The sequence below is a fragment of the Heteronotia binoei genome, chromosome 12, assembly GCF_032191835.1.
Source record: "Heteronotia binoei isolate CCM8104 ecotype False Entrance Well chromosome 12, APGP_CSIRO_Hbin_v1, whole genome shotgun sequence".
Taxonomy (NCBI): domain Eukaryota; kingdom Metazoa; phylum Chordata; class Lepidosauria; order Squamata; family Gekkonidae; genus Heteronotia; species Heteronotia binoei.
Genome location: NC_083234.1, coordinates 78899524 through 79181354, shown reverse-complemented (window position 1 = coordinate 79181354; position 281831 = coordinate 78899524). Strand labels below are relative to the sequence as shown.

At 48.6% G+C, this 281831-nt stretch overlaps 11 protein-coding genes and 4 non-coding genes across 16 annotated transcripts in view; 5 read left to right on the top strand and 10 right to left on the bottom strand.

Moving 5' to 3' along the window:
- The first annotated feature begins 57538 nt into the window (after nt 1-57538).
- Nucleotides 57539-81068, top strand: SLC2A6 (solute carrier family 2 member 6). The gene is made up of 10 exons (XM_060251450.1): nt 57539-57642; nt 58296-58458; nt 64520-64726; nt 69396-69495; nt 71945-72156; nt 74124-74276; nt 76052-76160; nt 76596-76769; nt 78599-78744; nt 80626-81068. The coding sequence occupies exons 1-10, from the start codon at nt 57539-57541 to the stop codon at nt 80797-80799; spliced, it is 1542 nt and encodes a 513-aa protein (XP_060107433.1). The 3' UTR covers nt 80800-81068.
- Nucleotides 81069-87219: 6151 nt separating this feature from the next.
- On the bottom strand, nt 87220-98532 carry CACFD1 (calcium channel flower domain containing 1). Its single transcript, XM_060250969.1, has 5 exons — nt 98418-98532; nt 92874-92946; nt 91402-91527; nt 89917-90024; nt 87220-88899 (listed from the first exon to the last, which is right to left on the bottom strand). The coding sequence occupies exons 1-5, from the start codon at nt 98530-98532 to the stop codon at nt 88806-88808; spliced, it is 516 nt and encodes a 171-aa protein (XP_060106952.1). The 3' UTR covers nt 87220-88805.
- A 3670-nt stretch (nt 98533-102202) lies between these two features.
- On the bottom strand, nt 102203-166638 carry ADAMTS13 (ADAM metallopeptidase with thrombospondin type 1 motif 13). The gene is made up of 31 exons (XM_060250652.1): nt 166271-166638; nt 165005-165092; nt 163752-163818; nt 162728-163011; nt 159279-159420; nt 158987-159126; nt 156889-156972; nt 154985-155109; nt 152527-152673; nt 149392-149526; nt 149044-149197; nt 147221-147325; nt 145890-146041; nt 138916-138979; nt 137780-137906; nt 136272-136420; nt 135082-135202; nt 134424-134504; nt 133998-134179; nt 132732-132867; nt 130036-130165; nt 124740-124929; nt 123803-123920; nt 121493-121622; nt 120536-120718; nt 117254-117458; nt 116046-116370; nt 113194-113340; nt 111340-111516; nt 108158-108342; nt 102203-103843 (listed from the first exon to the last, which is right to left on the bottom strand). Exons 1-31 carry the CDS (start codon nt 166636-166638, stop codon nt 103691-103693), a joined length of 4794 nt encoding a protein of 1597 aa, XP_060106635.1. The 3' UTR covers nt 102203-103690.
- On the top strand, nt 166445-178612 carry REXO4 (REX4 homolog, 3'-5' exonuclease). The gene is made up of 9 exons (XM_060250880.1): nt 166445-166551; nt 168417-168672; nt 170769-171103; nt 171739-171885; nt 173329-173522; nt 174657-174745; nt 175085-175159; nt 176570-176644; nt 178384-178612. The coding sequence occupies exons 2-9, from the start codon at nt 168460-168462 to the stop codon at nt 178477-178479; spliced, it is 1224 nt and encodes a 407-aa protein (XP_060106863.1). The 5' UTR covers nt 166445-166551; nt 168417-168459; the 3' UTR covers nt 178480-178612.
- Nucleotides 178613-179298: 686 nt separating this feature from the next.
- On the bottom strand, nt 179299-197498 carry LOC132580352 (serine/threonine kinase-like domain-containing protein STKLD1). Its single transcript, XM_060251094.1, has 8 exons — nt 197348-197498; nt 189123-189251; nt 187663-187791; nt 184821-184949; nt 182941-183081; nt 180617-180696; nt 180220-180268; nt 179299-179496 (listed from the first exon to the last, which is right to left on the bottom strand). The coding sequence occupies exons 1-8, from the start codon at nt 197466-197468 to the stop codon at nt 179483-179485; spliced, it is 792 nt and encodes a 263-aa protein (XP_060107077.1). The 5' UTR covers nt 197469-197498; the 3' UTR covers nt 179299-179482.
- A 924-nt stretch (nt 197499-198422) lies between these two features.
- On the bottom strand, nt 198423-221178 carry LOC132580046 (serine/threonine kinase-like domain-containing protein STKLD1). Its single transcript, XM_060250651.1, has 13 exons — nt 221154-221178; nt 215635-215739; nt 213236-213280; nt 210555-210629; nt 208301-208405; nt 206604-206674; nt 206381-206496; nt 204946-205064; nt 203384-203535; nt 202710-202840; nt 199318-199401; nt 198587-198706; nt 198423-198472 (listed from the first exon to the last, which is right to left on the bottom strand). Exons 1-13 carry the CDS (start codon nt 221166-221168, stop codon nt 198423-198425), a joined length of 1188 nt encoding a protein of 395 aa, XP_060106634.1. The 5' UTR covers nt 221169-221178.
- Nucleotides 221179-225862: 4684 nt separating this feature from the next.
- Nucleotides 225863-245908, top strand: SURF4 (surfeit 4). The gene is made up of 6 exons (XM_060250440.1): nt 225863-226116; nt 240116-240302; nt 242228-242304; nt 243358-243401; nt 243766-243952; nt 245197-245908. The coding sequence occupies exons 1-6, from the start codon at nt 226069-226071 to the stop codon at nt 245461-245463; spliced, it is 810 nt and encodes a 269-aa protein (XP_060106423.1). The 5' UTR covers nt 225863-226068; the 3' UTR covers nt 245464-245908.
- A 2164-nt stretch (nt 245909-248072) lies between these two features.
- On the bottom strand, nt 248073-254756 carry SURF2 (surfeit 2). Its single transcript, XM_060250585.1, has 6 exons — nt 254579-254756; nt 253149-253303; nt 251969-252072; nt 251084-251284; nt 249771-249925; nt 248073-248228 (listed from the first exon to the last, which is right to left on the bottom strand). The coding sequence occupies exons 1-6, from the start codon at nt 254654-254656 to the stop codon at nt 248133-248135; spliced, it is 789 nt and encodes a 262-aa protein (XP_060106568.1). The 5' UTR covers nt 254657-254756; the 3' UTR covers nt 248073-248132.
- Nucleotides 254757-254970: 214 nt separating this feature from the next.
- LOC132579976 (surfeit locus protein 1) lies at nt 254971-268356 on the top strand. The gene is made up of 9 exons (XM_060250584.1): nt 254971-255134; nt 256294-256375; nt 258997-259124; nt 259890-259972; nt 261862-262053; nt 263462-263534; nt 264642-264804; nt 265359-265440; nt 267909-268356. Exons 1-9 carry the CDS (start codon nt 255072-255074, stop codon nt 267973-267975), a joined length of 933 nt encoding a protein of 310 aa, XP_060106567.1. The 5' UTR covers nt 254971-255071; the 3' UTR covers nt 267976-268356.
- A 531-nt stretch (nt 268357-268887) lies between these two features.
- Nucleotides 268888-277043, bottom strand: RPL7A (ribosomal protein L7a). Its single transcript, XM_060251668.1, has 8 exons — nt 276099-277043; nt 274226-274346; nt 273387-273536; nt 272497-272637; nt 272055-272134; nt 270133-270263; nt 269333-269402; nt 268888-269049 (listed from the first exon to the last, which is right to left on the bottom strand). Exons 1-8 carry the CDS (start codon nt 276219-276221, stop codon nt 268945-268947), a joined length of 921 nt encoding a protein of 306 aa, XP_060107651.1. The 5' UTR covers nt 276222-277043; the 3' UTR covers nt 268888-268944.
- LOC132580818 (small nucleolar RNA SNORD36) lies at nt 270363-270442 on the bottom strand. The gene has a single exon (XR_009556092.1). It is a non-coding gene; the product is annotated as a small nucleolar RNA SNORD36 (small nucleolar RNA).
- LOC132580819 (small nucleolar RNA SNORD36) lies at nt 272314-272390 on the bottom strand. Its single transcript, XR_009556093.1, has one exon. It is a non-coding gene; the product is annotated as a small nucleolar RNA SNORD36 (small nucleolar RNA).
- Nucleotides 272718-272790, bottom strand: LOC132580821 (small nucleolar RNA SNORD24). Its single transcript, XR_009556095.1, has one exon. It is a non-coding gene; the product is annotated as a small nucleolar RNA SNORD24 (small nucleolar RNA).
- LOC132580820 (small nucleolar RNA SNORD24) lies at nt 273613-273686 on the bottom strand. Its single transcript, XR_009556094.1, has one exon. It is a non-coding gene; the product is annotated as a small nucleolar RNA SNORD24 (small nucleolar RNA).
- A 1830-nt stretch (nt 277044-278873) lies between the features above and the next one.
- The window catches only part of MED22 (mediator complex subunit 22), a 6464-nt gene continuing 3506 nt past the window's right edge, over nt 278874-281831 (top strand). The window contains exons 1-3 of one of the 2 annotated variants that reach the window (XM_060251666.1): nt 278874-279048; nt 279721-279801; nt 281084-281292. In XM_060251666.1, coding sequence (XP_060107649.1) covers nt 278926-279048; nt 279721-279801; nt 281084-281292 — 413 coding nt within the window. In that variant the 5' untranslated portion in view covers nt 278874-278925. The remainder of the gene's footprint in view (nt 279049-279720; nt 279802-281083; nt 281293-281831) is intronic. The other variant, XM_060251667.1, reaches the window with a different exon arrangement.

Here is a 281831-nt window from a genome sequence, read left to right as displayed (position 1 = left end):
CCTAACTTGTGCTTTACATTTTCATTTGAACTTTTGGATCTCATGTTCTTCCTTTTTTGTTTTTCTCTTCTATTTCTATAGTGGTTATTATAATAGTCCTCCTTGTCGCTAATAAACACAGTATTTATTTATTTATTTATTTATTTATTTTATGACTTATATCCCGTCCTTCCCAACAAGTGGCTCAGGGCGGCTCACAACATAAAAAAATTGACATAAATAGAATTTAAGCATAAAAACAGTTAAAATAATTAATACATTTAAAATTTTAAGACATTTAAACCATTTAAAACATTGGGGACAGCAGACATCTAGTATAACTGCACTTGGTTTCTTGTACCAGCTAGTCATAGGCCAGCCGGAAGAGGGTTGTCTTACAGGCCCTGCAGAACTGAGCAAGGTCCCGCAGGGCCCTCACCTCTTCCGGCAGCTGGTTCCACCAGGAGGGGGCCGTAACAGAAAAGGCCCGGTCCCTGCAGTATCTGCAGACAACACACATTAATGATCGTTATTGCATGATGCCAGATGTCTACAGTTTTAAGGTTGTGATTAGCGTTCTGTATTATACAACTATACAAGATTTTCTTGGATATCTGCTGTACTATTTCTGTACTTATTTTAATTGATGTTATCTTTCTTTCATTTTTTGCTGTCAAGCCACAGCTGATTTATGGCTGAGTTTCCAGGGCAAGAGAAGTTCGGAGGTGCTTTGCCATCGCCTGCCTCTGCGTGGTGAGCCTGGCCTTTCTTGGAGGTCTCCTGTCCAAGTACGAATTGGGGCTGACCCTGCTGAGCTTCCAGGATCTGGGGCTGATGTAACCAGACATGGTTGTAAACCACTTTGAGCTTTTAACCAAAGAAGATATTGAAGAAGATATTGGATTTATATCCTGCCCTCCACTCCTAATCTCAGAGTCTCAGTGGTCACAATCTCCTCTTCCTCTTCCACTAGGGTGGCCATAATGTCTGAAGGCCAGCCAGGGACACCTTGGGGGGGGGAAGGCAGGAGTGCGCGCGCGCTTCGTGCGTGCGCCGCCGGAAACAGGAAGTGACGTCACTTCCGGCGACGTCATACCACCGCCGGAAACAGGAAGTGACATCACTTCCTGTGACATCATTTCCCCCGCGCCACCTGCCGGAAACGGGAAGTGACATCACTTCCTGTGACATCATTTCCCCCGCGCCACCTGCCGGAAGCAGGAAGTGACATCACTTCCTGTGACATCATTTCCCCCAAATGGCATCATTTCCCCCAAATGCCACTGCCGGAAACAGGAAGTGACTTCACAGCACTTCCTGTGACGTCCCCAAAAATCCCCCAAATATCACCGCCGGAAACAATTTTGTTCTCAAATCCTGTATATACTTCATCAGTATATGGGATAAGGCACTTTCTCAACTGTGCTGCATAATGCAGCCTATTTATTTTGTCCTGTTGGCTCTGTTGGCTCTATCTGCGCCACCTTCATCACTTTCGGGGTGTGGATCCCCCAGTGGGGTGGGCTCCCGACTCCCTCCGCCGGCTGTTTCTGATAGCCCTGCGCCCCCTCTTTCATTTGATATGTGTCCCGTGCGGGTGCCACCCTCCTGCCGGGAGATGCCGCAAAATGAGCCCCCTTGAGGCTTATGGCGGCAGGGCTCGGGGGAAGCAAGCTAGACTGCTGTTCTTTTGAGGGGTTATAGAGTGTTTCGAGCCCCTCCCTGTGGCATTGGTCCCATCGTCGTGGGACCCAGGGGGCCGGCGCAGCAGCCTGCCGAAGCAGCCTGTCACTAATAACACAGGTCGAGATGCGGAAGTGACTGACAGGCTGTATTGTCACATAAGAACATAACAGAAGCCCTGTTGGATCAGGCCAGTGGCCCATCCAGTCCAACACTCTGCGTCACATAAGAACATAAGAGAAGCCCTGTTGGATCAGGCCAGTGGCCCATCCAGTCCAACACTCTGCGTCACATAAGAACATAAGAGAAGCCCTGTTGGATCAGGCCAGTGGCCCATCCAGTCCAACACTCTGCGTCACATAAGAACATAACAGAAGCCCTGTTGGATCAGGCCAGTGGCCCATCCAGTCCAACACTCTGCGTCACATAAGAACATAACAGAAGCCCTGTTGGATCAGGCCAGTGGCCCATCCAGTCCAACACTCTGTGTCACATAAGAGAAGCCCTGTTGCATCAGGCCAGTGGCCCCTCCAGTCCAACACTCTGCGCCACATAAGAACATAAGGAGGGAAGGAAGGGAGGAGGGAAGGGAGGAGGGAATGGAAGGGAAGGGAAGGGAAGGGAAGGGAAGGGAAGGGAAGGGAAGGGAGGGGAGGAAGGTGTCAGAACTTAAGAACTCCAGGCAGATCCCATACTTAGTTTCCAAGCTAGGATTTTATTAGAGAGAACTAAGAACTGTTAGATACAAGGTACAAGATAACAGTGATGGCGAGAGCCAGCACTGGCCCAGTTTTATATAGTAAAACAAACAACCCACAAAGCTTTAATTCACACCGTTACAGGCACATCTGTCTTCCCACCAGTGCTATCAGCAAAGACGTTGCCTCCTTACTCTGAAGGCCACACGATTCGGCTTCAAAGGGTGTCAGTGTGAGAAAGTACAGAGATACAACATTATTCAGTCCACAGCCCCCAAATACTTTGGATACCATCGGGGCAGGGTTAACTACTACTCAGGCACTTCAGGTTAAGAAAGGTTACAATATGGGGTCGGTCTGGTTCAACGCTCAGGTCCACTCTATGCATACTTGCCAACCATCAATTATACTGGTTCTACATTAAGCTAGCAATAATAAAGTTACAAGTTCTGACATACTGCCCCCCCGAAACGCCCTCCCCCGGGGGGTGGCGGCTTGGGCTTGTGCGGGTACAGCAGGTGAAACTTTTTTAACAATTGCGGCGCAGCTACGTTCTGAGACTCGACCCATTCATCACAGCTCGGGGGGAAGTGCTTCCACCTGATTAAGTAATACAGTTTCCCCCGTTTGACTTTGGAGTCCAGGATTTCGTGGACTTCATGGTGACTCTGACCCCTCACTGTCGTCGGAGGGGGCGGCGGAGCCCTGGGATGGAAGGACGTGGCACCAGGGTCTTTCCGGAGTAAGCTGCAATGAAAAACAGGATGGATTTTGCTTAGAGACTTGGGCAGCTCGAGTTCTGCAGTCACCTTATTGATTACTCGTTTGATCCTAAAAGGCCCAAGAAACTTCAACGCAAGTTTGCGGCAGGGCTGAGGAAGGGGGAGGTTTTTTGTGGACAAAAAGACAGTGTCTCCCACTCTCAATTCCCATTCAGGAGAGTGTTTTTTATCAAACTGTTTTTTGTAAGCCTTTTTCGCTTCCTCCAGGTTCTCCTGAATTCCCTTCCAGCTCTCCCGAAGGCCTTCCCACCATTGTTGGCACGATGTGGGTTCTGAGGGGGTGGCAGGGAGGGGAAGCGTTGGGAAAGGCTTGCCCTCATAGCCATTTATGATTTGGAAAGGAGAGGTTTTAGTAGAGCTGTGAAGGCTGTTGTTGTAGCCGTATTCAGCGAATGGGAGTAGGTCCACCCAGTTGGACTGTTGGAAGTTAATGAAACAGCGGAGGTACTGTTCTAGAAGGCTATTAACCCTCTCCGTCTGTCCGTCCGACTGGGGGTGGTAGGCTGAGCTGAGGCCCTGCTCAATACCCGCAAGTTTGCAAAACTCCCGCCAGAAGTTGGCAACGAACTGCGTCCCGCGGTCGCTAATGACCTTGTCTGGGAACGAGTGTAGGCGTACAATGTGTGTAAAGAAAAGTTGGGCAAGTTTTTTAGCCGTGGGGAGCTGCTTGCAGGGGATGAAGTGGGCTTGTTTGGAGAATGTATCGACCACTACCAAAACAACAGTTTTGCCCTGCGACGGCGGGAGCTCCACAATGAAATCCATAGACACTACCGACCAAGGCCGGGTGGCTGTTGGGAGGGGCACTAGGTGGCCGGGAGGTTTACCCCCTCTTCGTTTAGCCATCAGACAGGTGGGACATGAGAGGACGAATTCGGAGACGTCTCTTTTGAGCCTAGGCCACCAAAACTGTCGGGTAAGGAGGTTGAGGGTTTTGACATAGCCGAAATGGCCCGCCAGGCGGCTGGAATGACAATGCTCTAAAATCTGCTTGCGGAGGGAGGAGGGCACATAGATCTTTTCGTTGTGCAACAAGAGGCCGTCCTCGCTTTTACGGAGGTTCGGTGGTTGATCTGCTTCCCGAGCAGTCTCCGCAACTAACTGAGACAAGAGGTCTGGCTCCGGGGGGCCGATCCTCTTCCCGGAGCGGGTGGTGACCCCCCCCCGCGATGGCCGAAGGGGGGATAAGGGAGTCCACCACCTCCTCGCGGAGGCTCTCGTGCTGTGGCAGGCGGGAGAGGGCGTCCGCCAAGAAATTCTTGGTACCTGGGATGTGTTTCAGTACAAAGTCGAATTTGGCGAAAAACCCAGCCCACCGGATTTGTTTTGCAGTCATTTTGCGGCGCCCGGTCAATGCCTCGAGATTTTTGTGGTCAGTCCAGATTTCAAATGGGACTCTGGCCCCTTCAAGCCAGGAGCGCCAGGTTTTCAAGGCAAACATGACTGCAAAAGCCTCCTTGTCCCACACTGACCAATTTTTCTGCTCGTTCGAGAACTTTCGTGAAATGTAGGCGCAGGGGCGCAGAACCCCGTTGTCCCCCCTTTGCATTAATATGGCTCCGACGGCGGCGTCGGAAGCATCGCATTGAACCACAAAAGGTTTTAACTCGTCAGGGTGGGCCAACACGGGCTCCGAGGTGAAGAGGCGTTTCAATTCTGTAAAGGCTTTTTGACACTCGGGCGTCCACGTTAGGCGCGCGCCCGGCTTTTTTGCCTCTGCCCCCTTCCCCTTTGTTTTAAGGAGCTCCGTAAGGGGTAACATGATGGTGGCGAACCCCTTTATGAAGTCGCGGTAAAAATTTGCGAACCCGAGAAAACTTTGGAGCTGTTTGCGGGTTCGTGGGGGCTCCCAGTCTAGCACCGCTTGAACCTTTGCTGGGTCCATTGACAACCCTTCCCCCGATACTCGGAAGCCTAGATAGTCTAGTTCAGTCTTGTGAAATTCACATTTTGATAGTTTGGCATACAACTTGTGCTTGCACAGGGTGCTCAACACTTTTCTGACTAGTGGTACATGTGACTTGAGATCTGGCGAATAGATAATGATGTCATCAAGGTACACCACCACCCCCTTAAACAGGAACTCTCGCAGAACCTCGTTGATAAAGTTCATGAATACCCCAGGGGCCCCCTGTAGCCCGAAAGGCATAACCAAGTACTCAAATTGTCCTAGCGGGGTATTGAATGCGGTCTTCCACTCGTCCCCCTCCCTGATGCGGACTCGGAAGTACGCGTCTCGGAGGTCGAGTTTTGTGAATATTTTCCCTGTGGCCACAGTGTTCAATAGGTCCTTAATCAATGGGATCGGGTAGGCATTAGACATCGAAATCCCGTTTATCGAGCGAAAATCTGTGCAAAGTCTAAGCGACCCATCCTTTTTCTTTCTGAAGAGGACGGGGGCGGCATGGGGGGCTGTTGCCGGTCGTATGAACCCCCGCTTCAGGTTTTTGTCCAAAAATTTGCGGAGTTCCGCTTTCTCCGCCCAACCCATGGAGTACAGTTTCGCTTTTGGCAGTTGCTGCCCCGGGATCAGTTCGATTGCACAGTCCGTGGGGCGGTGAGGTGGTAACTCATCCGCCTCCTTCTCACTAAAGGCCAGTTTTAAGTCCCGGTATTCTTTGGGGATCGAGGCGACCTCCTCGAGGGTGAGGCAGGCTCGCTCATTCCGGGGAGGCGGATGCGGCCCCCATTCGGGGCGCCAATGGTGGTGTTCGCACCTCCAGTCCGGGAATCGGACGATCTGCTCCTCCCACCTTATGTCTGGCTGGTGGCGGGCGAGCCAACCCGAGCCCATCACCACATCAAACGAGCAAGAGGGGGCAATTACAAAAGTTTCGATCCCCCAATGCTCTTCGGTCCCAACGGGGACCGCCTGCGTTTCTAGCTTACATGGCTCTCCCCTCATGGGCCCCCCGTCCATCTGCTGGAAAAGCATGGGTAGCGGGAGGGGGGACGTGGCTAATCCTAGCGCCTCTACTAGGCGGGGGGTGATTAAGTCCCGGTTGCACCCCGAGTCGATTAGTGCTCGGGCATGCATGAACCGTTTTAGGTTCGGGTTGAGAAGGGTTACGGCCATAAACAATAAACCCCCAGTGGCTCTCACCGTGAGGAGTGCCGGCTGTTGCTGGACCTGCTTCGCGGCACCCATTAAAGCAGGTCGTTGTCGTTTCCCGCCGACTCGGTGTCGTCCGACTCCCCGGTCGATTCTTCCACGGTTTCTGGTTCGGCGGTAAAATCCTCGTCAGTCGCCAAGGTGGTGGCGACGGAGCCCCGTCCGGGCTCTTTCGGCCGATTACTCTTTTTCTTCTTGGGCCCCGATGCGGTTGGCCTGGCTGTCGGCGGGGTGGACCCCGCTTTGGCTGGGCAGTTGGAGGCGAGGTGGTCCGGGTCGCCGCACCGGTAACACTTTCGGGCAGTGGTGGGGGTCGAGGTTGTCGGGGCCCGCCGCCCCTCCGCCTTGGTAGGTGTGGATTTCAACCCCTTCTTCGCCAGTTGCTGTCGGCGAAGCCCCACGTGCTGGATGTTGGTCTCGACCTCTCCGGCTAGCTGGATCCACCCGACCAAGGTGTCGGGTCGCCCGTGGCTGTAGCAGCGGTCGAGGACGTTCGGGTTCAGCCCGTTACAAAAAGCAGTGTATTTCATAATCTCGTTCCACCCTCTCACTGCCGCGCAGTAGCCCAGGAACTCCGTGGCATACTCGCGAATGGATCGGTTGCCTTGTTCGATGCGCTGGAGGGCTGCGATGGCTTTCTCCTCGCGGAGCGGGTCGCCGTACTGGCGGAGCATGGCGTGCAGGAACCCCGCTACGGTTGCTAGCTCGGGCTTCCTCGCGGTGAACAGCCCGACGTACCATTTGCGGGCTGGACCTCTCAGTCGGGACGCAATGTGGTACACTCGGCTGGCTTCGGTCGGGTAGTCCGCACCCCAGTGGGTAAAGAACGTGTCGCACTGTATGGTGAAGTACTCCACGTCCTCTGGGCTCCCGTCGAAAGTAATTTTCAGCTCTCTCCCCCCCCCTGCGACCGGGGGTGCCGCGGGTTGGGGCACCGGGGCCGGCAGGGCCGGTAGGGCTGGTGCAGCTGGGGCCGGCGGCGCCGGCGGTGCGGGCACGGGGACCGCCGGGGGCGCCGGAACTGGCGGCGCCGGAGGCGCTGGGACCGGCGGCGCGGGGGCCCCCGGGGCCGGAGGCGCCACTGGTTGTGGGGCCGGTGGGGCTGGAGCGGGCACCACCGGCGGCGCGGGAGCCAGCGGGGCCGGTGGAGCCACGGGCGGTTGCCCCAGCGGCAGCCCTCCCACGGGGATCCCCAGGACCGCCGTCTGCAAGGTGCGGAGCTGGTCGTAGATCGCGCCTAGGTTCTGTTGCATCTCCTCGGCCATCATAACTCGGGAGGCGTGTACGTCGTTGTGAATTTCCCGTACATAGTCGAACAGGTCGTTGCGGAGGCTCCGGACCGGGTCGTCCCCGCCTCGCGGTTCTGGACCTTCGCCCTGGTCGTCGTCTCCGTCTCCGCTTGCCCCGTCGCCCAGCATACTTCTGTACCGCTGCTCCGCCGCGTCGATCGCCGCCGTGGACTTCCGCGGGCTCCAGGATCGGGGTGCGGCGAACGCGTCCACCGAGAAAGGTGCGGGCACCTTAATCTTGCGCCTCACCCCCGTCACCTTCGGGTCGAGCGGCGGGTCCTCCGTTGGAGTGGTGGGCTCTCCGTTGTCTGGAACCTTTGCAGCCATCGGGCCGGGTTTCCAGTTCAGATAAGCTCCGAAACAATGGGATCACTGTTATAATGTCAGAACTTAAGAACTCCAGGCAGATCCCATACTTAGTTTCCAAGCTAGGATTTTATTAGAGAGAACTAAGAACTGTTAGATACAAGGTACAAGATAACAGTGATGGCGAGAGCCAGCACTGGCCCAGTTTTATATAGTAAAACAAACAACCCACAAAGCTTTAATTCACACCGTTACAGGCACATCTGTCTTCCCACCAGTGCTATCAGCAAAGACGTTGCCTCCTTACTCTGAAGGCCACACGATTCGGCTTCAAAGGGTGTCAGTGTGAGAAAGTACAGAGATACAACATTATTCAGTCCACAGCCCCCAAATACTTTGGATACCATCGGGGCAGGGTTAACTACTACTCAGGCACTTCAGGTTAAGAAAGGTTACAATATGGGGTCGGTCTGGTTCAACGCTCAGGTCCACTCTATGCATACTTGCCAACCATCAATTATACTGGTTCTACATTAAGCTAGCAATAATAAAGTTACAAGTTCTGACAGAAGGAAGGAAGGAAGGAAGGAAGGAAGGAAGGAAGGAAGGAAGGAAGGAAGGAAGGAAGGAAGGAAGGAAGGAAGGAAGGAAGGAAGGAAGGAAGGGAGGGAGGGAGGGAGGGAGGGAAGGAAGAAAGAAAGGAAGGGGGGAGGGAGGGAGGGAAGGAAGGAAGGGAAGGGAGGGAGGGAAGGAAGGGAGGGAAGGAAGGGAGGAAGAAAGGAAAGAAGGGAAGAGGGAGGGAAGAAAGGAAGGCCGCCCCCCCCCCGCTTTCGGCCCCCTTACCTGCGGTGGCGGTCGGCGGCGAGTCGGGCGGCGGCGGCGGGTCGGGCGGCGGCGGCGAGTCCAGCGGCGGGGGCGGCGGCGAGGCCAGGGAGGCGTCGGAGAGGCCTTCCTTGGCCGGCGCTGGCCCGGGAAGGCCTTCCAGAGGCTCTGGAAGGCCTTCCCGGACCAGCGCCGGGTGCTCCGCGGCCTCCGCTGGTCGCTGGGGGCCTTCCAGACACTCTGGAAGGCCCCCAGCGACCAGCGGAGGCCGCGGGGAGGCCTTCGCTGGCCGGCGCTGGCCCGGGAAGGCCTTCCAGAGGCTCTGGAAGGCCTTCCCGGACCAGCGCCGGGTGCTCCGCGGCCTCCCCGCGGCCTCCGCTGGTCGCTGGGGGCCTTCCAGACACTCTGGAAGGCCCCCAGCGACCAGCGGAGGCCGCGGGGAGGCCTTCGCTGGCCGGCGCTGGTCCGGGAAGGCCTTCCAGAGGCTCTGGAAGGCCTTCCCGGACCAGCGCCGGGTGCTCCGCGGCCTCCCCGCGGCCTCCGCTGGTCGCTGGGGGCCTTCCAGACACTCTGGAAGGCCCCCAGCGACCAGCGGAGGCCGCGGGGAGGCCTTCGCTGGCCGGCGCTGGTCCGGGAAGGCCTTCCAGAGGCTCTGGAAGGCCTTCCCGGACCAGCGCCGGGTGCTCCGCGGCCTCCCCGCGGCCTCCGCTGGTCGCTGGGGGCCTTCCAGACACTCTGGAAGGCCCCCAGCGACCAGCGGAGGCCGCGGGGAGGCCTTCGCTGGCCGGCGCTGGCCCGGGAAGGCCTTCCAGAGGCTCTGGAAGGCCTTCCCGGACCAGCGCCGGGTGCTCCGCGGCCTCCCCGCGGCCTCCGCTGGTCGCTGGGGGCCTTCCAGACACTCTGGAAGGCCCCCAGCGACCAGCGGAGGCCGCGGGGAGGCCTTCGCTGGCCGGCGCTGGCCCGGGAAGGCCTTCCAGAGGCTCTGGAAGGCCTTCCCGGACCAGCGCCGGGTGCTCCGCGGCCTCCCCGCGGCCTCCGCTGGTCGCTGGGGGCCTTCCAGACACTCTGGAAGGCCCCCAGCGACCAGCGGAGGCCGCGGGGAGGCCTTCGCTGGCCGGCGCTGGCCCGGGAAGGCCTTCCAGAGGCTCTGGAAGGCCTTCCCGGACCAGCGCCGGGTGCTCCGCGGCCTCCCCGCGGCCTCCGCTGGTCGCTGGGGGCCTTCCAGACACTCTGGAAGGCCCCCAGCGACCAGCGGAGGCCGCGGGGAGGCCTTCGCTGGCCGGCGCTGGCCCGGGAAGGCCTTCCAGAGGCTCTGGAAGGCCTTCCCGGACCAGCGCCGGGTGCTCCGCGGCCTCCCCGCGGCCTCCGCTGGTCGCTGGGGGCCTTCCAGACACTCTGGAAGGCCCCCAGCGACCAGCGGAGGCCGCGGGGAGGCCTTCGCTGGCCGGCGCTGGCCCGGGAAGGCCTTCCAGAGGCTCTGGAAGGCCTTCCCGGACCAGCGCCGGGTGCTCCGCGGCCTCCCCGCGGCCTCCGCTGGTCGCTGGGGGCCTTCCAGACACTCTGGAAGGCCCCCAGCGACCAGCGGAGGCCGCGGAGAGGCCTCCCCCACCGCTGCCGGCCCCGCGCGCGGGCGGGGAAGGCGGGGAGTGAGGGAGGGAGCGTCCCTGCGCGTGCGCAGGGGCCCTGCGCAGGCGCAGGGACGCTCCCTCCCTCACTCCCCGCCTTCCCCGCCCGCGCCCGCGGCCCACCGGCTCCTGGGCTGCCTAAACCGGGACCTTTAATGGTCCCGGTATAGGCAGCCCGGGATCCGGGATTGGGTGGCCAGATCCGGGAATGTCCCGGGAGACCGGGATGGTCTGGCCACCCTATCTTCCACAAAGACACTCTGTGAGATGGGTGGGGCTGGGAGGGCTCTCACAGCAGTTGCCGTTTCAAGGACAACTCTGATGAGAGCTATGGCTGACCCAAGGCCATTCCAGCAGCTCCAAGTGGAGGACTGGAGAATCAAACCCGGTTCTCCCAGGTAAGAGTCCGCACCCTTAACCACCACACCAAACTGGCTCTCCCAGAAACAGCCCTTTCAAGGACAATTTCTACGAGAGCTATGGCTGACCCAAGGCCATTCCAGCAGCTGCAAGTGGAGGACTGGAGAATCAAACCCAGTTCTCCCAGATAAGAGTCTGTGTACTTAACCACTACACCAAACTGGCTCTCCCAGAAGCTGCCCATTCAAGGACAACTCCTATGAGAGCTCTGGCTGACCCAAGGCCATTCTAGCAGGTGCAAGTGGAGGATTGGGGAATCAAACCCAGTTCTCCCAGTTCTCACTCAACCACTAAACCAAACTGGCTCTTCACTAAACTTTCTTGTATTTTGAATGCTCTAAGTCTGGAAATGCATCATGCCTATGAGGCCTGGCTGTCTAAAAAGTGAAAACAGGAAGGGCCAGTAGACAAGTTCTCCATCCCTGGAGCCTGATAGCTCAAACGTTGCAAGAACTCCCCCCCCCCCCTGCTGGCTTCTAGGAGCAAAGTGGAAGGAGGGGCAGCCTCTAGATGGCAACACTGCTACAAAGTGCGAGATGCGCAAGGTTAGCTGTATTGCCATCAGCAGCGGTCGAGGGTAGATAATAATAAAATCCCTCAAGCTGAGAGAGTTTGTCCCTGTAAAGTTGGTGCAATAGAGACAACAATACATGTTTTACTTCATTGCCTGATATATAATGATATTCGTTTGACGTTTATTTCTCCAATATTATCAAAAGGCTCCAAAATCTCCGACGAAGAGATCGTTAATAAATGTCTTTCTGATGAGAACCCGGATATAGGGTTGCCAAGTCCAATTAAAGAAAAATCTGGGGACTTTGGGGGCGGAGCCAGGAGACTTTGGGGGTGGAGCCAGGAGACATTGGGGGTGGAGCCAAGAACAAGGATGTGACAAGCATAATTGAACTCCAAGGGAGTTGTGGCCATCACATTTAAAGGGACAGCACACCTTTTAAAATTCCTTTCTTTCATAGGAAATAATGAAGGATAGGGGCACCATCTTTTGGGGCTCATAGAATTGGACCCCCTGGTCCAATCGTTTTGAAACTTGGGGGGTATTTTGGGGAGAGGCACTAGATGTTATACTAAAAATTTGGTGCCTCTACCTCAAAAAATAGCCCCCCCAGAGCCCCCAATACCAACGGATGAATTCCCTATTATTCCCTATGGGAATCGTTCTCCATAGGGAATAATAGAATGCCCAGTAGACATTTCCCTCCCCCCCCCACGCTTTCTAAAAGGGGGGAGGGCCTCCAAACCAGGGAATCCCCTGCCCCTTCCCTCTCTCTCACACACACACACACACACTTACCAGATCTTCTTCCGGAGAACTCTTGTGAAAGCGAAAGCAAAAGAAAGGGCGGGGCTGTTCTCCCAAGCCCTTCCTGCTCCCTGCCCAGCCTTAAAGGGGCAGACATTTTACAAACGGCTCAGGAGCTCTATAATAAAACCTACAGGTATGTTCTCCCCCCCCTCCACCCCCCACCCCCCACCCCCCGCTTCCCACTTCTTGAAGACCGGGAGATGAGGCTGCAAACCCAGGGGACTCCCGCCAGAGCGGGGGGGGGGGGGGTTGGGAAGCCTACCTGGATATTAGTAAAAAAATTGCAAAATTCTGTACTCAAGCAATGAAATTGCGCTCCATTTATGTTTCTCAAGGAACTGTGGGAAGCTGAATTGCATCTGCCTTACTAGAACTGTAAATCTATGTATTTAATGTTAGTAAGTTTTAATTATTTTATTGTGTAATCATTTTCCTTGTGTGATTGTTGTGATATTTATATATTTCTATACTAGCCGTGGGTTGTTAATAAATCTAAATCTAAATCTCCCAGATAAGAGTCTGCACACTTAACCACTACACCAAACTGCTCCAAGCAGTATAAAAATTGAAATGAATAGAAATAACTAAATGAATATATGATGTGGTATCTTTGAGCTATAAGAGAACTTAAGTAAATACTACCTCCAAATACGTTTTTCCTTCAAACCTGATTTAAATTTTAAAAATCCAATTTAAATTAATAAAATAATTGCTTTTTTAAAAAAGGCATTTATTTTATCCCCCTTTTTAAGCCCATTTCCTAAAAATAGCAGCTCCAGAGCTCTTGACGTGACCAGTTTCTTGTAAAAGGAAACTACCCTTGGATTCCACTGCTCACAGGTTATAATAGAGTGGGTTCCATGCAATGATGAGGCAAGTTGGTAGTGAACATAGAGCTCTTTTATTGAATACAGTATAGTATAAAACTGCCTTGAAAGACTGACAATTGGCCCCCAGGGCCATCTAGAATATAGCACCTGAAAATGTTAGAATTTAATTAGTTGATGGTTTTAATTATAATGTTTTTAATGTAATAGCAAATATTATGAATTGTATATTGTATGATACAATGTTTTATTATTGTAACCGTGTACTTATGCCATATGCCATATTTTGTGAGCCGCCCTGAGCCTGCTGTGGCGGGGACGGCGGGAGATAAATAAAATATTATTATTATTATTATTATATATACACACAAAGTTCCCGTGCTAGCAGTAAGAATTTGGATCCTGCTGCCTCTTGTTCCTGAGTCCCCAAGCTCAGTCGTACAGGCTCCAATGAGCCAGACAAGAACTCCATATCATAGATACAGTTCTAGTCACATACACAACACTGGTAACATCCCATGCAGAGCAGAACAACAGATCTTCCTCAGCCTGTGCAAGGAGCTCACTTCAGCGGGAGAAACTAAGAGACAGGCAGTCTGAGCTCTGAGGAGTCCATTCTTGGGATTCTCCTGCTGAGCTGCTGAGGGCCAGGGTCTCCCATCGGCCCCACAACACCTTTCCTGGTGCCTGGCAAGTGTTTTTAGAAAGTAGGCGGAGCCGGTGGAGTTTTCGCTTAGTAGGGCTTCTGACTGGCTACTGGGAATCTGATTGAATGTGCAGATTGAAAGACATCCTGTTAAATAAAGCTTTTGCTTGAGCTTTTAGGATTTATCCATAGCATCGTCCCTTGACATTTTGCAGTTGGCTGTGCCTCTTTTGGCAGCTCTTTTGTGGTTGGCTCTGCCTCTCATGGCCCAACACCCCATGTCAGAATTCCAAAAATGTTTGCAGGCTCCAAAAGGTTTGGTTCATGGTGCAGCATTGCCAACTGTGGATTGGGAAATACCTGGAGATTTGGGGACAAAGTGGAGTCTGGGGAGGGAGGGCATTTGACCAGTAGGTGATTCCATAAAGTCCACTCTCCAAAGCTGCTGTTTCCTTCAATCTCTGCAGTCTGGAAATCAGTTATGAACATATGAAGCTGCCTTATACTGAATCAGACCCTCGGTCCATCAAAGTCAGTATTATCTACTCAGACTGGCAGCAGCTCTCCAGAGTCTCAAGCTAAGGTTTTTCATGCTTATTTGCCTGGACCCTTTTTTAATGGAGATGCCAGGGATTGAACCTGGGGCCTTTGGCTTACCAAGCACATGCTCTACCACTGAGCCACCATCCTTCCCCAGTTATAATTCCAGGAGAGCTCCACGCCCCATCTGGAGGACGTTGACTCTATTAAGATGGCACAGTGAGCATGGCACTGATGCACCACAAGAGCTGTCAATGGCACAGGAGGCAACAGGTATACCTTTGTGGACCTGCACCATTGTCAGCTGGGTCCAAGCTGAGCTCCTATGGGACTGCAGCAGGCCCAGGGGATGATGAGAGTGACAGAATTCCTTGAGAAATCTCAGAGCTCCACCTCGGACAGCATGCAGGGCAAGGGCTGCCTGAGGCTGAGTAAATAGAACTTTTCCATCAAGCAAGTTTGTGGTAGTTGAGATCAGCTTGGAATTAGGGAGTCCCCATCTCATATCCTTCACTGCGATGCTGCATTCATAGCCTTGTCCAGAAGTCAACTGCAGCTCAAAAACCAGGCAGAAATGCTCCTCAGGTCTTTGAAAGCATTGCTCTTTTGCGGACCATTTGGCGTTTTCAATGGACCAGAAGGGAAACAAATCCTCATTAGAGGGGAAATTTACCTGCCATGCAGGCCGCAAGACAAATGTCGAAAGCCGCAAGATAATATCAGGCAAACCCCAAACTGCTCTCTCCCGAGTGCTTGTGGGAAGGGGCTCCCCCCTCCTCTTGGGTGCCCTCTGGCTTTCTGGGTTCTGATTCTGACATACTAGAAGCCCATCAGCAGAACAAGATGTCTGCCTTGTAATTACTCCTGGCATTGATTCTGTCAGGCAGGCAGTGAGTTCCAAGAACAACAAGGGGGGACGTTAAACAAACTGCCGTCCATATCTCAAATTTCAGCTGGAACGAAGCAACCCCCCCCCCACCATTACATGGGTTTTTGCTGTCTATATTTATGATATGTCTGAAAAAGTCTGAGCTTTATCGCCTCTTGCAAAGGAAGACAGGGGAAGCGGAGAGGGAGTTGAAAAAATGGTTTAATGAAGGAAATGTCAAACTGTCTGCAGAAAAATCCAGTCCAATAGTCTAACAAAGAAAAAGAAAAGTGTTGCTTTAAAAACACACACAGGTATTTTGGCCCCTGTAGATCAGCCCGGCAACAGCCTAGCATAGAGAAACATCTCCTAGCTCACTTCTCCATACATACCTGCAATCACAACTACAAAGCACATGAATTAAGTGAAACCCCCTTTGTCCAGTTGCTAAAATTTCCTTTCCTGGTCAATGACTTCTTTTGATCCCTACAGGCAGCCTGGTAAGCAACTATTTACAAGCCTGGTGCAGATACTGGCTGAATCAAAGCCAGGCAAAACTCCTAGAACCAAGAAAATAATTCTGCCCTTTCCCTCTGAGAATGTCCAAGGAAGACAAAATTGCTCCAGACCAGAACTCAGGTCATGGAAGGAATGCTTTTCCTCGGGGTGTGCCCTATCAAGGTGAGGGAAGCGACGGGATGTCTAAATGCTCCCCTATTTTTTTAAAATAGCCCATTTATGACGGAGCATTGCCTTGTAAGGGATAAAGTTAAAAATAACGTTACCACGACTGTCAGCAAAATAATAGACAGATCCATTTACTAACATTTGTTGTCACACTTTTCACAACATTTTGCATTCCCTTCTGTCCTCACACCAAGGATCACTCACTGGCTGAGACACGCCACCTCAGCATCGGAAAGTTGGTCTGAAATTAGAGGAAGGGGATGTATGGCTAGTTGCAGCAGGGCTTATGTTTCTTTCTACCTTTACTACCTTTACTAGAAAGAAACATACTATTTAGAAAGAAACATATTTACTACCTTTACTATTTTTCTATATTCACTGTTGCCCTAAAAGTTTTTCAAACCACTTATTGTTTTGAGCACTTATAATAAACCAACAGTTCTTGTTAAACTGTTAGGGCCGTCCTGTCTCTTCGGTCACAGTTAAAAGGTACTTGCTAATAAGGAAGACACAGGGGTGGTGGTGGGGGGTGCTGTGGGCACCAGAGTGGAGGCAGCTGGTAGAAGGCCCTCCCTGGTCCCCTGCTGGTGTGATAGGGTGAAGTATTGACCCCCCCCCCATTGCCTAGAGGTCTCAATGTTAATTCCAGCAGCTGGTCTTGCCCTTTGAAAACTGGGGGGGGGGGCGGGGGTAGGGGGGAAGCAGGTGCCTTCACAGACCTCCCAGCGTCATTAAATCAGCAAGATTTCTTTTTCGAAATGGAGTCACAGCTGACAAAATGCAGGGCTTTTTTTCTTTTTAAATCAGGAACGCAGCGCTGGCTGGCTTGGTGTCAGGGGGTGTGGCCTAATATGCAAATGAGTACCTGCTGGGCTTTTTCTACAAAAAAAGCTCTGGCAAAATGAATGCTTGTTGCATACTCCTATGCACGTGCACTCACCCACTGCTTTCTCAAATGCAACCTTAATTTCTCCAGGGATGTGAGGGCGCTTCTTATAGAATAGCTGAGCTCAGTCCTTTCACTGACATATATTTCCTAGGCAGGAAGTTTTGGACATGTGTGCAAGTAGTTTGCATTTATGCATGTTATTCCCCCTCCCCCACCACCCAACACACACACACACACACACACAGTTGGGAGATCATCTAGATTTCGGTCTCGTAGCACCTTAGAGACAAAACATGGGGCGTTTTCGCACTTACTTTACGCCGGAGCGACGTCCCTCTTCACCGCACAGCGTCTGCGTGGATTTCGTACTAATTGCTCCGCAGAATCCGGAAGAGCCGCAAAGTCCCGCGGCTTTTGCGTCACAAATGTAAACTGGTTTTGAGTCTAAGCTTTCAAAAGTCAAAGCTCCCTCTGCCAGATACAACTGGGACATGTAGTTGCTAGAGGTGAGGGAGAGAGCCTGAAATCTGAAGTATGCTTTTGGAGGTGTTTAAGAAAAATTCACCAAAAACCCACAGAGGGTAAAAGCAAGCAGGAGTCTTGTGCCCCCAGAAAACTAACAAACTTTTTCCTAGAGAAAAAAATTCAGACAGACAAGTCCAGGGAGATCTCTTGGTCTCCTACATCTTTGTCTGCCAGCCCCCAGAGGGCAACAGAAAGAAAAAGGAGGGTTTTTTTTTTTTTTTAAAAATGGTGCCACACCGATAGCACAATATCAGCAATGCTCCAGGATTTGGGCAAAACCCTAAAGTAAAACTATAGGAAAGGAAAGGTCCCCTGTGCAAGCACCAGTCGTTTCCGACTCTGGGGTGACGTTGCTTTCACTACTTTTTCACAGCAGACTTTTTAAAAGGTGGTTTGCCATGGCCTTCCCCAGTCATCTACACTTTCCCCCCAGGAAGCTGGGTACTCATTTTACCGACCTCGGAAGGATGGAAGGCTAAGTCAACCTTGAGTCGGCTACTTGAACCCAGCTTCTGCCAGGATCAAACTCAGGTCGTGAGCAGACCTTAGGACTGCAGTACTGTAGCTTTAACACTCTGTGCCAGGGGGCTCTTAAAACAATAGAGTCTTGCCCAAATCCAAGAGCATCGCATCAATGTCATGTCACTTCTGGCTATTCTTTGGAAGTGACATCACACCACCGGTATGGCATCTTCCCTCCCGCCCCACAATGTTGAAGCTGAGGTGTTCCGCAGGTGGGAAGCAAAGGAAGGCCATTGCATTGCATCCCCAGCAAAATAGATGCCCCTGCAGCGAAATTGCAAAAACAATCTCTTGGAAATCTCTCAAGAGCCAGAAGGTCTCATAGGCCCCATAAAAGACTGGGAGGAACAGTCCTTATACCATCAGTGCTGGAGATAACTTTTAGTTGATTCACTCAGTCAACTAAATGGCATCCAATTTTGTTTCTTCACAGCACGCTGAGGGCAACTTGATGCCAGGTTAATCTCACCCTGTGCCTATCAAACTGAAAAAAATCCAACCTACAGAAGATGCGAGCGGGGGGGGGGGGGTGTCTCATGACCATGGCTTTAAATCCCACCCCTCGTGCTTTTTAACGTTCAGGCTAATGAAGATTTTCTGTAGAACTCTAAAGCTGGCCCGATGTGTTGTATCGTTTTGGCTGGTCTTAATAAAAGACCTCCTAAGTTTACTTCGGTTCTCTCCTAAGAGGCCAGCGTATGTTTAAATCAGAGCCAGACTAGACCACCCCAAGAATGCCACTATTTTTAACTCCTTTTAAAACGCCACGAGGGGCCCCTCAGAGTGGTGGTGCTTGTGTCTCCCCTTCCTGTGCCTTATCAAAACAGCGCACGCACACACACACACACACACCCTTCCGTGGCTTTTTTGGTGCTTTAAAAGGCACAAGGGAAGGGCAACAAGAAGACTGCTGTACTGCAGGGTTGTCACAACATTTTACAACTTCAGAATGACAGCAGTGTCCTTGGGGCAGCCATCACATCTCCTCTGTCCTTGGGGCAGCCATCACATCTCCTCTGTCCTTGGGGCAGCCATCACATCTCCTCTGTCCTTGGGGCAGCCATCACATCTCCTCTGGCCCTCAGAAGTCAGAAAGTCTTAAGACTCTTTGGTGTGAACTGATTTCTTTTCCCTTTTTTTCCTGTATTTTATATTATAAAATTTACCCTTACTGGAATTGTCAAAATTATTAGATAATAACAAAAGACTTATACTATAAAATTTTAGAATAGATTATATACACCTTAGACAAAATAATATGGGATAATTTATGTAAAGAAAATATTGTAAAATCATCCTTGTGTTTTTTGGAAGTATTTTATGTAGAATAAGATCAGAATGTATTGTGCTTTTATCTTTCTTTTTTCCCTATCCTTACCCTCCAATTTTTTCTGAAACTAATAAAACTTTTGAAAACCCAGAAGTCAGAAAGCCTAGATTGGCCATTTTCTTGCTGAGCTGAATGCTGCAGGGGGTGTTTTGAAGGAGACTGCAGCAAGTAACAAGATGGGCTTTCTCTTCCCACCCCTGCATTAACAGCATTATGAATAATTACACCTCCAAAAGGGCCTAATTTGGTGGGTTTCTGCTCTGTATTGTATATGTTTGATTCAACCCAGCCTTTTGAAAATCCTTCCCACCTGTGGATTCGCTGACAGCTGAATGCTCTTGCCGTTATAAATGCAATTCACTGGAATTAAGCTACCATGCAAGCCTTCTCCCACACACCCTCCTGCCTTTCACAAAGCAATAGCACCCTTCTTTCTACCCCCCCCCCAAGAGTGTTTTTGACACTGGGACAGGTTTGTGTGGATCCTCCCCAATGCAGCATCAAGTTTCCCCACAGTTTCCTTGCCCCAGTTCCTTTGCAGCAGTCAGCCCTTCCCTTCTAGCACTACCAGGATGTTTTCAGTTTTTTTCTTTTTTAAAAAAAGAAAATTTGAATATCATTATAACAATTTATGTATAGAAAGTTCCCTGAATGCCCTAATTTCATTTTTTAGAGCCAGCCTCTCTAGCCCATTTAGTTGAAAAGATATACCTTTTCCCTTATATCTTCACAACAAAAAGGGCTCAAAAGTTTCTTTTTAAAAATATGAAAGCTGGGAATGCAGAGAACCTGATACACAAATTGTTGTAACAATATTCAACTGCCAACTTAAAATGCCCCTAGCAGTGGGGGAGGAAATGACTGCAGTGGGGACCAGAAAACAGCTGCCATGTGGGTGGGTCCAGGAGCTTTTCTGCCCATAAGAACATAAGAGAAGCCATGTTGGATCAGTCCAAGTGCCATCAGGAGGTTCACAAATGGGGCTAGAAGTCCTTCCACTTTGCCCCCCACCCCAAGCGCCAAGAATACAGAGCATCACTTGCCCCAGACAGAGAGTTCCAACAATAAGCTGTGGCTCCATATGCTTATCCATTCCTCTCTTGAAGCTGTCTATGCTTGTAGCCACCACCACCTCCTGTGGCAGTGAATTCCACATGTTTCACCCTTTGGGCGAAGAAGTACTTCCTTTTATCCGTTCTAACCCTACCACTCAGCAATTTTATTGAATGCCTACGAGTTCTTGTATTGTGAGAAAGGGAGAAAAGTACTTCTTTCTCTACTTTCTCCATCCCATGCATTATCTTGTAAACCTCTATCATGTCACCCCGCAGTCGACGTTTCTCCAAGCTAAAGAGCCCCAAGCGTTTTAACCTTTCTTCATAGGGAAAGTTTTCCAACCCTTTAATAATTGTAGTTGCCCTTTTCTGAACTTTTTCCAATGCTATAATATCCTTTTTGAGGTGCAGTGACCAGAATTGTACACAGTATTCCAAATGAGACCGCACCATCGATTTATAGAGGGGCGTTATGATACTGGCTGATTTGTTTTCAATTCCCTTCCTAATAATTCCCATCATGGCGTTGGCCTTTTTTATTGCAATCACACACTATTTTGACATTTTCAGTGAGATCTATCACGACCCCAAGATCTCTCTCTTGGTCAGTCTCTGCCAGTTCACACCCCATCAACTTGTATTCATAGCTGGGATTTTTGACCCCAATGTGCATTACTTTGCACTTGGCCACACTGAACCTCATCTGCCACGTCGACGCCCACTCACCCAGCCTCAACGGATCCCTTTGGAGTGCCTCACAATCCTCTCTGGTTCTCACCACCCCAAACAATTTAGTGTCATCTGTAAACTTAGCCGCTTCACTGCTTACTCCCAACTCCAAATCATTAATGAACAAGTTGCTTGACAACAAGTTAAAGAGCATGGGACCCAGTACTGAGCCCTGCAGCACACCACTGCTTACCATCTTCCACTGCGAAGATTGCCCATTTATACTCACTGTTTCCTATTAATTAGCCAGTTTTTGATCCACAAGAGGATTTGTCCTTTTACTCCATGACTCTCGAGGTTACTAAGGAGCCTTTGATGAGGAACTTTATCAAAAGCTTTCTGGAAGTCAAGGTAAACAACATCTATTGGGTCCCCTTTGTCCACATGTTTGTTCACCCCCTCAAAGAACTTTAACAGGTTCTGACAGAACCCACATGGCAGCTATGACGGCTTTGCTGTGACCTTATCCAAAACTTCACAGCAAAACAGAGAAAAGGCAGGGACAACCTGGAGGCACACAAACGAACCACACGGCTGTGAGGAAGCAAGGAAAACCCCCACTTCCCAACAGCCTCAAACGGCTGTGGGAAAAGTCAAGATCAGTGTTTACTCACACCATCTCCTCCGCTCTGCTTCTTGTTTGTTAACTTTGCCGCCCCCTATTCTGCTCTGGCTTCTTAAGCAAGGAATCAGTCTGTCGTGGTAGGCAGTTATGAGGAAAGCCCTGTGTCGACACTCTGTCCCCTTACCCAAACATGTGCACTGGAGTTGAGAGCAGTGTTGCCACACCGTGCCTGGCATCATCAACAGCTCTAGATCCAATCAAGCCTGGCCTCTCCCTAGAAGCTAAAGTGACTAAACTGAGGTTGTCGTACTGTGGTCACTTTCTGAGAAGACAAGAGTCACTGGAGAAGACCACAGTGCTAGGGAAAGTGGGAGGCAGCAGGAAAGGAGGAAGACCCCACCTGAGATGGGCGGACTCCTCAAGGGAGCCACAAGGGCCCATAGTTTGCAGGACCTGAGCAACGAAAGGATGTGCTGGAGGACAGTCGATCACAGGGCCACTGTAAAGTCTTGGGTTCAGCATACTCTTTATTAGTGAGAAAACACACACTGAAAACACACGTGGCGAGTCGCAACTTTATACCCAAATCAGCCACCAAAACACCCCCACCAAATTCAAAACAACCAACAACAACATTGTCCGCAGATGAAGCCCCATTCTCCAGGCATTAGTCCATAGAGGTTACCTGATTGGCTGGCTCCACAAGAGCAGCCAACCTGAGTGCAGCTGTAAGGAGCCTCTCCAACAGAGGGTCTGTGTTCAAAGTTTCCAATACATTACAGTCACCATAAGTCACAGACATCAGCAACAGTGTGACATCACTTCTGGGGTGGGGGGGAGACAGGTAAGACCATAAAGCTTCCAGGGAATCCTAGAGAGGTCTTCCCAGATGTGACATTATGCCATGGCTGCCACTGATTTATAAAATTCTCTTTTTTCTCCTACTGGCTGCTGGGGTGGGAAATCCAATGCAACCCAAGTCAAGAATTGTTTATTTACCTCATTCAGGGCTTTTTTTGTAGCAGGAGCTCCTTTGCCTATTAGGCCATGCCCCCTGATGTAGCCAGTCCTCCAAGAGCTTCGAGGGCTCCAGGAGGATTGGCAACACCAGGGGTATGTGGCCTAATATGCAAAGAAGTTCCTGCTACAAAAAAAGCCCTTCCTTTATTGCCTGCCTTTCTTGCCAAACTCAAGGCAGACGCAATTTCTGGGTGAGAGGCTGGAACTGAGAGAACTGTATGTACGTACCAAAAATATTTTTTTTTGAAAAAGCATCTCCCCAAACAGGGACAAAACAAAAAGAGCCGAAGGTTCCAAGAGGAAAGACAACCCTGGGCTTGTGCAGTGGATACAGGGCACTGCAGGCTCCATCACTTGACCTTCAGGCGACCCAGGAGGCAAGAACGTGCCATGGTTTCATTTTTCATGAGTCTTGCAACCACTTCCACAATAGGATTTCCCCTGTACTGATGTTTAAGCTAACACGAATCCTTGGGCCTGGCACACCATATGCCAGCTGTCACTGAAAAACCTATCGAAAAATCAGACATACCAGGAACACGGGAGAGAAGGGAAATAGTGCCAAAGAACCAAACTGCTTAGGACTTCTTCCCAGTCTTGTAGCATCTCTAGCCCCTTGCCTTCATCTGCAAGAGCAAATGCAAAATGCATTAAGTCTATAAAGAAGGGTTGGGGTAGACGGAATGGTTGTGCATAATTTTGTTAAAAGTTTTTTCCCTTTTGTTCAGAAACACATGCCTAACAAGCACCGTGTGGTTTCACTGACAAATTTGAAACAGGGCTCCTCAATTCACTCCAAGATCGCTACTGTTGATCCAGCAGACTGTAAAGATTATTAAAGTGGCTGAGGGCAACCGGCAGCATTGGTGGGATAACAAATCCAGGAAGTAATTGCATCCACAAGGAAAATATTTTTATGCATAATTCTGTGACCCATTTTATAAACATTGTGGTTCCACTTTGGAGGTGTTTCTTTGCTGTTTTTTGAAGCCATCCATCAGTTTCTCTGAGCAAATACTTGTGTGCTAGGTGGAGAAATATTATATTTCTGGTGAAGCATAAAACACGGTCTGGTTTTGTGTTCTACCCCCACCACCACCACCATGGGGCATATAATAATCCACCATGGAAAAGTCTAAGAGATGAGGAATGCTCACACACTAATTTGACAAGTTGTGTTAGCTGTCAGGAGCACGGAAAATGATCCAGCCACATCGAGACGGGACACATCAGCCTTCTGCCTCGTGTCCAGTTGCAGAATGTGCTCTGGATCTCTGAACTCACAAACTGCTTTGCCAGACCAGGTCCAGGTCTGTAGCCAAGCCACTCGAATGATTGCTTGCAAGGCTTAGGCTTACCTGCTCCAGCCTGAGAAATTCTTGGAGATTTGGGGGTGTGAAGGGGGAGTTAGTGAGGGATTTCACTGAGCATTTATGGTATACCATAGAGTTCACCCTCCAAAGCAGCCATTTTCTCCAGGGGAACTGATCTCTGTGCTCTGGAGATCACTTGGAATTCTGGGAGATCTCCAGGCCCCACCTGGAGGCTGGAAACAATCAGCTTCTGTAGTGTCACCAGCAACAGCGCAAGCCCAAGTGGCCAGTGGTGCACAAAGGGCTCTGAATGGGACCTCAGAGATCGCTGGTGGAGCAGTCAACCTTAGGGCTGCTAGCCTCCAGGTGGGCCTGGAGATGTCCCGCTTTTGCAACTGATCTGCAGCTGGCAGAGATCAGCTCCCCTGGAGAAAATGGCTGCTTGGAAGGGTGGACTTTATGGCATTGGACCATGCTGAGGCCCCTCCCCTCCCCACTCCAAACCCCACCCTCTCCCAGATCAACCCCCAAAGGCTCCAGGGATTTTCCAACACAGACCTGGCAACTCTAGTCAATGGTAGGTGGGGCCAGAGCAACTAACTCTTTTTTCTAGGGTTGCCAATCCCCAGGTGGGGGCAGGGGATCCCCCGGTTTGGAGCCCCCCCCCTGCTTCAGGGTCATCAGAAAGTGGGGGGAGGGGAAGGAAATGTCTGCTGGGAACTCTGTTATTCCCTATGGCGATTTATTCCCATAGAAAATAATGGAGAATTGATCCACGAGTATCTGGGGCTCTGGGGGGGGGGCTGTTTTTGGGGGTAGAGACACCATGTTTTCAGTATAGCATCTAGTGCCTCTCCCCAAAATAGCCCCCAAGTTTCAAAAAGATTGGACAAGGGGGTCCAATTCTATGAGCCCCAAAAGAAGGTGCCCCTATCCTTCATTATTTCCTATGGAAGGAAGAAATTGAAAAGGTGTGCCGTCCCTTTAAATGTGATGGCCAGAACTCCCTTTGGAGTTCAATTATGCTTGTCACAGCCTTGATCTTGGCTCCACCCCTAATGTCTCCTGGCTCCACCCCTAATGTATCCTGGCTCCACCCCCAAAGTGTCCTGGCTCCACCCCCAAAGTCCCCAGATATTTCTTGAATTGGACTTGGCAACCCTAGTTCTGTCCCTCTCCTCTGGCAATGATGCCGTGCAGTTGTTCAGTACTGAACTGATCCCCGAGCAGGTGGCAACCTTTGCAAGAACAGCAGACCACCAAGTGCAGGGTGGGGGGAATCCCCTTCCCTAAAACCCACTACTCAACAGGGGAGGTTTTGGCAACCAAGGAAGGTATAAGCACTGCAGGGCTTCATTGGACCCAGAAGTCACCTGCCCCCGCTGAAGAGGGCATTTTCAGTATTCGACAAGAACACCAAGCCAGGAGGCCTTTGGCCACACATCGAAGCAGCCCTCTCACCATTGAGCTGGTTCCACAAAGTGACTTTTGGGATCCCAGCATCTTTCCTTTCAGGGGGTAGCATCTTTCAGGAGTTCTGCTCGTAAAATGATTGCGAACATGTGCAGAGTGCTTTAAATTTACAGGTAATGGTGAAATCCTAGGGTTGTTTAATCAGAAGTATACCCTACTTTATTCAATAGGATTTACTTCCAGGCAAGTGTGTATAGGATTGCAGACTGAAATGGGTTTTGTTTTCTTAGGGCAAGAAGTTTAATTTTTTTTTGGGGGGGGGGGAGGATGGGAAGCACCAGCCTTTCTCTGAGGAACACATGACGTTCAATGACTGAGTTACTGGACCTGTAGCCTTCCATAGCTCTTCCTCTTCCACTTCAGAGCTGAAGAAAAGGCTCTGAATGACAATATATTCCTCACTCACATGAAGTGAGGAATATATATATTCCTCCCTTTGGGGAGGGACAGTGGCTCAGTGGTAGAGCATCTGCTTGGGAAGCAGAAGGTCCCAGGTTCAATCCCCGGCATCTCCAAAAAAGGGTCCAGGCAAATAGGTGTGAAAAACCTCAGCTTGAGACCCTGGAGAGCCGCTGCCAGTCTGAGAAGACAATACTGACTTTGATGGACCAAGGGTCTGATTCCGTATAAGGCAGCTTCATATGTTCATATATGTTCATATGTTGAAGAGAAAAAATGGGTCCTGCAGCAAAAAAAATCATTGGGGAATGCACACCTGTGAGTCTGTTCTCTTTGCTTTCCCATCTTATTAATGGACTCTGAATGTCCTCGGAGTGAAACAGGCATAGATGTGTGGGGAGTGGGGGGTGGGGAGCCACTCTGGATTCATTCTTCTGTTCAGACCCATTTCTGGAGGGGGAGGGAAACGGAGGTCCCAAGCAAGGGTCCCCGATGTGGGGCTTGCAGGCACCCTGGCATGCAGATGTGAAATTCCCATAAATTTTGAAGCTATTTTTGGGGAAATCCTGTTTCCAGGAGAATTTCTCTCCCTGGGGGGAAAAAAACCCAGAATTAGAGGGGAAATTGAAATATATGCAATACTTACTGTATTGACTAATTTTGCTCCTTTAACAACATAAAATGCATTATTAGCATCAAAAATAAATTACATATATATATATACCCACCTGAGAGAAAATTGCAACCTGATACACAGTATGCTACCTTGGCAAACATACCTTCGTTCCAGCTGTCTTCCTTCTGTGCCTACTGGTTAGAGAGTGAGAGCGCAGTTCTCAATGAAACTGTCAAAGGCTTCGGTGCAGTCCAATCCCCTGCACAATGCAGGAACTTCACAAATACTTTCCCATCACACACACACACAGTGACCCCCTGCTCCAGAAAATGGGAGGGGGAGGGAAGCCCCTCCTGATTCCTGGCAAAACTGGTCTGGAGAAATATGGCCAAGGTGGCAATCAGCATTTCCCTAGACATGTAAGAAAGGGCCGCAAGAACAAATTTGGTAATTTGCTCTGTGAAGGTTTCTGTTTGTGCTTGTATGAGTTGCTGTATACTTACGTGATGTGAAAAAGTCTTGGAAGAACTTCAGACACCCCCTCTTTGACAAACAGATTTGTAACAGTGCGGCAAACCACCAGCCAACAACGGGCTCCGTCAGAGGTGGTTTTGGTGGAGTCTTCTATATAAAAACAACAAAATGAACGTTTGAGATAAAACTTCTTTGAATACAAGCACTTCTTTGCACTCTATTGGAAGTAACATTCTTATGTATCTTTTTGTGTGCTTAGATGTATCGGATAGGTTGTTATAATTTTCTACCCATTGCTGAACTGATGTACAATTGTGTGTTGATTTCACTCTTTAAATTCATACATTTAGTATAAGTTGATGTTAATTCTTTCATTATTGTATCACGGTATTTCCCTGTGATTCTCCCTTTTAGTTTCATACACCCGCCTGGGGATCGACAACCCTAGGGTCACCATAATATGGAAACAACTTGAGAGTGCTTAATGCACCCTCCCCCCCCCCCCCAAGTGCTGCCCATCACCTGCCAGACTGTGTCCTGACTCCACCCTGCCCAGCCAGTTGCTGCCCTGGTTCCACCTCCAGCCTGCTGAGTTTGCTTTGGTTCCACCCCCATCTTGCTGCTTTCTTGACCGACTTCAATTATTGGAACCATCCAGAGCTCAGGATTCTTGAACAGAAGAGGTGGCAACCCCCATAGTTAGGCTGATTGTGCACTGCAGTGAAAAGAAGATGGCAACTCCAGCCTTCGTGGCAGCACCACAGGTCTTAGTAAAAAGTTCGGCTGGGGCCACTGAGCCCAAGTCCCTGTTGCCTGCTGTGGCAAGCCCTCCATCTGCCGAGGAAGCTGCGTGAAGGGACCCCGGAGGAAGAGAACCAACATTTGTATTTCAGATGATGAGCTGACATGGCTTACCTTTCAGCGCAGCAGCTGATGAAAAGGCACATAAAACACAATCAGGCTGCAACAACTGAGAGGAGAGGCAGGGAAGGAGTCGGCCAAGGCCAGACTTGCTGAAAAGCCCTCTGGAATCAGCTACAGGGAAAGGGGAGGGGGGATGTGAACATTCCTCAGCGAAGATCCTGCCAACAGCCAAAGCACTTAAGGAACCCACACGGCACTAAACAATGGAGGGAGGGAGGGAGAGAGATGGCTCTCGAGAAACCGCCCTGGAGCCCTGCCCAGCCCTGGCCAACAGAACGTCTGCTTCTGCCACCTTGTCTGCCCTTCCAAAGGGCCAGAGAGGGCTGCCCTGGACCCTTGAACACAAGAGAACCACTCCAGACAATTCACACCTCGGTCCCCAACTGAACGGCCTACGAAGGCTTGACTTCCAGCTTCTTCCCAGCTTTTGCAACCTCAGCTCTGTCAGACTCAGACTAGACGTTGCTTCTTGCATGATTTTGCCACAGGGACTTGCAGCTCTACTGGAGATGTGGATTCCTAGAGGAATCCTCCTGTGCAAAAAGTGCAAATAGCCCTGATTCTGATTGGGCCTGCAGTGCGTGGAGAAGAGGGGCTCCTGCTTTCCTCTGCCTTGACAGTTTTGGGCAGCTGAAATCTTGGGGGCCCTCAAGGCAGGGGGCTGCTCTTCACTTTGTCATGAGGCTTTACTTGCACTTTCAGCCTCCCAACCACCTCTCATAGCCCCTGGCTCCCCCCTCCCCCCAGCTGCTGAAACAGACAGCCCCTCCTCCCTGTGTCCCACAATCCCCTTCTGAATCAGGCCCATTTGCCCCTTTTTATGACTGAATTCTGCTGATTTTGATTCTGCTTGAGACAGGTCATGTGTAAAAAGCAGAACATAAATTTCAAAACAAAATCATATAGGTTTAGGGTTGCCAGTCCCCAGGTGGGAGCAGGGGATCCCCGGTTTGGAGGCCCTCCCCCCGCTTCAGGGTCGTCAGAAAGCGGGGGAGGGGAGGGAAATGTCTTCTGGAAACTCTATTATTCCCTATGGAGATTTATTCCCATAGAAAATCATGGAGAATTGATCCACGAGTATCTGGGGCTCTGGGGGGCTGTTTTTGGGGGTAGAGGCACCAAATTTTCAGTATAGCATCTAGTGCCTCTCCCCAAAATACCCCCCAAGTTTCAAAAAGATTGGACCAAGGGGTCCAATTTTATGAGCCCCAAAAGAAGGTGCCCCTATCCTTCATTATTTCCTATGGAAAGAAGGAACTGAAAAGGTGTGCCGTCCCTTTATATGTGATGGCCAGAACTCCCTTTGGAGTTCAATTCTGCTTGTCACAGCCTTGATCTTGGTTCCACCCCTAATATCTCCTGGCTCCACCCCCAAAGTCTCCTGGCTCCACTCCCAAAGTCCCCAGATATTTCTTGAATTGGACTTGGCAACCCTGTATAGGTTATGGAGAGGAGGTGCTTATCCGCATTTAGTAGAGGTAAAGGTGCACTGGTCCTTGCTGACTCTGGGGTGATGTCGCATCACAACATTTATCCACATTTACATGGGAGGAATTCCCAAGGAACCCAGCAGAACTTACTTCAGAGTTCACCATGCGCTGCTCAGATCAGCCTGTAGGCATCATTATAAATAGAGTATAAATAAATGGAGGTGCTTTGCACACATTATCTTCTTGTGATTATCACAACAACCCTATAAGGCATGCCATTATAGCGTTCCCATGTTGTAGATGGGGAAGGAAGTCTGAATAAATAATGCCCTGGTGAAGGCTGAAGCAAAATGTGAACTAGACCATTCAGTTCCACAGTTCAGCTTTGTGAGGGTGGGAAGTCACAGCCAGCTTATGCCAGCCCCCTGATGGGCTTTCCACAGGCAAGAGACACGCAGAGGTGGTTGTGCCAGCCTTGGTATTCATTGGTGGTCTCCCTGCCAAATACTGTCCAGGGCTGACCTGGTTTTGCTTCCAAGATCTGGGCTAGCCTGGGCCACCCAGGTATCCCTATGCCAAACCAAGACTCTGTAAAGCCATGCCCTCAGACTGGGGATGAGGTTTGCATCTAGATGGGTCACAGGATGCCAGTCGATATGAAAAAGGACCATCTGGTGAAGATCTTGGGCACTTCTGGCAACAAACAAGACACCCCTGCAGAAAGACTTGCCTTCATCCAGAGCATCCATCCCTAACCCTTTTGAGCCTGCCGGCACCTTTGGGATTTTGGATTGTGATGATTGCAGCCCCAAAATGGCTGCCATAGTTTTCCTTGAGATACACAGTGCAGATCTTTGTGCTGTGGAGGTTGCAGCTGCTGCCAGAGCATTTTTTTTAAAAAAGAGGGGGGAGGATGTACAGCCAATGAAATTCCCAGTGGCTAATCAGAAGACTTGCTGGGCAAAAGCCGATCTGGCTCCACCCATTTTCTAAAAACACCTGGTAAACACCCCAAAAGGCATCAGTAGGCACCCAGGCCCCACAGCCAGGCAGGCACCCACTGAGCACCTGTGATATATAGACTGCCCTTATTTTGGTGGCAATTAACTAATTTTGCTTTCCAGCACATTACTGGAGGGGGGGGGGGCGGGAGGACTGCCTGCCAGAAGCTCTCCCTCATGTGCAGAACAGTGTAGAGCAGATACTGCAAACTCCTCAAAACAGTGCCTGCGCCAAAATATTTGGTACAATGAAGTGGCTGAAGTTTCAAGGGAAATGGGATCCAGCCCACATTCTGCCATGAAACTCCCTGGGTGAACTGTGCCCCTCCCTCGCATCCTGTAGGAACAGAAAGATCAGCATGAAGATTTGCAGGCCAGCTCTGTGAAGGTCGTGTAAGGGTGCCCCAAGTGTCCCCTGTGTCTAGAGCCACCCACATGGCATTTGATGGAGTTTTGAAGGTCGCACACAGCTCTCTGCCCAAGGAGTTTACAAGCCAAGACAGAACGGGGAAGGTCAGAGCTGGAGGGGCAGGGAGAGAAAGGCCACAATGGGAGACTGACAGTAGCAAACGCCAGTCCACAGACTTCTGCTGGGTTATGATTGCTGACGGGACCGGGTCTGAAGGCAGAATCGGGCCGGTTCCGTCACAATTGGGAATAAGGATGACGTCAAATGCGTGGCAGAAAACAGGAGCTACAAGCCCCGATCACTCACCTGGCCCCATTTCAGATGGGTCTTGAACTGTAAGCAGCACCTCCAAACAATCACAAAAATGTGATTTTAAAAAAACACACTAAATCTTCTGCACATGAACATTTCCCAGCCATTTCCCCACAATGACCTCCCCCCCTCCACCATTCATATCCAGGAGGTTTAAAAAGACCCAACCTCATGGGAGAGATTCTTCCTTTGGTCCTGCTAGAAAGAAGGTGAAGGATATTGAGCGGCAGAAAGACTTATTTTGCCTGCAGACTGTTCTCGATATGTCGCTCTTCCTGCTGCTTCCCTCTCTCGATTGGAGACACCTGGCACAGGTGCTTGATGTCGAGCCCTCCCTTCTGCAGTTAGAACTTAAAAAGGTCAAGGTCGTCCCCTGTGCAAGCACCAGTCATTTTTGACTCTGGGGTGACGTTGCTTTCATGTTTTCACGGCAGACTTTGTACAGGTGGTTTGCCATTGCCTTCCCCAGTCATTTACACTTTCCTCCCAGCAAGCCGGGTACTCATTTTACCGACCTCGGAAGGATGGAAGGCTGAGTCAACCTTGGGCCGGCTACACGAATCCAGCTTCCGCCGGAATCGAACTCAGGTCGTGAGCAGAGAGTTCAGACCACAGTACTGCAGAACTGCTGCTTTACCACTCTGTACCACGGGGCTCTTATAGTGAGAACTTGGGGTGATATAAAAAGGTTCTGATGGGGAAGAGGCCGTGCCCCTGCAGCACAGGGGGGGTTGAAGCCCCAGGGCCTGCATTACTTGCTTGCCCCTTTTATCAGCAGATTCCTTTCAAGTTTGTTTTTCCGTTCCTTCACGGATATCCTGGCTGTTCAGAATCAACATATACAAGAATGTTGTTAATAGAGGAAAACCCACTGGTTACAGTGGGTAGTGTGGAGTTTCTCTTGGCAGCTTGTAAAATTTGTCAGTTAATGAAGATTTAAATCTTGTAATAATATTATTTGAAGAAATGTTGTTATAGTCGTATTTTTAAAACATACTTATTATATTATATTATTTAATTTTTAAAGTCTTCTTTTCTGAGTATATGAATTCTGTTACTTTTGAGCATTTTAATAAAGGTTGATTGATCGATCCTGCTGGAATGGTGAGGAAGGAAAGCTGCATAGTGAGGTTCTCAACTCCAGGTTGGGAAATTCCTGGAGATTTTGAGGGTGGGGCCTGGGGGTGGGATTTGGGAAGGGGAGGGACCACCACGGGTCACATGACCTCACTGCTGGCATCATATGGCCTGTCATGTGACCTGTGGTGATGTCAGAAGTGATTTAGGCCCATGATGTGCCCCCTCCCCAAAACTTTCCTGCCTACCCCCCTGCCCCCAACCCACTACTGCAGCCACACATAGGACCTTCCTATACTGAACAGAGTTCCTGGGATTTGGGGGTGGAGCCTGGAAGGGTGGAGTCTGGAGAGGGGAGGGACTTCAGCAGGGTTAAGCAGCCCTTTTCTCCAGGGAAACTGAGCTCTGTCATCTGGAAGTCAGCTGTAATTCCAGGAGACCTCTGGGTGACAGCTGGAGGGCTGAACCCTTCATGAGATGATGGGGAAGCTGAGGGCAGTGTGGTGTAGTGGTTAGAGTGCTGGGCGCAGACTCGTGGGCATGTCTGGGTCTAGATCTCTGCTCTGCCATTGAAACTTGCTGGGTGACTCTGAGTTCACCACATCGACCTTGCGAGGCTGCAAGGGTGAGGAGAGAGGAGAAGAGAATGATGTGAGAAACTGCTTTGGGCCCCAATCAGAGAGAGAGGCAGGATGTAATCATAAGAATAAGCCTGTGTGAAGCTCTTTGAATGCTCTTCTTGGCCATTTAATTGCTGCACCGTTCAATATTCTGTGGCCTTTTGGCTCCACCCTGGCTTTCGGGAGCAAGCATAAGCTCTGCGGAGCTTGATGTCTAGCAGAAACCCAAGAAGAGCCAGCAGGACAGGTTTCACAGTAAATTAAATGCTTCTACCTGAGCCCCTCGCACCTCATCACTCATCCGCGCTCCTTTCCAGGGCCTGGGGAAGCGGACAAAACTTCCTTGTTCGAGGATGTCGGGCGTTGTGCTTAGAGGCAGCCCATTTTATTCTTTTTCCTGAAGCATAATGCAGTTTCCTTCCCTGCTGCTGGCGCTTGCCTAGGGGAAGAGGCAAACACTGCCAGACGGGACTTTGTGCCGTTGCATCCTTTGGGATAATTGCTCCCTCCAGCATCAGAGGCTTCTCTCTGCCACTTGCTCAGGAGGGGCCTGATGCAGTCACCCCAGGACTAGGACATCTTGCAATCTGCATATTTTGCCCCTGTTGATACACCCCAAGATCACGTTAGTCTTTTTTGTTGCTGCATCACACTGGCTGCTCATATTTAACTTCAAGATCTTGTTCACACCCACCCACTGCTATCCAGTATGCATGTTCCTCGTTTTTGTTACCCAAATGTAGAACTTGGCACTTGTGAAAATGCACATAAGGAGAAAGGAATTGCAGAGAGAAAAAGAGAGAGCGCTGAAGGCTTACTTTAAAAAATGACAGCAGGGAATTCTGAGGATTGTTAAGAGGTGGCCACCGGTAGAGGATGAGAGGGTCAGGTTGCCAGATCCAGGGGGGAAACTCCTGGAGATTTGGGGATGAAACCTGGGAAGGACACGGAACTCAGTGGGGGACACGGCCCCAGAGACCAAGGCATCCGTTTTCTCTTCTAGTCGAAAAGAGCCCGAGTCCAGGAGCACCTCAAAGACTAACAACTTTACGGCAGGGGAGGAGCTTTGGGGAATCTCTGCTCCCTTCTTCAGATGCCCGGGAACTGATCTCTGCAGTCTGAAGATGAGCTGTGATTCCAAGGGATCCCCAAGTCACATCTGGAGGCTGGCAACCCTCATTTATGTTAGTTATTATTATTTATCACCTTGCATTTCTATCCCATCCTTCCCAAAAACGGGCTCAAGGTGGGTCACAACAACAAAACAAAGGTAAAAGGTCCAGGTAGTCCCCTGTGCAAGCACTGAGTCGTTACCGACCCATGGGGTGATGTCACATCATGACGTTTTCCTGGCAGACTTTTTACAGGGTGGTTTGCCGTCGCCTTCCCCAGTCATCTACACTTCCCCCCAGCAAGCTGGGGACTCATTTGACCGACTTCAGAAGGATGGAAGGCTGAGTCAACCTCGAGCCGGCTACCTGAACCCAGCTTCCGCCGGGATCGAACTCAGGTCGTGAGCAGAGCTTGGACTGCAGTGCTGCAGCTGCCCACTCTGTACCACAGGGCTCCTTAATAAAACAATTACATCATTTTATAATAACTAGCTAAAAATAATGAATGAATCAATGATTGAATGAATGAATCAATCAATCAACAATCAACATATCACCTGTTGCAGATCCTGAGCGGACAGGTAAGGAATCAGTCACCTGACCTGCCAAAGGTGGTAGAAAGCAGATCTGGCAAGTGCTGTGACCTGGGCCTCCACACGAAGCGAGGCATCCAAGATCACCCCAAAGCTTCTAACCTGCTGCAGCCATGGCACCAATAGTGCTCCATCGAGGGTCAGGAGCCCGATTCCAGAACCATCTCCAACCCTCTGTCCCCAGCTTTGGAGAAAGGAGGAAAACCACTGCAAGGCAGTCTCCTTAATTCTGATGTCGGCGAGGCAGTGGGTCAACAGATCATGGTCGACCATGTCGAATGCTGCTGTTAGATCTAAAAGATACAATGATATAACAATTAAGCAACTGCTGAATTCCCTCAAAAGGCCTCCTTGCCGAGATGTGGAGGAAAATGGCCTCTGCAGGGAAAGTGTGGGGAGAAAGAAGTACTTTTCTCCCTTTCACACAATACGAAAACTTGTGGACATTCAATGAAATTGCTGAGCAGTCAGGTTAGTACTGATAAAAGGAAGTACTTCTTCACCCAAAGAGTGATTAACATGTGGAATTCACTGCCTCAGGAGGTGGCGGCAGCTGTAAGCATAGCAAGCTTCAAGAGGGGATTGGATAAATATCTGGAGCAGAGGTCCATCGGTGGCTCTTAGCCACAGCTTATTATTGGAACTCTCTGTCTGGGGCAAGTGATGCTCTGTAGTCTTGGTGCTTGGGGGGAGGGGCACAGTGGGAGGGCTTGTGGTGTCCTGGTCCCATTGGTGAACCTCCTGGAGGCATTTGGTTTTTTGTCCACTGTGTGACACAGAGGGTTGGACTGGATGGGCCACCGGCCTGCTCCAACAGGGCTTCTCTGATGTTCTTATGTTCTTATCCGCTGCATGCAAGCCCCTCGGCCACTGCAGTCAACTGGCAGCCAGATCACCAACAAGAACCCCCCACCACCAAATGGTTGCCATGTGGAAGATGCACCTGTCGTTTCAGAAACAAAAGGGCACATTTTCTTTCATGACTCACAAGATTCTGTACATGAGGCAGGATCACAGTCGAAGGAGGCTGATGGAGCTTTGGGGGAGGCGTCTGGGGAGGGCACTGCTTTGGGGAGGGGGGAGGGACCTCAGGGGGGACAAGATGCCACCGAGTCTCCCCTCCAAGGCTGCCATTCTCTCCAGGCGGATGGATCTCTGTCGTCGATGGTCAGCTGGAATTCTGGGTGATCTCCAGGCCCTGTCTGGAGGGTGGCACCTGCAGCCCTCTGCCCAGGGCCCCCTCAGAATGAACAAACCCAAATGATTAAAAGGGACCTCTCGTCACAAAGTGATGACTGGAAAGGGTCTTTTTATAATATTCTTCACAAAGTGACCCTTCCTTCCTCTCGGGAAACCTCTCTGCCCAAGATCGGAAGAGCTGCTGCCTGCTGGTGTGAGGTGGAGGCCTTTGGGCAGGATGAGGTGGCATCCATGGGCACAGATGGGCAGAGGTTGGAAGTGAAGTGCTTCTATTGCTCTCTTGTTGAGACACAGACGGGAATTGAAATAGCCCCCCAAACAAGCATGTGCCCTTAAACCATGCAGCATCACTGATTCAACCCAGTTATCCATGGATACTTTGATTTGTTTACCCACCAGTGAAACCGACGGAAACTCACTGTGAATAATAATTACCAGAGCCATCAATTGATTGCTGTTTTCATGCCAAGTGGATCGATACCAGTTTCTAAGTTCTGCCAGAAGAGTTCTGGAAGCAGGGCTGACACCAGAAGGCAGGGAGGGGGGGGAGCATTGGAGAGGTCCCACTGCTGGCAAAGGCCCCAGATGGTCTCCACAGAACCCCCAACATGACAGGCGACAGTGTGGCTGCCACTCTCCAGGAAGGGACTGGAGATTTCCTCGAATTACTACTAATCTTCATACAACCAAGATCAGCTCATCTGGAGAAAATGGCTGCTTTGGAGGGGTATGACATTCTTACCTCACTTAATACTCTCCCCAGGCCGCACCCCCGAATCCTCTAGAATGTCCCAGCCCAGAGCTGGCAACCCCCAGGCGGGGGCGACTCCCAGGCTGAGGGGGCTTGTACGGAGGGAGTTGCCTGCGGGGTCCCAAGGTCCTGGAGGCAGCTGTGCTGGAAAGCCCACTTGGCCCCCATGCAGGATGTCAGACCATTCTTTGGATTGAACAAAAGCACTTCTAAGGCGAATGGAACTGCACCTTCACACACAGGCTGAATAATGCCCTTCAGTGATTATCTGCAAGTTGGTTTTGCCATTTCACGCAGTAAAATGACCCAGGGCTTTTCTTTGTAGCAGGCCTTTGCATATTAGGCCACACAACCCTGATGTAGCCAATCCTCCTGGAGCTTACAGGGCTCTTCGTGCAGGGCCTCCTGTAAGCTCCAGGAGGATTGGCTACATCAGGAGGGTGTGGCCTAATATGCAAAGGAGTTCCTGCTACAAAAAAACCCCTAAAAAATCCAGTTGCAGTCCATTGAAAATGCCTGAAAGTGCATTATCCAACCTGTATGAGAAAGCACTTTAAGAACATCAAACTGCTATGTGTGTCTAAGAGTTCCCTCTAGTGGCCAGAGTGGTCCATCGCAATCAGCAAGAGGTCAATTTGTGACATGTGTGCAAAACTCCAAAGTATATAAGAGAACCAGGTCAGTGTTCAGCTGCCATTAAGGGAAACACGCTCACTTCACTTTGAGGCTCTTTGTGCCAGCCCTTTACCTCTGAAACAAATGCTTCTAGGCAAGGGACTGAGCAGCTGATGTGCACACATCTCTCCCTGCAGGGAACAACTCCAGATCAAGTGGCTGGTAACAGCACCGGAGCCAGGCAGGCTGAACTTTGTCTGGGCAGCCAGCAGCCTTACACTAGTTGTTATGCTAAGCTATCATAACACAGAACCAGTTTGGTGTAGTGGTTAAGTGTGCAGACTCTTATCTAGGAGAACTGGGTTGATGCCCCCTCCTCCACTTGCAGCTTCTGGAATGGCCTTGGGTCAGCCATAGCTATCGCAGGAGTTGTCCTTTAAAGGGCAGCTTCTGGGAGAGCTCTCTTAGCCCCACCTACCTCACAGGGTGTCTGTTGTGGGGGGAGAAGATAAAGGAGATTGTGAGCCGCTCTGCAACCCTGAGATTCAGAGAGAAGGGCGGGGTATAAATCTGCAGTCTTCTTCTACATGCAATAGTCTGTTCTAGTGAAATGAAACAAAAGTCCTTTTGCCATTAAGATGCCACTGGACTTGAGATCTTTCACAGTGCCTGCTACAACCAGCAGTATTTGTGTCTTATTATCACCTCAATGTATAGCCTCCCTTTCTCCCTGAGGCTCTCTGCTACGATGCCTGGTGGCTTCATTCAGCTGTCAAGGACGGACTACCTGTTGCTAGGGTTTCTCCTTCATCCATTTATCAGCCACCTCATTCTTCACACCTGATAACAGAATTCCAAAAGTTTGTGTACCAGAAATATTTACTTTGGTTTATCCTCTTCTCTCAGCATCACAGATCACAGAGGCACAAAAGCTCTGTGTCTAAAAAAACCCCACACCCCTCCAAATGGTGCAGCCACGTCGCTCTTGCAAGGCATAACAGAACTCAAGGCTCAGAGCATAAGACCAACAGCGCTACCTGTGTTACCTGATGAAGTGAGTGTTGACTTCTGAAACCTTTTACCCTGGAAAATTGTGTTGGTCTTTAAGTCACCACTGTAGGACTTGAACTTTGTTTTGCTGCTGCAGGCTGACACGGCTACCTGCCTGGATCTGGCTGAGACGGCCCCTGGCCCACTCAGAATGGCAGCCTCTTCCCCATGGAAGCCACCCCGGGTCTCCTCTCACTCACGAGCCGGCGATTTATTTATTTATTTTATAATTTAGATTTGTGTGCCACCCTTTTCTGAATTCACAGAGTTCAGGGAATTTAACAACATAAACTATACCATTTTAAACCCAGCTAAAATAACTAAAAATGGCACCAGAAAGGCACCAAAGCAGCGTTGCTAGATCTCTTCTCCATTGTCAGAGGAAGGGCAAACTCAGCCACCAGCTGAAGTCACCCTAAGAGGCCCTACCCTGCACACCACCACTTGGAACCACCAGGCACAGAGCCTTCTCAGGGGTGGCCCCTGGGGTTTGGTATTCTGTCTCTCTGACGGATTTCGCACTCAGCTTACCCCAGTGTGACTTTCCTCTTCTCCGCGCAGCATCCTTTGGATTTCCAACTATCTGCTCCGGAGCTGCAGCAAACATTGCCGTTTTCATGTGGAAAAGGGAAAATGGTTTTTAGTGGTTTGCGTTTGCTGCACAAAAGCTGCAATGTTTGCTGCAGCTCCAGAGCAGATAGTAGGAAATTCAAAGGATGCTGCGCGGAGAAGAGGAATGTCACAGCAGAGTAAGCTGAGTGTGAAATCGGTCTCTCTCTCTCACTCACACTCACCTGGCACCAAATCTGTATTCTTTTAGGCACAGCTGACAATGTTGTTTAATCTCTAAAACCCTGCAATTACTTTTAGCTCATTCTGTTGTTATATTCAGGCTGAGGTTTTAGAGATTTGTTTCATGTGATTTTTGGATATTTAGCATCCTATCCACTTTTAGACTAATTGCTTTCGTTTTACCTGCTTTTGGTTTCTTTTATGTTTTATTGTATTGTTATTAATGTAAGACATTATGAATAAAAAGAGGCAAGATGTAAATATTTCAAATAAAAAGTGTAACCATATGACCCTTCCCACACTTGCGGCAGGCAGTTCCCTTGTTTAATTACATTGTATGAAAAAGTACCTGAACCTGCTGTCAAATCACGGAATGACTCAGAAGTCACCTGGCATTGGGAGAACAGAAAAATCTCAAGAACTCTTCAACCTAACCTGCAAAGTAGGTAGAACATGGCAAAGAGCTGATAGTATAGTCTATTCTTCTACTGCCCTCTGCTGGGCAAACATTAAAAATGCCAACTAGACAGCCTATGGGAGAGAGGAATCACTCCGCGGGTCTTATAAAGCAGGGGTCCCCAACCCCCGGGGCATGGACCGGTCCCAGTCTGTGGCCTGTTAGCAACCAGACCTTGAGTTGTATAATTATTTCATTATATATTACAATGTAGTATTAATAATAATGAGACAACGACATTGAATTTATATCCTGCCCTCCACTCCAAATCTCAGATTCCCATAGCAGCTCACAGTCTCTTCTATCTTCCTCCCCCACAACAGACACCCTGTGAGATGAGTGGGGCTTAGAGAGCTCTGACAGCAGCTGCCCTTTCAAGGACAACCTCTGCCAGAGCTATGGCTGACCCAAGGCCATTCCAGCAACTGCAAGTGGAGGAGTGGGGAATCAAACCCAGTTCTCCCAGATAAGAGTCCGCACACTTAACCACTACACCAAACTAACAGAAATAAAATCCACAGTTGTATCATCCCAAAACCATCAGTCCTTCCCCCCTCCCCAGGTCCGTGGAAAAATTGTCTTTCACAAAACCGGTTCCTGGTGCCAAAAGGGATGGGGACCGCTGTTATAAAGCATGAATTCCTCTTCAAACCCCTGGAGCAAGAAAGAGTGCAAGATGTGTTTCATAGATGATGCATTCAGGGAACAAAGTTCTAATCCTGGGGGTGCTGAAGCAGGGGCTTCAAGGGAGCCAGTGGTGATCTCTGAGCTCATTGGAGGCTGGGCCTCTCAGCCCCAGGGGTTCCCCTGTCAGCTGTCATGCAGAAATGTCCAGGAAGTTAGAATTGTCATGCAGTGGAACAGCCTTGCCTGCCTCAAGCCAACGATATGGTCCAGGGCTTGCAGAAAAGCCAACATTTGCACAGCGGCGCCAGTTGGGATGACCGTATCCGGCAGGAACATTGTCAAGCATGCGGTTTCAATGACGAGTCAGGTTTGATACAAAACTCCATTTATTGATAGACCGATACTTTCAGTGTAACAGATTCTTGAGAGTGATGCTAAAGATACATTGATACAATACTTTGAAGGCATACTTCAAAAGGATTCCAAAAGGTGGGGGCGAGGGATGCGCTCTCACACATAAGCTATCATAAATGTCTACATTCTTACCAGTTTGGTGTAGTGGTTAAGTGTGCAGACTCTTATCTGGGAGAACCGGGTTTGATTCCCCACTCCTCCACTTGCACCTGCTGGAATGGCCTTGGGTCAGCCATAGCTCTGGCAGAGGTTGTCCTTGAAAGGGCAGCAGCTGTGAGAGCCCTCTCCAGCCCCACCCACCTCACAGGGTGTTTGTTGTGGGGGAGGAAGGTAAAGGAGATTGTGAGCCGCTCTGAGACTCTTCGGAGTGGAGGGCGGGATATAAATCCAATATCTTCTTCATCTTCTTCTTCTTAACAGACTGTGCTAACTAAGCCCAGCCACCGAGCCAGGATTCTGATAGCTGCTACAGTAATTGTGGGCCTACAGCCCATGTTCTCCAAGAGTCAAGCCTTTCTCTCTTCCTTTCCTTGCACCCAGCTCAGCCAGATGACCTTGCAAAGCAGGAGTTAGGCCATTGTAGCAAGATAAAACAAACTTTCCCTCTTAAGTTCTCTCCTTCTTTTCCACACTCTTCTCAGCCTCCCTTCACCTGATTGTTCCATGTCTTCCCCCCTTTGTTTTCAGTCCTTGGTCTCAGGTGCTTCTCATCCCTATCCTGCTTGGTGACAGGATGCATTCAAGAGTATTATAATAGCAAAGCTTTGTTACTATTATGAACAGAAGGCACTGGTTCTGCTGGGCTTCCAACATCTCCCCCCCCTGCTTGACATCAGCTGGCATTGCCACAAAGGCGCTGGATTTGCTGAACACTGAACATTGTACTCGTCCTGCTGGGCTTCCCTTGCTTGTCATCTGTCCTGTTGAGCTGGCATAATGGCACTGGGTTCTGCTAGGCATTCTGTGCTTGCACTGGTACGGCTGGGTCCTCTGTACATTGCACTAGATCTACTGGGCTTGCAAAAATGCCCCCTTTCTGTTTCCACTGCAGAGATTCTCTGGCATGTGGCAAGCCTTCCCGGCAAGCTCAGAGGAGCACTCTGCGTGGATAAGGGGGAGCTGGTGGCGATCCCAAGCCTACCCTGCCAACTCCCATGCGCTGGCCCTGTGCCTGGCCATTTATCTATACCAGCTGGGGGATGTATGGAAGGAGTGGAGGCAACTGAGACCACCAACTGCAGAACTAGAGTTTGTTTTTAGACTGTTATACTGTTTTATTATGTGAATCTGATTTTAACCTTGTATTATTGATTATAGTTATCCACTCAGAGCCCATTCGGGAAATGGGTTATGAACAGAACAGAACAGAACAGAACAGAACAGAATAGAATAGAATAGAATAGAATAGAATAGAATAGAATAGAATAGAATAGAATAGAATAGAATAGAATAGAATAGAATAGAATAGAATAGAATAGAATAGGAATAAACAAACAAACATCACTGGAGAGTGTGCCACGTCATTTCTGGCTGGTTTGGGGAGAGAAGGCAAAGGAATGCCAGACTGCAGTTGTGTGGGAAGTCAAGGCCAGACAGACATGGCAAGGCAAGCAGCTGCTGTTGTGGGGAAGCAGGAACAAACACCAGGGCGAAAGCAGGGGCCAAAAGGGCAGCAAGGAAATAGATGGAAGACAGTCAGACTCTTGCAGCCCTGACAAAGGCATTTCTGAGAATGCCGAAGGTGCCCCTTCTCTGGCTGCAGACTCCAGGCACCCCCAGGGTTGACACCAGGGTTCTAGAACATTCCCCCAGTCTAACTCTCTTTTTTCTGCATTTCCCGTGGCTTGGGGATCTTTTTCTTACACAAAAAACAAACACACAAAAAAAAATCAGACAAAAAAAAATCACCAATGACAGGATGCTAAAGCAAAACCAGACAAACAGCACCTGCCTGAAGTACTACAATGTCATGATTGCACTACTTGGATTGCTTTTTTACCAGAAGGAATATTTCTTCTGCAGTCCTGTGTGGTACAAGTCAACTGCACACACACACACACACAGTTTTGGAATGAACTGATTCCTGTAACTCTACTCCATACAAGACTCCACCCCTCTGTGCTCCTGGAGATCTGCTCGGACAATCTTCCACTGAAAATGTCTGAACGTTTCAAGGCTCAGAATACTAAGACTGAAAAGACTGGACTTCCCCTCCAACTTTTATTGTTATCTTTCCCCTGACGCATTGTCAGAAGACATAGACAGGGCCAGCATAGTAGAAAATGATCTTGCAGAAAAGTTGTTACGTATGTACATACGTACACCTTTATGGGCATAAGAGAAAAGTTCAAATTTTGCTTGACAACTGTAGTATTTTTTTTATCAATTTGGCAACATGCACTTGATTAAAATGTAAGGATTTTCACATTTTAGTATCTCAACTGTTTGTTGGTTTTTTTTAAAAAAAAATGCTCTAAAAGGTGAGATACCAGGATTAAAAGCAGGTTTTAACTTATATCAGATTTTCAGCTCTGAAGTAAGTAACTGTAAGCACCTACAATTCCAATGTCTCAAATGGAACCAAGACAGCTATCTAACACTGTACGAAAGATTTTCCGTTATTGCAACATCGTTTCCTGGTGAAACCCATTCTTTCATAGATGACAAACTGGCTGCAATTTAATCACACTGAATATTGGGTACAGCCAGCCCTCCATTTTCAAGTTCCTTATACACAGCTTTCTCTGCCTCACATGCCAGGGCCTGTCTTGCCAGATGGATTTTAAGACTGAATTTTGCCATTATCAGCAGTTCCAGTTTCAAAGGAGAGAGGAAAGTTTCTCAATGGAACTGAGCCTTGGGAGAAATGTGCAATTGGACAGTGCCTCTCCTTCCCAACCAAGATAAAGTCTGCCACAGCTGAGACATTAATCTCCCCTCATTTGTCACAACTAATTCTTCTTGGATCTAAATTCTGACTATCTCCTAAGTTTTGTTTTCTACTTACTCTGCATGATTTTTATTGGTTCAGGCTTTTTGGTCCACAGATAAATTAAAACCTAGCCACACAGATTTCATGAAAGTTACTTTTTAAGCAGATATTTTCCACTCCTGAATGAGTATCAGAGGAGACAAAGGAGAGGGTAAGAAAAAGGCTACATAAAGTGCAGGGCCAGCACCCCACCCCACCCCACCCCCAGCTCCTTTGAGACACGAAATCATGTGCATGATGACATCACCAAAAGTGACATCATTGATGAGGGGGTGAGAGCAGTATAAGAACATAACAACATAAGAGAAGCCATGTTGGATCAGGCCATTGGCCCATCCAGTCCAACACTCTGTGTCACACAGTGGCCAAAATGTTTTATACACACACACACACACTGTGGCTAATAGCCACTGATGGACCTCTGCTCCATATTTTTATCTAAACCCCTCTTGAAGGTGGCCATGCTTGTGGCCGCCACAACCTCCTGTGGCAGTGAATTCCACATGTTAATCACCCTTTGGGTGAAGAAGTACTTCCTTTTATCTGTTTTAACCTGTCTGCTCAGCAATTTCATCGAATGCCCACGAGTTCTTGTATTGTGAGAAAGGGAGAAAAGTACCTCTTTCTCTACTTTCTCCAACCCATGCATTATCTTGTAAACCTCTATCATGTCACCCCGCAGTCGACGTTTCTCCAAGCTAAAGAGTCCCAAGCGTTTCAACCTTTCTTCATAGGGAAAGTGTTCCAAACGCTTGGGACTCTTTAGCTATGCAAGCTTCAGTATGAAAGCCCTGGCCCCACTCAGGCTTCTTGCGTTGCAGGAAGTCCGATTGGGGGCGGGGAGAGCAATGACGCTTGCGTACCACGCTCCTTGCAAGGAGTGCAGTACGCAAACCCTGGGCTTGGCTCATCAGGGGAGAGAGGGGGCACCCAGTGGTGCCCCCGAGGCAGGGTCTACCTTGCCTACTCCCACACGCTGGCTCTGATCAAGTGTAAGCTTTCTTTTCAGTTACCAAACCGAACTCTTTTTCTCATCTCATTATTTCTGAATGAGATGGTTGGGGCGGGGGCAGGGGCGGGGGGAGTATGCTGACAGTCTCTGGAAAGTTCCATCAAGAAGGACCCTTGACTGGCTCATTAGGACTACCTGACCTTAGTGAGGTGGAGATATAATAAGGGTAGAGGACAGAGGGAAGCCATGCTAACTTTACCTCTATGCCATGCAAGGATGTTTTGATAATTTCTTGCTTCATCAGGATGAATGATCTAAGAGTAACTTATTCAGCAGCTGGTTTATGCAATGTGACAAGAAGTGCCATCTCATCCCAGATATTTTGTTAGATAGAAAGTTACCTTTTCTTGTTTTTATGCTTCTGGGCTATAAAAACTGGGCTGTTTAGGGATGTCCTGTTTTTTTTAAAAAAAACCCTTTAATAAACCTTTATATATTTTAACGGGGTCTAACCTTTATGTAAGAGCCCCGTGGCGCAGAGTGGTAAAGCTGCAGTACTGCAGTCAGAGCCCTCTGCTCACGACCTGAGTTCGATCCTAGCGGAAGCTGGGTTCAGGTGGCCAGCTCGAGGTTGACTCAGCCTTCCATCCTTCTGAGGTCGGTCAAATGAGTCCCCAGCTTGCTGGGGGGAAAGTGTAGATGACTGGGGAAGGCAATAGCAAACCACCCGGTAAAAAAGTCTACCGTGAAAACATTGTGAAAGCAACATCACCCCAGAGTCGAAAATGACTGGTGCTTGCACGGGGACTACCTTTACCTTTTTAACCTTTATGTATTTTAATGGGGTCTGTTTTACTTGTGTGCACTCTTGTTGTTAACACACTGACTGGGTACTGCTCAGGAGCGGAGTTGTGACCAGTGTTCCCTCTACGCTGAATCAGAGTGAGCTAACTCACAGTTTTTTAGCCTGTGGCTCACACATTTTTGTCTTAGCTCAGGAAAAATGGCCCCAGAGCAAAGTAACTTATGCAGTAGCTCACAATTTTATTGCCAGTGCCTTACGACTTTATTTTAGTAGCTCACAAAGTAGAATTTTTGCTCACAAGACTCCGCAGCTTAGAAGGAATGCAGTTTGTGACTCAGGGGAATCAGGACAAAGCACAATTAAAATCAGCTTTTCTGTAGTCTTTAAAAACTGTTTTATCAATTCCATTTATTAGTCATTGGTACTTATCACACATGAGAATATCAGTATCTGCCACTGAGAAAACTGGCATGACCTTCCTTGTTCTATATATTATGAAATGATACCTTAATTCATTCATTCATCAAGGGCTGCTAATTTTATCCAAAAGGTCTTTATAAGCATCTTATGCAAGGGCAACAGGCCCTGGTATTTTCCTCTCTTCTTGGGCTTCTGTCAGGATCCTAGGCCTGGTATGGGTGGGACCGGGGAGGAAACAATAAAAGGTCCAGCTACAGAGGAAGGCTTGTTCTCTCTGAGAGGGGTTGGAGTCACGAGGGTTCCCTCATCCAGGGAAGGCGGAGTGAGTTGGAATTAGAAGAAGGGAACGTATAACTAGTCACGTTAGGGCTTTTATTTCTTTGCACCACTGACACTGTTTTTTCACTTCCACTGTTGCACTAATAGTGAAAACTACTTGTTTGTAGAGCACTTAAATAAACTTATTATTGTTATGCTGCCTGGGTCCTCACGTCTCTTTGGTCACAGATAGGTGTTTTGTTAAGAAGGAAGACAGGGTGGTTGGGTGCTCTGGGCCCTCCCAGACAGACCCTTACCAGAAAGATGGCAGCCATTAGAAAGCCCTTCCTGGTCCCCTGCTTGGGACAACTTCCTAAAAGCAGGTTTCAGGGGGGAAGGAGGCCCGATGTCAGATCTCAGCAGCTCAGCAAGGTCAGCCCCAGGATTGCCAAGTCCAATTCAAGAAATATCTGGGGACTTTGGGGGTGGAGCCAGGAGACTTTGGGGTGGAGCAAAGTTGTGACAAGCACAATTAAACTCCAAAGGGAGCTCTGGCCATCACATTTAAAGGAACCTCATACCTTTTAAATGCCTTCCCTACATTAGAAAAAATGAAGGATAGGGGCACCTTTTTGGGGGGCTCATAGAATTGGACCGCCTGGTCCAATCTTTTTGAAACTTGGAGAGCATTTTGAGGAGTGTCATCAGATGCTATGCTGAAAATTTGGTGCCTCTACCTAAAAAAAACAGCCCTTCCAAGCCCTCAGATACCCCCAGATCAATTCTCTATTACACCCTATGGGAATCGATCTCCATAGGAAATATGAAGTGCCCAGCGGACATTCCTCACCCACCCCCGTTTCTGACGACTTTGAAGCGGGGGAGGGCCTGCTCCCACCTGGGGATTGGCATCTCTACTCACGAGTTGGTGAACTTCCAACTTCTTCAAAGATAACACAGAGCAACCAAAGGTTCAAGTTTACCTTTCCTATGCAAAGGACCTCTGAAAAAATTGTGCAGCCAACAGAGGGTCTGGGCTGCTTTCACAGCCACTGGGTGCAGCCTTTTTGTTCTGCCTGCTCCCCACCCCTGTCCCCATTCAGACACACCATCCCAAGAGGAAGCCTTTCCAAGTGGTGTCTAAAGCTTCCAAAGGCGGAAAGGAAGGTGGTGGCTGTGGGGGTGGGGCTTCCCCCGCTGGTCAGCTGACTGGGAGAGGGAAGGAGCCTGGGAAAGCAGAAGAACCCTCGCTGGGGCCTGGGGATTGGGAAGCCTAGCCCCGGTTAGTCCTTGGACGAGAGACCTCCAAAGACAAGAGCAGAGGAAGGTCATGGCCAACCACCTCTGCTTCACTTGCCCTGAAAGCCCCTTGCTGGGGTCTCCATGAGTCAGTGGCACTTGACAGCACTTTGCACACACACAAAAGCAGGTTTAATTTATTCTATGGCAAAAGGAGCTTTCCATTTAAGGGCATAACAATGATCTGAGATATATCAATATTTGAAAGAATTTTTTATTCACTCAATATTTCGCTACCCGGATTCATACAAAAATATTTCATTGAAAACTATCCAGAGTATCTACAGAATGCTTTCTCCCCCTCCACCCCTCCAATTGTCAGTTCTGGGACTATCCTCAATTAAAGAAGGCTTTTAGTGTAGTCAGAAAACTGGCTGGCTGGCTAGATAGCTAGAAGATAGATGAAAGAAGATAGATAGATAGATAGATAGATAGATAGATAGATAGATAGATAGATAGATAGATAGATAGATAGATAGATAGATAGATAGATAGATAGATAGATAGATAGATAGATAGATAGATAGAAAGAAAGAAAGAAAGAAAGAAAGAAAGAAAGAAAGAAAGAAAGAAAGAAAGAAAGAAAGAAAAGCAATGCACATCTGTGTCAGAACTGGCTCACCTTCGACAGCTGAACTGTGTCTGAGAAGAAATAAAGCGGCCTTGAGATACAAGCTTCACTCCCACACAAAACACATATCCATCCCATGCAAATTAACCGCATTGGCTTCTGGTGGGTTAGGAGCAGATTCAGGGTCTTGGTATTGACCTTAGAATTATTTGTCCACAAAGGACAATTGGTTATAGAGGATCTGGGAAGGAAACAAATTTGGGAGGGACTGATTTTCCATTTGTTATATTCTCATCCCACCTTCCTCTCCTGTAAAATAGGGGTGTCAAGCTAATTTTTTAGGAGGGATGGATCTGATATAAATGGGACTTTGTGGGGTCAGGCCATGAATAAAATGTATTGCCAGATAGTAGAGATATAAACTTTATAAAGGATTACAAACACAATTAAAGGTACTTTTTTACTTTAAATACAAACATGCTTAAAACTCTTACAGTAATTTGTTTAAAACGGAAAGGTGGGGAACAGTGGGATTTGGCAATGCAATTTTTAAAATAAAACATCAAGAAAACGCACAAGAATCACAGCAGAAACTAAAAATATAAAATGCTCTGAGCCTAGGAAAATATTAAATGGCTGGGCATTGCAAGCTTCTCCTCTCTGCCACCAGTCTACTCAGAGTGACAGTGACTCTCCAGTGTAATGTCCCCCTTTGGCTGTGGGTTCCCAGGTTATAGTTCCTCACTCAGGCACCTATTCTCAGGTCCATGTAGCAGAGACAAGCTGGCTCAAAACATCAACCGTTTATTTGCAAGGAGAGGACTCCAACAAGCAACAACTTCTGGCCATATAAACACTGGAAAGTGAAACTATTGGAACTCCATTCCATTGAAATATGTTGCAGCAGAGACAAAGTTGCATGGAAAATGGGGAATGGACTTTCAATTAAGGTATCTGGGTCCAGGTAGACTATTCTGGGACTAGAATGACAGCCCCCAGAGTGAAATGACAATCCCTGGGAGGATCAGAAGCATTCTGGGATTCAAACAAGGGCCCCCAGGGTGGAATTCCATTCCCAGAATGCTTCTGCTACTTGCTGTCATTCCAGTCCAAGAACACTGTTTCTGTTGCTAGAATCAATCCCAGAGTAGTCTGAGTGTAGATACCTTAATGCAAAATCCATTCCTCATTTTCTTTGCAGCTTTGCAAACACAGAAGAGCTTCCTGTCAAGCCAGGAGGCAAAGGCAAGGCAGTGGCAGCTGGGAACTTTGGCAGCCTCAATCTTCAAAGGGTGAGGACAGGAGGAGGGGGGGTGGATTAAAGCCATGGGTGGGCCAGTTCGGTCCCATGGGCCATAAGCTTGACACCCCTGCTCTAAAGACTCAGGGTGATATCTGTTGTTCTTTCCCTGCTGTCCACAGAGGAAGGGGTGCGTGTTGAGAAAATAATGAATGAAGAGCAGTTTGAAGAGCAGATTTGTCATGGGCCAGCCAACTTGGGTCGGGCCCCGTAGTGGTGGAATGCCCACCTGAGCAGCTGCGAAGAAACAGACCCAACAGGGGAAGTATCGGGAAATGAGAACACTTCCCAGCCACAGCCAGGCTGCTCATCTTGGCAGATCACAGAAAGGACACAGAGGCCAGAGCCTCAGTCTCCACCAGGTGTAGAAGGAGAGATTGACAGCTCTGGAGAGAGGAGGGAGCAGCAGCCACCAGTGTTGGTTCCGGGAGTGGAATCTTTACAGGATCAGGACTGAGATGCCGATACTCCCTCCACCTGCCTGTTCTGGAAGGCACAGCTTTAACTACCACCGGTACTGGGGCAGGGGGGAGAGGGGGCATGTTCTTCTACCTTTCTGAAATTGAGTGGGCAGAAGGAGATCCCGTTTGAGGATTTTATCCCAGTTGGTTGGAAGCAAAGAAAAGTTACAAGTGGGAATGTACTTCCCATTGAAACCAACGTGTCAGCCAAACAGAACCTTCGCTCTGTCTAAGCACAGGTCATAAGGATGCTAAGGGGGGGGGGAGTTTATGAACCAAATGAGGTCAACCTGAACCACATTTTTGTGCATATCTCTACTGTGTGACTGGCCCAAAGTGACAGAGTGTGGATTTGAACCCAGGTCTGCCTGATTCTCACCTGACAAGCTAACCATTTCATCAGAAGGAACTAGCCAGATGGGCCTGGAGGCTCACAGGCACAAATGTGATTCTCCCATCCCTGTGTTTGTCCCCATTGCTCTATATTCTGGGGTCCCAGTGTCTGAGAGGTCTTGTCCAGAGAGAGAACCTTCCCAGCCTCTGCCAGACACTGCCTCTGAGCCTGGAAGTTCTACCAAACCATGGACAGATTTATTTCAACACTCACTCTCTCGCTTGCGGGGGGGCAGTAATCCAGTAGAGCCACATCACAGGATGCCAGAGACACACCAGGGTGCGTTAAAGCCTCCATCATTACATGCAGGGAAAGTAAATTCCAGAAGTGACACATACTTTGACTTAAGCAGTTTTCCTTTCGTTTTCACCACAAAGGGGCGCTTTTGCAGATGGAAATTCCCGTTTTGTAAAGGTGAACAGGCAATTCGGGGAAGTGTATGGATTCGTCATAGCAATCTGTTGTTTGTACTGGAAAGCAGTCCATGAAATGCTCCAGAAAATATTGTTTTTAACTATACCTTTCAAACCTGAGTTGTTTCTCTTGGATACTGTACCTGATATAATAGATAAAAAAGCTAAACATTTGATTATACATATAGTGGCTGCACCTAGAATATACACTAAATGAACAGATGTGCCCTCAGTGAACACTAAAATGTGCCCTCAAAGGAAGAACTCTTAGAGAAGATATTGGAAATAGCAGAAATAGGTATTTTAACTGATATACTGAAGGAAAACTGCAAGCAAGCCACAAAGGAGCTTTGGGCACCACTGTATGAACAGATGGAGACAAACTATTAACTTTATGTATTATTATATAATCCACCTTTATAGAGCAAACTACACGTAGTATACAGTTAACAAAAATCATGGTAATAGATAGTTAAGACATCGTGTTAGCAAGCTTATAGGCTTTGTTGTTGGTGTTGAGAATTTACTGTGTAAAATGTGATAGTAGAAATGATTCTATTAATGATTTTTAATCCTCCCCAATTGTTTATCCCTCCCTCCCTTTTCCGCCCTTCAATATTTAATAAATACTATTCAAAGCTATTGCAATCCGTTGTCTGAAGTCGTCTGTTGGGAAACAAGTCCTTATTTCCCACTTGTCCAGCGAGGGCCACCCTCAAAGAGGGCCCCCCACCGCAGGTTGCCCTCTGCTGCCTGTGCCAGTCCCAGGCCCTGGAGGGGCCCCTGTGCCCTCCCAGCTGCCAGGAGGGGCTTCTGCCAAGAACATGAGAAACCCTGCTGGATCAGGCCAGTGGCCCCTCTGGCCAACCCTCTGTGTAACACAGGGGCCAAAAAACCCAGGCGCCGTCAGGAGGTCCACCAGTGGGGCCAGGACACTAGAAGCTCTCCTAAGCACCAAGAATACAGACCATCCCTGCCCTAGACATAAGAACATAAGAGAAGCCCTGTTGGATCAGGCCAATGGCTCATCCAGCCCAACCCTCTGTGTCACACAGTGGTCAAAAACCCCAGGCGCCATCAGGAGGTCCACCAGTGGGGCCAGGACACTAGAAGCCCTCCTAAGCCCCAAGAAGACAGACCATCCCTGCCCCAGCCATAAGAACATAAGAGAAGCCCTGTTGGATCAGGCCAATGGCTCATCCAGCCCAATACTCTGTCACATAGTGGCCAAAAAACCCAGGCACCATCAGGAGGTCCACCAGTGGGGCCAGGACACTAGAAGCCCTCCTAAGCACCAAGAATACAGACCATCCCTGCCCTAGACATAAGAACATAAGAGAAGCCCTGTTGGATCAGGCCAATGGCTCATCCAGCCCAACCCTCTGTGTCACACAGTGGTCAAAAACCCCAGGCGCCATCAGGAGGTCCACCAGTGGGGCCAGGACACTAGAAGCCCTCCTAAGCACCAAGAATACAGACCATCCCTGCCCTAGACATAAGAACATAAGAGAAGCCCTGTTGGATCAGGCCAATGGCTCATCCAGCCCAACCCTCTGTATCACACAGTGGACAAAAACCCCAGACGCCATCAGGAGGTCCACCAGTGGGGCCAGGACACTAGAAGCCCTTCTAAGCACCAAGAATACAGACCATCCCTGCCCCAGACATAAGAACGTAAGAGAAGCCCTGTTGGATCAGGCCAATGGCTCATCCAGCCCAACCCTCTGTGTCACACAATGGCCAGAAACCCCAGGCACCATCAGGAGGTCCACCAGTGGGGCCAGGACACTAGAAGCCCTCCTAAGCACCAAGAATACAGACCATCCCTGCCCCAGACATAAGAACATAAGAGAAGCCCTGTTGGATCAGGCCAATGGCTCATCCAGCCCAATACTCTGTCACATAGTGGCCAAAAAACCCAGGCGCCATCAGGAGGTCCACCAGTGGGGCCAGGACACTAGAAGCCCTCCTAAGCCCCAAGAAGACAGACCATCCCTGCCCCAGACATAAGAACATAAGAGAAGCCCTGTTGGATCAGGCCAATGGCTCATCCAGCCCAATACTCTGTCACATAGTGGCCCAAAAACCCAGGCGCCAGCAGGAGGTCCACCAGTGGAGCCAGGACACTAGAAGCCCTCCTAAGCCCCAAGAAGACAGACCATCCCTGCCCCAGACATAAGAACATAAGAGAAGCCCTGTTGGATCAGGCCAATGGCTCATCCAGCCCAATACTCTGTCACATAGTGGCCAAAAAACCCAGGCGCCATCAGGAGGTCCACCAGTGGGGCCAGGACACTAGAAGCTCTCCTAAGCACCAAGAATACAGACCATCCCTGCCCCAGACATAAGAACATAAGAGAAGCCCTGTTGGATCAGGCCAATGGCTCATCCAGCCCAATACTCTGTCACATAGTGGCCAAAAAACCCAGGCACCATCAGGAGGTCCACCAGTGGGGCCAGGACACTAGAAGCCCTCCTAAGCACCAAGAATACAGACCATCCCTGCCCTAGACATAAGAACATAAGAGAAGCCCTGTTGGATCAGGCCAATGGCTCATCCAGCCCAACCCTCTGTGTCACACAGTGGTCAAAAACCCCAGGCGCCATCAGGAGGTCCACCAGTGGGGCCAGGACACTAGAAGCCCTCCTAAGCCCCAAGAAGACAGACCATCCCTGCCCCAGACATAAGAACATAAGAGAAGCCCTGTTGGATCAGGCCAATGGCTCATCCAGCCCAATACTCTGTCACATAGTGGCCAAAAAACCCAGGCGCCATCAGGAGGTCACCAGTGGGGCCAGGACACTAGAAGCCCTCCTAAGCCCCAAGAAGACAGACCATCCCTGCCCCAGACATAAGAACATAAGAGAAGCCCTGTTGGATCAGGCCAATGGCTCATCCAGCCCAATACTCTGTCACATAGTGGCCAAAAAACCCAGGCACCATCAGGAGGTCCACCAGTGGGGCCAGGACACTAGAAGCCCTCCTAAGCACCAAGAATACAGACCATCCCTGCCCTAGACATAAGAACATAAGAGAAGCCCTGTTGGATCAGGCCAATGGCTCATCCAGCCCAACCCTCTGTGTCACACAGTGGTCAAAAACCCCAGGCGCCATCAGGAGGTCCACCAGTGGGGCCAGGACACTAGAAGCCCTCCTAAGCACCAAGAATACAGACCATCCCTGCCCTAGACATAAGAACATAAGAGAAGCCCTGTTGGATCAGGCCAATGGCTCATCCAGCCCAACCCTCTGTGTCACACAGTGGGCAAAAACCCCAGGCGCCATCAGGAGGTCCACCAGTGGGGCCAGGACACTAGAAGCCCTCCTAAGCCCCAAGAAGACAGACCATCCCTGCCCCAGACATAAGAACATAAGAGAAGCCCTGTTGGATCAGGCCAATGGCTCATCCAGCCCAATACTCTGTCACATAGTGGCCAAAAAACCCAGGCGCCATCAGGAGGTCCACCAGTGGGGCCAGGACACTAGAAGCCCTCCTAAGCCCCAAGAAGACAGACCATCCCTGCCCCAGCCATAAGAACATAAGAGAAACCCTGTTGGATCAGGCCAATGGCTCATCCAGCCCAATACTCTGTCACATAGTGGCCAAAAAACCCAGGCGCCATCAGGAGGTCCACCAGTGGGGCCAGGACACTAGAAGCCCTCCTAAGCACCAAGAATACAGACCATCCCTGCCCCAGACATAAGAACATAAGAGAAGCCCTGTTGGATCAGGCCAATGGCTCATCCAGCCCAATACTCTGTCACATAGTGGCCAAAAAACCCAGGCGCCATCAGGAGGTCCACCAGTGGGGCCAGGACACTAGAAGCCCTCCTAAGCCCCAAGAAGACAGACCATCCCTGCCCCAGCCATAAGAACATAAGAGAAGCCCTGTTGGATCAGGCCAATGGCTCATCCAGCCCAATACTCTGTCACATAGTGGCCAGAAAACCCAGGCGCCATCAGGAGGTCCACCACTGGGGCCAGGACACTAGAAGCCCTCCTAAGGCCCAAGAAGACAGACCATCCCTGCCCCAGACATAAGAACATAAGAGAAGCCCTGTTGGATCAGGCCAATGGCTCATCCAGCCCAATACTCTGTCACATAGTGGCCAAAAAACCCAGGCGCCATCAGGAGGTCCACCAGTGGGGCCAGGACACTAGAAGCCCTCCTAAGCCCCAAGAAGACAGACCATCCCTGCCCCAGACATAAGAACATAAGAGAAGCCCTGTTGGATCAGGCCAATGTTTCATCCAGCCCAATACTCTGTCACATAGTGGCCAAAAAACCCAGGCGCCATCAGGAGGTCCACCAGTGGGGCCAGGACACTAGAAGCCCTCCTAAGCACCAAGAATACAGACCATCCCTGCCCCAGACATAATGACATAAGAGAAGCCCTGTTGGATCAGGCCAATTGCTCATCCAGCCCAATACTCTGTCACATAGTGGCCAAAAAACCCAGGCGCCATCAGGAGGTCCACCAGTGGGGCCAGGACACTAGAAGCCCTCCTAAGCCCCAAGAAGACAGACCATCCCTGCCCCAGCCATAAGAACATAAGAGAAGCCCTGTTGGATCAGGCCAATGGCTCATCCAGCCCAATACTCTGTCACATAGTGGCCAAAAAACCCAGGCGCCATCAGGAGGTCCACCAGTGGGGCCAGGACACTAGAAGCCCTCCTAAGCCCCAAGAAGACAGACCATCCCTGCCCCAGCCATAAGAACATAAGAGAAGCCCTGTTGGATCAGGCCAATGGCTCATCCAGCCCAACCCTCTGTGTCACACAGGGGCCAAAAAACCCAGGCGCCGTCAGGAGGTCCAGCAGTGGGGCCAGGACACTAGAAGCCCTCCTAAGCCCCAAGAAGACAGACCATCCCTGCCCCAGCCATAAGAACATAAGAGAAGCCCTGTTGGATCAGGCCAATGGCTCATCCAGCCCAACCCTCTTTGTCACACAGGGGCCAAAAAACCCAGGCGCCGTCAGGAGGTCCAGCAGTGGGGCCAGGACACTAGAAGCCCTCCTAAGCCCCAAGAAGACAGACCATCCCTGCCCCAGCCATAAGAACATAAGAGAAGCCCTGTTGGATCAGGCCAATGGCTCATCCAGCCCAACCCTCTGTGTCACACAGGGGCCAAAAAACCCAGGCGCCGTCAGAAGGTCCAGCAGTGGGGCCAGGACACTAGAAGCCCTCCTAAGCCCCAAGAAGACAGACCATCCCTGCCCCAGCCATAAGAACATAAGAGAAGCCCTGTTGGATCAGGCCAATGGCTCATCCAGCCCAACCCTCTGTGTCACACAGGGGCCAAAAAACCCAGGCGCCGTCAGGAGGTCCAGCAGTGGGGCCAGGACACTAGAAGCCCTCCTAAGCCCCAAGAAGACAGACCATCCCTGCCCCAGCCATAAGAACATAAGAGAAGCCCTGTTGGATCAGGCCAATGGCTCATCCAGCCCAACCCTCTGTGTCACACAGGGGCCAAAAAACCCAGGCGCCGTCAGGAGGTCCAGTAGTGGGGCCAGGACACTAGAAGCCCTCCTAAGCCCCAAGAAGACAGACCATCCCTGCCCCAGACATAAGAACATAAGAGAAGCCCTGTTGGATCAGGCCAATGGCTCATCCAGCCCAACCCTCTGTGTCACACAGGGGCCAAAAAACCCAGGCGCCGTCAGAAGGTCCAGCAGTGGGGCCAGGACACTAGAAGCCCTCCTAAGCCCCAAGAAGACAGACCATCCCTGCCCCAGCCATAAGAACATAAGAGAAGCCCTGTTGGATCAGGCCAATGGCTCATCCAGCCCAACCCTCTGTGTCACACAGGGGCCAAAAAACCCAGGCGCCGTCAGGAGGTCCAGCAGTGGGGCCAGGACACTAGAAGCCCTCCTAAGCCCCAAGAAGACAGACCATCCCTGCCCCAGCCATAAGAACATAAGAGAAGCCCTGTTGGATCAGGCCAATGGCTCATCCAGCCCAACCCTCTTTGTCACACAGGGGCCAAAAAACCCAGGCGCCGTCAGGAGGTCCAGCAGTGGGGCCAGGACACTAGAAGCCCTCCTAAGCCCCAAGAAGACAGACCATCCCTGCCCCAGCCATAAGAACATAAGAGAAGCCCTGTTGGATCAGGCCAATGGCTCATCCAGCCCAACCCTCTGTGTCACACAGGGGCCAAAAAACCCAGGCGCCGTCAGAAGGTCCAGCAGTGGGGCCAGGACACTAGAAGCCCTCCTAAGCCCCAAGAAGACAGACCATCCCTGCCCCAGCCATAAGAACATAAGAGAAGCCCTGTTGGATCAGGCCAATGGCTCATCCAGCCCAACCCTCTGCGTCACACAGGGGCCAAAAAACCCAGGCGCCGTCAGGAGGTCCAGCAGTGGGGCCAGGACACTAGAAGCCCTCCTAAGCCCCAAGAAGACAGACCATCCCTGCCCCAGCCATAAGAACATAAGAGAAGCCCTGTTGGATCAGGCCAATGGCTCATCCAGCCCAACCCTCTGTGTCACACAGGGGCCAAAAAACCCAGGTGCCGTCAGGAGGTCCAGTAGTGGGGCCAGGACACTAGAAGCCCTCCTAAGCCCCAAGAAGACAGACCATCCCTGCCCCAGACATAAGAACATAAGAGAAGCCCTGTTGGATCAGGCCAATGGCTCATCCAGCCCAACCCTCTGTGTCACACAGGGGCCAAAAAACCCAGGCGCCGTCAGAAGGTCCAGCAGTGGGGCCAGGACACTAGAAGCCCTCCTAAGCCCCAAGAAGACAGACCATCCCTGCCCCAGCCATAAGAACATAAGAGAAGCCCTGTTGGATCAGGCCAATGGCTCATCCAGCCCAACCCTCTGTGTCACACAGGGGCCAAAAAACCCAGGCGCCGTCAGGAGGTCCAGCAGTGGGGCCAGGACACTAGAAGCCCTCCTAAGCCCCAAGAAGACAGACCATCCCTGCCCCAGCCATAAGAACATAAGAGAAGCCCTGTTGGATCAGGCCAATGGCTCATCCAGCCCAACCCTCTGTGTCACACAGGGGCCAAAAAACCCAGGCGCCGTCAGGAGGTCCAGTAGTGGGGCCAGGACACTAGAAGCCCTCCTAAGCCCCAAGAAGACAGACCATCCCTGCCCCAGACATAAGAACATAAGAGAAGCCCTGTTGGATCAGGCCAATGGCTCATCCAGCCCAACCCTCTGTGTCACACAGGGGCCAAAAAACCCAGGCGCCGTCAGAAGGTCCAGCAGTGGGGCCAGGACACTAGAAGCCCTCCTAAGCCCCAAGAAGACAGACCATCCCTGCCCCAGCCATAAGAACATAAGAGAAGCCCTGTTGGATCAGGCCAATGGCTCATCCAGCCCAACCCTCTGTGTCACACAGGGGCCAAAAAACCCAGGCGCCGTCAGGAGGTCCAGCAGTGGGGCCAGGACACTAGAAGCCCTCCTAAGCCCCAAGAAGACAGACCATCCCTGCCCCGGACTCTTGCAAGCCTGAAGGCTGCTCGGCTTGGGGGGCTTGGGGAGGGGGGGGCGGCGGCTGCCCTTACCGGCTGCGGGGGGCCGGGGGTGGGCGAGCCTCGCCGGCTGTCCTGCTTCTGCTTGGGGCGGCTTCCCCTCCCTCCCTCCTCCTCGGCCGGCGCGGCGCAGCTTCCCCTTTGGGCTCTCGGGGAACTCCCTCCCTCCCTTCCCTCTTCCTCTCGGGCCGGCGGGCGGCCCCTTTCGCTTTCGCCCGGCACCCAGCGCAGCGCAGCCCAGCCCAGCCCAGGCGAGCCGAGCGCAGCCGGCGGCGAGGAGCTCCCCCATGGAGGCCAACGTGCGCGAGCCCCTCCTGCGCCGGGAGCCCGGCGAAGACTACCAGGCCCGCGGCCAGCTCGACGCTCGCCAGCTGGAGAAGGACTACTACCGGTAGGCGCCCCCCCCCCCCCCCGCCAGCCCCTCGCCCGCCCTGCAGCCATTGGGGGAGGGACGCGGGCTCAGTGGGAGAGCATCTGCTTGGGAAGAGAAGGTCCCCGGTTCAATCCCCACTGGCATCTCCAACCAAAAAGGGTCCAGGCAAGTAGGCATGAATAACCTCTGCTGGAGACCCTGGAGAGCCATGAATGGGGCTGTGGCGCAGTGGTAGAGCATCTGCTTGGGAAGCAGAAGGCCCCAGGTTCAATCCCTGGCATCTCCAAAAAAGGGTCCAGGCAAAATGGTGTGAAAAACCTCAGCTTGAGACCCTGGAGAGCCGCTGCCAGTCTGAGTAGACAAGACTGCCTTTGATGGACCCAGGGTCTGATTCAGTAGAAGGCAGCTTCATATGTTCATATTAGGGGAGGGAGGGTGGCTCAGTGGTAGAGCATCTGCTTGGGAAGCAGAAGGTCCCAGGTTCAATCCCTGGCATCTCCAAAAAAGGGTCCAGGCAAAGAGGTGTGAAAAACCTCAGCTGGAGACCCTGGAGAGCCGCTGCCAGTCTGAGAAGACAATACTGACTTTGATGGACCAAGGGTCTGATTCAGTAGAAGGCAGCTTCATATGTCCATATGTGCCCCTCTCGCCCACCCCCCCCCCCATCCCAGGACGCTGCCCCACCGCCGCCTCTTCCTCGCTGCCTTCGCCGCCGTGCTGGGCAACTTCAGCTTCGGCTTCGCCCTCGTCTACCCGTCGCCCGTCATCCCTGCGCTCCAGAGGGCCCCACTCCGCCACCTGCACCTCACCAAGGATGCCGCCTCCTGGTTCGGGGTAAGCAAGGAGGGAAGGAAGGAAGGAAGGAAGGAAGATGGGGAGGGGGGAAGGAAGGAAGGAAGGAAGGAAGGAAGGAAGGAAGGAAGGAAGGAAGGAAGGAAGGAAGGAAGGAAGGAAGGAAGGAAGGAAGGAAGGAAGGAAGGAAGGAGGACAGAACAAACCTGCAGCCCGCCGCCACAGCTGCCCCAACAACAAACCTCTGCTGCCCCAGGGCGAGGCTGTGGCAGTGTGCCCAGGGCGGGTGTGCAGGCGAACCTCCACACAGAGCCTCATATGCAGGATAGGACTTCGGTGCTCACAAAGGTGCCGCTGGGCTGGGCTCAGACTTTGTTTGGCGAGGGTGTTGCAAAGGGAGGAGAGAAGCACCATGTAATCAACTGCTTTGGGTCCTTGCTGGGGAGAAAGGCTGCGGGTCAATGAAGTCAGTCAATAATAAAGAGAGAAATAGATGCTGCTGCTGCTGTGGTCATGAGAACAGAAGAGAAGTCATCTGGGTCAGGCCAGTGGCCCATCCAGCCCAATCCTCCATGTCACACAGTGGCCCAAACCCAGGTGCCATCAGGAGGTCCATCAGTGGGGCCAGAACTCCAGGAGCCCCCCCCCCCCCCACCGCCCCCTACACACTCTGCCTCCCCAAGCACCAAGGATACAGAGCATCCCTGCCCCAGCACTTTCACACCTGCTGCATAATGCACTTGGGGGCCACTTTCAGCACAGTTTAGTGATGGTTCCCAAGTGGGTTTGGCCATTTCACACAGTGCATCCAAAGGAGACTGAAAATGCACTCCTCAGTGTCTGGGAAAGAGTTTGCTTTAGAAAAAAGATGGCTGAGGGTGTTAGGGAATTCTGTTTGAAATTCTGTTTCTTTATCTCAGACAGTGCGATGGATCACTGGATCATATAATCACTGAGAGGCATTTAACATAAAAGAGCAAAAACATATTTATTTCTACAGGGAAAGGGTACTGGGAGATAAAACAACAAACACTAAAGAACTACATGCTACCACATTGAGAACCACATGCTTAATGGAAGACCACTTCTTCCTTCTTGACCTCTCTGGCTGAACAAAGGAAGTCACTTGACTAACTGATCAAACAGACAAAACAGGTTTTCCCGCTTCTAGACCTTGATTGACAGCAGTCAGTATCTTCTTCCCAGGTCATGCAGACAATAGGGAATCAGGCACAGTGTTAATCCTATAATGACTGGAACTTTAGAACATTGCAAAGGACATACAGATACACATATTTCCAACACCCCTTCTCAGTGCCTAATGTGCAAGTCATTATACATTCAATAGTCATTACTCATTATTCACTGTAACATTCACATCAACTAGATTCATCATTTCATGTAAATGTTCAAATCTAGCACAGTATATCAGCCACCATATCTTCTATACTACAATATTCTATTTTAATCAGCTCCTTCTGGTGTAGCTCACATTTAATACCAATAAATCTGGCTGTTCTATTTTCCCTTTTACATATAGCAATACATGCTTGATTATCTTCAAACATTACAATAAGTACAGGTTCTTTTATCTTGAAGTCTTTCAGCAGATGAAAAATCCATTCAAGTTCACTGCAGGCACTGGCTGCTGACACACACTCAGCTTCTGCTGTAGATTGTGCCACTATAGTCTGTTTTCTGCTAGTCCATTCTACAAGTCCATTTCCATAGAAGAACAAGTATCCGCTGGTTGATCTGTAATTGCATGATTCTTCTGCATAGCTGGCATCCATGTATCCAACTAGTCTGGGATTCTCAGAAGGTTCAGTGATCAGTCTTAAGTCCATAGTCCCTGTTAAGTATCTGGCAAGTTTCTTTACTGCATTCCAATCATGGTGATTAGGTGAACTTACTTTTCTGCTCAGTATTCCGACAGCAGCTGTGATATCAGGTCTGGTAGTTTTACTCAGGTACAGTAGTTTTCTTATAGCTTCTCTGTACTCTCCAATGTCTTTGAGTGGTTGACCACCCTGAGCTCTCAGGTATGCAGGTTCAAGAGGTATCTTAGATTCTTTACAGTCTCTCGTGTCAAGAGATTCTATAAAGTCCATAATCTTTCGTCTTTGGCACAGTTGAAAGGTTCCATCCTCAAGTCTCTCAATCTGTATTCCTAGATAGTGTTTAATACCTCCAAGTCTTTTGACTTCAACCTCTTTGTTCAGCTTTTCAACAATGTCTTTAATGTCCTCTTTGTTCTTGCAGCTCATGACCAAATCGTCAACGTAAACAAGAATGTATTGATGTTCGCCATCTTTAAGTCTAGTGTACATGCAGGGTTCAGCCTTCCCTTGCTCAAATCCTTGTTGCTTTAGTAGTCCAGTTATTTTGTCATACCAACCTTTTGCGACCTGTTTCAAACTATACAGTCTTTTGTTGAGTTTGAAAACACAGTTCTCTTTGCCAGGGACTTGAAAAGCTTCAGGTATTTCCATATAGATTTTCTCTGATAGCTCCCCATTAAGAAATGCTGTCTTAATGTCTAGGTGCTCTACGAGCATATTTCTAGATGATGCCACACTCAGTAGTGTTTTAAGTGTAGCACTATTGATAACTGGTGCAAAAGTCTCTGAATAATCAGTTCCAAATTCTTGTGCATAGCCTTTGGCTACCAGCCTTGCTTTGTACAGGTCTATAGTTCCATCATCATTGTACTTTATTTTGTAGACCCATTTGCATCCAACAGGCTTTCTTCCTGCAGGTAGCTTTGTAAGAGTCCATACATCTTTTTCATAAATGGACAGTATCTCTTATTCCATTGCTTGAATCCATTTCTCCTTTTCTTCATTAGGTAAATCACACACTTGTTTTTGTCAAGCATGATATTTCTGATTATTGAATCAATATGTATTCTGTGCTCATTCTTTCCCCCTCTCTTCCTTCTCTTCTCCTATTCCGCATAAAGTCTTCTCTTCAAAGCCACCCCCTACCTGGTAACTCTCAATAGTTCAGGATATGCAAGTAATCTTGTCATTGTAAAGCGAAATGCCTCTCCCCCAAGTTCCCATCCATATGCCTTATCAGTAGACTAGGAATGTGTGGGAACCAGGAGAATAGTTGCAATTCACATCTGTATGTTATGCTTTTGAAGTTATCTGAAACTGTGCCTTTGAAGTAGCCTTTAAGATTCTATGCTGGGTGACACTCTGTATCACTTCCAAGGTTTTGTTCCTTGGAGCAAGTATTGGATTATCAATAAAACGAGTCTTTGATTCAAACAAAAGCTTGATTATTCTAAATACCGATGCTTGACAGTTTCCAGTTCTTGGGTTTCTCTTTAGGTTTCACAGTCTCTGTAGATCTCAGAGTGTCACAGTATCCATATTTCTGTGGTGGTTGAAGATTTTTTGGATTTATATCCCGCCCTATATTCTGAGACTCAGAGTGGTCACAATCTCCTCTACCTTCCCCCCCCCCACAACAAACACCCTGTGAGGTAGGTGGGGCTGAGAGTGCTTTTATGAAAGCTATGGGTGACCCAAGGCCATCTCAGCAGGAGCAAGTGGAGGAGTGGGGAATCAAGCCTGGTTCTCCCAGATAAGAGTCCGCGCACTTAACCACTACACCAAACTGGCCCTTTTGTGCTCCTTTCTGATCGTCTTAAAATGAGTGGAGGTTCTGTCGCTCCCTGCGGTGTGGTCCCCGTTTCCCCTTCTGGTTCAGTAGAGTCTTCAGAAGGTAGACCTGCCGGTTCACCAGTGGTCACTACAGGTAACCAACTATATCAGTTGTTAGAAGCATCATCAGTAACCTTAGGATCAGATTCAGGTACACAGGGTACTCTAGGCCAGGGGCCTGTTTTTGCTAAGTCAACAAAGCAATCATCATCATCATCACCGCATTGTATGTCATTTCATACTTCTTCTGTTATTTCAAAGGGGCATATATGCTGGGGCTTTGGAAATATGCAACTGTATTTAAGTTTAATGAATTGATTGGAAGGGTGGGCAGCTGTATTGATGTTCTCCTGCGATTTCAGTGCTGTTCATGAGCAATTGCTCAAACCACCACCTCTGGCTGTCCAAACACAGGCCTTAGTTCTCCTGGAGAATGAGCCCAGTCATCAGTCTTTGCCGTAGGACCCTGTCCCCACCAAACCCCCCCGCCTTTACTCCAACTACCAGTTCCTGTGATTCACCAAGTGGTCCCCACAGTTGCAAGCAAGATAATAATAATAATAATAATAATAAATTTTATTTATATCCCGCCCTCCCCGCCTAGGCAGGCTCAGGGCGGCTGACAACAGTTCGATAAAATTATACAATATAAAATATACAATATAAGGTAATTTAAAACAACATTTAAGTTATACATTGATTTAAAACAACAATCTAAAACCAGTTCCAAATGTCTGGATCATTCCATAGTTTAAACGGCGGTGATCTTCCTGATGTTATCTGTACACTTGTATTATGGCAGGGGTCACTAGATAAATCGTTGGTAATTAAACAGCCATCCTATCAACTTCTACAAACGCCTGCTTGAAAAGGATGGTCTTACAGGCCCTGCGGAATTGGTCCAAACTCCGCAGGGCCCGTACCTCCTCCGGAAGTTGATTCCAAAGGCACGGGGCTATAACAGAGAAGGCCCGTGCCCATGTACTCTGTAATTTCGCCTCCTTTGGCCCAGGGATAGTCAGCGTGTTCTTCCCTGCCGACCTCAGTGCTCTTTGGGGCTCATATGGGGAGAGACGGTCCCTCAGGTAGGCAGGTCCTCGGCCATATAGGGCTTTAAAGGTAATAACCAGCACTTTGTATCGGACCCGGTATGTAACTGGCAGCCAGTGCAGCTCACGCAGCCCCGGCTGTATATGCTCCCATTTCGGGAGTCCCAATAACAGCCTGGCTGCTGCGTTCTGCACTAGCTGCAGCTTCCGGGTTCGACACAAAGGCAGCCCCATGTAGAGGGCATTGCAGTAGTCTAGTCTTGAGGTGACCGTCGCATGGATCACTGTTGCCAGGTCCCGGCGCTCCAGGAAAGGAGCCAGCTGCCTTGCCCGCCTCAGGTGGAAGAATGCTGACTTGGCAGTGGCCGCTACCTGGGCCTCCATTGATAGTGAAGGCTCCAGTAGGACTCCCAGGCTCCTGACCCGGCCCGCCGCCTTCAGCGGCGCACCGTCAAAAACCGGGAGAGGTATTTCCTTCCCAGAGCGCCGCGCCCCACGCAAAGGACCTCTGTCTTCGTCGGGTTCAGCTTCAACCCACTCAGCCTAAGCCAAGTTGCCACGGCCTGCAGTGCCCGGTCTAAATTCACTGGAACGCAGTCAGGCCGGCCATCCATTAGCAGATAGAGCTGGGTGTCATCCGCATATTGATGACAACCCAGTCCAAAACTCCGGGCAATCTGGGCAAGGGGGCGCATGTAGATGTTAAATAACATCGGGGAGAGAACTGCTCCCTGAGGCACCCCACAATCTAGTGTGCGCCTCTGGGAAAGCTCACCCCCGATTGCCACCCTTTGTCCCCGACCTTTGAGGAAGGAGGAAAGCCATTGTAAGGCCAGCCCCCTGACCCCTATGTCGGCGAGGCGGCGGGTCAGTAGCCGGTGGTCGACCGTGTCGAACGCTGCCGACAGGTCTAACAGCATCAGCACCGCCACGCCTCCTCGATCCAGTTGCCGCTGGAGGTCATCTGCCAAGGCGACCAGCACTGTCTCCGTCCCGTGGCCCGGGCGAAAGCCGGACTGGCAAGGGTCTAGGACGGAAACGTCATCTAGAAAACCCTGTAGTTGCAGCGCCACTGCCCTCTCAATAATTTTACCTAAAAACGGTAAATTAGAAACCGGTCGGTAATTTGCCAATTCGGCCGGATCTGCTGTACATTTTTTCAAGAGGGGGCGGACCAAAGCCTCTTTCAGAGGTGATGGAAAACGCCCCTCCGAGAGGGATCTGGAAATTGGGGTTTTTACAAAACGAAAGTTTTCTCCAGGGGGCTGAACTCAGCAGCTGATCCTCACATCCCCGTCTCTTGGTCACCTGCTGCAGTAGATGCATTCAGTCCCATAATCGCCCTCCCACATGCTCTCCTGTTTTATCTCTGTGCTGCAGTCGATCTTCACCTTGGGAGCTGCAGCAGGCGGTTTGGGCACCATGTACTTCAATGATCGCTTGGGCCGCAAGCTGAGCATCATGTTTTCTGCTGTTCCTTCTGTCGTTGGGTACCTCCTGATGGGCAGTGCACAACACATCTGGATGCTGCTGGTGGGGAGGCTGCTGACGGGGTTTGCAGGAGGTGTAACATCTGCCTCAATACCGGTAAGGCTTCCTTGGGAGGTGGTGGGCTTTCCTTTCTTGGAGGTTTTTAAGCAGAGGCTTGATGGCCATCTGACAGCAATGCTGATTCTGTGAACTTAGGCAGGAGGGGTTGCACCAGGGCTTAGTTCTTGTGGCCCTTTCTGACATGCCCAGGGAATTGCTGATGGCCACTTGGAGGTCAGGCAGCAAGTTTTCTCCAGGTCATTTTGGCCAGGGATCCTGGAGGGTTTTTGTTGTTGTCGTTGGAGCAGGGGCGGCCAAACTGTGGCTCAGGAGCCGCATGGTTCTTTCACATATATTGTGTGGCTCTTGAAGCCCCCACTGCCCTGTCAGCTGGCTTGGAGAAGGCATTTCTCTCTTTAAATCACTTCTCTAAGCCAGCCAGAAGGTTGGAGAATGCATTTAAAATTAAAGTTGCTTTCTTTCCACCTCTCCCTATCTATTTTCCTTCCTTCCTTCCTTCCTTCCTTCCTTCCTTCCTTCCTTCCTTCCTTCCTTCCTTCCTTCCTTCCTTGTCTTGCGGCTGTCAAACATCTGATGTTCATGTCTTACAGCTCTCAAACATCTGACATTTATTCTATGTGGCTCTTATGTTAAGCAAGTTTGGCCACCGCTGGCATAGAGCAAACATCACTGGGGGTTGTGCAGGGGTTGGACTAGATGACCCTAGAGGTCCCTTCCAACTCTATGAGTCCTAAAGACCATCAGGCAAATTGGTTTGGAGAAGGAGTTCCACCTGTGGAGTGCGACCACCAAAAAGGCACTGCCCTGCTTCTTCTGACTTATTTCCTAAATTCTGTGGTATCCCTGAAGAAAGGCCTCATCTCTGCTGTCTAAAGAACTGAGGTGAGAAGTGATCAGCACTTGGAAGCTCAGACACTGTGCAGGAGCCAGTGGAAGAGGTGCAAGATGGACTACGCTGCCCACCCTGGTTAGCGACCTGGCGCCTGTCTTCTGAGTCTGGTTTTCCAAGACATGCCCAGCTCTGGGTTGGGAAATTCCTGGAGATTTGGAGCTTGAGTAGGGCAGCGTTTGAGGAAGGAGGGTCCTTATCAGGGTATAATGCCACAGTCTTGCCAAAGATGCCATTTTCTCCAGGGGAACCGATGTGTGTTGCAATTCTGGCAGATCTCCAGGCCCCGATGGCAACCATAGGTATAAACCAGCTGTTCCATGGGGTGATAGTACCTGTTTTAGTGGCCCATTCGGTCTGTTTTGCCTTGGTTTCAATATGCTGTGTTTGATGTTCTCTGTGCTGACATAAATTCCTTGGCATGAAATACTGTTAGCAAACTGATTTAATCGGTATGTCTTTTGATCCAAAGGACTGAGAAATTTGTTGATATTTACCATTGTGGACAACAAGCACCATGCTCATATTTCTTAGTCACTGACACAGCCATCATACTTCCTTCTTGTATAAGTTGGAACTGGTTTTCACTCTCTTTTCTAATGCAAATATTGTGATCATAAAAGAGATGCCACATAGAGAACACAGACGATTGTGGAGTTCCGTTAAAATACCGGAAGTTCAGATTTTGGGCGGCACTGTTCCCCTGCCCATTTCTGTGAGCAGTTCTGCCAGCTTTTCCAGACTCCTTCTTACTCCTCCACCCCATCCCTCACCCGTTTCTGGCCTCTGGCTAGAAGGCCTTAACTGATCAGGAAGCCTGCACTCCACAACCCCTTCTAAGCCAGGGGCGGGTGGGGAGGGGACAATTAGAATGACTTGAGAGCAGTGGTCTTGTGGAATCTGCTACCTTCTGAGACCTGACTTCGTAAGCCACATTCAGACAGCACAACCATTGACTTTATTGTTGGTATAATTCATGTGTACCTCCCACCTTGCTTCCCAATGGAGACTGAAAGAACTAACATGGTTCTCCTCTCCTCTACTTTAGCCTCACAACCAGGGCTTTCCCCCTGGGGGAACGTGGTGGAATGGAGTTCTGGAACCTCTTTGGGGGAGCAAAATTCTCAAAAAAATGTTTAAAAGTTCATGTGTGTCTCTCCTTCATCTCCTGCTTGAGAGTTCCAGCACCTCTTTTTACAGGGAAAAAATCCAGATCCTAACAACTCTGTGAGGTTGGTTAGGCTGAGAGGGAGTGGCTGGCCCAAGGTCACCCAGCCAGCTTCTGTATGGCAGAGTGGGGATTCAAACCAGGTTCTCCCTGATCCTAGCCCAGCACTCCACCACCACTACGCCACACTGGGAAGTTGTACGTAAACTTGCTTTTAAAGTAGAACAGCGTTTGAGTCCAGCGGGGCACCTTTCAGACCAACAACATTTTATGCAAGGGATGAGCTTTTGTGTGCACCCCCCCCCCCTCAGCTGCAGCTCTTTCCATATGCTTTTAAAGTGAAGTGGTTGGAGAGGTTGTCACTGTCTTGTTCAGAGGAGGTGAGCTTTCAGAAGGGCCAGTTTGGATTCCCACACATGCTGCGGAAAGAGGCTGTCCACTAATGTAAGGGAGAAGTGAAAGATTCTGAGTCCAAACAGAAGGGCTTGGGTGACTGTAGGGCAGCCAGCCTCCAGGTGGGGCTTGGAAATATCTCGCATTTACAGCTGATCTCCAGCTGCCAGAGCTCAGCTCCCCTGGAGAAAATGGCTGCTTGGAAGGGTGGACTCTCTGGCATTGGGCCATGCCGAGGCCCCTCCCCTCCCCAAACCCCACCTTCAATGTTTCCAGGTATATTCCAACACAGACCTGGCAACCGGTGGTGTGGTCTGGAGATCTCCTGGAATTATGATTGATCTCCAGACTGCAGAGATCAGTTCCCCTGGAGGGAATGGCAGCTTTGGAGGGTGGACTCTGTGGCTTTATAACCTGCCAAGGTCCCACCCCTCCCTCAGTCTCCACCCATAAAATCTCCAGGGATTCCCTGACCCAGAACTGGCAACTCTAGGTTGCTAACGTTTGTTGCATGAGCATTTGTCTGTCTCCTAGATCCTTTTCTCACTGGATCACAACCCCCCCCCCATAAAGATCTGTCCCCTGCCCAGTCAAAATCACCCCTGGCTCCAGGGCTCTGGGCAATCCCAACTTGGTGGTCCTAGCACCTCCCAAACTTGTCTAAAGTGGAACCGAGTTATTGTTTTCCTCCCTTCGCAGCTCCTGCGCTGTCTTTGTTTCTGGAGCCAAAGAAGTGGAGAAGGTGCTCTCCTCTTGTTCCTTCCACACACACACACACACACAATGGCTTTGAGGACCTGTAATTTTGGGCAGGGCAAGTGATATCTGTCTGTGCCATACTCTTCCTTCCTTCCTTCTCTATTTACTGGATGCCTTGATAGAATTCTGTTGAGCAATGTTTAAAATGGGGAAGGCAGAGGCTGCAGAGCCGGAAATGTCCTGGGCTTCAGTTCTCTCTGTTGCCTCAAAGGACTCTTGCTGACAACTACTTCCTCCCTGGGGCCAGCTGTGGTCTCAGCAGCTTCTCACAAAGCACCCTGCCCAGCAGAGAGGTAGACTTGCCCACTGTGTGCAGGTGGGTCGCCATGTTAGTCTGATGCAGCAGAACAATGTTGGAGTCCAGCAGGGGCACCTTTAAGACCAACAAAGTTCTATTCTGGGTGTCAGCTTTTGTGTGCAGTGAGTGGGGTTCAGAGGCAGAGCATTTGCTTGGCATGTAGAGGGCCCCAAGTTCAATCCCCAGCATCTCCAGTTGAAAGGAGGAGGTAGTAGGTGATGTGAAAGGCCTCTGCCTGAGACCTGGGAAAGCTGCTGCCAGTTTGAGTGGACAGTACTGACTTTGATGGACCCGTGGTCTGACAGAACACAGTTGGAGTCCGGTGGCACCAGCAAAGCTTTATTGAGAACAGAAGCTCTTTTATGTAAAAAGCACACTTCGTCAGACAATTAAATGGGAAACGCTTAGCAGTGCTACATACAGCTTGTGGGTAGTGGTTAAGCATGCAAAATAGTATACAGTTAGAATCCAATGGCAGGATAGTGAAATTAACAAATTGAAAGAATAACAGTTTGGCCTGGATAGTATAAGTTGGGTGGGGGAAAAGCAAAAGGTAATAAACTTGTCAGAATTGGAGGATGATGGTGAGAATAGCGGTAAATGTTAATTACTCTGTTTCTCCTTAAGCATGGGTTAAACTGAGACCATCTCTTTCTCAGAGGTGTTTCTATCCACCCAATATACTTCTTAACATGTAGCATAGCATTAGAAATCTCATTCCAGTTTGCCAATACAAAAAAGAATGCATTAGAATACAGTGGAGAAGGGTTTAACATATGCTGGAATGCAGGAACGCTAGTAGGGACCTGACTTCCTGATTGCCTTATATTTTCAAGCTACTAGAAGGTCTGTGGGCTTGAGACGCCACAGAGTCTGTCTTTCTAAGCTGCCATTTTCCCCAAGGGAACTGATGGAGTTCAGCAGTAACTCCAGGGAAATACCAAGTCCTGCCTGGAGGTCAGCAAAGCTACCGTAGTAGAGCCTGAAGAAATCTGGCCTGTTGGGGAGAAGCCAGAGTAGAACCAGATCGCTGTAGGGGAGATGGCTGAAGGGTCTGTTGGGGAGCTGGACTTTCCTAGCTTAGCGGACTCTGGTTCCCTGAGCAAGCAGCTAAAATACTGTCTGGCCAGGCAGCCTTGTAGCAAAGTCGTTTGGTGTGTCCCCAAGCACACCCCTTACCTTCCTTCTGTACTCCCAGGTCTACATTTCTGAGATCTCTCATCCTGGGGTCCGAGGAGCTCTGGGTTCCTGCCCGCAGATCATGGCTGTCTTGGGTGCCCTCGTCCTCTACGCTTTAGGCAAGTATGGTGTGCAAATCTCTGTAGGTGGAGCAAGATCGGCAGGCCTTGTTCTGGGCGGCTGGTGGGTCTTGAGATTCCCCAGTTGAGGTGCAGCAGGCTTTGAAATGAGCCTCCCTCCCTCTCCCCTTCTTTGGCACTCCACCTCTTGCCTCCTCTGTTCTTGTCTGCTGGTTGGACAGGTCAGACCAGACCAGACCAGCCCCCCCACCCCCGACACTGATCCTTCTCTGCCGGATTCCCTGGCTGCTGTCTGGTTGGGCTGAAGGCTGTGCACTTTACCTAGTTTTATAAAAGTCCCTCCCATTAATCTCTTTGGGCAAATAGCAACCAGAGCATGCAAAGAAGCATCAGTTGACTGGGCTTTGCTGCAAACTAAACACGGATGAAAGATGACATGTAGAAGGCGAGCCATGCATCCTTTGGACTGACATTTAAGCTCAAAACTCAGCATTTCCAACCGTGTTATCTTTGTGCCTGAAAACTACGCCTGTGTACCAAATAAGTCATGGTGTCCATGGACTGGATTCAGCATGGCAGGACCAGGCAATCTCGTCCCCCCACCATCACCTTTTCAAGTGCCAAAACAGCCCCCCCCCCCCATGGCTGTTTCAGCACTTGAAAAGGTGCATGGGAGGGAAACAAGATTTCCTGGTCCTGCTCTGCCCTGGGTCTCACAGCATTTTTAAATGGCCAAATTCTTCTCCAAAATGGTGTGGCTGCCCATAGGTCGAACCTGTGGAAGCAGTAACATCTAGTGCAGCCCTGCATGTGTCACTGTGCTTAAGATGTCATTAAGGAAACATGTGGCACAATATCATAACATGTGTATCACTGCTACACACACACACACACCAGCAACGTGGAGCAAAGCAGGGAAAAGACCCAAGGCCATCAGGGAAGCCACCCAGCACTGGTGTCAGTGGTCACCTCCTGGATTTCTCTGATAGCATCTGGGGGCAAATGATGACGGTTGTGAAGTATCCAAGCAGGTGTGGAACACAGCCGTGCTACACAGTTCTCTTCAGAGGGGGTGGCCTCCACACAAAGTTGCTTTGGGCAGCAGACAAACATTAACATTGTGATTCCAAACTAGGTTCATGATGAAGCAAGGGGGTTGATTTTCAGCAGAAATGTCCATGTTTTCCAGGGATGTATGAATCTTATTAACCTCAAAAACTTGCTGTAGGTAGGCCCGTAGCTATGGGGGGCCTGGAGGGGAAGGCCAATCTATTTAAACCCCTTTCCTTCTGTAGAGTTCCTCCATTGGAGGGCCTCCAATATATTATAATTCGGCCAGTAGGACCCGAGGAAAAGGGGGGGAGAGAGAGCAAGAGGAGGGAGCAAAAGCGAGAGAAAGAGCATGAGAATGAGAGAGTGACAGCAGGGAGAGATGGAGTGTGAGAGCAAGAGGAGGGAACGAAAGCAAGAGAAAGAGTGTGAGAATGAGAGAGCGACAGCAGGGAGAGAGAGAGTGTGAGAGCGAGAGGAGGGAGTGAAAGCGAGAGAAACCGTGAGAATGAGAGAGCGACAGCAGGGAGAGAGCGACAGCTAGGGGGAGAGAGAGAGGAGAGAGCGACAGCGAGAGAGAGGGAGTGTGAGAGTGAGAGGAGGGAGTGAAAGCGAGAGCGTGAGAATGAGAGAGCAACAGCAGGGAGAGAGGGAGTGTGAGAGCAAGAGGAGGGAGCAAAAGTTAGAGAAACCATGAGAATGAGAGAGCGACAGTGAGGGGGAGAGAGAGGGAATGTGAGAGCAAGAGGAGGGAGCAAAAGTGAGAGAAACCATGAGAATGAGAGAGCGACAGCAAGGGGGAGAGAGAGAGAAGAGAGCAACAGTGAGAGAGAGGGAGTGTGAGAACAAGAGGAGGGAGCAAAAGCGAGAGAAAGAGCGTGAGAATGAGAGAGCGACAGCGAGGAGGAGAGAGAGGGAGTGTGAGAGCAAGAGGAGGGAGTTAAAGTGAGAGAAACCATGAGAATGAGAGAGCGACAGTGAGAGAGAGGGAGTGTGAGAGCGAGAGGAGGGAGTGAAAGCGAGAGAAAGAGCGTGAGAATGAGAGATCGACAGCGAGGAGGAGAGAGAGAGGACAGCGACAGCGAGAGAGAGGGAGTGTGAGAGCGAGAGGAGGGAGCGAAAGCGAGAGAAAGAGCATGAGAATGAGAGAGTGACAGCGAAGGGAGAGCGAGAGGGTGTGTGAGAGCGAGAGGAGGGAGCGAAAGTGAGAGAAACTGTGAGAATGAGAGAGCGACAGCGAGGGGGGAGAGAGCGACAGTGAGAGAGAGCTAGGGCTGAGTGGGCTGCTGCTGGAGGGAAGAAGCAGCCAAACCTCTCAGCACCCCCAACAATTTTTTAATCTCCTGGGCCCCTCCACCCAAAATTTTCTGGTTACGGGTCTGGCTGCAGGCTCTTTCTGGGCTCTCCGTGTGACTTCTTGCTGCTGCTCCCCCTCCAGGCCTGGTCCTCGACTGGCGCTGGCTGGCCGTGGCCGGGGAGGTGCCGGTGCTGCTCATGATCCTCTTGCTGTGCTTCATGCCGGAGTCGCCGCGTTTCCTGATCTCCAAGGGGAAGGAGGACGAAGCCCTGAGTGCCTTGACTTGGCTGCGGGGCCAGGAGGCCAACTATTGGTGGGAGTACGAACAGATCAAAGACAGCGTGAAGGAGCAGGTACGCCGCGCCAGGCCTGGCCAGGGTGGGGTGGGGGGGAGGATGACAGGGATCCATGCAGGGAGCCCCCCAGGAACAGGAAGTCCCATTTAAAGTGGCAACTAGAGGACCGCAATCTAAAGCAGCATTTCCCAAGCAGATTAAAATCTGAGGCTCAATCACTAAGGATGACTTCTAGAATGTGTAAAAGTGACCTGCCTCTACTCAGAAGTCGCCAGCTCTTGATTTTATGCCTGCCTCCTGAACAGGGGACACACAGAGGTGCAGCAGGTACCCTCCTTCCAGCTCACTGCGGCAGTGATCCAGTCACATCCGCTGCAGAGGTGGGGTGGAATGACCGTCTGCCCTGGTGGGTGGTTGGAACAAGGCAAGGCCGTGGGGCAGAGATTGCTCTGTGTTCTTGGTGTTTAGGGGGGAAAGCAACAGTGGGAGGGCTTCTGAAGTTCTAGCCCAGCTGGCGGGCCTCCTGGTGGCACCTGGGTTTTGGCCATAGTGTGGCACTGGATGGGCCATTGGCCCGATCCAACATGGCTTCTCTGCAGTGGATTGCTGCTTCTTCGGGGGCGGGGGGACAGTGCTTGGGGGATGTTCAGTTGTTGAATTCAGTTGTTGCACTCACATACCCCTGCCCATGGCTGAAAGAGAAGAACAGCAGGCCCAGGGATAAGGGTGCTAACCCACCAAGGTTTCATAGGTCCTAGTAGGAAAAATGCACTGTGTTAATACTGAGGCCTCAAAAGCCAAGAAGCCAAAGAATTGGCCAGAATCTGTCCCTATGACCCCCCCCCCCCCCCAAGATTCCATCCTGACTTCTCTGGTGCCCTCCAGAGCCTGCCTGCAGCTATATGCTAGACGCCCACCCCCACCACCCTGGATGTTCCTGAAACCAGAAGGGGGCAAGGCAGCAGGCCCACCTGCAGCAACGTCAAGCAACAGCTTGTGCTGTGCTCCTGCCCAGGAAGGAGGGTCGAGGGAGAGGCCCTCCTGGCTGTCCTATGGATAAAAGATGCTCATGGGGGGGGGGACGTGACATGGCCTTTTCAGGCACCCTCCCTGTCAGTCTTTGGGGGCAGCTGAAGACAGTTTTAGTCTGGACTATTTGGTTAAGTCTTAATATTTGGTTTTTATGTTTTGAATGTATTCTATTTTATGTGCGTATTTTTATCTATGTCTTGATCCACCCTGAGCTCCGTAGTGGAAGAGAAGTGGTGAATGATGTGTCCCCCCCCCCTCTAAAAATAAAACAAACGGTGCAGGTGCTGCACTTTGCCTGCCAACCCTGTTCTGCCATTAAGCAGGCGTTGAAACAGATTTATTTATTCCACTGTGTTCTCCCTGCTTTTCTCTTCCCCCCACCAAAGGGCTTAACGCCTTGTCCTTCCCTCCCCCATTGTATCCTGACAACGGCCTTGAGTGGTGGGTGAGGCTGGGAGGGGGTGACTGGCCCCCCAGCCAGCTTCCATAGCAGAGTGAGGATTTGAATCCATTTCTCCCAGATCCTAGTTTGACACTCCAGCAACCACTGTGCCACGCTTAAATGTGCAGCAAAGGCACATGCTCGAACGCCAGCTTTTCCCAATGGAAGCTGCTCACGGCTCTGCAGGGACATGTGCAAATGAGAGGACTGCCAACTCCAGTTTGGGAAATTTCTGGAGGTTTGTGGGTGGAGCCTGGGGAGGGGAGGAGCTTCAGCGGGCTATAATGCCATCGAGTCCAGCCTGCGAAGCAGCCATTTTCTCCTGTGGAATTGATCCGCCTTCTGGAAATGAGCTGCAGCCCTGGACCTCCAGGCCACAAAGAGGTCAGCAACAGCAGCTGTTTGTAGAGCAGCTTGTGCCCGTCTAGGATGCTGGCGGGGGTGGGGGAAGGGGGCGGCACCATGCCATGGATGAAGGGCTGTGCCATGACATTCAGTGGTGTGGCAGATGGCTGAAAGATCCTGGCCCCTTCCTCTCCACATCTTCTAGAGCCAACGGGTCACCTGGGTGGAGCTCAAAACCCCTTACCTCTACAAGCCGGTGGCCATCACCTTGCTGATGCGGCTCTTGCAGCAGCTCTGCGGCGTCACCCCCATCCTCATCTACCTGCAGGTGATCTTTGCCAGCACGGAGGTCATTCTGGTAAGTGCCCCTCTCCTGCCCCTCTGCTGCTGCTTGCAGAGCCCTTCCGCCCTCACTCCCTGTGGGGCCATCCCTCCCTGCCCGTGGGCTTCACACAGCCCTGCTGCAGGCTGAGCCCAGAGTGTCAGAACTGGGAACTTCAAAAGAAAACGCATCACTTTGTTTCAAAAGTTAATCCGTTTATTCGAGAACTCTTGTTCATGGAAAAAGCAAGTTGACTCTGATGGCTTCCAAGGCCATCGGTGCATTCTTATACATTGGTAACATAAAACAATAAATCCCTTCTCACACTCAGAGAGACAGTTGTCTGTTCCCAGGCTCCTTATCTCCCATCAAGGAGGAAGGAACCCCGCTGTCTTTCTCTGGCTTGCCAGCGGTTATCAGTCACCCTTCAGTGGTTAGTATTTGTTTGAAATGCAAAGTTACAGGGTTAGTAAACGTTTCTAATATGGAGTCAGTTGGGCTAACAGAATATAACTCTTGCTAAGCACATAGGTAAAGTTACAAGTTCTGACACAGAGGCTGCTGGGGGGAGCAAACCCTTCCTGTTGTGGCTGCAGCACCCCAATACTGAGCTGAGCAGCCTGGACTCTTGCTGCTTCTGCCACAGTCCTCAGCTCCCTGCCAGCCCTGTGTGGACCTTCAGGGCTGCAGCCCACCTGGAACTCTGCTGGGAGATAAAGGGCCAGTCCGCTCCAGCCTCTTCTCCATTCTCTGGGGCCTAACCTCCTCAGGGTCTTCCTGGGGTTTTCTCCCTTCGACCTACATGGCTCCATCCCTCCACCGCCCCCCCCCCCCACACAGCCCCCTTCTTCACCCCAGCTGAAACTAACCCAGAGAGCTTGCTGCACAATTGAACGCTCAAAACAAGAAAGACCACTGCATGATCCCATTCTCACCAGTCACCTCACCTGTTAAAGATTCAGTGGGAGAGTCCAAGGTTTGGGCTGGGGTTTCCCGAATTTTTGGCCCCTGGGGGGCAGCATTTCCTAGTCCCTGGAAGTATCTGTCTGCTGCGTCAGCTCCCCTCTCCTCGGCAACACAGGAGGGCCCCGTTCCTTTGCATTCTAGTGCCTGACAGTTGGAGCTCAGGATCAGGACCATGCCTTCAAGACCAGGGAGGTTGTCTGCTGGCTACAGCAGGATCTCTTGGAGGGCATCCTGGGAGTCCTTGCAGTGATGTTGTTGCCCAGATGCTGGCTGGGAGAAAGGGAGGGTCACAGGGCTTGGCTACGCTGGTGGACCTGGGTGAGGGATGCGGCCTTTCTCCAGGCCTCCTTGCAGCGTGCTCATCGGCCCTGGCTTTCAGGGTGCTACAGATGAGGCCCCCTTTCCTTTGCTTCCTAAACTGGAGAGATGCCCCACCCACCCATTCCAGACAACGCAGAGAGGGTCTCAGGAGCGGGGAGCACATTTGCGGCCTGGAACACAAGAGGCATCGTCAGGAGCCAGAAGGCACCCTTGTCTTGTGGCTGGTGTGCTCAGGGGGTGCAGGGAGACCCAGGGCTGTCCCAGTCAGGGTACGCACCAAGATCCAGCCATATCACATTTGACGAGAGAAAAGTTCGAGAGGGAGGCTTCAGACGGGCTGTTGCTAAAGGGAGGAGCTGCCGTATGATGAGCCGCGGGGCTTGTGTCTCAACCTGTACTGTTGTCAAAGCCCACAACTACCGCCAGTTGAGGTCCTCCAAGTCCCTCAGCTCTTCAGAACGCCCCCCCCCCCCGGTCGAAAGGGAAGGGCCTGTTCTGTTTTGCGTATCCTTTGCTCTTCACAGCCATCAGAGTACGATGCTGTTATCGTGGGGGCCGTGCGCTTGCTGTCCGTCATCTTTGCTGCCTCTTCAATGGACAGAGCAGGGAGAAAGATCCTCCTCTACGCCTCAGGTGCTGGTGCTGCCCGCTTACTTCTCCCCCCCTCCCCGAGCACACTTCTGCAGATCTATCTGTGAAGTCAAAACTAAATTTCTGGTCATTTTTAGGGCACACCTAAGGTTGCCAGCCTCCAGGTGGGGCCTGGGGATCTCCCAGGGAATTTCAATTCTCCTGGAGAAAATGGCTGCTTTGGAGGGCTGAGTCTGTAGTGTTGTATCTGGCTGTGGGCCCCCCCTCCCCTCCCCAAATCCCACCCTCCACAAGCCCAAATCTCCAGGAATCTCCCAACCTGGAATTGGTGACCCCGGTACTGAGCAAACTTTAGGTTTGGGGGGACCTGGGTAAAGTGGTGGCCAGTGGGCTTAGATGCTGGGGGAGGGCTGTGAGATCCATCCCTGGCTCACAGGAGAAGCCGTGGGCATTCCCTGCTGTCTCTTCCCCCTCTAGCTTCCATCATGCTGGCCTCCAACCTGACCCTGGGCTTCTACATCCACTACGTCCCTCTGCACACTGCCAATGCCTCTGCGACGGCTGTCAACAGCAGCTACCCAAGCCAGGCCTCTCCTGCTGCAAGCGGCCTCAGCGTCCTTCCCTTGATCGCCACCATGGCCTTCATCGTAGGTAGGTAGCTGAGGACCTGCTCGGAAGGGCAGAAGAGATGAGCTGTAGTATCCTTTTGAAGAAAGGCCCATTCCATTTGGGATTTACCTGGCCCCTGTTGCCTAGATTTGGTGAGAAGGCAAGTCTGACAAGTGTCCCCCCACTGACGATGTTACTTTGCCAGGCCCTGAAGATGGCGCTGCACAACATAGGCATTCATTCACAACTGAGACCTAAATTCTTGTATGTACATTGCAGACATGCAGCTGAACTTTTAACAGGGATCTGCAGTAATGAGCACTTTTCAGCTGCAACGTCTGCTAGGACCCCTGTCCGAGCCTCAAGCCCTCTGGGATCTTGCTCCTCGTTCCTTGAGCCCCACTCCAGACTGTGGGCCCTCCAGGTTAAAATACACACCAGTAGACAGGCCTCAAAATAAATACAGGGTTATTAAAGGATTAAAAAGTGAGTATTACTATACATTGTCATCTCCGCAGCTCAGCAACAAAGAAAATAAAGAAGCCAGCTGTTCTAGTACATTGAATAACTGACATTAGACGGCAATCTTCGTACAGCATAAAATCCAAGCAGTCCATAATGATGAAGCATAAGCTCTCAGTGCCTGGCAAAGCATGGCTTCCCTCTGGCCTCTACCCTTGTGAGAGCTTTTGCCCTCTCGCATGTGGTGGTATCTTGGCTCCAATCAGGAATCTCCCTTAATGGAAGATTCCAGAAAATGCCACTGTCTGGTCTTAATTCCCCCTCTGAGCGCAGCTTCTCATGATTAACCAATTCCCACAGTCTTGAATCCAGCCGTAAGGAACAGATAAGGAGGATCTCAGGCGGGACGTTTAAGCCACCCCAGGGATGGGGGGGTAGGCAGACCAAAAAAGCATATCCACACGTGCACATCTGTCTCCCATCCCCATCCAACTGCTGCCCACCCAGGGTTGGACTGAAGCCGCCTCGGAAAGGCACCACTTACAAAGTGGTGTCTAAATTCCAAGGCAGCTTTGAGGTGCTTCCCAGCTGAGGTGCTTCCCAGACTATCCGGGAAGCACCTGGGGAGCGGTTGGGAGGTGCACAAGCGCTCTGGAAGCTCCTCCGGGGTGCACGCAGCCCATCCCTGTTCTGGGGGCGGGCCGCATGCCGTCTGGAGGCTCCCAGCCACTGTTTTCAGCCAAGGAGTCCATCTTGGGCAGGCAGGCAGACATGCTCCTTTGACCAGCTGGGCTACTGAAAGAAATCCATAATGAGCGCAGGTAACCATGAGAGTCACCCCATTAGCCAAGAATCCAATAGCACCCTAATGACAACCAATTCATTAAGCCATCAGCTGTTGGGTAAGTGCCATGACCCTTCCTGTTTCCAGGAGGATGACAGATCCAGCATGGAGCTCTTGAAAGCTGACTGAGATCCAGGGGAGATTCTTTTCTCCCACTCAGCTGCTTTTAGCGGCCCTCAGCCCTAACTTCTGAAGGGCCTGTTTGGCCCTGCTGCTGGCCGGGGAGATGGAGGTGCCTCCCAACAAGTTGTGATGCCGGATGGAATGCTCCTGCAGCTTGGCCATCTCTGGGGTGGCTGCACAACCCTCTGCCAGGAATTGTGGTCTTTTATGTGTTTTTATCATTGTTATAATTACACTGCGGTCTGCAAGGGAGAAATGCAGCCAGCAGAGGTTTTAAGGCAAGAAAGGCAAGACAACTCATGGGGCAAAGAGGGGCCCCCTATCTGGAAGAACGAGTTGTGTGGGAGGGTGGGGCCAGGGGGGACAAGCGGAGGGGCTCTACTGGTGGTCCCTTCCTGCCAGCTTCTTCCCACAATGACGGTGACTCCTTTGCTTCCTCAAGGTTACGCCATGGGTTGGGGCCCCATCACCTGGCTGATGATGGGAGAGGTTCTCCCCCTGAAGGCACGAGGGGTGGTCTCAGGCCTGTGTGTGCTGGTGAGCTGGTTGACCGCCTTTGCCCTGACCAAAGCCTTTTTGCCGATTACGGTAAGTGAGGCCCCACAGGTGCAAACTGGGCCAGCGGCCTCAGCCCCTCCCCAAAGAGTTGCGGCATTGAGGGGGCCCAGGGCGGGGGGAGGGGGGTCTCTGCATCAGGTCAACAGGAGCAGCCCGTGAATTGTGTGTGTCTCAAGAGCAGGTGGGCAAGATTCTGAGAGACTGCTCTCCTGATGTGAAATTGTCATGGGCAGTGTCCCCTCTGAGTTAGCATTTTTGTCTTAGCTCAGGAAGGATGACCCCAGAGCACACTAATTTATGCAGTAGCTCACAACATAGAATTTTTGCTCACAACACTGCAGCTTAGAGGGAACATCGGTCATGGGGTGCTACTATTTGCAAACGTGCGATGACTTCCTGCAGGTTCCCCCAGGGGAGGAAATAACAGGGGGAAAGGCCTGAGGAGACCCCGGTCAGAAATCCTTCCTCTGCCTCAGAAGCTTGTTGGGTGACTTTGGGCCAGTCACTCTCTCGCAAGGGCCAAGCTGGAAGTGATGGTGGCCAAGGGCCACGTCAGGGCTGCAGACACCATTTCAGAGGAATAGGCCCTTGCAGCCGTTTTTAAATGAGACCTTTCTCTAAAATGGCGCTGGCAACCACGGGTGGGACCCATGGCCAGCTTGGCCTCTGAGAGAGGGAGTGAAGGGGAGGGACCCCAGAGCTTCCTGCTCGTGCGGAAAACCCGACACCACAGCTACATGCCGGCAATATGGCTGACTCCTCTGTCTGCAGCAACAAAGGCCCGGGCTATATTCTGCACAGAGGGGCTTTGAATACTGGACCCAGTCCCCTATGTTGCCTGTAAACATCTCCCTGTCCACCCCTGACTGGGCTGATACAGAAACACAAGCGCTGTAGGTGACTTCGGAGCGGTGGAGAAGGCTGGGCAACCAGCACCACAAAGGGAACAGCAGGCTGACTCTCCCTTGGGGCCTAGAGAGGAATGGGGCTGTGTGTGGAGAGGGTGGGCCATGAGCCAAAGGGCTGAGGGGGCTGCAGGCTTTGGGCCAGGCACGGGAGGGTGAGGAGGCACATCCCTGCTAGGCATGTTTCATCCATGGGGCCCCAGCCTTTTAACAAGGCTTTGGAATTCTGATATAGTGTGGTGGGGACAGCTACAAAATGGCTGCCAGAGCTGAACTAGAGGCATACAGTGTACATCCTTGAGCTGTGGCGGCAGCTGCTGTCAAAACGACGTTTTTAAAAATCTGCACAGCCAATCAAATCTCCAATGGCCAATCAGGAACCTTGCTGGGCGAAATCCTGACCCCCACTCACTTTCTATAAAAGCTCTGTGAGTACCAGGAAAAGTATGCACCACATTGGGGTACCCTGTTCTATGGTCTCCCTTTGTTTGCTCTGCTGGCGTTCTCTCAGCAGAGACTTTAAGCTAAGGAGGGTTCCAGGGCACAGCTCCTCTTCTGCCAGCTTGGGGCTCTGTAGCCTCATTTCACAGCAAGTGGGAAGCACTGGGAATAAGCCAGACCACCAGGTGTCCTTCCTGAATATCCCAGGAGGGTTCCAACTTAATAGGCACATCTCAGGGCTAGTAGAAACGGCACTCTGCCAGTCCCCCCACTCGACTCCGCCAGAAAACATAAGACCTCAACTGCTGCTCCAAGCCCCCCAAAACATGGACTTCTTCTCTCCTCAAAACAAAGCTTGAGTTTTATTCTAAGTATAAGCATGAAAGCTTATAGCTAGAATTAAAATCTGTTGGTCTTCAAGGTGCCACTGGACTCAAACTTTGTTCTGATGCTTCAAACCAACACAGTGATCCACCTGAAACTCTCTCTTCCTCTCCTCTTCCTTTCTCTCTCTCTCTCTCTTTCCCTTCTTCATCGTTGTCACTGGGAATGTTTCCTTCCTCAGCAATCCTTTGGCCTGGAGGTGCCTTTCTTTTTCTTCAGCATCATCTGCTTCATGAACCTGATCTTCACCAAATGGCTGATTCCCGAAACCAAAGGCAGGTCTTTGGAGCGGATTGAATCATACTTCCGGACTGGGCGGAAGTCTTTTCTGGAATCCTTCCGACGCCACAGATAACCTCACGAGAACTAATTCAAGATAGAAGAGCAGGTGGGAGATGTTTGTGGCCAGCCTAGGATGATCAAATGTGATGACTGATTTCCAAGTGAAGAAGAGGGATCGCCAGTTTTTCGGGGAGAGGGGGAGGGGAGTTCACTTGCGCTGCTTCACTTGCCTGTGGCCAAGAGCTAGCGTAGCAAGGGGATCTGTGCTAGGAAACAGGAAACCCCCATATGAATCCTACGCTGACCGTGGACTGACCAGGTGGCCTTTGGGAAGACCCTTGTCCTCTCTGCCTTGGTCCTCCCGCGGCACCACCCTGCCCTGTCAGAAAGATTCCTGAGGGGATTGCCAGAGAAGTGCAGATCATTCTGAAGCCATCACAATCCTCATTGGAGCTCTTGTGGCTCCAAACAGCAGAAATGGCTGAGAAGACTTTGACAATCACACAATGATATTCCAAGAAACTTGGAGACCCTGGGACCTCCAGCTCTCCTGCCCCAAAGGGCTCTCCTTGCAGGTGATCATTTGCTTTCCCCATTGAAATCTGCCCTCGTGGCCAGTCAGTCAGTCAGTGGGGGGAAGAAGGAGCAGCTCAGAGAAGCAAAACTGGGCAAGAGCCTCACAGATGCAGGAGCAGATATTCCAATTTTTTTTAAAAAAAACCAGTCACAAGGGTATTTTGGGAGGGGGGGTTGTTGAGCTGGTTCTCTGGGGCACTTTAAACATTCTGTTTGCAGAGTTGGATAGATTTGACTTAATTAAAAGCAGCATTTTGGATCAGTCACTTATTATGGCACATGACTAAAAAACAAAAAAGTTAGTGAAGTGTCCTCACACAGATCCCCCCCCCCCAAATAAATCTAACTTTGGTCCTGAAAGATGCAGTGATTTTCTGGCGCAAATCAGGAAGACAGTGTGAGAAAAAACAAATTGGGAACAATAGAAGAGGAGACTGGATTTATACCCTGCCCTTCACTACCCAAAGGAGTCTCAGAGCAGCTTGCAATCTCCATTCCCTTCCCCTCCCCACAATAGACACCCTGTGAGGTAGGTGGAGCTGAGAGAACTCTTGACAGAAACTGCTCTTGAGCAGATCTTGTGGCTGACCTAAGGCCACTTATCAGGTATATGTGGAGGAGTGGGGAATCAAACCCGGTTCTCCCAGATAAGAGTCTGCACACTTAACCACTACACCAAACTGGCTCTCCAAAAATCAACATGGGACAACATTGAGCAGGAAAAGAGTTCGATTCTTTCCTTGCCCTCCTTCATGGATCAAACTCCATCACACACACACCACAGCTGCATTTAGAATTGTTTTTAGAGGAAGAGAGAAGAGGAAGGATTTGTTGAGTGCAAGCCAAAGTCCCAGGAAGGCCTGTGAGCTCTTGTGCTGCCCTTTCTCTTTTTGGCTTCTGAAATTCCGTCAGTCATCAGCATACCTCCCAATTATTCACTGGTTCCATAATAACTAGAAACTTTTAAAGGTTAAAACAGGTACTGAATGTTTCTTGCAGAGATGCTAAATATACACAACTTAAAACAGACACTCCACACAGTCTTCTGCTTGCACATCATGTTCTTTAAAGGAAGAATCCACACAAAACAAAACTGCAGTTAAGGAGACTTTGAAACCACAGAGTTCTTACCAGAGGTAGAAAGGTCTTTTTATTCACTGCATACACAACAGAGGAGCAGTTCAGACAGCTCTATAAAATTGCTGTTGAGTTTCAACATTTCAAAAACCAGGCCTCTCTAGCAGGGTTGCCAATTTGGAGATTTGAGGGTGGAGCCTGGGTGGGTGGAGTTTAGGGAGGCGATGGACATTGGTAGGGTCTAATGCCAGACAGTCCATCTGCTAAAGCAGCCATTTTCTCCAGGAGAAATAGAATAAATATTTCAAATAAATATTAAATAAGTGACTGATCTGGAGATCAGTTGTAATTCCAGGCAATTTCCAGTCCCCACCTGGAGGTTGGCAACTCTACTCTCTAGCCATGTCCTGAAAAACCAGCCTGAACAGCCTTCCCTCCATGGAAACAAACCACAGAGAGAGAACCATGGATCAGACACAACAAGACAAATACGTATATAAATGGTAATTACAATAATTAATGGACTTCCTTATTAATTTCCTTCATGTTTTGTATCTTTATATCAAAACGCAGTCAATACATTCTTATAAATAGTTACAAAGTACTCCAGTGTTTTTCATTCAATAAATACAAAATTAGTGGAAAGTTGCTAAAGTCCATAGAATCTTGTAAGACAAAACAGCTCTTCTTGGAGAAGACAGACCCCGTAATACTCAACGTCAGTAACCTTATGAAATAATGTTCATATAACTATTGGTTTGCCGACCTGCTCCTTAAAACGCCATCCGCAGCCACTCCACAGGGTGAGTCTTCCTGGGAGGTGTTACAGAGGTGTAATTTAAATAACTGGTGCAGATTCTTAATCACTCTCAAAACACCGACCAGCTTTAGGATATCGAGTCACGTAAAGCTTTTTCAAAGATTCCATGACCAGACAGACCTCTAAAATAAAATATGCATGTACATACACTCCCTCTCATCTTGCCTAAAATTTAAAATAGCTTTCATTTATGTCCAAAATAGTCTGCTGAGGTACAGTAATTCCTAAGGTATAGTGCTTAAATACCTCCATTGTTGTCTAACTACTGGAGTATGTAAAACAACTTCTTAAAGGGCTCACACACATTTTCAGTTCTAAAGGATATATCGCTATTTACAGAATTCAAACACATTTCCCAAAAAGCATGAAAAGTCTAAACCTCTTGTAGGGCTCACACACATATTCTATTCCAAAATATTTCACAGTAATTTACAGAATTAAAACACATATTACAAGAAGCGTGAAAAATCATTGCAATTGTTTAAATCTTTGGGTTCCAGCGGATCTAATTTAAATATCCAAAAACATTCTCCCACCACAGGGTCTTACGTACATTCCCTGCCGTACACTGAATTGTGTCCTTCAAGATTTTTGTGACTTTGCACTGATTTTGTCTTATTGTACTTTGTCACTATTATAAGTATTTATTGATATAAAGATAACACATGAAGGAAATTAATCAGGAAGTCAATTAGTTCTTCCCTCCGGTGGAGCCAAGTCGGAGAGCTTTGACCGAAGGGCAGATGCTGCAGCTGGCAGCCCTCTCCACCCAACCCAGCAGAGCTTCTCAAAGCAGATCCTTTCTGTTTGCTTGACAAAAGCCAGGAAGGTGAGGGGGCTGCACGGTTTAAAGCTGATGTAGGCCATCAGCTGCAGTCTGTGGAAACCACAGCTGGCACAACACACACTGCTCAGGGCTCAACGGCACGTTCTGGGTTTGTGCCGAGTTGGGTTCCCCAGAGCCAAGTCACGTTCCTCACAGCCACCCAGCAGCTACAGGGACTGGGTTTTAAAAAATAAAAGAGCCCAAAGGTGCTCAGAACACCACCCCGTGGGGAGTTCTGTAAGGGTCAGAAGGACTCCTGCTCCCCCCCGCACAGGTGTTCTCCCATTCAGAAACAGTGCTTGGGGGGGGGGGGGGAGTTCTTTTGTCATTTTCTGCCTCTCCACATACACAGAATTCCCCAGGGTACTTTTGCTCTTGGTCTCCCAGAGGTGTGCAACAAATTCTTAGTGGTGCACCAACTCTGTATTTGCTTACTTCTCTTTGCCTCTCAAGCCCTTGACGGACCTTGATGTAAACCAAGCCCTTGATGTAAACCATGGTTTGTGACCGAGATGTTATTTGCGGATTGAAATGTCAGAACAAGCCAAAGTTGGTAAGAATGATGGTTAGCAAAACAACTACAAGCCCTAGTCTAAAATCTTGATTTGGCGCCAGCCAACAAACCCTGGTTTGCCAGGTTATCTGCATTCTGATGGCATAATTAACCAAAGTTTGATCAAGCCATAGTTTATCTTGATGTCTGAATGCAGCTGTAATTTTAATGTTCCTCTATACAAAAGATTCCCTCTCTCCAGAAAACCAGGAGTCACAGGAAATGGCAGTAGTCCACCCAGTTTTCTCCACAAAATGGTACTTTCCCAGGCAGGAACAGACAGGCCATTTAATTTAGCAGGAAAGTTCCCAAAAGCCTCTCAAGGGAAACCCAGATTGGGAATGGGCCAACCCCACACAGCTCCAGCCAAATTCAGAATTATGAGTCCATTCCAGTGAAAATGAAAGGAACAATAATAATGGGTCCCTCCCATAAAGTGCACTTTGGATCTCAGAAGTAGGTCAATGTTGTATCCTAGGATGCTTATTTTTGCATTTCAGAATATTTCCTTTGCATTTCAGAAAGTTTCCCCAAAGACTCCATCACAGAACCATGCGGGAAGCACAAATGTTTAAATCACAACTCTGGCTCCCGGGCTTGCTGGCTAAATTCTAAGGCAACACTGGCCTCAGAAACTAAAATGCCAGCAATTCCACGTGGCTCAAAAGGGTCCTCCTCTCACCAAGGAAACCCTCCCCTGCCTTATTACCACCGCATGTGATCAGTCTGTCATTTACCTGGAAACATTTCCCCCCCTTTCAACAGCCCTGAATAGCGAAGTTTTCAACAGGGTACTCCCTCAACCAAACCTTCATTTAAAAAGAGACAACCAGCTAAGCCAGATAGTAATGCCCATCTACACACACCACCCAATTTGTTTCCCTGACTAGTCAATAGAATAGATTCCTTTAAAAAAAAAAAACAGAAGACAGACGGGAAGGCAATGAGCTAATCCCAAAGCCTTCTGCTGCCTTCTCATTGACCCTCCCCAAAGCCTTAAGCCTGATCACTGGGGAAGCCCACCTCCCCCACTCAGCAAATGCACCAGTCCTTGTGGTTCTCCTCAGAGCTTATGCCAAGTGATGCCACTTTCTCTGCCTTTGCCACTTCCCACATGGCTGCTGCTCAGCAAGAGGCCACTTCTGGGAAGCCCTCTGGCCCACCTAGAGCCTGCGCCGACTGGCAGCAGCTCTGAGGCCTGTTCCACTTGTGCTGCACAAGATGCTGAGGACTGAGAATCGGGGCTTCCTGGATGCCCACCAGGGGTCCACTGTTGGTCTCAGGTGCTCCACAGTGGGAGGCAGGCCAGGCAAGGGAAAGGCAGAGACTCCCAGGAAAGCGGCCCGGCGAGAGCCAGCTGCCTTGAACAAGGTGCCTGTCTGAGGGAGAAACACCTGCAAGATGTGGGCAACAAGAGGCCCTCTCTCCCCTCACACTGACCTAAGGGCACCTCCATGCAATGAAGAAAAAGAGGCAGGCGGCCACTTGCAAAAAATTATTCCTGACTAGATGTTGTGTTTGTCGCCCCAGTGGGGACTCAAGACAGCTTGCACTGCTCCCTTCTCTTCCATTCATCCTCACAACCAGAGAGCCAGTTTGGTGTAGTGCGGACTCTTATCTGGGAGAACCGGGTTTGACTCCCCACTCCTCCGCTTGCACCTGCTGGCATGGCCTTGGGTCAGCCATAGCTCTGGCAGAGGTTGTCCTTGAAAGGGCAGCTGCTGTGAGAGGCCTCTCAGCCCCACCCACCTCACAGGGTGTCTGTTGTGAGGGGAGAAGATATAAGAGATTGTGAGCCGCTTTGAGACTCTTCGGAGTGGAGGGCGGGATATAAATTCAATATCTTCTTCTTCAACAACCCTGTCAGGTAGCTCAGGTTTGAGAGTGTGTGACTGTCCTAAGGTCACCCAGCAAGCTTCCCCGGCCGAGCGGGAGGTTTAAACATAGGCATCTCCCAGACCCTCATCTGACACTTAACCACTGTAGCCCGTGCATTAGCTGCAGCCTTGAGTCTGCCTAACTACAGCTCGCCTATAACTTTAACAGGAAAAAGTTAATGCCTAGATTGACTGACTAAGCAACACAGAGTGCCACTACTCTGCTTGCAAAAGCCACAATGGGTTAGGGAGCTCTACCAACACCTTACAAAGGTATGAGAAAGTTCTTGAGTCCTGGGGGGCCCAAAATGTCCCCTTCCCGCTGCCCCAGAGAGTTCAACTCTAGACAGGGTCACAGGGCCTGGCTGCTGAGCACCCTTCAGTTCCCTGCATTTCCCCCACCCAGGGTCAATGGGGCTGGTTACCGGATATTGTTAAAAGCACCGGAGAGAGAAAGGGTTGTGCGTGATCCATCCAGGCCAGCAGGCTGAGAAGCAGCTGCCGTTTTCCTGGGCAAGAAGTTCCAATAGAGGAAAAGGCAACTGTGCTGATTCAGCATCTCCAGGAACTGCAGAAGGCAGATCAGTGAAACAGGCTGACCGGAGGGCTGATCCAGGTGGAGGAAAATGGTACTAGCCCAGCTTCATCCACTCTCTGAAGTTTCAGAGGAAAAGAATAATTTGTTTATGAAAATTTTTGCCTGCTTTTCAACAAACCAAGAACACTTCTGTGCCATCTCTCGGTCTCTTTAGAAAGGAAACCTTTTGCCCACTACATTCTGTGGCAAATACTGGCCCCTGCTGGTGGAATACAACACTACAACCAGCACGTAAAATTCTCAAACATCTAAATCCTAAATTACCTTTTTACACCATTAAAGAAAGTGTTCCCAAGCGACAGAGGCCTATCTCCTTTCTTAGAAAGAAAGGGGCTTAACAAAAATAAAAAGCAATCATTTCCTAAGATGAAAGCACCAATGTCATGTGTTTCATACCCAAAGAGAATCAGAAATGTCCTAAATAAAGTCCTAAAGAATGAAATAATTACGTTGCCTAAAGCAAATCACCTGCAGGATGATGATAAACATCAATAAATGTAAACAAGAAGATAATTTATAAATCCAGTTCGCAGCTGAAAAAGAATTAAAATAGAAAACCTGAAAAAGAATCAAATCAAGACTTTCAGCTCCCCAGGTTAGGGAAGCTGTTCTTTAGAAAGGGCAACTAGAAACAGTGTGTTCAGTGCCTCAAAAGAATCCAAGTTCTGTGCTTTATAGCCAGGACTGGGGATGGGGGACACACTGATAAAGGCACTATAAACTGGAAGGATTGGGATGTATAATCCAAACACCTCCCTTAGCATTTCTGATCAGGTTTTTTTGGGGGGAGGGGGTGCTTTGATAGTCCCAAGACCCCAGTAAATGCCTACCTTTGGAGTTGATCCTGGTCCAACTCGCAAAATGTTCTGTTTTATTAAATAGTAAAAACTCTGTTCTCACTACGTGTTGGCGAAAATATTAAGCCCTAATTCCACAACACTACATAGCGCAGTCTTTAGGAGAGACTGAAAGAAATTCATGGGAAAACACAAACCAAGAATCCACAAGTTATGCCTCCCCCTAACGAAAAAAAATCTAATCAGCACTCCACCATTAAGTTCTAAAATTATGAAAATATCTCACTGAACACCTGCACCTGAAAGAAAGATAATTTTGCATTTTGCGCAAGAACACTCCCTTTAGGGGAGGGGAGCAAAGTTTCCAAAGTCTGCAGCCCCCAGAAGCCCCAACTGTGGGAGACCAGCAAGAGACAGCCTGGTTGCTCACAGATTCTCTTCTTAGCCATTAGAATCCTGGAGGTCAGTTGATACCATCCCTCCCCTCCCACTCCCAGTAAAATTCACAGCTGAGACTCAGAGTACAGCACCCGTTGATCCCAGAAGTACCACACTGAGCCCCCAAACTGGGAGGTGGTCAAGCAGCATATGAAGGTTTGTCTGAGAATACAGCCCCGTATTGTGACGAATGGGCTTTTCACTCTATTTGGTTCCAATACAACCTGAGAACTGAGTGGGGGTGGGGCGAAGGGAGAATTCCTGATTTGGCCCCTGCCCCTTAAAACTGCAGCATATTTGATTCACAGTGTTACATTTGTTCAGACTTCTGAGAGATGATTTGAGAAAGGAGTTAAGTTTCCTTCCATCCTTCCCAGTCCTGGAAAGAAAGTTTGGAAGAGCTTTTTAAAAAGTTCTGAGGTCAGTTTTACCACCGGCGGGGGATGCTCAGGACTAACTTCTTCCAAGTCAAGGTGGGAATTCCTGGCCTCCAAGCGAGTCCTTCTGAAGCGGGAGGTCACACAGGCTGCCCTTCGACTGGCCCTGTTGGCCCCTCTTCATTGGTCTGCTTGCGCAGCTGCTGCATCCTGGCGTAAGAAATGGCGTCTCCCCTGCAGAGGCAAAGCACAAGAGAATGGACAGCAGCCCCCTGCATGCACAGCCCCTGGCACCTGCACAAGAAGCCCATGAAACTGCCCTCTCCCTGGGGCCAGGCTCCCCCTTTGAGGTTCTGCCAAGCAGGGGCCTGGTGGGAGTCCAGAGACTGGCAAACAGCTGGCCTGGGAGGCGGCAGCTGGTGATGGGAGGTGCACTTAGGGCGACACCTCCTGGGCTTTCCCCAGCAAGAGATGTTCCCAGGGGCTTTGCCCTGGCCTGGACTTCCCTGGTGGTCTCCCCTCCAAGCACAAACCGAGGTGAAGCTCCCCTGGGCCACTGAGGGCCTGTCCTTTGCTGGGTCTCTTGCAAAGAATGCTGCACTACGGAATGTGGTCTGATCCTGACACTCTTCGTCTTTAGCAAGAGTGCCAAGGATCGTTTAGAGTAGGAGTGGCCAAACTGGCTTGGGAGTCACGTGTGGCTCTTTCACACTGACTCTGTGGCTCTCAAAGCCCCCGCTGCCCCGTTAGCTGGCTTGGAGAAAGCAGTTGTCTCTTTAACTCTCTTCTCCAAGCCCAACCAGCTGGTGCCTTGGAGAAGGCATTTAAAGTTGCTTTCTTTGCACCTCCCCTCCCCCTCTCTCCCCCATCTATTTCCTTCCTTCCTTCCCTCAAACATCTGATGTTCATGTCTTGCGGCTCTCAAACATCTGATGTTTATTCTATGTGGCTCTTACACTGAGCAAGTTTGGCCACCCTTGGTTTAGAGAGGCCAGCTGGGCTTCTGCTGTTCAGAGACCAGGTAAACGCATAAAATGAAATCAGTGGACCAGGAGAATACTAGTTTCAAAACATTCTTGCTATAAGCAATCTCTGCAATACTGGACCCTGTAAAAGGGACATCTGCGCTTAATGTTCTTTCCACGTGGATATGAGAACACTCACCCATATGTTAACAATCCCCCCTCCCCCCCCCCCCGGCATTTCTTCACTGCAAAGGATAAAGGGGCAGGGGAGCAAGTCGTCTCTTACTTTTTGCCCAGGGCTGAAAGTCCGTAGAGCACGCCTGTCGCAAACGCAATGGCATTCCCCAGCAAGGTGGTCAGAGTCAGGCTGAGTATGACTGGGAACACAGCCATCCTGGGGGAGGAAAAGAAACAGATGAGACCCCCCCGATGGTGCCCACCTGCAGCCGCCATCTGTACAGACACTCTGCCGAGACGTTTACCTCATAAAGAGCTTCCAAGACCTAGCAATCAAGTTCTCTAAAATCTGGAGACAGGGATGATAACAATACCCAACTCCAACCAAACTTGTTCAGGAGAAAAAATCAGACTGTAAAGTCCATCACAGTTGTTCTTTTTATTTCAAATATTTAACTGTCTTTCCAACAAGCATACTCCAGGTGGGCGGCCATGTTGGTCTGAAGCAGCCAAGCAAAGTTCAAGTCCAGCGGGGCACCTCTAAGGCCAACCAAGTTCTCTTCATTGTTTGCATGCACCTCGAAAGAAACTTGAAAGATGATCGAGATCAGTTCCCCTGGAGGAAATGGCTGCTTTGGAGGTGGGCTCCAGGACACTCTACCCTGCTGAGGCCCCTCCCCTCCCCAAACCTCACCCTTCCCAGGCTCCACCCCCAATTCTCCATGCTGACAACCCTATGGGGGGAAGAGGGGGAAAGAGGAAGGGGAGACCATAAAAACAACATTGTGGTGGCAGCTGTCACCGAAATAACATTTTAATCTGCTCAGCCAATTGGCTCTCCAAAGGCCAATCAGAAAGCCTGCTGGGCGGGAGCCCCAACTTGCCCTGCCCACTTTCTAAGAGCACTCGGTGGGCACCAGTGAAGGTGTTGGTGGCCCTCCTGGCACCCACGGGCAGCACCTGAGGGACCCCCTTGTTGTAAGGATTAGGCCATTCTTTGAAATGCTATAAAGGCTCCACTTGTCCTCAACCGACACAAACATCACTCATTTCTGATTGAAAACTTCCTGATTTCTGAAGTCTTGGGTCAAACTCCAGTTCACCAAGACACTGCAAATGCAAACCGGACTGTCTTGATTTTGTGGGGAGGAGAACTGCAGTTTGCCAAGGTACGTTCATGGCAGAGTCCCAGTAGCCCAAAACTTTCAGTCATGCCCTGCATCTGAGGGGGAGGAAGCGTGGCTGGTGGGGACATCTGAGAGGTCTGTCGTTATTAACCTGCCCAGAACGATGAAATTCCTTTCTCCAGGGCTGGCATTTGCGGGAGGCCTGCAGCCTTTGTCTCATGAAAGGCTGGGAGAGGGGGTCGCTGCTATCAGAACTGTTTTCTACATTGTGCTGCTCTTCATGCAACTTTTAAAATGGTTGATGTTTATGAAGATGTTTCTCCCCAGGAGGGGAGAAGCACCCTGCCCCCCCCCCCGTCCTCCAGCTCTTGCTTTCTCTGGGGACAAAGCCCTGCCCGGCAGCACTCCCCCCCCCCCCCCGCTCCCTCCCAAGGTGCTCCAACACGCCCTCTGGCACACTCACTCACCCGCAGTAGAAGGCGGCTTTCTGCCAGGACCGGAGCTTATCCGCCCTTGCCGACACAGCATTTGCAAACTCCACAAACTGGCAGCAGAAGGGTGCTTCGCAGAGGAAGAGAACAAAGGCATTCAACCTTTGGAACGAGAAAACCAGATTCAAAACCGGCACGGATCCATCCTTCCTGTCTCTACACTCATGCACATGTCCACTCCATTTCCCCAGCAATTAAGAGCCATCTCCTCCTTTATGAACCTACCTGCACACTCTGGACATCTTTGGAGGCCCTGCTTCAGCTGCCATCTGAAGCCAGCTAGGAGGCAACTGGAAAAAGGGCTTTCTTGGCTATGGCACCAAAACACTGGAACTCCCTCCCCAGGGACTTCTGCCTCCCTCTATCGGTATCTTTCGTCAGCGGGTGAAGATGTTTTTGTTTCATCTGGAGTACCCCCAATAACAATTCCTGGCCTTCCTTCTGGTCATTTATGTGTTTGTGATTGAAATATTAAATCTATTTTAATTGCTCAAGCATTTTACTTTTTTATGTTCACCTGATTGGGTCTTCTCTGCTTTGAGCAGGGGTGAACACAGTCCGAAGATTCCACTCTGGATTGCCCAGGTGAGTTCAGAGTAGAGCTGGGGGGGGAGGGAGCAGCCAAGAGGGGAAGGGGCGCTGACGGGCAACGGCTGGGCCTCTTGCCTCTATTCGGCTGTTTCTCCCCTGGAGACGTCTGCTTGTTCCCACCACCCGAGTAGACCCGCTCGCTTGCTTCACATACGCCATACTGGTCTGCGGCACTCAAGACATGGAAGCAGCCTTTAAGCACCTGGTAGCGCCATCTACATCCTGGACACTAGGAAGGGTGCCAGTTTTCACCAAAATGCTTTCCCACCCCCTCCTGGCATGCGCTTGCTGGTTTTTTAGACTGGAATCATTTATCATGCTGCTATTAAGCTTTAGATTAATTATTAGAACTTTTTTTCTTGTGATTTTATTTAATATTGATATTTTAACGTACCACTGCTGAAATGTGTACGTCAGGGGTGGCCAAACTGCATCTCAGGAGCCACATGTAGCTTTTTCACACATATTTTGTGGCTCTTGAAGCCCCCACAGCCCTGTCAGCCAGCTTGGAGGAAGCATTTCTCTTTTTAAATCACTTCGCCAAGCCATTTAAGGTTAAAGTTGCTTTCTTTCCACTTCTCTCTCCCCCATCTATTTGCCTTCCTTCCTTCCTTGCAGCTCTTAAACATCTGTCATTCATGTCTTGCAGCTCTCAAACATCTGACATTTATTCTCTGTGGCTCTTTCATTAAGCAAGTTTGGCCACCCCTGGTGTATGTTGTTCTCTGCAGTGCTGATAGCTGCCCGGAGCCCGCTTGCAGGACAGGGTGGAATAACCTCCCCCCCCTCAATAAACAAACAAACAAATAAGATGAAGCGAGCAAAGGACACACAAGGAGGGGACCCCAGTTACTTACATCATCCAAACTCCAGCTGCTACGTTGAGAGGATGGACAGTGATGCAGTTGAAGAGGCCGGCTGAGGCACAGGCTGAAGCGGGAAAAAGGAAGAGAGGGGGGTTAAGAGAGGTGCCCACAAACTGCAGCTGCCAGCCCAGTCGGAGGAAGGACACAGGATTGAGCAGCCAGCCTGGATCAGGGCAGGGCTGTCTGTCCACACTAATCAAATCCACACAGCCTGTATTACCTGGCCTGTACATGTAAGGCAAGTTGGTCCCATTTAGCATTTTCCAGAATTAATTCTGGTTTCACCCGTTCCAGAGGCACAGGTGGGCATATGCTGTCAGCACCTCCAGGGATCCTGAACTTCACCAGCTCTTTATCACCCACCCTCCTTGAAGCAGACCTCTGCAGCCACCAGGACTAGAAACTTGGTGTTCTAAAGTTGAAAGCAAAAAGGCTGGGAATTTGGATTTTGTGCCCCGTGTTATATTCTATGCCCTTGCCAATATACAGCATGCATCCAACCCAGGACATGGGCAATAAATTCAGGTCAGCCTACTTGAGGCAGGTTACAGGCTAGTACAGTAGACAGAGTGCTGGGTTCAAATGCTACTCAATGTCAAACTGGACAAGGTACTGCAAAATACGGAGAGAGTCAGTGTATGACTCCCTGGTATGCTCCTTCTTGATAAAATGGAAGCTACAAGATCCCCTAATTGAGATCAGGTCCACAGCACAGTCCAAGAAATTTCTCCTTCTTATGCCAATATCCTGACCTCTGTCTCAAGAGTTGCTCTTCGCCCAATTGGAAAGGGATGAGGGGCAAACCATCTCTTGCAACTGGGAAAAGCTTCTAAGAGGTTTACTAGAATCGAGACACTCAATTCTAGTCTCAATTCTAGTAAACCTCTTAGAAGCTTTCCCCAGTTGCAAGAGATGGTTTGTCCCTCATCCCTTTCCAATTGGGCAAAGAGCAACTGTGTTTTCTGTGGTCCCAGAAGGTAGGACCAGAACCAGTGGGTTGAAATTAAATCCAAAGAGTTTCTGGCTCAACATTAGGAAGAACTTCCTGACCATTACAGCGATTCCTCAGTGGAACAGGCTTCCTCGGGAGGTGGTGGGCTCTCCTTCCTTGGAGGTTTTTAAACAGAGGCTGGAGGTTTTTAAACTAGGAACTGGAATAAAAACTGCCATCCCTATGAGATATCATGATGTGAGATGGCTAGGCTGGGCAATATGTGATGTCATGGTAATCGGAGTGCTGTTGAGTTGTCTGTTTATAAAATATTTTTCCCTGTATCTTATTGTTTTATTATATGTCTCCCACTCAGTATCAGCTCTGCAGCATATGACGTCCTGCTTTGCAGAGGCTGCCAAGCTATTCGGCCTAGAAGTTAGCCTGAAGAAGACAGAAGTTCTCCACCAGCCTGCACCCCAGGAAGATTATCACCCTCCCTGCATCACTGTGGGTGAATCAGTTCTGAAGACAGTCCAGCAGTTCAGCTACCTGGGGTGCATCATCTCCTCAGATGCCAAGATCGACAAGGAGATTGACAACAGACTGGCAAAGGCAAACCGTGCATTTGGCCGACTGCACAAAAGAGTGTGGAGCAACAAGCATCTGAAAAAAGGCACAAAGATCAATGTTTACAAAGCGGTTGTGATGACAACCCTCATCTACGGCTCCGAATCGTGGGTTTTATACCGTCATCACCTGCGACTCCTTGAGCGCTTTCATCAGCGCTGCCTTTGCACCATCCTCAACATCCACTGGAGTGACTTTGTGACCAACACTGAAGTCCTCAAGCGGGCGGAGGTTACAAGCATCGAAGCACTGCTGTTGAAGACGCAGCTGCGCTGGGCAGGGCATATTTCTAGGATGGAAAACCACCGCCTTCCCAAGATTGCTCTGTATGGCGAACTTTCCACCGGCCATCGAAATAGAGGGGCACCAAAGAAGAGGTACAAGGACTCCTTGAAGAAATCCCTTGGCACTTGTCGCATCAACCATCACCAGTGGTCTGACCTAGCCTCAGATCGCAAAGCATGGAGGCACACCATCCACCAGGCTGTCTCTTCCTTTGAGAACGCACGCATAGCTGGTCTTGAGGACAAAAGGAGATTGAGGAAGAATCGCACTGCTACAGCACCAACCCCAAATCAGACTTTTCCCTGCAGCCACTGTGGCCGGATCTGCCTGTCCCGCATTGGTCTTGTCAGCCACCAGCGAGCCTGCAGCAGACGTGGACTACTGCACCCTTCTTAAATCTTCATTCGCGAAGTCAAGCCGAGAGAGAGAGAGATATGGTGTACTCTGCCCTGAGCCGTACGGGGAATGGGTGGAATAGAAATTTACTAAAATAAAATAAAATAAAATAAATAAAGTCTAGATGGCCATCTGACAGCAATGAAGATCTTGTGAATTTAGAGGGAGGTGTTTGTGAGTTTCCTGCATTGTGCAGGGGGTTGGCTAGATGACCCTGGAGGTCCGTTCCAACTCTCTGATTCTATGATGTTGTTTTCAAGCCTCTCCTCAAATGAAACAGGGTCTCTCACACCACCACAATAGGTAGCACAGTAACACTGTGTGTGCCCATGAAAGGTGACACCCAGAATTAAACCTTTTTGGTCTTAAAGGTGCCACTGGACTCAGATGTTGTTCTTTTCCCCGAAAGTCTGTCAGCCTAACTTTTGCCCCTGCTCGTATGCCATTAAAAGCAGACAATCCATAAAATTTAGCAAGTAAAACTTTTCTCAATAGGGAGATCAACGTAAGTTTACCCATCTTTGGCTGTTAAAGGCAGAGAAGCCAGGCCAGTTCAAAAATGCCCAGCCCTGGCAATGCTGTTTTGTGCTTCCGCAAATACCCTCTGCCGTGGGGTCTGCAATGGAACGGGAGGTGCTTTCCAACAGCTTTGCTCCAAGCCAGGCCCTCATTAAACTTGCACAAAGTCTTCTGTATCCGATACCCGCTCTGTCCCCTTTGGAGTAGTCAGCAGGTAACTTTATCCCACTAGCAGAGAAGCTGCCATGGGCTGGGTTTGCAAAGAGCTCATCTGCTGAATGCACAAAAAAAGAGAGAGAGAAATCCAGCCTCAAAACAAAAACCATAATGGGCTCTGCCCTGGAATCACAAACACTGGAGGTGGGAAAGGTCTGCGTGGCTGCTGGGCTCCGAACCTTCAGCTACGGCTCCTCCTCTGCTGGGCAGGCCCAATCTGGCCTCAGGGGCTGAAACTTCTGCTCATGCGGGGAAGTTCTTGCCAAGTCAGGCCAGTGGGACAAAGCTCAAAGTACTCCAGGATGGAGCTAAGCTTCTGGTCTAGTTTCACTGGGCTTAGAAAACACTGATGTTCACAGCAGACACCCCCAATGCCTCATGCTGAAGGAAGCAAAGACAATTATCCACCTTGGGTTGGAACAGCCTCCCATGCCCAGGCCAGAAACAGGTCTGAAAATGGCATCCTTGTGTCAAGTTCGCCTCTCTCAGACACAAAAGCCCAGCTCTCACGTCAGGATGGCAGCAGAGCAGGGAAACACACACACACATCCCTGGCTGCCGCTGAGGAGGAAGCTCAACCCATCTACCTGGAGGCAAAAACTTGCCCATGATACTCTAGCAAGAGAACAACCAAGTTTAGTTCTGGCTCTGAACTTCCGAAGGATGCAGGCACAACATCTGAATCTCTGCTCTGCCATGGAAACTGGCTGGGTGACCCTTGCAGCCTGGCCTACCTCTCAAGGCTGCAGTGAGGAGAACAACATAAGCCACTATGGGATGCCTCTGGGGAAGAGGGACAAACAGAGGAAGGAAATAAATGACGTTCCTCAGGTAGAGGAAAAATCCCTGCTCATCTCCCCCAACTGGTCAGCCTTTTCAATACAGACACACAAATCTTTTTAAAAGTTTGCCTTTCACACAGAAATGAGCCCTGAATTGCAAACCCGCCTAACACTCCGTCACCCCTTGGTGTGACCAAAGAACAGAACTGGGGATGTGGATGCAGGGTTGGGGTCACACTGAGAGAAGCATGAGCCAAGCAGCTCTCAGCCTCTGGGCATTCAGGGTACAGCTGCATCTGGGGGGAGGGGGGGTTGATGTATGGCTGAAACCTGCCTCTACTCCCCCTGCACCTGTCTTTGCTATTGCTAATAAAGGTTACTCATCTACTTGCTTAATTTCTATGCCCTGTTCCTCCCAATGGGGACTCTGGTTGGGTGGAAAGATGGCATGCAATCTTCAAATAAGTAATAAGAAAACAAACCTTGCTTTTGCCCATCTGATTGCATGTAAGTTTTTTAGTGGACAATAAATATTGTCCTGAGCCGCCTCTTTCCTAGGAAGGGCCAGCCAGAAGAAACTAACTTCAGCAACAGAGACCACGACACCCTGGCATGGATGGCCCAGAGTGAGGGGTAGGGAATGTTGGCTCTAAAGATGTTTTTTGCCTACAACTCCAGCCATTGGCCATGCTGGCTGGGGCTGATGGGAGCTGTAGGCAAAAAACATCTGGAGAGCCAACGGTCCCTACCCCTGGCCCAGAATAACCTGATCTCATGGGTCCTGCTGAGTTCTTGGATGGGAGGGAGACCTCCGAGGAGAAGTTGGGAGTTGCTGCGGAGGCAGGCAGTGGCAAGCCCCATCAGGCAGCTGTGCCCCCTCCAGAGCCACAACTGCAGCCCTGCAAGGGAGGCCGGCCGGCCAAGCTGGGGGCCCTCCAGATGGCCCTGCGGTGACTCCGAGGGGAGGGCCCGACGGACCCAGTCGGGTTTCCCAGCCTGCTTGGGAGGGCAGTGGAAAGAGCAGCTGTAGCTCCCCAGGAGGCCTGCAAGGCAACTGCTCAGGTAGGGCAGGAGTGAGTCTAGGCAAGCTGAACTGAGCCTACCTGCCTGGCACCTCTGACCCGCCTGGCTGGGAAGAAGATGATGATTTTGGATTTATATCCCACCCTATACTCTGAATCTCAGAGCGGTCACAATCTCCTTTACCTTCCCCCCCACACACAACAGACACCCTGTGAGGTGGGTGGGGCTGAGAGGGCTCTTACAGCAGCTGCCCTTTCAAGGACAACTCCTGCCAGAGCTATGGCTGACCCAAGGCCATTCCAGGAGCTGCAAGTGGAGGAGTGGGGAATCCAACCCGGTTCTCCCAGATAAGAGAGCTCTGGCTGACCCAAGGCCATTCCAGCAGGTGCAAGTGGAGAAGAGGGGAATCAAACCGGGTTCTCCCAGATAAGAGTCCACTCACTTAACCACTATGGCTGACCCAAGGCCATTCCAGCAGTTGCAAGTGGAGGAGAGGGGAATCCAACCCGGTTCTCCCAGGTAAGAGAGCTCTGGCTGCCCCAAGGCCATTGCAGCAGCTGCAGGCGGAGGAGCGGGGAATCCAAGGCGGTTCTCCCAGCCAGAGTCGGCGCCCTTCCCCACTGCGCCCAAGTGGCTCGGAAGCAGCGGGAGCAGGCGAGAGGCCGGCCCCGGGCGGAGGGGAGCCGCGCAGGTGCTGCAGCGCGGCCGGCCAAGGGAAGGCCCGGCGGGCTCCAGCCAGGCGCCGCTACTCACACAGGCCGCCCAGGACGCCGGCCAGCCGGCACAGCCAGCGGTACCACCAGGTGACGCCCTCCTCGTCCACCTCCGCGCCCCGCGACGCTCCCGCCGGCTCCTCCGGGGCGCTCATGGCCGCGCCAGGCAGGGGGACGCCGCCGCCGCCTCCTCCTCCTCCCGGCCGGCGGGCGGACAAGGCAGCCTCCCCCTCCGCGCTGCGTCACCGCCCGGCCCGGCCCGGGGGGGGGGGGGGAGGAGGAGCCTCCCCGCTGACCGTGCCCGGGCAGCAACTCTGCAGAAGAGCTTGCAGGGCGCCAGAGGCTCCAGCCCTCGCCGGGTTCAGCTGGGGCGTGGGAACGGCCCCAGTTCCGAAGGAGGGGCCAGCAGGCCTTGGCTTAGCCAGTTTGGTGTAGTGGTTAAGTGTGCGGACTCTTATCTGGGAGAACCGGGTTGGATTCCCCACTCCTCCACTTGCACCTGCTGGAATGGCCTTGGGTCAGCCATAGCTCTCTTATCTGGGAGAACCGGGTTTGATTCCCCACTCCTCCACTTGCAGCTGCTGCAATGGCCTTGGGTCAGCCAGAGCTCTCTTATCTGGGAGAACCGGGTTTGATTCCCCACTCCTCCACTTGCAGCTGCTGGAATGGCCTTGGGTCAGCCATAGCTCTCTTATCTGGGAGAACCGGGTTTGATTCCCCACTCCTCCACTTGCAGCTGCTGGAATGGCCTTGGGTCAGCCATAGCTCTCTTATCTGGGAGAACCGGGTTTGATTCCCCACTCCTCCACTTGCAGCTGCTGGAATGGCCTTGGGTCAGCCATAGCTCTCTTATCTGGGAGAACCGGGTTTGATTCCCCACTCCTCCACTTGCAGCTGCTGCAATGGCCTTGGGTCAGCCATAGCTCTGGCAGGAGTTGTCCTTGAAAGGGCAGCTGCTGTAAGAGCCCTCTCAGCCCCACCCACCTCACAGGGTGTCTGTTGTGGGGGAGGAAGGTAAAGGAGATTGTGAGCCGCTCTGAGACTCTTCGGAGTGAAGGGCGGGATATAAATCCAATATCTTCTTCTTCTTCTTCTTCCCCCTGGCTGGACGCCCCGGCTGGCTGCGGAGACGCTGCCTTCCTCGCCTGCCCTGCAGATGTGAACGGGGCCTGCTGAGGAGCGTCTCCTCACCTGCACATGCCTGGGCCCCGAGTCTAGGGTTGCCAATCCCCAGGTGGGGGCAGGGGATCCCCTGGTTTAAAGACCCTCCCCCCGCTTCAGGGTCTTCAGGAAGCGGGGGGAGGGGAGGGAAATGTCTGGTGGGAACTCTGTTATTCCCTATGGAGATTTATTCCCATAGAAAATCATGGAGAATTGATCCACGGGTATCTGGGGGGCCTGTTTTTTGGGGTGGGGGCACCAAATTTTCCGTATAGCATCTAGTGCCTCTCCCCAAAATACCCCCCAAGTTTCCAAACGATTGGACGAGGGGGTCCCATTCTATGAGCCCCAAAAGAAGGTGCCCCTATCCTTCATTATTTCCTATGGAAGGAAGGCATTGAAAAGGTGTGCTGTCCCTTTAAATGTGATGGCCAGAACTCCCTTTGGAGTTCAATTATGCTTGTCACAGCCTTGATCTTGGCTCCACCCCTAATGTCTCCTGGCTCCACCCCCAAAGTCCCCAGATACTTCTTGAATTGCACTTGGCAACCCTACCCGAGTCCAGAAAAGTAAAGGTTGTCCCCTGTGTGACCGCCAGTCGTTTCTGCATCACAACGTTTGCACGGCAGACTTTTGACGGGGTGGTTTGCCATTGCCTTCCCCAGTCCTCTACACTTTCCCCCCAGCAAGCTGGGGACTCCTTTGACCGACCTCGGAAGGATGGAAGGCTGAGTCAACCTCGAGCAGGCTGCCTGAAAACCCAGCTACCACCGGGGATCGAACTCAGGTCATGAGCAGAGTTTAGGACTGCAGTACTGCAGCTTTACCGCCCACTCACCATTTGTGCTCTCTCCCCCTTTCCCCAGGTTGGCTGGAGGCTGCCTAGCCATCCAGAATCTGCTTTCTCATGGCCTCCTGACATTTTGAAATACATTTTTGTATGTCAGACCCCCCAATTCTTATCTCAGTAAGGTGCAGCTAAGTTCTGGGATTGTCTGGGAGAAGTTGTTTCCCATGGAGTTTCCTCCAAAGGGAGGCGTATCTGTGCCTGCAGCACAATCTCCAGCATTAACCAGAAGGCTTCAAAGGCAGGCATGCTGCACCTTCCCTACAAGGCGAAATTAAAATAGGGGCTCAGGAGCCACACGAGGCCCTTTGACACACCGCCTGTGGCTCTTCCCCTGTGGCACCTGCACCACACTTCAGGAAAGCTTTTATCTTTGGATTTCCTTGAAATAATAACAACCGAGTTTTTTAAAATGTGGTGGGTGGGTGTCCAGATACCTGCCGGCTTTCATTTCCACAGGGTTTGTGCTGGAAAACTCTTAATGGATCAGGTCTATCTACCTTCCATTGCATGGCAGACCAAAGTTGCCTTTTGATCACATATCCCAGTGGGGCTACATCTGGTGCTGCCTGTTCTTCTGGCTGGGAAGGGGAGAAATCCCCACTGGACTGGGCCCCACTGTCTTTATCTCTTCCCTCTTCTGCCCCAAAAACAATGCCCCGAGCACCTCCATTCCTCCAGGAGCTGGGCCACACGCAGCCTTCAGGTGGCCCAGTGGATGGAGTTTGCTGCTCTTCAGGGATTGGGGTCAGAAAGAAATGTGACAGCCCTGATCTGGATGGCCCAGGTGAGCCCAACGATCTCCTCAGATCTTGGAAGAGAAGCACTCTGGCAAGTACTTGGATGGGAGACCTTGGAATACCAGAGGGGGTAGGCAGGGGCAGGCTTTATTTGGCCACCTCTCTGAATATCCTCCAGTCCCCCAGTAGGGGTCAGTCACCAGAAGCCACCATGACTTCCAAGTGCACGCACACACACGCATATTTTTGAAAATACACAAATACCTTCCCACCAAAAAAGAAATAAATGTGATAGCCTGGATACCTTCTGCTCACTACGATAATTCCATGGTTCAGTCTTTCAATTTCCCATATAAATCAGCCCTTTCAGGAACAATCCGGGCTTCCTGGTTAGCCTGCATTTAGGATACACAATGCAAACATGTTTGGCATGCACATTCTGCAGTTTTAGGCACATCTGTACACCTACTGCTGTATCCTTATAATGTAGTTCAGTGAAGCTGTCGATGCAGTCAGAAATTGCTCAGTTGCAGACTAACAGGCTGAGTCTAATATCACAGTTTTACTGGCATCCCCAAGGGCTGTGGGGGTGTGCATTGACTGAGCATTCCGGAAAAGCAGCAGAGGGGGTAAACTGAGGGAGACTGACAGCATAATCTAAACAAGATTAAAACCCATGTGAATGGAAGTCAATGACGTTAGAAGTGTGTGACTAAGTTTAGAATAGCTCTGTAAGTGGCATGCTGAAGGTCACACTCAGGCCCAGAGCTAGGGGTTCTGCCACTCCCGGCAGACCTGCGCCATGCCCCCCCCCCAGCTCCATTTCAGTTTTTTTCAGGTGCGTGGTGTGATGACATCACTAGTGATGCTATCGTGCAGGGCAGCGTAAGGGGGGGGGGGAGAGCGACAGGCAGAGCACAAGAATACTATCGTGCTGCTGCTTTCCCCTTGCACCGTCTGGCCTCTTCCAAGGAAGCCTCCAAAGAGTGTGGTGGCTGCTTTCGGCTTGAAAGAGGCCAGGCGGCACTAAAACACCGCACTGTCAAGCATGGGATTTTAAAATAACCAGTCCTTGGATTTTGAAACAAAGTTAGGTTTATTGATAATCCATGTGGCTCATTCCAGCTGAAGATTGGGACTGATACTTTGTAACACTAGAATACAAGCTTTAAAATGGTACACCAAAGGTTCTATAAACAATTCTACATTCACATGTGAAATTCACACTCTGGGTTCCTTATCTCTATTGCGGCTATCGCATCCTGGGTTCAGGCCTTGCTAGGCCTGGGAACAAGTCCCAGGAGGTCTTATCTTCAAAGAGGACATTCCTGCATCTGTTAGTAAAAGTGAAAGAAGAAAGGTGGGGGTTGCTACTTTGATGTGCTCACATTTTAACTTTGGATTAGTAACATTTCTACCATCTAAATTTTCTAGCATCAGAATAACAATTCTAAGGTCTGACTTCAGCAATATAGAATGGGTGTACAATGCTTGACACGCACTCTTCGGAAGCTTCTAAGGAAGCCTCCAAAGATTGTGGCAGCCGAGCAGTGCCTTCCAGCCAGGGAAAGGGTAAGGGGGCGCCCCCAGGTGAGGTAGCACCCTAGGTAGCCGCCTACCCCCACGCGCCAGCCCTGGTCAGTGACACAGACGGCCAAACATTAGGATTTTTCCCGAGGGTTGTTTCCTCTGGGTCTGATCCTGTTGGGAAGCAAGTTTTTTCTTGTTTCCCCACAGTGTTATAGAACATTCATGCACTTCCCAGGTTTTCCAGTTTTTCGTCTTTCCCAGAACCCACTTTGCTGCAAAATTTTGGAAAAGATCACGGCACAGCCTGGATGGCTGATGTGGGGATGGGAAAGCTCAGATTTTCCTGGCCCCACCAATGCGGCAGTAATTTTCCCTGCCCCATTCCTGTAGCAACCATTTCCCCCCTCCACTCCTGTGGGGGTGTCTTCTTTGTTTTCTAAAATCAGTAACTGAGTATTGTTTGAAGAATCTGCATAACAAAGTTTTCAGTGTTAAGTCTCCTTTCATGGCAGAGGCGTGCTTTTCCCCTTATATCTCCACAATGAAAGGAGCTGGAGGCCTACCTTTTAAAATGAAAGGTAGGGATTCAGAGAGAACCCGATAAACAGATTATCACAAAGTTGCATAATGGTCAATTGCCAATTTTTAAAAAATAAGAAAGCCCTGGTGATGTGTCGGGGGTGGGGGGAGATGGGAGGGGAGGGCTCTTGCCAGGAACTGGGGCAGGAAAACGGGAACTCTGCCACCTTGTGGATGCCCTGTTCCCACTGTGCTGCATCAGGAGTCTCAGTAGCAAAGGAGAAACCACCCAACCCAAACCCCATATAGAAAATGCCTTGGAGTCTCCCTTGCTGCCTCCACTTCCGCAACTATTGATCCCTAGAAGGGGGATGGGGTTGCTGCCTATTTGCAGGATGTTTCTCCATCCTGCAAGAGAATCCACCCCGTCAACATCCCTCCCTTGCTGCTGCACAGCCTCCAAGGTGGTTATCCAGTGGTTATTTCCTCCACAATAATAGCAGGACCACTGGGGGTTTATTGGGGTTCCACGATCCAGTACTCTGTTTGGAAACGGCTATTGGCAAAGTCTTTGTTAAATTCGATCTCTGCCCGGTTCCCTGTCGATTCCCAGTAAAAGAGCTGGTTTCCATAGAAGACTGAGGTCTTCATGTTGTTCACATCTCGAATCTAAAGAAAGGAAGGTGTCAGTCAGCCAGTCTTCTCAGACCGTCTCTTCCCATCTCTTTGTTGGCAGTGCTGTCTGTGCACAAATGTAAACCCATTTAGCTGTCATCCTGCCCTCCAATAAATTCACACAGGACCCTTCAAGCATTTTGCAGCTGCTTTGCTAGTTATGTGTGGAAAACAAAGGCTGGATCTCAAAACACATCAGGACTCTGAATCCATGGGTGACTCCGCAGGAAGGTGGGCCAGCATCCTGTGCTCTGCAAACCACCAGCTTTGCTGTGAGAGATATACTTGGGGGAGGGGTGAAGCAGGACAGACCATCCCTTTAACTTACCAAGAACATTCTGGGTGGGCTGCTGCCCTGGGGGGCGCACAATCAAGTGGCTTCTCTGGTGGTACATCATACTGCTGAGCCTGCCTCTCTTGCCATCATCAGCTTGGCAGGGCCTAATGCGAGTGGCCCCTGGGGCATCAGCAGCACTCGGGGCCCACTTGGCTCAGTTTCTGCCAGGGTTGTTTTGAGTATCAGCCAGTGTGGTGTAGTGGTTAAGAGTTCTGGACTAGAGCCTGGGAGACCAATCCCCTAGAAGCTTAGTGGGCGAAGCCAACTCATGGGGCTCTTGTGGGGGGGAAACAGAGAGGACTGATGTGAGTCCCCACTGGGAAGAAAGGTGGTAGACAAGTACACTAAATAAATCCCAATCTACCCTTGGGGGTCAGTACTTCTGGCAAGAGTCTCAGCACCTTCATCAGACTACAATTCCCATGATCCTCTGGAGGAAGCTGAAACAATTTGCCCGGCCTGGGCAGCCCAGTCTTGTCAGATCTCAGCCCCTGCTAGTGCTTGCATGGGAAACCAAGGAAGTCCAGGGTTGCTATGCAGAGGAAGGCAATGGGGCTGGCTGCTTGGCACGCTGAAGGTCCCAGGGTCAGTTCCAAGCATCCAGTTAAAAGGACCACATCGGAGGTGATAAAATCATAGAGTTGGAAGGGACCTCCAGGGTCATCTAGTCCAAACCACTGTACAGTGCAGGAAACTCACAAATACTTCCCTGCACACACACTAAGTGACCTTTGTTCCAAGCCCAGAAGATGGCAAAAAGAGGGTGGGGGGGGGGGGGGACTTTGCAGAATCCCTGGCAAAACTGGCCTGGAGAAAAATTGCTGCCTGACCCCAAAGGAGCAAACAGCATTTCCCTGGGCGTGCAAAAAGAGGCCACAAGAACTAAGCACTGATGCAGCCCCTCCTGCCCTCCCTCTCATGATCTGCCCAAGTTCACAGAATCAGCATTGCTGTCAGATGGCCATCGAGCCTCTGTTCAAAAACCTCCAAAGAAGGACAGCCCACTAACTCCTGTTCCACTGAGGAACTGCTTTAATTGTCAGGAAGTTCTTCCTAATGTTGAGCTGGAAACTCTTTTGATTTAATTTCAACCCATTGGTTCTGGTCCTACCTTCCGGGGCCAGAGAAAACAATTCCACACCACCCTCTCTATGACAGCCCTTCAAGTTCTTGAAGATGGTGATCATATCACCTCTCGGTTGTTTCCTCTCCAGGCTAAAGTTTCCTCTCCATACCCAGCGCCTTCAGCCTTTCCTCACCAGACTTGGTCTCCAGACCCCTCACCATCTTTGTTGCCCTCCTCTGGACACATTCCAGCTTGTCTACATCCTTCTTAAATTGTGGTGCCCAAAACTGAACACAATACTCTAGGTGAGATCTAACCAGAGTAATATAAAGCAATACTATCGCTTAACGTGATTTGGACACTATGCTTCTGTTGATAGTTGATACAGCCCAAAATTGCATTGGTCTCCTTAGCAACCACATCACACTGCTGACTCAGTGTTCAGTGTAGGGTCCACTAAGACCCCTAGATCAGGAGGGGGAGTTCTTTTAGTACCCTTGGATGCAGTTCATCTGGCCCCAAGGACTTTGTTTCATTTAAAGAAACTAGGTGTGTATGTACCACCCCCTGCAACTCCCTTCATCATGTGTTCATGCCATGTTGAGCACCGTTTTCTTTGCAAGAGAAGGCTGAGGAAAAGAAGGGATTGAGCAGTTCCGCTCTCTCTTCATCACCAGTTACAATTTCAGTTTCTTGTCCCCGCAATGTGCCTACCATGTCCTTGCTCTTTTTCTAAATTAGTCTAAACTCTGCAAGTCTCTTCCCTCATCATGTATTCATGCCATGTTGAGCACCATTTCCCTTGCAAGAGAAGGCTTGTCAGGCTCTGTAACCCTATCATACTGAAATTATAAAATACTAAGTTTGCACCTTCACTCCCTGTTGTTTTGCGAATAATGTCTTTGTTCAGAGATTGCTTTGATGTAGATTCCATAAGACCCAGAAACACCCTTGCCAAGGTATTAGTCTCAATTTCTGTTTCAAGCTATGAGTTTCCAATAAAGTATTACATTGTCTCAAATGAATACAGCCTTGAGTCTCCATCGCCTGACATTTTATGTCAGGCTCTGTAACCCTATCATACTGAAATTATAAAATACTAACCAAATGGACTTTTCTATACTAACCCCTGGCCTTTGTGATATTGTAGTCACCATGCATATCAAAGGGGACGTTTGAAGTGTTAACTTTGTTTAGGTTGTGAAGGGAGCAAAGGAATGTGACCGTTAATAGATACCGCCGCTGGCCAGCATCTTCCCAGAGGCTAGGAGATAAGCAGAGGCTCTCGTGTGAAAGCTTGCACCTTCACTCCCTGTTGTTTTGAGAATAATGTCTTTGTTTAGATAGTGCTTTGATGTAGATTCCATAAGACCCAAAACACCCCTGCCAAGGTATTAGTCTCAATTTCTGTTTCAAGCTATGAGTTTCCAATAAAGTATTACATTGTCTCAAATGAATACAGCCTTGAGTCTCCATCGCCTGACAAGGCTGAGGAAAAGAAGAGATTGAGCAGTTCTGCTCTCTCTTCATCACCTGTTACAATTTCAGTTTCCTGTCCCCGCAATGGGCCTACCATGTCCTTGCTCTTTTTCTAAATGAGTCTTTTTTTATTTCTCAAATTTTTAGAAACCTGTTTTTGGAGCCACCTTGGCTTCTTTGGCCTCCTCCCATTTTTCCTTCTCATAGGAATCATTTGTGATTGTGCCGTCAATATTTTGCTTTTAAGAAACTCCCATCACTCTTGAACGCCATTCTCCATAGTTTGTCAAAATTTGCTTTCCACCTTTGGTCTGACTACAGACAATTTCTCCTTTCCCCAAGACAGTAAGATTCCAAATTCATATAGTCACTACCTCCCAGGCTGGTGTGAAAGACTTCTGCCTGGGAGGGACCCTGGAGAGCTGCTGTTGGTGTGAGTAGGCAAGGCTGACCCTGATGGAGCAACAGGCTGATTTGGTGTAAGGCAGCTTCACATGATCTCTTGCCTTGAAAAGCCTACAGGATTATCCTACATTGGCTGCAACCTGATAGCACTTCCCACCACCACCACCACTTCTCAGTAAGCTGGAGGAATGAAGGTCGCTGGCAGCAACTTGGGAGAGAAGGGAGGGAGGGCAAGTCCATGGAGCAGTGGGGAGATGAAAGCTCACCTTTATCATCCTGGCAGAATAAGGTATGGGAATGTTTTGTCCATTGCAAAATTACAAGTTGTCGTCTCATGCCTAACTTGCAAAATTATCAAAAATTTACAGCAGTATGGTTTCCAGTAGTATCATATTTGACTCAGCAAAATGTGGTTCCTAATAAGGCTTATAGCAGGACTTGCTGTTTTTCTTATACACGTCGTTCCTTATTTGCAGGAGTGGAATTCCAGCAGGAGCTCCTTTGCATCTTTAGGCCACACCCCAGTGATGTAGCCAATCCTCCAAGAGCTTACAAAAAAGAGCCCTGTAAGCTCTTGGAGGATTGGCTACATCAGGGGGGTGCGGCCTTATATGCAAAGGAGCTCCTGCTAGAATTCCACCCCTGCTTATTTGTATCTTCTCTGCAGCACGTATGTATTGGTCTTTGTTTTAATGTATTGTCACATTGGTTTGGTGTATATTAAAAATAAAGATTATTTTAAAAAAAAAATTCCTGCTGGCTGCAGAAGCGGCTCCCAGCCCAGGCTCCTCAAGCTCAGCAGGGTCAGGTGGGAAACCTCCAAGGGAGTTGAGGCAGGCAATGGCAGGCCACCTCTTTGCCTTGAAAGCCCCGCAGGGTCTCTACAACTTCACACCGGCATCTTACAGGGCTGCTGAAAAGATCACTGAGCAAACGTGTGGGAAACACTTCTAAGCCCTTGGACTGCCCCAGGAAAATGCTCCCTGCCGCCACAGGGAGGGAACACGTGCCGCGCTCTCACCAAGATGTAATGGGAGTGCGTTTGGTTGGCCTGGATGCTCAGATCCACACGCACAGCATGGATGGCTATGCGGTGCCGAGGAGCCACGTCAATGAAGGTTCTGCATGCTGCTTGCGTGCCCTCGCCGGCTGATGGTGCAGGGTTGGTTATTTCTCCTCGGGGACCAAAAAGCTGCACGTCGCAATCTGGGGTGGCAACAAAGAGAACAAGGGGCTCGTAAGGTGGGGTCTGGCCTGCACCAACCTGCTGCAGATGGAACCTGCAGCTAACTAGATGGGCACAGCTTTGCCCTTCTTCGAGGGCATGGTGAAGCAGTGGGCTGAGGCACTGGCACAAATACGGGGCGGCAGTTCCAAAGCCCTTGAGATGCTAGCAGGAGTCGGGCAGCCAGCACTTCTCAGGCCTGGCAGAGGTGAGGAAATCTCCCCCTTAGGGTTGCCAACTCTCGGCTGGGAAATCTCTGGAGATTTGGGGGTGGAGCCCGGGGAGGGGAAGGGAGAGGAGGGAGGAGCCTTGGCTGGATATAATGCCACAGTGCTCCATCTAGAGGCTGGCAATCCAGCTTCCTTTCTGTGTTTCAGGGCAGGGCCAGATCTACAGGGGGGCAGAAGGGGTGGCTTGCCCCGGGCGCTGCCTGGGGGGGGGCATGCCTGCCGCCCCGCTCCATAGCGCCCTCCACGCCTCCCCCTCTCTGTGCTGCACCCCCTCCTCCCTCCCTTCCCCACCCCAGGTCTATTTCAATGCCGGGAAGGGGGATCGAGCTCCCCCCCCCTCTGCCGATCAGCTGCTGCACTCCCTCAGCACCAGTGCAGCCAGCAGCAGCAAGAATGCCCTGTGTCCTGAAAGCTTCCTGGGTGGGAGGGGGGCACCTTTAGATAGCCTGGGATGGGAGTGCGCCCAGGCCCTCTTGGCCTTCCTGGCGAGGAGGCTGAAGAAGCCCCAGTGGGACCAGGAGCGCGTCGGGGGGCGGTGAGGGGAAAACCTGCTGCCCGGGTTGTGAAGCAGGGGTGCTGCAAGGAGCCGCCCCCGCTCTGCCTGTCCTGGCCGCCTCTCCACTGGCCTGGCCGGAGGCTCGGAGCACTCCTCAGCCCCACCGGCCCCTGGCTTGGAAGGGTCCTGCAGGCAGCAGTTGGGGGGCTGCTGCTGGGGTGTGAGTTGCAGGCAGCCAGCGGCATCTGGCCTCCTTTTGGAAGCCCTGCTGGCGAGGAAGGGGGCGGGCGGTGTGCAGCGGAAAAGGGGAAGGGAAGGTCCCCCGTGCAAGCACCAGCCCTGTCCGGCTCTGGGTGACGTTGCTTTCACAGGGTGGTTTGCCCTGGCCTTCCCCAGCCATCTACAGCGAGGGTAGAGGAAAGAAGCCCTCCCCCTCCCCTGATGTAGGGTTGCCAATCCCCAGGTGGGGGCAAGGGAACCCCCCCCCCCATTTGGAGGCCCTCCCCCACTTCAGGGTCATCGGAAAGCAGGGGGGGGGGGAAATGTCTGCTGGGCACTCCATTATTCCCTATGAAGATCGATTCTCTTAGGGTATAGTGGAGAATTGATAAGCGGGTATATGGCACTCTGGGCAGGCTGTTTTTGAGGTAGAGGCACCAATGTTTCTGTATAGCATCCAGTGCCTCTCCCCAAAATACCCCCCAAGTTTCAAAAAGATTGGACCAGGGGGTCCAGTTCTATGAGCCCCCAAAGAAGGTGCCCCTATCCTTCATTATTTCCTATGGAAGGAAGGCATTGAAAAGGTGTGCGGTCTCCTTAGATATGATGGCCAGAACTCTCTTTGGAGTTCAATCGTGCTCGTCACACCCTTGCTCCTGGCTTCACCCCCAAAAGACTCCTGGCTCCACTCCCAAAGTCCCCAGATATTTCTTGAGTCAGACTTGTTAACCCTACCCCGAGGAGTTGTGCAGCTGAAGGCGAGCGGGCTCGGCAGAAAATGGGGGAGGAGGAGGAGAAGAAGAGGGGGAAGAAACTTCCTCAAGAGAAGGAGCAGCGGCAACAGAAAAGCCAAAGTACACCGGCCCTGTGGTGGGCGGGTGGAGGGAAGGGAAGGACAGGGCTGCCCTTTATCTGCCCCTCACTGCTGCCATCCCCGGGAAACGAGCGGGTGCAGAAAGCAGCCCCAGGTTTTCCCCTCTCCGGGGTGGGGGAGGCAGCACTCTAGCACTGGTCCTGCCCCTCCCACACCATTTGTTGAGTGGGGGCGCAATTGTTTTACTCTTGCCCCCCTCAGAAAATATATTTCAGGGAAAGGTGCAGGAGGCAACAAAGACCATGGCAACCTCAGCACAAGCCCTGGTGTGCAGGGGAAATGGCCGAACTTCTTTGACCACCTGGGATAATCTTCTGAGACCAGGAGCTCCTCCCAGGACAAAACAAGAGATGACAAAGACTGCAGCTCCCCATGCATGAGTAAAAGGCAAACAGCACATGCTTCAGATCAGGACCACAAGAAGTAGAAGAGACTGGATTATACCCTGCCCTTCAGTTGGAGTCTCAGAGTGGCTTATGGTCTCCGTTCCCTTCCCCTCCCCACAACAGCCACCCTGTGAGGCAGGTGAGCTGAGAGAGCTCTGAGAGAACAGCTCTTGAGAGAACTGTGACTGACCCAAGGTCACCCAGCAGGTGCACGTGGAGGAGGAGTGGGGACTCAAACCCGGTTCTCCAAGATCAGAGTCTGCTGCTCTTAACCACAACTGGCTCTCCACCAGAGGAGAGGAGATTCAACAAGAGGGGAGGAGATGTGTCACTTCAGCACTCCTCAGTTTGGCAGAACCATTCTCCCAGCAGTGGTGTGAGGCAAACGCAGGGTGTCTTATGGGAGAGATCTCTTAAAAGCATCAGGACAGTGTGCAAAGTCCAGGCCGGGGAGTCAAACCAAGCAGGAGCTGAAGGGTTAAACCCCCTCTCCCCGCCCCAAGTGGCCTGGTCTGAATCGGGGCTGCTTGCCTGCACACCTGGCTCCTCTGGATGGACAGCCTGTCTCACCTCTGCTGGTCTCCCATATCTTTTCATGTCATGACCAAAAGAACAGGTGCATGGCCATTCCTGGTGCACGGAGGAGCCAGCAGCTGAGGCAGGAAGGTTCTGTTGAGGCCCAGGCAGATCTCGCAAAATCCCAACCCATTTGGCTTCCTCCTCTAACCCCAGAGCTCTGCTTTGACTTCAGCACGGGTTTTGTGGCTGCACACCTTGTTGGTATTTCTTCCTTGCCGCTGTGCTGCTGTACTGAAGGACAATTCCATTGCCGGGCAGCAGGAGGCGCTGTCTCACCATCAGGGTGTTGGTCCGGGCGTTTATGACTGACAGCGGCAACCTCTTGCAGCCAGTCCGCCACATCATTCGGCTGGAAAACACCACCATCTCTCCTGGAACCAAAGACCCAGAGGGGCAAAGGTCAGCCGTGCCCCCAAGCCTGGCAGCATCAGCACCATGAACGAGGTCAAGCAGCACAGCTCGCTCGAGAAGCAGCAGCTGTTGGGGCTGCCAACCTCCGGGTGGTCACAATAAACATGTAAATGGTGATTGCAATAACTAATCGATTTTCTAATGAACTTTATATTTTTATAATAATAATAGTAGTAGTAATAATAATAATAAATTTTATTTATATCCCGCCCTCCCCGCCTAGGCAGGCTCAGGGCGGCTAACAACAAGTTCGATAAAATTATACAATATATAATAAGTTTAAAAACAGCATTTAAATTATACAATAATTTAAAACAACAATATCTAAAGCCAGTTCCGATTGTCTAAGCCATTCCATAATTTAACAGCAGCGGTGATGTTCCTGATGTTATTCTGTCCATTTATATAATGGCAGAGATCACTAGATGGAATCGTTTGGTGGGTTGAACAGCCGTCTTTGTCAGCGGTCTACAAAGGCCTGCCTGAAAAGAATGGTCTTACAGGCCCTGCGGAATTGGTCCGGATTCCGCAGAGCCCGCACCTCCTCCGGGAGCTGGTTCCAGAGGCACGGAGCTGTAACAGAGAAGGCCCGTGCACGGGTGCTCTGTGATTTTGCCTCCTTTGGCCCAGGGATAGTCAGCTTGTTCTTCCCTGCTGACCTCAGTGCTCTTTGGGGCTCATATGGGGAGAGACGGTCCCTCAGGTAGGCAGGTCCTCGGCCATATAGGGCTTTAAAGGTGATAACCAGCACTTTGTAGCGGACCCGGTATGTAACTGGCAGCCAGTGCAGTTCACGCAGCCCCGGCTGTATATGCTCCCATTTCGGGAGTCCTAATAACAGCCTATTTTTTATACCATTTTATATTTTTATACCAAGTACCCAGCTTGCTGGGGGGGCGGGGAAGTGCAGATGACTGGGGAAGGCCATGGCAAACCACCCCACACCAAAAAGTCTGCTATGAAAATGTTGTGATGCGACGTCACCCCATGGGTCGGTAAGGACTGGTGCTCGCACAGGGGACTGACTACCTTTACCTTTTTAATGGACTGAACATCTCACCAGGTGAAGCATCAAGGCCACTCAAAATATTGCCGTCTTTTGACAGGTTGGTCCAAGTAACCAGCATCACATGACTGCCATTTCTAGAATTTTGCTCAACGTGGCTGCCTGCAAGCTTGGTCAATTCTGGAAAGCGTCAAGAATCCCTGGAGAACTTGGGGTTTTAGAAACACCAAGAAAACCTCTCTTCAGTCCTATACCCCTCACCCCTGAACTGCAATTCCCATCATGCTTTATGTGCTTCTGCCTCACACACTTGGCAGGAACCCCTGAGTGCTGCACGCTGAAGCGGCAACGGGGCGTCTGGGATGGGAGAGAGAGGATACGCTCAGCCTGTGGGTTCAGGCCCCCTGCTTCTGGTGTGCATCAGGGATCAGCCCCTGTGGGTGCCTCTCTGTCTACATGGTGGGCGTTCAGGGGTTTACAGTTCCTTACAAATGAGATCTGCCATCCAACCACATTCAGGGGCATCCTACGGGTGGGGTTGGGGGGCTCACACTTGGCAAACAGACCAGACTTCCTTCAGGGCCCCGGAGGCAGTTTCGGGCCGTTTGGGGACAGGCTCCGACACACCCACCTGTGCTACAGTTGAGGGAGCTCTCCAGCACCTGGACTGTGACCACCTCTCCTAAGGGGCGGCCAATGGCCACGGTGCAGTCACTGGCTTGCAAGCCGGTCATGTTGATCACCCCGGTGGCCCTGAGGAGCAGTCTCCCACAAACACCTGCATGAAAAGAGGGAAGCCAACAGATGAGAGACGCGGTGGAAAGCAGGCCCAGCCAGCCCCAGCAGCCCTCAAGCAGTGGGAGGGGGGATGCAGCTTAAAATTTTGAGTCTGGGCACAGAGCTTTTTCTTAGGAGCATTCCAGGACAGTGAAACGTCTGGGAGAGGCTGCAAAGGTTAGGAGCAGTGAGGATAGCAGAGGAGGAACACAGAACACATCTTAACATGTGGAAGTCACTGCCACAGGAGGCAGCTTCAAGAGGGGGTTAGATAAAAAATGGAGCAGAGGTCCATCAGTGGCTATTAGCCACAGTGTGGCACAGAGTGTTGGACTGGATGGGCCATTAGCCTGATCCGACATGGCTTCTCTTATGTTCTTATGTAACACAGAGTGTTGGACGGGATGGGCCACTGGCCTGATCCAACATGGCTTCTTTTATGTTCTTATGTGACACAGAGTGTTGGACTGAATGGGCCACTGGCCTGATCCAACATGGCTTCTCTTATGTTCTTATGTGACACAGAGTGTGGGACTGGAGGGGCCACTGGCCTGATCCAACATGGCTTCTTTTATGTTCTTATGTGACACAGAGTGTTGGACTGGATGGGCCATTGGCCTGATCCAACATGGCTTCTCTTATGTTCTTATGTGACACAGAGTGTGGGACTGGAGGGGCCACTGGCCTGATCCAACAGGGCTTCTCTTCTGTTCTTATGTGACACAGAGTGTTGGACTGGATGGGCCATTGGCCTGATCCAACATGGCTTCTCTTATGTTCTTATGTGACACAGAGTGTTGGACTGGATGGGCCATTGGCCTGATCCAACAGGGCTTCTCTTATGTTCTTATGTGACACAGAGTGTTGGACTGGAGGGGCCATTGGCCTGATCCAACAGGGCTTCTCTTATGTTCTTATGTGACACAGAGTGTTGGACGGGATGGGCCACTGGCCTGATCCAACAGGGCTTCTCTTATGTTCTTATGTGACACAGAGTGTTGGACTGGATGGGCCATTGGCCTGATCCAACATGGCTTCTCTTATGTTCTTATGTGACACAGAGTGTTGGACTGGATGGGCCATTGGCCTGATCCAACAGGGCTTCTCTTATGTTCTTATGTGACACAGAGTGTTGGACTGGATGGGCCATTGGCCTGATCCAACAGGGCTTCTCTTATGTTCTTATGTGACACAGAGTGTTGGACAGGATGGGCCACTGGCCTGATCCAACAGGGCTTCTCTTATGTTCTTATGTGACACAGAGTGTGGGACTGGAGGGGCCACTTGCCTGATCCAACAGAGCTTCTCTTCTGTTCTTATGTGACACAGAGTGTTGGACTGGATGGGCCATTGGCCTGATCCAACATGGCTTCTCTTATGTTCTTATGTGACACAGAGTGTTGGACTGGATGGGCCATTGGCCTGATCCAACAGGGCTTCTCTTATGTTCTTATGTGACACAGAGTGTTGGACTGGATGGGCCATTGGCCTGATCCAACAGGGCTTCTCTTATGTTCTTATGTGACACAGAGTGTTGGACTGGATGGGCCATTGGCCTGATCCAACATGGCTTCTCTTATGTTCTTATGTGACACAGAGTGTTGGACTGGATGGGCCATTGGCCTGATCCAACATGGCTTCTCTTATGTTCTTATGTGACACAGAGTGTTGGACTGGATGGGCCATTGGCCTGATCCAACAGGGCTTCTCTTATGTTCTTATGTGACATAGAGTGTTGGACTGGAGGGGCCATTGGCCTGATCCAACAGGGCTTCTCTTATGTTCTTATGTGACACAGAGTGTTGGACGGGATGGGCCACTGGCCTGATTCAACATGGCTTCTCTTATGTTCTTATGTGACACAGAGTGTTGGACTGGATCGGCCATTGGCCTGATCCAGCAGGGCTTCTCTTATGTTCTTATGTGACACAGAGTGTTGGACGGGATGGGCCACTGGCCTGATCCAACAGGGCTTCTCTTATGTTCTTATTATTAACCCCTTGAGTCCCCTCCCTTGATAGCTCTAGGCTCAGCCCCAAGGGCCTTCACTGCTGTCTCTATTTGTTAAAGCCCATCTTTGCAGCCCTGGTGGGCAGAAATGCACAATCCAGCCACATTCTAGCTATCAGCCCCCTTCTGGCATGGAATAGGTCAGGGGTGCCAAACTCGCTTAATGTAAGAGCCACATAGAATAAATGTCAGATGTTTGAAAGCTGCAAAACATGAACATCAGATGTTCTTGAGAAAAAGAAGGGAGGCAGGGAGAGAGAGGTGGGGAAAAAGCAACTTTAAATTTAAATGCATTCTCCAAGCCACTGGCTGGCTTGGTTTAGAGAAGTGATTTAAAGAAATAATATCTGTGAAAGAGTCACATGTGGCTCCCAAGCTGCAGTTTGGCCCCCCCTGGAATAGGTGTCGCTGTGTGTGGGGGAAGGTCTTTATGATTTTCCTGCATTGCACAGGGGGTTGGACTAGATGATCCTGCAGGTTCCTTCCAACTCCATGATTTTTTGATTCATTCCAGTGGCAGAGTCATCTGTGTTGAAATCTCTCCCAGAGGAATCCAAAGGAAGAGGAAAGAGTTAAACTTGGGTCCAATCCAACTCTAACTTTAAAAAGAAAACGAGGTTGTTGCACAGTCGACCCCTTTGCCCCGTCCTGCTCCAGCCTCCAGAGGCCCCAAGGATGCTACTCAGCTGCACTCACCAGTCTCGTCTTCCCCTGGCATCTTCCCCAGGTGCCTCCCGGAAGGAGCCCCTTGGCCAGGCTGTGGGTGCTCCGGGGCTCTCTCTCCTGGGACTGTGGGGTTGGCAGTGGCTCCTGGTGCCATTCGGTCAGCAGCACTGGGCGTTGGAGTCCCGAGGGGCCTGCCTGCCATGGGTTGGTCCAGGCAGGGGCTGAGGGAGCAGCTTCTCACCCTCACAGGCTTGGGGGAATGCCTGCACAGGACAGGGTCCGCTCGAGCTCCCGTTTGGGGACTGACGCAGAAATCTTCCCGGGTCTGGACGCCGCTCCCGCAAGACACAGAGCACTGGGCAAAGGAGAAGCTCGGCTCTAAAATGCACATCATCAGGCAGGCACTTAAAGCAGGCCCACCCAGAGCGGAAGGGGCACATCGTAAGGAACAAGAAACACTCTTGTAATAAAAGGTTTTGAAAATTAAAAAAAGAAAGAAACACTCTTGTCACTAAGGACTCCCCCCCCCCCCGCAGCCCCTTCAGGACTTTTGACCTTCAGCTACCAGAGGCGGCCACTGAACAATCTGAGGTCAAGAGCTGTCCCCTGGAATTCAGCCCTGTGGCAGCTCCAGCATATCCTGTTTCCAAAGCAGAGCACCTATGTGCCCCAAATTACCTGGGCAAAGCTGATAAAACCACCCCACTAATTGCTTAACCCCAAAGACAGCTTTAACATATCGTAACATGCCTGTCATGAAAATCATGGGAGCAGAGAGGAAACCAATTCAATAAAGGCAGTAGGTATTTAGCTCTTCTCAATGAATACAAACAAACCAAGGCTTTTTTGGTAGAAAAGGCCCAGCAAGAACTCATTTGCATATTAGGCCACACACCCCTGGTGTCACCATTGTTTTGCGCAGGGCTTTTAAAGGAAAAAGTACAGCAGGAATCTATTTGCATATTAGGCCACACCCCTGATGCCAAGCCAGCCGGAACTGCGTTCCTGTGTGTTCCTACTCAAAAAAAGTCCTGCAAATAACAGCTAAATACAACATGAGATAAAACTTCAATTACAGCCTTTCGATAAGATCAGAGTATTTGGGGACAGCAAAGACCCTTGCAGAGACCTGACAATTCTGCAAGCGATAGAAGAATTTACTCTAGCCAAGAAAAAAAGCTGACCCAAAATTGGGACTATTAGAAAAATAAAATACCTGGGCAAAACATGGAAAGTACCTCTGTCCATTTGGTGAATCTCCACTCATAAGAGCACCTCCGGTCAATGCAGGGGATGTGGGAAGGGGGCTTCTCTGCTTCCAGGCAAGAGGCGTTTGTCACTTCGGTCTCTTGGCCTCCAGAAAACTGTACGCAAATTACAGTCTGGACGGCCACCCCAAGACCACAGGAGGAGGAGCATGGGCTGAGACCTGCCACTTTCCACCTAAGAACATAAGAACATAAGAGAAGCCATGTTAGATCAGGCCAATGGCCCATCCAGTCCAACATTCTGTGTCACACAGCGGCCAAATATATATATATATATATATATATATACACACACACACACATACACACTGTGGCTAATAGCCACTGATGGACCTCTGCTCCATATTTTTATCTAACCCCCTCTTGAAGGTGGCCATGCTTGTGGCCGCCACCACCTCCTGTGGCAGTGAATTCCACATGTTAATCACCCTTTGGGTGAAGAAGTACTTCCTTTTATCCGTTTTAACCTGTCTGCTCAGCAATTTCATCGAATGCCCACGAGTTCTCGTATTGTGAGAAAGGGAGAAAAGTACTTCTTTCTCTACTTTCTCCATCCCATGCATTATCTTGTAAACCTCTATCATGTCATCCCTCAGTCGACGTTTCTCCAAGCTAAAGAGCCCTAAGCGTTTCAACCTTTCTTCATAGGGAAGGTGTTCCAGCCCTTTAATCATTCTAGTTGCCCTTTTCTGAACTTTCTCCAATGCTATAATATCCTTTTTGAGGTGCGGCGACCAGAACTGCACACAGTACTCCAAATGAGACCGCACCATCGATTTATACAGGGGCATTATGATACTGGCTGATTTGTTTTCAATTCCCTTCCTAATAATTCCCAGCATGGCGTTGGCCTTTTTTATTGCAAACGCACACTGCCTTGACATTTTCAGTGAATTATCTACCACGACCCCAAGATCTCTCTCTTGGTCAGTCTCTGCCAGTTCACACCCCATCAACTTGTATTTGTAGCTGGGATTCTTGGCCCCAATGTGCATTACTTTGCACTTGGCCACATTGAACCGCATCTGCCACGTTGACGCCCACTCACCCAGCCTCAACAGATCCCTTTGGAGTTCCTCACAATCCTCTCTGGTTCTCACCACCCTGAACAATTTAGTGTCATCCGCAAATTTGGCCACTTCACTGCTCACTCCCAACTCTAAATCATTTATGAACAAGTTAAAGAGCATGGGACCCAGTACTGAGCCCTGCGGCACCCCACTGCTTACCGTCCTCCACTGCGAAGACTGCCCATTTATACTCACTCTCTTCTTCCTATTACTCAGCCAGTTTTTGATCCACAAGAGGACCTGTCCTTTTACTCCATGACTCTCAAGCTTTCTAAGGAGCCTTTGATGAGGAACTTTATCAAAAGCTTTCTGGAAGTCAAGGTAAACAACATCTATCGGGTCTCCTTTGTCCACAAGTTTGTTTACCCCCTCAAAGAAATGTAACAGGTTAGTGAGGCAAGATCTTCCCTTACAGAACCCATGCTGAGTCTTCCTCAGTAACCTGTGTTCATCAATGTGCCTACTCATTCTGTCCTTGATAATGGTTTCTACCAACTTTCCCGGTATTGAAGTCAGACTGACTGGCCTGTAGTTTCCTGGATCTCCTCTGGAACCCTTTTTAAAGATGGGGGTGACATTTGCTACCTTCCAGTCCTCAGGAACAGAGGCAGATTTCAATGAAAGATTACAGATTTTTGTTAGAAGATCCACAAGTTCAACTTTGAGTTCTTTCAGAACTCTCGGATGTATGCCATCCGGACCCGGTGACTTATTATTTTAATTTGTCTATCAGTTGTAGGACCTCCTCTTTTGTCACCTCAATCTGACTCAGGTCTTTCAACACCCCTTCCAAATGGGAGAAGAAAGCAAACTAGTGAGACAGAGAGATGGATGGCTGCTCTCCAGCCAGCGGCTCACCCTGGCTGTGTACCCTTTCAGCCGCTCTGCAGTGAAACACTTCATCCCCAGGTCTTTCGGTAAAATTTCAGCAACATTTTAGAATGTCACAAGGCCATGGATGACCTTATGAATGCACACAGATCAAACTAAAACTACCTTTGCAGGTAGGTAAAAAGTTGCAGTTCAACAGTTGTTTCTATATAGCTTTCAAGGGTAGGGTTGGCAAGAGGCCCAACCTGTGTGCTGCAATAAATACATTAAAAACAAGTTTAAAAACTGGGTTTTTTTAAAAAAGTTGCTTCTGATTACCACCTTGGAGGTCCTCAACGAGATGGAAAGGAGGCATGGCAGAATTTAAACGAAACAGAATAAATAATCTGCATGTTCAAAAGGCCACAGAGAACTCCACCTTGTCCTTGACTCTATGACTCTCGGGCAGGGATGGCCAACGGTAGCTCTCCAGATGTTTTTTGCCTACAACTCCCATCAGCCCCAGCCAGCATGGCCATGCTGGCTGGGGCTGATGGAAGTTGTAGGCAAAAAACATCTGGAGAGCTACCGTTGGCCATCCCTGCTCTCTGGCATGACACCCTACAGTGGTTCCCCCTCTCCCCAGAACCCCCCATCCCAAGAAATTCCCAGTCCCGAGTTGGCAACCCCACAGTGAGTGTGGGCGAGTTCTTCTTTCAAAGGCAAGCAGTCGCCAAGCAGACTTTCCTGGGCAGCCTATGGCAACTCGTCTTCCTGCCCTCTAGGGTTCCCAAGTCCAATTCAAGAAATATCTGGGGACTTTGGGGGTGGAGCCAAGACCAAGCCTGTGACAAGCATCATTGAACTCCAAAGGGAGTTCTGGCCATCACATTTAAAGCGACGGCACACCTTTTCAATTCCTTCCTTCCATAGGAAATAATGAAGGATAGGGGCACCGTCTTTTGGGGCTCATAGAATTGGACCCCCTGGTCCAATCTTTTTGAAGCTTGGGGGGTATTTTGGGGAGAGGCACTAGATGCTATACCGAAAATTTGGTGTCTCTACCCCAAAAAACAGCACCCCCAGATACCAGCGGATCAATTCTCCATGATTTTCTATGGGAATAAATCTCCATAGGGAATAACAGAGTTCCCAGCAGACATTTCCCTCCCCTCCCCCCGTTTTCTGACAACCCTGAAGCAGGTGGAGGGCCTCCAAACCGGGGGATCCCCTGCCCCCACCTGGGGATTGGCAACCCTACTGCCCTCCTTGTGTCAGGGGTTAGTGTGTGTGTGGGGGGTGGGGGTGGCAGTGTGCCCTTCCCTTACTGAAACTCCAGATCCATCTGTTTAGCAAGTGCCCAGCTAGTGACCTTGGGGGACACAGTTGCAGGTTGCACGCTTCCTGTTCGTCGGGACGGGGCAAATCCTCGCAGTGTGTGTCTGGCAGGATCTCTTCCTCCTCCTTCTTCCCCATCTGCCGCGCACAGTACAGGACGTTGCGCATCACACCTCCACCGCAGCTCGCACTGCAAGGGCCCTGTTTGCGAAACCAGCTGAAGAACAACAGAGCCCAAATGTTGAAAGTGACCCCCGCTGCAAGGGCAGCCTCTGCTCTCTCCTCGTACCATTAGCAGAAGGCTGAGCCCCACAGCCTTTCAAGGACGAGGCCCAGCCTGGAAACAAGAAAGAAGAAGCAAGAGGGGCCAAGGGGGTGTGTGAAGGGAAAACAGAACTTAGCTCTGCCCTCCTATTGACTGCAGGCAAAGCAGCTACATGGGCTGCAATCACCCCACCCTTCTCCGAAGGCCCACAAGTGATGGGCACAGCATTGTGTGGCTGCTCCCACCAGAGCTGGGGCTTCCCACTCATCACAGCAGGGAAATGCCTGTGCAGAAGGATCTCACAAGGCCTACATTTTGCTTTTCAGATTTATATACTGTAGATTGAATGGGAAGGGTTGGTAGCACTTCGGCTCTAGCCAATAGGCACCTTCCTGAAAAAAGATCGGGGCAGCTGGCAGACAGTTCACAGGGCTGATCAGAGCCTGCAGTTCAGAGCTGCTGGCAGAGCTGAGCTGGGCAGCAGCCAGCCACGAAACATTCTGCTTGGCCAGCTTGGTAAGTCACTTGCTGGAACACAAAACATTCAGCTTGGCCACCTTGGTAAGTCACTAGCGGCTGCAGAGAGGAAGGACCCCAAGGGACAGGATGACCTGCCGGGCTACTGTGGCCAGGTAGGCGAGTTCATTTTTAAAAAATGTCTATAGGATTCTTTGGATCGCATTTCCAGTCTCTACATATATACAATGGCCACACTGGGTGCTTTACCTTGGTGGGCATGGCAACGGATTACAGATTTCCACCTGACTCTTGGGCTTCAGTGCCTGGTCACAATATTCCTCCTCAGCTTCTTCTTTGGTATCAAAGTCCAGACAGACATAGTGCAGCAGAACTGAGCCTGGAAGACAATGTGGTTGGAATGCATGTTGTTAGTTACATGGAACTTTCTTCCCATCTGGAATTCCTGCTCAGAATCTTTCCCATCAAATGAGAGCAAACCGAACCATGGAACAATGGGGTGGTTTGAGAGTTACTCTCAGTGAATTCAAGCAAATATTCAGAGTGAACCATTTAAAGAGGGAAAGGACAGCTGAGGAAGGCACCTATTGGCTAGTGCCTGATGCTACCCTCTAAGCTGAGTTACCATGAGCTAGCTCACAGATTTTTAACCTCCAGCTCACCCCTTTTTGTCTTAGCTCAGGAAAAATGACCCCAGAGCACACTAATTTCTGCAGCAGCTCACAACTTTAATGCCAGCAGCTCACAAAGTAGAATTTGTGCTCACAAAACTGCCGCTTAGAGGGAACACTGCTACCAACCCTTCCCATTCAGTCCACAGAACAATGTTGCAGTGGTTCAGGTGGAAGTATACATGGTTTACAGTTTAATAATAATAAAAAAGAGGACGACCCAGCAAATGCACAAAAGGATTGTCAATATTAATAACTGATTTGGTATTCTTGCATTGGTCATGCTGCTGGCAGAAACTGGGCTAGAGAGCTCCTTCTGCCCCTGCCCACAGAATGAGTGGGTTTTAAGGTGAGTTCCCTGATGTTCATCTGATTGCAAGACGAGTTGTGTTCCCATGTTGCTACTCCATATCAGATGACACCCTGGGTGTCCCCATGGCTGGTTTCAGTATCCGTGGCTGGGGGTGCAAATGTGAGGCTGCAGCAGGCAGGCAGTTTCCCAGTCCAAATTCTCCTAGTGGTTCAAACTGATTAAAAGGGACCATGTTAGAGTCTTCAACCTCCTCCCATAACAGCCTTTACTTCAATTTGGTTTCAAACCAGGCCAATAGCTTTGGTAGCTGGACATTACTCCCAAATACTGCCAGCTTCATGTCTTTGCATATGCAGAGCTCCAGTTCCAGGGGACCTCTGTCACACTACGTTTTATCCTGCCCTTTCTCTGTAGAGTAGCCCCGTGGCACAGAGTGGTAAAGCAGCAGTACTGCAGTTCAAGCTCTCTGCTCACAACCTGAGTTTGATCCTGGTGGAAGCTGGGTTCAGGTAGCCCACTCAAGGTTGACTCAGCCTTCCATCCTTCCGAGGCCAGTAAAATGAGTCCCCCGCTTGCTGGGGGGAGAGTGTAGTTGACTGGGGAAGGCCATGGCAAACCACCCCATAAAAAAAGTCTGCCGTGAAAACATCATGATGCAACGTCACCCCAGAGTCGGAAATGGCTGCTGCTTGCACCGGGGACTACCTTCCCCCCCACTCCAATTTAAATTTTATTGAATTTTTAAAAACTTAACTGGCATAACAAACATCATAAACATAAGGGTTTTCATTCCAAGCATTACAAACAATTAGCACCCAAGAGAAGAAAAACAACTTCTCTGAGCCTGAAGAAAAGTTTAAGCCCATTAAAAGGGCTGAGAGGGGCGGGGGGAAGAGAGGCTACCTTTACCTTTTTTCTTCTTGTTGTAGAGCCCAGAACCAATTTTCTCACAGCCCTTTTAATGGGCTTAAACTTTTCTTCAGGCTCAGAGAAGTTGCTTTTTCTTCTCTTGGATGCTATTCCATTTGTCTCTCAAGAGTGTTACTCTTGGCTTGAGCAGCCAAGAAAATACAGGCTAGAGCTGCATCTAAAGAGGGCAATGCTTTTATTTGATTAGTACTTTATGCTCAGATTGTTTTAATCTGGATATTTGTAATTATATGTGACGGACTGTAACGTCCTTTGGCCATAGACAATAAACTTTAGTGTATCATGTCACAGAGTTGGAAGGGGCCCTACAGACCATCTCATCCAACCCCCTGCTCCATGCAGGATCAGCCCAAAGCATCTCTGACATAATCATCCCACAGCGTTTTGAAGACTGCCAATGTACCTGTGACCCAACACCTGTCAGGTGGATCACATCATTATGCTCCCAATCTGTCACCTGGCCCCTCAGTCCTTATCCCCAACCAGCCTGCCGGAACCTCTGCACCTCCAGTCTGAACTGAACGACAGACTTGCAGACATGAAAACCTCCAGGGTGCTGGTGGGAAGATAAGCCACACGGAGAGCCTCATGTTCTCATGAAATGGAAGTCTCATGGACAAGAAACCCTATCGGAAGGCAGCTCACCTCCTCCGCAGCTGACGGGGCATTCTCCAGCCAAGGGGCTCCAGACGTGTACTGACTGACTGCCATTCTGATGGGGCCAAATGGGGACAGAAGGCTCCAGGGGAGGCCCACCTCTCTCCTTCAAAAAGGGCAGCGAAAGCACAACGTTTCATGGAGATGCTTGAGGGACTGAGCTCAGCAGAACCCCAGAAGGGGCTGGACACAGGAATGCTCTGATGTGTGTCTGGCAGCTCAGGCTGGGTCCAGAGGCACCGCTACAGACTGAAAGCATCAAAGCATCCCCTGCTTCTTGGCTCCTCCAATCTTGTTGGAGGAGCATCCCAGAGGAGGATGCCAAGAGAGCTCTCTCATGCTCCTCCCAGACAAGAATGTTGTCTCCCTTGCTCTGCCACGACCTCCCCCCTCCCCCTCCCCTCGCAGTGGAGGACCTGCAAAGCTGCAGGTGGAGAGGGGAGGGGTGGGGGTTGCACTGGCTTGTTCCTCCGGCCACCCTTCCAATCCCCTCCCCTCTATCTTCACCCAACCAGAAGTGTCCTGAAGCCCCACCTCACCTGTTGCTGCCTCCTGGGCAGAGCTCAATGATGCCAAACTGAGCCCAGAGTCTGCAGCCTTGCCCTGCCTGTCCTGTTGCCGCAGCTGCCGGCTGTGCATGGCTTGTCTCAGCCAATGTAAGCTGACCCTGGCTGCAAGTTCAGGCTCCCATCACCAGACAGCCTCTTAAGCCAGCATCAGTGCAAACTAGAAACCAACCACTGCACTTTGGGGCATTCAGTGGAAACTAGGAAGAAGACCCAGCCCACCCCTGTCCCAAGCACAGCTCATTTACACTCTGCATCCATCCCTTCTGGGAGGAGGAGGTAGAGAGAGCTGCTAGTATTCAGCACATCCACACACTAGAAAGAACTCAGCCAAAGGTAAGGGTGACTGCCATACAGACCCTGTGCCACCCCAAAGGGCAGACATTCACTGTGCAGGAGACGAAGGCGAGGGGCTTCTTCTCCGCTGGACACAGGGCATCCTCCACAACAGTCTCCAGGCCACCGTGAACCTGGACGCAGGACAAATTCTGTGGGGCAATTCCTAAGCCACAAATGGCAGAGCAATTGCCTGGCTTGGATGCCTTCCACCTGGATGGGAAGAAACCACAGTTAGCAGTCCTGCAGAATATTTTATTTGCTTAAAACATCTATACCTTGCCCTTCTGTCCAGCATAGGGTACCCCCAGCTTACAAGACAGCTGCTGAAACAATGTGAAATGGCAAAGCAGAAACAATAAAAAGAGCATGAAAAAAACATTTTGCCTGTGTAAATGCTGGAATTGATGTCCTTATGAACATCTGAACATATGAAGCTGCCTTATACTGAATCAGACCCTTGATCTATCAAAGTCAGTATTGTCTTCTCAGACTGGCAGTGGCTCTCCAGGGTCTCAAGCTGAGGTTTTCCACACCTATTTTCCTGGACCCTTTTTTGGAGATGCCAGGGATTGAACCTGGGACCTTCTGCTTCCCAAGCAGATGCTCTACCACTGAGCCACCGTCCCTCCCCTTATAATGCTTATGAGACTTGGTTCCAGAGACATAATCACATGGTCAAAGAAGACGTTAGAAACATGTGAAGATAGAAACTTAGGAAGCATTTTACCATGTTACTGAATCTATACACATGGATAATCGTCAGAAAAACAACTGTAGGTACACACAAATGTAGGTACAGCCTTCCTACCCTACATAAAATCTGTCACCGACCGTATTGGCAAAATTCTCAAACGCCACAATGTTGACACAGTCTTCAAACCCACACAACAGATCCACCACTTGCTGCGCTCGGCCAAAGATATGAGAAATCCACTTTCAACCCCTGGAGTCTACAAAATACCCTGCTCCTGTGGTGCAGTCTACATTGGCACTACCCAACGCAGTATCAACATCCGCCTCACCGAACACAAGAGACACTGTCGCTTGTTTCAGCCAGAAAAATCAGCTGTAGCTGAACATGCACTTCAAGAAGGAGACCACGTCATCCACTTTGAAAGAACGGAAGTCTTTTCTACAGCCTCACATTATCATACCCACCTGAACAGAGAAGCTATTGAGATTTACAAACACCAGCACAATTTTAACAGAAAGGAAGAAGGCATTTCCATCCACCAATCTTGGTACCCAGCTCTGCAAAACACCCTTCTGACTATAAATTGCAGAAATTCACAGAACAACCAGCACATTCAACAGAACAATCAGCACAGTCAACAACCATCTGCCTTTTCTTCACACCCCTTCCAACCCTCCCAGCAATCAACACAGAACAATGGTCACATTCAACAGCCAGTTTCCTTATCACTCCCCTTCCAGGAAGCCCCACCAAACAATGGGCACATCCACAAACCTATTGCCCTTTCACCACACCCCCTCCAGCCTAGAAATAGCAGCTCTCCAGCAGCCCTGGCCTCACTCAATGCACAGCAGCCAAGAAGGTCAGAGCGCCTGCTCCGACTGCAACGCCACTGAGGATGTTCTCCATAGCCGAGAACGAAACGTCTGGAAGAAAAACTTTCTCCAGTAGAACACGGCACTTGAGCCCAAAAGATTCTACAAACCCTAAGGAAAAACAACTTTTATTCATTCTTTTAAGCCTACGTTTAATTCAAGGACTGTTGTCTTGGTTGGCAGAGTATACTGAAAACCCTGCATGTTGTACACAGAAGTATTTGCTGCTTAAACCGGGTAAACTTTGCATGTTTTTCTTAGAAGTAATTGCTGATTGTGGTGCTTTCCCTTTAAACGCCATGAACATAAATACTCAATACACTGCAGAGTGCGATCAAACACTGATATAGTGTCTATGGAGAGTGTGTAATTGTTATATTAAGCTGTGCTATCCAATTTTAATTATTGTTTGCATAGTATATTATTTCACAGCCTCTTCACATTTTGCCACACCTGGAGGCTGGCATCCCTAGGTTACCCTGAAGATAAGCTAGATTGCTCCAAGCCCAAGGGCTTTATGACAAACATGTGCAATGACCCAGTAGCTTAGTGGCTCAGTGCCTGAAAACCAATAGCATTTATTTTTTAAAAGCTGAGGTTCTCTGACCACAGAACTCCCAGAGTTCATTATCATTATGTGGCATCATCACAGTGATTCATCCTCCTTTGCATATTGGGATAATGCCTGGGATGGAGAAAGTAAAGAAAGAAGTACTTCTCTCCCTTTCTCAAAATACAAGAACTCGTGGGCATTCGATGAAGTTGCTGAGCAGTCAGGTTAAAATGGATAAAAGGAAGTACTTCTTCACCCAAGGGTTGATTAACATGTGGAATTCACTGCCACAGGAGGTGGTGGCGGCCACAAGCATAGCCACCTTCAAGAGGGGGTTAGATAAAAATATGGAGCAGAGGTCCATCAGTGGCTATTAGCCACAGTGTGTGTGTGTGTGTGTGTGTATATAAATTTTTTTTGGCCACTGTGTGACACAGAGTGTTGGACTGGATGGGCCATTGGCCTGATCCAACATGGCTTCTCTTATGTTCTTATGTGACATAGAGTGTTGGACTGGAGGGGCCACTGGCCTGATCCAACATGGCTTCTCTTATGTTCTTATGTGACACAGAGTGTTGGACTGGAGGGGCCATTGACCTGATCCAACATGGCTTCTCTTATGTTCTTATGTGACACAGAGTGTTGGATTGGATGGGCCATTGGCCTGATCCAACATCGCTTCTCTTATGTTCTTATGTGACACAGAGTGTTGGACTGGATGGGCCATTGGCCTGATCCAACATGGCTTCTCTTATGTTCTTATGTGACACAGAGTGTTGGACTGGATGGGCCATTGGCCTGATCCAACATGGCTTCTCTTATGTTCTTATGTGACACAGAGTGTTGGACTGGATGGGTCATTGTGTAAGGAAAGCCCCCTACTTTTCATACATATGGACATCGTGATCACCAGTATGGTTGCCAGGGTGCCTGGAGTTTTGACTCACACACATCTGCTCTAAGAAGTGGACTTTGCCCACTGTTTCTAAGGCTTATGTGGATACTATAAGCCTCAGCTTTGCAGCAGCATTCTACATCTGGATGGGTGTTAGCCAGAACTACAGACGTGCTTCCAGCTACTCCTTGTGTGCTCAGTCTTGGCCGCTGCAGTGGAAGAAGCCACGCCACCATGAACTGTACAAGCAAACAGTTTCCAGCCTGTCTCCATGAACCAAAGGCTAACACCACCAGAATCCATCTTGTTTTCCTGACTTCATATCCAACCGCTGCTTCAACTTTTGCATAAGGCAATCAAGCTTATCCAGGCATGGATCCTGCCAGACCACTCAAGCCTTTGTCTAACGAAACCCAGGACAAAGACTGGTGCCAGGAAGAAGATAGAAAAAGAGGAAGACCATCTTCTACCTGAGCCAAGTCTGTTGTCTAATCCGGGTGATACCTAGATCAATATTTGATTCTCTATTGTCACCTTTTTAGATAAGCCCATCTAATCTTAAATGTCTCCCACCCAGTAATCACTTCTATTCTTCCCAACTGTCACTTTGGAGCCTGCCCTACGGCCTGTTTCAATCTGAAAGTTCTTTCAGGTACACAGGACCCAGGCAAGTTCATTGGTCAAGAGCAGGTACCCAATTGGGTGCCACCAAGGAACTTTCTATTGGCTCTGCAATAGTCCACCCCTCCTGGTCATTGCAGAGCCTCCCCATTCTCCTCCCTCCTCCCTCCCAGCCCCTGAGGGTCTAAGGTAGTCTATTTAACCTCTGACCCAACTCCACTCATGTGTGCATCTAGCAGTACCCCAGTTCCACTGTCTAGATCCATCCCCAATTCTGGCCACAGTTTTGGGTCCATTTCCCCCGTCCTCTTTTGTCACCATTGGAGCCTTCCTCGAAGACTACGATAGGTAATATTACCCTGTGTGTCTACCCTTATATGTTCCCCTATCCATCTATCTATATTTCCTAGGACTGTGTGTGTGTATGATTGTATGTGTATTTTTATCTTGTATGGAAGACTATACTTTTCTTAATAAATTATAATTGGTTTTACTAAATTAGAGTCCCATTATTTAAGCATCACTCTCCGGTTGGTTAATCTTGTATACATAGGTGAAAAGATTCCGAGTGAGCCAGGTGCCCACCTGACTAATTCCCCAACCTCGTTTGGAGGGCATTTAGGCTTACAATTGGCCTGATCCAACATGGCTTCTCTTATGTTCTTTTGTGACACAGAGTGTTGAACTGGATGGGCCATTGGCCTGATCTAACATGGCTTCTCTTATGTTCTTATGTGTGATGCTGCAAAAGCCCTCTCTACCAACACCTCCACCCCCCGCCCCCGTAGTTTGGAGGGCACAGGAAATGCCCCTGACAGCTACTCACAGTTGTGCAGGAAGTGAGCTGTGAAGCAGGGGATAGCCAGCAGAGGTTTCCTTAAACCTGACCTCTCACAGAGCCACTGCTATCCTGGGTTGTGAAGATCAGGTGTTCTGTGGATTCACCTCACTATCAAATGTCTGAAAAACTGGTGCGTCATGACAACAAATTTGGCCTAAGATCCCCTGACTATCTAATTTTAGAGGAGGGCTACTGTAGAAGCACTAGATTCGAATTCAGTGGCACATTAGAGAATAACAGGATTTGGGGGGGGTATTAGTTTTCGAGAGTCAAACCCCCTTCATCAGATACTTTTAATAACCCCTTTAATGTGCAAGTTCTCAGAAAAGTAAGATGGCCCTTTTCCCCCCTTCCCCTGCCAAAGAACAGTGCAAGATGTCTCCAAGGAATGCGATGTTTATCCACGTCTTTCTGACTAAGTGGTTCCTGGATTAGACAAGATGAGCAAAAATGGCAGAGAGGCAGATATGTATTCAAGTTGCTCGCACATTTCAGGATTCCAAATGCAGATCAACATAAAAAAAAAAGCAAGTTTGGCAATAACAGCTGCAAGCTCAGGTGAGGTGACGCAGTCAAGAGATTCCAGTTCATACAATGGGAACCAACAATGACACCCTAAGCAGTGTTATGCCACTCAAAGTCTATTGATTCTGATGGACTTTTAAGTGTGTCACTCTGGTTAGGACTGCTGGAATTTATAGTCTGGAATTTTCAGAATTGCCAAAGAGATGCAAAATAGGGATGGGGTTTCTGAAGGGAAAGAAGAGTCCCCTGAACTCCTCTTCCAAGATCCCATCTTTCTCGAAAACAGGACTAGCAGAAAGAGCCTTTACTCACTGAGGCGGGCAGGGTGCCAAGGAACAAGGCTCCTGCTTGGCGGGTGGGCGGGGTTTTTTGAGACAATGCAGATCACTGGTCATTTCGCCTCTTGTCTGATCAAAGCAGGAGTGATGGACTTGCAGAATCCCTGGGAAAGGAGTCACCAAGAGAAGATCAAATGTCCCATTGCTGAGATTCCCAAGGAGACAAAGAGAGTTTGGAAAGAAACCACAACAGTCAAATGTCAGGGCTGCATCTGTATACTACAACCACCATATCTGGTGCAAGCAGACCTTCTCCTCTTCCTAGTTGTGCTATGGGAACAATTTCTAGAAGAATGCAAGAAAGCGGCAGTTATTAGCACCTATTGGCTAGCGCCTACAGGCACTTCCCTGTAGGCGCTAGTCAACAAGACACTTCCCCATTCCCCAAAACACTTTTGCAACTGCCTTAAAAAGGCCATTGATTTTTAAAATAGAAGGAAGATGACCATAGATTTATACCACGCCCTTCTCTCTGAATCAGTCTCAGTGTGGCTTACAATCTTCTTTGTCTTCTTCCCCCACAACAGACACCCTGTGAGGTAGGTGGGGCAGAGAGAGTTCTCCCAGAAGCTGCCCTTTCAAGGACAGAGCTATGGCTGACCCAAGGTCATTCCAGCAGCTGCAAGTGGAGGAGTGGGAAATCAAACCCAGTTCTCTCAGATAAGAGTCTGCGCACTTAACCATACAACACAAAAGAGGCATAATTATACATGGTAGTAGTTAACAACAAAAAGGGCAAGATGTCCCATGATAAATTGGTGAAGGAGGCTGGTCAAGCATTCAGTTTCATCCAATATATGCTCACCATACAAACTGTGAAGCTGAGATGAAGACAGGTGCCTACAGCAGGATGAACTTCCTGGGATGTCTCCTTACATATTGGGGTGGATCCTGCCCCCATCCCTCCACACCACAGAGTAAAGTTTGTTTGTTTAAATATTTACACCCTGTTTCCTCTTAGGCTCAAGTCTGAAGGCCTCTTCCCACTGAAAGAGCCTTCCATGGGACGAAGAGCTACTAAATGTTGTCATCAGGTGATTCAGCATACCTGGCCGTGAAGGGGGGGGCACTACGCCTTTGTGAATGGGATGGCTCTCTTTGTCTAGCCTGGGAGCTTCTCTCTGACTCCTCCTTCTCTTCCTATGCCTTCTGTGTTCTCTCTCACACACCTTGTGTTCCTGCAAGGAGCAGGATGCATCTGTAGGTCTGTCCAGTAGGAGCCCATCTTCCTAGGACACACATGCTGGTCACGTACCAGGGAATAGTATTCTTTGGCGAGAGCCAGCATGGTGTGGTGGTTAAGAGTGTTAGACTAGTGTCTGGGAGATTCCAATCCCCACTCATGCCATGGAAATTGGTTGCAGATATGCCAAAAATATTGTGCAGAAAACAACTCTTAAATAGTTTGTACAAATTAAGTATATTATGAAAAGCATACAAAAGTTGTCATTCATTCAAAACATTAAAGCCAAACAAAAGTCTCAAATGTTGTTATATGTTTTGTCAATATTGCTTTTTTGTAGAGGCTGTTTTTACCGGTCACGTCTGTTGTTTACAGTTGGCTTATGAGGAAGCTGCAGGAGCAGCGGAACGCAATTAAAACCGGTGATTGCGTGAAGGCGAGAATTTTTCCTTCAGAAGCCAACAAGCAACGGAGGGACTCCTGTGGAACTGTACTGTTGAGACATAGTACTCTCTTTGTGAAATTAAGAGACTGTGAGGGGTCCTCCCTGAAATATTGTATTTGAGACTTTTGTTTGGCTTTAATGTTTTGAATGTATGATAACTTTTGTATGCTTTTCATAATATACTTAATTTGTACAAACTATTTAAGAGTTGTTTTCTGCACAATATTTTTGGCATATCTCCATTCTGTATATTGTGCTGCCATTGTCTTTTTCATGGAAATTGGTTGGGCAAGTCCAGTGCTCTCAGACACTCTCAGCCTCACCCACCTCACAGAGTTGTGAGGATAAAAAGGAGGAGACAGGGATGATGAAATAAATGAATGAAATAAAATAAAACAGATCAGACTCTTCTTTCTCCTTTCAACAACATGGTTGTGAACTGAATCTACCTGCCTAGTTTGCCTAGTGGGCGAGCCGGCCTTGACTAAATGCAACACCCGCTTCAATGACTGTGCACCTCTGCTATAGTAACTAACACATATCCATCAATCCTCAATTTGGGGGGAAGTTCCTTAGACTGGGGAAGGCTACTTGGAGGAGGGAAGGTTCCCCTCCATGATGTCTCCCTCCCTCTCAGTGAATCAGTTCCCAGCCTGTTTATCTGTTGTGCTCACAACTGAGGCAAGGCAAGGTGGGGGCCTCAGGCAGTGGGTGAGGGGGCAGCCTCCTCTGCCTCCACTCCCCCCTTCCCCCAGCACCAGACGCTCCTCCCTCCCTCAATCCCCAGTATGTCTGAGGGGAAGTGAGGGGGTCACCTGCTTTTGCTCCTGCATGATGCCCCAGGGAGGGTTGCAGCCATTGGGGGGGGGGGCATCCTCAGGTGGTGTTCTTTGCTGAGCCACTGCTGACAATATGAATCCTGTGGACTTCCGGGGATCTTGTACAACCCTCACAAAACTACAGCTCCCAGGATTCCTTTGAAAGCTGTATTTTCCCTGCATGTAATCCCCCCTTTCCTGGGGCAATAGACATGGCACCTTACCTTCCCCACAGCTCACAGAGCAGGGCCTGGGCTGGGAAACCCACATGAATTCCTGTTTTTCATGGGGTTGAAAGTAGCTGAAGACGATGTCTGGGCTGGTGATGTTCCCATATTCCTTCCCGTATCTCCTATAAACCTGGAGGGAGAAGAAGCCCGAAAGAAGCTCTTCCAGATGATTCAGGGACAGGTGGGGGTAATAGTTGCTTTGGTGTCGCCCGATAATTAACCTTCCAGCAAGAGGTCCTGTGTATTCGGCAAGTGGGACCCCTGACTGGATAGCTCAAGTTAGCTGATCTCATCAGATCTCGGAAGCTCAGCAGGGTCAGCCCTGGCTAGTGTTTGGATGGGAGACCACCAAGGAAGGCCAGGGTCACTCTGCAGAGCCAGGCAGCCCTCCTTGAACATCTCTTGTCTTGAAAACCCTGCAGGGCAGCTGCCACTCGAAGGCAAAAAAAAATGTAGGATCCTATTACATAATTTTTGCATTGCTTCATGAGTCATGTTAATACTTATGCTATGCTTTGGTTTTGTCTCTTAGATTCCTGGCTGGTTCCAGACTTCTCCAATCCTAATGTCCTATTTTGTTGATTTGTTGACTCGCTCTGTGTAACCCACTATATAATGTTTATTCCGGCCCTAAGAAACAAGGCCAGCCTGGATTCTGGCCTGGAGAAGCAGGAACGTGTTTGCATAGCCCTAACTGATGTCACAACCACCAATTTGAGCAGACTTCGGAGGCTGGTGGAAGACAGGAGGGCCTGGCGTGACTTTGTCCATGGGGTCGCAAAGAGTCGGACTTGACTGTGCGACTGAACAGCAACAACAACACCTCCAAAGTATGACCGGGGAAGGCAATGGCAAGCCACCCCGTAAAAAGTTTGCCAAGAAAACATCATGATCTGACGTCACCCCATGGGTTGGCAATGACTCAGTGCTTGCACAGGGGACTACCTTTACCTTTTACCTCCAGTTATCTAACCTCTCCTCTGAAGGAAGATATATTGTAACTTGTTTTTACTAATACTGGATTTTATCCTTTTTATAGCTCAGATTTTGTTTTCATTTTCTCATCAATTGCTATTGTTGTGAACTGTTATTACTGCTGGCTTCTGCCATAATAAATGTTTGGATTGGAAGGAGGAGCCGATCACTGGCCCAGTCAAGCCAGCTTTGCCCATCTGATGTTTCCTGGGCTGATTCTGCCTACTTCGAGATCTCTGCTCAGCATGGCCTCCACCTGGGAGGCCTCACCCCTCTCTCTGTTACCTGGATCTCTACATCGTCCTGCAGTGGTCCATCCATGCGAAATTCCTCCAAGGCAGGCAGGTTGTCCTCTGTAAGAAAGACCTTGTATTCTAGCCGGTTGTCCTCCAGGACAGAGGGGTACGTGACATTCAAAGAAATACTGCCGGAGCCAGCCACCACATACCGCCTGTGGATCTTCACAGCTAGAATCAAACAAGGGTCATGTCTCATCATTCCTCTGTCTATGGAACTTGCTGGGAATAAAAGAATGTTAGTGCAGAACTTAGTGCAACTGGCTGGGAAAAGCTGCCTGACATGAGATCTGCCACTCCCAGTCACTTTCTTTTCTTAGAGGGAGGATCTGCTATACGAGCCCCATTGCACTGAATGGTAGCAGTGCATGAGCACCAATTCCCTGATGAGCCTGCCCTCCACCGCTGCACTTACCCAGGTGAGTGAAGAGCGGTTTCCGGTTGATCACATGGACTGTGGTAGTGTTACGAGAAAGCACCAGGAAGGTAACATATTCTGGGAAGGGGAAAATAGAGAGGAGATATGGTCACATTCATACCATGAAGATGTGGGAAGAGAAAAGCAGAGACTGAAGAAGACTTTGTTACTGTGCCAGTACCCAGCTTGCTGGGGGGAAAGCGTAGATGACTGGGGAAGGCAATGGCAAACCACCCCAGGAAAAGTCTGAAAATGTTGTGAGAGCAACGTCACCCCAGAGTCGGAAACGGCTGGTGCTTGCACAGGGGACTGTTCACACAACACAAACCAAGGGGTTTGAGTCAACTGTTTCCCCTTGCTGTTATCACTCTGCCAAAGGATCTCCACTTCAAAATATCATGCATCTGGTCATGTCTGAAACAGGGGTGGAATGCCACCCAATTCTGCTGCCGCCCCCTTTTGACTCACAGTTTCCGCCTCTTTTCCTACTTGGCCTTTGTGTAACCCACCCCTGCCACTTGGTTTTTCTTTTTTGCTCCATCTAATTCCATATAAAGGGTGTCAAAAAGGCAAAGAGTGCTGATAAGAGAGGCATTTCCACAAGAAGCCGAACAGGAGATGATGGAAGACAAGAGAAGGGGGACCTCTAGGATACCTCTGGCTGCCCCTCCAGTGTAGGAGCCCTTCACGCCGAAACAAGTAGAGTTGCCTCCACCGCACACCCTGCAGGCGTCCATCTTCTTCCCAGAATCCATCTTGCCATCACACCCAAAAGCCTGAACCAACACAAAGAACAACTGGCTTAAAGTGCTCCTGGGACTGACAGGGCCTTATGACGGGACACAGCAAGGAAACAATGCCCAGTTGCAGCACAAACACCACACTGCAAAGTCTCCTCTTCCAACCCAGTCCCCAACATGGAGCCTGGAGGCACCAGAGCATCTACCACCACCTTTCCTGACATCCACCAATTATTTCCAGAGAGTGGGCAGGGCCAGGTGGGCCTTTTGCCCAGCAAGATTTTTGACTGGCCATGGGATTGGTTGCCCAGATTTTTTAAAACAGGGCTTTGGCAGCTGCTGCCATCACAGCACAAGGCTCTTCACGGTACAGCTGAATTGTAAGTTGTGGCAGCCATTTTGTGGTTGGCTCTGCCTCCTGCAGCACCTATTCCATGTCCACCACATTGTATTCAGAATCCCAAGGTGACCGCAGGCGGAAACCCTTGTTAGGGACTCCCTAGTTTTAACACCAACCAGTAGAAGAAGAACAAGACATTGGATTTATATCCCGCCCTCCACTCCGAAGAGTCTCAGAGCGGCTCACAATCTCCTTTACCTTCCTCCCCCACAACAGACACCCTGTGAGGTGGGTGGGGTTGAGAGGACTCTCACAGCAGCTGCCCTTTCAAGGACAACCTCTGCCAGGGCTATGGCTGACCCAAGGCAAGTAGAGGAGTGGGGAATCAAACCCGGTTCTCCCAGATAAGAGTCCTCGCACTTAACCACTACACCAAACTGGCTCTCACTCACTCAGTAAGTGAAAAGTTCCCTGGGGAAGTGTGTGTATGGGGGGGGGGGGGGGAGAGACTGCACAGAGAAGTCACACCAGTGCCAGCCCCTCTATCATTCCCATTCCATGCAAGAGGTGTGACTTGGAAGATTTATCATGGAATTCACACCAAGCCCTTCTTTCCCCCTTCCCTTCCCCTGGTTTCCTCATCACAGAATCTGAAGAAGTGAGCTCAGACTCCAGCTCAGGCCAATGCTGGAATCAACATTTCAAGTCTGAGAGGGGCCACCAGAGTCCTCTCATGTCTTGCCTCTGAAAGGCCGTCTCCCTTACCATGCAGGCGCCTGCTGCACACAGCCTGAGCACCTCTCCATCTCCCCAGGCGCTCCGCCCACACCTCGTCCCATCGATGAACTGCTCCCCTCGACTCGTCATGAAGTTCTTCCCACGGGCCCTGCACACATGTTTGCACAGCAGATCTCCTGAGGGGAGAGGAGGCGAATGTGAAGGGCAGGGTCGCTAGAGCAGGAAACACATCCTTCCACATCTTAGGGAAGCCCTCCTGCTTCCACAAGCCACCAGTGGAACACCCACTGCAGATGGCCTTGCTGGGACAGACGAACAGCCTGCCTGACCTCCATGTTTTGTACTGAGAATGGCCAGGCAGGGGCACCTGAAAGCACAGAGGCCGGGCACAGGGGAGGGAGCCTTCCCTGCTGATCCCACAGATGCACTGCCTCTGAGCATGGAGGTGCCATCCAGCCATTCGTGGTTAAGAGCTGTCAACACATCCATCCTCCTGCACTGTTGTGTCCAAATCCTATCTGAAGCCACCTGAGCCGCTGGTGCCCTGACCTGGGTGGCTCAGGCCAACCCAATCTAGTTAGATCTCAGAAGCTAAGCAGGGTCAGTCTGGGTTGTTATCTGGACGGGAGACCACCCAGGAAGCCCAGGGTCACCACGCAGAGGCAGGCAATGGCCAGCCACTCTGAACCAATGTTCCTGCTGGTGAGCAAAAATTCTACTTTGTGAGCTATTGCATACATTAGTTTGCACTGGGGCCATTTTTCCTGAGCGAAGAGAAAAATGTGTGAGCTGAAGGCTAGAAAGCTGTGAGCTAGCTCACACTGGTTCAGCTTAGAGGGAACACTGCTCTGAATGTCTCTTGCCTTGACCTGGATGGTCCAGGCTAGCCGATGTCAGAACCAAAGAAAGACCAGCTCTGGTTAGTCCTTGGAGGGGAGAACCCCCAGGAAGCCCAGGGTCACTATGCAGAGGCACGCCATGGCAACCACCTCTGCTCCTCTCTTGCCTTGGAAACCCTACAGGGCCGCTGTGAATTAGCTGTGACTTGGCAGCACTCTCCACCACCACCAAGCCATTGGCATGGACCACTTTGTGGCAAACTGAATGACGTGTTGTGTCAAGGATCCTGTATGGAACAGCCCATAATTCTCCCTGCTCCGTGGGCTGGTAAGCAGAAGGGCCAGCAAGTTCCATCTGGGAGCCTTAAAGGAGCAGAATGGCCTTAATGGGGTATCCTTTGTCTTTAAAATACAGGAATACAGGAATGCCAGTCTTAGCAGCAATGCCGGGCTGGAATCCTAGCATTCACCCAAACTCAAAGGCTTGCCTCTCCTTCCCCTCGATCTCTCACTGTCCTGCCCTTCCTGGCATGGCTTCCTGAGCTTTTGAAATAATGCCTGCAAGGTTAGAGGGGCAGGGCCCTATCTTTTGGCAAAGCCTCATGTGCACGGAGGACTCTGTGCAAAGAGTTTACACGCATGCACAGTCTAGGGGGGGGGATGCACTCTCTCATTCATGCCACTATCCTGGGTTACCTTTGGCATAATTAGCAGCTGAAATCCACTTGTAAAAAGATGGAAATTCTAGGCTGAGGTAAAGGGGCTTCACATCTGTTGCAGCGCATTGTTCCTCCATGAAATCCAGCTGGGTCGTCCGACAGGGCTACAGAAGGGGCAGACAAGCCAAACCCACACTCAGAATAGCATCTCTTTGAAACCCCCAATCCACACTCAGAATGGCATCTCTTTGAAACCCCCAATCCACACTCAGAATGGCATCTCTTTGAAACCCCCAATCCAGCCCACCAAGCAACGCCCTCTGCTGCTTCCTCCTTCCTGTTTTTGCATTGCAGCTCTTTTGTCCAGTCTTTCTTATTTCCTGTTTCTTAGAGGAGAGAAAAAAAGCCTTCCCTCGATTGGCTGAGGGAGGGAGGAGGGAAAGAGTCAGAGAAAGCCTTCCCTCAATTGGCTGAGGGCTCCTCCCCCTCCTATTCTGGAGAGGGAGGTAGAGGGGAAAAGCCAGAGAGAGAAAGGGGGAAAAGGCATCCTATGGCAGCAGACCAACAGCGTTTTATTCCAGGTACACAGTTTTGTATACCTGCATACTTCTTCTTCTTCTTCAGAGACGGAGAGAAAGAGCCAGAGAGAGCAAGGCAGAGACACCCCCTTTCCATTTTTTACAGATGGTGGGAGGGGGAAAGTGCAGTGCAGCTTGCATTCTTTATTAGTGGTTGAGAACAAGAGTCCGGTAGCACCTTAACAACTAACAAGATTTGGCTATCTGCAGATGGGGACCAATATTGCTATTAGAATATACTAGTGTTACAACACTACAGCATTATAACACTATAGTGATATAGCAACAATCTACTTTTTCTTGAGTCATCAAAATCCCTACAGTGGTGCAGAGAAGGCTGATGGTGGCCACAAGCCAATGTCAAAGGAAAATCTGTAGAATCTTTCCTTGTAATCTTGAGACATTTCCTACAGACTGTGAACTGGAAAGTAAAAACTCAGAAACTTCAGCAGATCTGAACCAGACAGATTCACCAGCTGAAGGAATTCCAGAAGACAATTTACTGCCCATACAAGGGAGGTGCAGTGCTGACAAACTGAAACCCACCTGGACTTTTGAAACAAGGCATGTGGCAGTTGGGAAAAGGTCACCTTACCTGGGTGTTACACATCTCAGCTTGAAAGGCTTCCCCTTCACACGGATGTCCGCCAAAAGCAGGCCTGGAAGGAAAGGACAGAGTGACCCAGACCCTGAGGGCTCTCATGAGGCTGCCATCAGAGCACAAAAGATACCTCCCCACTCCCCAAGCACACCATCTTGGACACCAAACACATGTCAGAGTCCGCACTGTGAGATGAGGTGCAAGAAGGGCAGCAGAGTCACTCAGCCCGTCTCTTTATTTCATTTCATTTTAACATTGAGAAAGCACAGGCTGGTCTCCTGGGGGTGATGTTGCCAAGTCCAATTCAAGAAATATCTGGGGGCTTTGGGGGTGGAGCCAGGAGACTTTGGGGGTGGAACCAGGAGACATTGGAGGCGGAGCCAGGAACAAGGGTGTGACAAGCATAATTGAACTCCAAGGGAGTTCTGGCCATCACATTTAAAGGGGCAGCACACCTTTTTAAATGTCTTCCTTCCATAGGAAATAATGAAGGATGGGGCACCTTCTTTTGGGGTTCATAGAATTGGACCCCCTGGCCCAATCGTTTTGAAACTTGGGGGGTATTTTGGGGAGAGGCACTTAGATGCTATACTGAAAATTTGGTGCCTCTACCTCAAAACACAGCTCCCTCAGAGCCCCTGAAACCTCTAGATCAATTCCCCATTATACCCTATGAGAATCTATCTCCAGATAGGGAATAATGAAGTGCTCAGCAAACGTTTCCCTCCCCCCCATTTCTGGCGACTCTGGCATTTATTTATTTATTTATTTATTTATTTAGTGGACTTATATCCCGCCCTTCTCACCGAAGTGTCTCAGGGCGGCATCTCTACTCACGAGTTGCTGCCAACTTCGTCAAAGTAACACAGACACACCATCCCAAGAGGAAGCCTTTCAATCGGAGACTGAAGCCTCCAAAGGCACATGATCTTCTGGGGGCGGGGCTTCCCCCCGCCGGCCAGCTGACTGGGGGTGGGAAGGAGCCTGGGAAAGTGGAAGAACCCCCACTGGGACCTGGGGATTGACAAGCCTACCTGGGGATGGGGGGCAGAGGACCACCTGCCATGGTCTGGCTTTCAAAGGACCCTGCAAGGCCAACGGAACTGTGACGGCTTCCTCTAAAGAATCCTGGGAACTGAACAAATTTGCCAATCACTAGCAATAAGGCTAAAGTTTTGCAGGGAATGGCATATGTGCTAGGTAACATTAACTCGCAGGTGTGTAAGGGAACAAAAACCTCAGGGTGCATAAAACATAGATTCTAATGTCTCTACACTAATGCACCGAGTATGGGAAACAAGGAGGAGGAACTGGAAGTCCTGATACAGGAAGCAGACCTGATAGGCCTTACTGAAACTTGGGGGGGATCACACTCACAATTGGAATATTAAGACTGAAGGGTACAATTTATTTAAAAGGACAGACAAGTTAGGAAAGGCAGAGATGAAGCATTATATGTGAAGGAGGTATATACTTGTGAGGAAATATGTGAATCTGAGCATGACAGCTCAGTTGAGAGTCTCTGGGTAAAAATAAAAGTAGTAAGAAATAATAGTGATGTTATAATAGGAGTCTGCTATAGACCACCAAGCCAGGCCTTAGATGAGATACTCCTACAATGGACTGCAAAGTTCTCAAAAAGATGGGATACAGTGGTCATGAGAGATTTCAATTACCCGGACATCTCGTGGAAGTCCAACTCTGCTAAAAATGAAAGCTCAAATAAATTCCTGACTTGCCTTGCTGACAACTTCATTTCCCAGAAAGTAGAGAGGGGAACAAGAGGATTGGCTATCTTGGACCTGATTCTCATCAACAGGGAAGAACTGGTTGATGAGGTGAAAGTAATGGGCACCCTGGGGAGTAGTGACCATGTGATTTTGGAATTTATGGTCTTGGGGAAGGGAAAAGCTGTACATACGCAGACATATAGGTTGGACTCCAGGAAAGCAAATTTTGACAAACTTAGAGTGATGCTGGATAAAATCCCATGGTCAGAAATACTTAAGAAGAAGGGAGTTCAAGAGGGCTGGGAGTTTCTTAAAAGTTAAATACTGAAAGCACAATTACAGATGATTCCTATGAGAAGAAAAAATGGAAAAAGCTTAAAGAAGATGAAGTGGCTCCATAAACAGCTCTCTAAAGACTTGAGAAATAAAAAGACTCATTTAGGAAATGGAAGGAGGGCCTTATAATCAAGGGTGAATATAAGCAAATCATCAGTGCTTGTAGAGAAAAAGTTAGGAAAGCTAAAGCTCAGTATGAGCTTAGGCTGACCAAAGATGCTAAAAACAACAAAAGAGGGTTCTTTTCTTATGTTCAGAGTAAGAAAAAGAGCAAGGATATGGTAGGCCCATTGCGAGGGCAAGAAAGTGAAATTATAACAGGTAATGAAGAGAGGGCAGAACTACTCAATTCCTACTTTTCCTCAGTCTTCTCTTGTGAGGGAAATGGTGCTCAACATGGCAAAAACAGAACATATGATAAGAGTAGGAAGTTGCAGCCTAGGATCAGCATGGGGGTAGTACATAAACACCTAGTTTCTTTAAATGAAACTAAGCCTTGGGGCCAGATGAACGGTATCCGAGGGTTCTAAAAGAACCTGTGGATCTAATTTCTGCGCCTCTGTCCATTATTTTTGAGAATTCTTGGAGAACAGGTAGGTTGCCAGAAGACTGGAGGCAGGCAAATGTTGTTATCCCAGAGGTGATACACAAAGACCAGTCCGGATTTATTCCAAAAAGACAATTCAAACAGAATATAAGAATTATTTTAAATATTTTGGAATTTTATCGGGAAAATCCAGATAAACAAATGGCTTGTATCATGCTGGGTGCGGAAAAGGCATTTGATAATGTCAATTGGGAATTTATGATAAAATGTTTAAAAGATATTGGGTGTGGAGAATACTTTGAAAGCCCGGTTAAAGTTATCTATACAAACAAAAAGCTAGAATAAATGTTAACGGGGAACTATCAGAGCTAATAAATATTGAACAAGGTACTAGACAAGGATGTCCTCTTTCCCCTTTATTATTTGTGTTAACATTAGAATATTTAATCGATCCTATTCAGAGAGATCGAGAGATAAAAGGGACCAAAATCAAGGGGAAAAGCTATAAAGTTCAAGCATTTGCTGATGACCTGTTGTTTATATTGGAGGACCCGGTCAACTCAATTGATAATTTGAAAGAAAGGTTAAAACAGTTTGGAGAAGTTGCAGGTTTTAAAGTGAATTATCAGAAAATGAAATTTTTGGCAAAAAACATGACTAAGGAACAAATTGATAAATTAGAGGGAAAATCTGGATTTGGATGTGGGAAAAAAGTTAAATATTTAGGAATTAATTTAAGATCGGATTTGAAAACCTTGAAGAAGGATAATTATGACAAGATGTTGAAAGAGATAAAAATGGACTTAGAGAGATGGCAAGATCTACAATTATCGTTGTTAGGTAGAATCGCAACGATAAAGATGAACATATTACCTAGAATTTTATTTGTGTGCCAAACAATTCCTATTATGATACCAGCAACCCTTTTTAAACAGTTAAATAAAATTGTGGCTAATTTTATATGGCAAAATAAAAGACCCAGAATTAAATTGAAGGTTTTGCAAGATGTTAAGCAAAGAGGGGGATTTGCATTGCCAGAATGGCAAATATATTACAAAGCATGTATTTTGGTGTGGGCAAGAGAGTGGATGGTACTAGAGAATAAAAGACTTTTGATTTTGGAAGGAGCAGATTTATCTAGCGGCTGACATTCCTACATTTGGTATAGACACCCAAGCAAAAATAGTCAATTTCTTAGACATGAAATTAGAAAATCAGTATATAAAATCTGGACAGAAATTAGAATGCAATTCTATAAAGTTACACCAAAGTGGGAATCCCCAGTAGAAGCTTTGGTGCATCCCAATGTATATAGACGGGAAGAAGTAAATACATATGAAACGTTATTAGACAATAAGAATAATTTGAAAATAGAGGAAAATAGGAGTCTAGATTGGTGGACCAAAATGCAAGTCACATCCAGATATAAAAATGATAAGGAACTAGGATTCGGGGGGGAAATGAATGACTTTGATATGATAATTTTTGGAAATAATGAGAAATTGATTTCAAACATTTATAATTTTTTGTTGAGTGAGAAAATGCAAGATGAAACTGTTAAAGATAATATGATAAAATGGATGCAGGACATTGGACATAATATAGACTTGATAGAATGGGAGAAATTATGGAAAGAGAATATAAAAATTACAAAAGCAGTCTCCTATAAAGAAAACATTTAAAAGATGATATATCGATGGTATATCACTCCAGAGAGATTGTCAAAAATGTTCCCGAACATAACAAATAAGTGTTGGAAATGTAAAAAGGTAAAGGACACTTTCTATTACTGTTAGTGGCAATGTGAGAAGGCTAGAAAATATTGGGGTCAGGTAAATAGTTGGATTCAGAAAATATTGAAAATGAATCTTAAGTTTTCACCTGAGTTGTATTTGTTAAATATGTGCCCAAAGTTTGCCAAAATTAACTATGAGATTTTTACTCCATGCTGTAACAGCAGCTAGATTTATATATGCCAGGTACTGGAAAAATCAGGAGATCCTCAATAGGGAGGAATTTCTCAAAAAATTATTGGAGGCTGCAGAAATGGATTTTTTAATTGTTAAATTGAAGGAGGGTAACATGCAGGAATGTAAAGCAACCTGGGAACCATTATATAAATGGATGAAGGTTTTAAGTTGAATTAGGAAATAGATGTTTAGCTAATACAATAAGATAGATAAATGAAGATATTCTCGAATATTAATAAATTTAATGTAAAAATTGTATGTCCTAGAGATTGCTAAAAGATGGAAAATGATGTAAAGAAGCTAATATGTTCCTTATGCTTCAGTGTATAGTGTATGATGTATTTTACAATAAATGGTAATTTTAAAAAAAAAAGGGAAAAAGGAGGACCTGTCAGCTTGATGTCTGTACCTGGAAGAGTTTTACAACAAATTGTCAGGCAGTCAGTTCTGGAACATTTAGAAAAGATGGCTGTGATTACTAAGAGCCAGCATGGGTTTCTCAAGAACAAGTCATGTCAGACTAACCTGATCTTTTTTGAGAAAGTTACTATCTTGTGGATCAGAGGAATACTATTTTATCTTGATTTCAGTAAGTCTTTTGATAAGGTTCCACATACTATTCTTGTTGACAAGTTGGTAAAATGTGGTTTGGATCCTGTTACTGCTAGGAGGATCTTTAACTGGTTGACAGACCGCACTCAAAGAGTGCTTGTGAATTGTTCCTCATCCTCTGGGAGAAGAGTGACAAGTGGAGTGTCTGTTTTGTTCAACATCTTTATGAATGATTTGGATGAAGGAACAGAGGGAATGCTTATTAAATTTGCAGATGATACTAAATTGGGAGGGTCACAAACACAGCAGATTACAGAGACAGGATACAGGATAATCTTGACAGGCTGATAAATGTAAAGTTCTGCATATAAGTAGGAAAAATCCAGTGCATCTTCATAGGATGGGGCAGACATTTCTTGGCAGCAGTGTGTGTGAAATGGATCTAGGCATCTTAGTGGACCACACACTGAACATGAGCCAGCAGTGTGATGTGGTGGCTAAAAATTCAATTTTGGGCCATATTAACAGAAGTATAGTGTCCAGATCACATGAAGTGATCTGTTCTAGTTAGACCTCACCTAGAGTATTTTGTTAAGTTTTGGTCACCACAATTTAAGGAGGATATGGACAAGCTGGAATGTGTCCAGTGGAGGGCAATGAAGATGGCATGAGGTCTGGAGTCCAAGTCCTCGCTTGGTATGTTTAACCTCGAAAGGAGACAATTTGAAAGGTGACATGATCATCATATCAAGTACTTGAAAGGCTGTCATATAGAGGAGGGTGAAAAATTGTTTTCTGTTGCCCCAGAAAGTCAGACCAGAACCTACAGGTTGAAATTAAGAGTTTCTGGCTCAATTTTAGGAAGAACTTCCTGACCGTTAGAGCGGTTCCTCAGTGGAACAGGCTTCCTCGGGAGGTGGTGGGCTCTCCTTCCTTGGAGGTTTTTAAACAGAAGCTGGATGGCCACCTGGCAGCAATGAGGATCCTGTGAATTACTGATCATGAAAAGGAGGGCAGGAAGGGTAGCATCAGGGCTTAACTCTCATGGCCCTTTCTTACATGCCCAGGGAAATGCTGGTTGCCACTTTGAGGTCAGGAAGCAATTTTTCTCCAGGCTAGTTCTGCCAGGGATCCTGGAGGGTCTTTTGCCATCTTCTGGGCATGGAGCAGGGCTCACTGGGGATGTGGGGTGTGGGGAGGCCCATGGTCCTTGCAGCACTGGTAGGCCCACCATCGAGGCTGCCTGGTCCAGCCCCAGCAGCCAGCCTGGCCCCTCTAGCCAGGTCAGAGCAGACCAGCCCCTGAGACTTGACTCAGCTTGCTCCTGGACACCAGCAGCCCTCCAGAGCAGCAGCGCATTGGGAACTGAAGGGGCCAGCCTGCCTCGGCCTGCATTTTTGCGCACTGCATGGGAAGATGCAGGGTTGCCAATCTCTGGGTGAGGCCTGAAGATCACCTAGAACTCCAGCTCATCTCCAGATAACAGAGGTCATTTCCCCTGGAGAAAATGGTTACTTTGGAGGGTGGTCGTATGACGTCGTACCCTGCTGAGCTCCCTTCCCTTCCCTCATCAAACCCCACTCTCTCCAGGTTCCATCACCAAATCTCTAGGAATTTCCAAACCCAGAGTTGGCAGCCCTGGGAAGACAGTGGGCTGCTTGTCATCCAAAGACCCATCCCTGCTGCTGCTGATCCTGCCTGAGAACCCCAAGAAGCTTCCAGGGAAGGTTCCCCAGAGAGAGCCTGGATGCCACTTGTCTCTCAGTTTCGCCTCACTGCCTGCCCCCAACAACAGCAGGCCACCTTGGCCCCCCCGCCCGAGGTCTCCCTCACCTGGGGCTGTTGCACTGCCGTCTTCGGGCCACGACTCCTCCCCCGCAGCTGCGGGAGCAGGCCGTGAAGGACGTCCAGCTGGACCAGTGCCCGTGGACTGCTGTGATGGGACCCAGGTCTCCCAGGGAGCTGCAGCGGCCTTTGAAGCACCACTGGAAGGAGGAGAGTGGAGCTGTCAGCAGCAGTGGCCTCACTGAGGAAGGACAGAGGGATGCAGTGCGTGGCTCCAGCCTAGTCTGCTCGATCCTGGCACCAGCACCACAGTGCAAAAGTGCAGCAAAGAAATATGCTGAATGGGAAGAGTGAGCCGCTTCTGGGGATAACAACAGCAATGACAACATTGCTTTCAAGGGCTGGAACAAAGGTGAGCCTGTTGTTAAGAGTGGCACGGCAAAGACCTCCAGAATAACCAGGTCCTGCCTACTTTCTGAAAACACTTGGTGGGCACCAGGAAAGGTGTTTGGTGGGCACCATGTTGGGCTGTAGAAGTTCGCAAGCAAGCCAGAAGGGCAGATGCCTTCCTGAATTAGACCCTAACATCAAGTGCAGAGATATTCTGTCTCCAAAGTTCCATTTTACTTATTGTAAAAGAAAAAAAAAAGATGTTACTAGACCTCTCTTCAATGAACTGGTACGGGCCTTTGCTGCATATTGTGGCAATGTGGGCCCTGACCTGGATGGCCCAGGCTAGAAGCTAAGCAGATGGGTCGGACCTAGTTAGTCCTCAGATGGGTGAACTCCCAGGAATACCAGGGTCATGATGCAGAGACGGGCAACAGCCAACCACCTCTGCACATCTCCTGCCTTGAAAGCCCCACTGAGGGGTGCTCCTAAGTGCTTTGCACCACCTCTACTAAGGCAATGAACTGAGCAGAGCTTTGCTTGAAAGGGGCTCTTATGGGGTGGCGTTGGCCAGCTGATTGTAACACTGAAGGCTGCAATGGGAGGTCCTGGCACCCAGATGGTCTTACATGAAGCCTGAATGATTTCCTTCCAGCACAGGGACAAGGCCTGAACAAGAAGGAAGCGTTTCCTTCTTCATGTTCCTTCCAGCCTCCTACATTCAGCCAGTCCTCCAATTACTTCTGCAGACTCTTTTCCTGTTCCTCAAAGGGGCTGCAGCTCTCACCTGGCTACCAGCCTCTGCTTCCCTGTGATGATGCCCAGTCCAGCCACCTGGTCTCATTCTTTGCTTTCGACCTGAGCTGAGTCCTTGTCAAGGCCTGATCCTGCTGCACTGCACTGGCATTTACAGAAGCGCAGCTCTACCAGTTGCGCTGCTAGCTGCAACCACTGCACCCTTCTGTATCCTTAGCAGAGGGCCACTGTACCTTGTTGACCCCACATTCAGTTCCATCCAGGAGGGGGACAAGAAGCCGCGTACAGCTAGCCAGGTCGGCTGCATTTGTGTGACAAGACAGAACACCACACAGATCCTGGAGGGAGAAGGGGAGAGAAACAGGGGAAATGCCAGTGCTCTTGAATGGAGTAGACTCCCTTTCTGTTACACAGAGTCTGTTCAGGCCGCACAGTACGGTTGCCAAACTCCAGGTAGAAAGCAAGAAACTGCACTGAACCATCAACCAAGTACTAATAACAAACGTATCTGTACTGTCCAAAAAGGTGCAAATATATTCTGTATTATACAGAATCATAAGTGGCCTGTGGTCAAAGACCAAATATAGAACACGAGAGACAGTAAGTGTACATATACAATGCTCCAAACGATGAGAATCTCTTCCCCTGAAAAGTTCAACATCAATATTCAATTATGCAATCTCAGTTAAAGTTTCTAAGTTGTGGGAGTCAGCTCCCACAGAGAATTCAGCAATGATTCTCAGATGCACAGTAGCAAATCAAATGCGCCATGACCACGTGTGCTTGCTCATACTTCCTCACAAAGGCAGGAAGGATTTCAATAACTGACAGTGCTGCAGCAGGGTTCTTCTTCTTCATGACAAAAATTTGCCAAACGTCTCCAGGCAAATCAAAAGGTCTCCCTAGTAAGGCGGTGTCAGACCTTGTAACTTACACTGAAATGTATTCTGAACCAGTCTTACTCCTTGCCTTAACTAACTCCATTTTGTATGCCTTTACTAACCCTGAGAGCAAAGATCTGCATTTCAAACACTGTTGTAACTGTTACTAACCACAAGTGAGAAATTCCTTATTTAGTACTAGCAAATGTAGCAGGCCTTTGAAGATGGTATGCCTCAAGGTAACCAGCAGGGTTCCTTCCCTGGGAAAGAGATAAGCAGATATGGGAACGGGCGACTGTCTTTCAGAGTGTGAGAATGACTTTATTGTTTATCCTTTGATATATCCTACAAAATAGTATGCCTAGCCTTGGAATGTATCAAACTCAACTTGCATCTTTACCAGACTACTAGTTCTCAAATAAATGGATTAATTTTGCAACAAAGAATGGTCCGTTTTCACTTTGAAGTTCCAAGTCTGACAGGCGGTGCATTCTTCATGGTTGGAAGCGTTTAAGTACTGACTGGATACCTATTTGTTGGGGATATTATACCTGGCTTGGGGTTGGACTAGATGACCCAGGTGATCCTGTTCAACTCTGAGATTAAATAAATTTCTCTCCTGGAAGTTATCATATACCTCATGCTGGATTTGCAGGGCTCTTGCTGTTCTCTTACACAGCAGGTAAGGAAGTGGAGGGGGAGGCCGGAAAAACCTGCAGCAGCTGCCTTTGCCCACTTTGCCCTCCAGATTGCCATTTGGTCCCCAGACAGTGGGAAGGGGGCTTCAAGCAAGCCTCTCCCACACACCACTCCCCCAGCCATAGCACTAATCTACACTGCAGGGGTGTTGTAAATATTATACTGTCAGTTTATGTGGAGGACTCAAACTATTCTAAAGTGCCACCACAGAGATGTGACTTTCAGAGGGCAGCCATGTTGATCTGCTGTCAAAGAGCTGGATTCAAGTCCAGGAGCACTTAAGAGATTCAGGGCTTGAGCTTCCGAGAGTCGAAGTTTCCTTCGTCAGACACAAGTAGGAATGGAGACTCATGATATCCCACTCTGAAAGCGGGAGGGATGCTGCCAAGAAAGGATGCAGAAGTACAATGCAAAATGTAGTCACTCTGAGTTGAGCGGACCCCAGAAATCTCTTTGAGTGGCCCGGATGCACCTACCGTGTCATGCCTGGCAAAAGTGCAGGCAGCGGCTGGGCTGCCAAAGGCCACCTTGCACTGCTCGTCCACCCCGTAATACAGGCCGGGCTGCCCTCCTGGGATGCTGCTGCCCTTGAGGGCCGGCAGGTCGTCCATGCAGTCTGCTTCACCTGCCCTGGGGAGAAACCACAAGAGAGGCAACGGGGAGGGGGGATTTGGGAGGGGCAGCATAACCACAACGGGTGTATTAGGGTGTGTGGGTCCCGCCATTCCCAGTATGGGGCTGCTGCTACATCCTGAGGCAGGAAGTCCCACACTTTCTTCTCAGCTGTGCAGAAACCCAAACAGACCAAACACCGGCCCTTTTACCTGACAAAGGCAAGGAGCTGCTCTCTGCTACACACAGACCACGCTAGGTCCACGCTGTTGAGAGCTCCCTCCGAGCCCATAATGTGTCCACTCCTGGAGCACTGGTTCCCCTCTCCATCATGCCGGATCCCAAAGCTGCAAGCAACATGAAAGAGGAACAGAAGAGGAAACAGGAAGGGGTATTTTTATGTGGCCTTTAAAAAAACCCCTCAATGTACGAAGAATTCCTGGATAGGCCAGCTTAGCCTGGGCTCTACGCAGTAGGAAAAAAATTAGAGGGAACACTAGAAACCACCAAGGAAGACTGTGGTTGCTACTTGGAAGGAGGCAATGAAAACCACCTCTGCTCCTCTCTTGCCTGGCACACCCACAGATGAGTCAGTTGCCACTCAGAGAAGCACAGGCCATCTAGTCCAACCCCCTGCTCAGTGCAGGATCAGCCTAATGTTCAACCAGCCGCTGCTTCAAGACTGCTCACCACCTCCCTTGGTAGCTGATTCCGACTGCTGAACAACTCTTACTGTGAAAAAGTTTTTCCTAATATCCCACTGGTACCTTCCCGTCCTTAATTTAAACCCATTATTACGAGTCCTCTCTGCCGTTAACAGGAACGGCTTCCTGCCCTCCTCTAAAGGACAGCCCTTCAAATTCTTCAAGAGAGCAATCATGTCCCCCCCACACCTCCTCTTCTCCAGACTGAACCTTCCCAAGTCCCTCAGCTGAACACTTGAGGGCATGTTCTTCCTGCCAGGAAGAGTGGACCCAGACTGGGGAGGAGACAAATTTAGTGGCTCCCTAGGAGCCCAAGGAAGGGGTTATGCCACTCCAGAGGCTTAAAGAATCTGCTTTATGAAATCTGCTTCAATAAAAGAACAGGGATGGGGAGAAAGACTAAGCAACCAGAAAACACCAGATATCTCCCCTGTTCAATGGAAACAATATACTAAATAACACAAATACATGAAAAATACACTTACGACAAAAAAGTCAAAATGTAACACACACAACGTTGCCAACGAATACAATGGTCAAAATACACAGACCAAACCACAAAGTTCCAATACAATTCCAGGCTTCCAAGGAATATGTAAAGAATATTCAACACTCAAGAGCAGTATAAATATGAATTCTCCAAATGTACATAAAGTAGGTTCTCAACAGAATTTCAATCATTATACTTCCCGTTTCGATAAATATCAAGAGATGCACATATAAACAACGAAAGCCTTTACTCTGAGGTTCTCAAAATTATGCATATATATATTTTAATGCTGCCTTATCTCTGGAGCCTCACAGCCTCTGCAGCATTCATGACACAGTGGTATATTTTTTCTCTGGGCTAGAAGCCACAAATAATGGCCACAGAGTGGCTTCAGTAATACAGTTCAGTGCTGTGGTGGCAGCTGGTGCCAAAGCAATGCTTTTAAAAATCTGCACAGCCAATCAAATCTTCTATGGCCAATCAGAAGCCTTGCTGGGCAAAAGCCCCACCCGGCTCTGCCCACTTCCTGAAAGCTCTTTGTGGGCACCAGGACTGCCAGGGCGCCCCTGAGCACCACCCTGGGGACCCCTCATCTATGAAGAAGAAGAAGACTGCAGACTTATACCCGCCCTTCTCTCTGAATCAGAGACTCAGAGCGGCTCACAATCTCCTACATCTTCTCCCCCCATAACAGACACCCTGTGAGGTGGGTGGGGCTGAGAGGGCTCTCACAGCAGCTGCCCTTTCAAGGACAACCTCTGCCAGAGCTACGGCTGACCCAAGGCCATTTCAGCTGCTGCAAGCGGAGGAGTGGGGAATCAAGCCTGGTTCTCCCAGATAAGAGTCCGTGCACTTAACCACTACACTGAAATTTTGGAAACCCGGGATGAATGCATTCTTTGTATAACTGGAATCAGGAATCCACCCTGATAGATGGCATCCTGATAAGACCTTGGGGCCATTCAATCTGATGTCCTTCTTCCATGACCCTGAGGCATTGTTTTTAAACAGAGGCTAGATGGCCATCTGACAGCAATGAGAATCCTGTGAATTTTTCCTGCATTGTGCAGGGGGTTGGACTAAATGACCCTGGGGGTCCCTTCCAACTCTAGGATTCTATGATGATCCAGATGAAGTCTATGCCCCGTGCATTCTTGCTGCAGCATGTATTTCACATTTTTGTACAAGTCAAGAATATAATATTGGGAAGGGCCAATGGCAGGACTGGCTGCTTGAATTCCAAGCTCCCGCTTCCCCCAATAGAATCCAAGTGTCTTCTTCTGACTTCATTAATGGCTCTTGCTGACATTTACTAGGGCTAAAAAGTTAAATGGCTGTTTTTAAGCTTTTAAGCCGCCTCGTTTTTTAGCAAGTAGCAAGTGGAGACCAGCACAGAGCAAATAATAGGAAAAACACCAATAATCCAAATCCTGACAAAATTCAGTCATAAAGCAAAAATATGTTCAGGGCCAGTTCCAGTTTTTGGGGGTTCCTGGGGCAGAGAGTTCCCTCCCCACCCACTCACCCATGGGTCTGTCTCCCCAGCTGCTGCCATATCGCTCCTCCCCCTGCCCACACCCACAGCCATCTGCACTGCCCACAGCACTTTCCCGGATGACACTGGGCTGCGTGTACACCTGGGAGCATGGGGGTGGGTGGGCGGAGCACTCACAAGGCAGCAGGCAGAAGAAAGGCCTGTGAGGGGAGGGGAGTCAGCAGCAGGCCGCAGGCCCTGGCAGCTGGACCCCCCCCCCCTCAGGCCCTGAACTAGGGTTGCCAGGCTGTGTTGGAAAATACCTGGAGACTTTGGGGGTGGATCCGGGAGAGGGTGGGGTTTGGTGAGGGGAGGGGCCTCAGCATGGTCCAATACCATAGAGTCCATCCCCCAGAGCAGCCATTTTCTCCAGGGGAGCTGATCTCTGCCAGCTGGAGATCAGTTGTAAAAGTGGGAGGTCTCCAGGCCCTACCTGGAGGCTGGCAACCTACCCTGAGCGCATTAGTTGCACTCTGGATACGTGAAAGCTGCCTGTGGCGAGGGAGCTCCCTGCACACTCGGGTAGTTTTCCTTGCTTCCTTCAGGCTTCAGAGAGATGGACTACCATTTATTTAAGCAGTTCATTAGCCCCTCCTGGGCAAGCAAAGCCTCCCCTGACCTGTGCCCGATCTCATGGGCCATGGTGGCTCCCAGGTCAAACCCTGTGTCCTCAGTGATGATGCAGTTCCAGAGGGTGGAGCAGGCCCCGCCCAGCTGGGTGACGCCCCGCACTTGGTTGTCCCCATCCGGTAACTCCAGGTCAAACCTAAGAGAAAGAGACCCAGAGGAAGAGTGCTGAGCCAGCGGAGAGAGAGACTCACTACGTGGGCACATCTTGTGGCGGATTTTCCAAGCAGCGAGCCCATAAGCTTGGCTTCTAATTCTGTGCCCACCTTATGCACCACTGTTTTCCCCTCCAGTGTATTTATTCTGCAGCTACAATTTTAAAAACACACTTTTCTAAATTGAGGAGAATGTCACTTGTGATGTCGGAGTGGGGGTATTATCAATCTGTGTGCAGGGGAAGAAGCACAAGAGGAATACAATTGGTTTGTATACCCCGCTTTTCTCTACTTTCAGGAGTCTCAAAGTGGCTTCCAATCTCCTTCCCCTCCTCTCCCCACAACAGGCACCTTGCAGGGCCGGTGGGGCAAAGAGAGAGAGCTGTGATAGGCCCAAGGTCACCCAGCAGGCTCCAGCAGAGGAGCCAGACCGATTTCCCACTCACCTTACGCGGCTCTCATGTTCCATTTCTCAGCACGGCTTCCTTCCGATTTCACACTATCTGCCCTGGGGCTGCAGCAAGTGTTGGCATTTTTGCACAGCAAACAGAAACTGGTTTTTAGCAGTTTCTGTTTGCTGCGCGAAAACACCGACGCTGCGGCCATGGGGCAGATAGTGTGAAACTGGAAGGAAGCCCCACTGAGAAGATGAACGTGAGAGTGGCATAAGATGAGTGGGAAATTGGTCCCACTTTGGTGTAGTGGTTAAGTGACTCTGATTAGGGAAAACCAGGTTTGATTCCCCGCTCTTCAAAATACAGCTGCTGGGTGATTTTGGGTCAGTCCCAGTTCTCTCAGAGTTGTTCTCTCAAGAGCAGCTCTCTCAGCCCCACCTACCCCAAAGGGTGTCTTTCTTCTTCTTCAATGGGGAATCAGATTAGAGGCCACTGCTCTTAACCACTACACCATGCTGGAACAGCCTCCTTTCTCCACCAAAGGGATCATGGGAAGGGGGGGAATGGCAACAGCTGCCCCAAAGCTGACTCCTGTAGGAGGATATGGATTTCCAGGATGGGGTGTACACAAAGCAGCAAACCAGCCTCCAGCTGAGTGATGCAGTGCTGGACGGTGGTTCTCTTCAGGATTCTCTTGGGAAATGGGAGGGGGCCAGTTCCCTCCACCCAGTTATGGTGCTTCTGCAAGAAAAACTGCCTTGCAGGCTTCCCCCTGCCTCTCTTTGGCCCTTCACTCTTTCCAACAAGGGATCCCTTTGTCTTTGGGCACCTGCAGCCCTCAAGAAGACTCAGGGACTCTCCCTTTTTGGTTCTTACAACCAGTTTTGTCTCATACTTTGCTGGCAAGACACCCCGCCTCTGACCAAGACCAGCTCATTCACACACATGTATTTGTTTGTTTAATTATTTGCTTCATTTCCCCCTCCACCCCTCTCTCCACCAGGGGCCCAAAGCAGCTGACCTCCTTCTCCTCTCCTCCATTTTACCCTCCCAAGAAACACCCTGTGAGGTAGGTTAGGTGGACAGGGTGTGACTAGCCAAAGGTCACCCAACAAGCTTCCTGAGCAGAGTAGAGATTCGAACCTGGGTTTCTCGGGTCCTAGTCCAACACTTTAGCCATCACACTGGCTCTCTGTATAATCTGCAAACATCTGCTGAACAAACACAGTACAAGGGTGAGGAGGGAGGAAGTGAGGTTGGCGGTGATGCTGATGCCTTCCTGGGAGAGAAGCAGAAATGGGATTTGCATTCAGCTCCTCTGTCAGAGCGTGCATTTGGCCAGTTTAATCGGAACATGTCAATATTCAAAACCTCACATGGAGATCCCAAGGGTTACAGCTGGTAAACTATCAGTCTGCTTGATAACAAACCTGTAACAGTCACGATAACTAGCACTGGCTTCTGCAAAGTCCCTTCACTCCAAATGCCACAAGGCTCCCTGCTTGGCCTGCCGGGTTCTGTCCCGGCTTCTCCTGCCTTGACTGGGCCTGTTCTGGCCAAGGGGACAGGGCCATGGAAACCAAAGCCCACTCTGCTGTGATCAACAGGAGCCCTTTGTCGAGCTGTCCTTGTGCTCCCCTTTCCATGGCTCCAAGGCAATGAAGGACTAGGATCTTGGAGACCCCGTCCTGAATCGCCCCTCTGCCATGGGAGCTTGCTGGGGGGACTTTGGGCAGTCACACACTCTCAGTCTAACCTGCCTTGCAGGGTTGTTGTGAAGATAAAATGGAGGGGAAGCTGCTGTGGAAGCTGCTTTGGTTTCCCGTAGGGGAGGGAGGTGGGGTATAAAAGAAGCACATAGATACATAAATAAATAAATAAATAAAAGCAGCTTTGTTACCTGGTCACGTACAGAACAAGGTCTGCATGGCTGGGATCAGAGTCGTTCCCAGGGCTGACCTTCCTGGCCCACTCGCAAACACTGAGGAGGGAGGAAGTGAGGTTGGCGGTGATGCTGATGCCTTCCTGGGAGAGAAGCAGAAATGGGATTTGCGTTCAGCTCCTCTGTCAGAGGGTGCATTTTCTTTATTCCCATGATGTAATGCATTCACATTCCGTATTCCATGATTCATTAGCTTCCACTGGTACTATGGGAAACTACTTCCACCCCTCTTAGCCAAATGCGCTGAGATTTCCAGAAACTGTAGTCCAGGAATGTCAAACTCATTTGTTATGAGGGCCGGATCTGACATTAATGAGATCTTGCTGGGCTGAGCCATGTTGGGTCATGTGTATCTATTCAAGATTGGGTAGCAGAGATATAAACTTTATAAAGGACACAGACAAACACAATTGAAGATATAAAAAACCCCCTTAAAACAGGGGTGGTCAACGGTAGCTCTCCAGATGTTTTTTGCCTACAACTCCCATCATGCTGGCTGGGGCTGATGGGAGTTGTAGGCAAAAAAAATCTGGAGAGCTATCCTTGGCCACCCCTGCCTTAAAATATGCTTAAAATATTAACACTTATTGGTCTTAAAGGTGCTTTCTTTGTATCTCTCCCATGGGATCCAGAGAACTGGGTAAAGGAAGCTCTAGCTCTTTCCTTCCTTCCCCAGGGGACCAGGAGGGGGAAGAGCCTCAGCCAATAGAAGGAAGCGAGGCTTGGCTCAGTTGCTCTGCTGTACAATTGAGAGAGCCTGGCAAAGCAAGCTCTCCCTCACCCCTTCCTTCCCAAGGGAGGAGCCTCAGCCAATGGAGAAAATAGAGACTTTGCTCTGTAGTTCCTGTGTGCCTGAGCAAGCCTTGCAAAGCAAGCTATTATGTAAAAGGAAGCAAGAGAGTGGGAGAAGATGACAGCCAGTTGCTCAGGGGTCTGATAGGAGCCCTCCAAGGGCCTGATTTGGCCCCAGGGCCACATTTTTGACACCCCTGCATGCAGTCCATTTTCAAATTCAGTAATAAGAATGGTACGGAATAATGGGATTTGAATTAGTTTATCTCCAAGCACATGAACATGCTCAAACCCACCATTTTGTCCTCCATCTCTGTGAGTCTGACTGTGAAAGAGAGACTTGCCCAAGGTTACCCATGAGTTTCATGAGTATTGTGGTGATATGAACCTGGCGTCTTTCTAGTTCTGGTCTGATACTGATGGATACCCCACTGATGGACTTGCTGATGGTGGCTGGTTCTTTTGGCCATTGTATGACACAGAGTGTTGGGCTGGAGAGGTCATTGGCCTGATCCAACATGGCTTCTCTGATGTTCTTATCAGCTTCAAGAGGGGATTAGATACATGTCTGGAGCAGAGGTCCATCAATGGCTGTTAGCCACAAGGTATAGATGGAACCCTTTGTCTGGGACAGTGATGTTCTGTATTTTTGGTGCTGGGGGGGCAAGAGTGGGTGGGCTTCTGGAGTTCTGGCCTTGCTGGTGGACCTCCTGATGGCACCTGGGGATTTTTGTGACAGAGTGTTGGACTGAATGGGCCACTGGCCTGATCCAACAGGGCTTCTCTGATGTTCTCTTGTGTTCATGAGGTTGCCCTCAGAAGCTCCGGAGTCCTGGACAGGCTCTTCCCAGCTTCCTGGAGGAGCCTGGAATTCTCCCCAATTATAATTGTTTGGTAGACTGCAGAGCTCAGTTTCCCTGGAGGAAATAGCAGCTCTGGAGGGTGGACGTTTTGACTGCTCTCTCCTCCCCCAAGATCTATGCTCCTGGGGCCCCACCCCCGAGTCTCCAGGAAGTTCCTCAGACAGAGCTGGCAACCATGGCTACCTCTAACTGAACTGATTTTACCACCTCCGGCTCTGTGAGGATGATCATTCGGATCAGGTGAACCCTGAGCTGAGCTCCCAGCGAGACATCCCGGAGCAACTCAGCAGCCTGCAGCACAGAAAACACACACACACACACAAAGGGTTAAGTCGACTTAGGCATAAACCCCTGAACTAGTGCTTTAAAAGATTTACTCTGCTTTTTCAAAAATTTTAGAAGGAAAAACTATCTTTTACATGAAGAAGAAGAAGAAGATATTGGATTTATATCCCGCCCTCCACTCCGAAGAGTCTCAGAGCGGCTCACAATCTCCTTTCCCTTCCTCCCCCACAACAGACACCCTGTGAGGTGGGTGGGGCTGGAGAGGGCTCTCTCAGCAGCTGCCCTTTCAAGGACAACCTCTGCCAGAGCTATGGCTGACCCAAGGCCATTCCAGCAGTGCAAGTGGAGGAGTGGGGAATCAAACCCGGTTCTCCCAGATAAGAGTCCGCACACTTAACCACTACACCAAACCGGCTCTGAATGCATTCAGTGTGAGGTAGTGACTAAGAGTGTCAGACTAGGATCCGGAAGAACCAGGTTCGAATCCCCACTCATGCCATGCAAGCTTGCTGGATGTCATGGGTCAGTCAGGGCTCAGGAGAAGAGGAGCCAGCTCTGGGTCAGCAGAAGCCAGCAAGCAGGAAGGCAAATTGCAGGTTGGTCAGGATTCAAAGCCAACAGCAGGTGAAACAAAGCTGATCGTTCTGAGCCTTCCAGCATCAGCCACACCCTTTGAGCATCGCAGACAGGAGGGTCTGTGAGCAGAACTACAGGAGAGATGGCAGAGTGCTCGCCTCCTGGCCTGACACCAGTTGCTTGAGTAGTTACTCCCGAGCAGCTGGCTGCAAACTGGACCCTTGGCACGTGCCTATAAAAACCAGCCTGTTAGGCGTGGAAGCCAGAAGTCAATCTACCATTGACTCTGCGACCACAGCCGTCGATCTGGCCTCACACGTATAAGCCTTGAACTGGCTTCTGACTACGGCTTTTGGCTTTACTTGACTGCTGCTTGTGAGTAACCCTTGGACTGCTTGGCTATGCCTTTTGGGCAACCCCTCTGCAATGGCTCTCTTGCCTCTGAACACCTGGTCTGGACTCTTAACTTGGTTTCCCTCCATTGGACTTGGAGCACCCTCTGCCTGACTCTAGCCCAGTCACCTCCACCGAGCCCCAGCCAGACTCTTGTGAGGATCATATGGAGGAGGGGAGAAGGAGGTTGGCTGCTTTGGGTCCACCTTGGGGAGAAGGGGGGTGGAGAATAAACGGATGAAGTAAATGAATCATGTATTCCTTGTTGGGATAAGACACCTGAATTAATTATTCTCCCAATTAAAGCATAAACAAGTGAAGTAGCTGCAATGGAGCTGCTTGTCCATCAAATTTACTGCATGGTTCCTGGGAAACTCCCAGAGTTATAAGTTATAAATAGCTATTTAAAAATGCAAAATCTCTCTCTGTCTTTCCCAATGCCTCACCACCTAACTTTCCAGGGATTTCCAGACCTGTAGCTGACAACCCTAGTTGGCTACATGAACCTCACATGAGGCTTGGGAGAGAGGGAGCCGGCAGAGACCTGCATAGGCAGAAAGGACCACCCTGCTTCTGATGGCACAGACAGAACCATACACTGGAATGTCCTCCTTCAGCCCAAATTCCCTGCAAGTAGAAATCCAGCTCCACAACTGGGGTAGGGTGGAGAGCTCCTGTCTTCCTGCCATGCTTGTCCGCTTCCCACCCTTAGCTAGCAAGTTTGTATTCTCTATTTTGTACTCTCTATTCTCTCCTATCTCAAATGAAGAGAGGAGTATTTCTCCTTTAAAGCTGCAATGTGGCTCTGAGCAGCTTTGTAAGCTTAGTTACCTGGGAAAGTGACATCCTGCATTTGGTAGCTTTATTTATGCACTCTGCTGACTAGTAAGAACAGGACTAACTACACTAGTTAATCTCAACAGATCTCCCCGAGAAGGAGGGGGAGAGGTGGGTAAATGGATGCCATTTTCATCGGCAATCATGTCTTTTAGCCCTGCATTAGTTTCCATTTTGCCATCGTCAGAAAGCAGCATAGTCAAAAATGACTCACAATGTTCAGGTTGGTGAGGATGTACCTCTCCGTGTCTTCTTTATGGAAGTGGAAGACATCTGGCCCCACCACAACAAGCAGCTCCAAGTGTTTCACATTCAACTCAGCCCCTTTCCGGACTCGGGACAGAAGCTTTCTTTCTACGACACAGAAGAGATTATATGGGGATAACCAAATTTGGGGAGGGGAGTTGTGGGGTGCGAAGCACAGGGACAAATCAGGTTCAGCTTCCCCAGAACACAGTCATGGCCCGGCCCTTCCAGGCTCTGCAATGGGCCCCCGAGAAGACTACCTGGCAGCACTGTTGTGTGGTTATGGGGAGTCTTGAAGACAACATGAGGCTTGGGATGAAGCAGACCCTTCAGCAGCTTCAGGTGTTTGCTTCTTACAGGTCGAATGTGAACCTTCTCCCCAGGGGTCACGGCCACTCCTTGCTGGAGGAAATAAACCCCCCCCTTACATTATCAGCCTGGATTTCCAGAGCAAGTTTTTTAAAACCCCCCAACAACAACTAAACACTAATGGAAAGCAGAGCAAAAGAGAGAAGCCTTTAAATTATGGAAGGAAAATATTCCTTGTGAGGACCAAACCAGATACGTGCCAAGAATTCTATGACCGGAGTCCAATTCAGGTCAAGACAGGAGCACATGGCTGGTGAGGGAAGAGGGGGCCTTGCTTTTCTTGTGTCGTTTCCCCAACTTGAAATGGTCCCGTTAGAGTAAACTGAGGAAGGTGGCTGAACTGCTCTGGTTTCAAGAGCCCAAGCTCTTTTATGCCAGCAGCGTTACCAGGCCTCAAACTCCTATAACAGGACTGGCCAAACTTGCTTACTGTAAGAGCCACATAGTATAAATGTGGGATGTTTGACAGCCTCAAGACATGAGCAATATTACACACACATCTTTATTAAAGTTCTAAATACTTTCTTTACACAGAAAGATAATATGCATATATGTGCACTTTACAAGATGACCATGCTAAAAGGAGACTTAAAAAAAGAAGCTGGGAATAACAGTTCCCATAAGACTGGCACAGGGAAAAGTTAGGGAACTGTTTTTTTGCACAGTGAAGAAGGAAGCACACATGTACCACATAAATCACTGACCACCATTTGCATCATTATGCATCTCTCTCTGCCTTGAAACGGTTAGCAAATATAGCTCCTACAAACTAATACTACTAATAATAAATTTATTCTTATATCCCGCCCTCCCCCGCCGAGGCGGGCTCAGGGCGGCTGACAGGACATGGTATATACCATGATTACAATAAAATACAATCATTACTATAAAAGACAATTAAAATATAGTTAAATTACATTCAAATTAAGTTAAATAAACAATTAAAATATTATAGACTACAGATTAAAGTGCTACAGTTCGATATATGTATAGGATGGCTAGGTGTCATTACCCAGGTTCCATCTTAAACGCAAGTTGGCAGAGGATGGTTTTGCAAGCCCTGCGAAACTAAGGGGAAACCCTGCACCACCCTCTTTAATTCCGTCCCTCCTTCCACTGGCTCCCTCGGCTCTTGCACCTTCTTCCCCTGCTCTAGGACTCCGGGTGACCTCTGTGATGGAGAAGAACTTGCAAGCCTGCCTGTTTTCCCATCCTTCCCCGCTTCACACACAGTGGGAAAAGCCACCTATCTTTGGGTCAGTGCTCAGAGACTGACTGAGGTCCTAATGCTAAGCATGCTTACTTGAGAGTAAGCCTGCATTAAGTTCTTCCTTGACCTCTGGGAGCTGCACAATATGTATGAAAGAGCCACATGTGGCTCATAAGCTGCAGTTTGGCCACCCCTGTCCTATAAGGTAGAAAGGTAGCTAATAAATGTTTTAAATAAAAAATAGGCTAAATCCCCAGGCATGTATTTAAAACTACGGTTGCCTTAAAGGCCAGCCCTTTCCTAGTACTTCTGAATAGATAATCCTAGCAAAATTTTCTGCCTGTTCTCCCAGCCCTTCTTTCCTAATATATAGCTCTGTGGAACTTCTGGTCTCTCAGATTAACTGCATTGGAGTTCTGTGAGACGGGGCTTCCAATCTCCAGGTACTGGAGCAGCCTTCAGGGCAAGAGAGAGAAACACCTAAATTATGGAAGGAAAATGTTTCTTGAGGGGGCCAAACTAGATCTGCTGTTACAACCGATCTCCAGGAGTGACAGAGATCAGTTCACCTGGAGAAAATGACTGCTTTGGAAGGAGGTATCACACCCACCCAAGTCTCCCACCTCCCCAAACCCCGCCCTCCACTGGCCCCACCCTCCAAATCTCCAGGTATTTCCCAACCCAGCACTGGCAACCCTAGGCTGAGACATTAATGTCTTTTTGTATTTGAAGAAGAAGAAGATATTGGATTTATATCCCACCCTCCACTCCGAAGAGTCTCAGAGCGGCTCACAATCTCCTTTGCCTTCCTCCCCCACAACAGATACCCTGTGAGGTGGGTGGGGCTGGAGAGGGCTCTCAAAGCAGCTGCCCTTTCAAGGACAACCTCTACCAGAGCTATGGCTGACCCAAGGCCATTCCAACAGGTACAAGTGGAGGAGTGGGGAATCAAACCTGGTTCTCCTAGATAAGAGTCCGCACACTTCACCACTACACCAAACTGGCTGGGTGTTTTTAGTCCTCTCTTTAATAAATTCTCTTTAATAAAGAGCTGTGTTCAGGAAATAATTACTAGAATAAATATATGATAAACATACAAACCTTAGAAATTAAAGTTGCCAACTTCCAGGTGGGGCCTGAGGAATTTTAACTGATCTCCAGACAACAGAAATCAGTTGCCCAGGAGAAAGGTGGTGCTTTGGAGCCACGACTCCGTGGCTGTGGACCCTGCTGAGACCCTTCCCCTCCCCCAAATCCACCCTCCCCAGGCTCCACCCCCGAAATCTCCCGGAACTTCCCAAGCCAGAACTTCCTAGAAATCTTCACAGCAGGTTTTCTTTAAACAAATTCCAGATTCTGGAAAGGCTCAACTTGCGGGTTTGGAAGGAGCCGTAGAGAGCAAGGAGCGCGTGCCCCATAATGAGGGCTGCGGAGCTCTCAGGGATTTCAGCAGCAGGTTGGGGGACCAGAGATGTCATCTGCTAATAATTGGTGGTGCTGCTGCTGCTGCTGCTGGCCAACCTCCATCAGTGAGGCTGAGAGCCAGAAGCTGGATTCTCTGGTGCTTTTTAAAAAGTTTGTTTTGGTTCTGGCGCGTTAAGGGATAAAAAAGAAAATATAAGAAAGAGCTTTTCTGTCTAAGAATTGGGGGAGGGGGGGAGCTTACACTAATTCAGGGCTTCTTTCGTAGCAGGAACTCCTTTGCATATCAGGCCATACACCCCTGATGTAGCCAATCCTCCAAGAGCTTATAGTGGGCCCTGTACTAAAAGCCTGTAAGCTCTTGGAGGATTGGCTACAGCAGGCCTAATATGCAAAGGAGTTCCTGCTACAAGAAAAGCCCTGTTTACATTCGAACAAATCACTGATAGGGTTGCCAGTCTCCAGAAAGCACCTGGAGAGCTCCCACTATTACAATTGCTCTCCGATTGACCAAGGTCAGTTCCTCTGGAGAAAACGGCTGCTTTGGAGGGGGGACTCTCTGGCCTCACATCCCTGCTGAGGCTTCACCCCCAAAATCTCCAGGTGTTTCCCAAACCAGAGTTGGCGACTCTATTTCACCTCCTTTCTTCTCCAGTGCAGGACATGATGTGACCCCCGTCAAATATCCTGAGCTGAGACTAAACTCACCAGCTGCCCTTCGCAGTATGTGAACCGGCCTTCTGCCCCTGGAGGACTCAGGACTTTCCCTCCAGCAAAGCAATTGCCCCAGAAACGCCTCAGCAAACTGACAGAAGAATTCAGCCTCCGGTCACTGGTGAACGAAGCAGAAAGGAGGGCCCAGTCCTCTGGGAATCCAAAGGCATAGAGCTCCCCCCAAGCTGTAAAGGAGCATTGCTGGACTCTGCAAGGTGTTGAACCAGACTGTCCTTCTTTGCAGGAGCAAGTGAGCTGCACAACCTGGAACTCGAGCGCTGTGAAAATTGGGAGTCAAGGCAGAAATGCCTGGTATTAACAGAAGCAATGACTACTGCCGTAGCTGAGGCACATCTCTCTTTCAAGCCAGGCCCTGGGGTCCCGAACCTTTTTGAGCCTGCAGGCACCTTTGGCATTCTGGCACCAGGAATTCTGGCAGTGGGCACAACCCAAACAATGGTTGCCACAGGAGGTGGAGCTGGCAGAGGCAGAGCAGCAAAGCCAAACAAAAAACATCAAGGAGACAGGTCATATATAACTCTCATCATAAGCTTTTTAACATTTCCAGAAAAAGCCAGGATGCCTTTTAATCTGCACAGCCAATCAGAAGCCCTGCTGGGCAAAAGCCCCAACTAGCCCTGCCCACTTTCTTAAATGCTTGGCGGGCACCATGGGCACCCACTGGCACAAAGCTATGGACTCCGGCCATACATGCAGGGAGGTCAATATTTCCCAGAAAAGGAGGATGTTGCTGAGGCCAGGCTGGGCAGGTGACGACCAACAGGTGCCAGGCCTGCCTACTGGGGGCCTTATTTGTATAATAAATGGTTCCACTGGATACAAGGTCTGGTCTGCAGAGGTGGCCTGCCCGCCCAGGGCCAAGCTGTCTCTTTAGGAGACTGTGAAGAGCACCAAAGCCGGATGGATGGAGCCCAATCCACCTGCACAGCCCCCCCCCCCCCGGCAAACATTACTGAAACCAACATGTTTCCAAAGAGAAAGTAAAGACCCTTCTTACCCTCCATGTCTGAAGTGGTATCAAAGTAAGAGGAAATCTCTTGGGCATCCAAAGAAGCTAGAAATGTCTGTGGGGAAGGGAAAAAAGCTTTCTCTCTCCACTTGGAAAATGGAAGACATAAGGCAAAACTCAAATACAGCAACGGAGTAGCCCTTTTATTTGTGTGCGTGCGCATGTGCGTGCCTGTGTGAAGTGCCCTCAAGTCCCTTCTGACTTCATGACCTCCAACACCCCATGAACAGCCTTGCTCAGGTCTCCCAACCAGTGGGTCTTTCTGGATTCCTTGACTGGACACACAAAGGCCAACCTCCTGCTGGGCGCTCCTTTTTTCCTGCTGCCTTCAACTTTTCCTGCACTCAAAGCCAAAAGGCACACAACCCGCTACGAAAATCTTAAACAACGAAATAAAGAACAATTTAATGTTTATAACACATGCTGACTCACTAGAACCTTCAGATAGATATTGAACAATACATATGGAGCGTCAGCTCTGTCCTTTGTTGTTTTCTTAAATGAAGGTATATATCAATTCCAGAGGCTCCGCAGAGTTCCAAAAAGTCCAAATGAAGTTCAAAGCAAGTCCGAAAATGTCCCAAAGTCCCCTATGGGATGTACCAGTGCAACAGTACACTGGTAAGTATCTGTTTCTCTGTTCGCCTCGTCAGGCGCATGCGTACTCCAGGGACTTCTAAACCTAGTGATGCAATCACACACACTCGAGAGTCGAGCACGAATTGCTGGCATTTTGAATTGTTCTATATTTCATTATTGTTTAAGATTTTTACAGCAGGTTGTGGGTTGCGTGCTTTTTGGCTTTGAGTGCAATTTCTGTACACAGCCTCCTTGTTTGTGTGGTATCTTTTGATTCAACTTTTTCTAGCAAATACCTTTAAGACCAACTCTAATATTATTGTATGTTTATTCAGACATGCTGTCTGAAGGATCATAAACAAAAGAACTTAAAAGGCACAGAACTGACTTGATTAGGCAACAGGGAAGTTTCAAAAAGTTCTTAAACAAACCTCAGTTCCTAATAATAATTTTAAAGTTCCAGTCAAACCTCAAGCCTTAACCAAAACAGAACAGCAGCCTCAGCCGTTGCAAAAGCTTTCATTAAATAAGATCAGCTAGGTGGCTGACATTGCACTGTTGTCTAAAAGGGCTGGATGCTTTGTGGGTTACATTTTGGGGCAATGAGGTCCACCACAAGGAAAGGAGGGTTTCTTGTCTTTTGCCAGGCTTGGCAAACTTACCTCTCGGGGGCTGGACAGCCAGCAGACTCCCAGGGAGAAGGCAGCCAGAAGGAGAGCCAGGGGAGCTGCTACAGGCATGATGTGAAAGCTGCAAGGGACACACCACTGAGCAAACAGAAGCGTCAGGTGCTCTTTCGGCTCAGGGCCTCACAGGAGCCTGGAAGCCAGCAAAGCCTAAACAAACAAGAGAGGGGAGGGCAGGTGGGCGCTTGCTGCCCATTCAAGGCCAAAGTTCGGCCAGAGGATCCCGAGGGCGGAGGACACTCTTGGGCAATGCTTGTTTGGCTGCATCAAGTCATGATGGAAGCAGGAGCTTCAGGGTGGGTTTTAAAGAAGTACTTAAGCGGGCGGAGGCATTTGTGCTATGCTCACTCCTGTGCATGTTTACTCACAAATAGGTCCTATTGTGTTCAACGGAGCTCTCAAGGCAATATCCAGATAGGATGGCAGACTGCACCACTCATAAGCATTTAGAAATGTTGCCAGCTCTGGGATGGGAAATTCTGGGATATTTGAGGGTTCCTGTAACCAATTTAAATTGTTCTTTGACAGATCCAGGTTGAGAAACTCCTGGAGATTTGGAGGCGGAGCCTGAGGAGGTCAGGAGCCTCAGCAGTGGACTACAGAGATGAAGAAAAAGACTGCAGATTTATACTCCGCCATTCCCTCTGAATCAGAGCCTCAGAACAGCTTACAATCTCCTATATCTTCTCTCCCCACAACAGACACCCTGTGAGTTGGGTGCGGCTGAGAGAGCTCTCACAGCAGCTGCCCTTTCGAGGACAACTTCTGGCAGAGCTATGGCTGACCCAAGGCCATTCCAGCAGGTGGAAGTGGAGGAGTGGGGAATCAAATCCGGTTCTCCCAGATAAGAGTCAGTGTATTTAACCACTACACCAAATCCCTCCAGAACTGCTAGATGCCCCAAAGGAGGCAGATGAGGTTAGGAGCCAGACTCCACCCCACAGACGCACTCCAAATGAGCCCCTCTCCCGTGGGCCGCTATTTATTACTTTTAAAAAGTCAGTCGATATCTGATCAGAACTTTCCTCCGATTAGCATTCTCCAAAGCACCAAGGGAACGGATCCCTATTGTTTGGAGACGAGGTGTAATTCTGGGGGATCCTCAGGTCCCACCCGGAGGCTAAACAATGGAGAGAACCACAGAAAGATCAGCAAGATAAGCCCGTAGTCTGATTACTAAAGAAACATGCTATTCTTATTTCATAAAGCATAAATTCAAACAAAGTCAGTCACAGTTCATACAACATAAGTCCAAATGATTTATGAGTGCGATTCTCATCCAAAAAGTGCTTGTGCAAAGTCTCTATTCTTAAGCAATAACTGATGCCAAAAATGGGATCTTGCGCTGGACCTCCTGAACCACCTTCAAGCAGGTTTCCCCCCACTTTCTCGTCCCCCGACGCAAGCCGGAACCAAGAGGCCGAGGCTCGCGTTCCCCGTCGGCGCACTTCTGGGACGGACCAGGAAGGGACTCCTCGGTCCGGCTGCTGCGGCGAGGAGCGCGTCGTGGGGCGGCAGAGCAGGTGGGGCGGATGTGGGGATGGGGTCTGAGACCCCCGAGAATGCAGAAGGGGAGGAGACGCGCTTGCCGCGTGGGCTCTTTGGAGCATGCGCACTGCCTTGCCTTTGCGACTGGGCAGCGTGCTTGGCTAGGGCTGCCAATCCCCAGGTGGGGGCAGGGGATCCCCCGGTTTGGAGGCGCTGCTCCCGCTTCAGGGTCATCAGAAAGGGGGGGGGGAATGTCTGCTGGACACTCCATTATTCCCTATGCAGACCCATTCCCATCGGGAATAATGGAAAATTGAACTGCGGGTATGGGGGGGGGGCTGTTTTTTCAGCGAGCGGCACCAAATTTGCAGCATAGCATCCAATGTCTCTCTTCAAAAGACCCTCCAAGTTTCCAAAGGATTGGACCAGGGGGTCCAATTCTATGAGCTGCCAAAGAAGGTGCCCCTAGCCTTTATTATAGTGGAGGGAAGGCATTTAAAAGGTGTGCAGTTCCTTGAAGCATGATGGCCAGCGCTCCCTTTGGAGTTCAATGATGCTTGCTTCACAACCTTGCTTCTAGCTCCATTCCCAAAGTCTCCTGGCTCCACCCCCAAAGTCCCCAGACATTTCTTGAATTGGACTTGACAACCCTATGCTTGGCAGAGGCGGGAGGGCAGCACCAGAAGGGCATGGGGATGCAGCCACAGAGTAACCTTCAAGCCCCAGCATCCACCCCTGGGTCGGAGGGGTAGGGGGGGGGGGGGGGGCTGCTAAAGCTTGTAGGCACTTTCTTAGAACTCAGCTTCTGCTTGTGCTTCACTTAGGGTTAGCAGATGTCCTCTTTTGCGGTGGCATGTCATGGCATCTTTTTTGCTGGCCATCCTCTTTAGGACTCTTTTCTTTAACTCATGAAATGTCCTCTTTTTGGGTTGGGCTAGGAAGATTAGGAATATTCCTAGTTGATAGGAATTATCACAGTTTAAATAGTAAAAAAATAAAAGGGGGGGGAGGTAAAGGTAGTCCCCTGTGCAAGCAGCAGTCATTTCCAACTCTGGGGTGACGTCGCATCACGACATTTTCATGGCAGACTTTTTACAGGGTGGTTTGCCATTGCCTTCCCCAGTCATCTACACTTTCCCCCCAGCAAGCTGGGTATTCATTTTACCAACCTTGAAAGGATGGAAAGCAGAGTCAACCTTGAGCCGGCTACTTGAACGCAGCTTCTGCAGGGATTGAACTCAGGTCTTGAGCAGAGAGCTCAGACTGCAGTACTGCAGCTTTACCACTCTGCACCACGGGGCTGCTAGCTTAAGTAGTAGAATATTGAAAATGAGATTTGTCCTAGTGATCAGTTGTTTGAATTAGTAAATTGGAAAATATGCACTCTTTCTGACTTTTCAAAATATGGTAACTGCAGACTGGTTACTGCCTGGGTCTTCATGTCTCTTCAGTTACAAGCAGAAGGAGCTTGCAAAGAAGGCGGGTGGGTGCTCTGGGCTTTCCCGGACAGAGCCTTCCCAGAGGGTTGGCAGCCAGTGGAGGCCCTCCCTGGTCCCCTGCTTGTGTGACAACCCCAAAATGGATTAAAGAGAATTATTTATGTAGAGAGAAAAATAACAGTATCAGTAAGAATTAAGATGGGTTTACTAGATTGCTTGATTATTGAAAATTCTTATGGTTTTTATTATTTTTGTGCTGTTTTTACTTGGTGGGCTGCCTTAAACAGGTCTCTGGAGAGACAGTGTATAAGTTCTAAAAATTCATTATTATTTTTTAATTGAAGGGTAATTTACAAAAATTTAGGTATTAACTTATTGTTAGTAAACAATGTAAAGACATAAAAAGAATGTTAATATGTAAAAGTTCAATGTAAAGGTTTTTTGTTTTGTTTTGGGTTCAGAAATGTTTGCTACCAGAAGTAATTGAGCGTCTCGACGGCAAAAATGAGAAGCAAAGACTCAGAAGCTCCGACAACTAGTGGCACAGATAAGCCTGAGAATCTTAAAAACCAACACAGGAAGAAGAAGAAAAGATTATTTTGGAAACAAAAATTCAAGCTGGTAAAGAAGACGACACAAAAAAGTACCAATGTGGTGACGTGGTTGCCACCCAAAACTGCCCAAGAAGTTTCATCTAACTGGAAGGCCTTGCAGGAGGTATGATCCAGCAATGGTTTCTCCTCTGAATCTGTGTGGTGTAGTAGATCCAGAGGTCTGGCCTTGGAGGAGATGGTCTTGTTCCAGAGTGCTGCACGGTGTCTGGGGAACAAGGTGTCTGTTGGGAGTTAAATGTTGGTGGATCTGGCAATTTCCTATATGGAGGAAAGTCTTCCATAAATTGAATATACAAGAGAAGATATAGTGCAGGGGTGGCCAACGGTAGCACCCCTGATATAGTGTATTTGGGGAAGAAGAGTTGGATGTCTTTGTGTTTCTTTTATTCTGTCACTTCATGGAATGCTTCATTCCTGGGAGCATACTTCTGCGAGGCTTCATTTGCATCTTAAAAGTCAGGTGAAAATAAAACATCTCCTGGACATTATACAAGCAGAGATGAAGGCAGATAGACACCTGGTTTCTTTAGAAAGACCTGGATGAATGAAGTCAGGATGGGGATGATACATGGTGGGAAAGTTTATTACAAATTGATCACTACCTGGTAAAGGATGGAGGACCCATTATGATGGTCTGCCCCAAATAGCTAATACTTCCATATGGCTGCAAGAGAGTTTGAGGTGGACGTAACTCGATATTCTTTTGACACCTTAGTGAAGCTTTGGAGTTGCCTGCTTACTTGTGGAAAGTGGTTACTGGGGAGTTGCAGAAATGATAAATCGAATGCAAGCAGAGGAGAACCTGTCACCAGCCTGCCTGGCTGTGGCTTTGTCTGCCCAGTCCCTTCTGTCGGGAGGGTTCTAGGTGATTAAGAGGTTGTTCTGTCATTAGTATTTTTCAAGAGTCAGCAGCAAGATTGTAGTGTCCATCTTCTGCAGAAGCTTAGTGCAGGGGCAGAGAAAGCCTCCTTGCCTTTCCCTTTCGCAGCAGAGGGAAAGGATCTGTTCTAACCTTAGATAATGGCTGGCTGGTAAGCCAAGTCTGAATGTATAGGTTCCTGGTATTTCTTGTTGGAAACTGCTCCAAGGGTCTTTTGAGGGGGGAAATCTGCCTATAAACTTTACCATAAATATTTAGCATTCTTTTCCCACTGCCATCAGAAACTGAAAGAGCTTCCCCTGTTGTCTGTCCCTAGAATCTACTATTCAGAGGCATACTGCCACTGTGTAAGGAGGCATATTTATCATGGCTGAAAATAGTTGTTAGGGATATGGAATGGTATAGTGTAGCCTGATCTCATCAGATCTCAGAAGCTAAGCAAGGTGAGTACTTGGATAAAAGACCACCAAGGAGGACTTTGCAGAGGAAGGCAGTGACAAACCACCTCTGCTTGCTTGCTTTGGAAACCTTACAAGGTCACTGCAAGTCAGCTGCAACTTGAGAGCACTTAACGCACACACACAATAGTAGCTGTTAGGCTGCTGACCAATAATGAATTGCTGGTGAGCAGTTTTGGAGTTTGGAGCGTGATGGGCCAAGGCCCTGCCTTCAGCAAAAAGTTTCCCTTCCCACAATCACCACCACTTTATTTATCTTTTGACTCTTGGTTGGCAGCTTGAGGGCCAGATAACTCCTTTCAGAGGTCCAGGATCGACCCAAAATTGCTGACCCTCAAAATGGTCTCATCACTTTGCCTGCCTCTTGGCCTGTGCTGAATCAGCGGCTGAGCTGTGCCCATGTTTGCATTTGCACTGGTGAAGTGGTGTGTTACAGAACTCTTTCCGCATAATGCCTTATATTAGGACCAACCAACCCAGCACAAAGCACAGTGCAAGCTTCCACATGTGCCAGAGCTCTTCATTAGACCAGATGTTACAAAATGTAAAAAGATATAAGGTAGAATTCTCTGATCATAAGGTCTGGCAAAGGATCCCTCTAAGATCAGACCCTAAGATCATGGCTTGAGAATTCTGCCTTCTGCCCTTCTACTTAGATTTTATATTATCCAGCCTGATAAAAGAGCTTTGATGAGTTCAAAAGCTTACACAGTGTTTTGTGCCAATTCCATGGACCAGTACAACTTTTTATAATACTGTAGTGTCCTTGGTTGGGGAGGGCATGTGGAGGAAAAGGCTTGCTGGATTGAGCCTCTTAACTTCTGCTGAATTCAAATGTGGATTTTTCTTGTCACACATAAGCTTCTGAAGCAAAAAACTGCTGGTTTGGATTCTGTTGCTGCCGGACTTGATGCGTGCTCCAAGAAGAAACGTGCAACCAAAGAGGAAAGTGTTGAATCCAGACAAGCAGAAGTAAACAGAGTGGAAAAGAGGCTGAAGGGCAGATTGGTGGAGAATGCCAAACAGGACCTGGTTTGCCCAGCTCTCCCAAAACAGAAAGGGTCTGCTTATGGAAGAAGCTTGAGCCAAGCCCAGAAAGATAAGAAGGAGCACAAGGGAGGCAAAATAAATGGCCACGTGGTGCAGGACTGCAAGGACATTAAACATACAAAAAGGAAACCTGAAGAGCTGGCAGAGTAAGTACTTCGTGTAAGAAACTTTTGGCAGAATGGAGAGAATAATTCCAGTTCTGTGGTGTCAGCCTTAAATGTTCAGGCTTGACAGCATTATGGCCAGAAAGGGATTTCAGCTTTTTAGGCAGCCAGACACGCGAGCTGGTTGGAGCAGAGGGATGCAGTCCCATCTTGCTTGCATGCAATTGGTTAAAGCCTCCCATCCCGCCCTTCTCAAAAGTGCTCTGTGGTCCCACCCACAGGTGGTGTGCTTTGCAAATCCTTAGTGAGGGGATGAAGGGGGACACAAGCAGAGACACCTGCATGGCCAGCCCCACCAGGGATTTTGATGCAGGCTTGCAATTGCCACCCCTCTGGCCTCCAACAGATGCACATGCACAGGGGAACTCTTATTTCAGACGCAGCTTCTCCATATTTCAAGGATCAGAGAGTCCTAAGTGGGGTCATCTCATTTTTTCCCTCACAACAACCCTCCAAAGTAGACTGGCTGAGAGACAGGGACTGCCTTGAACCCACTCCCCAGCCAACTAGGATCTTGACCTGCGGTCCTTTTAGTCCAAGCCCAGACCCCTGCCCCTTGTGCGGCGCTGGCAGCCTTGTCCGTGGGATTGTCATGTGGCTTTTATGTTGTCTTCCAGCATCTGGTTTGATGATGTGGATCCGGATGACATTGAAGCAGCCTTGGGGCGAGAAGCAGCCAACGTCGTCCGGAAACGTCTAGGGGTTGAAGAGAAGCCCCCGCTGCTGGCAGAGCCCACGCTGGAGAAGGAGGCGGCATTTGGAGGGTATCTGCTCCCATATAAATCTATTGACTGGGTAGAGCTGCCTGTCCATCAGAGAATTAATAGATCTGTCATTTACTTTTATACTGATGGTTTAATCTTCTCATAAGCCTGGATGCTGGTGTGTTTTAGATACTGAAGGGTGAAAGCTCTTGGGTAGCACCAGCATCCCAGAACAGAGAAGAAATCAAGCTTTTCAGCTCACAGCCCCCCACCCCCACTAAAATTTGCCTTCACTAATTAATTTGGCTTCTGCCAATTCATCAGCTGAAGACTGAGTGGATAAAGGTACTAGTTAAATTGACTAAGAGCCCCGTGGCGCAAAGTGTTAAAGCTGCAGTACTGCAGTCCTAAGCTCTGCTCACGACCTGAGTTTGATCCCCAGCGGAAGCTGGGTTTTCAGGTAGCCAGCTCGAGGTTGACTCAGCCTTCCATCCTTCCGAGGTCGGTAAAATGAGTCCCCAGCTTGCTGGGGGGAAAGTGTAGATGACTGGGGAAAGCAATGGCAAACCACCCCGTAAAAAGTCTGCCGTGAAAATGTGAAAGCAACATCACCCCAGAGTCGGAAACAACTGGTGCTTGAATAGGGGACCTTTCCTATCCTAAATTGATTAAAACTCTGTTCTGTAACACTACAGTTAGTCTTCCAAAATGAGAACAGGGGTTAGCTGACTTGTCTCCCTCCAGTTCACCTGGCCTCCTTTGGCTTTGATGTTGCCTTTTTCACTGAGTGAGTTTGGGCTTGAAAACACCCCTGCTGAAGTCTCACGGGGGAGGTGGGTTCAAGTGTTTTCCATAACGTTACCCTTCCCAGAACTAACCAGGGCAAAGTGAATCCTGCAGAAATTATTTAATTTCTCTCTACTGTCCTAAGGTGTTAACTTATTCTTGAAATAAAGAATAAGAAGTTCTGCTTCTTAAATTTCAACTGATGTGTGCCGTTAAAAAAAGAATTATTTGCATGGGTCCCTCTCTGTTCGGTCCCAGCGGGGATCCAAAGCAGCTCCCCCCATTCTCCTCTCCTCCATTTCGTCCTCCAAACAGCCCTGTGAGGTAGGTCAGGCTGAGAGTCTGTGACTGGCCCAAGGTCGCCCAGTGAATGCCTCTGGCACGTGGGGGCTCGAACCTGGGTCTCCCAGATACTGAAGCATGACACATACATATGCGTATATATGAGTCATCAACTTTTGCTTGGCTGTTTGGGCGGCATTTCCTGGGGCCAGTCGCTACATGCAGTCTTGTGCTCATTGAATCTTTTTCTTAAGTGATTCCAAGAGGGCAAATTCATGGAGGGCTGCGTGTTAGGAGTCTTGTATATGGATTTGCTCCCCCCTCCAAGCGGTGGTGCCCATAATGGAAGCGATGCCATTCCAAAGGAGCCAGCCAGAAGTGGCTGGTTTCCCATCATGTTGGCCACATGTCACTTAACAAGACTCTCTTGGGCAGATTGACCAGAGCGGTGGCCATGGACTGCGAGATGGTGGGCGTGGGACCAAAGGGCGAAGACAGCATCGTGGCCCGCGTGTCCCTCGTGAACCAGTTTGGCAAGTGTATTTATGACAAGTATGTCAAGCCGACAGAAAAAGTGACAGACTACAGAACAGCCGTTAGTGGGATTCGGCCAGAGAACTTAAAAACAGGTAGGTGGCCACTGTGCTTTTGAGAACATCTGGAGCTGCCTTAGGCAGCCAGTCCCAGCTGTGCTACCGGAGATCTTTCAGTTCAGGAGGGGCTGGATGTGGGATCTTGCCTATATAATCTAAGGCGTGTACTGCTTTATATTCAGTCAGATCATAGGTTTGTCCAGCCTAGTATTGTGTGCTCTGACTGGAAGCAGCTGTTGGGTCCTAAGCCAAGATCTTCCTCAGCTCAGCTATCTGAGATCCTTAAACCGGAAATTCCAGGAATTCAGCTCTGTGTGCAAGTCCTGTGCACTGCACACTTTTACCACATGCTTTGCCATGTGATTCTTTACTTCATTTGTACCCCATCTCTCCCCACCGCTACCCCACCTCTCCCAGCCTCTCCTCCTTTTTATCTTCACTGTGAGGTAAGTTAGACTGAGAGTATGTTGTGACCAGCGTTCCCTCTAAGCTGAGTTGGCGTGAGCTAGCTCACAGATTTTTAGTCTCCATCTCACACATTTTTGCCTTAGCTCAGGAAGGGTGACCCCCAGAGCACAATAATTGATGCAGGAGCTCACAATTTCAATGCCAGAAGTAGAATTTTTGCTCACAAGACTCTGCAGCTTAGAGGGAACATTGGTTGTGACTGGACCAGGATCACTCAGGAAGCTTCCGTGGCAGAATGTAGGGATTTGAACCTGGATCTTCATCTCTGACCCCTGCACCATGCTGGCCTGCAGCACATGTTATGACGTTGTCTTTTATTTGATTGACGGTTGAAAAGTTATGTGGTTTTGCTATTTTTGTTAAGTCACAAAGCTGTTTTGGAGGCTCACGTTGGTGGGTCTGCAAAGGCAAGAGTAAAAAGTGGGTGGGTTTAAAGGTAGTCCCTTCCAGAAGGCTTTTGATGGTGATTATTTTGGCATATGTAAAACAATGGAAGGCATGACATCCTCTGGAAATGGGGTCCATTTGAGTGAGTATTGCTATCCTAGCTGCTGCTTACTGCAGCTCAGCGTTCGGGTCACAGTGCTTGGCCAGAAATATCAGTGGAAATGGAAAATATCTGGAAAGTGTTAACCCCTGGATGAAGGTTTCCATTGGATGTTGACTGAGCCTGTTTTCTCCCTGTGCCTTTTGGTTGCTTAGGGGAGGACTTCAAAGTTGTCCAGAAGGAAGTGGCTGACCTCCTAAAGGGAAGGATTCTGGTTGGACATGCTCTTCACAATGACTTAAAGGTATAGAACTGCATCCTTGCATTTCAGAATCAGTGTCGACATCTGGGGTTTTCTGAACAGTTCCTTTCTTCTACCAGAGATGAACCATCTCCTCTCACCCTTAATAAGTCATAGAAGTCTCCTGTTTTGTGATATTCTCTAGTTGAGTGTGGCAGCCTTCTTGTGGCAGAGGTGTGCAAAAGGATGGTTGCTTCTGCATTGAGTTATTTTTTTTTATATAAATTTCAAACTGTTGCACAGTCTTGCAGCTGAGTCTTCCACGTGCATACATTAAGTGGTCTGATTAGTGCCCCGTGTCTGCTCCCTGAGCAATTACAGGAGATGCCTTTGACCTTTCAGGTTCTGCTTCTTGACCATCCTAAAAAGCGGATCCGGGACACTCAACGATACAAGCCTTTCAGGCAACAGGTCAAGGTAAGGCCTGAGCGGAAGTACAGCCTTTTATTTTATTTATTTATTTAATTTTATTTGATTTATATCTCGCTTTACCCCACCGAAGCGGGCTCAGGGCAGCTCACAGCATAAAAGTTCTAACAATAAAATTCAGAATTAAAATACAATAGCAATTTACATAATTAAAACATTAATATCAATACATCAATCCAGCAGTGTGCTATCTATAGACTTCCTTCAGTATTTTACCACAGCAGGGCCTTTGATCGAGGAGTCCGTGAGCAATTAATAGCAGAATGATGGACTGTTTTATAAACTGTAGAATCCGCAATGTGATGGAACAGAAGAAATTAAGAAGTTTGTAAAATGTTTTAGCTTGAATGTTTTTATTGTTTTAAACTTATGTACTCCATATTCTGATATGCATCACCCTGAGCTTGGCGTGAACTGGGATGGGGCGATTAATTAAGTCTAATATATAAATAAAAACCAATGAAGTTGTCCAAAGAACTCTGTTGCCAGTTCAGGCACCTGGAATAATCTGCAAAAAATCTGTCATTTGGCTTCTAATTCTTCCTCTTCTTGGGAAGAAATGCCATGGCCTTGTCTCCTCCAAATGGCAGAAAGACTCACGGCCAGGCCGATAGATCCAGGTGAGCAGCCGTGTTGGTCTGAAGCAGTAGAACAAAGCGAGAGTCCAGGAGCACCTTTAAGACCAACAAACTTTTATTCAGAACGTAAGCTTTTGTGTTCATGCACGCTTCTTCAGATGAGGAATGAGGTACAGTAAGCAGAGCTACATATAGCTAAACCCCACCAGCTATATGTATCTTTGCTTACTGTACCTCATTCCTTGTCTGAAGAAGTGTGCATGCACAGGAAAGCTTACGTTCTGAATAAAAGTTTGTTGGTCTTAAAGGTGCTTCTTGACTCCTTCTTTGTTTCACTGCCAGACTGTTGCAGGAACTCTCTTCCTGTACTGAAGCCTGGCTGGTCATGGTCACAAGGATGTCCTCTGGCGGGCTCTGCTTTTTTCTACCTAATATGGGGAAGTTACCTGTAAGTCTGAGCAGCTGGGAGCTCTCATAGACTAACTTGTTTTTGGTTTCTTTTCAACGGAAGTCATTTTATATATTTAGATTTATGCCTTACTTTTCTCATATTCAGAGCACCTTATGCTAAATAATGCAAATAAGGAACTTCAGGAGCAGGTCTCCACTTCTTTTGGCTGTCATTCAATCAGGGGATCATCTTTCTGTAACGCTGCTTACAGTTTAATTTGGTTTTGTTTGCCTGTTTCCAGAGTTAGGCTCTTGGGTCCCTAATCTATCTGGCTGTCCTCACAGCCCAAGTTGTGGGTAGCTTCCCAACAACAGTGGGGAACACAGCAAAGTTCTTGTCTTCTAACACAATGATTTCTTGTTTCCATAGCATGGGAGACCGTCCCTGAAACTGCTCTGCGAGAAACTGCTGAATGTGAAAGTACAATGTTCAGAACACAGCTCGGTATGTATCCTGTCCCAATAACTGCTTCACTAGATCAGACCAAAGGCCCATCGAATAGCCAGCCAGATACTCCAGAAGGAATGGGTAGAAAAATATATTACGTTTTTGCAGGGAAATGGCTTTTGTTATCTCCCAACACCTTTAAATGGGCTAGGCTTATCTACTAATCAGAGATATATTGCACTGAACATATTAGTTCCATTTTACATTGTTACAGCTTGGTCCAGTTGACCTGTTCTTATTACAGTGGGCATCACCCTTGATATAGTAGACAGTCGTGGTCCTTTCCTTCACTTTAGAGCAGCTTCATCAGAACTTGAGCTTCATCTGCTCATCTTGCTCATTTCTTCTGACATGGTGAATACAGCCCTTGCTGCTTGTGTCAGAACAGTTTAGCTTGCGTTATTAGCAGCAGGGATTTGTTTGTTATTTTAAGGTGCATTTAGACTGAAAAATAAAGATGAGTTCATAGATGCATATTCACCACTTCATGTATGAAATGGCCCTCAAAGATCTGTGGCTGCAGACAGAAGATCGTATCACTTTAAAGCCTAAGCTTTCACGTGGAGGCCCTTGGCCTTCATAAGACAGATCCAGGTGGGCAGCAGCTGTGTTGGTCTGAAGCAGCGGAACAAAGTTTGAGTCCAGTGGCACCTTTAAAACCAACCAAGTTTTATTCTGGGTGTCAGCTTTCGTGCACTTTGTTGGTCTTAAAGGTGGCCCTGGATTCAAACTTTGTTCTATTGTTAAGACAATCGTCTGAAAAGGTCAGGCAGGTTGAGAAATCGCTCCGGGAATCTCCATCAGCAGTCATATGAACATATATGAACATATGAAGCTGCCTTATACTGAATCAGACCCTCGGTCCATCAAAGTCAGTATTGTCTTCTCAGACTGGCAGCGGCTCTCCAGGGTCTCAAGTTGAGGTTTTTCAAACCTATTTGCCTGGACCCTTTTTTGGAGATTACAGGGATTGAAACTGGGACCTTCTGCTTCCCAAGCAGATGCTCTACCACTGAGCCACCGTCCTTAGCTGCAGCCCCTGAGCAGTCAAATCAGTTCAGCAGTGAACTGTTCAGATCAGAGGACAGTTCAAAATAACAAAAACCAATGGGGATTCCCCCATTCCAAAATCCCCAGGAAGGGGGGAAAATCATAAGAATAGATCGTAACACCAGCATTTAAATATATATTATTATACATTATTTATATCCCGCTTTTGTGTACACACACAAGGCCCCTTTGAAACATTTAAATCAACACTTAAAAAGCACCAGGTGTTTGTGATATTTTAAAACAGAACCTAAACTAGCACGGGTATGTTTGGGAGGTTTGCTTTGCGATGCACAAACATCAGTTGCACAGTTTCAGCTCCTTCAAGATAAATCTTAACCTTTGTAACTCAGCCAAAATATTTGTTTCTGAAATTTGGGCCAGATTTCATCCCTCAGGGCAGACCCTCCATGTCACCATTCAGATTGATGGCACCAGGGGGCTCAACAGTGGGCCCAGTGGGATTGTCAAGTATTACAGTGGTTAGAAGGTTGAGGCCCCACCCCCATGGTGCCCTTACTGCTGAATAGGATGTTGTTCCTCCCAAGAGAAATGGAGCAGCACAGGCTCATTTGAGGGCTTTCAGGAGCTGCAGCCGTTTTGCAGTATTTCAACCAACTGTGCCCGGGCTCCTGGATCTGCTAGCTTAGTGGCTTTGAAATTCACTGATGGTTTTCCTTTTTCAGATCCAGGATGCTCAGGCAGCAATGAAACTCTACGTGATGGTGAAAAAGCAGTGGGAAGCATCGCTCAAAACACTAGCAGAGGCAGGGAGAAAATGAGTCTGCAGCCATGACCGTCCTGTCCTGACTGAAATCTCTAAAGCTCCAGCAGGGCTCTCCTTCTCTGACTGCTTCTCTTTGTGCTGAACTCGTCACCATGCAGGAATTAATTCAAAACAATTTGATTACTAAAGTTCACTTTGTGGTGTCTTTTATGGCAAAAAATGCCCTGGAGCCTTCCCATGTTCGCAGTCATGGAGAGCAGAAAAGTATAATTATTTTATTATTCAAACGTCTCTAAAAAGGACTTTTGGTCAGTTTCCAATATCCTGATTTTCTGCCTAAGAGCAGCACGAGACCTGAAGAGCTGACTGCGAAGTGAGTCACTAGCTACTCACACCGAGTCCGGATTTCTCTCTCAATCAGAGAAGCAACACCCTATTTTGGCATATTGCGCTGTACAGCTGACTTCTGTGGGTTCATGCTGTTGCATTTAGTTTATCTTTGAGCATCAGATGAGCACAAGGGTGCTACGAGTGAAAAAGGCTAGGAACCACTGGCCTTACTTGTCATCCACATGTGTGTCTGAAATTGATGGGAAGCTCGAAAGCAGGTGGATACAATATTTGAAGACCAAAATACAAGTGACAGAGGCCACAGGTCTTTAAGACAAATGCTTTTAAAATGGTGGTGGTGGTGGCCATGGGATGGGCCCGTGGCCTCTGTCACTTGTATTTTGGCTCTAAGTGTTTTATAGAGAAGCAAAACATCCCATTAGACTCAGCAAATCCCTTTCATGAGCCTCAGTTTCTCTTTCGGTCACCAGCTTCTGAACCAAACCGCACCTTTATCGCCTGACCTGGAGCACAGGCACACTAGTCTGGCTACATGTTTATTAACTGTGCAACAGTTTGGCAATATCTTATAACATAAGTAACAGAGAAATTAAAAGAAATATAGAAATTATTAAAATTCAAAACTGGAAATCCCTTAGAATCTTGATGCCGCTTATCTTGAGGCTGCAGGCAAAGATGGAGTCTCTTGCTCTGGCAGGTGTCACATTTCAGGTGAGGTACCCTGCAAGTATGGGGGGGAAACATATATTTTGAAAGAATGGACAGGACAGTTTCACTAACAGAACTGCCTTTCTCTGTCTGGCAGGGGAGCCCCTTCTGTCAGCAGTAGGCTTGTGGTACTGAGGGAAGGCACAAACATTAGCAGAATGGATCCACAGGATTCAACCCAATAGATCAAGGGTGTCAAACATGCGGCCCCCAGAGGGCTCCTATCAGACCCCCGAGCAACTGGCTCTTGTCTGCTTCCTTCTCCCACCCTCTTGCTTCCTTCTACATCTCAGCTTGCTTTGCGAGGCTTGCTCAATCGCACAGGAGCTACAGAGCAAAACCTTGATTTTCTCCATTGGTTGAGGCTGCTCCCCCTCCTGGTTCCCTGGGGAGGAAGGGAAAGAGCCAGAGCTTCCTTTGCCGGTTCCCTGGATTCCATGGGAGAAATACAAAGAAAGCACATTTAAGACTAACAAGTGCTAATGTTTTAAGTCTCTTTTTTCAAAGAAACCCCCCAAAACTTGTGTTTGTCTGTGTCCTTTAAAAGTTTATCTCTGCTGCCTAATCTTAAATAGGTACACACATGGCCCTCCCAACATAGCCCGGCCCGACAAGGTCTCATTTATGTCAGATCCGGCCCTCATAACAAATGAGCTTGACACCCCTGCAACAGATGTTCCGGGAAGACTTGAAGCCTTTCTAAATGACATTGCTGAAGGTTTTGTTTTCAGTTTACCTTTCTTTTGCAGTTTGGAGAGTGCCTTGTCTGCCAAGGTAACAATTTCCTGGAGATGGGAATGCAAAAAAAGAAAAGAGCATCAGACATTGGTGTGTTCATGTTTTGTTTTCTCCTCTTTAAAAAGCTATTTGGCACCTACTGTGCTGCTTCCGTGTCATGCCTCTGCCCAAATATCCAGCATCGCTTTTCTTAAGTTAGAGAGTAGGAAATAATAAAGGCCAAGAGTGAGTATAAACATCTGAGAATCGAAAGGCAACCAGCCAGACCTAAATCACAACTTTTAATCTCAGCAGAGTCATTTAATGCTAGACTGTATGGATTATATAGTGCCCTCATAGCCAGTGAAGAAGGACCATCTATTGAAATGTCTGCAATCACTGGCATTTTTGCTTACCAAACTGGATGTAAACCTGTCCTTCATTTCTGTCAGCATCTCTGTGATGTTCTGGGAGACCATCTCCACCACAATTTCATCTGTGAGTCAAAGAAGGGGGGAGTCACTCTTCAGTGCAAACAGTTCAGGAAAGAGCAGGGAATATATCCCAAAGTGGCAACACGACACTCCTGAGACTGGCATCATTTGAAAAGTTAGAATGTTCGGGTCACCACAAGGACAGGGATTTTAGCCTGCAATTGTGGCTTGTCTCAGCAGCCAGGAGAGTAACAGTGAATGGGCAAAGGAACAGGACGGCAAGGGGAAGCCTGGACACAGCTGGCTCCTCCCTCCTTCCCTACCAACAAGAACTCTGCTTCAGCAGCCAGCTGCTTTGGCCCTGGATGGGACAGGGGGAGGGAAAGGATGCCCTGGGCTCCATCACCAGCCAGAGGAGCACAGGCCCTTGGGAAACTCCACCACCTTCAACCAAGGTGCCTGGCCCAGTTTTATAAATTCTGTCGAACTAATCTCCTTCCTCAGCCTCCCCTCCTCTTGTGTCCTCTCTTCCTTATCTAACCACTGGAAAAGCAGACTAGAAATCTGAAAGTCCCCCAGCCAGACCAGTTTCAGAGGGGAACTAGGCTGGTTTTCAGTAGCATAGGTGGGTTCAAGTCCAGTAGCACCTTAGAAACCTACAAAAACTTGGGGGGGGGGAGGTGTGTATCAGCTGCTAAGTGTCAAAGCTCCTTTTGATATCTGATGGAGGAAGCTCTGACACCCGGAAGCTTCATCTCCAAAAATCTTTTTGGTCTCTGATGGGCTCCTGGATTTGAATCCAACAGCTCAGCCAAACCAGCCTCACCAAATTTTTAAAAAGGAGAGGGGGGCAATATAAGCCACCTGGTGTCCTTTAAAGGAAGGGCAAAAGTAATAAAAATGCAAGATAAAACAAATTGTGCTACATCTACTTATGTGGAACTAAACTGGTCCTTAACCTCCCCCCAGTTCAGCTTTATATCTACAGCTAAAATTTCTGATTAGTAAACAGGCCTATCAGATCCTGGATCACTGGAAAGGGGGTGGGGGGTGGGGAGGCCTAATAGCAGGTGACGGCCACTGCCTCAACTGAAGGCCTCAAGGAAAAAACGGATGGGGAGAAAGACTAAACAACCAGAAAACACCAAATATCTCCCTTGTATAATGAAAACAATGTACTAAATATCTCCAACACATAATACACAAAACACTAGTATTACTTATGAGAAAAATTCAAAATGCACTGTTGCCAATAAATACAATATAGAATAACATAAACCAAACCAAGTTCCATTACAGTTCCAGGCTCCCAAGGAATATGTAAAGACTTCTACAACACTCAAAGGTGATAACAATATATTCTCCAACTGTGCATAAAGTATGTTCTCGACGGAATTTCGATTGTTATGTTTCCCGTTTCGATTAATATCTTTGTCAAGAGATGCACATATGAATAACTAAAAGCGTTTACTCTGTGGCTTTCAAAAATATTTTAACATTGCTTATCTCTGGAGCCTTACAGCCTCTGTAATATTCATGACTCAGTGGTACATACTTTATGCTGGGCCAGTAGCTCTCTCTCAACTGAAGGCCTGGCGGAAGGGCTCTATTTTACAGGCCCTGTGGAACTGAAGCAGGGCCTGGACCTCCACGGGAAGCTCATTTCATCAGGCAGGGGCCAGGGCTGAAAAGGCCCTGGACCTAACCAAGTCAGACATCTCTGGGGTCGCATCTATTTTTCTTACCTCTTATTTGGACCTTTTAACTTATCTGAATTAATGGTGCATTGTCCTTGACACGGTAATCTGTTCAAAATTTTCTGATTATCCTAATATTACTACTCTGAAACTTAGTGTGTAGACTCTGATCCTATAATCCACTACTAGGAGGGCCACCCCCTGCCCACAGTTAAATAGTAGTTCCCACTGACAGAATGCTTGAAAGCATTCCAAGAGGTTTCTATGTTACCCAAGATTCCACAGAGCAACTGTGCCACCTCATGAGAGCCAAGGCTGACAGGTAAGGAAGGAGGTGTCTAAAACCATCCCTGGGTGTCCTGGAGTGGGATTCATAGAAAGGGTCATCTAGTCCAACCTCCTGCACAATGCAGGAAAATCACAAACGCCTGCACCCAGCCTAAGCATCTCATCTCCCTCTCATCTGCAGCTTGCTTCTGAGGTAGATCACTATTAGTACTTTTCAGTTCCTCTGGAGCTGGCAAGGCTGGGGTGAAATGAGGTGGGGAATCCAAATCCCTTGTCTCCTGGCTTGTGAAGGAAGTGGGAGTTACGAGGCAGTAGATTTACCATAGTTGAACATCTCGTCAATCAGCATGCACATGTCTTCCACCACTTCAGGGTCCTCACGGTGCAGCTGATAGCACTCCTTGAGCACCGTTATGCCACTGCCCTTGTCGTCAGTGACGATGAAACGGAAACCAGACAGTTCTGGGAAAAGGGAGACACCTATAAGTTTGAAAACTTCTCTGGAATCTTACAAAACGCAATAAACAGCTAAAACTATCAATTAAACAACCCAGTCTTCAGCATTAACCCAGCATTAATGTCCTCCTGCAGAAGGCTGAACGTTGGAAGGGGAAGGCTCTGTCTTCATGGCTGGGAGAGCAGGTAGGCTTGTGATCTGAGCCGTTTTCTGCCTCTCTCCTAAGCAGAGTCCAGCAGTACAAGGACCACCTTAAGAGACCAGCCTTCTGGATGCTTCCAGACAGCTGCTGACTCATCAGTGCCAGTGGCCGCAGAGGCAGCCCTTGATAATGGCTGGGCATTTCCTGCCCGGATCCTCTGTCACATCTGCTTCCAGTGTCAGCACCGAGGCATTGAAGTTTCAAAGATGAATAGACTTAGCTTTGTTCAAAACAAAGTTTCTATGTATTGAATACAGCAATACTACTCACTACGCAAGTTCATTGATACTAATAGCGAGTTGGGTACAGGCATAGGCATTTATTGGCATACATCAAAGCAAGGGGGTTTTAAATCACTTCTCACAATAAAGCGGAGGCCCTTCCACCAAAAGTAACCAGTTCCCATATCTGTTATCTCTCCACATATACAGCCTGTCTTTCCTCCCCTGCTGTGGCCTTGCTCGTCCCGGCCAGATGCCTGGGAACCGGCTAGATGTTTTCTATTTCAAAGACCTTTTGGCACCCTCATCACCCCTCCCGTCCACCCCTCACATTCTTCTGCAGCACTGGGGTTAGTAATGGATTTGCAGGGTTAGTTCACAGTAAATAAACACTGCAGGTAATAAAGCAAACTTCAAGGCATACAAGCTGACATCCAGCTTATTTCACTTTCTTATTTTTGCATCTGCTTTGTGGATTTGATATAAGAGCAACAGCAGTCCCTGTCAAGGTAGCGGTTCTATGGCACAACCACTTGGTCTGGTTCCCACCACTCTCATGCTCTGAGTGGGCAAACGGCCTCAAGTTATTATTTGGGCTCATGCTTAGTTTTTGCAACACTGCCTGGGAATGGCAACGCTGACTGCACACTTGTCTATGTTCATTTTATTTATTTTATATTTATATCCCGCCCTCCCCTATCGAGCTCAGGGCGGCGAACAACAGTTAAAATACGTAACGTTAAAATAAAATACAGCGAAACTGTTAAAATTCGTTGTATACGTACAATACATTTGCAGTTTCCATCCTAAAATCCAAGATGGCGTCGATATTATTAGTTCGTATTTAGCTCTGCATACAGCAGTGTTGTCAAATATGTTTGGCGCTCTATATTTATACTGGGCTGGGTTTAGATATCAATGCTGTGGTACAGTGGTCACTTCCCCGTTAGTTATTAAAAGCTAGTTTAAACAGTTCTGTTTACAGGCCCTGAGGAACTGTGGCAAGTCCTGCAGGGCCCTAATATTTTCAGGGAGAGCATTCCACAGTTCTGGTGGTAGCCAGCTGAGCATCTTTTGGCCTGGGGGTCACAAGAAGTTTTTGGGTACTGCAAGGCCAGCTCTGCAGCTCCAGCCAATCAGTGCATGCTGCCAGTCTCCCCAGGACCCACACCCGCCTTCTGCAAACCTTTGTGTGATTCTGAGGCCTGGAGTGACTGCAGCAGCCAGATCCACCTCCCCTTGCCCCTGGTTGCTTTCTTCTGACTTGTGTTGCAGGCTACAAAGCTCTCAGCCTGCTCCCCTGTCTCTTTCAGGTGCTTACCAGATGTCCTTAGAAGGCTAGCCAATGCCAGGCAAGCATTCTTGGCCAGCACTGGCCTTTCCGGGTGCAGCCGGAGAGCATTCAGCAGAAGCAAGGAATAGGGCTCATAATTCACTTCATCAACGCAACCTGGAGGGAGAAAATGACAAGTATCCAATGAAATAAAACCCATTATGTTTTTCTACAACATATGAACATATGAAGCTGCCTTATACTGAATCAGACGCTCGGTCCATCAAAGTCAGTATTGTCTACTCAGACTGGCAGCGGCTCTCAAGCTAAGGTTTTTCATGCCAATTTGCCTGGACCCTTTTTTAGTGGAGATGCCAGAGATTGAACCTGGGACCTTCTGCTTACCAAGCAGATGCTCTACCACTGAGCTACCATCCCTCCCCTCAATATTGTCTACTCAGACTGGCGGCGGCTCTCCAGGGTCTCAAGCTGAGGTTTTTCAAGCCTATTGCCTGTGGACCCTTTTTAGTTGGAGATGACGGGGATTGAACCTGGGACCTTCTGCTTACCAAGCAGATGCTCTACCACTGAGCCACCGCCCCTCCCCTTTGTAGCAACTGTACTATTTTGGAAAGAAAAAAAAATGGAGTGTTTCATGCCATTGTGCAAATACTGGCATTCCCTGGAGGAATACACAGGTAAGTGTCTCTGCTTTGGGAGGATTTTTCTGTATCAGAGAAGGCCAATATGAACCTTCAGCTGTGTCTTTGTGGCCAAGGTTATCACACAGCTGCTATATATATGGCTCCCAGTTATGTTCAGATATGAACTTTAGATCCTCTGAAATCATCCAGATCAAACTCGCGAGAGCCATCTTTGAGGTCCCTTGCTGTGTTCCCTATGCAGTTTTGCATCAGGTTTAATTTCTCTGGAATCTTGAGCATGACTGCACAAGATCGACTACTGTCCACAGCTTGTTTTCTCTCCTGCGGGTCTTGCATCTTTAATGCTAACAGTCACCTTTCAGTCAAAATGGAAAAAAAGTTCTTTTAAGAGTGACTGTAATCACTTGAATGTTCTCCCAGTAGCTTAATAGCTTTGGGTTATTGCAAAACTGCATCTGAAATTAAGCAAAGGATTTGGGATATCAAACTTCAGCAAGTTGTGCTGCAAAATATCACTTCAGGAACAAGGAATTGACCCTCGCACTTCCTCCATCCACTTTATTAGAAGGAAGACACCATGGCATGAGGCCCCTTCAGGAGCACTTGCGCTCTTGCTCTGCTGGGGAAAGCGAAGCGTCTGCACTGTCCCTTCTCTAATGACCTTCTCAGGTATGTTTTTATTACACCTGTCCTCCAAACACTCCTGGGGAAGAGTGGGAGAATGGTAGGCCTCCTTTCTTTTTGCAGCTCATGAATCTGAAACCTCAGACAGAGTTGCCAGATTCTGGGCAGCTGCCGGAGTCTACAGAGGGACAGTGCTGATTCAGTGACATGGTTTTGCTTTTTCATATATTACACACACACACACACACATGGAGGTTGTGCATATATGTTCTTGTCGCCACTCTGTTCATGTATGCCTTATTCTGGTCTATGACTGTAATAAATGATTGGTTGATTGGTATTTCCTGGAAGAGACAGAATCGCTTCAGGCGGTGGTGATGAGGAAATATTTGTCATATGATGAAGCATGACTCTACATAACTGAGATGCTCATCCAGCTCCAGAGGAGAAATATCCCAGAAGACTTTCTGCCTCCCCCAGGGAACAAGCTCTAGAGACCCCCCCCGCCCCCCTCTTTCTGCTACCCAGACGGTGAGGAGGGTGAGGCTTCCTTGCTCCACGCTGGCAGCGATTCCTTTCTGCATGGGCTGACAGATGCATGGGCTGAGGCAGCTTTCTTGCATGTTGCCAGAGGTTGCAGCAGGGTCGATGCTCTAGAGTTTGCATGGGGCTTTTGGGCTTAGGTCTTATTGGTGTGAATGTCCAATACCACAAGGTAAAATTAGTCACGGTGCGCAACTGTCCTGTGTTTTTCCCTCTAAGGAAAGACCTTCTGGGTGTGCCCACGGTGCCAAGGAAAGCAACGCGGCTTGAGAAATACCACCCTTAGATGAAAGTTAAGCAATTCCACTCCAAAAGAGAGCCAGTTTGGTGTAGTGGTTAAGTGTGCGGACTCTTATCTGGGAGAACTGGGTTTGATTCCCCACTCCTCCACTTGCAGCTGCTGGAATGGCCTTGGGTCAGCCATAGCTCTGGCAGAGGTTGTCCTTGAAAGGGCAGCTGTTGTGAGAGCCCTCTCAGCCCCACCCACCTCACAGGGTGTCTGTTGTGGGGGAGGAAGGGAAAGGAGATTGTGAGTCGCTCTGAGACTCCTCGGAGTGGAGGGCGGGATATAAATCCAATATCTTCATCTACCTCACAGGGTGTCTGTTGTGGGGGGGAGAAGGGAAAGGAGATTGTGAGCCGCTCTGAGACTCCTCGGAGTGGAGGGCGGGATATAAATCCAATATCTTCATCTACCTCACAGGGTGTCTGTTGTGGGGGGGAGAAGGGAAAGGAGATTGTGAGTCGCTCTGAGACTCCTCGGAGTGGAGGGCGGGATATAAATCCAATATCTTCATCTACCTCACAGGGTGTCTGTTGTGGGGGGGGGGCAAGGTAAAGGAGATTGTGAGCCGCTCTGAGACTCTTCGGAGTGGAGGGCGGGATATAAATCCAATATCTTCATCTACCTCACAGGGTGTTGTTGTGGGGGAGGAAGGGAAAGGAGATTGTGAGCCACTCTGAGACTCTTCGGAGTGGAGGGCGGGATATAAATCCAATATCTTCTTCTTCTTCAAAATGAAGTTCTCTTCCTCTACAGCTGGATAATGAAAACTCACCGTGAAGGGCCAGGGCCCAGAAAGCACAGCACGCAGATTCTGCCACATCTCCATGTTGAAGGTGCACATAGAGGACTGTAGAGACCATCTCAATAGCACATTTCAGTGGGATTTCAGACACATCAGTTACTAGATCCATGGAGAAACAAAGAAAAATTATCCAGGAAACATACTATAACACACTGATTAGATTATTTACATCTTGCTCCTTTCCAAAGGTCTGTTGGAAAATGCAGTTACTCTGCATTAGATGATTTGGCATTTATCATGCATCATCTCCTCAAAATGATGGGGAATTAGAAGCACTTGATTGGCTTTATTGTTCTATATTTATGGCAGTATCTGTATTTATTGTAGTTTAAATGCTGTCAGCTGCCCTGAGCCCCCTGTGGAGAGTATAAAATAAATAAATAAATAAATAACATTTTGAATTATTTTGAGCCACGGGATCAATTTTAAACGGATGGACAATTTGAAATAAAAGGGAAAAAACATAGAAGTATATGTAGGCCTCATTTTGGGCAGGTGTTCTTTCTTTCCTTCTCTCCTCCCACCCCCAAATACTTGCTTCGGGGCTCCCTTGTTCAAACCCCCTGTGAGAATTTTACTGAACTCTAAAATTTGACAAACTTTCTAATATTTCTCTCCACAAAAATGGGGAAATAACCAAAACATATAAAGCAGACAGATGGAAATCTTCCTTATGCCACTGTGGTCTCAGAGGAGAAAGTCATTTAAAAAATATGATGGGAGTAAGGTTTTATTTAATTCTAATTCAAGAAGCATTAAAGGTAGATGCTGAGCTGATATAATTTACACTTTCTGTGACGTCAGGGGTGTGTGGCATATGCAAATTAGTTATGCAAACGAGTTGTCCTAATGAGCTCAGGTACCTCTTTTTCTACAAAACGATCCCTGAGAAAATGTGATTTGGGAAAGAGCATGCCCAAAGGCACTACCATGTTTCCTTCCCACCCCCTATGTTCTGGATATGGGGGTCACTCCCTCTATTCAGGCAGGACCCTCCTTGCAGTTTCCTCAGACAGTGGTCCCAAGAACAGACAAGTTCTGAGCACAAACACTGTCTTCAGCAGCTCTGAGCCAGTTTGGTGTAGTGGTTAAGTCTGCAGACTCTTATCTGGGGGAACCGGGTTTGATTCCCCACTCCTCCACTTGCACCTGCTGGAATGGCCTTGGGTCAGCCATAGCTCTCACAGGAGTTGTCCTTGAAAGGGCAGCTGCAGTGAGAGCCCTCTCAGTCCCAGCCACCTCACAGGGGGGGGGGGTCTGTTGTGGGGGGATGAGACATAGGAGATTGTAAGCCACTCTGAGTCTCTGATTCAGAGAGAAGAGTGGGGTATAAATCTGCAGTTCTTCTTCTTCTTGGGAGTGGTGGAAGTCTGCAAATGTTTCTCCAGGCACAGAAGCCAAAGCCTCCGCTGCACTCTTCATCTGCGTACCGTTGGTTACCAAGCTCCAGATGACTCCGCAGCAAGCAAGGCTGATGTTTTTGTTTTGGGCACAATTGCTCAGAGCTGTCAGGACTTCTGGGAAAAGCCCCGCTTTCCTCAGGGCTTCCACAGCTATGTCTGGTAAGCAAAAGAAAGGAGATACTAACTATAAGTCTCCAGCTTATATAGGCAATCTGTTGGTAAATCATCACCTGAAGGTGCATCGTAAAAACCCATGGGGCGGGAAACTGGGAATCCTAATAGGGAGCCCTAATACAAAATAAGAATGTGTGTGTGTGTGCCCAAATTTTTCAGGGGCTTCCCATTTTTCTGGCCCAGTTGCACTTTTAATTTGCAAGCGGTCTGCAAGAATTCAGCCAGCAACTGATTTCCAGCCAGGGGTCATCTTTTGAACTGAGTAAAGCCTAAAGGCCATCTGCAACATCGTGGGGGCCCCCTTCCCTGAGAATGGAAACAAGATGAAGGGCCACTTAAGGTGCCCTCCCAGCAGCAACCAGAGCCCCTGCCTGCCACCTCCACTGGAGCGCCCACTTTGTGGAACGGGCACTCTGAGGAGACGAGGGGAGGGCATCCTGGGATCCGAGGCTTGCTATTTTACCTTGGCTTCTAGCTAGGGATGGTTTAACTATTATTTGTAAGCCACCTTCAGCCAGGGTTGCCAAGTCTAACTCAGAAAATATCTGCGGTCTTTGGGGGTGGAGCCAGGAGACTTTAGGGCGGAGTCAGAACTTTCCCATTCCCAAAATAAATACATATTTTCAAAATAAATAAAAATTTTCAAACAAGAGTTTTTCCGTTCTTTGAATGCAGTCTTCACTTCCTGCTCTTTTTTTTGCTTTCCCCACCAACTGAAAGTGTCATTTGTTGTATCCCACAACCACAAGCCCCTTGTCAGGCTCTGGTAGCATTTCCAAGCATGGCTGTATTATGAGACACACACTGCAGCCAAAATAAACAATGAATCTGCAACACGGTCTTGCAAGCGCCCAGCATGCTCAGCTCAGCACCTTAAGCAAGGGCAAAGAGGCACTTCCTTGCTGAGTTCAATCCAGACCACCCCGAATGGTGGGAGACCTATACCGAACAGGTCGAGTGCTACCTGCGGACCAACATGATCACGGACGACAACCGTATGAGGGACGTCCTGTTGAGTATCTGCGGAGAGGCAACCTTCAAGATCGCACGCGGTCTCTCAGCCCCCGCGAAGCTCACCGAGAGGAGATACGGGGAGGTCGTCAGACTCCTCACAGGGCATTTCTCGCCCCAACCGTCCATTGTAGCCCGTCGATTCCTCTTCCATAAGAGGGATCAGAAGCCTGGGGAGACAGCGGCAGTCTATCTGGCCGCTCTCCGGCAGATCGCAGGGAACTGCAGTTTCGATAAGCGTGAGGAAGCCCTGTGAGACCGATTCGTCTGGGGCCTCCGAGACAAAAGGCTGCAGCAGAAACTCTTTGCCAAGAAAGAGCTCACCTCCAACAAGCCTTCAACGAGGCGACGGCCTTTGAGAGAGCCACCAAGGCATACAGCCACCCACGTGGCGAGACCGTCCACCAGGAGGAGATGGCGCCCGGCGGCCCGGAGGACGAAGAGGCTTTCTAGCTCCGGCGGCCACAAGGGACGGAATCACGGGCCCCCACGAGACAGCGAGCGATGGAAAAACCCATCACAATCAAATGTGCGAGTTGCGGAGACCCCCACGAGAGGCAGGACTGCCCATACCACAACATGGACTGCCGAAGTTGCGGAAAAACAGGCCACATAGTGCGGGCTTGCCAGGCCAAGATCAGCCGCAGGCGAACGACCACCCACCACGACTCTACAGAAGCCCACACGATGGCGTCAACCAGCCTGCAGGTATTAAACTTGCCCCTCTCCGCCCCCGACAAGGTCAAAATGTTGGTCCTCATCGAGGGTGCCCCCTGTCTTATGGAGGTGGACTTGGGTTCCTCCATCTCCATTATTTCAGAGGAAACCCTAAGGAAACTATGTCCCCGCCGCCTCCAACTGAGGCCGGCTGACTTTGTTCTGAGGGATTTCCAAAAAAACCCGGTGCACATCGTGGGCTGGGCCTGGGTGCGAGTAGAGAGAGGGAACTTCAGGGGACCCTTGGACATTCTGGTGGTCAAGCGCCAACTTACCACTCTACTGGGGCTGGCCTGGTTCCAACCACTAGGGATCCAGTTAGTGGGGGTGGAGCACGTGCAGGCAAGTAGTTTTGAGGACGTCTGCCAGGAGTTCCCAGCAGTTTTTGACAGGTCCCTGGGGAGTTACAAGGGGCTGCCCATTACCCTACCGATCGATCCCCTGGTCAGACCGATTCGGCTCAAGGTGAGGCACGTCCTGTTTGCCTTAAAACCTAAGATAGAGGCAGAACTGGACTGCCTCACAGCCCAGGGCGTCTTAGAACCAGTGGCGTATGCAGCCTGGAAAACCCCCATAGTAACGCCGGTGAAACCTAATGGGGACGTGAGAATCTGCGCTGACTACAAGTGCACGATAAACAAAGCGCTCCCGGACAACCCCTACCCCATCCCGGTGGTCAGCAGGGTCCCGGGTTTTTGGGAAGCTGGATTTGGCACAAGCGTACCAGCAACTACCGGTCGACGCCAAGACAGCAGAGGCACAGACCATTGTGACCCACAGGGGGGCCTTTAGGGTTAGAAGTTTGGGGTTAGCGTAGCTCCGGGGATCTTTCAGAGCATAATGGACTCTCTCCTTAAAGGGATCCCCGGAGTACAGCCATTTTTTGACGACGTTTTAATCGCTGCCCCAGACGCAGGAGAGTTCAGCAGCCGCCTGCGAGAGGTACTCCGCCGCTTCCAAGTGGCGGGACTGAAAGTAAAGAAAGAAAAATGCTTGTTAGGAGTTCCGCGGGTGGAGTTCCTGGGATTCGCCGTGGACACGGCGGGAATTCACCCGACGGAGGACAAGACCAGGGCTATTGTCCAGCCCCAGCCCCCACGTGTAAGGCGGAGCTACAGAGTTTTTTGGGCTTGTTGAACTTTTATCATTCGTTCTTGCCCCACAAAGCTGCTGTGGCGGAACCGCTGCACTGGTTGCTGGACAAACAAGCCCCGTGGGTTTGGGGTAAGCACCAAGCTGCTGCATTCCAAGCGGTGAAAGACCTCCTGGTCTCGAATGCCGTGCTGCACCACTTCGACGAGGGCCTGCCGCTGATTCTGGCTTGCGATGCTTCCCCGTACGGAGTGGGCGCCGTTCTGAGACACCAACTCCCGGACGGGAGGGAAGTTCCAGTGGCGTAATATTCGAGGACCCTGACCCCTGCGGAGTGCAACTACGCACAAATCGAAAAGGAGGCTTTGGCAATCGTGGCGGGGGTACACAAATTCAATGACTACCTGTACGGTAGGCGATTCACCATTGCCACTGATCACAAGCCGCTCCTGGGCCTCCTCGCCCCTGATCGTCAGACCCCCCAAATATTGTCACAAAGAGTCCTAAGGTGGAACCAATTCCTGAACTCTTACACCTACACCCTGGTGCACCGCCCGGGCAAAGCCATGGGGCACGCGGACGCCCTCAGCCACCTGCTGCTTTCCTCAACGGATCCAGATCCCGCCCTGGCCCACATGGTGATGCTCATAGAGTCCCTGCCCGAGCGCCCCCTCCACGTCGCTGAGGTAGCTCGGGCAACGGGCAGGGACCGTATCCTCGCTCGGGTTTTGGACTGGGTGGGAAGGAGGTGGCCTACGGGCAAGGTGGACAGTGAGTTCAGGCCGTTTGCATCACGCAGAGATGAACTGTCCACCCAACAGGGGTGCATACTCTGGAGCAGCAGGGTGGTGGTTCCCCCCCCCCCCCATGTACAAACAGGTTCTAGAAGCTCTCCACGAAATCCACCCGGGGATAGTGAGGATGAAAGCCCTGGCCAGAAGCTATGTGTGGTGGCCAGGCATGGATGAGGAGATAGAGGGGTGGGTAAGAAGGTGCCAACCATGCCAAGAGTCCAGGCCTGACCCGCCCTCAGCACCAGTCCACCGATGGGAGTCCAACCGGCGGACGTGGTCTCACCTCCACCTAGATTTCGCCAGCCCGTACCAGGGTCAAGTTTTCTTTATCCTGGTCGATGCCTACACAAAATGGCTAGAGGTGATCCCGGTAACGTCCACCACCAAAGAGGCCCTGGGTCGTATTGTTCAAGGGGACTGGGACCACCACCTCGCAGCCTTCCTGTTCCATAACCCCTGCACCGCTTCCCTGACTTCTGGGGAACTGCGGACGTCTGTGGCTCGGTCCGGGTGTAGCCTGTCCAGCCTGGTTGTTAATTTCCTCCCCATGAGTAGCTCTGCGGGGCTGTACCCTGTTGTTGGGCTGGGGGTAATCCTGACCCACAGCCAGAGCCGGCCCGCCAGCCACCGGGGGCGAATCCCCAAGAAGAGACCCCCTCCCCGGGGGCTGTTTCCGCGCCGATAGCCACCCCGAGGAGATCCACCCGGGAATGCAGGGTGCCTGCTTACTTGCATGATTATGTAACTTAAACTAGGGGGGGAGGAATGTAGTGTCTTGTGCTTGATTAAAGCACCGCGCGGCCATGCAGCAATGGCGACCAGGGGAAGTCCCTTAGTCACCCTGTGCAGCGCGGGAAAAGACTCCACCTATCAAGATCAGTGGCGGGAAGTTTGACTGGCCAGGATTGGACTGGCCAGCTAGAGGGCTGTTCCGGGTCTAATGTATATAAAGCGGGTCCCGGCCCGCGTTGCCCTGTTCTGTGATGTACCATCCATTAAAGCATGTTGCCTTCAACACGTCTCGTCTCTGAGTACATTACAAAGGGTGTGATGAGCACGACTGGGCTCCAAAGGGAGTTCTGGCCATCATATTTAAAGAGACCACACACCTTTTAAAATGCCTTCCTTCCATAGGAAATTATGAAGGATAGGGGCACCTTCTTTGGGGGCTCATAGAATTGGACCCCCTGGTTCAATCATTTTGAAACTTGGGGGGTATTTTGGGGAGGGGCACTGGATGCTATACTGAAACATTGGTGCCTCTACCTCAAAAACAGCCCACCCAGAGCGCCATATACCCGCTTATCAATTCTTCATTATACCCTAAGAGAATCGATCTTCATAAGGAATAATGGAGTGCCCAGCAGACATTCCCCCCCGCCCCCGCTTTCCGTTGACCCTGAAGTGGGGGAGGGCCTCCAAATGGGCGGTCTTTCCCCTGCCCCCACCTGGGGATTGGCAACCCTACCTCGGGGGAGGGGGAGGGCTTCTTTCCTCTACCCTCGCTGTAGATGGCTGGGGAAGGCCAGGGCAAACCACCCTGTGAAAGCAACGTCACCCAGAGCCGGACAGGGCTGGTGCTTGCACGGGGGACCTTCCTTTCCCCTTTTCCGCTGCACACCGCCCGCCCCCCTTCCTTGCCAACAGGGCTTCCAAAAGGAGGCCAGATGCCGCTGGCTGCCTGCAACTCACACCCCAGCAGCAGCCCCCCAACTGCTGCCTGCAGGACCCTTCCAAGCCAGGGGCTGGTGAGGCTGAGGAGTGCCCCGAGCCTCCGGCCAGGCCAGTGGAGAGGCGGCCAGGGCAGGCAGAGTGGGGGCGGCTCCTTGCAGCACCCCTGCTTCACAGCCCGGGCAGCAGGCTTTCCCCTCACCGCCCCCTGACGTGCTCCTGGTCCCGCTGGGGCTTCTTCAGCCTCCTCGCCAGGAACGCCCAGAGGGCCGGGGCGCACTCCCATCCCAGGCTATCGAAAGGTGCCCCCCTCCCATCCAGGAAGCGGGGAGGAGGCAGCAGCTTTCAGGACCCGGGGCATTCTTGCTGCTGCTGGCTGCACCGCTGCTGAGGGAGTGCTGAGTGAGGGGGGGAGCTCGATCCCCCTTCCCGGCATTGAAATAGACCTGGGGTGGGGAAGGGAGGGAGGAGGGGGTGCAGCATGGAGAGGGGGAGGCGCGGAGGGCGCTGTGGAGCGGGGCGGCAGGCATGCACCCTCCAGCCTGGGCGCCCAATTTGGCAGGCCTCCCCATGCAGCATCCGGGGCAAGCCACCCCTTCTGCCCCCCTCTAGATCCGGCCCTGGTGAACAGAGACTCCTGGCTGCTCTAGCCTGCCTTCCCACCCTCCTCTTTGCTTTATTTTTTTTTTACTAGCTTTCCGCTTTCAAAACGGGGTCTGGGATACATGGGGTGGGGAGACAGCTTTGGGAGCCACAGAGGAAACTTTAAAAAGCCACATGTGGCTCCCGAGCCGCAGTTTGGCCACCCCTGCTGTAGTTCTAAAGTGGAAAGGCAGGTGCTGGCTGTGGGGGCGGGAAGGAGCCTTCAAAAGCGGGGAATCCCCTGCTGGGACCTGGGGATTGGCAAGCCGACCTTCAGCCAAGAGGAAAGGCAGGAGAGGTTTGCATAAATGAATAAATCTTCAGGAGACACTGCAAGACCGCTTCACTTGTTAGGGCTTTTAATGCCAAAACTGCGGGTTTCTTTAGGAGGCTGGTTCCTTATTCCCAGTTCCTTATTCATTCCTTATTTGTGACTTATGTGTAAATTCAGCAGAACCAACTTCAGCCTCCTCGTTTCTTCGAGGAGAAAGGAGGGCCTTTCTAGAGAGTTTTCTTCTTTTGGGTTTAATTGCTATTTTTCAGTTGTGATATGTAAGATGCCTTGAGCCCCAAGGAAAGGTGGGCATAAATCTTATCATACATCAACCTGCTCTTTTCTGTGTGAGCAGCTGCAGAAGCCTTGGCAGAATTCCCTACTCCCACCCCCTGCCCTCTTGCAAATGGGAGTGAGCTACCAAAGCTCATAAAAGAGAACTCAAATGCTGTTCATGCTGGTAAGCAGCTAATGAAAGAGACCTTAGTCTGCGAACTCAGTTCACATAGGACACCTGGAGGCACCTTCAGAATTCTGACAGAGTGTATCACAAAATGGCTGCCAAAGGAGGCCGAGCCAGCCACAAAATGGCTGCTGCAGCTTAGCTTCAGTCACACAGTGAAGATCCTTGTCCTGTGGTGGCAGCTGCTGCCAATGCAATTTTTTTTAAAAAAACCTGCACAGCCAATTAAATCTCCCATGGCCAATCAGAAGCCTTGCTGGGCAAAAGCCCCTCCTGGCTCTGTCCACTTACTAAAATCACTTGGCAAGCACCAGAAAGGCTGTTGATGGGTGCCATGGCACCCACAGGCACCACGATGGGGACACTTAAGATATGGCTTTCATTTCATGCCAGTGGCTGTGGAGTCTGGACTGAACTGTTGAGCTACCCAAAGAGCACCACAGCTGCCTTCCTGTGTCAGCAGAAGGTCTCTTCAAGCCCTCTTCAAGCAGTTCAAGCATGAGGTGAGTCACCCTGACATTATTAGCTGACATTATTAGCAGGCATTGCTGCCCCTCTAACCACTGCTGGCTGGACTCAAAACGAGTGATGACTAATCCAAGAACAGAGTTACTGTGCAAAAATGATCCTAGCTGGAAGAAAGAATAATAGAATCCTAGAGTTGGAAGGTACCTCTAGGGTCATCTAGTCCAACCCCCTGCATAATGCAGGAAATTCACAAATACCTCCCCCTAAACTCACAGGATCCTCATTGCTGTCAGATGGCCACCTAGCCTCTGTTTAAAAACCTCCAAGGAAGGAGAGCCCACCACCTCCCGAGGAAGCCTGTTCCACTGAGGAACCTCTCTAACAGTCAGGAAGTTCTTCCTAATGTTGAGTCGGAAACTCTTTTGATTTAATTTCAACCCATTGGTTCTGGTCCTACCTTCTGGGGCCAGAGAAAACAATTCCACACCATCCTCTCTCTGACAGCTCAAGTACTTGAAGATGGTGATCCTATCACCTCTCAGTCGCCTCCTCTCCAGGCTAAACATCCCCAGCTCCTTCAACCTTTCTTCATAGGACTTCAGATGGGCAACTACTTTGCCTAATGTACCCAACATTTGGGGCTAGGTCTGTGATTCTCAACCGGTGGGACACAAACCACAGTGGAGATGCAGAAATGGTCGAGGTGGCTTTTGTAACAATGGCTAAGAATTCACTGGGCCTCAGTCCCAGTGTCCGCCTGCAAGTGTGGCCCGCCATGGATTACCCATCTGTGGCCTTCTGGCCTGCTAGAAATAACAGCAGAATGCCTGTAAAGACATCACTGTCCTTCTTAGACAAGTGGGCTTTTCGTTCCTTTCATGCTGGGACCCAGGCCCTTTGACACAGAGACTGGTGGGAGACACAGAAGACAGCAACGTTCACTCACCACTACTCGACATCATCATGAATAATGTGCAGATCATCTCCAATAGCCCTTCATTGTTCGCGTATGCCTTCATGGAGTTTATCAGGCCATGGACTGTGTTCTCACTGGCCAGCATTTCCATATCTGGGCTCTTCCCCACAGCTGCCGGAAGCAGAACAGAGGACAGGAGCCATCAGCTGTCTTAATTAGAGGCTTGCTGATTACACTACAGGTGTGCCAATAAACAGGGCAGCTCTTCCTAAGTGGGCATGAGACATGACCTGGCAACATGGTGTGTCAGAACACCTGCATCACAAAAAGTGCTTGAGACAGACTGAAATTCCAGAAGTGGTGTATTACGTAACACTACCCACCTCAGATGGAGTGTGGCCCTTGGTCATGACTGGGAGCTGATAGGAACTCACTAAAGTGGCCTCTGTTTCTCAGCCTCCCCCTGCCCAGTCTTCGCTACAGATAGATGGTATCGTAATGCTGCCTGCATTGAAGCAAGTATGAGGATTATGTGTCCTGAACTGTTTGGGGCACATTTAAAGTAGCGTATTTGTCGGTTTCAAAAAAGTATCACAGAGATTTTGAGTGTTCCTTAGAGGCTGGTCAAGATCAGACTTGGTGAACAAACTTCCCTGAAGTTTCCCCACAGGGGATCTTCCCCTGCCACAGACTTTGCAGCAGCAGGGGGCAAACTGTATCTATACTGTGAAAGGAAGGAGATTTGTCCCCTCACTGCTCTTGGGAAGTAGGTTGTTTCCCCCCCGTTTTCTTACATCATTTGTGCATCACCTACTTCCATCCCCTCCCCCCCCCCCCCGGCCACCTTTTCTGCAATCTCTTCCCTATCTAGGCTGATTGCCATGTGGACAGGAAAGTGGAATTTCCCAGCCCTGCCCACACCACAGCCATGTGCCGGAAGCTGGTGGGCAGAGAGCTTAGTGTGGAAATGATCCCTGCAAGCAGAAAGTTGGCTAACTTGCCCTGTATAAATGCTAATTGGTAAGTAGCCTTCCCAGATGGGGGACCCTGATCAGCTGCACTGCCCTTGCACACGCCTCTCCAGTGAGGGCCCGACAAGGAGTCATCACTGTGCAAAAGCCACGAATTGGCCCCGAGCAAGCCAACATCTGACGGCTGATGGGAAGCGGAAAACGCAAAGAACTGCTGTGCTTAGCTGGAAAAACCGACAGAAATGGTAAACTGCAGTCAGAGTAAAGGCAGGAGCCCAACTGCTGGTCATCGCCCTACCTCTGCCGACGATGTCAAGCAGCACAGAGCAGGCGGCTAACTGGATCTTGAGAGAATCAATGTGATTCTTTGCTGCACACGTCACGGAACTGATAATTTCAAGGCCTCTTTTTAGGTTGACTGTGGGGAAGAAACCACAGCTGCTTTATTTTAATTTTTTTGCCATTGAGTAACGATTACTGCTTTCTAGCTGTTTTCATTGTTTCGCTTTCTTAAAATGTCTTTGTGGGCTTATGCCCCTGTTGCACAGCTGCTAAAGAAATGCATGTGCATAGATGTGCCCACAAGGGCTGCCCCGTGTTAGTGTCAGGACACAGGCCGGACTGGGGTAGCCAACTAGCAAGGCCATGCAGCAGCTGGTCTCCTCTCAGTCTCTGGAGAGCTGCTGGCAATGCCGCAATGCCTACAGAGACGTGCTGCCCACAACACACACACTGGCACAAATACTGCCATCTCTCCTCATCAACAGGACTTCTCCCCACCTGATGAGCCTCTGAATTAACCCTACAAAGATGGGCAGCCTGTGTGTGAGCTCAGATGCCTAGTGCGCTGGCATAGGGGAAGGATCACCACCTCTGCACTATCTTTGCAGAAGTGCCTTTGGCATTTCTTTCCCAGTCCCCTTCTGTCAGTGGGGCATCTGTGCCCAATCCCACAGACTGGGTTGTGTCCTGTGCCACTGTGGAACCTTTGTGCATCAAACTCCCAAGTGAAATGGGGTCAGAACTTACCCTTGGCGTCTTTCACGAGGGTATGAAGACGCTCAATTGCCTTTTCTTGAGCTTCCTCTATGTCTGAGTAAGTAAGCATAAATTCTGCAGAGGAGAAAAACATTTACACCTTTCTGCAGAACCTTTCATATGCGAACGTATGTCAGAGAGGTCACCACATGCCCTCATAAATGCACAAGACTTGATGCCTTTAAAGTCACAGCTTTCCACACACTTGCTTGGGAGTGGAAGTTAATGTAACATAAGTATTAAGCATGTGAGCATGTGTGCCCTGGAACACCCTGGTTCAAATCCCTTCCCAGCCACAAACTCATTGAACAACTTGAGGAGTATACAGCATACTGGCAAAGGGAATGTGTGTGCATTTTTCCCCCTTGACAAATAAGCTTGTCTTTTCCCCATCATCATACCGCATTGAGCACACATTTATCAGAGGTTTCTCTACTGAGTTTGTCATGACTTGCCTCCAGCCCTCTGATTCAGGTATCCTTTCCAAGTTGGGAGGGTGAGGATGTCTTGAAACTCATTTGAATGTTTAAACAATCAAAAGTTGAGCTATTGCCCTATTTAAAAACAAAAACAAGTCTTTAAGAGGTCAAACTCCTCCAGGAAGGGTGATCTGCGATTGCGCAACTTTCAGCCAGCGAGACAGTGCAGGGTCAGTTGCCACTGCAAACAAATGCTTTCCTCAAGCTCAGCTCTGAGGAGAGGGGCGAGCGATTCCTCTTTCTCCTTACGGACTGGATCCTGCACCTGCGTTCTGCTCTTGGGTTCCATGACTCCTCTTTACAATGGGGAAAAGACAGATTTCCTCTGGTGGCAAAAGACTTTCTACACTGGAGGAAGTCTGGGCAGGAGGGGGTTGTAGGCTGGAACCTGATGTCTGCATGTCATGGGTGCTGGGGACCCTGCAGAAGAAGCCGAGCCTGCAGAAGAAACTGTGCCCCTGCCACCTGCACCAGTGCCCCTGCCTCCTGCTGGAGAAGATCCAAGCCCCCCTGCCTCGCCCTCTCGGGTGGCTCGTGTGCGTGACCGCCTTCGTCAGGACCTCAGGGATCGGAGGAGGGTGGCACGCTCACGAGCAAGACGCTCCCTGAGCCCTAAGTTTTGAAAGAATTCCGGCCCTTCTAGGAGTGAGGATGCTTGAGTCTCAGCAGGATCCTGGCTGCCTCTCTGAGCCAGCAATTAGCCCAAATGGGCAACAGACAGCAGAGGGCTATATAGCTGTGGGCTTTGGGAGGAGGCTTTGTGGAAGCAACTAGTCACTTACCTGACGTTCTAGCATCCACTTTGGCTTTTGACCTTGGCTTCTGGACCCCCTGACTTTGGCTTCTGAACCTCTGACCTGCGATACCTGGACTGTGATTCGGTTTTGGTGCCTTGGGCCCTCTTTGCTCACCAGCTGCAGACCTTGGACTGCCCCTGGACTTTGCCTGACCCGGCCCCAGCCCGTGACACTGCACATGGCTGCCTCTCAATCCCTTCACATGTGAAGCAGACATAATACAGATTTTGTCTAATTGAGCTGCTACGATTACAGACATAATTAGACTTGAACTATACACTCATATTGAAATGGAAACGGTATGTTTTCTGAGTTTCAATGAGTAGAGTTTATTTGTTAATTTCAATATAGTACTGTCACTTTCAGAGGCGTTTTCTCGTTTGACAGTAATCTTGTGAGTATGTCCTTGCTGTTGAGTGTCAGAGTCACGTTTGACCATTATATGAAGACGTAAAAGTAGGTTTTTCCTTTGTTGCTTTCTTTCATATTGTTTCAATGTTAATGAGCTTTGATATATTTCATTATGCAGTTTGGTGTTATTTAGATCTGTTAGTGATACTAACCAGCTCTGGACCCAAAGAAGAGGCGGAAATGGAGACGCAGGATCGACCTTCCACAATCTGCCCAGCTGGACTGCAGCCGGGGGTGCTTGCAATATCTATATTGTTTGTTATATGTGATTACAGGTTGCTACAATTTATTACACATTTAACTTGCAACACAATATTGGGAGATTTTTTTCAACCTTACTCGTGGTGTAATTTTTTTTATTTGCTCTCCACGCCACAGCCGCTTTTGAGTAAACCTCCACGTGGTGGCTGGAGATCCCCCGCTATTACAACCGATCTCCAGGTGTCAGGATCAGTTTGGCGAGAGAAAAAGACCACTGTGGAAGGTGGACTCTGCCACTGAAGTTCCTCCTTCCCCAAACCCCACCTTCTTCAGGCTCCGCCTCCCAACCCTAATCAGGACACCCTTCTGCCATCTTTCCCCCTGCAGCCCACCCCCAAGGAGCAAAGGAGGCAAAGAGCCAGGGATGAAGTCTGGGTCAGACTAGGTAGTGCATGCCTGGCAGCCAAGGCCTTTCTTTCTCTAGCTGGGTACAGGAGGCAGAGGCCACTCCTTGAGTCCTGGCAAAATCAGAACCCAACTCTGTGTCAAGCATATTTCTGAGTATTAATTTAGTATGCATTCTGTGCTCATACTTCCCCCTCCTTTCTATTTCCTCTCCTTTCTGAATAAAAATCTCTCTTCAAAGTTCCCCCCCTCACCTGCTGACTCTCAAGGATGCAGGATATGCAAGTAATCTTCCTATCGTAAAGCAGAAATGCCTCTCCCACGAGTTCCCATACGTATCAGAAAGTCAGGAATGTGTGGGAAACAAGAGATGTTATAGTATCCAAATGAGTAGTTGATAGTATGCCTTTGAAGTAGCCTTTAAGATGCCATGCTATGCAACATTCTGTATCACTTCCAAGGTATTGTTCCTTGGAACAAGCATTGGATTATCAATAAAACGAGTCTTTGATTTAAATAATAGCTCGATTATTCGAAATACTGATGCTTGCCACTCTGGCTACAGGGATGGGGTGGGGTATCAGCTCCCTAAATAGGCCTACAGTTGCTCTTTAGCCTTTGCTGGCTCCACAGCTCTTTAACTTCATTAACACTAAAGTCTGAGTCCAGCAGCACCTGTAAGACCAACAAAGTTTTTCTTGTGCCTGCATATGAAAATGTATGCCTTGAATAAAACTTTGTTGGTCTTAAAGGTGCCAGTGGTCATGATCTTTCATAGAATCATAGAGTTGGAAGGGACCTCCAGGGTCATGCTGCTTCAGACCAACACTGAATGTAACTAGTACTAAGTCCTGGGCAGCTTCTTGCAGCCCTTTCCCTGTGATCCAACTCCAGCTAGCCAGCCAGCCAAGTACTTCATCCCCAGTGGGCCAAGTACGGGATGGGACACAATGCTAGAAAGGGGAGGTACACCCCTGGGAGCTGAGTGCAGCAAATGAACTATCCCTATGTTGCATATTGTAGCTCCTCATATTTTCAAGACAATCAAAAATCTGCATTTCAGAGACAGCTTACCTGTTTCTCTCCTTACCTAGAACAGTACGGATTCCACTTTTACAGATTACCTCCATTATTTCCGGAGAAAGAGGCTTCTTCACTTTGATTAGGGGAGATCCAGCCAGAATCAAACATTCTTTAACAAATTGATCCATTACTAGCTCACTAAAAAGTGAAAGAGAATCAGGTGAGAATCAGCTTAATGATGGCAGCTTAAAATATAAAGAAATACAGTTTTGGCAGAAGAGAAATCTGTCCCCTGTTTCTTTAAGTAAAGGCATTCATTTTAAAGACTCCTGTCTTTTCTTTGAAGACACAATCCATTATGCTCTCTTTTTTAAAAAAGAAAAGTGTATGGGAGCTGGACATAAAGCAAACACATAGATAAATACAACTGTAAAGTAGAAGCCAGTGTGGTTTCCTTGTAGAAGGCATGTCTCATATTTAATCACCATACTATAGACCAAGGGTGTCAAACGTATAAAAATACTAGATTGTAAAAACAGAAAATACAAATAGAATACAACTACTCTAGAAGCCAGATGGTGACTATGAGCTGCCATTCTTCCTTAAGGAGCTCAAGGTGGCTTTTAGTGCAGTCAAAATACATAAAACCCCAAATCTGAAATCACAGTTTAACCCGACTGCTAGTGACTTCATCAAATGGCATTTTGTGACATCAGCAGAGGGACGGGAGGAGGGACTCACTGTGCGGTGGGCCTCATTGCTGGCTGGATCTGCAACATCAGAAGCAAAATGGCAGAGATGGCTGTATCCTCCTGCCTCATACACATCAGGGCATTTTCAAGACTATGACTACTTTCTTTAATTCTACCCAATAATGAAATCGCCTCCTCTTCCTGAAAAGAAACAAGAGCATAACGCCTGCACACATTCTCTTTCCAGCTTCATTACAGTGGAGCTGGCCATGCCAGAGAGGCCTTTTTCAAAAGCCCACACCTCTGAAAGGGTGAAACAGGCCCCTTTAGTGAGTTCGAGACAGGCCCTCGGGCCCCGCAAAATCCCTCCACCAGGCTAATTGGTGTCTCCTGTGTTCTCTTCTTCACCATAGCAGTGATTGCTGAGGGGCAGAGATGCGTGTTCTGCTTTAAAAACAATTCTGTGGTCCTACAGAGTCCCACTTCTTCCTTTTATGCTTACTTGAAGGAATTTTATAACACTTCTGGGACAGTTTCAGAGGGATGCTGTGTTCGTCCATAGCAAAACACCTAGATGCTAGTCCAGTAGCATCTTAGAGACCAACAAGATTTGGGGGAGTGAGAACATCAGAAGAGCCCTGCTGGATCAAAACAATGGTCCATCTAGCCCAGCATCCTGCCTCACACAGAGGCCAACCAGTTCCAACAACAGGGCAGAGAGGACAAGGTTGCCTCCTGGCTGTGGGATTCAGAGGCTTAGTGCCTCTGAATGTGGAGGTTCCCCTCAGTCACCATTGCTAGCAGCCACTGATAGACTTTTCCTCCATGAACCCACCTTTGAACATATGAACATATGAAGCTGCCTTCTACTGAATCAGACCCTTGGTCCATCAAAGTCAGTACTGTCTTCTCAGACTGGCAGCGGCTCTCCAGGGTCTCAAGCTGAGGTTTTTCACACCTATTTGCCTGGACCCTTTTTTGGAGATGCCGGGGATTGTACCTGGGACCTTCTGCTTACCAAGCAGATGCTCTACCACTGAGCCACAGTCCCTCCCCCTGTTGTCTGTGCCTATGGCCATCACTACATCCACCGGCAGCTAATGCCACACTTTAACTATTTGATGTATAAAGAAGTATTTGTGTGTCCTGAATCTATTTTGAGAGTCAGAGCTCCTTTGATAGATCTCAAAAGCTTGTGACCCCAAAACCTTATTGTTCTCTGAGGAGATCCTGGATTCACATTGAGCAGTTTTAGGAAGATATCTCTCCAGGGATATTGTTTCTAAACATTCTGAGTGCCAAATAGTACTGACATACACAGGGTAAGTTCTCAGCCCATGAGAGAAATCTTTATGCACTATTGTACCTTCGCCTTCAAGTTCTGCTTTACCACATTTCTGGCTCTGTATTAAAGCACTTAAATGGAACATCAGGATATTCACAAAGATCCTAAGAAAACACTATGGAATCTCTTTTGTCTGCCTGTCCCCTGGATCCGCAATGAGTGATCATCACCATCATTAGAAGTGTCAGTTCTGTATCAGGCTGGGCTGGGTTATAATTACTTTTAAAAACATTTTTTTATAGTTACCATCAGAGGGGGAAACATACGTGCAAATAGGAGCAGTTCAGCATATCAAGCAGAATGCAGCCAACAGACCAAATGTCAGATTTGTCACTGAAGGAAAACTTGAGTGCTTCTGGAGCCATCCAGGACTTCTGGTCAGGAGCTATGGGAACAAAGGACAGAAGTGTAATGGAAGTAAACAGAAGTTGACACAGAACAAATATTCTATGGAAAAGAGCAAGTCTGAGTGGCACAGGCCAATGCTTTCCAAATGTTTAACCTTCTGAGAAGTTGGCATGGATACCGTTATGGATTCTGGCGCATGTTATAGGACACACACTCACTTTAACTAAAGTACTGGCCAGTCCTGTTGGACCTTCCTGTTGATCCACATGACAGGTTGGCTGTTTTGGTGAAGTACATCTGTTGCATCAATTTACCAAGGCTTTTTTTGTAGCAGGAACTCCTTTGCATATTAGGCCACACATCCCTGATGTAGCCAATCCTCTTGGTGCTTACCAGGCTCTCAATACAGAGCCTACTGTAAGCTCCAGGAGGATTGGCTATATCAGGGGTGTGTGGCTTAATATGAAAAGGAATTCCTGCTACAAAAAAAGCCCCGAGCTTGACATTCCCATCCCATCCCTACACAAACTTTCCACAGAACCCTGGAGTTTCCTAAAACACTCTCTGCAACTCATTGTCCTATGTGTAAAGGTGCCGTTCCAAAGTCTCCTCCTCTTTTTTAACTTCTAGATTATATTTATTTACTTCATTTACACCCCTCTTTCTCCCCACTGAGGACTCAAAGCAGCTTACATTGTTGTGCTGTCCTCTACTTTACCCTCATTACAGGCCGGTGAGGTAGGTTATGCTGAAAGTGCATGACTGGCCCAAGGTCACCCAGCAAACTTCCATGACCAAATAGGGATTTGAATCTGGAACTCTTGGATCCTAGTCCTATGCTCTAAACCGTTACATCATGTTGGTTCTCAACAGGGAGAGATTCCCTGATCTCAAAGAGAGCACTCTCTCTTTCAACTAGTTAACATAGTCTCACCACATTTTTAAAAAATGGTTGTAAGCAAAGGTCAGAAACAGCCAAAGCAATAGAAAAGAGTAAGAGTCCAGTAGTGAGTTCTCTGCATGGAAAACCTAATATTTCTGCCAAGTCTTTTCATCTGAATGGTGGGAATGCTGACCACCTGGCAAGCAGATGTCAGTCCTGGTCTATAAGACCCACTAAACTCATCCCATGTATCGTTCAAAGGAAAAACAACAATTAAACCATTATCGCCTTGAGGACAAGTTTTTGCATCCAGTTACCTAAATATTATCAGCTGTACCCTTGGTACTTTTATTTTTCTTGTTTATTTAAGTAAAATAAACATGCTGTAAAGTAATTTTTGAGGACTTTAAAACTCTCGTAGCTAAATTTCTTTCATTTAAGAAAAGATTAGGGGGGGGAAGCCTTGCTACCTTCTTCCACTCTGATCTTCCATTTCATCTCATCAGTCATGAGGGTTTCAGAGCTAAAATCACAAAGCATGAAGGAGGCCTCGCCATCTAGAAGGATGTTGGATGGTTTGAGGTTTCTGCAACACATCAGAATATTGTCATCAATGAAAAGACAGCCCTGTACAAAAGTGAACACTTTTCTCATGACTGCCTCTTAATGGAGTTTCGTTTTTGCACCACATACCTATGGAAAATGTTTTGCTTATGGAGGTAAACCAAAACATCCACCATCTGCCCCAGGAATATCTGGATCACCTATAGAAAGAAAGATATATAGAAAGATATACAAAAAGATCCAGTGTGCTTTACAAGATAGGCCTCAGCTGAACATTAAGAGAAACTTCCTTGTGGTGAAAAAGAACAGCCAAGGGTCCCCACTGTCCTCTCTTGTGTCCAGCATGTATTCCACTCTCCACCACTCCCCTTGACCAAAGGCAAAAGCAGTATGAGACTCTCTCAGTCCATAAGGATGTGATTACATGTATATTACCTTCATAGAATTGGAAGGGGATTTATAAGGCTATTTAATACAGGAAATTAGAGCAAAAATGGGTATCCACAGGACTTCTTTTTGAGCAGAATGCACAGGACCGCAGTCCCGGCTGGCTTGGTGTCAGAGGGTGTGGCTTAATATGCAAATGAGTTCCTGCTGGACTTTTTCTACAAACAAAACCCTGGGTATCCAGCCATTGCTTGAAAGCTTCCAGTGAAGTTTTCACTCTCTGCTGAGTTAAAGTTGAGTTGGGCAGGGGAATGTTACTCTTCATTCTAGGGCAGCTGTATTGAAATTACCTGTAGACAGAAACCACCTGTTTACTGTTTTGAGCGCCTGTTATTATACTTCCTGTCTCCAAGGAGACCTTTGCTGGGGAGAGTGCTAGGATCAGGCTATGCCCAGAACCAGGTAAAATGTAGGGTTCCACAGGGCCTAACTACCTGTTACCTTTCCCCTGGATCCTCTCGGAGTCTACAGGATCCAAAGTGTATTGTGGGTTCTGAGGTGGGTAATTTTTTTGGCAGCATGCAGAGGAAAGTGGCTCCAGAACCTTTTCCTCTTAAGGTTTTGTCACCTATGCAGTAATAGTGTCTCCAAAGTAAAAAACAGTTGCCTTATAGTTTGCTTTCTGCAAACAGAAATGGTCCAGGCTAATTAAAAAAAACCAGAGAAATCTCTGCATTTTGCCATTGAAGCAATTTTTCTACTCCAAACCCGTTTAATATATGGGGTAAAAAATGCCCCAGGGAAACTCTGGTCTAGGGAATCATTTTTATGTGCTCTGGAGAGATACAGCCCTCCTTGGCAGCCTAAAGACCCTCCCTGACAATCTGCAGAGTATTTATCTCACCATGGAAAGATATAGTCATGGGGTAGAAAAATACCTCAAGTATAAAAAAAAATTAAGAATGATTAATTTTAGATGTTTGTTAATGTTTTCCTTTAAAATTCATGAAAGTTTGTTAGTTGTCTAATATCTTAGAGTCAAGCCATTGCTTCTGTTGTTCCATTTAAATATATATATATATATATATATATATATATATATATATATATATATATATATATATATATATATATATATATATATATATATATATGTGTGTGTGTGTGTGTGTGTGTGTGTGTAAAGGACCCAGAATGGTGTGAGTGATTGAATATGCAAAAAGGGGTGGGGGGGTGGGATCTATGCAAAAGGAACATTCTGCCTCATGTTAAAGTTTATTTTCAAGCTCTGGATGTTTTATTACTGAGAAATCCAAATATTTCTGCCACTACAGCTTTATGGGACTTTGTCTGTTTGGAGTATGGCTTGGGGGAGAAATGCAACACATGTATACATTTTTTTTTTACAATACTGTTCTAATGTAATCTGTATTTTTTACCCAGTCTTGAATTTGTTCACACTTCTGCCTTTTGGCCTTGATCAGACCTGAAAGATCCCCTTGATCTGAGTGATGCATCACCAGACAAAGGAAGAGGGATGAAATCTGCAACAGAATGAAAATCAAAACCACCACATTGCTTACCCCAGAGGTTTTCACAGAAAGCATTCTCCCACTCCCGTCTAAGTCAAAACAAAAAATTAGTTTGAACTTTTCCAAATGTAACTGACTACTGAACTGAATTCATTCAATGCATCTAATTTAATAGGATTAGGCTGTAAAGGAGGGGAGAATGAACTTGCTGCCTGGACTATGTTGTTATCAGTGGAGACACTTTAGAAGACTTCTCTGGACATACTCATTTTGTATGTGGAAAGAGTTTTATTTTGGCTGCATTCAGATGGCCAATTTGAGCTGATACAGGCACAGCCCCTAGGTGGATTTCAAAAACAAGGTCAGACAGACAGAGCTGCCGCCCTTCCTGATCCCATACTCACCCCACCCTCTGATATCACTGAGACGGATCAAGTAGATGCCCAGAAAGACGGATGGAGTGCAGCAGAAGAATACGAGAGCCAGTTTGGTGTAGTGGTTAAGTGTGCGGACTCTTCTGGGAGAACCAGGTTTGATTCCCCACTCCTCCACTTGCAGCTGCTGGAATGGCCTTGGGTCAGCCAGAGCTCTCTTATCTGGGAGAACCGGGTTTGATTCCCCCCTCCTCCACTGGCAGCTGCTGGAATGGCCTTGGGTTAGCCATAGCTATCACAGAGTTGTCCTTGAAAGGGCAGCTGCTGTGAGAGCCCTCTCCAGCCCCATCCACCTCACAGGGTGTCTGTTGTGGGGGAGAAAGGGAAAGGAGATTGTGAGCCACTCTGAGAATCTTTGGAGTGGAGGGCGGGATATAAATCCAATATCTTCATCTACCTCACAGGACGTCTGTTGTGGGGAAGGAAGGGAAAGGAGATTGTGAGCCGCTCTGAGACTCTTTGGAGTGGAGGGCGGGATATAAATCCAATATCTTCATCTACCTCACAGGGTGTCTGTTGTGGGGGAGGAAGGTAAAGGAGATTGTGAGCCGCTCTGAGACTCTTCGGAGTGGAGGGCGGGATATAAATCCAATATCTTCTTCTTCTTCTACGCTACCACTTCCCAAGAGGTAGCGTATTCTTCTGCTGCACTCCATCCGTCTTTCTGGGCATCTGAACACAGGAGCGCACAAGTGACATGGATTGGCAATGTGAACCTGCCAATCCACTCTAGGAGCTCACCAGTATTCTTTTTTTTAAAAAAAAACTGCTCCGAGAGCATGAGCACATGTGTGCATGGCTACTAAAAATGTAAGGGGAAAAAAGAAAACCAAACTATGCTATGGGGATGGTGTGCAACAACCATGTGAACACACCAAATTAACAAACACCCCCCCACACACACAATATACAGGCGCAGCAGTGTCTGACTGGGATTTGACCATTTTGGGGTGGCACAGTTTGGGGTGTCTCCGGTGCGCATGAAGCTGTTCGTCTGTACCCAGCCTTTGTGTTGCTTTTTAATATAGGAGAACACTCAGGCATTCATATTGGATTAACTGGTAGAATCCAGCAGTAGGAACATCATTTCATGGTTGTGCTTGCATTTGAGCCAATTTTCCAAGGTCCAATCCCCTATCCAATGGATCCACAAGTCACATGTGACTACACTGGTCACCAGTTTGAAATGGATGCTTAAGTGTATGCGTGTTTACTTGGAAGTAAGTCCCATGAGGCATGGTATAGCCCAGCCTTATCAAATCTCAGAAGCTCAGCAGGGTCAATACTTGGATGAGAGATCACCAAGGAAGACTTTGCAGAGGAAGGCAATGGCCAACCACCTCCTCTTCTCACTTGCCTTTAAACTCCTTTACTGCAGTTGCCATAAGTCAGCTGTGATGTGACTTGACAGCACTTTATATGCAAACAAGCACTATTCCCTCTAAGCTGAGTTAGCATGAGCTAGCTCACAGATTTTTAGCCTCCAGCTCACACATTTTTGCTTTAGCTCAGGAAAGATGACCTCAGAGCACATTAATTGATGCAGCAGCTCACAATTTTAATACCAGTAGCTCACAAAGTAGAATTTTTGCTCACAAGACTCTGCAGCTTCGAGGGAACATTGTACACGAGCCCCACTGAGTTCAATGAAACTTACTCCCAAGCAGGTAAAAAAAGGAGTGAAAAGTTTAATAAAAAAAGTTTAATAGAGGCCATCTTGTACTTACACAGTTGTCCCAGATGATAAACAATTCTTTGTAGGCACAGATGTTTCGATGCTTCACTTTCAGCAAGACCATTGCCTGTCAGGAAGACAGCAAAGAGAGGAAATGGTCTAAAATGCAAGGTAATAACTATTCAAGCAAAACTGATGTGTGTTTGATATTAGCCCCAGCTACCAAAGCCTACCATGTGATTCCGTCAAACAGCTGCAGCCTGAATCCATGCATATTTTCTTATTCCCACTGAGTTTAATGGGATTTACTCCTCTGCACCTGTAAACAGGATTGCACTCTATCTTGTACTTTTAACAAAGAAACCGACCAGGTATTTTTTTCAAGCTGAGCCAAATCCATAGTTTGGTTTCTTAATTTATATACATTGAATGGTGAAAGGCTGTATTTGTGTCATAGAAGAGTTGAAAGGGACCCCCAGGATCATCTAGTCCAACACAATGCAGTCCATCACAATACAGGAAATTCACAAGTACTTCCATCTAAGTTCACAGGAACAGCATTGCTGACAGATGGCCATCTAGCCACTGTTTAAAAACCTCCAAGGAAGGAGAGCCCACCACCTCCCGAGGAAGCCTGTTCCACTGAGGAACCGCTCTAATGGTCAGGAAGTTCTTCCTCATGTTGAGCTGGAAACTCTTTTGATTTAATTTGAACTTGTTGATTCTAGGGTTGCCAAGTCCAATTCAAGAAATATCTGGGGACTTTGGGGGTGGAGCCAGGAGACATTGGGGGCGGAGCCAGGAGCAAGAGTGTGACAAGCATAATTGAACTCCAAGTGAGTTCTGGCCATCACATTTAAAGAGACAGCATACCTTTTAAAATGTCTTCCTTCCATAGGAAATAATGAAGGATAGGGGCACCATCTTTTGGGGCTCATAGAATTGGACCCCCATTCCAATCGTTTTGAACCTTGGGGGGTACTTTGGGGAGAGACACTAGATACTATACTGAAAATTTGGTGCCTCTACCTCAAAAAACAGCTCCCCCAGATCCCCCGAAACCTCCAGACCAATTCCCCATTATACCCTATGAGAATCAATCTCCACATAGGGAATAATGAAGTGCTCAGCAGACGTTTCCCTCCCCCACCCCTTTTCTGGCGAGTCTGAAGTGAGGGAATGGCCTCTCTACTCACGAATTGCTGCCAACTTCTTCAAAGTAACACAGACACATCATCCCAAGAGGAAGCCTTTCAATTGGAGACCGAAGCCTCCGGAGGTGGAAAGGCACATGGTCCTCTGGGGGTGGGGCTTCCCCCTGCCGGCCAGCTGACTGGGGGCGGGAAGGAGCCTGGGAAAGCAGAAGAACCCCCGCTGGCACCTGGGGATTGGCAAGCCTAGTTGATTCTGGTCTGACCTTCTGGGCCAATAGAAAACAATTCTGCACCATCCTCTATATGACAGCCCTTCAAGTATTTGAAGATGGTGATCCTATCACCTCTCAGCCGCCTCCTCTCCAGGCTAAACATCCCCAGCTCCTTCAACCTTTCTTCATAGGACTTGGTCTCCAGACCCCTCACCATCTTTGTTGCCCTCTTCTGGACATGTTCCAGTTTATCTATATCCTTCTTGAAATGTGGTGCCCCAAACTGAACACAATACTCCAGGTGAGGTCTTACCAGAGCAGAGTAAAGCGATACCATCACATCACGTGATCTGGACACTATACTTCTGTTGATACAGCCCAAAATTGCATTTTTTTAGCCACCACATCACACTGTTGACTACTGCCCAGACAAGTCTCCCCCATCCTATAATCATGCATTGGATTCTTCCTACCTAAATGCAGAACTTTACATTTACCTGTGTTAAAATTTATTTTATTGATTTTAGCCCAGTTTTCTAGCCTGTCAGGATCATCCTGTATCCTGTCTCTATCTTGCTGTATATGTGACCCCTCCCAATTTAGAAGAAGACGGCCACAGATTTATACCCCACCCGTCTCTCTGTATCAGAGACTCAGAGAGGCTTACAATCTCCTTCCTCCACAACAGACACCCTGTGAGGTGGGTGGGGCTGAGAGAGCTCTCACAGAAGCTGCACTTTCAAGGACAACTTCTGCGAAAGCTATGGCTGACCCAGCAGCTTCAAGTGGAGGAGTGGGGAATCAAATCCAGTTCTCCCAGATAAGAGTCCACGCACTTAACCACTACACCAAACTGGCTCTCATTTTAGTATCATCTGCAAATTTATAAGCATTCCCTCTATTCCTTCATTCAAATCATTTATAATATTGAACAATTCTTGAGGCACTCCACATGTCACTCCTCTCCAAGAGGATGAGGAACCATTCACAAGCACTCTTTGGGTGCGATCTGCCAACCAGTTATAGACCCACCTTACAGTAACAGAATCCAAACCACATTTTACCAACTTGTCAACAAGGAACCTTATCAAAAGTCTTACTGAATGTGGAACCTTATCAAAAGTCTTACTGACTGTGGAACCTTATCAAAAGCCTTACCATCAAAAACCTTATCAAAAGCCTTACTGAAATCAAGATAAACTATGTCTACAGCATTCCCCTGATCCATCAAGGTAGTAACTTTCTCAAAAAAGGAGATCAGGTTAGTCTGACACGATTCGTTCTTGAGAAACCCATGCTGGCTCTTGTAGATACTTCTACAAGTGATGACACGTGTGTGATACACAATATTAGTGAAGAGAAACTACCTCTCTGAGGGCGTTGTTTGCTTGGTTTTCATCAATGCATTCAACCTGTGGCAAATGACAAGAGATAAAGACATTTTGTGAAAGCAAAACAAAATACAGAATTATTAAGAGCTTTCAACTGACCTGTCCCTTCAGATGAAAATTGTTATCTTCGTTTCTGTCTACAGACACTCAAGGAAATATACAATTTATAAATGAAAATGCAATAGTGAGCATTTACAGTGTAGAGGATAATCTATTTAAAATTTATTTATTTATTCATTCATTTTCTAGCCTTCCTTTCTCATTGGGACTCAAGGCGGATGATGCAGAAGGAGTCAATACAATCAAGAGGACGGGGCATTCAATGGACAATGCAACAGGCTTAGGGCTGTAGAGACACAAATGGGACTTTGTGGGGCCAGGCCATGCGTGCCATAAAATATAATGTGAGGTAGCGGAGATATAAACTTTATAGAGGACACAGACAAACAATTAAAAATAGTATTTTTAAACTTAAAACATATTTAAAACTCCTGCAATATTTTGTTTAAAATGGAAGGGTGGGGGAATAGTGGGATTTGGCCTTGCAATTTTTAAAATAAAACATCAAGGGAAAGCACAAGGATCACAGCAGAAACTAAAAATATAAAATGCTCTGAGCCTGGGAAAATATGAATGGTGGGGGAATAGTGGGATTTGGCAATGTAATTTTTAAACATCAAGAAAAAGCACAAAGATCACAGCACAAGGACAAGAAAAAGTACAAGGATCACAGCACAACCTAAAAATATAAAATACTCTGAACTTGGGAAAACAATTAAATGGCATTGCAAGCTTCTCTCCCACCCCTCCCCAGGTCTACTCAGATTCGCAGCGGCTCTCCAGTATAACATCCCTCTTCAGCTGTAGGTTTCCAGGTTAGAGCACCCACTAGGTCAGGTCCATTGAGCAGATACAAGTTGGCTCAAAGCACCAACCCTTTATTTGCAAGGACAAAACTCTAGGAAGCCTGAGTTTCAGCTGTCTGTAATGGAACTTGAAACACACTGTAGCACAGACAATGCTGTAAGGAAAACATGGAACAGACCTTCCATCAAGGTCCCTGGGCCCTATCTATCTGGGCATAGAGACTTTAATGGAAAATCTACTCTGCGTTCTTCCTGCAGCTTTGATGGAGAATCCGTTCCACATTTTCCTTGCAGCTTTGTCTGTGCTGTAGCCTGCAAAAACAAGGTAGAAAAGGCATGGAACTGAAAGAGAAGAGAACTCTGTCATGCTTGGAGCTTCAAATAGTGAGGACAGAGTGGGGGGGGGGGGAGAGAGAAAAGAGTCCTGGGGGCCTGATTAAAGCTCTGGGTGGGGTGGTTCTGTAACATTTGACACCCCTCCTATAACACTTGGCACTTGTGACACCGTTATGCTCTGGAAATCCTGAGCCAAGTTTGCCACACAAAATGGAGGCTCGCAGCACTTCGGTCAAGCTGCCCCAGCTCCAAAACAGGCTGTGACCCCAATAATCAGCACATCCCAGCACTGAGCAAGTGAGCTTTGTCTCTGACTAAGGTGGCCTGGAGCAGACGGACTAATATTATTTTTTTCAGTTTCCATGGAATGCAGACTTGGAAAATCCCTTTTCCTCTTGAATTCTGTTTCTCTGTCCTCCAGCCTTTGTCTTCTGTCAATAACACCTCTGGGTGTATCTATATCAATATTTCCTGTCAGCACCCTGTCTCCAACTCCCCATTCTCATGTGCCCACCTCAGAAACTAATTGCTTTCCTGCCTCCATTCAAATAATCTAATCACCCTAACTAGTTTCAGTTCTTGCCCTACCTTTTCAGCAGTGGGTTATCAACACCTATTAGTCGCACCCAGCATACATCACCTTGGCTTCCCGAGACAGTACAGCCTGCGTATGTTGTGTCGGTCATTTGGAAGCCTGGACGATGTCTTCAAATATGATTAAATACTTATTTTAGGATCTTTCATATCAAAGATTAAAAAACCTCAATGAAATATGGGAACTGCAGTTCTATGAGACATCCAGAGATTTTAAATATGCAATCCGAAGCAAAATAAAGATTAACAAAATTTGTGAATTTGTGGCAGCGTATGAGCTTTTGTGACTCATGAAAACTCCCGTGCCACAAATGTTGTCTTCAAGGTGCTACTGGCCTCTTGCTCTTTTTTGCTACAGACTAACACAGCTATCCATCTTGAAGCAAAATACAATTCCTTGGTTCCTGTGGGGGAGCAAGAGAAGGCAGGCGACACCTTCCTCTCACTAACAATTTTGCTCATATAGTTTTCTGAAAATGCATTTTCTCTAAAATGGTTGGTGTTGGTCTTTCTGATGCGCTGGAAAGCAGCATCTTGTTGCTATGGAGACTGCCTCATTACTGTTCCCATCTCTCTTACCTGTTTCACAACATACTTCTTTCCAGCACCACTTTCTTCTTCCTCTGTTTTTGATTCCACTAACGACATCGTCCCAAGAGCCCCAGGACGCATCCTGTACAATACCTTCAAAAGAGGACAGAGATGCATAAGCCAACAGGTGAAGGGGGAAGTGTGTGAAGGAAAAAGCAGAAGCAGAGTTCCCATGTAGTCCAAGGGATAACCTCAAGACAAATACACACACACACAAATAGGGTTTGTACAGTCAAATTGCACAATTGAGTTTATTTTATTATTTTATTAAATAGAGTTTGCATACACCATCACAGACCAGTTTGCACTACTGATCCAGAGTAAGCATGAGGCGTCACCGCCATGAAATGCCAGCTAAACAAATGGCCCAACTGAGACACCATAGGCTGGATTCAACAGATTTGTTCTGCTCATGGCAAGACTTTGTTCAGATGCAGGGAACCTTCAGCTGATGCAAGGCTTCTTCCCGTGCACTGAAAGAAAACACTGCAGGATCTAACCCTACATGATTAGGGTTTGTAGACTCTTTCGGGATCAAGTGCCGTGTTCTACTGGAGAAAGTTTTCCTTCCAGACGTTTCGTTCTCAGCTGCGGAGAACATCCTCAGTGGCGTTGCAGCTGGAGCAGGCGCTCAGACCTTCTTGGCATTGAATGCACAGCAGCCAAGAAGGTCAGAGCGCCTGCTCCGGCTGCAACCCCACTGAGGATGTTCTCCGCAGCTGAGAACGAAACGTCTGGAAGGAAAACTTTCTCCAGTAGAACACGGCACTTGATCCCGAAAAACTCTACAAACCCTAATGATGTTACCAGCCGTGAAAACCTGAAATCTTTGATAACCCTACATGCTTTAGGCATCTCCATAAACTATTTTACACCAAAAATATAAAATATGGCACTATGATCATTTCCCCTCCAGCTCCCTAATTAATTAAAAAATAATTTAACTTATGCGACTAGATACCCCTGCCTTGCCCTGGGTAGCCAAGGCTGGATTGAGGTTGTGGGATCTTGCAAGTTATGCAGGGTCAACTCTAGAACAAAGTGGGAGTCAAGTGTACCTTTAAGACCAACAAAGTTTTATTCAGAATGTAAGCTTTGAAGCATATGAAGTTCTGAATAAAACTTTGTTGTCTTAAAGGTACACTTGACTCCTTCTTTGTTCCACTGCTTCAGACCAACATGGCTGCCCATGAGGGTCAACTCTTATTTAGTACTTGGATGGGAAACTGCCAAAGGAGTCCAGAGTTGCCATGCAGAATGTCTCTTGCCCTGAAAACCCTATGGGGTCACTATAAACTGGCTGCAACCAGAATAGTCTCTTCCAGTGTTCCCTCTAAGCTGAGTTAGCGTGAGCTAGCTCACAGATTTTTAGCCTCCAACTTGCACATTTTTGTCTTAACTCAGGAATGATGGCCCCAGAGCACACTAATTCATGCAGCAGCTCACCACTTTAATGCCAGTTGCTCACAAAGTAGAATTTTTGCTCACAGGACTCTGCAGCTTAGAGGGAACATTGGTCTCTTAATATCATTTGCCCACTGGCATTTCCCATAAAACACAGTGAAATCTGCCAGCTTTCTCAATTTTCCTGGGGAAATACCTTCCCACTATTCCTCTCAGGATCATACTCCTGAGACCAGGGCCTGCAAGACTACCCTCTTCCGATTGGCCTTCACTGATTAAGAGGGAAATTGTCAAAGAACTCGCCATCGTAAACGTAAGCGTAATCATAGCATGAGTATATTTTATTAATTTTAGCATTTTAATCAGAATTTTAATTAAACTGTCAATGTAGTTTTATTTAATATTGTATGACCAATGTATGAAATTATGTTGTTAGCCGCCCTGAGCCTGCTCCGGCGGGGAGGGCGGGATACAAATAAAAATTGTTGTTGTTGTTGTTGTTGTTGTTAAGACTGTCGTGTAGGCATGGCCAGCAATGTTGACAAGCAGGCCAGGGCTCTTCAGAATCACCAGGGCCGTGCAGGAAAAATATTTTGTCTAGGCCCAACTCAGATAACTGTGATATATGGGCTACTATACTTTTTAAGTAAAACTACTTATGACTTTCACAAATATCATTTACAAAGAGAATTAGCAATAACCATAAAAATAGTATATAACCATTTTCAGCAGAGTTCATTTTTGTATTATGATATTGTACAGGTAACTAGTTGTAGCCTTGTTTCGTGTTGTCCCTTCATCAGAAGTCTTAATATCCTCCTTTTGTTGGGATGTAATAAGGTGCGAGTCAGTATCTTTTAACGGGAAAGGAAAGGTCCCCTGTGCAAGCGCCAGTGGTTTCTGACTCTGGGGTGACGTTGCTTTCACAACGTTTTCCTGGCAGACTTTTTACAGGGTGGTTTGCCATTGCCTTCCCCAGTCATCCTCACTTTCCCCCCAGCAAGCTGGGGGGACATTTTACCGACCTCGGAAGGATGGAAGGCTGAGTCAACCTTGGGCCGGCTACCTGAACCAGCTTTCGCTGGGATCGAACTCAGGTCGTGAGCAGAGAGTTCAGATCACAGTACTGCAGAACTGCTGCTTTACCACGTTGTGCCACTCTGCAAGTACAAAACCTTCTGCTCCACTGCTGGCTAAAACACTCTCCATAGCAACAAGCACTGAGGCCACGAAGGAACCACCCATTGTTGCCATTCACTTTAATATAAGGAGCAAGCTAATCCTATTTATTAGGTTCCAAATGCAAACCTTCTATTTAATAGCCGGCATAACACTCTCCAAAACTACAAACTATAATGAGTCCTCATGAAGGAAAATATTTGTATAATGTATATGAAGAGCACACCATTCTTCATTTTTAAGAAGGAACAAAACCTTTTCTTCTACTGCTTTTTTGCCAACAATACCTAGGTTTGCCATGTCTGTGTTGGAAAATACCTGGAGACTTTGGGGGTGTGGTTTGGGGAGGGGAGGGGCCTCAGCATGGTACAAGGCTGGCCAAGCTTGCTTAATGTAAGAGACACATTGAATAAACATGAGATGATAGAGAGCCACAAGACATGAATGTCAATGTTCACGAGCCGCAAAATGGAAGGAAGGAAGGAAAATAGATGGGGAGAGAGAGGTGGAAAGAAAGCAACTTTAACTTTACATGCCTTCTCTGGCTGGCTTGATTTGGAGAAGTGATATAAAGAGACCAATGCCTTTTCCAAGTTAGCTGACGGGGTGGTGGGGACCAAGAGCCACACAGTATGTGTGAAAGAGCCACATGTGGCTCCCAAGCCACAGTTTGGCCACCCCTGGGATAATACAATGCCACAGAGCAGGGGTGGCCAAACTGTGGCTCAGGAGCCACATGTGGCTCTTTCACATATCATGTGTGGCTCTTGAAGCCCCCACTGTCCTGTTGGCTCACTTGGGGAAGGCATTTGTCTCTTTAAATCAAGCTAGCTGGCAGCTTGGAGAATGCATTTCAAGTTGTTTTCTTTCCACCTCTCCCTCCCTCCTTCCTCTCCCATCTATTTTCAGTCCTTCCTTCCTTCCTGTCTTGCAGCTCTCAAACATCTGATGTTTATTCTATGTGGCTCTTATGGTAAGCAAGTTTGGTCACTCCTGCCATAGAATTTACCCTTCCAAGCAGCCATTTTCTCCAGGGGAGCTAATCTTTGCCAGCTGGAGATCTGTTGCAAAAGCAGGGGGTTGGCAACCCTAAACAATACCTGTGAAGAGTAGGTATGATGAAGTGGCAGCACACAACAGATCTTTAACTAAGCAGGAGTCAAGTTGCACCTTTAAGACAACCAATTTTTATTTAGAACATAAGCTTTCATGTGCTCTTAAGCACACTTCATCAGACGAGGAATCCAGCACAGTGAGCAAAGCCACACATAGCTGAGCAGAGCCATACATAGCTGGTATGCAGTGGCCCAGAAGGCAACATGGTACAGATTTAAGAACCAATGACAGTGAAGTAAAATTATCTGGTAGGCAGGGGTTTAGAATGGAAAATGGTACAAAGAAGAAGAAGAAGAAGAAGATGATAATGATATTGGATTTCTATCCCGCCCTCCACTCCGAAGAGGCTCAGAGCGGCTCACAATCTCCTTTACCTTCCTCCCCCACAACAGACACCCTGTGAGGTGGGTGGGGCTGGAGAGGGCTCTCACAGCAGCTGCCCTTTCAAGGACAACCTCTGCCAGAGCTATGGCTGACCCAAGGCCATCTCAGCAGGTGCAAGAGTGGGGAATCAAACCCGGTTCTCCCAGATAAGAGTCCGCACACTTAACCACTACACCAAACTGGCTCTCAATGACAGAATAGTAAAAATAACAAATTGAGCAAACCTTTGCTCTGAGTAGCATGAGCATGCGAAAGCAACAAAACAGTAGTATGTCAAAATGTGAGATTGTCTGTCAATGACAATGGGAGATGGGTTCAATATATGTAATGGGATAAGCAACCAAAGTCCCTGTTTGAGTGTGTCAATACAGCTAAAAGAGAAATACATTGGATAGTGATGTTCTTGTTCACCTAATTTACTTTTTAACATGTAAACATAATTCTAGTTTGCCATAGGAAAAAGGAATACAATAAAATATAGTGAAAATGGGTAAAGCATATGTAATGAGATATACAGCCGATATCCCTATTTTGAGTATGTCAATACAAATAATTATACCGATACACAATTCTAAAAGAGAAACACATTGGAATACTGTGGATGTATAGCTATACTCACTGAGAGTGAGATCTTTAACTAGTTACTCCTATAGTATCATAACACAGGAACGAATGCTGAAAATTATTATATAACATCTTCGAGGTTGTTATTGTTGATTTTCTGTGTAAACGACATTTGTGAAATTTGTAAGTAATCTTTTTAAAAGTATAGTAGCCCATATATCACAGTTATGGTTTTTGTAATCAGTATGATATTTACACTGTGATCCCATTGATTGTTTCTTAACCTCTAGGTCAGGCCTGGAGACATTCTGGAATTGCAACTTATCTGTAAAGAGGTCCACTGCTCTGGAGAAAATGGCTGTTTTGCAGGGTGGACTCTCTGGCATTATCCCCTGCTGAGCCTCCTCATCTCCCCCAGACTTCATCCTTTCCAGACTCCACCCCCAAATAAACAGGAATTTCCTAGGTCAAATCCCCACGTTGCCATGAAACTCGAGGCCCTTGAACGAGCACTTCTCTTGAGCCTGCGCCTACACCGCGGGGTTGTTGTGAGGCTAAAAGGGAGGGAGACAGGCTATTCCGCGGCCGCCCCCTGGAGGAAGGAAGGGCGGGATAAAAAGGGTGGGCGAGGGTCGCTTCTACTCCCTGGGGATTGCTCCCCCCCCATGCCCCCAACCACTCGCTTAGAGCACCCCATGCAGCCGTTCCCCCCCCCCCCCAACTGCAAGCGACCACCGCGCCGCCTGCCCCACGGAGGGGAGATCTTGCTGCCCCCGAGGCCGCCCCCCCCCCCGTTAGGGCTGCTCTCCTCTCCTCGACAGCCCCGCCAAGCTCTGCGCCTTTCAGCCCCCCGCCCCGACCTCGTATTTCTCCATGGCTGAGCAGGGGCGGCGCTAACGGCTCAACCCCCCCCCCCCGCCCCGCGGGAAAGGCAGCAAGACGCCCCCCCTCCCCCGCCCCTCCTGCGCCCGCGGCCCCCAACAACGGGCTTTCTTTTTGCCATCCCCCCCGCGGACTCTTCGGACTGCGCATCTCTGAGCCATTTGGAGTACTGTGTGCAGTTCTGGTCGCCGCACCTCCAAAAGGATATTACAGCACTGGAGAAAGTCCAGAGAAGGGCAACTAGAATGATTAAAGGGCTGGGGCACTTTCCCTATGAAGAAAGGTTGAAACGCTTGGGGCTCTTTAGCTTGGAGAAACGTCGACTGCGGGGTGACATGATAGAGGTTTACAAGATAATGCATAGGATGGAGAAAGTAGAGAAAGAAGTACTTTTCTCCCTTTCTCACAATACGAGAACTCGTGGGCATTCGATGAAATTGCTGAGCAGACAGGTTAAAACGGATAAAAGGAAGTACTTCTTCACCCAAAGGGTGATTAACATGTGGAATTCACTGCCACAAGAGGTGGTGGCGGCTAAAAGCATGGCCACCTTCAAGAGGGGTTTAGATAAAAATATGGAGCACAGGTCCATCAGTGGCTATTCGCCACAGTGTGTGTGTGTATGTGTATATATATATATAAAATTTATATATAAAAATATATAAAATTTTATATATATATAAAAATTTTTGGCCACTGTGACACAGAGTGTTGGACTGGATGGGCCATTGGCCTGATCCAACATGGCTTCTCTTATGTTCTTATGCAAAGTGCTCTCTTAATATTAGGCTTGCCAACCTCAAGGCTGGGTCTGGAGATGTCTCAAAATTAATCTGCTTTCCAGACTACAGAGATCAGGTTCCCTGGAGGAAATGGCTGTCTCACAAGGTGGACTCCTGGGGTTGCCACCTCTGGGTTGGAAAATACCTGGAGACTTTGAGGGTGGATCCAGGCGAGGGGGCCTCACTCAGCATGACACAATGCCCTAGAGCCCACCTTCAAAGCAGCCGTTTTCTCCAGGGGAGCGTTTCTCTGTAAGCTGGAAAAAAACGGTCAAGGTAGTCCCCTGTGCAAGCACCAGTCATTTCCAACTCTGGGGTGACGTCGCATCACAAAGTTTTCATGGCAGACTTCTTAATGGGGTGGTTTGCCATTGCCTTCCGCAGTCCTCTACACTTTTCCTCCAGGAAGCTGGGTACTCATTTTACCAGCCTCGGAAGGATGGAAGGCTGAGTCAACCTGGAGTCTACCTGAACACCCAGCTTCTGTCAGGATCGAACTCAGGTCATGAGCAGAGCTTGGACTGCTGTACTGCAGCTTTACCACTCTGCGGCATGGGGTCTTACAGCTGGAGATCAGTTGTAAAAACAGGAGATCTTCAGGCCACACCTGCAGGCTGGCAACCAACTCTTAATATGCTCCACTGAGGTACCTCTCCTCCCTGAACTTTGCCCTCCCCGTCCCCAAATCTCCAGGAATATCTCAGTCCAGAGTGGGCTCCCCTGCCTCTCTCCCAGAGGAAGTTTGGAGGGAGCCATTTCTGTCCGTAAAAGAGTTCCAAAACTGCAGGTGGGCAATAACTTTATTAGGACCAACCTAAAGTGAATTACTGAAGGCAGCAGGGAAAGAGGAGACCCAACATGAGATGGAACAAAGTTTGAGTCCAGTGGCACTATTAAGGCCAACAAATTTTATTTCTGGATATAAGCTTTCGTCTGCACGCACGCGTCTTTAGATATCTGAAGACATATGCATGCACACAAAAGATATCTGATGAAGTATGCATGCACACGAAAGGTTATATGCAGAATTAAACTTAGTTGGTCTTAATAGTGCTACTGGACTCAAAGTTAGTTCTGTTGCTTCAGACCAACATGGCTACCCACCTACCTGAATCTACCAAAATGAGATGGTGACTCAATAAAAGACGCCACAGCCCTCCGTTTGCAGGACGTGAAAATGGCTGCTAGCAACAGGGCATTCTGGAGAACACTGTTAGGGTCACCATGTGTCCAGATAGCACCTAACACACACAAAGAGGATTTTTTTTTTAAAGGGCAAACTTCCTGTGCATGTAAAAAAAGTAAAAACAGAACTTTGGTGACAAGAGGGAGTGTAGGGTTATGCGTGGCTTTTCTCCCCTAGGGGAATGTGGCAGAACAATGTTCCAGAATCTCTTTGTGGAAACAAAATTCTCCAAAAAATGTTTAAAATTTCGTGAGGAGCAACGTGTGTTTCTCCTTCATTTCCCTCTTGAGAGTTCCAGCATCTTTTTCCAGGAAAAAAAAACACCATTGTTTTATGTATGCTAATAAATGAATTCATAGAGCAAAATTGTGTGATGCCTTCATTAAGACCAACCAAAATATCACAAAATGTAGATATTTTGGTTGGTTCTAATAAAAAGCATTACATAAATTGGATATTGGCTTTGTGGACCAACAGGGCTGCTTGCAGCTACTGCTAACTGCCTGCCTGCTTGCCATAAAGAATACGCTGAGAGGCACATGCCAGCAATCAGCTGTCAGAATCAATGCAAATCTCCAGCAGAAAATGGTTCTCATGTCAGTTAGGCCTGCAATGGCTGCCTGTGTTTGGCGAGGGGCAAGTTCCTGTGGGTGGAAGCAACCCTGGCTCCCTGGGCGGAAGCAACGCAAATATATGGACAAACTCCACTGACAGAAGGCCATCATCTTTCATGCCTGGCCAGAATGCTACTGCCAGCATTCGAGGATGCACAGCCAGAAAAAGCCACCTGTGCTGTTGGTATGGATGCCAGGGAATCCTGCTATCCAGGAGTGTCAAACAAGTGGCCCAGGGGCCAAATCAGGCCCCCGAAGGGCTCCTATCAGCCCCCCCCCCGGGGCAGCTGGCTGTTATCTGCTTCCTTCTCCCTCTCTCGTTTCCTTCTGCATCACAGTTTGCTTTGCCAGGCTTGTGCAATTGCTTGCACAGGGGACCTTTACCTTTTACAGAGCAAAACCTTGATTTTCTCCATTGGTTCTTCCCCCTCCTGGTCCCCTGGGGAAGGAAAGAGCCAGAGCTTCCTTTGCCCAGTTCCCTGGATCCCATGGGAGAAATATGAAGAAAGCACCTTTAAGACCAACAAGTGCTAATGTCTAAAGTTTTTTTTAAAACACCTTTAGTCATGTTTGTCTATGTCCTTTAAAAAGTTTATCTCTGCAGCCTAATCTTAAATAGGTACACACATAGCCTGGCCCAACAAGGTCTCATTTATATCAATTCCAGCTCTCATAACAAATGAGTTCAACACCTCTGCCCTACACCCTTCCTAGCTGGCACCCACCCAGTGAATATTAGAAAGTGGGTGTGGCCATATGGGGCTTTTGAGCAGCATGGCTTCTGATTGGCCCTAAAGACTTGATTGGCTGTGCAACTTTTAAAAACATGGCTTGGGCAGCAGCTGTCACCGTAGCACAAGACAGGCAAGCCGTGGCAGCCATTTTGTCGCTGGGTCTGTGCCTCTGATGGTGTGCCAGAATTCCAAAGATGTCCACAGGCTTAAAAAGGTTGGGGATCCCCGATGTATGCGATGCTGCAATACATCTGTGTGCACAAAGACTATATGCTACAAACTGGAGTTCAGATCTCACTTCTGCCATGATATTCATAGGCTCTCTCTTTCAGGTCTAGAGTTGGCAGCATCCTGCTGGGGCCTGGAGTTCTCCTAGATTTATAACCCTCCAGGCCCTCTAGAGAGCCCAGGCTGGCCTGAGCTTGTAGGGACTCAGAAACTATGCAGGGTCAACCCTGGTTAGTGCAGGGGCAGGAGACCACCAAGGAAGTCTGGGGTCACTATGCGGAGGCAGGCAATGGTGAATCACCTCGGTTTGTCTCTGCTCTGACCTAGATGGCCCAGGCTAGCCTGATCTCCTTACATCTCTCTGAAATTTAGCAAGGTTGGTCCTGGTTAGAACTTCGATTGGGAGACCACCAAGGAAGTCCAGGATTGCTATGCAGAGGCAGGTAATGGGAAACCACCTCAGTGCCTCTCTTGCCTTGAAAACCCTACAGGGGTCACCATAAGTTGTTCCGGGGCAGCTTGAAGGCACTTCTCACCATCACTCCAAGGCCTCAGAGACCAGCTGCCCTGTAGGAAACGACAGCTTTAGAGGCTGGCCTTTGGAGCATTGCATCCCTTCTCCGGGCTCCACTATCCCCAGGCATTGCCTGCAAATCTCCAGGAATGTAACAAGGCTGAGTTGGCGATCCTACGTCTCAGCCCCCACCCGATCCACAGCCTGGGGCTGGTCAGAGTGGCCTGCCTTACAGGGTTGTCGCTAGGCCTCCGATTCAGTGGGAGCTCACAGGAGCGCAGCTCCTGAAGCCTTCTGAGAGTTCCACCTCCTTGTCCACGGACTAGTATGTGCAGCTGCATAACGATCCCCGGATGAGCTCCACCGCCTGTTTTTCTGCAAAAATGACCCCCGGTTGTCGCAGATGTTGCAGCAAGCGAATGTGTCGCTTTGGATTGGAACACCCAGGAAGCTCCATAGAAATGCGCGTGGGGAGGGGGAAGCTTCTACTTTTCATTCATTGTCTGGTGCAGCGCTGCTCTTCCCTGCCCTCCGGGACTCCTCGCGGGAGGCTGCCGTGCAGGGGAGCGAGCGAGCGAGCCCCTCTCGGCTGCACACGTGTCAAGGCAAGGCCCCGTTGCAGCGCGCCTCTCCCCAGGCGAGGCTCGGCGGCGCGCGCGCCCTTGCGCCCTTCTCCAGCGGCGGCGCCTTTAAGAGCTGGCCTACGTGGCAGTGGCGAGGAGGCGAGCGCCGGAGCCGGAGCCGAGCCCCTTCCTGTGCGCTCAGTCGCGCTCCAGCAGCAGCCAGCGGCGGCCGAGCGGGGCGGCCGAGCCACCTTCCTTTGCCGCCGGCAGCCATGGGCCACAACGACCTGATGAGCACGGCCGAGGATTTCGCCGACCAGGTGGGGCTGCCCGGCTGGCACCAGTGCCCTGCCCGGGAGAGGCGCTGCTGGGGACCGGGGGGGGGGGTCTCAGGGAACCAGAGGCCTGCATCTCCTGCACCCCCCCCCCAAAGGGGTCTCAGCCTCGGGCCAGCCCTTCCCTTGCACGCCCCCCGGCAGGAGGAGGGAAAGCAGCGCCGTGCCCTGCCCTGCCCTACCAGAGGGCCTTGAGGGGTCGCCTCTGGAATAATGGGTGTGCCTGGGCTTGCGGCTGGCTCCGTTGGTAGCTGAAGGCGCTGGGGTCTCCACTCTGCCTGCCAGCAGGCTCTGAGCTCTTTGCTCTTCAAGCCCCACCCCGCCACACACCACACACCACACACACTAACAGTGGTGAATGCCCTTCAGGGCATGGAGCCCCTCCTTGCAGGAAACTCAGCCAGCCCATGGAGGTGCTTCTTAGCAGCCCTCCGGCTTTCGGAGAGGTTTGTGTCGCGTTGACCATTTGCCCTTCTTCCAGTAAAGCTGCCTGGGGTTATCCAGCCCCAGTAGGAGTTGTGATTCTTTTGTTTCCAGAATGTGAAGTAGAAAGTTTGCGACATGCTGGAAGAGGGTTATAAATTGGTATTGTAGATCTGAGTGCGTGAGACTGGAATTGGTCTAATTGTGGAGGACTGGATTCTTCCCGTAGAAAAGATGTGTGCAAAACCCCCATGCTTCCTAGGAGAGCACAAAGAGCGTTTTCTGCAGAACCCATTTGTGAGAAGCTGTTAAAACGGGGCATTCTTGCATGGTTTGTGGTCTTCAGGGTTGTGGCATTCCCTCTAAATAAGGGGGGAAGTGTCAGATGAAGGGTGGCATTTCCTTGGAGACTGGGACCCTATCAGGAGGCCACTCAAGGGGTGTGCAGGCTGGTGGATGCATGTAGTACAAAGTTGACATCTTTCTAGGGTTATGAGCAAGGATTCAAAGAAGGGTAACCCATAGAGTTATATGACCTGCCTTCTGGAGCGTTGCCTCTTTCCAGTCTCCTGGTTAAAAGGGCACTCACAGAAAATGATTCCAGCCAAAAATCAGATGTGATTATTCATTCTGTCAGTTGACGAAGCGACTGTCTGCCCTGGATGGGAAAGAGACCAGCCAAGGGCTTTCTTTTCCTGTAGCCCATCTGTGTGAATGAATGACGTTGCCTTGGTTTTATTGCCACAGCCCTCCTAGGGTGCCTGGTTCCTTGCCAGGCCTACAATAAGTGACAAACGTGGACTAGGAGGATGAGGGGGGAGGCGAGAAGCTAACCCAGGCAACTTGTCTGGTCTCCCTTTGACAAACAAAATGTCCATATGGTATCTAACATCAGTAAGTATAATAGAGGAAATGAGAGTGCAGCAAGCAGCTGCTGTGAGGTTCTGCTTGTTCTCCATTAATGCTCAAGTACACAGCTGCTGAGGCACACACTTGGATTTCCAGATACGTACAACCAACACCATCTCCCAGTCACCTGTAAACTGTCCCTGTAAAAGTGTATTGAACCAGAAGACAAGTCAGTCACTTCTTGCTCTGTGAGAGTGAACAGATGTCTACGACAGGCCACGGTTTAAGCAGCTTTATGTGTCTGGCAGGTCCTGAACTAAAGGAACCAGATGGTGGTGGTCGTGGGTGTCTTTTTGTGCAGAGGGGTATGCACACGCACCCAGTGGAAGTTTTGCCCTGGAGTGGCAAATGATTGCACATAATCTAAGATAACTTGCGCTTCTGGGTTCAGAAGAGGGGGAAATGGTCCCTTTGTGATAGAACCCTTAACCGTGTGAGCCCAGTTTACCCCAGAATGAATCGCCTTCAACCTGAAACCAGGGTGGTGCTAAGTAGTTGAAGGTGTGATAGCTGGCAGTTTAGCTGGACTCCTCTATTGTCTGGACAGACCAGCTGTATTGTGGGATAGCGCTGGTCCGGCGGAGGTAGCTGGGTTACTTCTATTGCAGCAAATGCAAACAGAGTCCAGGGGCACCTAAAAGACTGCATTTATTTCAACAGGGAGTTTCTCAAGTTCCTTGGCTGCATCCTCCCAATGGATGAATCCTTCATGCATCTGATGAAATGAGATCTGACTGAGGAAAGCTTGTGGGGGAATAAATGTTGCTAGCCCTTAAGGGGCAGTTGGTCTCTGGTGTAATGCTGTGCTGTGAGGTGGTGTGCTGGAGGGCACAGGGCCAGTGCTTGTCTGAATGCGTAGTGAGGGGCTCCAGGTGGAAGTATGCCTCTTCTCGCCCCCCTACACTGGCCTCCCCCTTTTGCACGCAGTGCAAGTCCTCCATGACCCTTGCCTCCTCATGAGGCCAGAAGAGCACCCTTGTGCTTCCAACTCATGCCCTGTGCAGTCTGAAGTAGAGCTCCCACTGCAGCCCTTTGCGGTCATAATTCCCTGCCATGCTGTGCCCATCCTCCCCCATCTGGTGCAAAACCTCAGGTTGGGATCCTGCTCTTAGCTAGGGGCCCTGGGGGGAGAGGGCCCATTTAAATCATGCAGGAGGCTGGTGACTGCTCCTGCTGCCCCTCTCACATGATTTGGACCCTACCAATCAGCTGATTTGTGGACCTTTTAAATGGCATGGGAGGGACAGCAGCTGCTCCTGGGTGCCCCTCCCATACAATTTAAATCATGCAGGAGGGAGAGGGGCAGTCCGGGGGAGAGGGCCCCCCAAAACTCTCAGGGGCCAGGCCCCATGGGCCCCTGGTTAGCTACGGGCCTGCCCCCGCCTTACTGTTTCTTCCCTTCTGACTCTGGAGGCACAAACAGCTTTCTGTGTATTGCAGAGTATTGTTCCCCTTTGGAATCCACAGGCAAGTTACCTTGCAGGTAACAGCAGGTTCCCATGTAGCAGTTGATCTTCGTCTTTGCCCAGTTTGACGAGATCATCTCAGATCCTTGAAAACATGACCAGAGAGGCTTTTTGTACATTTGCCTGCTGGGAGACCGTGTGCAGAAGGGCTCCTTCAACACCTTGGCTGCCAAATGGAAACAAAGTCTGGTGGAAGCACCTTAAAGACTATGAGATTTCACAAGTTAGACCCCACTTCTTCAGATATAAATTGCCAGACGGAAGCAATTTTGTTGCTTGCCCGAAATGATAACTTATTTGCACCCAGTTTTAAAAAACGGACTTTCTCCTTAGTGCTCCACCCTCTCCCAAGATCTTATGGCACCTTAAAAACTAACAGCTTTTTGCAGCGTAAGTTTTAGTGGGCTAGAGACAAATTCTTTGGACGTATGTGAGGGAATTGGCTTGGTCTGTGTTTGAGCCAGGGAGCACAAAGGCGAAATGAAAGTATGACTCAGCAGCAGCACTTGGTTAGTTTTACAAAAATCTGAATTCTCTGTTGAGAGGTTTCTTTGAAGGTTAGCGTTGAAGCTTTTACTGTTTCCTGTTGGCTGCTTTGTGGCAGAGGGGCTCCCGTATCCCTTAGATGACCTGGCTTGCATACTAGAAGCCACCCGGTGCCCACGGGAGTCCTTTTCCAATTCAAAAGTCTGCTGTCGAGAAGAGACCCTTGAGAACTGAGAAAGAGCAGGCAAGGTGGGTTGCATAACTTTTTCTCCACCTGCAATTTACACTATTTCCAGTTGCTTCCTCCCCCCAAATAACTCTTCCTCTCTGTGGCTGCAGATATATATTTGCCACATCCCCAGTGCAAATCCTCACAGAGGGGAGAAATGCCATCCAGGGGTGATTTGAGGTGGAGAAATTGCAGTTGCGGGAACGGTCAATAGACTCCCTTTTCCTTGCCACCTCTGCTCTCTCTTTTCCAGAAGAGGCTGCAGGTTTTCAAAAAGGGAGCCATTGGGCTGGTTTGGCCCTTCAGCTCTAGAAACCCTGGATTCTCATATCTATGATGACTCAGATTGCAAAGGCAAACTGTGCATCCATCCTCTCCTGATCCCTCCTTTTTTCCATGTTTCCACAGCTGATTCAGACATAGCAAACTACCACCTATACTGCTGCTGATAACAGTGGACTGCATAACCGTATGGTGTGTAGAGATTTGCAAAATAGGGGGTTATGTGTCTGGGCTGCATGCATTTACACAGTTGGCAGGCAGACGCTCATAACAGAATAAGTATTAGTCTTTAAGGTGCCCCTGGCCTTCTGTGTGTTCTTTGAGTAAAGAGGAATTCCTGAAAAATATTCGTTCAGATGAATAGAGAGGCAAATTGTGCATCCTAAAAAAAATCAGTGGCGCAGAGTAGTAAAGCTGCAGTATTGCAGTCCAAGCTCTCTGCTCATGACCTGAGTTCAATCCTGGCGGAAACTGGGTTCAAGTAGCCACCTCAAGGCTTACTCAGCCTTCCCTCCTTCTGAGGTTGGTAAAATGAGCCCCCAGCTTGCTGGGGGGAAAGTGTAGATGACTGGGGAAGGCAGTGGCAAACCACCCCGTAAAAAGTCTGCCATGAAAAAGTTGTGATGCGATGTCACCCCAGAGTCGGAAATGACTGGTGCTTGCATACCTTGACCTTTAACAAAACCTGGTTGGTCTGCCCTGTCACCAGCTAAAATAATTGGAAGGAAAAATATGTTGGCCAGTAAGTTCTGAACAGGGACATCCCAATTCTGGCTGCTCTGGGTAGCCAACCAGTATTTGTGGTTGCCACTAATACTGCCACCTGGTACTCCCTCTAAGCTGCAGAGACTTGTGAACAAAAATTCGACTTCATGAGCATTACTGGCATTAAAGTTGTGAGCTACTGCAAAAATTAATTTGCTCTGGGGCCATTTCTTCTGAGCCAAGACAAAAATCTGTGAGCCAGAGGCTAAAAAACTAACTCCGTTTAGAGGGAATGCTGCTGCCACCTTTGTCCAGAACTTTGTCCAGATCTCTTTGCACTGGACAACCAAGAGCGGGGAAATTGCTGGAGGGATATTTATGCTGTTCATTTAGCGAGGGGCTGTGGCTCATTGGTAGAGCATCTGCTTGGTTTGCAGAAGGCTCCAGGTTCCTGATCATCTCTTGTTTAAAAGATCAGAGAGTAGATAATGAAAAGACCTTTGCCTGATAACCCTGGAGAGCTGCTGCTTATTAGAACAGACAGTATAAGGCAGCTTTGATTTGAATCAATACAAGGCAGCTTTGTGTGTGTGTTCATGTGTACCGATGGGCTTTGTATAGTCTTTGTTTAAAAAGCACAGCACTGAATTTGGCCAAGTATATAAATTATACGAATTAACCACATTTGCAGATTTTCTTGTTTTAGTATTGCCCAGTTTGCTCATCACAGGGGGAAGGGGCACTGAAGCCAAACTACTGGCAATTTCAGTCACCTCTGTGGCCTCTGCTGCATTCTCCACACTCTCAAGAGCATCTCTTTGCAACTTGCAGAGGCTAGCAAGGTGCTTCTTATGTCATGGGAAACCTGAATTATTTCATGGGAAACCCAGGGCTGCATGCTGTGCCACCCCTCCCTTGTGCACTGAATCACAGCCCTGGTAATGCCAGCCTCCTTCTCTCTTGGGTGCTTCTCCCAGAAATTGCACAGATAGAAGAAGATGATGATGATATTGGATTTATACCCTGCCCTTCACTCAATCTCAGAGCAGTTTATAGTTTCCTTCATCTTCCTCCTCCCCAACAGACACCTCGTGAGGTGGGTGGGGCTGAGAGAGCTCTTCCCAGAAGCTGCCCTTTCAAGGACAATCTCTGCCAGTGCTATGGCGGACCCAAGGCCATTCCAGCAGCTGCAAGTGGAGGAGTGGGGAATCAAACCCGGTTCTCCCAGATTAGAGTCCGCACACTTAACCACTACACCAATCTGGCTCTCACAAGGACAATCTCTGCCAGAGCTATGGCTGACCCAAGGCCATTCCAGCAGCTGCAAGTGGAGGAGTGGGAAATCAAACCCGGTTCTCCCAGATTAGAGTCTGCACACTTAACCACTACACCAATCTGGCTCTCACAAGGACAACTCCTGCGAGAGCTATGGCTGACCCAAGGGCATTCCAGCAGCTGCAAGTGGAGGAGTGGGGAATCAAACCCATTTCTCCCAGATTAGAGTCTGCGCACTTAACTACCACACCAAACAAGCAGAAACCGAGCACTGGGTGACTTGAGGCGAAATGGTTCTCTGCCTCGGCCTCGCTGGGTGGTGGGAGGCAAGAGGATCCCGTCCTGGCAGCAGTGGCCAGCCCATCAGGTTTTCAAGGCAAGAGACATTCAGTGGTGGTTTGCCATTGCTTGCCTCTGCTGAGGTAGAACTTGGTGGTCCCCCATCCAAGACCTAACCAGGGCTAACCTTGCTTAGCTGCTGAGATCTCATGACATTGGGCTGGCCTGGTAGCAGTGGCAGTAGCGAAAACGAGTTCCTTAGAGCCCTTTTGCACCCCCATTATGGTAGGCAGTGACAGAAGGAAGGGGATGCCCACAATGCAGCACTTGGGCCTCTGTTGACTGTGCTGTGGCAAAGGCATCTGTTGGGTGTTTGCCATCTGCTATTAGAAACGAGTTATACCAGGGGTGGCCAAACTGCAGCTAAGGAGCCATACGCAGCTCTTTCACACGCATTGCGCAGCTCCTGGAGGTCAAGGGGGAACTTAATGCCGGCTTACTCTCAAGTAAGTGTGCTTGGCATTGGGACCTCAGTCAGTCTGTGAGTGCTGACCCGTCGGTAGGTGACGATTTCTGCTGTGTGTGAAGCGGGGAAGGAGGGGGAAATAGGCAGGCTTGCAAGCTCTTCTCCGCCACAGAGGTTGCCCAGAGACCTAGAGTGGGAAACAAGAGCTGAGGGAGTTATTGGAAGGGGGGACGGAATTAAAGAGGGTGGTGCAGGGTTCCCTCTTCGTTTCATAGCTCTTGTAGGAGCTGTGTTGACTAACCTTGGTCTCAAGGCAAAGAGAGCTGCATAATGATGCAAATGGTGGTCAGTGATTTATATGGTATGTGTGTGCAAATCTTTGTGTGCAAAGAAAGTATTGAGTTTTAATAAAGACATGGGTGTAATATTTGCTCATGTCTTGTGGCTCTGAAAAATCTGATATTTATTCTATGTGGCTCTTCTGTTAAATGAGTTTGGCCACCCCTTAGTTATACAATCTACATGGGTTAATTAGGGGCTTAGAGAAGGGTATAGCAGGGTCAAATCAGAGGTTCATTCGGTCAGGGCTTTTCACAACAAGCTTGCTTGCGATCCGCTGAACCCACCTGAACAGTGCTCTGAGGGTATCCGTGGAAAAGAAAGCAGCCATTTTCTTGTGACTGTGGTTTTACGTCTGTTTCTATATAAAGTCCAAGTATCAGTTAGTCATGCTTAGAGTGACCAAGAGATGGACAGGGGCAGTGCTGTACTGACAGACACGGGTGGCAGCTGCCAGCCCTAGGAAGCTGGTCTCTGCTTCTGCCCACAGTCGTGGGGACAAGTCTCTTTGAAAGGCCCCCCTCCATCCTCCTCTCCCTTTCTCTGTTCACTCTTATGAGAAGAAGAAGAGTTGGATTTATACCCTGCCCTTCACTCAGAGCAGCTCACAATCTCCTTCCCTTCCTCTCCTCACAGCAGACACCCTGTGAGGTCAATGGGGCTGAGAGAGCTCTGGGAGAACTGTGATATGCCCAAGGGCACCCAGCAGCTGCATGCGGAGGAGTAGGGAGTCAAATGCAGTTCCCCAAATTAGAATCTGCCACTCTTAACCACTATATCAAACTGGCTCTCAAGAAATAAATAAGAAATAAATGGTTGTATCAGAGAGCCAGTTTGGTGTAGTGATTAAGTGTGTGGACTCTTATCTGGGAGAACCGGGTTTGATTCCCCACTCCTCTGCTTGCAGCTGCTGAAATGGCCTTGGGTCAGCCATAGTGGTTAAGTGAGCAGACTCTTATCTGGGAGAACCAGGTTTGATTCCCCACTCCTCCACTTGCAGCTGCTGGAATGGCCTTGGGTCAGCCATAGCTCTTATAGGAGTTGTCCTTGAAAGGGCAGTTGCTGTGAGAGCTCTCACAGCCCCACCTACCTCACAGGTTGTCTGTTGTGGGGGAAGAAGATAAAGGAGATTGTGACCCCTCTAAGACTTGGAGATTCAGAGTATAGGGCGGGATATAAATCGAATATCCTCCTCCTTCTTCTCCCCCCCCTCCCCTTTTTGGTGGTGCTGATAAAAACCTGTCTTTCACCTCCCGGATGTTGTACGGCTGCAGCGTTTCATTGCCACTTCCTTCCCCTCGATTGCAGTGATAGGCATTTTGCTGATGCTGAAATAAAGTGTAAAACAGGTTAAGGAAGACATAACATAAAAAGCTTGGCTGTCTCCCAGCTTCACAATGGAAGGACAGATGTGCTGATTAGTAAATCAAACACCAGCTCTGCTGTCAGCCTTGCTCCTTCACTCACACTTCAAGCAGACTCCCTGCTTTAAAAAAAAAAAATTGGTACTCCATGCAATTTATCCCTTTGGAAAGAGGCATTGAGGTGTAGTGGTTAGATCAGGGGGCCTGGGTTCAAATCCTCACTCTGCCTTGAAGTACACTTGGTGACCTTGGACCAGCCTAACCTACCTTTTTGGGTAAGGGCAAAACCACAGGACCATGCTCCTGGAAGATCACATCATGCTGTTCTTTTATTTTCTTTTTTTGTAAAAAGGCAAATCTCAAGAATGTGGCCCTCTGCCATGGGTATGTGTGTGAGTGATATGACTGGCACCAGCCAATCAGTGCTGGGCACAGCACACTTCTGTTTCAGCTTGCAGTTATTTTTCCCATGGGCCAGCTGCACATAAAACTGCCTGTATTTTGTCCCAAGCACTGTGGAACAGGCTGATTTCTCAGTGTGGAAGAATGACTTGTGGGGGAAAGTTTAAGAAACACCTCCCCTGATAAGAATTCAGATTGCTGAATTCTGTGAGAAGGAGAACCTACAAATTGTTGTTTAGTTCTATCCAGTTGTAAACCAGTGCGTGTGTGTGAGGGGCAGTGGCAGGGCTTGTCGTTATTCCATGTTTTCTGTGTCATTGACTTCATATTTGCTCTGCCATTTTGATCCCTTCAAGCTGCCCCTGTGGCTGTTTAATATGAAGGCAAGGTGGGTGGATGTCCTCAAAGTAAATAAATTCAAGAGCTTGACTGGCAGTGTGGCGAGCCAGTGGTTAAGGTGTTTGGTCTAGACTGGATTTGAGGATGGGTGGTTAGGGAGCCCAGTCCAAATCTCCATTCAACCATCATGGACACCTACATGAGGCTGCCTTCTACTGAAGGAGTCCCTCAAAGTTAGGACTGTCTACTCAGACTGGAAGTGGCTCTCCAGGTCTCAGGCAGAGAAAGGCCTTTCCCATCACCTACTGCTGAATCCTTTTACCTGGAGAGGCCGGGGATTGATCCTTTCAAGTGAAGATGCTGGAGAGTGAACCTGGGACCCTGGGCATGTCGAACAGATGCTCTTCTCCTGTGCCACAGCCCCTCCCCTAACCAGGAATCCTAACCATTTGGCCATACAGGAAAAGAGCTGTAGATCATCAAATCAAGTTTCTGGGGACATGGTGATGTTCAGCGTATGTTTTAACCTGATGAGCTGCAGAAACTGCTGCTTAGTTGAGTGATAGATGGTGATAAGGGGCCTTGCCTAGCATGACTCAAAATGCAACTTTTTGCCTACCCAGCTTGCCTCTTCCTGCTTCAACTGCTTCTTGGGAGGGCTCAGTTTCATAACTTGGCCCAACCAAAGTGGCATTTTTCCGAATTACATCCCTTCAGGCTCTGTGTGTGTGTGTGTGTGTGTGTGTGTGTGTGTGTGTGTAAGGGAAGCAGGAGCTGCTTTCCTGGCATGGTATTTGTTTTTTTTAAATGATATGCTGCTTTTGGTAACAAGTTGTGTCTCCCCCCCCCACCCCCACAGCACAGTTGAGTCCTGTGGAGAGGACTTTGACCCTTTGCTCCAGTGGGTCAAAATAGTAAATAGCTTTCTTTAAACAGACAGTTGAAAATAGCTAAAAGGGTTGCTGTGCAGAATGCCCCTGGCACCCTCTCAGTGGGCAGCAGGGACTCAGCCCCAGATCTTCTCTCTGAGATGAGCAGCCAGCAGAGGCTTAGCAGGGGGGATGGAAAACAGCAGCAAAGCCTCTCGAGGAAAAGGTGGAAGAGGTCTCTACCTGGCTGCGGGAAGTAATTGAGAGAGCCAGCAGGGCAGTGGGCACCCCTGTTTGCTACTGCCCTCGACAGAACCTACCAACAAGTTGCATCTAAAGCACCAAGTCCTTGAAAACTGCAGACTGACCCTTCCTGCCTACAGAATTCTGACAGGAAAAGGAACATTTGCCAGTTCCTGGGAAGGTCTGATCCCCTGGCAGAAAGAGCCTTGGTGCAGTCTCCGAGATAGGCAGCCCCTCCTAGAGAAGTTGCAGTCTCCCCCCCCCCCCCCCCCCCGTTATTTGTTTGTTTAAATACAGGTTCATCAAAAGTCTCAGAGAAAAAAAGGCCCATCACTCTGCCAGGGGTCAAACAGCATCCGCTAAAAATCTTATTAGACCTGATACCAAGAGAAGAAGCGGTAAAGGGTGGGATAGACCAAAGACTTGGATGGCCGAACCTGCAAAGTCGTCGTCCCTGGTTAGTCCTTGGAGGGGAGAACCCCCAGGAAGCCCAGGGTCACTATGCAGAGGCAGGCAATGACCAACCACCTCTGTTTCTCTCTTGCCTTGGAAACCCTACGGGGTTGCTGTAATTTGGCAGTGAATTGATGGCATGTTCTACTATACATAAAACCAAACACAGGCCAGTACCTTTGCTCCACTGATAATGATATACGTAGTTTGGAATCATGCACCAAGAATACATCCCCAGTGTTTTATATAAAATAGATCAGCTGTATGAAAATGTATGATGTGATTTGTCATTATGTTCTTAAAATGTGTTGGTTCCTTGTATTTTTTTAACTGGGTTATTTATGAAATGTTGTAATCAAAGATGCTGAATTCAGGAGATTAGATAAAATTAAATTCTCTCCCCTGTATTTTTGTAGAATCAGCATATATTCCTTGTAGATTATGTATTTTTGGAACAGAAAAGGTCACAGGTCTCTGCTTGGTGGGGCCAAGACATGTCTGAGCCATAACTCAAGACAGTTTTTGCTAGGGTGTGGGGGATGTATCTGGAGTTAAACCTTTCCCTTTCATTTATCGTAAACGTTGACAGTAGAAGTGAAAAAGGAAGGATTTAATATAAATATTGCCTCAGATACCTTCCTCTAAAAAGTATTGGTTAGTATATGGATCCCGCAATGTCTCATCAGTCTTTACCAGAATTTCTTGTTTCTTGTGGCAAAACACTCCTGAACAAAGTGGAAGATCAGAGGAAGAATGTGAGTCTGTGTTGGTAGAATGTCACAGGAAAATCAAATTTTATTCCCATCCCAAATGAAATTGGCTCTTTTTTTACAAGTTGTAATATGTTTAGAGGTAACACTGCTAATTTTTGGAGCAGTTATAATATCAGGGGTAAAATAGCAGCCAGGAAAACTTGATTATATCCCATTCCTCTGGATCTTTCCTGATTTAATGATTTTAGATGGTTACTTATCTATGTTCAGAGGTTACTAAGTGTTTTTCTGTAGTGGAAACACATTAAGGTTTGAATTTAGCAGAATGTTAATCTTTAGTTAGATTAATAACTGAGATTTCAGATTTTGTACAGTTGACACAAAACCCTGATATTTCACCACAATCTTTTAACCAGTGTGGCTTCATAACTGTGTCCAGAACGAGCAGCCTGGTTTTTATGAGATTTCTTATCTGCATACCTCCCCCGAGTCCTTAGCAATGATGGAGCTGAGGGACGCGAAAGAACTTCTGCGCATGAGGTTGGTGGCGCTCGAATTGAGATCTGCCAGAGCTAGTCTTTCTGTGCACATTTTCTTAGGGAAGCAAGCCAAAGTGCTATCCCCGGCCAGATATCTTTTCAATATTACTATCCCAAAATATCGGATAGCTTTCTCAAAAGCACGGCTCAACGCTCTTTTTTCATCGGTGCTTTTGGGTTGTTATGCCGGGCGCCCATATCTGGAAAGATTGTGCCCCTGCAATTGCAATGAGGTTGAAACAACTTCCCACATTGTTCTGCAGTGCCCAAACTACAATGACTTGAGGGCAAGACTAATCTCTCCGATTCTCGGGGTCCTTGGTGGGCAGGCAGGAGGATGAGCAAATTGCCTTCCTCCTGTCTGACGCTCATTCTGATGTTTCTTCTAAGCTTGCTCGTTTCTGTTACGCTGCTCAGTTGGAAAGGAGGGAAATTGAGAGTGTAAATCTTGGTTATGGGTTTTAATAATATATGTATTAGTAGGAGTTAGGAATTTTGTGTAAGAGGTGATGGGATTGTTTCTATTCTTTATGTTTTGTTTGTATTTTTAAGCTGGTCGGATGACCGTAAATAAAGAACTAACTAAAAATCCAAAACTAATTATCTGCATACCTTGCTGCTTCTGTATTATAACAGTTTTTAGCAAGTCCTTTTGTGGATGAGTGTGAAGAAGGATAATTTATGATTGTTGTTATCAGCAGCAGCCTCCTTTGTAGTCCACCTTTCTCACTGGGGCCTGGCGCAGATTACAAGTGTGATGAGAACTATCCAGTCCAGTCATCAAGCGGATTACAAAGTATGATGTAAAAACATTTGAACCTAACAGCAGAAATCCCCAGTAAAAACCAAACAGGGCACCAGGCTAGGTGGAGGACAGGTACATGGAAGACTGCTCCGTCAAACAGAGAGCGGAATGCAAAATGGGATAAAATAATTCAGTCTAACAGCAAAGGTTCTTAACAAAACAAAATAAGGTTGTGGGGCTTAGAGTGGAGAATTGCTGTCTAAGGCAGCAAAACAATGTAGGCACATTTTATCCTGCATAGAAGTCGCCTCCTGTTTACCTTCCACATTTCCATGAAGCATCTGATATAAAGCCTCATTTGTTCTCACAAACCCTGTGCCAAATTTTCATCTGCCTAAGTAAATTAAGTAAATTTTGATCAAAGGCCTTTTCTGAATCTAGTGACAAGATTTTTGGGGCAGTTTGGGGAAAGATCAAAGTATCCAGCATTAACAATTCTTCTCATTGCAGAACCTTGATTATGCTTCTAAAGACCCATAGAGCTCCTGGAGCACAGCTTGCATTTTGATGAACTGGTCTCTTTTTAGTGCAAGGAACCCTTGCGTTGGTGACCATTCCAGTATCATGTAGCAGTTGGTTGCAAAGATTCCCTGAAGCCGTGCTCTGTTGCCTGATGCTTTAAATTGATGATTTTAAATTCTTGTATTTGGAGGGTGGGGGGGAATCCCCATCTTCACTCTCCAGCCCTCACAAAACACACATCACTTTGTGGTTTCTTATAAATCGCTGTCATGCTGCTTAGACTCCATACCCCTCTACTGAAAAGTCTCCGTCGTTAATACCGGAATCCCACGTTGTACTAATTTCTGCCTTCACCAGTACTAGAGGATAATGCAAACGTGCCGGTGTTAATGGGGCATGAGAATGTGAGAGTGTTGTGAGAAATCATATCGGCCCACGGAGGTTATTGTCTGCTACATTTTTGCATAAATCACAGCTCTGGCTTGACCTTGTTTGGCTAGCCTCTGTTGGCAGTGAGTGGGTAAATTTGTGGAGCTTCTGCATCATCTGTTGACTGGATTATTCATCACGTCCAGTGCAGAGATGCAGAAATGCCTGTCCTTAGGTGAGGCTGCCCACTGTGTCTCTGCATGCGTCAATTTTCTGCAAAGTTCCCTCCTTGTAATTGTGCCTAAACATGGGTTGGGCTACTTGGTAGGTAAGACTTCGGTGCAGAGTGAAACATGCTTCCAAATGTAATTTTATCCACTGCTGGGGGTTAGAGGAACACTGGTAATTCCAGGAGGAAACCCTTTGGGAGGCTTTCTTTGTAGAACAACCTGCCCCCCCCCCCATGTTACACAGGAAGGTAGATGGCACCCAAGTGTCACACCTTGGCGGCTCTGCCTTGCTCCTTGCCTGATCTTCACACCTGTGTCCTCCTTTTTCTTGTGGCAGTTCTTGCGGGTGACAAAACAATACCTCCCCCACGTAGCCCGGCTCTGCTTGATCAGCACGTTCCTCGAAGACGGCATCCGCATGTGGTTCCAGTGGAGTGAGCAGAGGGACTACATTGACGCCACGTGGAGCTGCGGCTATTTCCTGGCCTCCATCTTTGTCTTCATAAACCTCTTTGGACAGTTAAGTAAGTGGTCCCAAATGGCTTGTATGACTCTGTGTAAAGAGACATTACAAACACAGAACCAGGAAACCTTGAATTCTAAGCTCCAACTTGCTGTTGCTGAGCACAGCTGGAAGAATAAGTCCAGGTTTCGATACTCTGGTGTTTCATTGGGCTGAAAGAGATTTACCTCACAAAACAGTTGTGCTATTAAGACAGGGATTTCAATAAACTTCACACAAAGAGTGCAACTGTCCCCACTCTGACCTTCAGGAAAGTGGTGTTTCGAAGGATGCAACCGTTGTGGAGGCTGCATTTGACCACCCTCTTCTCTGTCATCCTCTCTTATACACTCCAACCTCCTATTCTTACTCTGGGGCACACTTGTTGTTTGATTCTTTTTCTGTCATCATGCATATTAGTGAAGAGAAAATGGAAACTGCTGTATGACTTGGGAGATATTGTTTCTAGAGCTGGTTTCCAAAATACAGGTCAAAGCCTTGCCTCACTGAAGTTGGTTCTTCTAGGAGTTGCTTGATGGTGGTTTTGGTCAGTGGTACAACACTATTTTGGAGTCTATTAGCGCCTCAACTGGACTTGAATCTAGCTACTCTGCAGATGTTATCCTACATAGGAGAATGTGTATACCTACCGTCTGCAGTCAAATCTCTTGTTTTGCCTACTGAGATAACACACTTTGTTACATTCATCAACTGTGACAGCACATGAACAAAGTCTGAGTCCGGGGGCACCTTTAAGAAAGTTTCATTCAAGGTATAAGCTTTCATGTGCATGCACACTTCTTCAGATACGTTCTTTTTTCAAGAAAGCAGAAATATTAATGCAAGTAAAATACATAGAAATGTACAGTGCAAAGGGTAAATATTACAAGCTGTGAAAGTACCCCTTGTTTCCCACTAAACTTAGAAGGCAGACATGTTTGTTTTGCCACTGGGTGAGAACCTCCGTGCATGAGAAAGTAGATGCTACTTCAACAACTGTATGCTCAAAACCGCCTAATGGTGAACATTATACCACCTTTAACCACCTTCAGAATGGTCCATGCTGAATGAAGAAGAAAAGAGGGCAGAATCTTCTCATACTCATTAGAGGGCTGGATTGAGACCCACTTTTGGGTCTGACCCACAGATTGGGAAACACTGGTCTCCTAGGATTGGCTCAGCTCTTTTTGGTCTTTCCCAGCACTTGCTGCTGAAACTACCCCTCAGTTGAATTGCAGTTGAGGTCTTCACTGGGCGTAACAATTCAGGGTCTAAGGCAAAGGCTTCTCAGAAAACATTACCTTTGAGGAGGGGTCTGTAGGAGAAGGGAGGGGGGGAAGGCCCAGGTGTATGAAGCAGCAGAGGAGGAAGGATGGAATCATTTAAGAAAGCAGCTGATTGTTGGGAGGTTGTGGTCACAAGAGGAAATAAGGGAGAAAGAGAAGGACAAACCTGCCATTGGTTTTAATAACATTTATTGGTTTTGGTCAGTAAAAGCGGAAAAGGGCAAAGGGGAAGGAAGGTAAAGGGAAAAACATATATATTAAAAGTTTTACATAGCTCCACTGTAACATATTTCTCTTAGATTCTATTATTTCCATTTCATTATAACATTTCTGTAAACCTGTTATCAGTTGTTTTAAACCTTATATTACTTTGTAATTAGTACATTTACATCTTAAAAGCTATCTGCTCTGAGGGTGAAACACATAAACTTACAGAAGCTGTTCTGGGTGACAAACCTGTTGAAAGCTTTAACGTTTTGGCTGGTTAAATGTGCCCTTGCCCAGCAGGACCATCCTAAGGAGTTACTAAGAAGGAAGTCCTGTTGAGTCCAGTGGGAGTTGCCCTCTCCTACCTACAAGGGATGGCAGCCAGAGTGTGTTGATGATGTCTGGTCTGGAGCCATGAATCACGCATCTCTGTTTTCCCCCCTCCTTTTCTCAGGCGGCTGCATTCTGGTGCTGAGTAGGAACTTTGTCCAGTATGCCTGTTTTGGATTATTTGGAATCATAGCTTTACAGGTGGGTAGTGGCTGCAACTTCACCTCTCACCTTAGTGTGGTTTCTCACCGATTTTTCAAAAATGGTTTGGAGGGTGGCATGGAGGGTACCCTCCCCAAATGTTGTAGCAACTGCTGGCATTGATGGGTGAGTGATGTGGGGTGGGTACCTTGCTGCTCTGTGTGAAGACGGGATCATTAAAACAAAAAAGGTATTGGTAGAGATCGAGGAGGGAGAAACACATGAGCTCCATGGAGGAATGGCAGGCTTAAAATGTCAAAAAGTAAGTAACCTTAAATAGTAAGAATAATCTTTAATATTTTGAAAAGGGAACTCTCAACACACCTTGGCCTGGCTAAAGACCTCATGATTATGGAACAGACTGCACAGGGAGGTGTGCCTGACCCTCTCACTTCTCTCTTTAGGAGGCAGCCAAAAAGTCTTATTTAGAACTGTATGTAATGAAAGCGATTGCAATTTTAAAAATTTTGGGTTTATGCACTTTTTTGGGGGGGTTGGGGGAGTTATTTTATTTATCTACCTTCAGCTCCATAAGGGGGAAAGGCAACTAGTAAATGTTTGAAATCAATAAATGCATCCAAGTGCAGAGCAAAATCAGCCAAAGAGGAAACCCCCTGCCTGGCAGAGTTTATAATCCAAATGTTGGTATCGGGGGAGGTGATGAAGAGAGGAGCTAAAGGGAACTTGGCTGTGAGCAGATGAGGCAGGCAGAACTTCTCTGCCTTCCTTTGATTGCTCCGACTGAGTGGGCTGGCCCTTTAAATGGCTGGGAAAGTTCCCAGTGGGATGTCCCTCCGCAGGGCTGCTGGTGGACAGGAGTGAAGGCCACACCCCTCTTCTCCCCGCCCATGGCGCTGGTGGTGCATACAGGCAAGCTACACCAGCGGCCATTGTCACCATGACCTGGGTTCAATCCCTACCAGTGCCACAGGGCCCCCAGGGCTCTGAAATTTCCCCACTTGCCCTTGATCCCCCCAAGAGTTTTTTTAAAGCCCTCAATAGGAGCATGGCTCTGTCTTAAGAGTTTACTGACCTGTGGTTGTTTTCTCCTAGACAATTGCATACAGCATTTTATGGGACCTGAAGTTTTTGATGAGGTATGGGTAATTTTGATTGCCTTCTTTCATTAATTCAGACTTACATTTTGGTGGCTTCCAATTGGAGATGGAAGGATGGGGGGGCGGGGCGAAACCATCCACAGCAGCCTTGAGGGTTTTGCCTCTCTGGGCAGGCATATGTCTCTCCTCTGGTGAGACTTGTGCTCAGAAAAGAATTGGAACACCTGGTAAAAATCCTGATAACTTCGCATGTTTGAACTTCTGCCTGTATCTTTTGCTGCTGTTGTTGGATAGCACATATGCCTTGCAAGATCCGTTTGTCTCGCCAGATCTAGGTATTTGCATTTTTTGTTTTTGCTTTTACAGGGGTTTTTTTGCACTAACTCTGCCTCTTCCCTTGTAGGAACCTTGCTCTTGGGGGTGGCCTGCTGCTGCTACTGGCAGAGTCTCGGTCGGAGGGGAAGAGCATGTTTGCTGGCGTGCCCACCATGCGGGAGAGCTCCCCGAAGCAATACATGCAGCTGGGTGGGCGGGTGCTGCTAGTCCTCATGTTCATGACGTTACTGCATTTTGATCCTAGTTTCTTTTCGGTAAGTGCTTGGATCTTTAAAACAAACAAAAAACCACCACCTTTCACAAATGGTGAATCATAAGAGAATCTGTCTGTGGGTGACAGTGTGCCTATTTGGTTCCATCCAGCTCCTCTTAAGAGAGAGCAACTCTCAGCCTCTAGTTGCCTGTATCGTGGCCACGTAGCAAAGGCACCTGTGGGTCCATCCAGGGCAACTGGAGCAGGGCTTGAGCTTCCAAGGGTCAGCAGAAGCGACTTCATGTCACTTGATGGGACTGGGCCAAAACGGTTCATAGTGACTCCTAAAGGGGTTTCTGTCTTACCGCTTCCTGAGGTTCTTCTGATGTACTTTGACTGCCAAGAATCTTTAGTGTCTCAGATTGAAGTTTCCTTGCTTATGTCGAGAGCTCCCTTTTTAACAGGAGAACTTCGCCATGAGTTGAGAACGGTGGCATGGCCCAGGCATTCTCATTGCATGGCTTTTGGGTCCTGGAGCCGAGTGCTTCCTGAGTGCCATGCAAATACTTGTAGATCCAGGTTGGCAGCCCTGTTGGTCTGAAGCAATAGAACAAAGCAGTAGACAAGTGCACCTTTAAGACTAAGTTTTATTCATAATGTAAGCTTTCGTATGCTCTTAAGCAGACATTCCCACGATTCTACACTGCCCACTTATATTAAGAATTGCTGCTTCCATTCCCATTTTGTCTGATGAAGTCTGCTTAAGAGCATATGAAAGCTGAATAAAACTTAGCTGGTCTTAAAGGTGCACTTGTCTACTGCTTCGTTCTAATGCAAATGCTTAGTCCTTTGTGGTCAACAACTTGCTGCCTGTTACGTAGCGCATTCGAAGGAGGACCGGGTGTGTTTGTGCCACTTGGGCCCAGCTAAGCAGAAAAACCAGTCTGGGGTGGTGGGAAGGAGGGGGCTTCTCCTGCCAGGATTCCCTTACATGTTTTGTCACACTGCGGAGGAAAAAGCCTAATCCGGAGCCTTGTATTTTTGTGGGAGGCTGCCAGTGCTGCTAGCCACACTCTTAACTCCCCCGCTGAGGTTGGTGTCTCCCCCCTGAAACTGCAGTGTGTGCTCCTGTGCATCTTGTGTGTACTACCACAGCGTGTGCCCCTCTCAGGCTGCTTGGTGCCAGGGCCAGCCAGTCTGCCTCTGGGGCATCCACTTAGCAGGGGGGCGTGGGTGCCCTGTTCCAGCTTTAGAGCTCCTCTGATGTGGCACTGCCTCTCTTCTTTCCTCTCCGCCCCCCGGCAGATTCTGCAAAACATCGTGGGCACAGCCCTGATGATCCTAGTGGCTGTTGGCTTCAAGACTAAACTGGCCGCCTTGACCTTGGTCATCTGGCTCTTTGTCATCAATGTCTACTTCAACGCCTTCTGGACGGTCCCAGCGTACAAGCCCATGCACGACTTCCTCAAGTACGACTTCTTCCAGACCATGTCAGTCATCGGAGGACTCCTCCTGGTGGTGGCGCTCGGCCCTGGGGGGGTCTCAATGGATGAGAAGAAAAAAGAATGGTAGAAGGGGAGAGGACCCCCCCCCCCATCATCTCAGAGCCTGGGAACTGACTCGCAAGAGGAATTCATGGGAGAAAATTCCCATGCCAGCATTTTACATAGGTGTGCCCGAGTTCCCTTGTTCAAGGCACAGATTTTTCTGGAGTTTTTAAAAAGTGTCCAGCCGCACTGAGAATCCAAAATTTGATCATGCTTTGAGAGGAACGCTTGCCCAGGGTCACCGTTGTTCTCTCTCTTTTGTAATTCCCTAAAATTGGAGTAAAGAAACTGGCTAGCTGGGGCCACTGGGTGGGGGGCACACCACAGCCCCCCCCTTTTCTCTTTCATTTTTTTTTAAAAAAATTTAAACTACTGTGATCAGATAACCTGTTGTATACTTTTCAGTGTGATGGTTAAATTTTTTTTGTTTTGTTTACATTCTTGTAATTAAACAAGTCACCCCAGGTTGAGAACTGGCCCTCTGAGGGATGGATTGAGTGCAGCTGGTGCTAAGGGAAGGTGGGTTTATGAGATGCAGTTGGGGCCTGGTTCACCGAAAGAGCTTTCGTTTCAGCGTTATCCATTTCCTTGGGATGGGCTTCTGTTTTTGCAGCCAGATCATAGCTGCCTTCAGAGTTTTCAAGGCAAAAGACCTGCAGAGGTGGTTTTGCCATTGCTTGTTTCTGCATGAGCCTGGACTTCCTTCATGGTCTCCCACCCAAGCACTAGCCAGGGCTGACCCTGCTTAGCTTCTGAGATAGTGCTAATCTGCACTGGTCCAGTGCTGGGTAGGTGCTGAAATCTTTTCCCTTGAAATCATTGGGGTTTAAAGTTACCTGTGTTGGGCAGCATTGTAGAATACTACAGGGGCCTGTGTTAGACCTGCCCGTGAGCATCTGTTTAGAGCAGGGGTAGGGAACATTGGCTCTCCAGATGCTTTTTGCCTACAACTCCCATCAGCCCCAGCCATTGGCCATGCTGGCTGGGGCTGATGGGAGTTGTAGGCAGAAAAAACATCTGGAGAGCCATCATTCCCTACCCCCGGTTTAGAGGCAATCTGGATCAATCACATTAAAATTGGGAAAGGCTGTACCAGAGGAATCCTTCTCTATGCTTTTAAACAAACAAGGAGAGCATCAAAGCCCATTCCACGGTAGCTTGGTTTGTTCAGATCCACATTTTATTTGAAAAGTGTCTCTGGGATCTGTTGCTCTGAAGCTGGGGGAGGGAAGCAGACATTAGCACCATTGAAGCCCCTCCGTGTGCATCAGCAGCAGCCTCCCTTGCATCTAATTCCAGTTCTGCCACCAGGGGCTCAGTCTCAGAAGCAAAACAGGACCAGGACAATCCTCCCCTCTTGGGCCACTGCTGCGGCCAGCCAGCTCCAAGCTGGCGTGACCTAGCAGCAGACAACACTGTCACTCCCAAATGATTTTTTTTTAAAAAACTGTGTCTCCGGAATACTTTTGATTAGGACTAACCAAATGATGCATTGAGCTTTTGAGTTCATTACAACCTTCCTTGAGGCTGGATAAAATGTTTCCAAAGAGAAATTCGTCAGGATGAGTCCTGGAGTGCTGTTTTAAGGCTAAACATACCCAACCCCGTCTGTCCCTTTTTCTGCTAGAAGGAAGCAGAGAACATGGTTTAGTGGTCATTTTGAACTGTTGGTGTTTCCAGAATTTATCTAACAGTACCCCAAGGAGGGCACTGTTCATCTTAAAGAGAAGGGAGATTCACCCTTGTGACCAATGGCAGGAAAGGCCTAGGTAGCTAGATTCCTTGAAAGGGATGGGGAAACAACATATTCCCCTATCACATTTACTGTTTTTGTTGCACTTTGGATGACTAGCTATGCATTTCCAGAGAACAATCTGGATCTTTTAAGGGCAGAAGCTTTACCACTGCCTCTCCTTCTAACAGGAAGGTGGCACGGTGGTTGCACTCCAGTCTCTTGTGGGGAAGCTGTCTCATGACAGCAGGGGGCTTAAGTTGGGCTGCTTTGGTACTACCTTGACCCGCAGCACTACTACGCCTCATCAAGTAGTGGGATTTTTTGGGGGGCGGGGGGAGAGAAGAGGCTTGAACAAAGCAAAGTTTAAATTCCTAGATATTTGGGGGTGGAGCCTAGGGAAACACTCTGCAGGGTATAATGCCATTTCTTCAGCAGAACTTATTTATTTCATTTGGGGATCAGCTGTAACTCTGAAGAGATCTCTAGGCTCCACCTGTAGGATTTCTGTACCATGGTCTTGATCCAAATGTCAGTTTTCGATAAGGATCTGCATCTTGCACTGGCTCGACTGCAGTATCGTGTGTTGCTGGAAGAGAATTTGAAGTAAAGGTCTGTGCTGGAGGCTGCTGCAGGAGCAAAAGGTTCCTTAGGCCAGGGGAAAGTGCTGCTGTTAGTGGTCCAGGTCCACCTTTTTGGTTGTACTCAGCTACACCAAGCTCTGACCCAAACACACTCATGCTCTAAGTGCCCATCTTGCCTGCTTCCCCTAACAGCAAGGAAAATTGCCTTCAGCAAGTGATCTAGTACAGAAAGGTTTTTAAAGTCCACAGCAGAGCTGGCAAGAATCACACGTACATTATTTGGGCTCCTTTGCAAAGCATCTATAAATTGCACACGGAAAGAGTATAAGGGGCATTTAATGTTTTTGAAAGAAATCACAGATTGCAACCTCAAGATGGTCACATGACATCATTCCCATTCACCGCTTTCCGAAAGCTCCTGGGTTTTCTATGCTGACTTTTGAGCTTCTTCTTGAGGGAGCCGCCTGTTTGCTTCTGCAAAAAGGAAAGAAGGGTCACATGAGCAGGTAATGGGGGGGGGGGGGAGAGGGAGGGAGAGAAAAGACAATTCCTTTTTAAAAAACAAAAACAAAAGAAAACACCTAGTCCTCATTGTGAAAACCCAGTAGGGGTAATCTGCTTAAGGTAGACAAAACTTTAAATTGGACATCTCCCTGCACCCCACACCTCCTCCCTGCGCCTGCTCTCATGGTCTCTGAGAGCCATTAAGCTCCAGGACTTATTAGCCACAGCTCTGAGCATTTGTAGTTATTTTCCTCCACTCAGCCACTAGAACACAGCATGAACTCCTAGAGCGGGGCTCCACAGTCAAACCCTCTGGCCTGCAGCGTGGCCTGGGCCACAGCATCTTCTGTGCCACACGACCAATTCCACCTCCCCATATTTTTTGACTGATCATTTATGTGCTCTTGGCTTAAAAAAAAAAACAACTGCAAATATGGCCACCATTAAAAACTGGATACATTTCAATCAACACTTGGCAGTAAAGAACACAAACAGAGCCAGGCACCCTGCTGGACTAGGACCAGGGAGAGTTGCATTCAAATGTCCACCCAGCCATACTCAGCCCAAGCAACCTCCTGGCAGGACAGAAGGCAAGAAGAGAGACCCACATAAGCTCCTCAGAGGAAGGCAGGGATGAAAATGCAGTATCTCTAACTTCCTGCAGGCAGAAAACCAGCCTGACAGAGGAGAGACCAGCATGACACACGCTTCCCAATTTGATCAGCAAAATCTTTTGACATGGAAAAACATGAAGAAATGGTTCTCTGCCCCACCCTCCCTCCCAAGCAGTCTACAATTCTACCCTGTAGAACAGCTCCTGTGAGTTTTGCAAACCACCTCTTGGGGTGGGGGGGGAGAAGAGAACCTTCCTGGCCAGGCAGTCAAGACAGAACTATCTCCCTCCAGGCCTTGAATTCAGCAGGAGCTCAGCTCCTGAATCTTTCAGACAACCCCCCCCCCTCCTCCCCACTTTCCTTACCCATTGAATAGTAGGTGCAGCTGCATAACAATCTCTGGATTAGGAGCGTGGGCAGCCAGCCAGCCACCAGGGGTTTAGCCATGCCTCCAGCAGTCTTCATTAACCCCTGGAGAAGCCCACACCACCCTTTCTCCACTTATGCGATTTTGGGTGGCAGGTGGCTTGTTGGCCTTTTAACTGGGGGGGGGGGAGGAGGCGGCAAAGGAGAGCCCCAGGTGAGCGAGGCCTGCTTGGGTTGGCTGAATCTCCATCCAGCCCAAGCAGGCCTCACTGGCTTGGGGCTCTCCTTTCTTGCCTTGGGTTGCTTTTGGCTGGCAGGGGCGGCATATGCTAATGAGCCCCACCATCTATTTTTCTACAAAACGACCCCTGCCTCCCTGCAAGACCGCTGTTCAGACTCCCCCACAGATCAGCAGGGGAGCTGCCTGCCTGTGCTCTATGGTCTGTTCAGCCCTAAGCACCTGACCGCAGATCATGGCCATGGGGGTGGGGGGAGTAAGAACTGCAGTATTATTTCCTCCCCGTCAGCTCACCTTTCCTCGTTTGCCACCCACCACTGAACCGGTAGCCACGGCCTTGCTTCCCTTGCCAGCCTCCATGGCCGGCTTGGCTACCTCTTCGTCACTGTCCGTCATGAATTCGTCACTGCCCTCCTTTCCAGCTGGACTTCTTTCTGGAAACATCTCCGCTAAAATGGAAAGCACTCAACTTCAGATCTGCACGAACGCTGGTGGGATGAGGGGGACTTGAACAGAGAGCACCAATGTGTGTGGCTAGGGATGGGGCGGGACACTAACTGAGCTGAGAGACTAAAACTGCCAGGTGTGGAAACAGGGTAATTTGACCCCACATCCATTAATGTTAACTTCTACTCTTCAACCATGAATTGATGTCTCTTCCCTGACTCCAGATGCTATACAAGAATGCTGTACTCTCTGAAAGTGTTGGATGTTGTAACTGCACACAAAAGGACCTGGGAGGGAAAAGGCTAAGAGAATTCTCTCTCTGGGGTACATATGGCAGTGCCCCCCCCCAGTGGGTTAGCTGTTGAGCCTCCTTGGCTGTTGCTCTTTCTCTTTTATCTTATATGGGACCTTTTTTCTCTCTCTTTGAGCTTGGAATGGCAGCAAGTTGACTTTTTTGAAGCCAATCTGTTCACAATACATTAACTGTACCCGCATGAATATTTTTGCTAGCAAAATTTCTTTTTCTTGTCACCACTGGAGTCAGATCATTTTTGTAATTTGCTTAACCAGGAAATGTGGAGAATTGGGAATACTGCGAAAAAGCTTCCCTGCTTCGCCTCCTCAGAAGGCGGACTGTAGTCCACCATGGACCACCTCACTCTGGTTGTTTATGATTCTGGGGGGGGGGACACCACTCTGAATTAGGGGGCTGAGGGACAGATCCAGTAATGCAGCACCACACGATGAGATCCCAATCGTACCATCTTGCTTTTCCAGCATGGCACAGCAGCTGGTGACAGGGAAGCTAGCAGGGATCGCTGCATCTGTGTGGTCAACCCAGTCCCGGCTATGCTCTACTTCAGCAGGCCTGGCCACGTACTTGAAAGCCCACCACGAGCCCTGAGGACTAGACCTTTGCTTCTGCAAAGCAGAGATTCCCGGAATGAGGATGAAATGCCAGGTTGGCAAGGAACCCTCTTCACCTTGAACACTCCCCACCCCTTCCCAGTTCAGAGAACTGGGATCTGCTTCCTCGGCTGCTCTCTACATCTCTGCCAGGGAGTACTGAGTCAAGCTGAAGCAGGGATGACTCTTTGGGTGACTCGCAGCTCCTCTTTTGGGCCACACGGAGGCCAGGCCCCCCTCCCACCTTAACTCACGCGGGTACAGGTCGCTCATGCTGTCATCTGTTTCCTTGCCATCCTCATCACTGGGCAGAGGCTCCCAGAACTCTCCCTTCTGGCAGGGCTGTCGGCTGCTGTTTGGCTGCTGGTCCCGCTGCTGCCACTGTCGCCACCGCCGCCGCCTCTGGAGCAGGCAGGCTGGGACATACTCCACACCCGCCTTCTGGCATTCTTCATCTGCAAGAGGAAAGCTACTCAACAGAACTGCAGGGACATCTATTCAGAAAGGGCATCAGTCTGTCCCCAAAGCCACTGCCGTGATATGGCAAGGAGTCCCCAAGGCTTCCTGCGTTTTCCCCCAAGAGTAGACATGGCTCCTAAGCCCCGAAAATCATTGCCCTCACTTCCAAGCCCAGCTCCTGTGCTCCTCCTCAGAAAGGGCTCTGCCCTTTGCCCTAGCTCTTGAGGTGGCCAAATGATCCAGCAGCAGGGTGCTTCTGTCTCCTTAATATTCCCCAGCAGCACTTTCCTGGCTGGATATCCTAGGAGCAGAGTTCTACTATCAGATTAGAATTGTGAAGAGCAAAGAGGGATAATTTTATCTTGCAGTGCCATCCCTGCAGAGTGGACTGGACTCAAATGCCTCTTGGAAAGTTGCCTTCTCCAGACAGCCTCCATGGTCACTTCAGAACTTGTTCAAGGTGGAATTATTCTGGAGGGCTTCTGACCCTGCCACTTCACCTAGTGGTTAATTATATACATTTGAGGTTTTAAAAATTCTATCATCATTGTAACCCACCTGAAATCTATTTCTGGAGAAAGATGGACTAAGATTCTGTAAATTAATTTATTAATGAAGTAACCAGAATGACTTAAGACAGTCCCCAAACATCTGGAGCAATAGATGCCAGAACAACCTACATCTCTTCAAAGCCTTCTGATACCGGTGTCCCTGGACGTGGTGCAGAACTTGTTCTGGAGTTCTGTTGAAGTGCCGGAGGGTGAGCTTGCAGAACAGCTGATGCCTAGAGAAAGAAGACAAATGCCTTTTACTTTAAAACTTCTAGTCTATCAATCCACAGGGCAGTTAACAAAATCTATTAAAAGCCATTCAATCACTAATACAAAATCATACATCGTAAACAGAAAGCTAGGCCACCAAAAAGCACACACACTAAACTTAAAACAACAAGAAGCACATTCTGTACATCCTTTTTTTTAATTTTAAAAGTTTATTAAAGATTTCAAAAACCGAAAACGGAAGCTGTTGGGCTTCCCTAGGCAAGGAGTTCCAGAGTCTCAAAGCCACTGTCAAGAAGCCCCTAAGTCCATAGTGCAGCCTGTGGAGGTACATGGCTGCAAGACAGTCCTTTCTGCACATATCCAGCCTTCTGGTATCTAAGCCTCCTTACAACTGCTGACTGTAGGCAGGCTGAATGTTCTGCCAACTGCAGACCTCAGGAGGTACTCCACACAAACTCTATATTCTAACTGCTACTGCTACATCGCCTCATCTTATTTTGTAGTGAAGTCAATGGCCACCATTAAAAGGCCTCTGGAATAGTTCTATCCTGAGTCAGCATCAGCTACCTGTCAAATCTCACGTGATCTCTTTTTTGCTGGAAATATGTTTTGTTGCCAAATTTGTTGCAGCTAATACATGTTTTAAATTTGGCTCAACTCATTCCTTCAAATGTGGGAAGTTAGCTCTTTGAATTATTATGTTAATTTGCATACACAGCCGTCTCATCCTGAGATTTGGGAAGAAGATATATTAGGTTAGCCTGAGCTGAAGTGTGACTTTGTGATCCATTCACTGCATTTCTGACAACTGAAACATTTAAATCTTTTGGGAAAAAAAGAATAAAATTATTCTGTTCCTTTTAATCTTGACTCAAGAGCCTCAGTGTTATGAAATAAAAATAACATTTTGTCTCACATTAGGAAACCCACTGTTCTAAAGCCCCTGAAACTCAGGGATATACATACACTACCTGAGCATATCACCTCACAGGAGAGAGCAGGTCCAATAGAATCAACCTCAAGTCCCCTGCAATTATGGAAGGCCATCATAGGGCTCAGTGGCAAGGGCAACACCTACCGATTCTTGGTGCTGGGCACAATGTGGGGCTCATAGTCCCTGTAGTCCCAGGCTCCAGAGACCTTGTTCAGACGCAGGTATTTCCTGCTGGAAGTGTAGGCTTGGAGGGCAGCCAGCTGGCATGGCAGCTCGTGACCAGTCAACGTGCATTGTACCTGGGTGAACAACACAAGGAGAAGAGCTTGAATCAACAGGCAGGGAAAGAAGCATGTGCAGTGGTGGAAAGGAGAGCCCACATCCATAATTTTCTTTGGGCTGAGTGTGTGCTGAAATCTACTCCCTTGCAATCACTGGGGCTCACAGTTACTTATGTTGAGTTGTATTGCCCTCCTTACAGCTCCAAAAAAAACAGTACCCAGTCCGCTATCTATATTGCGGCTAGCACATCCTGGGTTCAGGCCTTGCTAGGCCTGGGAACAAGTCCCAGGAGGTCTTATCTTCAAAGAGGACATTCCTGCATCTGTTAGTAAAAGTGAAAGAAGAAAGGTGGGGGTTGCTACTTTGATGTGCTCACACTTTAACTTTGGGTTAGTAACATTTCTACAATCTCAATTCTCTAACATAAGAATAAATTCTAAGGTCTGACTTCTGTAATATAGAAGGGGTATACAATGCTTGACACAATTGGCATAACAAGTGTATCGGATTCCCCACAGAACTGCGGTCTGTTGAGGACGACCAGAATTTTGTTAAGAGATTCTCCCTGTAAACACACAGACAAATTACAGTCCAGAATTTCCTGGTGAGAAAGAATAACTATCAAAGCAGGTCAAGCTGGTGAAGCTGCCTGGGCATTTCTCTGTTCCCTGCTCAGGGCCTCTTTTAACATTTCCGTTGGAGTTCCTGGGAAGCTTGCAAAAGGGAGCAGATGACAGAGTGGGATGCAAAGGCAGCTGCAGGCTAAAGAACATGGGAAGAGGCCAGCGGCTCATCCAGCACAACATTCTGTTTCTCACACCACCCAAGCAGATATTACTGGAAGGCTTACAATCAGGGCATGGAACCAAGGCTTTACCCACCACCACCGGAGTTCACTGCAGCTACACGTTAGGTCCAGCTGAGCTACTGAGGTCAATCACCATGAATAAGAAGTATTAAGAGGCAGTGGGTAGAGCAGGACCCAGGCTCAAATCCCCACTCTGGCAAGCAAGCTCGCTGAGCGACCGAGGGCCGTTCACACACTCTCAGCCTAGCCCACCTCACAAGCTTGTTGTGAGGATAAAATGGAGGCAGGGGAAATGCTTCCTGGAGCCGCAGCGCCTTCCCTTTCCCCCTGAATGCACCCGAAGTGAAGGGCTGCTCCCTCCTGGCAGGGAGCCCCACAGGCGAGCCTATCCGGCGGGGCCTCCTCGAGAAAGAAGCAGGAGCCTCGGCTGGTCCCCGCTGAGGGCCTCCCGCAGCCCCTGCCCACCAAGCGCCGCCACCCTCACCCGGCTGCCCGGGGGCAGGACTCGCAGGGCCGGGTGCTGCGCCAGGAAAAGCTCCAGCGGCTCCGCCTGCTCGTTCATGGCCCGCGCGCTTCTGGGCCTGCGCCGGCGGGGGCGTGGCTACCGGCGCCGCCCGCCAAGCGAGGAGCCAATCCGAGCGACTTGGCCTTACCTCACTTCCGGCGCTCGCTGGGCACCGGAAATGCGCCCTCGCGAATTTGTCACTTCCGCTCGAGGTTCGGCTCGTTACCTGAGGCAGGCCAAACAAGCGGGAGAAGAACCATAAAGGGTGTGGGAGTCGCCCTATACGTCACTTCCGGTGGTGACAGCTCCGTCTCGTTCACCAACCCACGATTTAAAGACTGTGGCGGGCTCTGAGGCCTAGTCATCTCTCTCCTTCCCCACCGGTAATTCTAACGAAGTGACTCTAGTTCAAGTTCCGGTAGGTGCCGGAAGCCAAAGTCAGGTGACCCGGAAGGGAAAAGTGGAGAAAAAAATGGCCGGCTGGTTGCGGTTGCTAGGCGATCGTGGTCTGCGGGGCGTCTGGGGCAAAAGACAGGTAGGAGGTGGGCGTGGTGGGTCGTCTGCAGGGCGCCCTTCCGAGGAGGGGGAGGGCGGCGCTTGACGGCTGTGCCAGGGAAGCCTCCCAGGGTTGCCGAGTCCGGCTCAGGGACTTGGAGGTGGTGGAGCCACGGCGTGACAAATTGAACGCCAAAGGGAGTTCTGGCCATCAAATTTAAAGGGACTGCGCTCCTTTATTTATTTCTCTCCACTGGAAATAGTAAAGGATAGGGGCACCTTCTTGCGGGGCTCATAGAAATGAACCTCCTCGTCCAATCTTTTTGAAACTTGGCAGTTTTTTTACGGAGAGGCACCAGATGTTATGCTGAAAATTTGGTGTCTCTACTAAAAAAAACAGCCCCTCAAGAGCCCGATACCCATGGATCAATTCTCCATTATACATCTAGAGGACCAGTCTCCATAGGGAATAATGGAGAGCCCAGCAGACATTCCAAAAAAACCCACCTCCTTTCTGATATCCCTGAAGCAGGGAGAGGGATTCCAAACCAGCGGATCCCCTGACTCCAACTGGGGATTGGCAAGAGGAGAAGGCCACCAACTCTGTGCACACTGAGGCAGTGCCCTCTTTCTTTTGCCAATTCTTCCATGATTTTCACTTTTGTTGCCATACCCAGCTGGGAACTGGCAGCCCTAGAATGTCCATCTGTGCTTGAGTCCAGTGCTACCTTTAAGACCAACAGGGTTTTATTCTCTTCTAAGGAATGCAGTGAGCTGCAGGTGGTCCCAGTTCTCTACTATCCATGCCCCCCACCCAAAACACAGCCTATCAGAGTCCTGCTTCCTGCAGGAAAGTGACCTTTTGTCTCTTCTTTGCATCATTGGTGCAAAAATTTGACCTCAGATCAGTTCTATCGGTGCTGGCAGAGCCTGGTTTGATCCAAGCTTATACCCTGAATAAAACTTCGTTGGTCCTAAAGGTGCCCCTGGACTCAAAACTTTGTCCTGCTACTTCAGACCAACATGGCAATCCACCAGAATCTGCCTTCATCTATGTTGACAGAGTTTGGATTCCAGTATTTCCCAGTATAGCTTTTGCATCAGGAAGCTGACTCTCCTGTTCCCTAAAAGGAGGTCTGAATAGAGGTACTTATTTTTTAAATGGTAATACAGGGGTGGTCTCTTTATTTTGCTTTTAGCTTCCAAATGGCTTGGGCAGAAGAACATTCATTGGATGCTCCCCGTCTAAAGCTATCCCCAACCTGATATGGCTGCGAAAAGGTGAGCAGCTGGAAGCTCTCAAGAAGGCCATGAGGATATTTCATGTGCTGGATCCTGTTTGGAACCTGTCCTAGCAGAGGAAGAGGGTCATGTGGAACCTGGCATAGAGGGACTGGTGAGGGTGAAAAAAGTAGACCCACTTGTGGTTTAGCTGATGGTGGTTGTAACGGTCTGTTCCTATATCCAGACATTTAGATCCCACCTGTCCCCTAAAAGGAGTCCAAGGGGTGCTACAAGGATTCCAACCCACTACTTCATTGCCCAGGCTCTCCTCTTCTGACTAGTTTCTCTGCTCTCTTGAGACTGTGGGAAGGTGGAGAAGTACCGTAGTTGGTACTTCTGCCCTTTTCTTTAGGGCAGGGTTGAGCATTAATGACAGGGGCTTGTGACAGACTGCCCTTAACAACAGGATTCCTAGTGCAACAATTTCAGAAAGCTGGGAAGTGAAGAGTTAACTCTTCACTGGAAGGAGAGCTTGAGTGACAGGCTGCTCCCTCACGAACACTCCCTTCCCTCTGATTTGAGAACTATATGATTAGCTGAGTGCATGGTCTCTTTGGTGGAGTCTTTCAGCCAGCGGATCTTTGGGAAGCCAGACTATGCAGTCAGTTGGCTTCTGACAGAGTTGGTTGAAGCCAGTGGGTCTGGCAGTCAGTTTGACAGGTTCACCTGTGAAGTGAAGGGGGAAACGACTCCTTACCTTAACTGTTTTCTGTAAGCTGTGAGGAATAATTTCGTATCCGAACTGAATTTCTTAAGAGTCAGCCTAAGACAAAGTCCATTTCACATAGACACCAGAACTGGGGTTGAGATTTTGGCGAGGGTATGCTGAAAGTCCTATTTGGGCCAAGGCAAGGGTTATATCTTCTGAGGAGGAAGAGAAGAATTTCTGCCCAGTTGCACCTGGGGGGGGGGTTGCTCTGAGGGGACCCCCAGAGCTAGACATCCACCAGTTATTGAAATAAACTGTAGTTTCCAAAAAGGGGAGTGTTTAGATACATAAATAAATAAACCTGAAGAGACATGGGAAGCTATAAGAAGGAGCATTGTAATTGTAACTAAAATATTCAGTCAAACTCCTCTCACTGTTAAGATCCAAGAATATATGAAAACCAACAACACAGTTTTGATTGCTAAAAGAAGTATAAGCTGTATTAACAACAATTTTTACTTCAGCATTTCCAGCCTCTGACTACATCTATTCATTCCCTGCCTGTTAAATACAATTGTTATTTCTGTTTGAATGTTATACCATCTCAAGTGCCATTTGAAAGGGGAAAACAAGTGGGTTCTCGTTTATTCCATCAAGTTCCTGAGCTTGGCTAAAACACAGACCAGATCTTTGTGACGGGGTGGGACAGGCAGACTTTTAAAACAAGAATTAAATCCACACTACTTGGGGCTGCTCAGTCACAGTTGGAAATTAATTTTTTTGTGGGAAAATCTGCCAGAGAGTGGGGAAGGGCTGTGGTTTATCAGGGCTCATTTGCCTCAGGCTGCCTCCATAGCTGTGGGGAGGGGCTTTGGCTTAGTAGAAGAGCCTCTCCTTTGTGTGCAGAAGTTCCCAGTTTCAATCCCTGGCATCTCCAGTTAAAGGATCTGGCCTTTGATGATGTGACAAACCTCCACCTGAGACCCTGCAGAGCCACTACTAGTCTGAGGAAACAATACTGAGGAAACAAAACAATGTAGTGTAACATTTCGACAGACCGCTGTTTTTTATGTTTTATTATCTTACTGTTTTAAATTGTTGTAAATTGATGTTTTTAAAGCTAAACCTATGTCAGATTTTATATGTTGTAAGCCGCCCTGAGCCGCTTCGGTGAGAAGGGCGGGATATAAATTGAAATATAAGTAAATAAATAAAATACTGATCTTGATGGACCAGGGGTCTAATTCAGTATAAGGCAGCTACATGGGTGTGTTCATTAAAAGAACAGAGTAAGAGTCAAGTTGCACCTTTAAGACCAATGAAGTTTTATTCAGAACGGAAGCTTTTGTGTGCTCCAAGCACACTTCATCAGACGAGGAATTAGGTACAGTAAGCAGAGCTACATATAGCTGGTAGGCAGTGGTTTAGAATGAAAAATGGTACAAATTTAAGATCCAATGACAGAATAGTAAAATTAACAAATTGAGCAAACCTTTGATCTGGGTAACATGAGCATGAGAAACCAATAAAACAGGAACATGCCAAAATGTGAGCATGTTTGTTAATCACTGTATTGTTGTAAGCCTGAACCAAAATGAGGGCATTTCTTTCTCAGAAGTTTTTTCCATCCAACTAATTTACCTTTTAACATGTAACATACATATAGTTTGCCATTAGAAGAAAAATACATTAAAATATAGTGGGAGATGGGTTTAGTATACGTAATGAGATAAACAGCCAATATCCCTATTTGAGCATGTCAATAAAGCTAAAAGAGAAATTCATTGGATAGTGATGTTCTTGTGCACCTAATTTACTTTTTAACATGCTCATATTCTGTGGTGCGCAATTGTGTACGTTATTGTTGAATAATCACTGAGAATCTATGGTGTGCTGCATCCTGTGTCATGTCTCTTCGGGTTTTTCTGCAGTTGGCATAAATGCTATATATCTTGCTTTGTTTTCCCAGAGACTTCCTGGAGATGTTGCACATCTGGAATTTCCAGTGCCATTACTGCCAAGTCTGGAGAGGATGCAGTACTCAAATGGGGCCTCCTCGCTATCCCTGTGGTGACATTTTGCCTTGGAACGTGGCAGGTGAATCTTAGGCTTGGTTTTTAGGAATGTTTAGTGGAGAGCAGGTGCAGCTAAGAGCGTGAGCCAGGAGCATCCTGGTTTCTACCATGTTGCCTAAAGTGAGCCCCTCCCGGAGTCTGGGGGTGATAGTGAGTCCAACCCATGTAAATCAGTTTCATTAGAATTCCCATGTTAATCTGTCTGAAGCTCTTTCAGCACTCATAATAGGCATTCGGTTGATGCTTTTTTTGTTGCTGCTGTTTCTATGGAAGCCTTGCCAGGACAGTCCTTTTGTAATCACCTGAAAAGCCAATTTATTTCACCAGCTACTTTCCACAGCTGTTGCGATGCTTTGGCAGACAGAGATCATGTTTGTGCAAATAAATGAATTGGGGATGCTGTGGCACACGAGAGGGTTCTGAACGCATGCTGCCCCTCTTCTACTGTGACTTTACGCTGTGTGCTTTGGGATGTCTTCCTCCTCTGCAGGTTCATCACTTACTATTAAGGATTTTCTTTCTCTTCATTGCAAGCTACTTGGTGAATAATAGACGTGAGCTAGATTTGAGTTCAGTAGCACCTTAGAAACAAACAAGATTTTTGTGGTGTAAGCTTTTGAGAGTTCCCTTCATCAAATAACTAGATGCTGACTTTGCTGAGTTCTTAGAGGGGAACAGCCTGTATTGCTTACCATGCATTATGTTGGAATCTGGTCCAGAAATGCATGGGTTTAGCTGGCTCAGATAATTGTCACATAAGGCCTCTAAGTTCCTGTGTGTTTATCAGGTTCAGCGGCGGAAATGGAAACTGAAGCTGATTGCTGACTTGGAAGCACGAGTTGCAGCAGAGCCAGTTCCGTTGCCACCTGAGTAAGTGCATGTGCCACGTCATAATCTGTTAAAAATGTGAGTTTGTGTTCTGCAAGTAGTTGCGATTTCTTTCACTAACTCTGCTCCTGAATTGAAATGGGTGAAGTTTTTCTTTCAATAGAAAGAAGCATCAGCTGGCCTCTTGGGCTTCTGTCAGTGGGTCAGGAGTGGGGCCAGCAGAGAGGTCCTACTTTCATTCACCCTTTATAGACCTTCTCTTCCTTTGTTGCATCCTGCCGGGCTTTAGATTAAAAACCTTGTGGCCTCTTAGAATCGCAGAGTTGGAAGGGACCTCCAGGGTCATCTAGGTCCTGAAATTGCTGCACATTCAGGGTCCCACACAATACAGAAAATTCACAGTTACCTCCTCCCCCCCCGCATGACTCCATGGCCAAAAGATGGCAAAAAACCTCCAGGATCCCTGGCCAAGCTGCCTTGGAGAAAATTGCTTCCTGACCCCGGAGTGGCAATCAGCATTTCCCTGAGTGTGTAAGAAAGGGCCATGAGAACTAAGCACTGATGCAACCTTCCTGCCCTCCTTCTCATGACCTGCCCAAGTTCACAGAATCAGCATTGCTATCAGATGACCATCTAACCTCTGTTTGAAAACCTCCAGAGCCCACCGCCTCCCCAAGAAAGGGTGTTCCACTGAGGAACCGCTCTAACTGTCAGGAAGTTCTTCCTAATGTTTAGCCAAATACTCCTCTGATTTAATTTCAACCCATTGGTTCTGGCCTGACCTTCTGGGGCCACAGAAAACAATTCCACACCCTCCTCTATAGGACAGGCCTTCAGTCCTTGGTCATCTCCACTCCAGGCTAAACGTGCCCAGCTCCTTCAGCCTTTCATCCTAGGATGGTCTCCAGACCTCTCACCATCTTTGTTGCCCTCCTCTGGACGTGTTCTCAACATTGAGGGCATTGTACAAATAAGGATTGTCATAAATCTGCTTCTGAAATAGCTACTGCTAATATATTTAAACAGGTGGGGAACCCGTTGAGGAGAGCTTCATTTCCCCATTCACTTCCTCCTCCTTGCTTTTCCTCTTTTGTTTCTTTCTAGTCTGCAGCCTTCCTTTCTCTTCCAGTGTGGTGAACCCCATGTAGTGTAGTAGGTTGATTCCCCACTCTTTGGGCCGGTCACAGTTCCCTCAGAGCTCTCTCAGCCCCACCTCCTTCAGCAGGTGACTGTTGTGGGAAGACAAAGGGAAGGTGATTGTAAGCCACTTTGAGACTACCTCCTTTGTTTCTCCCCCTGGCAGCCTCTGGTTCTGCCACAAGTGTTCCCTTTGTACCTTTTCTGCTTCTCCTTTTACTTTCCCTTGTCTCTCCTATGCATCATTTGTGCAAACGTGACTGGAGCCTGGTTCAATCCCAGATCAATTCTACCAGTAAAAAAGGTCCCTGGGGGCAGCAGAGAATCCTGTCAAGCTGCAGTGATTCAGGTGACCCCCCGTAGGGTTTTTGAGGCAAAGAGGCATTCAGAGATGGCTTTGCCATTGTCTTCCTCTGCAGGGACTTCCTTGGTCATCTCCCATCCAAGGCTAACCAGGGCCAACTCTGCTTAGCTTTTGAGGTCTGATCAGGTCATCCTGGGCCATTCAGGTCAGGTCAAGAAAGGTCCTTACAACAAAGGAAAGAAGACCTCTTGCCTCAGCACAGAGGAAAGCTCTGTGATGAATGAGTGGCACAGATCTGTGGATCCCAACCAACCACCTTGTCTTGTAATTTGCACTTTCCTTCAGTTGCATTAGAAGCAGCTAGCACTTTTTGTCCAGTCTCAGTACTCATCACATCCACTGCGTGTGAAGTACTTGCATTAGCAAAGAAACTGAGATGGTATCCCGTCTCTCTGCGCTTTTGCTACCACCATTTTCCATTCTTTTGCAGCCTCCTGGAGTTGAAGGAGTTGGAGTACAGGCCGGTTAGAGTCCGCGGATACTTTGACCACACAAAGGAGTTGTACATACTTCCACGTTCCCTGGTGGATGTGAAGAAAGAGGCCAGGGCTGCTGGCCAGCTGATGTCGAATCCAGAGAGCGGTGCGAATGTGATCACACCCTTTTACTGCACGGATCTTGGGTAGGTTGGTTGGCAGCTAGAAGGCTTAGACAGGAGTGCTACTGTATCACTGTATTGTGCTCGAAGACTAAAAACATGTTCTGCTAATAAAAGAAATTTTGGATTCTGTGAGTGATCTCTTTCTGAGGCTGCGTTGTGAGACTCACAGTGTAAGCAAGATCCCTAAACAGCCAGTAGCAACCAGCTGGCCCAACATCCATTGTACAGTTAAGTTTCTGCCTTTGGTTTTGCTTCGGACTGCAGCGCAAGAGCGCTTGAGGGCTTCTCTGTGTGATCCTCTCTGGCGGTGGGAGCTGACCCTGTGCCGTCTTCTGGGTTGAAGTTGCTGCCTCTTGAGCCTGGGACTAATGAAACTCCTCCCAGGCTTCAGGAAGCTGCTCTTCCCTCGTTGAGGCACCTGACCATTCTCTGCCTCCTAATTGGGGCAGATTCCATGAACAAAGGTTGCAGGCAGTGCAGTTTGTGCATCATGTTTGTGGCCAGCTGGGATGCTGCTATGTACTCAGGAGTGCCTTTGCAGCTGCTCTGAGCATTTCACTCAGATTTTGGCAGCACACTCAGAATCTAGAGAACAGCACTTCAAAAAAAGTAGGGCAACCTATGAATATTTTGGAAGCTGTTACTTGTGCTGCTTCGGGAAAGATGCATGAAAAACCAGGGTGAGAGCAGGGAAGCAGTTTAGTGTTCAGTTTTTACAGACTTGATATAGAACCTTCAGAACAAGTTTTTTTGGGGAAAGATTTATTTTTTCCAGTTTGGAGTGTCCAGTAAAATGATGTTAACTTGAAAAAAGGGATAAAGTTGGAAAAGGAACAGTGAAGTCAGCCAGAAAAAAATATTGCCAAACTGAGTCTCCTCAAAGCCCATGCTGCCTTTCTCCCATAGTCATATGAGCAGGCCTTATTCCAAGAGCTTCCAAACAGTCCAGTGGCAGCTTGTGACTCGTCATCCCAGTCTAGCAATCCCCCCCCCCCCCTTCTTCCAAGCAGGCTGTTTCTGTGGCATCTGTTATTTCACTACCAGCCTTGGAGCTGTTATCAACACACCACTAGTTAGCCTCTTTCCCCCGCTTTTGCAGCCTATTTGTTTAGTTGTGTGGCATCCTCAAGACCAACAAACACATTGCACCATATATTTGGGTGGGACACAGCCCATCTGAGTAGATGCGCAGAGACGCCAGCTGAGTGAGTAGAGAGAGATCCCAGAAAGAGCAGGTGGGAGAAATCATTTTGGTAGAAGGGTAAGTGTGCAGGTGGCATCCAATATCCGGGTGAGGGTACGTTGGTCAGTTTTGTTCTTATCTTTCTAAAATCTTCCTCTATTTGGAAAAAGATCCACTTTGGGTGCTGGAAGTCTTAATGCCCTGACTGAAGTATTTCTTCCTGTCTCTCCCTCTTGCTCCTCACAGAATCTCAATTCTCGTCAACAGGGGCTTTGTCCCCAGAAAGAAGGTGAAGCCAGAGACCAGGCGGCAAGGACAGGTGAAGGCAGATACAACCCCACTGAGACGACATCTGGGGCACCTGATGCTGTTGCTGCTGCAGTGCAGTCCTAAACAGAATCAGGGCCTTCCTTTATTGGACTTGGAAGGGAGCAACTCTGGTTAGGACGGTAGGGTCAGTCAGCCGTGTAATGATTTCACTAACAGCGTAGTCGTGGGCTCAGTGGCCAATCTGTAAAAAACAATCTCCCCCTCCCCTCCCCTCCCCGACAACCTGCTAGATAAGCCAAAGCAATTTTCCACTGGACAGGAGCATTGTGATTGGATGGGTAGAGCCCTGTACTGATTGGGCCCAAAGTCACTGGATAACTACTTGCTTGCATGATGCATAAGCAGGGCTGGGAATATACTAGAGTAGCTGATTTCTGCAGCCTCTCCTGGCAAAGCAAATGTATGTGTTTCTTTAGAACTTATTCTGCCTCACCCCCTTTTGGATGCACACCTTAACACAGTGGTTTCAGTAAAATTAATAAATGTAATGATTTCAGATGTGTGCAGTTTTTCTATCTCTCAAATTCCTTAAATAGAATTAGCCCCAAAGGCTTATTTTCCTCACGCCACTTAAGCTCATAACTTCCACACAGAACCAGGTTCCTCTCACTCTCCACAGTCTTCACCCACTCTCCTTCTCCTGTACACACCCTGAACACCACCATCCCTACAAACCAGTCCACTCCGCCCCCTCAGAGTGCAGCTACCATCCACTCATAACACACTTTGGTCACTCATCCAGCTACCCCTTTCTTACTCAGCTTGAGACCCTGGAGAGCCGCTGCCAGTCTGAGAAGACAATACTGACTTTGATGGACCAAAGGTCTGATTCAGTATAAGGCAGCTTCATATGTTGTTCATATGTACTTTAGAGGTCTACATTTTAACTCACAGCTTCATACATATGGAACCCCATATTTAAGTCACAGAAATAAAAAACACACCCCAAATACTTTATAGGGAAACACCAAGTAGTCTCTCAGAATTGCAGCCAGCACACTTGGCGGAATTCTCTGACAAGGGTTTGGAAATGTTGGGCTCTTTTAGTGGGCTTTGCAGAAGCAGAAGGGAGCTGCTATCTGACTCTTTGTTTCAGATCCAGGAAGAAACTGAGCTCACCGGAGTGGTGAGGCTGTCCGAAACCCGCAAGCCCTTTGTCCCAGAGAACAACGTGGAGCAGAACCGCTGGCACTACCGAGACCTGGAAGCCATGGCGAGAGTGACAGGGGCTGAGCCCATTTTTATAGATGCAGATTACAGTAAGTCTCTCCTCCCCTTCTTGCCCCATCCTTATTTTGGGACTGATGCAAAGAGTGGGCCGGGAAAGCACTGCTGTTGGGGACCTGCCTTTGCTTTTCTCCGAGGTCACTGGATTCTGCAGCGTCCCAGTTACAAAGATGAAGTTCTGTGGAAGCTGGCAGTGAGTTGCCTTTTGGGATGCAGGAGGCCAATTTAAACCAGAGCCATGCAGCAGAGGGGGCTCTGGTGGGTTGCATTTGCCACTGTGTAGCCCACCTGAGCAGGCTGAGTGAGTCCAGCAGCTGTGCCACATAGAACATGTGCAAAAATTCTCAGTGCCGTGCAGGACAGCTGAGTTATACAAGGGTGATCAAAGGACCTCTGGCTGTAATGGAAAGGCAGTTCTCCCAGGAAGAGTCTCTGGGTGTCAGCAGAGGACTGGGAAGGGGACCCCCTTTTTAGCACCTGCACACACACTCCAGTCCGTGCTGCATTGCATTTCTCAAATGAATCCATGTTTTCTTTCCCCATAGTCTAGTTAAGATTCACTTCTGTCTCTCTCCTGCATTCATAGAGAGCACAGTCCCAGGGGGGCCAATTGGAGGCCAGACAAGAGTGACCTTAAGAAACGAGCACATGCAGTATATTATTACCTGGTGAGTAAGCCGTTCCCTCTTTGCAGGGAGTTAGGGGGTCATACAGTACTGGACTTTACTATGAAGATTGTCCCCAGGGCTGAATATAGGCAAGGCTTCTGACTTTACCTCCCATTCGCTGATATAAATCCTAAACAGAGACTAGATGGCCATATGACAGCAATGTGGAACCTATGAATTTAGGGGGAAGCATTTGTGAGTTTCCTGCATTGTGAGGGGTTGGACTAGATGATCCTGGAGGTCCCTTCCAACTCTGTGATTCTAGTGGCAAACCCCATGCTTTGTCCTTGTTCAGTGGATGGAAGGTATCCTGGTGATGAATGCTAATCAGCAGACTCAGCATCCAAGATGGATCTCTGCTGCTCTGGCACCCAGCTTTTTCAGAGCAGGTCTGGATGTCATGTCTGACTCTGGGTTTTACCCATAGGTCTGCAGGCACTTTCTGAGAAGCCAGGATTATCTCTGCTTGTCTGCTGTGACCTAAGGGGCCATCAGCCTGTTTGGGTGACAGATATCCTGCCTGTCCAGCTGCTCCTAGTTTTGGCCACAGTGGAAGCAACAGGACAGAGCTGATGGATGCTGCCCAGTTTGCATTTAGTGAGAGGGTTAACCAAGATGTGTGGAGAAATCGGTGGCTGTAGTAGCAGGACCTGCTTGCAAAGATCTTGGCCTATCCTCTGCCTTCTTAGTAGCCTGTGAAAAATAAGGAGCTGCTAGGCATGACGTAGTTGAGTGCTGGATTAGGGTCAAGGAGACCCAGGTTTGAATCTCATGAGCTGAGCTAGTGGGCTAGTCAGTCGCCCAGCTTAGCTTCACAAGATTGTTGTAGGCAGCAAAGCTCCTTTAGGATCCCTTCTGGGAAGCAAAAACAGGTGTCATATACTCTTAATAGGAAAGTGTGGCTCCATCTGCAGATTCTTAAATTTGTGCATCAGGGCCAGTGACAAAAGGTATATTTTCAGCAAATTTGGGGACCACTCAGGTTTTTCAACAAAATCCGCAGTGCAAACTGAAAATAGTGGAGGCGGAGTTTAAATCCCCTGAAATACAAGACCAGGGGTGGCCAAACTTGCTTAATGGAAGGGCCACATAGAATAATGTTGGGTGTTTGAGAGCCACAAGACAAATATTAAAGCATTGAATACTTTCTTTGTGCAGAAAGATAAAATGCATATGTGTGCACTTTATAAGATGATGGTGCTAGGAGGAGACTTTTTTAAAAATAAAAGCTGGGAATAACAGTCCCCATAAGACCATAATAGGGAAAGGTTAGGGAATTATTTTTTGGCACCAGTGGGAAAAGGAAGCACACATGTACCACATAAATCACTGACCAGTAGTTGCATTGTTATGCAACTCTTTCCCTTGACACCAGTTAGTAAATACAGCTCCTACAAGAGCTATGAAACCAAAGGGGAACCCTGTGCCACCCTATTTAATTTTGTCCCTTCTTCTAGTGACTCCCTTGGCTCTTGCACTCTTTCCCCGCTCTGGGTCTCTGGGCAACCTCTGTGGTGGCAAACAGCTTGCAAGTCTGCCTATTTCCCCCCTTCCTCATTTAATACACAGTGGAAAGTCACCTACCTATGGGTCAGCACTCAGGCTGAGATCCCAATGCTAAATATGCATACTTGAGAGTAAGCCTGCATTTTCCTCAACCTCTGGGAGCTGCATAATATGCGTGAAAGTCACATACAGCATCTGAGCTGCAGTTTGGCTCTTCCACTGTGGCTAGGCAATTTTAGATAATGTTGGGTGGGCTAGAAAGCAAGCAGAATCAGACGGGATACCCCACAAGCACACACAGATCATACTGTCTGACTTTGTGAATCTCTAAAATGTGTCATTGGGTGCATAAAACGCTGGTAGTTGCAAGAAAGTACACTGGATTAATCAAGCCATTGGGGCTAGGGTGGGACAGGTTCAAATCCTTACAACATGATATACGGTTGATATAGTAATAGGACTTATTCTAATAGGACATGCTGATGTGCATCAGGGCAGACAGACACGTGCTCTTTTAGAGTGCAGCCTATTCACGCATAAGGAAGAAATGGGATTTCTCCTTGTTTGTATTTTAATGCATGAGAGCACGCATCTGGAAGTCATGGCTATGACTGGGGACATGGAGGATATTCAGATGGCTGAATAAAGCCTGCCATTGCCTCCCTGCTGTGGTATTTCAAGGTCTCCCATCCAAGTACTTGCCAGAGTGGACCCTGCTTAGCTTCTGAGATAGGGCTTGCCTGGGCTGTCAGGGTGTATGCAAGGAGTTACTGAAGTGCCCATAGGCTATACATTGAAATTCCTGCTGGCTGGATAATGTCTGATCCAACTGTACCCGAATCAGTTGCAAAATGTGTTTCTAAGGTAATCATAGACATTGATACTGTGCCCTGAACCAGTGTACATAAAGTTTAGCCTGGTGGGTTCTCCCAAGTTTACTTTTGTTCCTTCTTTCTTCACAGGTATGGCTTGTGTGTGGCCACATCCTACCTGTGGTACAAGAAGTTCATTCAAAAAGTGCACCTCTGAGCCTCAGTCCTTTACTGCAATGTCTTGTTCAGCCGGAATAGTCACAATGGAGCTGACTGTTCCAAGGGTCACCATGATCACAGCATCTAGGTGTTCCACTGGAAGCTGGCTAGAGCTGCCGTAAGCACGAATTACCCTTGGGAGGGCCAGGCGGCTACTTGAATCAAAATCAGGATTCATTACATGCAGAAGAGCTGAAAAGGTAGAAAAGAGGATGCCACTCATGGCATGAAGGCTCTCATTCTTCAGCTTGAAAAGCAGATGGGAAATCAGTGACTGTACGGGGGTTGGAGGAGTTTGGGGCAAGATTCTGGAATTGTGACTGAAGCCATCAGGTTTCTTGGAATGAGGTTGGGGAATAAATCATGTTTTCAGCTTTTAGTCATTTTTTTTTATGGTTATGAAGACTGAAGCCCTGCTACTGTTTCTGTAGTATATTCTTAACACATGTAAGGTTTGAAGATGACATAGGGGGAAATGTAGCCCAATCTTCCTCTGCATAAAAAAAAGTTACTAAGAGAATCCATGCAGAGAATGCACAATGTTTAAATTTGGACTGACTGCCTGCTGTTTAAGGAAGAATAGACTATAACCGTTTTGAAAGGTACCTTATCTATCTGCAAGGACCAGAAACTTGCATGAAGGAGGTGCTTCTGTTATTTTGCAGAGTTCCATCCCAGCCATACCCTTCCTGAATCCTAAGCCCTGGGAGAACTTGCAGGACATCTGAAACCAGGGCACTGTGAGACACAGGAGAGCTCCTAAAATGGGAGGTAGTCAAGCACCCCCCACTTCCAAACTGGCCTGATGGAATGTGTATCTGAACTAGCCACTAACACCATCCTTTCGCACTACACAATCACTTTAGCCACTACATTACAAAGGGTAATAACTGTCTCCACGCAACACTCATTTTTGTTTATTATTTTATTTTTATGTACAGAAAAACTTGAGGCAAATCCGATCCATCTACCCAAGCTTAGTAGCTAGTTCTTTAGCCTTGGCTTTCTCAAGCTTGGCAATGCGAGCCACTGACTTCGGCCCCAAGACGTTGCCACCCCAATGACGACGGATCTGGAAGGAAAATGAAAACACTCATTTTAGATATAGCCATATATTTAACTTGTTGTTTGCTGGGACTTTGAGAAACATACAAATAGGCTAAAACAAGCTGGATCTATTATGACTATTGCCACATGTTCCTTTCCACTGTTTCTGTTACACATAATGCTATGACATCTACACATGGGCTGGGGGACGATCCTGGCTCCCAAATCAATAAAAAGCATGGGGAAAACAGCTTTTCCAGCATTTACAAACTGAAAGATGCTAAGGAATTAACTCAGCACAAGCTTACCTCCTCATATCTCTCATTGTAGTTGGTCTTCACAGCTTCCACCAGTTTAGCCAGAGCTCCTTTATCTTCCCTACAGAGGAAAAACACAATTTTGCAAAGCAAGAACATGTCAGAACCAGCCAGATGCCACAAGTGAGAAGTTATCAGTCTTCACTGACAAGGGACCTTCCTAAAACAGAACCATTATGACCTGCAAAGCTTTTCAGTGCAGAAGGTGTCAGCATAAAATGGCATTCTTTCAGCTTTCTGTGCGAAGCGGTGGGCATGGATACTTGCTGAGGGGGTTGGCAATTTGGGTCTCTCAACCTGCCTGGGCTTCTGGAGTCATCCCGCGTTCATCAGAGTACAACTACAGAGTAGCAGCTATGTTGATCTGTTGCAGCAAACAGAAGATGATATTGGAGCAGTTCACAATCTCCTTTACACCTTCCTTCCCCACAACAGACACCCTGTGAGGTGCATGGGGCTGAGAGGGCTCTCACAGCAGCTACCCTTTCAAGGACAACCTCTGCCAGAGCTATGGCTGACCCAAGGCCATGCCAGCAGGTGCAAGTGGAGGCGTGGGGAATCAAACGCGGTTCTCCCAGATAAGAGTCCGCCAACTTAACCACTATGCCGAACTGACAGGAAGCCAGTCAGCCTTGAAGTTTCCACTGGAGTCCTGCTTTGTTATCAGACTGAATACTGCAAATGTCACGAGAGACGGTTGGGGGCTTATGAAACTGCCTGAAACCCAGTGCTCCAATAATACCTGACCCCCCCCCCCCAAGGGTTTCTTAAGGTCTTTATAGGTTACTCACGGGTTAACTTGTGTGAAAGCAACACAGGTGCAGGTCTTCCGGTGGACGAGGCGGCCCAGCCTGGCCTTGCTCTTGATGATACAGTATGGAACTCCCATTTTGCGACACAAGGCGGGCAGGAACACCACCAGCTTAAACAAAGAAGGCAAGCAACAAACTTACTAAGACATGGAGGAGGCAATGGTTTAAGGTCTTTGCAACAAGCACGCCAATTTCTTTTTGGGTAGGCCACTGCTCAGGGTTAAAAAGCTCGTATCATTTTGCTCTTCATGGGTATTTTTCAGGTGAAGAAATTCAAACATCATTGCAATAGCCACACCCTGCTTTGTAAGTACTGGAAGGCAGCACATGTAAAAAAGGATCAAGGGGAATGCCAAGAAGTCACTGATGGACTTCCACTCACCGCAGTGCTACTTAGCTGGTTTGTAAATGATTTATCATGGGGATGTGTGAGAAAAGTAGTGGCTAATTTGCTGATGATACTAAAATTAGGATCTTGAAGACCAAAATGAACTCAGAAGAGCTACAAGTGATAGCTACAAACTTGGGGAGTGGGCAGCAACAAGGCAAGTTCAATGTGATGTGCGTTGTAACAAAAAAACAAAAACCCCTAATGTTAAATACGGCAACAGAGTTTGAACTGACGAACAGTTCAGTGAAAATCTCAAGTTAATGTGCAACAATAGCAAAGAAGGTAAACGTCATGCGCTAGGAAGTAAAACTAAAACAGCCAGTACTATAATGACTTTGTATGGATCTACGGTGCAGCCATGTTTGGAATGCGGTGATGGGAAGTGCCATCAAACAGCTAAAGACACGGCAACCCCCACAGGGGTTTCAAAGGAAGAGCTGTTCCGAGGTTGTTTGTCACTGACTGCCTCTGCACAGCAACCTTGGACTTTTAAGGTCAACCCTTCCAAGATCTGACCAATCAGGCTAGCCTGGGCATCCAGGTCAGGGCACAACTTTGAATGCTATACCTAAAAAAAGATGTTGCAGGGCTTTAAAACGTCCAGGCAAGGCAACCAAGAAGATCAAAGGCAGCTGGAACAATTTTCCTATGAGGAAAGGCTAAACAGTCTGGCACCTTTGAAGTAAAGAGTGGACAAGAACTTTTTTCTCCCACAACACTCTATATTAGGGCAAAAAGAGAAACTTCTTCAAGCAATTAAAAAAAGGTAAAGGTGCAAGCACCAGTCATTTTCGACTCGGGTGATGTCACATCATGACGTTTTCACAGCAGACTTTTTACAGGGTGGTTTTGCCATTGCCTTCCCCAGTCATCTGCACTTTACCCCTTGCAATCTGGGTCCTCACTTGACCAACCATGGAAGGATGGAAGGCTGAGTCAACCTTGAGCTGACTACCTGAACCCACCTTCTGCCGGGATTGAACTCAGGTCATAAGCAGAGCTTGGACTGCAGTAGTGCAGCTTACCACTCTGTGCCACGGGGCTCCTGCCAAGCAATTATAGCAGGGGTGGCCAACGGTAGCTCTCCAGATGTTTTTTGCCTACAACTTCCATCAGCCCTAGCATTGGCCATGCTGGCTGGGGCTGATGGGAGTTGTAGGCAAAAAAACATCTGGAGAGCTACCATTGGCTACCCCTGAATTATAGCATGTAAGAATCCCTCCACTGGTAACTGCTTTTAATTTTTGCTGTGGACATAACCCAGTAGTCAACCAATCCTGCACACACCCACTCAATACTTCTGCAAAGAACCATTCAGGAAGCCACTGTTCTAAGGGTTATATAGCAGGGAAGATGGGAAAGCCTCTCTATTTTCTGTTGTGAGAAACATGCCATGTATATATGGCAATATGTATTTTTCATTACAGAACACTGCTCAGCTGCTCTTATCCAGTAGCAAAGTTCTGAACGCTTGAGGCAAAGGGCTCCAAACTCCGAGCAAGCCTCTTACCTCAATGGGGTCAACATCATGTGCGATCACCACCAGCTGGGCTTTCTTGTTCTCCACCAGGGTAGTGACTGTATTCACACCTGCAAAATGAATCAATTTAGCAGAGGGGACCACATCTTTTTTCAAGCAAAAATTCAGAGTTCACTTTCCATAGGAAGGTACAGCAAGCTGGCCCCTAAATCCGAGAGATATTAATGCACAACACCCAGCCATCAAACTCTTGCTGGGAACAATAAAAACAGGACAGAAACAACCTGCTAAAGCTCAGTGTTAAAAAGCTCGTGTTTTTGCTCTTCAGTCTGCAGTTCAGGTGAAGAAATTCATGCATCACAGCAATAGCCTGTTGTTCAGCCTTCAATACTCTTCTGAGGAAAATGCACACACCCGATTGACCCTTCTTCCTGGTCACTCAGGCTTCAGCATGTAGATTCCAGGACATTACCTGCTCTCAGCACTGGGGGCCTCTTGGTAGGGACATCTCCCTTTCCTGCAGCTTTCTGCTCTGCCCGAGCAAGCAGCCGCTGTTTCTTCTCTTGCTTGGTCTCAGGCCTGTACTTGTGGGCCAACTTTAGAAGCTGAGTAGCTGTTAAAAGAGCACAGATTCTGTTAAAAGAAAATCCATGCATCACTGCACCCCCCCTCCCCCCAAAAGAGAGATCTTTGTGCATCAGCGATCTTGGTGGTTGGGAGTCATCAAAAAAGCTCAGATAGCAAATATTTGCTAGCATCATTTGCACATTAAGGAAAGCTCCTCTCTTTTTTGGGATAGGCCTGACTTCCACTAGCTTTTCATCTGCATCTTGCTAAAGATGATTTTTTTTTCAAGTCTCTAACTTCTGACCAACAGCAGCAAACTCTGATCAAGTTCCACTCACAAGTCAATACTCCATGACTTACCTTCTAAACACCTCCCCCCCCCCCCAACACCCCACTCTCAAAGGTGCTGGTCACCCTTGTGTATCCTGGCTATCAGCTGGGGTTGCACCAGGAACCCTCCAGTAGGAACAGCAAGTCCTAAGAGTCATGACCCAGCCCAAAGGCACAAGCCACACAAAGTCCACTAAAGGTGAGCCTGCCTTTTTTCATAACCCTTTGCAACAGGCCCAAATCCAGTATGGGGAGTCAGCTGCCTGAGCTATTGACAGTATTTCATCAATACCACCCCCAGTCACCCATGTTTCACCTTTCCAACTACAAAGCTACTTTAAAATTGCACTTAAATAGTTAAGACTACCTTCTTGCCTGCAATACCCCAACAAATGTCCACCAGGGAACCAGATGGTTCAAAACAGCCACAAGCAATGAGCTGGAAAGCTCTGCCATGTCCTTTACCTGTCTGGCGGTCCAATGCCTGTGTGAACTGGTTAACTGCTGGGGGTACCTTTAGCCGTTTGTAAAGGATGGCTCTCTGGCGCTGAAGTCGGATGTAACGAGGCCATTTCACAAAGCGGGTCAGATCCCGTTTAGGCTGGATATCCTGCCCTGGAAAGACACCATACAACTCAAACCACCACTCCCTGACCCACATTCAGGCTCCATTCAGGGCAAAGGGGGCACAAGCATCAGCGATCTTGGTGGATATCTTGTCAGCAACATCACTCAGATAGCAAATATTCATTTGCATCATTTGCTTGCAGCCTTCTGCCCTTTCAGCAACTCTGGGCTAGCTGAAAACAAACATTTTTCTACAGTTGATCTCCCCTGGCATTTCCCCGTCCCTTCACTATCTGTGCTCCTGTCACATGATAGCCAGATGGGAAAGATGCCTAGAATTAAGCAAACACCTCACTTTAAGCCACCATCAAGATTTCAAGCTGCAGAATTTGGAATTGTAGGCAAGATAGTTCTGGAGACCATGTGCCATATTCAACAGAGACAGAGTTCATTCCATGGACATTTTACCTTGCACATAGCACTCCTTGCCTCCTCCATAGTTTGAGGTGGTTTATAACAACACTAAAAAAACAACCAGTATTAGGAGATGTGATAGAAAAAAATCCAACTACATTCCCAAACAGCTAGACACTATATTTTTCCTCATTTTTGTATTAACAGTTCTCCTAACATTCTCTCCCTAAGAATGACAGTTGTCCACTACTGAAGAACATATCAGTTATTAAGTGCCATCTGGTATAAAGCAACTTTATCCCCATGTCCCCCTGTATGCTCACCGATGCCAAAGTTCTTGGGCCTCTTCTCGAAGAGGGGGTTAACCACCTTCTTGGCCTCCTGCTTCTTGACTACAGCAGGGGCCGGGGCCACCTTCTTCCCCTTGGCCTTCTTTCCCTTGGGCTGTTGAGTTGAAATGCAACATGGTTAAGACACCTCCGCATTCACGGAACCTTAGAGAGGAGACACACCACATCCAAACCTCACAATAAACCCACATTAAGCTGGGACATACACAAACTCAGTTTTGTGATGGGCTCTTGCACACACCACATCCCCCCACTTTCATGCAGAAAATCAATCCTGGATTTTTTCCTAGACCATTACATCTTTATGGCAAGGCAAGTTAATGAATATCTTTTTCTCAACAACAATCTGTAGCCACCACGGAACCTTAAACAGTATGCAAGAAGAATCTGAGAACTCTGCAATGCTCACAAAGTCTCAAGGACTCTAAAGCTCTGGAAAGCCACAAGTATTCAGTTTTTCCTGGCCACAATAACTTTGCTTTTGAAATGAACAGCAGCTCCCTGCAGGTATGCAAGACCCCTCAAACTGCACTCTAGGTGGCTATCTGATGCTTCTAAACACAATACACTTCTCTTAACAAATGGTGGGAGTGCCCCCCAAAAGATACATACAAAGATCCAGAGCTACCTCTCCCATGAAATTTACAGAACAAATTTACAGCATCCAAGGCAAAGTACTCTAAACTTCTTCAATGCCGCACAACCACTTTCTAACCAAGTGCCAGAATCACACTGCATGATGCGCTAAGGGGAATAACAATTCATCTGGCAATGCTATTAATTCTATAGATTAGAAATACGTTTTTAAGTAGGCTCTATCTCTGGAAGAAGAGAGCAATCAAAGAAACTTCAGCATCTGAAGAGGAAAGGACTGTGGCTCAGTGCTTGGCATGCAGAAGATCCCACGTTTCTTACAGTCTCTAGCAAAAACTTCTGGTGCTTTCCAGCACAAAACTTCTGCTTCAGCCCATTCTCATGATGCCATTCCTCTAAGAACTCCAGCATCTCCAGTTTAAAAGGCCTTTTTGTTAAGTTTAAGGTTTATTCAGGGTGATTTTTATTTTTTGTTTATGTAAAGAGAAAATGATTTTATGTATAGGCAAATATATATATATATATATATATATATATATATATATATATATACATATTGTAAAAGTACTTGTTGTACACTGTTTAAAGATAAAAACATTCAATAAAAATTTAAATTGTAAAAGGGCTCACAAAAGACCTCTGCCTGAACCCCTGGAGAGCTGCTGCCAGTCTGAGTAGACAATGCTGATTTTGATAGCCTGATTCAGCATAAGGTGCCTTCATGTGTGCCTGTGGAGCTGCCGAACTCACAGCCCCCCACAGGGCCACCGATAGACCACTCTGGCCCCCAAAGCCACCTACACCAACCACAACTGGGACACAAGAAGGTCGCTCTGGATAGGAAAGTCTCCTTCTTAGTCCACCCGGTGCAGCCCCAAACCAGCTGCAAGCGGGAACCGGTTAAGAGCTCCCCCCCCGCCTCTTTGCCCCAAACGGCAAAGCAGATCACACGAAGCCGCCCCTCCTCTTCCGGAGCCACTGCCACGAGCACCGGGTGCAACGTAAACGCGCCCAATGGCGAACTCTGCAAGGCATCCCCGACGGAGCCCAAGGCCTTGACCGGGCCCAGTCCCCGCAAGACGATGCGCCGCAAGCGCCCCATATCAACCCCGAAGGAGGCGCCAGGCTGCCCCGTGATTCGGCTGCGGGCCCAGCTCAGCCGATCTCCTGGCCAAAGGGCGGATGGCGGCGGATGGAAAGTCCCCCCCCCCCCCCAGCCCCGCCATGAAACCCGACAGCAGCTCCCCCTCACCATCTTGTCTCGCGGGAGGAAAAAGGAAGGACGCAGGGCATGCCGGGTAATATAATCCAAGCTGCGCCAACTCCCGCGAGAGTGCCGCTGTAAATCGCGCGGGAAGTGACGACAGAAGGCCATAGAGGTGGGGACAGACTAACTGCCGCCCCCTACTTCCGGGTTTGATTCGGTCTCCCTTGTGTCTTTTTGCTCCGCGAGAGATAAAACCGCCAGGGCCCCCCCGGAAATATGGAAGGGGCGGGGCGTCTCTGGGCCTTTGCCGCCTGAGGGTGGCGGTGTGCCGAAGCATTTGCAGCACAGCTAGTAAGCAAGGGATGAAAGGAATCACTTCTTAAAACTGCATCTTTGAATGGGTGGTGGACCGAAGCAGCAGGACAAAGTCTGCGTCCAGACAAACTTTGATTCTGGGTCACAGTCGGAGTCTAGGAGCACCGAAGCAGCAGAACAAAGTTCGAGTCCGCGGCATCTTTCAGACCAACAGTTTTATTCCGATAGATCCAGAATATGTCGCTCTGCTCGCTGCGCCCATTGCCTCGCCTGAAGAAGCGCGCATGCGCACGAAAGCCTTAAACGGGGTCGCTCTGCAAGGTGCTCCTGGGCTCTTGCTTCGTTCTGCCGCTTCAGACCGACACGGCTGCCCGCTTGGATCTGTCTGAATAAAACGGTGCGAGTCGGGAAGGTGCGCCGTGACTCCTGCTCTCTTCTGCAGTTCTCTTCAGAGTGTGCACGGGAGCTTCTGGCTGAAATGAAACTCCGTTTGGTTTTAAAAGGGACCCCTTTGTTCTGCATGTTTGTTTCCGGAATTGTCTCCGTTGTTTTATCTCTATCATGGGATGAGGCTTTTTTTTTTTTAAATGATAACACGTATAATTTTGTTAAAAACAAACCACCATTTTCTGTATAAACAGAACGGACTTGCCAACTCAAACCGGAAGCGAAGGCAAGTTCTTCCGGGGCGGGGGGAAGCGGTGAAGGCTCACCGCAGACGTCACTTCCTATTTCTGTGGCCTTCTGCTCCTCCTGTAAACCCGATGCGCGGACTGCGGGGTAAGAGGCGGGCGGGGGTTGCAGGGGAGGTGGCGTCTCTTGAAGACATGTAGCTTGCTTGCAAGGGTTGCCAACTTCCAGGTGGGACCTGGAGCTCCCCAGGAATTGCCGCTGATCTCCAGACTGCAGAAGTCGGTTCCCCTGGAGAAAAGGTTTGCTCTGGAGGTCTCTCTCCTTCCCCCCCAAAACGGGCCTCCACCTCCAGGTATCCCGGCGTCTCTTAACCCAGAGGTGGCGTTCATGCACGTGAGTTGCTATTGAAGCGCCCTTCAGCCGCCCCACTGTGGGTTGCAAGCCTGGCAAGGAGGTTAAGCAAAAGAGGAGTCGGCTGCACCTTTAAGACCAACTTGGTTTCTTAAGCACACTTCATCAGACGAGGCAAGGAGGTTATTTCCCTCTTGTAATTGCCTGGCTGAAGTCTGCAATGAGAGCTCTTGTCCTCGTTGTTAAACGGTCAGGGAAGCCGTGCGTGTTTCCAACAGGTTAGGACAGTCTGGATGTTTTGCTGCCTCATCCAGTTCCCCTCCCCCCTTGTTCAGGGCTCCTTTGGGGTGGCCTATTTGAAGTGAGAAACCTGGGCGTTTTATTCGTCGGGTTTCTGCTTTCCTTGAGGGTGGTATGAAGAGGGGCATGTGCACATCAGTGGGGCAAATGTTTGAAGGTTCCAAAAAAAGGCGCAGCCTCCTTCCTTTTCCTCTATAACACTGTCTCCAGGTGGCAAATGCTGCTTGAGACTGTTGGTGAAACAACCGCTGCTCAGTTGTCTGAGGAGTTCAAGTGAAGCTGGAATTTTGGAGGTGTTGGTCTTTGTTGGAAAAAAAATGCTGCTGTTGTCACTGGGGGTTCCCATGGTTCAGTGCATCTCCCTACAGTTTTCTTCTTTTGCTTAGAATGAACAAAGATATAGAATGCATGTGTTGTGGGGAGAGGACAGTGCAAGCCTCAACAGAATGACACCCTTCTGAGGTGAATGGCACCCTTCTGAATGAGCCAGTTTGATGTAGTGGTTTAGTGTGCGGATTCTTATCTGGGAGAACCCGGTTTGATTTCCCACTCCTCCACTTGCAGCTGCTGGAATGGCCTTGGGTCAGCCATAGCTCTCTTATCTGGGAGAACTGGGTTTGATTCCCCACTCCTCCACTTGCAGCTGCTGAAATGGCCTTGGGTCAGCCATAGCTCTCTTATCTGGGAGAACCGGGTTTGATTCCCCACTCCTCCACTTGCAGCTGCTGAAATGGCCTTGGGTCAGCCATAGCTCTTGTAGTTGTTCTTGAAAGGTCAGCTGCTTTAAGAGCTCTCTCAGCCCCATCTACCTCACAGGGTGTCTGTTGTTGGGAGGGTAGGGGGAAGGTAAGGGAGATAGTAACCGCTCTGAGATTCAGAGAATAGGGCGGGATATAAATCCAATATCTTCTTTTTCTAAGCCTTTGGTGGGCTCTGTTTAGGATGGCACAGGCTATCAAAAAGATGGAAACAGATGCTACAAACGCTCATTAATGGAGTGTATTAAGAACAAGAGGTTTTCTGTTCTAGAATTTTGGTTCTAGACTGTTTGGGGGCTGAAGTTTATATAGGTGTATTCCTGTAATCTGCTTTTAGTCTCAGAGAGAAAGGTGGATCAAAGGGAAGCAATTAAGTAAATCTTCTCTGTAGAGATATGAATATCTTTACAACACAGAGATTTTTAAATTTCATAAGGAAAATACAGGCCTTGATGGGCCTGCCCTCTAAAATGTATTTTTCTCTTGTTTCTAGCTAAAATATCTCCTTTCCTGTAATGTCACAGCAACGTGTCCTCCCTCAGAGTAAAGAAACCCTTCTTCAGTCCTTTAATAAAAGGCTGAAAGATGATATCAAGTCCATCATGGATAACTTCACAGAGATCATCAAAACTGCAAAGGTGTGTGTTTGGGGGGAGACAGCCCCACAGAAGTCGCTTCTTTTGTTTCCCCTCCCAACATTCCTCAGTTTTTGCAGACCTGACTTCATCAGCAGTGCTTTAACATAGCTCAGGCAGATCAAATCACTGAGTTGAGACATGTGCTGCAGGAATGGCAAAAAGTGCCAGGACTGCTAGCCAGTCTGACTTGAGGAAAATTTAGGCTCTTTAAAAAGAGCTGGGGCATTAAAATCTCCAGCACACCTGGGGCAGGGGAGGGGAGACATTGGCTGATGGGTGTTACACCAAACGAATTGTGTTCTTTGCAGAGCAGCAACAGGTGCAAAGAAAAGATGTGTAACTGAAAACTAAATCCTCTGAGTTGCAATGGAAACCCTTCTGTGGAGCAAAAAGCAAGGCAGTGGGATGTAGAAGTTCGAGTGTCAGACTAGGATCTTGGAGACTCAGATTTGAATCCCCACTCTGCCATGGAAGCTTGTTGGGTGACCTTGGGTTTGTCACTGTAGCCTACCTCACACGGTATTTCTGAGGATAAAGTAGAGGAGAGGAGACTAATGTAAGCTGCTTTGAGTTCCCTTTGAGGAGAAACATGGGGTATAAACAAAATAAATGAAGTCACCTTTTAGAAAGTTCACAAGGTCCCAGAATGCTGTGTTCTGCTTCCTTCTGCAGATTGAAGAAGAAACTCAGGTGTCTCGGGCAACCCAAGGCGAGCAAGACAACTATGAGATGCACGTCAGAGCAGCAAACATTGTGAGTGTGGGTGGCCTGAGCCCCTGGAAGGGGATGATGGGTGGCAAGTCCCATTGTGGTTGGTTCCTAACCTCGTTTAGTGGCGCCAGATCCACCTTTAGCCCTATACGTGGATTTCCTCTCCCTTCCTTCTAGGGTCTGTTGTTCTTCCTCCTGATCTGTTTGCTGAGGCAAGTGGGATTAATTCTGCTCCACAGCAGATGGGGAAGGAGAGTGTGCACCAGGACCTAGGCAGGCAAAGGTGGGCTCCTGCCACATCAGTATAGGGGCCTGCCTAAAGGAGTGGCACTGCCCTCTGCAAGTCTTACGAGGAAGGGCATTTGAGGGCCTGCCAGGAGTGAAGAGTCTTGTCTTCCCCTCCCTCTGAGCTTTCAGGAGGTACCTCTTTTGCCAGCACCGGCAGAGCTGGAGGAGGTGGGAAACGAGCTCGTCAGTGTGAGAGACATTGTTAGAGAAAATTTCTCTACAGCCATCTATGCTTGCAGCTCTTTGCAAACCCATAAAAACACAAAAACTTGTTCCTTGCTGATAGGCTTATAAATCAACACACGTTTGTTTTGTCTTTATCCCGCCCTGGACAGATCTCAGAAGTGAAGCAGGGTCAGCCCTAGTGAGTTCTTGGATGGGAGGCCACTAAGTATGTCCAGGGGGGCGACGCAGAAACAGGCAATGGCAAACATCTCTTTGCCTTGAAAGCCCTGTGGGGTTGCCATAAGTCAGCTGTGACTTGATGGCAAAAAAGCAAAACAGAAAGCTGCTGTCATCAGGACAGAACACAACAAAAAATGCAAGCTAGTGACCAATTTACTAAGAAGTATATAGAAATCGGTCCAAATGTCCAAAACATGTATATTCAGGTCCCAAAATAGTGTAGTGACAAGCCAATTGATTAAGTACTTGTTTCTTTCCAGTCTTCATCAGACCTGGGACCAGTATTGATTCAGTTATATAGATTCTTTACACAGTTTTCAAAGAGGGACGCAGAGCGTCTCCAGCAGCAATTTCACATCGGCTACAGCCCAGTATGTGGCTTCTTGGTCCCAGGTCTGATGAAGACTGGAAAGAAACAAGTACTTAATTGATTGGCTTGTCACCACACTACTTTGGGACTTGAATATACATGTTTTGGACATTTGGACTGACTTCTATATACTGCTTAGTAAATTGGTCACTAGCTTGCATTTTTTGTTGTGTTATCCATTATCGTGACCTCTCTCGGATTGTATTCTGTTGTCAGGACAGAGGCAGTTATATTTCTTAAGTTTCTGACTGTTCCGAGTAGGTCCGAGCCGGGGAGTCGCTTATGAAGCTCGTCTCTGACCTGAAGCAGTTCCTGATCCTCAACGACTTCCCCTCCGTCAACGAGGCCATCAACCAGCGTAACCAACAGCTGCGCGGCCTGCAGGAGGAGTGTGACAAGAAGCTGATCGCGCTGCGTGATGAGATCTCCATTGACCTCTATGAGTTGGAAGAAGAATATTACTCTTCCAGGTATAAATAAAGCCCTGGGTGACCCAGACTCACCTCACGCCTTGGCTGCTCTCTGACCCTCAGGCTGTAGCTGCCCTGGGAAACTTCTTGAAGCATTGGTGCTTAGGCAGCCTCAATGCCAACTGGGTTAGCATTTTCTGTTTGCAGTTTAGCACCTCTGTTTAGGTGGCAAAACCATGCGATGCAAATCAGGGCTTGCTTCGTGGAGGTGTAGGGTCAGAGCATCTTCCCCAGGTGACATGTCTGTGTTTTGCCAGCCAATAGATTGGATGGGCGGACAAGAGTTCCTAACATCACGACCTGGTGGTATATTGCTCCTGCCCCAGATGTTATCTGCTCTCTCTTGTTTGGGGGTGGGTGGGGAATATACTTGTTTTCATTCCAAGTCCAGAAAAGAAATATATGATATAGAATCTCAAGAAGCCTTTATAATCATTCTACCAATGCTGCCCAGCTCCCCAGAGGGCTTGATTCTGGTGAACAGCTTTCCTGCATTTTGGTGCTGCATTGTAGCATGGGTGTTTTTTGTTCTATGCAAA

Bases quoted from the DNA above. Each gene is read 5' to 3' on its own strand.
- LOC132579976 (XM_060250584.1), top strand. From the start codon at position 255,072: ATGGCCGGCTGGTTGCGGTTGCTAGGCGATCGTGGTCTGCGGGGCGTC. The intron at 259,125-259,889 runs GTGAATCTTAGG...TGTGTTTATCAG, and splicing joins TTTGCCTTGGAACGTGGCAG to GTTCAGCGGCGGAAATGGAA. The intron at 262,054-263,461 runs GTAGGTTGGTTG...TGCTCCTCACAG, and splicing joins TTTTACTGCACGGATCTTGG to AATCTCAATTCTCGTCAACA.
- REXO4 (XM_060250880.1), top strand. From the start codon at position 168,460: ATGAGAAGCAAAGACTCAGAAGCTCCGACAACTAGTGGCACAGATAAG. The intron at 171,886-173,328 runs GTATCTGCTCCC...TCTCTTGGGCAG, and splicing joins AAGGAGGCGGCATTTGGAGG to ATTGACCAGAGCGGTGGCCA. The intron at 174,746-175,084 runs GTATAGAACTGC...TTGACCTTTCAG, and splicing joins CTCTTCACAATGACTTAAAG to GTTCTGCTTCTTGACCATCC.
- ADAMTS13 (XM_060250652.1), bottom strand. From the start codon at position 166,638: ATGCTCCAAAGAGCCCACGCGGCAAGCGCGTCTCCTCCCCTTCTGCAT. The intron at 149,198-149,391 runs GTAAAAGGGCCG...GTTTCTCCCCAG, and splicing joins CAGCTCCTTGCCTTTGTCAG to GGCAGGTGAAGCAGACTGCA. The intron at 136,421-137,779 runs GTAACCCAGGAT...CTCTCCCCTCAG, and splicing joins AGCTGCTAATTATGCCAAAG to GAGATCTGCTGTGCAAACAT.
- LOC132580046 (XM_060250651.1), bottom strand. The intron at 206,675-208,300 runs GTAAAAAATACA...TTCTTTCTATAG, and splicing joins GTGAACAAATTCAAGACTGG to GTGATCCAGATATTCCTGGG. The intron at 198,473-198,586 runs GTAGGGCGATGA...GCTTCCCATCAG, and splicing joins GCTTGACATCGTCGGCAGAG to CCGTCAGATGTTGGCTTGCT.
- SURF2 (XM_060250585.1), bottom strand. From the start codon at position 254,656: ATGAACGAGCAGGCGGAGCCGCTGGAGCTTTTCCTGGCGCAGCACCCG. The intron at 249,926-251,083 runs GTGAGTTAAGGT...TTTCCATTTTAG, and splicing joins CATGAGCGACCTGTACCCGC to CGGAGATGTTTCCAGAAAGA. The intron at 248,229-249,770 runs GTGAGCTGACGG...TCCTTTTTGCAG, and splicing joins TGGGTGGCAAACGAGGAAAG to AAGCAAACAGGCGGCTCCCT.
- LOC132580352 (XM_060251094.1), bottom strand. From the start codon at position 197,468: ATGGAAATGCTGGCCAGTGAGAACACAGTCCATGGCCTGATAAACTCC. The intron at 189,252-197,347 runs GTGAGTGAACGT...TTTGCTTACCAG, and splicing joins CATGATGATGTCGAGTAGTG to ACATAGCTGTGGAAGCCCTG. The intron at 187,792-189,122 runs GTACGCAGATGA...CCATGGATCTAG, and splicing joins CTGGAGCTTGGTAACCAACG to TAACTGATGTGTCTGAAATC.
- SLC2A6 (XM_060251450.1), top strand. From the start codon at position 57,539: ATGGAGGCCAACGTGCGCGAGCCCCTCCTGCGCCGGGAGCCCGGCGAA. The intron at 64,727-69,395 runs GTAAGGCTTCCT...CTGTACTCCCAG, and splicing joins TAACATCTGCCTCAATACCG to GTCTACATTTCTGAGATCTC. The intron at 76,770-78,598 runs GTAGGTAGCTGA...TGCTTCCTCAAG, and splicing joins CACCATGGCCTTCATCGTAG to GTTACGCCATGGGTTGGGGC.
- RPL7A (XM_060251668.1), bottom strand. From the start codon at position 276,221: ATGGCCTTCTGTCGTCACTTCCCGCGCGATTTACAGCGGCACTCTCGC. The intron at 272,638-273,386 runs GTAAAGGACATG...CTCTTTTAACAG, and splicing joins GGCATTGGACCGCCAGACAG to CTACTCAGCTTCTAAAGTTG. The intron at 270,264-272,054 runs GTAAGAGGCTTG...TCTTTGTTTAAG, and splicing joins ATGATGTTGACCCCATTGAG to CTGGTGGTGTTCCTGCCCGC.
- CACFD1 (XM_060250969.1), bottom strand. From the start codon at position 98,532: ATGAGCGCCCCGGAGGAGCCGGCGGGAGCGTCGCGGGGCGCGGAGGTG. The intron at 92,947-98,417 runs GTGAGTAGCGGC...TTCCCGCTTCAG, and splicing joins CGGCGTCCTGGGCGGCCTGT to CCTGTGCCTCAGCCGGCCTC. The intron at 88,900-89,916 runs GTAAGAGACGAC...TTGCCTCTGCAG, and splicing joins CTTTCAGCCCTGGGCAAAAA to GGGAGACGCCATTTCTTACG.
- SURF4 (XM_060250440.1), top strand. From the start codon at position 226,069: ATGGGCCACAACGACCTGATGAGCACGGCCGAGGATTTCGCCGACCAG. The intron at 226,117-240,115 runs GTGGGGCTGCCC...TTCTTGTGGCAG, and splicing joins CCGAGGATTTCGCCGACCAG to TTCTTGCGGGTGACAAAACA. The intron at 240,303-242,227 runs GTAAGTGGTCCC...TCCTTTTCTCAG, and splicing joins AAACCTCTTTGGACAGTTAA to GCGGCTGCATTCTGGTGCTG.